Raw genomic sequence first — 281,751 nt, forward strand, 5'->3', positions numbered from 1 at the left:
GTCCTGGGAGGAGGTGGGTAGGGAGCAGGGGGGTTGGATGGGTCGGGGCTTCTGAGGGGGGGCAGACGGGGGTGGGAAGTGGGACGGGGCGGGGGCCAGGCTGTTTGGGGAGGCACAGCCTTCCCTACCCAGGTGTAGTGTATGAAATTGCTCCCCATAAGAATGTGCTACATATGGCTGCAAGTCCTGGTGCTCCATAAGTAGGACATTCCTACAGACAGCAATTGAATACATTACTCCCCCGGTGGCTCTCGCAGCCGCACTGCCCAGAGCACCAGCGGCACGGCGAGGGGATGGGGGTTAGCCTCCCCCGCTGGGAGCTCAAGGGCCGGGCAGGATGCGGCCCGCAGTCCGTAGTTTTCCCACCTCTGCTCTACAGCCAGGATTTCATTTTGGGGTACCAGTGTGAGCTTTCCAAACAGACCAGTTTTGTCCTAAGCCCAGATGACTCAGAGGAAGATGAGGGGGAATGTGACAGCTGGCATCTTTCAATGGCATCATTCATCAGTGAGGGGTAACAAGGGTGGTGGATTTTCTGGAACCACAATTCCATCCTGCAAGGAGACATCCTGAGACCTACCAAAACTCATTTCATAGCCATGGTCCCAGAAGAAGATCAAGCCAATATCCCAGGGCTGAATGATTTTCAGCTTCACTACCTCCTAGACAGCTGGCTTTCTAGCCCCATCACTGGGCTGCACACAATGCGTGTCAGATGGGTTTATTTCAGTCTTTACATGTATCCTGTTCGCGCTGAATTCTTCTGAATCTGGACTTAATGCACCAATATGTAAGGAATAGGAGAGTCATATGACAGTGAGTACAGAGACTACAAAATGAGTTGGTTTCTGTCATGACCAGCCTCACTCCACCATCATCTCATCTACGATTTCTGGTCAGACGGCCCCACAGTGGACTGGGAAGGTGACCAAAGGGCAGAGGGAATAAAGGTAGTTAAACTAATCGAGCGCTTCATTAGGAAGTGCCAGGTGGCCTCAGAGTGATACTCTTTCATCACTGAGGCTGCACAACAGTGGTCGTGCACCTGGCCAGCATTAGCCTGAATGAGGCCAGAGAAGTTGCATTTGCGTTTTTATGACTGGATCTCCCCCTCCCCCACTATCCACTGGGTTCATTTTGTGAGCCATCACATCTGTTTATGTTTCACAGACACCTGCATATCTTGAGATGACAGTAACTCCCTGAATGCTATAATCAGCTATTTCTCAACAGAGAAATTGCCAATTTGGTAAATAAAGCTAATTATGAAAGAACATGGAACTGTATTACAGTTGCCTCAGGGAGAAGATGGCCCTGCGCAGTGCGATATTCAGCCCTGGCATCATAATCCATCACCACCTCCACCCTGCAAACTGGGGCGGCTGAAATGCAGGTTACATGTGCCAAACAAACCTGGGGGAGAGGTGGGACAAGGAGACAAGCTAACGGGGACAATCACCCCTCCAAGCCAACAGTAATTAAGTCGCCATCATCACCTGGAGATGAACCTTACCCCTCTAAATTTCTGCAGTGAGTGGCTTTAGTGCTCTGCTCCACAGAACGTACATGCTGTAGGCAGAGCAGGAGCCATACCCTGCTGGCATGGCAGCAGCACAGAAAGCCCTCCCAACTCTGCTAGCAACAGACCTGAGGGCACAAAGTGCCTAGCTCTGGGTCGCGAAGCTTTCCCTCCTCTCCTAGGGCCAGTGGGTCTGACCTGCACAGTGCAGCAAATTTGGAATTAAAGGGAGATCTGTGACTTTAACAAAGGAAGAGCAATCAGTGAGTGAACGCAGTGCCTTGTATAGTGAACAGGGCTTTGCAGCTCTGCCCTGCTTGATTAACAGCAGGTGTAAAAGGCCCGGAAACTGAGCTGACATATGGGCACATTTCCAGTTTAACTGCACCCATGATGAGTGGCAAAGTTCAATAATGACTCAGTACGTGGCACTCTACTACTGAACCAAACACCCAAAAGAGCTGTGAGGGGCACTGTAATGCTGGAGGTGAGACATTTTGGCTAAGACATTAAACTAAGGACCTGATCTCATGCGGTTATTGAAGACATGGTCCATCCTTCAGTAGCTTTGGTGCTGGCTGGATGTCATGGCTAAATTCCACCCCTGCTCATTTCATTCTGGCTACCTTATATTCCCCCTGTGGTTTCAACTGGAAAAGTTATTCTTCATTTCCTGTCCCAAAGTACTACATAGTGTTCTTGGCATGGGGAATCATGAATCAGGTCCCAACCTACAGGTGGCTGCATGTCAAAGATGGGAGAGCGATCTCTGCCTGTGCTATACACATAGGTACAGTGTGTGCAAAGCAATAGAGACGTGTTCCGTCACAGACCAAAGCCAGGCAGTGCCAATGCTAGGAGACACCCAAAGAAATACATTCCAAATCGATTGACTGCCTCGCAACATGGATAGGGATGCAGTGCTACACATGCTGTTCCCTACTGCCCCTTGTTCCACAAAGAGGGAACACAATGGAGTGGGGGCTGGAGGGTGAGAGAGCAAGCAGGGGAGAGAGAGTGCACAAGAGACTGGTGGAGTGAGGAGTCTGTATTAGGTAAGAAGATTTTGCAGCATGATTCACCACAGCTAGTTCCCTTTTGGCTAAGGCTTTGTCCCCTTCCAAGTACTTTCAGAAAAGCCAAAGTCATTCGACCCCTGGCCTGAAACAAACGAGATTTTTAATTTACAAACTGTGATTGGAACTATTCCTATCCCTATTCCTGATGCTTATTGGGAATTGACAGATTTTCACTGCTGTCAGGGGCCGGAGGGAGAGTAAGGAGCAATTCTCAAACTCAGAGCTGAAAGCATCTCACGGACACAGTGACCATTAGACAGTTTATTGTTCTTAGGAGGGAGCCTTGGAAGGAAAGGAATGTGTCTGCTGGTATTAACGACAAGAGCATGTTAGGAACAGTTAATCCTAACAAGCAGGTCAGGGTTTCTTCCCCCAATACTTCAGATGCCTTTCTCTGGAGCACAAGGACAAAGGCAACAGCACTTGAAACACAGAATGCGTAAGTGAAACCAAAATTAGTACGGAGTTAACTGGGCCTTGGGTCACATGGGCCTCTAAGCTATGTGCCCTGCTGTGGGCACTTATGTTGACAGGCTTCTTTTCACAATGAACGAATATAAAGGGTGAAGCACATTTGGCATAACAGTGCTGCCCTCAAGCCCTCCCCCCGCCCCAACTCCAAAAACATCCAGTGAGACAGATACATGCAGGAGTTTAGAAGAGGAATCGCGTCGTTTTCTTGGACTGCTACAGACAGAAGGCACCGGTTTTGGTCAGCATAAATCCAGAAGGATGTTGGGCTTCCAAGGGCCTCTGTGATCCCTGTGCTCTGCTCTTTGGTGGCTGCCGGGTTTTATTCATCATTAACCAACATTGCCTGGGAAAGAGGGAAAGAAGAAGACAAAGGGAAGAGTTGGCTGGTTAGTTATTCAACTGCTGACACTGGACTGTTTCTTTCTGAGATGAATGAGTAACATGGGCAGGGATGAGATATAGCTCACAACCAGACAGGAGAAACAGCACCCTTCAGAAGATTATCAGGTATTCCTGGCTGCAAAACAAAGCAAGATGTGGGGGAAACAGGGATCATAGAAAAGGTCACTGAAACAGCCAAATGGCAGAGGAAGAACATTTCAAAATGTGTAACTGGCCCCTCACCTCTTTCCACTCTGTTCCACCCAAAATCAACATGAGCCCATCCCAATTTAAAGGTCTGTAACATTTCAGAAGAGAGAAGTTAAAAATCGCAAAGCTCCATTTTCTTCCTGATGAGCTTGGAATGAAGATTCTGTAACTACATAGGGCAGCTTTCAGTAGCAAAGGTCTTCATACTGCCATTAAGATTTCCTCTCAGCCTCTAGCAAAGTCAAAGTTGGTTTTGAAGAGGAGGAATGAACCCAGTCCCAGCAGTTCACTTGCTCCAAGATTGTTTTCTGGATCATCACCCCTACATGTTGTGAAACAACAACAGACCTGGGTTTCTGCTCTGGCCAAGAAAGATTTCTTCCAGGTTCTCACCTAACACCTCGTCAGCCCCTGCACCATGCAGCTTCTGGGAGTTTGTGGCAAGAAACCCCAAGCCAAGCTAAAGCATGTTAAACTCTCCTTGTTTGTCCTTAGGGCTGACTCAAACTAAGGCTGCTTGCTAGGGTATCACTCACCATCCCCTACAATCTCTGCCTGGCTGACCCCATCTCCTCCTCTGATAGTGGAGCTGAAACAAAAGGAAACACCTTTTTGCCAGACTCCTCTGATAACCGGTAAGCGGGGAGGTAACCTGTGGCCTGATTTGCCACCTTTCTGGGATCTTGGGTCCCACAAATGGTAAGGCTAACCCTGGGACAAGTGAAAGAGGCCCAGGATCAAACATGAGGCACAAGCTCTGGTGAGGGGGACAAGAAAAAACTTGTCCAAGGAAAGATTTAACAATGGGGATATAAGGACTTCAGTGAGAAACAGCAGGTCTCTAGCCTCAGATTCAAGAGTCAACGTTCCCGACGTAAATCACACTGGAGATGGATTATTTTTTCCATCATATATTTATTTATACAGTGCCCATCATGGCAGCATCTTGACCTCTTACTGTAAGTGCCAAACTGACACACAGACAGACCAGGATGACAATAAAATGTCTGCTCCTGCCTTTTGATGGGCCTGGGCCCTGACCCTACCTTGATTAAACAAGGCAGTTTACAATCTGCCCTGCCGGCCACCACCAACTTTGAGCTCTGGTAGACCAGAAATAGCAAGTTCCCCAGGTGGGGGCTCTCCACTGACAATGAATACTCTGACAGTGGCATTGGAAAGCTCTGCTCCAGTGATCAACAGCAGGAGTGGTGATCCTCCCATGACGGTCTATGGAGAGGTGGGAAGAGAGGCTGCAGTTTCTCAGCTAGGCAAGTTCCAGATCAGCTATGGGGAACAGTACAAACACCCCATGGCAGGGTTGACAATCTGGTGCTGTGTTCACTATCTAGGCCGAGCAAGGCTTGGACAGTTTGCTCAGCCCCTACGAAGCAGAACACTTCCTATCAATCTACACATACACACACTCCACCTGACACTTGGACAAGTGCAGACAAGCTTAGAAGGGAACAGCACCCTATCCTCCTTTCAGACAGTCTGACATGAGAAGGATAGAGGATGAAGAAATAGAGGACTCTCACCCCCACCAAAGTTTGAGGGACTTTGGCTTTTAATCTGAGTGACACAAACCATCCTAAAACCCAGATCAACCTCATGTGCTTTGTCCCCAGAGGAATCTTTTAGCTTTTTTGAACCCTGTTTTCTACTTACACTCCATATCGCGCTAATGGTGAGAGAAGACAGAGGGTACAGAAAACCTGCGAGTCTGTTCAAACCCTTTTTAGGATATCATGGTGGCTGCAGCACATGCCATAGTCTCCCTGTCTTTACTCCCACTTCTCTCATTTCTAGAAGTTAAAAGAAAACAGCTGTCCTGTAATGAGCTCCTACCTCCTCTCTTTCCTGTAGATGACAGCAGAGCTGATGCCAAGTGAAGGCTTCCCTGTATCAGCAACAGCAGCATCCTACCAGCCACACATTCAGCAAATTGACAGTCTGTCTAAACTACAGTGAAAAGAGTGTTGACGGAATCAGTTATGATGTTGGTTGTCTCTCCTACTGGGTTAAAGCATGGTTCCATTTTGCAGGGCAAACGGAACCTAGACATGTTTAAAGAACCCTGCTAAAGCCAGCTACAGAAAGGAGGCTGAGCGACTCAGGGATGATAGGGGTCTCATACAGCAGTCCAGAGGTTCAGGCTAGATTTGAGCTCTATCCCCATCTGCCTGGTGGTCTTCCTTATGGGAGAAGATGCTTTTCCTGCAAGCACTGGCCCAGAAAGGGGGGTCCTTACAGGAATGACGTCACTGTGCCGGATAACATTCATCGGCAGCTGGTGATGTCACTCCAGCAGTAACCTAATAATAGGCTCATGTCCGCTGACTGAGGTCCCTGCAAGGGCAATTATTCAGCCCATACCTCCTCTACATCCTCAGTATGCTCCCATCTCTAGCATTAATGAGCGGGAGGGAGTTGGTAGGGATGTGAGGATAAAGAGAAACGTTATTTGCCAAATTATCTAGTCAAAGCTTATCAGGACATCATCGATATTACTTGACCAGCTCTAATTTCCCAAGTAATTTTCCTGATCATTAGAAAGTTAAAGTGTTACATTAAGCAGTACATTTTAAAAACGGAAAAATGCAATAAGCAAAGAAGCAATACAATTCACAGTAAAATAAGTCATTATATTCAGTCTGCAACATTTTAGTTAAGTGTCAAGGAATGCTGCATTCTTTAATAGAGCCACTAATGCACCAACTCACCCTTCAATTATATTTTAAAACTTTTAAAAAGCACTTTTTCTTCCTACAGATTGTGATATCAGTTATTTTGATTTGTTTTTACTTGCTGAGAGAAAGACAATTAGCCAGCACTTACTGATTAAAATCAAATCCGTCCAACCCCAAACCATCTATGCACCTCTAGGGATACATCAACCTGAAGGTTAAGAAACATTCCTAATCCTAGAACATCACAGGATCCATCTCAGGGAGGTGGGGAGAGAATAGAACTTGATGAAACTCCTGGTCTAATAAGCACTGGACCCCAAAGCTGGCAGGGTGCAGAACAGAGCTGCCCACCTGCTTCCTGCCGTGCAACTCGCATCAAGGAAAGTTTCTATGAACAAAGGCTGCAGTTGGATAGAACTATCAATCAGCCCAGGCTGCTCCCAGTGGAGGCCTGATACAATTACATCTAAGATCAACACGCACTGGATGAAGTGACTAATTAATTTCTGCCCTCCTAAGAGGGTACTGTATGTTGTGCTGATGAAGGTTATGGGACTGGCAGTGCTTGGAGACTGAAGTACTCTCAGCACAAGGTTGATTGGATACAGGGAAGCCTCTCACAGCCATGACCGCTTCACTGCTTGGCACAGAGACTCAGACCCACTCTGATAGCATTTACCAAAGCAGCACAGACCAGTGCTATCCTGTCTCCAGTAGTGGCCAGTGACTGATGCGTCAGAGGGACATGGAAACCCTCTTAACATGTACTTAGGTTCCTTTTACAAAGAAAGCAAAAAATATGGCATCGTGTATGAGCAGGCTAATGTGTACAACATTGCTCCTCCTTGATGGAATCAACTGTGTGTCACGAACCCTATACTGTTAACAGTTAATGATGCTGGTGGCCTGTGATTTTGGTGCCAGAGATCAAAGTTCTATGACCACAGCCACTGTAAAGCTATAATCAGTCATAAATGTGCTGCACAGCGAAAGCCAGGGGAAGGTGTGGTGGGGAGGGGGTCTGATTTGTTACAATATCATATGCACATACACTTACAATGAAAGTAGAAATTGTCTCACTTATCATAGGCTATTCAATTAAACAAACCGCTGGGTGCTTACCCTCCACAGTCCCACAGTATGCCATTCTAGGAGTTCACAGATTTCACTGGATGAACCAGACAAATCCCTCACCTGGCATACACAGCATTCCATCCCTACACAGGTCCTAGGGCAGGTTCAAAGCCAGTCCAAGTCAGCTAGCAACCAAGCGTTGTTTCTATGTGATGGCTGTTCAGTGGCCCACAATGAAATGAGTTAGAAGCTTCAGCTCTGGCACTAAGTATTCTCCTTGTTATAATTTCAGTTATAAGCCAGGAGCATGGAGACCATATTGGGCATGGAGACCATATTCCCTGGTCACACTTGGAGGCACAAGGGGGGAGCTTGCCATGCTGCTGTCCAGGATATCCATGATCTGTAGATGGAGGAATTCAGCCTCTATGGCTGCCAGTCAAGCATCTCTAAACTCGCACATGTATGTGAATGTATTATATTTATGTACCTCACACAAGAGTACAAGATAGTTCCTCACAACTTCAGCTCTAGCAGGGAAGGAAATTTGTCCAGTCTAGAAACCATCTCCAGTTTTGCTTGTCTCTACTTCCCCTCTCCTGACATGCAGCAATCTGAACTACCAACCCACAACTCTTCACCACTGTGAGGCTTTGCCCCTCAACTAACAGCACTGAAAATCAGCCAGCTGCTAGGCTTCCAGTCCCCTCACCTCACAGCAGCGGCATGGAAAGCCAGCTACTCTCTGTCCTTGCTTCCATCAGGGTGGACAAGAAAGGGTCAGGCTCTGCAATCATTTCAACTCAAGAGACATTTTGTTCTTTCCAAGGCTGTGTTTAGCTGTGGGGAGTGGGGGCTCTCCCCTACTCATCCTAGTACCAACATGGGGGGCCAGGTAAACCCAGCAACAAGGTTTTCTAGTGCTGCTCTATTATTTTCCTCCCTTTTATTCTCTGCCCTGTGTGGTGCCTGCATCCAGAAGGGTAGCCAGTTAAGATCACTTGGGCCAGTATAGAGCTGTAGTGGGGAACCTCTCCCCCTTAGTCCCCAGCCCCATCAAGGCTGGGTTGATCTAGCTGCCAGGGTCCTGGTGTTGCCTGGCACTCACAGGCAGATCTGGAATGTTCTCAGTTGACAGCCTCATACCCTGTGAAACTTTCTCCCTCTGGTGGTTTGCCAGAAGCCATGTTTGGCAAACCTCAGCACTGGGCAAGACACATTTGTTAAAATTAAAGCCTGAGCAAACACCAAGGCAGCAAACCCTGCCATTTGCTGGGTGCCTCTGATGGACAATATTTTACGTTTGTTTTAATATTATTTTCAGCACTCAGGCTCCACGGCAACAGGATCAGGGTTGCCAGCCACAAGCCAAATGTCTAGGATCCCCCTTCTCCCCTGAATCCCTCCACCAGAAGGGTGGTGGAGAAAAAGGGGGAAGTGGATGTTTTAAGCTTCTCCCCATGGTTGTAGCTGTAACCTCATGCCAAAAACCAGCTTATCCTCTCTTTGGAAAAAACCTTTCATTTAAATGATTATGAATCTCTTTTTTTGTGAATCTGCCAAGAGAGCTCCCCCAAGGTTCTGAGTTCTAAACAGCTATCAATGGACCTCCTTGAGCAGGGTGCAATCACCTGGGTGCAGAACATTAATTCCTCATTGCACTTGTGCTGCAGATGCTGACACTTGCTGCCTTGTATTTAGCACTTCTGAGGAGCTTTCCCTCTCCAGAGAACTTTACAAATATCAGTTACCTTCCCAGCATCTCGTGGAGATGGGGAAGTGTTATTCTCATTTTACATGTGGGAGACAGGCTCAGAAATGTTAAGTAACTTGTTCAAAGCCATGCAGAGGGAGTCAGTGGCAGAGCTGGAATTACAACTATGGAGTTCATGGCTCCCTGCCTTATGCTCATACCATACCTCTCCACAGCAGCCTTAATACTGTTGCACGTGTTGTCTGCCTTAAGCCAGCATGACCGCAGAAGTGTTTTTCACTTTCGCTAACTTAGAAGGGTCCTCCAACACAAAACAAAAAACACTGCCAGTCCCAAGAGGGGTATTCAAGGCCTTTTTACTGGCTAAGGCATTTGCTCCTGGACTATTAGCACCTCAAACTATTTTTAGGGGCATTTGTGTCACTTTGATTTGATGTATGCTGCAGGTATTTTTCAGTTATGTGCAATATGTATTGTTGCATTCAGTGTACTGGTCTATTCCAAGGAGCAGCTGTGCTGACAAATGGATCAAAACACTTCTATGCCATACACTTACTGCACAATAATAAAGCAGCTTGATACCTCCTCTCTATCTCCCGTCCTTCAGGATAACACACAGTCCAAGGGTACTGGGGAGGTCTGCTTTCCTTCTCGCAAAGATTTGGATTAAGAGGGGGCAGGAGGGTGTTTAAGCACCAAGAAAAATAGTTCATTCAATAAACAACCCACGAGTTCTGCTTCCTCATCCCCTACGCCGTTAATTGTTGCAGAGACAGAGGAGGAACAGAAATAACTAGCTTCTGGCCTACTTTACTCCTGGACATAGATCTCAGAAGCCGGCATGATGGCAGAATGGAAAGCCTCCAAAAAGGTACAAGGTGTATTGTGGGGGAACCACAGAGAGCACATCAGCATGGAAGCCCCCCACTTGGTCTACACAGCCTGATGGAAAAAAGGAAACAGATCTTCTCTACTTATTTCTTTTATTTTCTCCTTGACTCAAGAGACCAGATGCACTGTTTGCTTTACTCTGCCACTACACCTCCTGTCGTCTGTGTATGACTGGAAGATGGAGTAAATCACTAGCTCCACTAATCTCTAGTTGTTCTGAGACTCATCTGTTTGTTCATGCATTATAACTATTGATTTCCAAGAGACAATCACTCTGATCATTGTTCTAGCCCAGAAACAGCCCTCATCATTACACCTGCTTTATAGGAAATGTTTTTCCACTGGCTGAGAGTTTCTGCAATTCCGAGAATGCTGTAAACAAACAGACTCCATTTGGGGTCCAGTCCGCTAACAAGTCAGCAGCCCCAACATACTACTGCAGGGAGTACGCAGCTTTTTTTATTTTGGACATGAGCTGGAAAACGAGAGGAACAAATATAATTCCATGAAGGGTCACTCCCGAGAGAATGATTGCTAACTTATTGCAATAAATACCGAGGGTGCTTTTTGTTAAATTAATGTCCATTGCATTTAATCTTGCTTTCACCATTAAGAAAGCTCACCAGGCTAGAGTGATGTTCCTTGTGCCTGGCATGCAGGCTCCACCCACGCCTAGGAGGTGATGCAAAAGGAGAAAAATTTAGAATAATTCATTTGCGAACTCCTCTTCACTCCACCCATCATTAAATGATTTGGAACAGGGTACATTTGAGTATTATTACAATATTTTTTATTTTTCAATATAGACTTACTGGGGGATGAAAATTGTATAGGGAGCCCTTCACTGCTAGATTAATCCTGCTGTTCTGATGCTGGTACCTGCTCAGAGCTTGGCACCTACATCTCCCTGTTATTCCAGTCCTGAATCCCCTCATGTCTCGGTCACTGCACCTCAACTCTTCTATGAGGCATACTCTGCTATTCTAGCCCTGTGCCCCACACACAACTCTGCCCCTGCACCTCAATCCTGACCTGAAATCTCCCCTGCTCTGCTAGTGCCTCGCCTTGCTATTACAACCTTGAACTTCTTGATCCAAAAGTGCCATATCATGCTGAATTCTGTCAGTTGCTAATGTTTTGTAATATGAAAAAGTATCTGCTATTAGTCAAGGCTCAGACCAAGCTCATATGCCTTGTAATTTAGCTCACATTTGAAGCCAGCCCTTCCAAGATAAAATGCTGGTACATCTGCCTATCATATCACTTAGTTCTACTGACTGTGCCAATATCTGAACTGCAACATCTTAAAGAAATATGATGTTGCCCCCCCCCTTACCTCTGCAGGAATAGAACCTTGGATCACAGAGGCAGCCTCACAGCACACACAGCTAAAGGGGATGGGGAAGGCTTATGGCTATTGTCTTATTTGTTCCATACAGTACTTAGTTCATTTTTAGACTCTGTATATAACAACAATCAAGACAAGGTAAATGAGTCTCCCATATGGCAGCACAGAACACTAATCATCAGAACCCAAGTCCAGGGCTGGAACTTGCAGTTCATTGCATATTTTTGTTTAGACAAGTGTTAGAACTACACCTTATTGGAGGAAAAGGACATACAACTGCTGTGAAGTGGGGGCTGGGTTTCTAGTGGCATGAAATGGCTCCACTAGAGTTGGTCAAGATTGTTTTAAAATTCATTTCCCATTAGGATTGTGACCTCTCTCTTTACAACCAGACACAATGATTCTGCCTTGGATGAAGATAATTACATCCCACTATACACATTAGAAGGTACAACCACAACAATGCACATTATAGGAACAGACTGAGAGAAAGGAATATATAGGGAAAGGACAGAACACTAGCTATTTCTCTCCAATGCAACTGGAATAACCCCTCGCACTCTTTAAGCTTGTAGTTTAACTTAAACTCAGGAGGGACAAAGGAATCCAGTAGCTACCTGATGTTTTCAAGAGCAGAATAATTACAATTTGTGCAAATTCAACCCTAGTTTTAGGTAGGATTAAAAGAAATGTTGCTAATACTTATAACTGCTGCTAGGGGAACAATACTCCCACTTCCAGAGCCAAAACGAATAGAAAATCACCCCAGTGATGCAACATAAAACTTTGGTCCTACAAACTCTAACCCAAAAGCATTAGTGAAGTAAGGACAGAGGGTAGCAATATTGTTGCGGGTGTAGAAAGGCTGTGGCTGCAGGCACTTTTAACCACTGTTGTGTTTTACCTTGCTCAGAGCAGATCTAAATGAAACAGAGTATATATAACTTGGCTTCTTACCATTGCTACAACCAGTCAAACTGAACAATTGGACCAACAGTGGGAAATTAAAAGAAAAAGAAAAAAATACTAGTACGGACATAGCCAAAGAAACTTTGTGGACCAGTCTTGTCACCTCTCTATGCTGCCATTTCCCCACATATAAAATGGGGATACTATTTACCTGTCTCACAGTGGGTTGAGAGTGACAAGGAGGGTGAAGTAATATATTTTATTGGAGCAACGTCTGTTGGAGAAAGACACAAGCTTTAGAGCTACACAGAGCTCTTTTTTAGGTCTTGGAAAGGTAACCAGAGCATCACAGCTAAATACAAGGTGAAACAAATTGTTAGGCATAAGGAGTTAACACAAGCTGCAAGAGACCATTCAAGATGACATGGGCAATTAACATCTCAGCAGTTGTAGAAAAAAAGAGGGTTAGTGGGTTACAGATTGTTTTAAAGGAGACAAAACTAGTGTCTCTATAAAGTCCATGGATTTTAGTGAAGTTATGAATGTAAGCTCCCAAACTCATCTTTTGCAGATGTTGTGCAGGTTTCCTTTGAGGACAAGGACTAAAAAAAATCAGATGGAGAGTGATTGTTTTGTGAAAAGTGTTTGCCCTGGGATGATAAGGCAGAATCAGTGAAAGAATTCTTTTAGTTCTCCATGTTAGTTTGGTATCAGGGTCTGTGGTGGAGCAGAAGTTCAGTCCCTTGGAGAATACAGATAAATCATCTTAAATTAGGCAGTTCTTGATAAACTGATGATGTTGGGACGTTGTCTATGTTGTCCGTCTCAAAGAATGCTTTCATAACAAAGATGACACCATCCACAAAGATCATGTCCCCACTGACAATCACAGGAAAAAAGAATAATCTGACAGGCCACACCCAATGGACACATACTTGATCATTACATTGGTTTTTTTTTAAACTAAAGCAATCAGACTGGAATCTGTAACAAACATCACACCCACGACCCCCACTCCACCAGAGGGAAGAGCTATAGAGCCCCTGAAATCCAACCACCAGATAACAATCAAACCAATAGACAAAGGGGGTGTCATCATAGTTCTCACCCATGATTATTTTGTCAACAAGGCCAACCCAGGACTCTCTGACACCACCTACTATAAAGAACTCAAAGACAACCTCACACCACAATTTACCCAGGAGTTTAAGAATATCAACAAATCCTTCCCCAAACAACTCCAAGAGAAACTCTCTAACCTCACCGCCCAAGAATTCACCCCAGGGACCTTCTACATGTTTCCTCAAATACACAAATCATATCTGGCCACGGAACTCTTACTGAGGGAATATCAGGACTCATAGAAACCATCCTCAAACCACTCACCACACGGAAGGCCAGTTTCCTCCAAGACAACTGATTTCCTCTAGAAACTCGCAAGATTAACAACCTCCCTCAGAACACCAACTTTGCCTCCATAGATGTAATCTCCCTGTACACCAACATCCCTCACTATGATGGCATCACTGCCTGCCTCAAACATCTACAAGACAATGGACAACACTCAGGTATCCATCCCAAACACATAGCCAAACTCATCCATATCATCCTCACTCATAACCATATATTCAAAAATAAACACTTTGTCTAAACCATAAGAACAGCCACGGGTCCTAGGATGGCTCCCCAATATGCCATTCCCTGCATGGGCCACCTCAAGAAAGAATTTCTGGCAAAATGCACCTCAAAGCCAAGGATATGCTTGAAATACATCAGTGGTATTTTCACCCTCAGCACAGATTACCTATACTCCCTCAAATTTCCACCACAACTACAACCACCACCACTCATCCATCAGACTGTCTCAAGAACACTCCCACACCAGCTATCAATATCCTGGGCACCACAATCAGCTTCAACAATGTAACCCTACAGACAACTGTACACAAGAAACCCCTGGATTACCACACTCATCTTCATAGATCCAACTATCACCCCAGACAGAACAAGAAATCTGTCGTCTACAGCCATATACTCAGACATCATAGAATATGCTCTGAGGAGAAAGTCTGGGATATACACCTTAACACACTTAAAACCACCTTTGCCAAACAAGGACACTCCACCAAAGTAGAAGATCACATGATGGAATGGGCCAACCAAATACCTCAGGAGAACCTGCTTCAATACGGGGGGGGGGGGGGGGGGAGGGAAGAGAGAGAAGAACCACCTCAATGACTACACACCCTTAGTTGTCACAAGAAATCTTCCCCAAACTCCTCTTCTGGCCCTTCCCATATATGATGGCATACATCACTTTGGTGGATGTGCAGGTGAACGAGCCTCTGATAGTGTGGCTGATGTTATTAGGCCCTGTGATGGTGTCCCCTGAATAGATATGTGGGCACAATTGGCAACGGGCTTTTCTTTCTAAACTACTACATGCCACAAGGGGCCACAGCAATGGTTCCCTCAACCCACCCAGCAATATTTTTAACCTATCCAACTATACTCTTAGCCCAGCAGAAGCAGCTGTCCTATCTCGGGGCCTCTCCTTCTGCCCCTCCACCCCCACGAACATGATACAGTTCTGTGGTGACCTAGAATCCTATTTTCGACGTCTCTGATAGCCACACTATCAGAGGCTCGTTCACCTGCACATCCACCAATGTGATATATGCCATCATGTGCCAGCAATGCCCCTCTGCCATGTACATTGGTCAAACTGGACAGTCTCTACTTAAAAGAACAAATGGACACAAATCAGATGTCAAGAATTATAACATTCATAAACCACTCGGAGAACACTTCAATCTCTCTGGTCATGTGATTACAGACATGAAAGTTGCGATATTACAACAAAAAAACTTCAAAACCAGACTCCAGTGAGAGACGAGAGACGGTTGAATTGGAATTCATTTGCAAATTGGATACAATTAACTTAGGCTTGAATAGAGACTGGGAGTGGTTAAGTCATTATGCAAAGTAACCTATTTCCCCTTGTTTTTTCCTACCCACCCCTCCCCCTCAGACATTCTTGTTAAACTCTGGATTTGTGCTGGAAATGGCCCACCTTGATTATCATACACATTGTAAGGAGAGTGATCACTTTAGATAAGCTTCAGAGTAACAGCCGTGTTAGTCTGTATTCGCAAAAAGAAAAGGAGTACTTGTGGCACCTTAGAGACTAACCAATTTATTTGAGCATAAGCTTTCGTGAGCTACAGCTCACTTCATCGGATGCATCCGATGAAGTGAGCTGTAGCTCACGAAAGCTTATGCTCAAATAAATTGGTTAGTCTCTAAGGTGCCACAAGTACTCCTTTTCTTTTTTAGATAAGCTATTGCCAACAGGAGAGTGGGTCTGTGGGGAGGGGGGGGGGAGAAAACCTGGATTTGTGCTGGAAACGGCCCAACTTGATTATCATACACAAATTGTCAGGAGAGTGATCACTTTAGATAAGCTATTACCAGCAGGAGAGTGGGGTGGGGGGAGAGAAAACCTTTTGTAGTGGTAAACACCCATTTTTTCATGCTTTGTGTGTATAAAAAGATCTTCTATACTTTCCACAGTATGCATCTGATGAAATGAGCTGTAGCTCACGAAAGCTTATGCTCAAATAAATTGGTTAGTCTCTAAGGTGCCACAAGTACTCCTTTTCTTTTTGCGAATACAGACTAACACGGCTGTTACTCTGAAACACTTACTCTCCTTTGTCCTATACCTGCAGAGGTATTAATTGCCCACTTCATCTTGAATGGTTTCTTGCAACATGTGTTAACTGCTTATGCTTAATTTGTTTCACCTTGTATTTAGCTGTGACATTCTGCTTACCTTCCCAGAGCTGAAAAAGAGCTCAGTGTAGCTCAAAAGCTTGTCTCTTTCTCCAACATAAGTTGGTCCAATACAGTATATTACCTCACTCATTGTCTCATATTCTGGGACAAACACGGCTACAAACAAAACTACAAATCACAGTGGATTGAGAGATTGAAGTAAATATTTGGAATGTAGTTCAAATCTCTTGAACTAAAGGGATTAGAGAAGTACAAAGCACATGATACAAGACAGTATAAAACAAGACACCAGTAAACTGCATCTCTTCAAGAATTAAAACCAAACCAGGGCAATGACTTCTGCAAACTTCTGGGGAAAGGAAGTAGGAGGAGAGAGATTGACACCAAGATATCGAAAGAGTATTGGCTTTGAAGCCTGTAGTTTGGACATCTGAATTCAGAATGTCACTCTGTTACTTAATAAATCTACTTCATCCCCGCAAAAAACATAAATGGGCAAGACTACAGGAAAGAAACAGAGGAGAGATAAAAGTCAGATATGCAGAAATTCATTTTGGGATCAGTTTACCCTTAGACCCCTCAGGATTTCAGATTCATGAGTGTGTATATATATCCAATATTCCAAAAATAATTCATTACAGATTCTATGTCGGGATTACTTTATCACAGGGGTGGGCAAACTATGGCCCGGAAGCCGTGGAATGCCCCCCCCCCCCGGCTCCTACGTGCTCCAATAGCCCCCTGCGATGCTCCAATGGGAGCTGCAGGGGCGATGCCTGAGGACAGGGGCAGTGCGCTTAGCTGCCTGGCCATGCCTCCACGTAGGAGCCAGAGAAGGGACATGCTGCTGCTTCCAGGAGCCACTTGAAGTAAGCGCCACTCGGAGCTTGCACTCCTGAGCCTCTCCCCACACCCCAACCCCCTGCCTCAGCCCTGATCACCCTCCTGCCCGCCAAACCCCTCGATCCCAGCCCGGAGCACCCTCCTGTACCCCAAACCCCTCATCCCCAGCCCCACCCCAGAGCCTGCACCCCAACTCCCTGCCCCAGCCCTGATCCCCCTCCTGTCCTCTGAACCCCTTGGTCCCAGCCCAGAGCCCCCTCCTACACCCCAAACTCCTCATTCCCAGTCCCACCCCGGAGCCCGCACACCCTAGCCGGAGCCCTCCCCTTGCCCCCCCCCCGCACCCTACTCCCCCGCCCAGCCTGGAGCCCCCTCCTGCACCCTGAACTCCTCATTTCTGGCCCCACACTGGAGTGCACACTCCCAACCAGAGCCTTCACCCCCCCACACAGCCCAACCCCAATTTTGTGAGCATTTGTGGCCCGCCGTACAATTTCTATTCCCAGATGTGGTCCTTGGGCCAAAAAATTTGCCCACCCATGCTTTTTCATATTCAGAATCACTGATATCTGAGAAAAGGCTCCTTTAAATAATTTTTTTCCTGCCTCATTAAATGCCATTTGACTGAGTTATAATTAAAGTCAAATGAACACACTCTAGCCAGACACAAGAATTTTAGATTCTTCATCCCCCTTCCATTGATCATTCAAACTCTCAGCTCAGTTCACTCACTAGACTTCCCACAGAATTAAATTCCATAGTGCATTAGTGAACCAGGCAGTTCTGATGCTGTCCAACTTTGATGTCACTGGGAATCCATATTAATCTGAAACCAAGCCCACCAAGTCTGCTCAGAAGCCATTCTTCCCTCCAGTTCCTATTCTTTTCACCGCCCTTGTGGCACTGTTCCACATCTAATCACTAGACACATTATTAAATCAATGCCTCCTTCTTCCCTTTTCAAAATATCACGTTTATCTTGTGAATTTCAGTGCTCATGAAAGTAGAGACAAGTTTGCAACACCCAGACCCATGTACAATGTCAGCAGTTTTTATGTAAGCTTCACCACCACACAACTCTGGCACCATGTCTCAGTCCCGTTCTGTCCTGCAGTATCACCTACTACATCCCACTCCAAGACTCTCCTTAGCAGAGGCTGAAAGTACTATGCAGTGGTTCTTTGATTAATAGGAAGTAAGGGTGTTTAGAGGTGAGAGAGTATGTGTACGATTCAGAATTCCTGGGTTCTATTCCCAGCTCTCCTACAAACTTCACTGAATGACTCTAGGTAAGTCACTCTCTGCCTCAGTTCCCCCTTCTGTAAAACAGGAATACTGCTACTTACCCACCACACAGTGGTCTTGCAAGGGTCCCAGTGCATTAATTATTTGACACTGGAAGTTGCTTGAGAAGTACAAATTCTTACCACTAAATTCTCTTGGGATTTATTTTCACAGCAAGATTTGAACTCAGGCTTCAGAAAGGAAAAGCTAATGCATTAATTTGCTGTGCTAGCCAGCGCCCCTCTGCCTTGCTTTTAAAAGACTCCCGCAAAGTACTGTGTATTTCGATTTCCACTTCAGCTCTGGGATAACATTTTTACACCTTGCGTAAGGCTAACTCCTCTCTAGTCCAGCCTCATATATTGAGCGCACACATGCGGGCCAGAATGACTTCCCTAGATATCCCTCTTCTGTGCCTAATTCTATTTCTGCTCAGTGATATAGTGAAATTCCACCCAGAACTATTATGAGCTCAACTGGCTTTATTTGTTTAACAGTTCCCATTTTCATTAAACTGTTGCCATTCGGCAGCCAGTAATTTTATTTGTATGATAGCTGTATTCATCTCATGCTTACGGGTGTTAATGTCGATTTCTCTTCCCCTTGCAGAGAGGAAGGGTGCAAGCAGAGAGTGGGGCAGAGGCAAGGCTGCATTCACAATGCCTATTTGCAAGTAAGTAAGGAGTATAACCTTCCCTACCTGCTTTTATAAAACACCTACCAATGACTGTTTGGCGTCAGAATAAATAATCCAAGGGTGAATCAGAAAGATATTTTACACAGAGATTAACTGAAATGCACAACCATAAGAGCTGGAGATGAAATGCCCTCCAAGCAGGACTGACTCCTTCAGATCAGTGCTGCAGCACTTCAACACTGGAAACTTATCTATAAAGCTACCTAGGCATTTATACCACATTCAACTCCTGTGGTATCCAACAGTGCCTAGAGACCTGATTAGAGCACAAGGGGAAGAGTAGTCTTATGGTCTCGTCCACACTAAACCCCTGATTGATGTGCCTCTGCAGAGCTGCAACAGCCAAGCACAGGAATGTAACAGGCATTTCTCATGTTTTCTGATGTGAACAAACTGACAAACTAGGCTGCAGCTGAAAATTAAACTGTCTACTTCCGAACCCACACCTCATCGGTGGAGGCTCCAGCATTCAATCGTTTCACTTCCTTACATTTGCTGGCGGATCCCGCCTTTCTACTGTGTCAAGGAGCCAGGAAACACGGCAACCTGGGTTTCTCAACTGGCACATAATGAAGACCTAGCACCCATGGCAGGAAATGCATGATCCACTGGATCACTGATGGGCATAACACAAAAGCCTGAATAGTACAGGAAAGCTAACAAATGGATTAAAAATGGAAAGGTGCCTGGCCATGCACCCACATGCAGATGCCCAGCCACGAACCAATGGTAGACTTGACCAACCACCAGCTCAGATACACGCAGACACTAGGCCACACACACAGTTGTCATTACTCCTTGACACGGCAGCAAAATGGTTTTGTATAGCTGACCATTTTTATCCAAAACACCCAATGCCATTAAACATAATCACATACATTATGCTACAACTCTGAATGCAGCACTAACAAGTGAAGGGAGAGCAGCAACGACCCTGAGAAACAAGGATGTTTCTCCACCTATTGCCTCCTCCTATCCAAGTCAGATCCAAGCCCATTTCCAAGATTAAAATCCATTAAAAAAGCAGTATTTCTCCACATCCTCTCTCTTCCTCAGGTTGGAATGTGACACTTCCTGGTTAATGAGATGGAGGCAGCTGGGATAAGACACTCGGGCTGCCTAAATTATCATCTCCCCTTTCCATCGCTGTAAACTTCTAACCCCAGATACATAGAGTGGAGACCTGCTGCCATTTAAAACCATCTTTTACAAACAGGACCCGAGGTGGGATGTTTAATTAGAACAGTTTAAAATGCGTAAGAGACTGGAAAAGAAAGCAACACTTTATAAATATACTACGCGAGTGTCTTGTGGACACAGCTCAGGCCGAGGGTATTTTAATTTTTGACTAATGGTGCTGGTCGCGTCTTGTAATTTCCCTCACTGTGGAGCGTGTCTGTTTGTGATAGATACCAGCACAGCTGCTTGGGTGTCCTTTTATCTGCAGAAAAGTACTGTCTGTTTGGAACCAAGTCATCCCGAAACAGGAGCCCCCGAGGGGGAAGTGAGAGAGAGGAGGGGATGAGGGAACTGTCAACTGGGAATACATCAATGCTTCTGATGTAAAGGCTCTGGCAAAGAACAGGCTTTATGCTTCAGTTGAATCCTTTCCTCACCCCTTCCTAACCATTCTTTACCTGTAGCACTAACACCTACTTATCCTCTTTCCACAAGGCCTAAACATTTAAACAAATTATTTAATATTTGCATCATGATAGCACAAGGATTGAGGCTATGGGCTTGTACAAATACATAGGAACACACAGTCACCTGAACGTCTTATAATCCAAGACAAACAACACAACAGAGAGGAGACAGGGAAGAGAGGTACACAATCAAGATTTACACACCTTTTGTGTTTGGGCAGACTGTACATATCCCCACTTGCCTTTCATGAACTGGCCAATTTCCTCCAGGCAAAACAAACCATCCAAAATATTTTGCTTTCCTGTAGAGCCTTTCAGAAGAGGATCTCAAAGAACATACAAATATTAATTGAGGCTCATAAAAGCCTGAGATATGTGCTATAATGAAAACAGAGCAAACTGACTTTTCAGTTCAGGGGCTGCAAAAAAAAATTAAAAATCAGTTCTGTTTGAACTCAAACTGAACTTTTTATTTACAACAACAAAAACCCACAAAAATTTAATTTTCCAACAAAATGTTTTGTTTGACCCAGTTTTTTGTTTCATTTTGGGTGAGGGGCTGGGTTTGTTTTCTGGTTTTTTTTTGTTGTTTTTTTTTAAACTTTAATTTTTTTAATTAGCTAAATTCTAAACAAAACACAGTTTTGAAGCAAAAGGTTGAAATGTTTCATTTCAGAATGGTCAAAATTAATAATTTAATTTCAAGAGTGTCAAAATGGTTTGTTCTGACTTAGAAAAAAAATCCCAATTTTTTTTTCAGACTACACTATTCATCAAATTTGACCCAAATTCACGAATAGCTTTGGTGAGCTGAAAAAATGCATTTCTCAGTGAAATTATTCATCAAAAAATTTCACCCAGATCTAGTAATAACCCTACATTACAGATGAGGAAATAGAGGCAGGGACAGATTAAGTAATTTGTCCATGGAAATATAATGAGTCAGAGGCAAAGCCTAGAACAGAACCCCTGGGACTCTGGCTCCCTGCTCTAACCAGTACATCACACTCCGTCCCAGAGGTAGGAACACCACACTGGAGTCCTAGGCCCCAATTCTTACTGAAACCATCATACTGCCTCTCTCATGATTTTTTTCAAAACAGTGTTTAGAATAGCTATCAATATTTCACTATTGCCATAATTATGACTGGTGTCCGAGTGGAAACAGCCATACAGACACTTCCTGTTTAGTCTAGGAAATGCAGCTGCCACATGAATTCATGGAAAAGCTAGGACTTTCAAAAAGTTTAGAAAGAGCTATATGGTTTTAAAATATACCAAGCCACTACTGAATAAAGCAAAATTAATTATTTTTAACTTAAAACAGAGACATTTTTAATATTTAACTCATAGTATTGAAAGCCTGAGCTTTCCCATTCGTCTCATCTGGATTCCTTCAATCCTACTGTGCATCACACCATCAAGATGGCAGTTTTCCATTTGATTTTACTATATTTAAGACATTTCCAAATGTGAGTGATTTTCTCTTGTCATGAATGATCAGACTTCTGGGATTTTTCCTTTAAAAATCTGGGAGTTTTCCTTTAAAATGGATAAAGTTTGCAAAGAAGTTTCCACACAGGTTTTGATATTGTGGTAACTCAGGAGTCAATGGGGACAGAGGTAACTTGGGATCTGAATTAAGTAAGGTGCTGGCCTTTGCTGTACAACTGGTACCACTATGAAATACACTAAGGGCATGGCTACACCGGAAACTTCAAAGCGCTGTCGCGGGAGCACTCCTGCAGCAGCACTTTGAAGTACGAAGTGTGGTCGCGCGCGAGCGCTGGGAAGAGCTCTCCCAAAGCTCCTGGTAATCCACCTCCACGAGAGGATTAGCTTCCAGCACTCGGAGCCTGTTTACACTAGCGCTTTAAAACGCTCTGACTTGCTGCGCTCAGGGGGGTGATTTTTCACACCCCTGAGCCAGTAAGTTAGAGCGCTATAAAATGTAAGTGTAGCCAAGCCCTAAGAAAACACTTCCTGTGCCATAGTGTTTAAGTTCACTGTGGTACTTGTGACTGCTTCTGTACATGGACCAGGAGATCCTGTGCGAAAAGCAGGAACCAAGCCACATTAAGTGTCAATTTGGTGTTTTAATACAGCAAGAGCTACATTCCTTCCATATATTTGGGTGGGTGGGTACACAAATGGTTTTCACTGGTGATCTCCTTGGCCAGGCAAGGACAGCCATGACCAGGGGTTCTCAGCATGAGGCACAAAATTATGGAGACTGAAGGTGGCTGCACTGAAACCAGCCAATCTCTGCTTTCCATCTGTCTGCAGATAAAATAATAATGAAAAAAAAAACAAAAACCCAAAGCCAGCCCATGCAGCACAAAGAGGACAAGCGGGTCGTTTAATTGCAGAGAGCTATTCCATTTGTCCCACTCCACTTACTGCAGTGTTTGAACAGACAATCTGCCCCCCTTTCATGTGCGCTGCGGTGGCCATTTCTCTAGAGCTGCCCATCATTTCCTTATCAAGCAGGAAAAATGAAGGATCACTAGAGACAGAGCTTAGCCTCGCTGAGATTTCACTCTCTCGGTGGGTTGTAAATGCCCCTATAATGTTGGCTTTTTAAATCTTGGGTTATTATTACCCACTGCTGCCATTCAGCCTGCAAAAAATAAAGCACTACGGCTTTCAGGACAACACAATGACACTGTGCGTTTGCCAGTGATTGGGAAAACAATGCTGTCGAGTTTCAGCTTTACTGGAAACCTTTGTGTTGTGGGAGTCTGACTGCACATATGCCTCTGCATGGGCAATGGAGGGGTGAGAGTGTGTACCATCGGGGATTGAAGGTACGTGTGCCTCTGTGTTGCACCGAGAAACCTGTGTGAATGAACGTGGATGCTCACCCATGAGTTTGGCTGTGCCTCTCTGTTGGATTATTGCGAGGTGTGCACATGGACCTGTGAATCCAGCTGTGCATCTCTGAAGGTCTATTGAGGGGCCTGAGTATGAACGTTCATCTCTGTGTGAATGTGCATAACTACAAGTGTGGATGAGCAGTGTTGCCAGTTCTTCTGATTTTATCCCAAGTTTCATGATATTTGGTGTTTTAGGGATTCTTCTCAACATTACTCCAGCACCCGGGGCTTTATTACATGAGAATCTCAATTTTCACTTCCACATAAAAGAGGATTTGATCCTCAATGGCTGCAAAGAAAAAATGTGGCCCCTTAACGGGTCCAAAACAGGAATGCAAATGAGATTTTAAAATCTGGTGTTCTCATGAGTTTTTGCAACTGACCCATGATTTTTGAATGTTTGCAGTTGACATCAGTGCTCTGTGTGTATGTGGTCTACATGCATACCCCCATCCAGTGTGCGCTGTATTGCTCACCCCAAGCATTAAAAAAAATTATGAGTCAGCCCTCCATCCCACTCAAATCATAAGATTTTTTCTTTTAAATACATTTGGTATTCTTTTCATTTGCATTCTGGTTTTTGAATCTTTGGGGTGGACTCATGTCATATTCTCAAGATTTTCTCTGAGACTCATGTATTCACATGACTCCAGAAGCTGGGGCAATAGGAAAACTGTGAAATATTGCAAGAGTTGGCAAAACAGAGGTGTGCTTGTCTCCCTGTGGCAGGACGAGCATGTATTCCAAGACTCTGTGCGTGTCACTCAGAATCTGAGTGCGTTCGTGAGTAACAGCAACTGACCCTCAGTACCTGTGCATCTATGGATGTGATGTGTTAATGCTATCAGCTCTCAAGGAGGTGACCTTGAAATTTTGTAGAAATCCACTTTCCCTTCCCTCCTGAATATCAATGTGTTACAGAAAAAACTGGTGGAGCTCAGAACACCAAGCTCAGACACAATCTTCAGGTCAGTGTGAAAGTTAAAGTGATAGATAGGATGGAGCAAAGATCGTGGGTACACCCATTTGACTCAGAATATACAAGGAACCAGTATCCATCCTTCCTGGGTTTTGGCTATAGCGTCCTCTCCTCCCACCTCAAGCTCTCGCTGCAAACCAAGTTGCAGCAAGCTGTATCATTTAGCTGGTTGTCCTGCTCCTCCTCTTATGGTCCAAGTTAACCCTTAAAATACCATCCTCTAGGGAAATCTATTCAGAAGTGGAGTATAGACCAGGGCTCCAGGAGCTGCCCCAACCACATGGAGAGGTGCTTATAAATATTTCTAAGGGCTATGTTTTTTCCTGGTGGCACAGGATAGCCTGCAAAAGGTCCAGTATGTTCAGTTAACAGTATTCATGCTAATACAATGCCCTTCCCTCATGCCTAATTTCCAAGGATCTTATAAGCCTTTATGAACTTTAATTAATTATAATCATAATCCCATTGTGAAGTTTCAGTGCCTAGACACCACAGTGATAGGTATGTTAAAGATACCAAGAGAGAAACAGACAGGAGAGAGCAATGTATCTATTTTTACATAAGGGGAAACTGAGGCACAGAGAGGCAACTGACTCGCCTAGGGTCACATAATGAATTGGTGTCAAAGCCAGGAATAGACCCTATGTCTCCTGATACCCAAGCTTGTGCCTTACCCACAAGACAATCCTTCCTCATCAGTACATAATTTATACACTCCTCTCTCACAAATGTGGGAGAGGAGAGTGAAATCACCCATCAAGCAGCGTCCTCCTCTTTCTAATATCTGAACTTCATGATGAAAGTTTTGTCTTGAAGGTAAAAAGCAGATGTGACACTACACATTTATGCCTCAACCGCTGCACTTCCTGGGCATCTCAAGACCTCCTCCTCTCATTAACCTCTCCAATACTTCTGTCCATCAATTTATTACGCACCTTGCATCATGCTCACCCTCCCCACACAATTCAGCTTAAGAGACAGGAAAAGCAAAGTGAAAAAGAACTACCATGACTGTGCTTTACACAGGAATCTGCATGGACACACACACACACACAGGCTTTTGGCAGCATGCAACTTGGGTTAATCAACGACCCATCAGCAAAGTGAGAGACCCAGTGCCTGACTAAGAGAACAGCCGTCAAAAAAACAACTCAGTGATGGATCATGGCAGCGCTTTATTGCTGTGGGGACCTTCCATTCTTTCAGAAAGAGGCTGCATCCACCACTTATTCCAGCCCCTTCTATTTCAACTGCATTGCCCCCTGAACTGAAGTCAACTGAATTCGCACGGGAGCCTCCTATACTCTTGCAAAGATGATGGCAGGAAGTTGTATGGTCCTGCCCTAGCCACTGGTAAAAAGACATTATCTGAAGCCAGCCACAAAGCACCACACCAAGGGAGCTTCACAATTGAGTGGATCTCTCCTCCTTCTCCATGTCATATATCTTTGTCAGTTGAGTGACTGAGGGACAGCGACAGTTCCTAACCACACACACAGCGAGAACATACACCACCAGTGCAGCTCCACTAATAGCAGAGACTGTAGTCAGTCAGGTCTCAGGTATTTCTATCACTATGTCACCTAACCCTGCTTTAAGGTTAGAAGACATGGTGGTAAAACCATCTGAGCCCTGCCTACCCCTCAGCCTTTGCTGTTAGTACCTTTTGGGGGCTGTGTGTAAATTTTTCAGTGTCTGTGCAGTCGAAATGTCTAAATGGCTTTGAGGTAAGATGACAAGACATACAGAGGTGAATCTGAACCCTGATCAGTTTTATGAAAAGATAATGTAAATATCTTACGCTTCAATAATGCTTTTCATCTAAGGAACTCTGTCAAGGTTCCTTCCCCACTCTCAACTCTAGGGTACAGATGTGGGGACCTGCATGAAAGACCCCCTAAGCTTATTCTTACCAGCTTAGGTTAAACGCTGCCACCATTGAAGTGTTACACAAAGAACAGGGGAAGTGCTCACTTGGAAATGTTTCTCCCCAAAAATATCCCCCCAAGCACTACACCCTCTTTCCTGGGGAAGACTTGATAAAAATCCTCACCAATTTGCATAGGTGAACACAGACCCAAACCCTTGGATCTTAAGAACAATGAAAAAAGCAATCAGGTTCTTAAAAGAAGAATTTTAATTAAAGAAAAAGTAAAAGAATCACCTCTGTAAAATCAGGATGGTAAATACCTTACAGGGTAATCAGATTCAAAACATTGGGAATCCCCCAAGGCAAAACCTTAAATTACAAAGGCACAAAAACAGGAATATACATTCCATTCAGCACAACTTATTTTATCAGCCATTTAAACAAAACAGAATCTAATGCATATCTAACTAGATTGCTTACTAACTCTTTACAGGTTTCAGAGTAGCAGCCGTGTTCGTCTGTATTCCCAAAAAGAAAAGGAGTACTTGTGGCACCTTAGAGACTAATAAATTTATTTGAGCATAAGCTTTCGTGAGCTACAGCTCACTTCATCGGATGCTGTAGCTCATGAAAGCTTATGCTCAAATAAATTTGTTAGTCTCGAAGGTAACTCTTTACAGGAGTTCTGACCTGCATTCCTGCTCTGGTCCCAGCAAAAGCATCACACAGCCAGAGAGAACCCTTTGTTTCCCCCCTTTCCAGCTTTGAAAGTATCTTGTCTCCTCATTGGTCATATTGGTCAGGTGCCAGCAAGGTTATCTTAGCTTCTTAACTCTTCACAGGTGAAAGGATTTTTCCTCTGGCCAGGAGGGATTTAAAGGTGTTTACCCTTCCCTTTATATTTATGACAAACTCAAAGCACTTTCCAGACATCCAGTCAATCTCAGTAGGCCTACCAAGTAAGTAATATCTACCCATCTAGATATGGGAAAACAGAGAAGTTTCATGTCTTGCTCACGATATCTAATGAGAGGCAGAGCCATGAATCTAACAGCTAGAAAACTCTTCCCTCTTGAAACACACACAGAGTTTTAAACTCCTAATCCAGGTGTGAAGCATGCTATGTTCAGTGAGAAGTGATTATTCTCGTTGCTGGTTCACTGGGGCTAAAAAGGTATAAAGAACAAAAGCATTTACAATAGAACATGTTCAAACAGATACAAATAGGGAGGGGGGGATTTTGCACCTGGTTTACGTTACCAACATTCATACACCCCATTTGTCTATCAGTTACTAAATTATCCACAATCCATCAACAATTTAATTCTCTGTCCAAGAGGCAGAGATTAACTAGGAATCACTATGCAGGAATGCTTTATGTCTCTCTCCAGTGAGATCAGTTCATGAGGAGTGTCCTGGGTGTTTGGGAACCAAAGACGGTTTTGTGAGCCGTTCCTTCAGAGAGCAATGACACACAAAGAAAAGGGAAAATGATACCATCAGGAGGTGAGGTACTGTAAGGCAGGATGTAATGGCTTTCAGATTCATACCGTGGGCCCTTTTATTGAGCACACGTGTGTGCCTGGAGAACTGGAAGCTGCATTTCAGTCCAAGCAATAATGCAAATGAGATTTTCAGGGAAAAACAAGGAAGCTAGTATGTAAATATTAATTTAACAATCTACTCTACAAAGCCTCAGCTGATCTATAAATAGCAGTTTTATTAAAAGGTGATGCTCAACGCAGCTATCCTGACTCCCGTTCCCACAGTGCCGTGCCATCTTGTTTTCATTACCCCTGGAGACATTGTCTCTCACTGAATGTGGCTTGCTCCTCTTCCAGCACCTGCAGTGTAAGGAGCTCATTCCTACAATACAATACAATACAATACATACTCACAGAGCCCCCGGCAAGACAAAAATCCTGAAGCGCCGTGCAGACAACAGCTGACAGAGCTCAATTAAAGAGTGCAAAAGGCTTCAGAGAAGCAAAAATTAACGCAGCCCTCTTTTAAACAGAACTAACTAGGGAACTGGCCAAGCAGATACCGACAGGCATTCACAGAATGATTGACAAGGGCCCTGGCATATTTACACCAAAAAGCCTGCCAACATATGATCAAGCGTAAATGCCTAGAATGTGCATACTAGGAAGCTGATGGCACCTTCAACTACTCTAGGCGAGGAGATATCAGACAGCATCACCAGACAAAGGGAGAGTCTTACTACCTGGGATAATGATAGTAACTCAAATCCCGAGGTCCTTCATCAGTTTTTACACACCCATTAGAATTATTTATATGTCATAATAATTATGTATTTCTCTACCACCTTTACAGTTATACACACCAAAATAATATCTTCCATTGTTGAAATGTAGCCATCCTTAGGGTGACACGTGACAGCACACAGTAACACCACAACAGGTTAAGGCAGGAAGTAAAGAACACTGCATTCTGGTGAAACTGCAGAGGCAATTTAGATTACCAGAATGCAATTACCCAAACTGAAATGTGGCCAGAAACCACATTCTGAAGTTTTAGGATATTCACGTGGATTTTGTATCTGCCCTCCTTTTGCTTCGAAGAACTCTGACAATATACCTCATGTTGGGCCTGCAAACAGACAGGTTGAATATGAAAGAAAAGGAACGGCCTTCACTACTCACCCTCTCATTTATCTTTTTAGACATATGTTCACTCTGAAACCCACTTATACTTAAGACACTAGCAGTTACAATTTCACTGCTGATCACAGTGCCAGAAACATCAAGCCAATACATTCAGCAATTTGCACAATATGCCGGTCACATTATTATTCTATGATTATATTGCAGTAGCATCTAGAAGCTAACCAGATCAAGGGCCCCCTTGTGCTGAACACCATACAAACATATAGAAAATGATAGTCCCTGCTTCAAAGATTACAAACTAAAAGATCTCAATAATCCATTTCCGGGGAATGGAGATTTCCTATGGTACAGGATTTGAACATGCAAAGAGCTGAACATTCTTTCATTAATTTGGATTAGACATTTGCATCAGTTTAAAAATTAGTGTTGAAGTAATGTATACAGCACTGTATATAAATTTAAGAGGGTCAGACTCCTGCAGCTTGGCTCATGGGACCCTCAAAGTCATGGTGGGATGTGGTTTGGTTTCTAGAATAGCAGCAAAAGTAGATCAATTTAGTAAACTGGTACCTATCTGCGAATAGTCCTGCTTGTATTTTACAGTATTTACGCAATAGGACACAGGAGGCTCATCCAGCAGAACAGAAAGCAGAAGAAACAATGAGAAATCACAAGGATTTTCAGGGGTGGACAAGTGCTACAGATATTATCAATTGGTCTATCATTTTTATGATCATAAATAAAGGGCTCAATTAAATTCACAAGTCAACATGAAGAAAACAAGTAATGGATTTGTGGTTAACTTTACTGTATTATCTAGTCTAATAAAAGCTTTTGTAAAGCTAGTACCAATCGACTTAAGCTGCAACACACAAGGAAAACTCAAGAGAAATGTGGTAAGAACAGCTGAGGCAATGGAACAAGCTGCTGAGAGAGACTGCAGAATCACCTTCACTGTAGAGACCCAAAGCAGATATCACAACCCCTTTCTATCGGATGCAGAATTAGATGACCCAGAAGCAGCACTTCCAACCAAAACGACCCTAGGAGAGTTCTCTCTTGTAGCTATTATAAAGCTGTGAAATCTTACCCTATACTGGAATTTTCCTTCACCAGATCCTTAATTTTGGGGTGTGTCCAATTATAATCCAGGAGCTTTAATAAACCAGCGCCTGAAGAAAAGTTAAACTAAGTTTGCTTCTCTCTGAAGCAAGTTTCCAGCAACTAGAGCACAGATGAAATCCAACTTCTCTCGTCCAGACAGAGAAAATTAATTCTTCACGCTTGTTTAAACATGGTCACTCACCGAGTGTAGCCTGGCAGCCTCTTTGTAGGCTGTAGAATCTGCTTCACTGCCCTGATCTGTGCTGAGACTAGTCCATGTCACATGTCAATGGAGACAGACTGAATCCTTTGGCTCTGGGACAGAAAGATCAAACTGCCGGATAGGCTCTGTCCCTTCCCGGGTACACTGATTTTTATCAATGGGAAAAGCCAATTAAAGTTGATAAAGACACATTCTCCACTGATTTTCCTTACTGCCCACTGCTCAGTGCTAGAATAATGGATAATACTCTGCCTGTGGGTGTATTTTTCTAAAATCTGTCAGTTCTGACAGCATTTTGGCAACTGGATAACTCAAGATTTATGTCAAGGGTCCAGGACTACACCATCTCTCAGTAGCTGATGGGTACATTTTTCAGCAGGGCTTCCCTAATTAAAGGGATAGAGATAGATGGGATCAGATTGATAGGTTTTGCATTCAGATATTTCACGCTCAATTTGATGAAATATAAATCACTCCTGGAACTTCTCAAACATGCGAGAGGAAAGAAAAAAATGTAATGAGAATACAGCAATGGGTCCAAAATACCCTGATATTGTCACTTGTTTTCAAATTCCACCTTCTGTCACCCATGGCAAACTCCTGACAACAGGTGCAATGCTTACTACAAAAGCTAAAAGGAAAACAGAAACTCAGAATGACAGGTTTCAGAGTAGCAGCCGTGTTAGTCTGTATCCATAAAAAGAAAAGGAGTATTTGTGGCACCTTAGAGACTAACAAATTTATTAGAGCATAAGCTTTCGTGAGCTACAGCTCAATTCATCGGATCCGTTGGCAACATCCTATGGCGGATTAGTGGACAGCTTTGACAGGGGAGTTCTGTCTTGTCCTCAGCAGTCAGTGCGGTGGCCGTAATAGATGGGGACTGGAGAGGGAATATTGCATTTGAGCACTTCATATGACTTTACACATATGAACTAATTATCTTCTCAAATCACTTTCTGGTGACATTATTCCCATTCTACAGACGGGGAAACTTATCCAAAGAGTCAAGTGGCCTGATTTTTCAAAAGTGATGAGCACCCACATGACTCACGCTGGTTTCAATCGGACTTGCAAGTACTCAGCACCTGTGAAAAATCAGGCTATAAGGGATTGGTCAAGGTCACACAGCGAGTTAGTGTCAGAGATGGTATTAGAACTCAAGTTCCTAGCACTCAGCCCTATTTTCAGACCACACCATTGTCACAGAGGCTTGAAGAGAAACTCACAGAACAACACTCTAGAGAAGGGGAGAAAGAAAATATCCTTTTTGTGCATAACTTATGAAATAAAGCTGAACGATTACAATGCAGAGCAACAAAGATGTGAAAAGCACTGCTTTCCGGGCACTGAAAGGTTAAAACTATTATTTGAACAGCTGGGAAAATTAAAATGGTAAAATAATAGCTACCCTTCAAAATTCTACAGATGCAAAGACACTCTTCAATGAATAACTGATAAAGGGGAAAAAACATTTTAAAGAGAAACTGCTTCATGCATGAAGGTCAAACTAGTAACAGCTTCTGTGAAGTACCTAGGTTTTCACACTTGGCAAGCAATGCAGTAGCAGGGTGAACACAACAGCCTCTTAAAGAACCTCTAGAGACCTTGGCTCAAAGCCCAGGTACACAGGGGACAGGTGACCATGGGCATGTCTTACCCTACTCTACCCTTTTAGGAGGTTTATCCATATCACAAAATGATCCAACAGCGACCACGTCTACACTAGCATCATTTAAAAATAATGAATAAAAAAATCCCTATCTCTGCACCACCACTGGCACTGCTCCACACAAGTGGCAGCACCATTGGGAGCACAGGGGTGGACAGGACTCAGGCAATTCTACCATCCTGTTGTCTAGCCTTATTCTGAGCACTAAAGCTGCTCTGGTAACAGAGTGCAATTTTTAAGAAAAATGTAGACACAGCAAGCGAGGAATGGTTAGCAGACTGTTCAGGAGAGATCAAGTGTGGAACAGAGACTACAGCAGGTCAGGACCACAGTGAATCAGCAGTGCTGTGTTGAGAACCCAGGTTTGGAACAGCAGAGGGTGCTACTGATTAGGATAGAGGGACATTGGGAGAACTATATAGGGAGCTCAAAGCTCCAATAGCAAGGCGTTCTGCAGGTCAGGAATGACCTACATCAGCAGAGCTGGGGAAGCTTGTCATATTGCTTGGCTCTTGCCAGGACCATCAGACCCTTCTTTTCAGGAGCACCAAATTCCCCCCTGCCACTCAACATTCTTTTTGTTACAAAACTGAGAAAAACATACTGTAGAAACTAAAGGGTGAATTCGCAGCATGGCATATGCCAATTCATCTACACTTGACAGAATTTACCTCTCCTTCTCCCCGACCCACTTCATCTGCACAACTTCCTAAAAATACTAAACAAATTTTAAGTAGAACAGCAGCTGAACATACCTAATCAATCAAGGCCCTGATGCTTCGACAAAAACTGCCAGCATCAGAACAGAAGGCAACATCTCCCCACGCAGTCCAGACTTCAGCTCTCCTGATCATTTTGCATTGACAAATCACAAAGGAAACTGTGGTTTCATAGACTCTTCCACTGTGTTAGAGAGGGAAGACGAGTGGAAAATGTGTAGCAGCCACATCTTTGCATTTATTTTGGGAACTTTTTAAGCAGCGGTTTTCATGAAGGATGACCTCCTCACCCCCCGAGCACCCTCTGCCTTAGCATTTGCTGGAGTCCCTCTATATAATATTCCTTACATTGTGTTTGAGAGTTCATTTTCTCTCTGCCTTGGTGCTTGGTTTAACTGGGCCACTCTGGGCAAGGATTCTGCCCTTCTCTACTGGGCAGTGATCTGGTGCTCCTCCTTTGTTTGGGCAGGCACCTCACATGCCAATGACACTTGGAGATTGGCTGGCACAGATCCTGCAACTATTCCTGTAATTTACTTTGTGAGAACTGAGGTGATCACAGCTTAAACAGGAATAGGCTTGATCACTTTGAGTATGAGAGACCACCAGGGTGCAACAGTGAAGAGTGGCATTCTTCCCTCTGAATCGGTATTAAACCAAGTGCTAGAAAGGCAATGTGATGTTGGAAGTACAAACATTCACAGCAGGCATAAAGCAGAGTCCCTGACCCCCCAAGATCATTAATGATCTTATGGCACATTTTGCAGAAGTCAGGACCATGGTGTCCTGCCAAACTGCAATTTGGATAGTTACATTCAGCCTAACTAAAATTACTCCTGCAGTGTCAACTCAATATACTACCCTTCACTTCCTGTCCTAAGCTGTTGTGCAGAGTTGCTGGATTGCTTAATAGCTACTCTGCTTCAACCTTCAGGTGGCTGCATCTCAGTGGTGGGAGAAGGGTTTCCTGTACATATAGCTGCACTGCAAAGCCGTCAAGGAAATTCATCGAGATCTCTACTTACCCTCCTTTATTAGAATGATAAGCTACTAATCTTTTACTTGCCAAGGGAAACAGAATTTTGTAAAGGTGTAAAGTTGATGCATAATTATGTAAAGCACCTCGGGAACTGTTCAGAGTTGAAATCCCTGGTATAAATGGAAGAGGAGAGAAGGAGAAAAGTGTGAGGATTACACACACATCCCTCCCCCATCATCTTTCCCAGGGGTCTCCCTCTCCCTTACCATTGTTTTGAGAGTCATTCCTATTCCTCTCCCCTGTGCAACTTCACCTTTTAGCTTTTTGAATCCTTGTTCTGCAAGGGAGGCACAAGGAATACAGACCCATGCTCTATGTTCTTTTGAGCCTCCAATACTCAAAGCCTAGAGATTTTTCTGCTCCTCTGATCAGCCATGTTGAGATGTATATTTTAAGTAAGATAGGCACTGAACTCTGCCTTGCACCCTGCGGAAACTGCAGCCTCCTCTTTCCAAACTGCCAGTTGAGTGCTACAAAGAATAGGCATCTTGATGCCAGCTCCAATTCAGATTTAAAAATGAAAGGAAAGCAAAGAAAGAACAGAGCAGAGGACAGGACAGGACAGGACAGAAGAGGGAGGGAGAGGGAGCAGAGAGAGTGGAAGAAGGCAGGTAGAATACAAGGGCAGGCAGATACAGAGGGAAGGGAAGAAATTGAGCATGGACTCTAGAAAGAGATGCGTAAATCAGGAACATGAAGTGCCAAGAGACAGCAGGGGCAGCATAAGCAGGATTGAGGTGTCTCCAGTTGTCTTTAACACTCTAAATGGCAAAATTCTTGGGATGGTGGTGAATGCCTGGTCACTTTCCCTTTGAGAGCACATAGTCGGTACATCTTACATTTGGTAAGTGGTTTCCCCGCACACAATATAGCCTGTCCATAAACCACCCATGGCTTGAATTCTAATCTAACAGCATTTCTTAGAATGGGGGAGAAGTGTTCCTGTGCAAGCTACACAGGTCCTCCATTACTTCTACTGCTTTAAACCCCTGCTTTCAGGGGCCACATCACAACCAGCACCCTTCTGGTGGGGAAGACCGGACACCGCCTTTGGAGCTCACCAGTACCAGCCACCCCAGAGGGTACAGATGTCTATCCCACACCACCCTCAGACTCTGCCAGGTCGTGAAGGAAGAGGCTGGGTTGGTCTGAGATTCAGTTACAAGTTTTCCGCAAGGAGACACATGGCCACAGCAGAGCTAGTCCCATGAATAGCCATGTTTAACTCTTTTCTGAAGGGGCATGCAACCTCTCCCATTTATTTGTGCTGCATGATCTCTTTCTCCACTGCTTCACTGTCCATTGAGTGTAGCCACCTCCCCACTATTTCACTGTTCAAATTCACCAGCAGACAACAGGATGGCTCAAAGAGGGAGTGTCAAATTTATGGTTGAGAAGAGCAGGCTTCCCTTATAGAATCAGGTACAGCATCAAGCTCCAGGGCTAGGTGACAAAACTACAGTGAAGGGGCTGCACTTGTTCCACAGAGGGAACACAATTCACGTCCACCACAGAGATGGAAGCAGAATCTTGCAGGCTTTGAAAGAAGCCACAGTAGAGGATACCAGCTGAGTCAGCAAATCTGCTTCCTACTGGGGATTTTTAAATTGTTTTCCTCCTTGTGGAGTTAGACTTCAGCCCCATCAGCACTGTGACAGGCTCTGTGAAAACTTCACAGAGATGATCCACCTCATTCTGACCGACAGCTATACTAGTCCTGAGCCCACCCACCGCTCTGCTGATTTGCCTCCATCTTCAATGACAACACTTCCCAGCCTCCCGTTAAATCCTGCTGTTGAATGAGGGTCTGTCAATCATGCCACACTGCGCTGAGTGGACTCATATCCATTGGGGACTGGACCAAGATGACTAGACTGACTAACCTTGTGATCCAGATCTGAGTCAAGTCTCTTCAGGCACAGTGCACATGTATTACATCCTGCCAATTACACTGAGTACCTGCTAGTGGGAGGTCTTTGAAGGGTATTTACTGGACACCTCTTCTCAGCTGACAGAGGCGACAGAAAGCATTCTCCATGTAAAAGAGCAAATTGACTCAGATATGTTCTTTCCTATTAGTTTGGTCCTTTAACTCTCTACATGAGCAGGTTATGAAGTCCCCCTATCCCCCACCTCAATCATTGTCCTGCCTCCGCAGTAAGCAGTGAAAACAAGCTACCAAGAAACTGACATCTGACAACTAGCCACAAACACTGCTGATCAGCAGGAAAAGGTGCTCAGGCCAGCTAGAATTAGCAGCTGCTCTGGATTCAGCTGGTCCCAAGTGCTTACATTTCCCAAGCATGAAATATCTGACTGGACAACCCACACCGGGCAAAACTAAAAGTAGCCTTAAAAACATCAGCTCTCTTTTCCTTGCAAGACTATTCAGATGATTGCTCTTACCCATCCATATCACCTCCTGTTTTGTCCTAGAAAGAAAAATGAGAGAGAGAAAAAGTTGAGAGGGGTTTTGCAGGTAGTGCTGTTAACTTCTCACAAAATAGGTCACTCTTACAGTGTCCAGCCTTCAGAAAATCAAGGTCATTTCACAGCACAATGGGAAGATGAAAAGAGAAGGCAAGGTTATTTACATCTCTTTAAAGTCTGAAGGGCTGATGATACCCTCTGCATGGTCTCACTACCTTGGTTTCAGCTATTCCTTGACTGAGAACAGACAAGTTCAGCTTGGTTTCATTTTTGTAGGTAGTCACACAGCACACAATATTGTCTTTTATTTATACTTTTACTACAGGCTGTAATCTTCAGGCACAGGAGACCTGATGAGACACCCACATGATCAGAGAGGCTTTACTGGACTTTATGGTGGTTTACTGCAGCAAACATCAGATTTGGCAGTACATGAGGACACTTCACGAAAGGTGACACATGCAGCTTGGGATCTCTCTCCCCCCTCCTCCCTTTTGGTTTGATACTGCATTATGCAAGGAGCTTAAAAGCTATCTGCTGTCTCAAGTCCCTTCTGTTGCTTCTGTGTGAACAGACAGCCCATTTCTGAACAAGCTGGTGCGAAGTGTCAGGTTTACATTAAATGGCTTCTGAACCACCTTTCCACCTCCGCAGAAAGTAGTGCCAACATGACCTAGAAAAGACACACTGGAGTTTAGGACAGGCTGGCAGGACTGAAATTGATATGGCTTTTTTGGACATTACTCCCCCATGTGCTCAACAGCAACCTTGACCTGCTTTCCGATTTACATTGTATAGATGAATTTAGTGCTCATGAACACTGAAATGCTGTCATACAGGCAAACACCAAACAGTGTGGCACACACAGTCAAACTCACCACCCGCTGCTCTTCCAGTGCACCTCAATCCTATTCAACAGTACTCAGGTCATTCCAGTTCAAGGTTCCAACTCTGCCCTCCCAATGCATCTCACTCTTGTCCTACAGTACCCACCACTATTCCAACCACCTAGGGTCTTCACAAACGTCACTACTTCTGACACCATTCCTCTTTGAAAGTGCACTGCGACAGCAGAAACAGAATTCTGATCCTCCTGACTCAAAAGCCCAGGACCAATTTAGTTAAAGGAGATTCTTAGGGTCTGACTACACAGGGATAAAAGAGCCACAGCACAGCAACGGCTACCTGGGTCAGCTGACTTGGCTCAGGGGCTAAAAATTGCTATGTAGACATTCAGGTTCAGGCATTCTGGGACCCTCCACCGTCACAGGGTCCCAGAATGCCTGAGCCCGAATGTCTACACTGCAATTTTTCAGCCCCAGAGCCTGAGCCCCACAACTCCAAATCAGCTGACCTGGGCCAGCCATGTTTTTTTTATGAGAGAAAGAGAGGCCAGCTACAGGTCACGAGAACGAAACACCATGAAGGAAACAAAGCAGAATTATAAAATTATCCAAACAGGCTATTTTGAATTAAGGAAGCAAAGAATATCAGAGGCTGTTAATGTCTATTACATTTAAAGGTGCCTTTGCTCAACTTGCTTATTTTTTTCCCCAGGCTAGAGCATTTAGACCCACATTTCAGACTCCCTGAACAGGAGATTGGAAGATTCAATGGACTTAAGGTCATTGGTGGCCTCCATGAAGTGAATAGTTGGGGCTTACGCCCACTTCTTAATAAAAATCACCAGCACACAGGTAACTAATTGTCCCTCTTAGTCTCTCTGCTAAGATTGCCAACAAGGATCAAATGTGCAGTGGAGAATCAACTTTCCTCTTTCCATGAGTGGAGATCCAACTAAGTCAGAGTTGAAGAACATCACATACAAAGCAGCACATAGAGGAAGATGGAACCATTGGAACGGGTGGTTTACCAGTTCTGGGGTTAGATGACATCAGTCTACTGGGATTACCTTTGCCCAGCACTAAACTCACTCTTAAAAAGAGATGGGGATTAAATCCCTGTGAGTAAACGATACAGTGACCATTCATCACAGTAGATGTACAGATGTTCTGCAGAGTTCCCAGATACCTGATCCCAGAGTGCCTATTCTACTGGGAAATTAGGAATCTTCAAAAATATGAAACAACTGACCTGTGCTTGGCAGGATGGATTGAATCTGGTAAACATTATTTCTCTGTTACTTGATCTGGTGAAGTGGCCCAGCAGATGATCCACTCAGAAAAATAGCAAATTCCGTCCTTGTGGACAGTGGTGCAGGCTGATTGGAGTGGAGTAAAATTCAGAGCCAGACGGTTGGAGGCAACGGGACCTGACAGAAAGATAACTGGGCAGAGGGCAAGCAGAGAGTTTGAAGAAAAGAGGCAGAGGAGCTAAGATTTTACAGGGTATAAAGTAAACATTTTAAAGATAAAACAACTGTTTTCTGGTTGCATTATTTTTAAACTGTTCCCCCTAACATACCCAGGGAGCCACCGGCTAGATCATGATCTTCAACCTCTCCTCACCGTATCTTATCAGTCTAATTCAGAGCAGGAGGCTGGCTGAACCTAAAGCCCGTTTACACAGAACAAACTCAGCATTTATCAGGGACAAAGACTAAACACATTGTCAAAAGAATTTTTCCTGCATTTCTGGACACATGAACAGCAGAATGGTAGGCCAGTCTCTCTCTGGAAACTATTCAATACATGTAATGCTGCGGCACCGAGTTACCTCTAAAGACTGTGCATTAAGTGTTTGCCTTATATTGCAAAGGTAACAAGTTCAAATCCTAGCATGTGAGCAGTTTTGCAAATAAATTCTAATAATACTTTGCATTTATAAAGGCCCTTTAACAAGATCTTAAAGCACTTTACAAAGGTGAGTAAGTATTAACCTCATTTTACGGATGTCATTACAGAGAGATTAAGTATCTTCCAAAAGGACAAAGTAAGTCAGTAGCAGAGCTCACTCCAAGTTCCATGCTTTAACCACTATAACATAGTGCTTCCGTCAGGTCTTCTTGTATCATTATTTGAAGAGTGTCAAGCATTAAGGAGGCAGAAAGATTACTTATGGTGGTTTGAAAAGGTGTAGTTAGGAGTAATGGCGTGCCATTACTCACAAAATACACATGGAGTCTTAGGAAATATCTCCTAGCAAGGAGATCGGTCAGATGGCAGAACAGTCTCACAAAGGGGTGGAAGTTGCCTTTACTGGAGATATATACACTATACAAAGTTGAACAAAAACATACGAATTTTAGATTTGGTGAAAGGTGCCAATTTAACAGCCCTGGAGACAGAAGATCTCTATCCACAGAGAGTACAACAAAAGCAGTAGTCCAACACTTCCCCTCCCATGTCCCATAGCCCTAACCTGAAAGCATCACCTCCCAACATGGTGCGGAGGGGGAGGTTCAGTGTCCCTGTCCTCATTTCTGTAACTGCCAGCAAAAGCTGCAATTAATGCTTATTGCAATGGTCATGTTTGATGCAGACACTTTCCCATTGGACTAAGAGCAAACAGCCATCAGAGTAACAACTTTTAAACACTACCAACCAGGGATGGATCTGAATCAATTGGCGAAAGGGACTACATCTGATTACTAATCCTGGAGCCATTCAGACCACCTACTGAAGACAATAAAAACTAGACACAGCATTTTGGAGTGCATATAAGGAAGGAACAAACTTCATGTTGTAGGGAACAATTGGGCACTGACCTCTCAGGTCTCAGGGTATAAACTACATGGAACCCAATAGTGATAGACTTAAGGAGCTCAATCTCTTCAGTTTAACAAAGATAGGTGAAGAGGTGACTATCAAATATATGCTCCCCACGTAGGTACTTATAAAGGGCTATTCAGTCTAGCCGAGAAAGATATAACATGATCCAATAACTGGAAGTTGAAGCTAGACAAATTGAAAGGGGAAATAAGTCATACATTTTTAACAGTGAGGGTAATTAACCACTGGAACAAATTACCAAAGGTTGTGGTAGATTCTCCACTGGCAATTTTAAAATCAAGATTGGATGTTTTTCTAAAAGATCTGCTCTAGGAATTATTTTGGGGAAGTTCTGTGACCTGTGCTACACAGAAGATCAGATAAGACGATCACAATGGTTCCTTGGACTCCATGAATAGATCTCCAGTTTCTACAGCTCTGATGGAAAGCTATATCCAGGTTTCCTCATCCCTCGTAAGTCATAACCAAATTAAGCTCCATTCCATGACAACAGGTTGCACATTTCAGGGCTGTTTTTGAACTTCTTGGGAGGTTAAAGCCATTTGGCCATTGACCTTGTGTTACTAATCTGCAGTTGCTATCAATTGCAATTTTTGTGGGTCTGTTTCAGTCTATCCTGAGTCTCAAACAAATACCACTCTTCAGCTGGGAAATCAACTTCTTTCTACTCTCGGCTGCTTCGACACTTATGTCTCCCAGAATTTTTTTAGATAAAAACGCCCACACGTCCAACATGCCAACACAGTGCTGTGACGCCATGGAATCATGAAAAATGCAACATTGCAGCACTACAATACACTGCTACATTCCTTTTGGCCCTGAAGAACAAATTCCTAAACACAATAACCCTCACCAAAGATATGCTATGTTCACTCAGAAAGACACTGCCTATTTTTGTGTATATTACATCACTAGAGAGTTATGCATTCAAACCCAGAAACACAGAATTAGGGAGTCCTGTTAGGTATGATAGCTCTGAATATTCCACTGTATACTTACTGTCTAGGAATTTATCCTAAAAATGATCTAGCTTAAATTTGCTAGGATAGAAGAGGTCCAAGCCTTTCCAAAATATTGTATACAAGAGGACATACCCACTTCTTGCTTCTAATTAGTCAGCCAAACTTTGGTTGAAATTTTCATTTTCAACATCAGCAGAATATTTGCAGTTTTACCCACTCTGAGCCTAACAGCACTGATACGATAGAGAACTGAAATACACAACAACCCTCCTTTTGGCACTGGACTTATTTTCAAAGATAGTCATTCCAACACCACCAACCAGGTGACTAGGGAGGAGGTTCATACACAAGCAAATACCTGAGATCACCTCCTTCCCTGAAAAAACATCCAGGACTTGTCCAGCTCCTGTGTTTACAGCCCCCCCACCCTTAAAAATCTCTGGTTTTGACCTAACCCCATTCAAATTAGCTAGTACTCCACAGAAGTAGGTGAATAATTAAGAGGAAATAGTTTATTTCAACTGATTTATCTTTTTTTATGAATTGTCCATGAGCCGCTTACAATTTTCTCAAATCTGTTTGCCAAATTTCCATACACAATTTTCATTTTGCATATTTTCATAAGCAGTTTGTTACAAGTATTCAAAATCAGTTTTGGTTGGATATACCAATTACAAGGCAGCTGGCTAACTTTGACTGCACATAAGTTATGTGGTCTGATTTCTGTTCCCTGACTTAGATGTGCATAATTCTTATACCTTGTCTATACTAGGGAAATTTTCCAACTGGTTTAGGTAAACTGATTTCAAAATCATTAAGAGCTATAATGTAAATACAGTTTTAAATGTTGCAACGTGGCCTTACCCATTTTTACTAGGCTGGTTTCAAGACTATCGTGGGAATATGCATACTGACATTAACTTTACCTGGGAGTGGGCCAGGGATAAGAAGAGCCATTAGGAAAGAAGTCAGGCTCTAGAGTAACCTGGTCCCACTGGGACCAAATGAGAATAGCAGATGTGTACAGGAGACTCTTCTGAAGAAGAGAACTTGGGGGTAGTCAAGTCCTTCTTTCATTCAAGGTACTGGAGTGGTTAACAGTGTAACAAAGTGGGAGTTTTTTGTAATACCTTTTATGAATTCTATGTATGCCTCAGCTTCCCCTGTACCTACACAGCGGGGAATATGTCTGTTGTTGGGGGCAGCACAGACAAAGAGATAAGTGTGTGGGTGTCATCCAGCTATCTGAGCAGTATAAACAGGTCATTAAAAAGGACTGGCATAGGCTGACTTATCAATGGAAAATCTGACACACAATGTAAACTCCAATGATTCTACAATCAATCCTCAACTACGGAAGCCCCAGCATGTAGGGTTGTGAACTCAGTATGGCCCTGCCTTGAGAAAAAAAGGACTGAGAGGTCCGACGTGGGGAATAAATGCTGGTTGCTGGAGGAAACTGGGAGCACCAGAGAGGGGAATGAACTAAAGGCAGAGAGATGGAGTCCGTCACAGCTTGGCTGGCCCATCAGGGCCAGAATGGACTATGGTGTAACTTCTGCCTCTCTGTGCAATCCTCAGGACTCTGATTGTGTGCCAGGTGACTAATAAATTGTTACCTTGTTTTGAAAAGGCTGCCTGTGTCACCATAAATACTCACTGAGAGCATTGTGCCCTGGCAGAGCACAGTACAAGCCTCCCGCAGGAATCTGGTCTGCTGCAGGGAGACAGAAGAGAGAGTCAGGGAACGGTAGTGCTGAAGGCCCAGTCTTGGCAGCCATGGACTTGTTCCTAGGTCCATGTATCCTTGGGGCCTGGTCCACTAAAGGGGTCATGTCTAAGAAACTGTTACAGGATACCCTGTGTCTGCATGACACACAACTAAAAATAAAACTCCATGTTGCCCTATCAGGCGAACAAGGACTTTTGCCTAGAACATGCCACCCTGTTAGGTGTTGATCTTGAGGGAAAAGGTTAAGTGGGTCCTGCTGAGGCAGGTGACTTTACCTGGAAATAAGGCCTCTTTGGAGCATGGGGGAAATGAGGGATATAGGTTGTGGGCAGAGCAGTACGAGAAGAAGAATCTTGGTGCACAGCCAATCATGGGGAGAAGTTCTGAGCTGATTTTTATGTTCATTCATTGCTTTCTTGAATAATGCCAAACTCCAGGAAGGTGGCACATTTGGGCTTTACATAGCATGTGGACTGTGTAGCACAGATAGGGAAAGGTACTTGTTCACATGGGTTAATACATACTGATGATATGCCAGCTTGGAAACACCAGGGCTTTGTGAAGCTCTGTGATACAGAGCAAAATAAAGAACTTGTGCCTCTAGCTTTGTAAATACTGGGTGCATGCAGCAGCTATTTCCATTTTAAGTAGGCCAGCATTTTACTCTGGGACATGCCTCATATATTAAGAGGGCGGTTTATATCCTTTCAGGCAGCTCCATATTTTTTACTTTTTCCACCAATGAACACTAGGGCACATAAAAAGCTTTTGTGTGTGGATCAAATAGAGACTCTTTGGAACCAGGAACCTCTGCCATAGGATCTAAATAATAACCATTTCCAGTTCTTTACAATTAGAAGCAAAATACGGATCATTTTCACCTTTGCAAATAATAGGCTAGGAGAACGCCTGGGTACAGTTAATCTGATGCTGCTCTCCTCAGAGTTTATGACTAAATAAACAGCAGCTGCTTGCAGCTTGCGGCCTCTCCACTGATTCCCTTGTGAGGGCCATTTATTGAGTCATAAACTCTTCCGATAGCGTTATCACCACAGCGTTTGCACAAACAAAGGTTGGAAGAGAAAGATTAAAAACTGAACTAACTTTACCGGGAAAACAAGAGAAAACTTTACAGATCCGTTTGCATTTTAAAAAGGTAGGTAGACATAAGCAGACAGCAGAGTGGCAATAGGCCACAGGGGATGGCTGAGTGCTCCAAGCTCCAGGTATAAAATACAGACTTCTCTGAAGTTACATTTGGATTCTAGAAAGGAAGCCTTCTGAGTTAGAGATATAGTGTTCCACGTGGTGTACTTTGAGTATATGTATATATCTTTTCAACGAGGCTTTAACAAGGTCCAACCTGCTCTACAAGGTTGTTAAAAAACCTCTGGCACACCTCTTCAGAGTAGGCATTCACCTCAGCATACATGGCCGGTTTTTCTCCCTCATACTTTTGTGCAAGGTGGTGTGTAGTACACAGGTAGAGTGAAAACGATGAGGGAGAATTATGAACTCCTCATTAACTTTACGTAGGTACCTGCTACTGACGAGAGAATGGTAATGTGGCAGGACCCTACTGAGTGAAGCCTGTGTGTGGCCTCAGCCTTACATAAAACACAGCCTGGCCATAAGCTTCAGATGATCCAAAGGGCAGATCGATGGGCAGCGATCGATCCAGCAGGTGTCAATTACCCTGTCTAGTACAGACACAATAAATTGACAGCTGATCACTCTAGTGTCAACTCCAGTACTCCGCCTCAACAAAAAGCACAAGGGGAATCAACGGGAGAGTGAAGAAACTGCAATAAGTAGATTTAAGAATGTCAACTTCAGCTACATTATTCAAGTAGCTGAAGTTGCGTAACTTAGATCAGTTCCCCCCCTGCCCCCACGCATAGTGTAGACCAGCCCAAAATGTCAGCTTGGCTGGTCCATAAGAAAAAGGTCCTGGTGACACTAGGGTGGCTGTCTTAGGGAAGGGGCAACTACTCACAGAAAGGCAATCCTCTGCAGGTATTTGTGAGGACAGAGAAGGTTAAGGTGTCAGGCCCACTGGCTCACTCTTGTAGGTCACCCTTTCTGCATAGGGGCTGATGGGAGATTTGATTGTATAATGACAGGTTATGCAACAAATCAGGCAGAAAATTCTCTAACTAAAACCGTAGGTGAAATTCAGATTCTGTCTACTCTCGAGGGCAACAGGGGAAGGAGCCTTTTGAGGAGCAAACGCGGATAGCGACATATTTACAGAAAAGGGAAAGAGAGGCAATAAAATACTGCTCAAAGCCTAGGGGGCCCGATTCAGAATGGGGCCCGGAGGCTTGATAAAACACAGAGGCTTTTGCTATTTGCTCACAAACACGCGTTTCCCTACCTGCGCTCCAAGAAACAAATTAACCAGATTTCCATTGGCCCCATTCTCCTCCCCCTTGGTAGAGAGAAAAGAGCAGCCTGGTCTTTCAATTCTAATTGTATACAAGCTGTGGTAGCTCCTGACGAAACTTGCAGTCAATAAACTAGAGACAATTTGAAGAGACACAATGGGAGCTGTCCCTCCTATAGCTTCACCATTATCCCAGCTTTTATTTAGGTCTAAAAGCAGTGATTTTATGTTTTCTTGTCTGAAGTTCTGCAGAGATATGAAAAGAGACCCAAACTAAACAAGAGACATCACAAGCAGGCCACTGTGATAGTCAATGTGCTTCCCAGCAAGCAGGATACAGCAAGCTCAGGATGCTGGTGCTCCAATAACGGAGATTACAATTACTTAGGTGGAATAATACCCACTCGAGTCAGTACTGAGGCTTCTAAACTCATTGTTAAATAGGTTCCAATAGAGATTTGAAACCCAGTCTCACAAAGTGCCTCCCCAAGTTCTTCTCCTTTGCTGGGAGGAAGAGACATTAGAAAAGTAGATTCATAGATACTAAGGTCAGAAGGGACCATTATGATCATGTAGTCCGACCTCCTGCACAACGCAGGCCACAGAATCTCACCCACCCACTCCTACGAAAAACCTCTCACCTATGTCTGAGCTATTGAAGTCCTCAAATCGTGGTTTAAAGACTTCAAGGAGCAGAGAAACCTCCAGCAAGTGACCCGTGCCCCATGCTACAGAGGAAGGCGAAAAATCCCCAGGGCCTCTTCCACTCTGCCCTGGAGGAAAATTCCTTCCTGACCCCAAATAAGGTAACCCAGAGCATATGGGCAAGATTCACCAGCCAGATACCCAGGAAAGAACTTTCTGTAGTAACTCAGATCCCACCCCATCTAACATCCCATCACAGGCCATTGGGCCTATTTACCATGAATATTTAAAGATCAATTAATAACCAAAATCATGTTATCCCATCATACCACCTCCTCTATAAACGTATCAAGTTTAATCTTAAAGCCAGATAGGTCTTTTGCCCCCACTGCGTCCCTTGAAAGGCTATTCCAAAACTTCACTCCTCTGATGGTTAGAAACCGTCTAATTTCAAGTCTAAACTTCCTGGTGGCCAGTTTATATCCATTTGTTCTTGTGTCCACATTGGTACTGAGCTTAAATAATTCCTCTCCCTCTCCGGTATTTATCCCTCAGATAGGTTTTAGATATTGGGCCATGCCTAGATTATCCTTGACCTCTACTCCACCCTCAGTGTTTAGCGGTCCCACTTCTTCTTTCTTTGTTTTCTTCTTATTTATATGGCTATAGAACCTTTTACTACTGGTTTTAATTCTCTTTGCAAGGTCCAACTCTACTCGACTTTTAGCCTGTCTCACTTTATCCCTACATATTCTGACCTCAATAAGGTAGCATTCCTTGCTGATCCCTCCCATCTTCCACTCCCTGTATGCTTTCTGCTTTTTCTTAATCACCTCTCTGAGATGCTTGCTCATACAACTTGGTCTACAACTCCTGCCTATGAATTTTTTCCCCTTTCTTGGGATGCAGGCTTCCGGTAGCTTCTGCAGCTTTGATTTAAAGTAATCCCAGGCCTCCTCTACCTTTAGATCCATAAATTCTTCAGTCCAATCTACTTCCCTAACTAATTTCCTTAATTTTTGAAAGTCAGCCCTTTTGAAATCAAAAACCCTAGTTGCAGATTTACTTTTGTTAATCCTTCCGTTCAGTTTGAACTGAATTAGCTCATGATCACTTGAACCAAGACTATCCCCTACAACCATTTCTTCTATGAGGTCCTCACTACTCACCAAAACCAAATCTAAAATGGTATCCCCTCTAGTCAGTTCAGCAACTACTTGATGAAGGAATCCATCAGCTATCACATCTAGGAAAATCTGAGCCCTATTATTATTACTAGCACTCGTCCTCCAGTCTATATCTGGGAAGTTAAAGTCTCCCATGATCACGCAGTTTCCGTTAGTATTTACTTCATTAAAAACATTAAAAAGGGCTCTATCCACATCCAAATTAGATCCCGGCGGTCTATAGCACACCCCAAGCACTATCCCAGGGGAGGCTCTAATAGTTTTCTTCCCCAATGTCATTTTTGCCCAGACGGACTCTGTCTTATCCATTCCATCGCTTCTTACTTCTTTACATTCTACCTCATCCTTGATATACAGTGCTACTCCACCACCTTTGCCTTTATTTCTGTCTTTCCTAAACAGCACAGACCCCTCAATCCCTGTAGCCCAGTCATGACGACTATTCCACCCTGTTTCTGTTCCCCCTAGAGTATCTGGTTTCACTTCCTGCACCAGTAGCTCTAGTTCCTCCATTTTGTTACCCAGGCTCCTCGCATCGGTGAACAAACATCTTCATTTTTGCTGTTTGGCCTCGCTCACATTCTGTACCCTATGAGGCACGGTCATTCTACAGCCAGTATCACCTATTAGACTGGTATCTGCACTGCCCTTCCTCTTATCCACGGCTGTATCCTTTCTTACTTTGTTTTCTTCCCTCTCAATGCTAAAATCCGGTGTGGAGATTACCTGGACATCCCCCAACCATCTCCCCCAAATTCCTAGTTTAAAGCTCTCGTAATCAGCTGTGCCAGCCTCCATCCTAGAAGTCTATTTCCTTCCCTACTCAGATGAAGTCCATCCCGAGAGAACTGTCCTCTGTCCATGAATGCCTCCCAGTGGCCATACATCCCAAAGCCCTCCTTCTAGCACCACTGCCTAAGCCATCTATTGATAGTCATAATCTTGTCACACCTTTGTTGCCCTTCTCTAGGAACAGGCAGAATCCCACTAAAGATCACCTGAGCCTCGATTTCCTTAAGCATCTTCCCCAACCTAGCATAGTCTCCCTTAATACTTTCCAGTGAGAATCTAGCCGTATCATTTGTTCCCATATGAAGGATAATTAGGGGATTCTTTCCCGCTCCCTTTAGGATCCTTTTCAACCTCAGGTCTACATCCTGTATCTTAGCACCTGCAAGACAGCATACCCTTCTATTCTCTGGATCAGCTCTGGTTACAGGCCTGTCTACTCTTCTCAGTGAAGAGATCCCAATCACACAGACCTGCCTTTTCCTGGTGACGGCACTATTCTCCAGTCTATCCCCTGTTCCCTCTGGCTGCAAGTTCTTTCCATTCCTATTCTCCCTTGTAATCCTCTTCAACCCATCCTGTATCCTCCTGGGGCTCATATTTGGTGTAGTCTCTATTGACTCTTCCCCTTTTCCTATAGGACTAGCCACTCTTCTTCCTTGCTCTTCCACCTTCAGTGACTACCTGCTGAGCCCCTTCTTCATTTTCCAACTCTGCAAACCTATTCTTAAGCTCCATTTCTCCTTCACTAGCCCGTCTTTTCCTCTGCCTGGTTCTTTTAGTCACATGCTTCCACTGACCACTTTCCTCACCCAGTCTCCCCTCAGAATTCCTCAGTCCAGCTTCCATCTGCAAGTCTGGGCTTTTTCCTTCAGATACCTCATGTCTTTGCTCCATAATTCGCTTGAACCCCTTTCTAAACTCAACCAGACTTTCCACCTGCATCTCCAAACCTCGGATCTTTTCCTCCATCAGCTCTATCAGATGGCATTTCATGCAGACAAAACTCTTACCAGGTACCCCCTCCAGGATCATGTACGTACTGCAGCTTCCACATCCAGTCATCTTCATTGTGTCTTCCACTACATGAGTCACTCCCACTGCTGCCTCTATCTGTCATAGCTTTCCCACCTAAATTCTGTTAATCTAAGAAACACAAACCACACCAAACCACCATCACCCACAGCAAAAACACACCCCAAACAAGCACCACAATACAAACTCCCCTGTTTACAGCTCTGTTTGCTAGCTCCTGTGCGGCTACATTCACTTGCATGAACTGCTTAAGAGGAAGTAAATAAGTGAAGAATATTCTTTGGGTCAAAGCCAGTGAAGAGGGGATTTCCCTTACATTTCCTCTGCACACACCTTCACTTCATCCCTGCCCATCAGCCTCTGCCCCATCAAGCCCACAAGAGTAAAAACAGCCACCATCTTAAGAGGATGCAAAGGGTTTTCCACGGCCTGGCACAGGTAGCACTCTCTTTATGGCACAGAGATAGAGTCCAGGAGCCAAGGGGCCTCTTCTTCCCTTGTCTCATGATTTTCATCAGGTGAACAGCATTCCCCCTTTCCCCTCGTCCACAATGCCTCTTTGGGGATGCTCTTTTCCAGAGTTGGCTTTGTACCAAGCACCCCTTGCATTGCCGAGTATGCTGCTGAGATTGGTCACTGACCCTGCCAGCTCAGCCAACAATGCCAAACTCTCAGTCCTGGAGCCTCTATTGCTCTCTCATTCTCCTCTCCATCATTCTGCTGCCTCATTAGAAGTCCCAGCTCTTGGCCTGCAGCCAGACAGCTGCCCTCTCCCCTTTGTTCCTTAATAAAACAGCAGGTTTGCAGAAGTCCAGTGTCATCCTGGTCACTCTTTCAGAACTCACTGGAACACCAGCAAAGGGCTAGTGCAAGAGAATTAGCCGAGGTAGGCCAAGGAACCAGGAAGGGAAGGAAAGGAAATGCATCAAATATATTTTCAAACTAAAGGGGGTAGAATTAAACAAGGAAAAAACACAAGAAAGAAGAGAATTATTTTATCTATTTGTTAATGGGGTTGGGGAACTCAGGGCACGTGCAACACTTCTGGCTCAGGGAGATTTTCAGAGAGAATAGGAGATTTTTCAAAGGACAGGCTCTGACCAATACTGGCTCTAGAAAAAGTGGAGGAACAGTAGCCATCTATTGAGAGCTGCAATTTTCACTTCTATCATAGTTCAGAGTCCTCTCATCCTGTGTCTAGTTTATACCAGGGGTTCTTCACAATAAATTTTTTGGTGGCCTCACAGCGCAGCCACCACTCTTGCTGTTGGCTGCTATGACAATTTTTCTTAAAATACTTAATTAACTTTAGGAAAAACAAATAAATATGCACATATACATGTCCAATCATTTCAATTTATTTATGGAAGGTTTTGTTTTTTGCAGACTCAATAATAAAAATAATGTACAGTTCTCTATTCTTTACTGGATCTAAACAGAATAGAAACACAAATAAGGTGCTTTGCACATTCTTGTCTTTTGTTTTTGTAGTTTTGATTTTGGTTGCTTTTTTTTTAAAAAAAGACTTGCTAGCTAGTAATTCTGCTGCTGCGAAAAGTAATATCTGTATGTTTGCTAATATCACTTTTCATAGCAGAATTATTAGCTAGTTAGGAGGCTGTGATAAGTGATATTAACAACCGTACAAATATCAATTTTCACAGCAGACTTACTCAGCCCTGGCAAGCCAGGGCACAAATTAAGCCCTGGATGGGGAGGTGGGTAGAGGGACAATGGGCGCCATGGATAATAGGGGGTGGACGTGAGCCCAGGTCAGAGCCCGCCACCCACGGTACGAGCCTGAGGCCGGAGGAGGCTGTAGAGGGGCCAGGGACAATGAAGGGGAGGGGAGTGTGAGCCCAGAGCCAGCACCCGCCACTGCGTGGCTGGGGTCCAGGGCCAGAGCGCAAAGTCCCATGACTGGAACCTGCCACCCACCGCTCCAGGGTTGATGCCCGAAGCCCAAGCCTCAGCACCCCTGGGAAGGTGGGGAATTCACTGGCTGCCTCCAGCGTTTGTGGCTCCAGAGGAGAAGGAGGGCCCAACCCCTTCTTGTGGCCCTGGGGGAGAGGCGCTGCTTCCCCCTCCGTCACTGCCCAGGAGCCTGTGGTCATTGTGGCCACATTTGAGAAATGTGGATTTAAACTACGTCCTGGGCACCTTTCTGCCACCACCAGGGGGAGCTCTCAGAGCACTACAGGATTCATTAAGTAACATGATGAGCATTACAAGATCTTTGGAGAAGGAAAAGCATTTGTATGCAAATGAACTAAAGTCACCCATATACAGTGGTTAGTGGGAGGCCAACACCCCACCATCTAGAAATCAAGCTCAGCTTAAAACCATCACAAAGTTGTCTTCCCTCTTCCCCACCCTTCTCCGAGGTGAATCTACAAACGTGCAGGAGAGCTAGAGGCAGCGGGGCATTCAGTATAAGAGATAAATTTAAGAAAAGTCTTTTTTTTTTTTTTTTTAAGTTAATCTTGTAATAGCCTTTCATGAAAAATAGCCAGCAGCCTGTGACCGAAGCAATGCACACATCTTGGGGTTCAGAGGACGCCATACACCAGTGGGGTTAACCACCATGGCCAGAGTTAAACCTGGGGTAAGCCAGAGAACTCACTGAAGCTGTAAGAGTTTACACCAGGGCTCCATTTGATCCAGTGTTTTCAGAACCTTTTAATTCATAGATTATAAAACCAGAAGGCACCGTAGTGATTATCTTGTTTGACCTCTTGTATAACACAGGCAACAGGACTTCCCTGAATTAATTCCTGTTTGAACTAGAGCATATCCTCTGGAAAAACATCCAATCTCGGTTTAAAAAGGTCCACTGATGGAGAATTCACCACAAATGATAACCTCAGAGCTCACAGTTACCCTGGCAGTAGCCTCTCTTCCCTCCCAGTACATAGAGATTTCCTTCCACCTTGCCATCACCTGAAGCACATGAATGTAACATGTGCTTCAATACCCTGCCAGCACCTCTTTCCAGCAGATTTCCACAACACCAAGGGAAACTTTCGAGCAAGGTTCACTGTACACAGAATTCTCTGGGAACTAAAATTGCCCAGGTATTTGGTTTATAAAGAAAACACACAACTTAAAAAAAGCTCACAACCTCCAAGCTAACAGGATCTTTCACTGCCCTCTGCTGTTACCAGTCATTCAGCCTCCAATTTACTCTTTAATAATGTCAGGCTGGGGCTCAGGACTGGCAGCTTCCCAGCTTCTTTCTCAGGCGAGTTGGAGCTGCAGCTTGTGAATATGCTGAAGTTTAATGCAATCTGTCTTCTTTGGTAATCACATTCCATCTGCACTGGGCGCAATAAAGATGTATTGGTAAGTGCATTTGCTAAAGATATACTCTGCTGAAAAGGCTACAAGCCTGATTTACAGCGGGCAAGGAGGAAGCATTGCCTAGCAGAGACTGGCAAGAGATGTGCTCTGCTCTGCACACAGCAACAGGGGGCAGAGATTGAGCAGCAGCAGCACAGTCCCTGTTTTACTTTAGAGCTGAGGAAGAAAAAGAAACCACATGTTTTGGGAGCTGGTGACTTTAAAGATATCAGAGAAAAACCCTTTCTCTGGCAGCTTTAACCTTGCTGATTTGCAGACATACAAAGACCTACTTTATAAACAGGAAAGAAAAAAATTCCACTAGGACTTGCAACAACATTTGGTCTAATATATCCTGACAATTTTCCCATCTCCTTCTGTCGGGGCTTCTTCTGGGAGCCGGCTGGCAGCTTGCTTCACGTTATACTTAAATCAGGCGAACAGCTTCCCCTCACAATGCTAATGCAAAGGACAGAAGCTCCTTTCACAACAGTCTCAGACTCTCCCTTTCACACAGATGATCCCAGGAGAAGTATCTCAGTCTCATATTCCCTACAAAGCTCCGCTTTTTCCCTGAAGTCCACCCCACCTTAAACCCCGACACCCTTCAAGAAATTGCTCAGTCAGAGCAGATGGCCCTGTACCGGGAAGGACACTTTCCTCTTTCCTTACACACTAGAAATCCCACATCTTATACTCACCACCATCTCAAAGACTATTTTTGCCAGTTGAAAGCCCTGGAAAGAGTAAATTTCCAGTGGAACTGATCTGTGAATTGTGCATCTTTTCCATTCCCTTTCTTTTGTTCAAATACTAATGGCCTAATTCTTCCAAGGTGCTGAGCAGCCAAAATGGATGGATGTTAATGGTAGCTGTATGCGCTCCACACCTCTGAAAATCAGATCATAAGGGGTGCAGGTTTCCTATGCTGGGCCAGCAATTTTGGGATACCCATAATACCTTAAAGGAAACATCTTGGTCTAATTTGCCAATCTAGGGAAACTAATGGCAAGCAGCAACAATAGGAGGCAAGCCCCCCAATTTGGGGTGCAATACTAGGAGACAGAGAGCACTTAGTGCTCCGGTCATTCAAAAATATTGCTGGTGTTGGAAATATTGCTTTGCCGTCTTAAACGAGAAGGATGCAGCTCACATGGTCCACAGGAAAAGTTGAGATTTGGAGAAAATGACAAGGTTCATGAGAAGCTTAGCAGAAACCCAACAGTGGTTGGCAATACTGTCTCAAGATGCTAACAAAGAGCATCAGCACCTGCTGCAATTGGGGGGTCCAGCAGCCTGTGCGGAGGTCCTGGGGAGAGACTGAGGCCTGTGAACATTCTGACCTTGCCATCAGGGCCACAGCAATCTGAGGGAAACCTCCTCATAAGGAAAACACCACACAGAGAGGGAAGCAAAGCCAGCAGGATGCAGTGGGGAAGTAACTGTTACCTTCTGTGCTGAACTAACACAGCGCTGATACTCCTTGGCCAGCTCTGAGCACTTGAGTACTTCATGCTTGTTTTCTTGGTAGCACTTCAGAATCTCAGACTGCAGCCCTCCGCATATAGGCTCAGTGTTCCTCCGCCTGTAGGGAAAACGAAAACAGGAGGATCTGTGACAAGGGTAATGTTCACCTACTTACTTCAACTCTACCAGTTTCCATACGTATGCAAACCCCTGCACTGGAACCATGAGAAAAATCTTCATAAAATAAGTCATCCAGGAGGAATAGCAACCACCAAAGGAGTCCTACCATTCACAGTGCCTTTCGGTTGAGGAGTTCAAAGCACTTAGCAAATACAAGCCTCAATCTCCCATGAGGTTAGGAAGGGTTAACCCTATTCAGTAAGTGAGGAAAGAGAGAGAAATTACATGATTTGCCCAAATCACACAAAAAATCTTTGGCAGAGCTGGAGGTAAATCCCAGGAATCCGTGCTGAACCACAAGACTCTCCAAAACCATCAGAGGTCTACCCTAAGAGTCAGAGGAGCAACCATGACTTGTTGAATAAGCCACCTCATTCTCCAATTTATGTCACAGCTATTCAAGTATGTCAGAACAGAGCAGGTTTGGGTATGTGACTGCAGTTCACGTAGACATGAACGAGCTAGCTTTAATCTAGCTAGAGCAATAAAGCTGTGGCAGCACAGGTTTCAGCGTGGGCTAGTCCCACATGTAACTACCCAGGGTTCTGGACAGGCTTGTACAGTCTGCATTGCAGTCCATGCTGCCATGGCTTCACTGCTTCAGCACACTAGCTAGGTAGATTAAAGCTAGCTCAGATATATCTACTAAGGCCGCAATCATACCCCAGGATTGTCATGTAGACTTGTGGGAGGTGTCGGAAGAGCATCTATATAAGTTGTTGAATAAACCACCTCACAATCTCCAATTTAAGTCACAGCTATTTAAGCACTTCAAAAAAAAGAGCAGGCTTGGGGTCATGAGGACCATTCTAGTGGCCAGAAAAAGTAGGGAGTAAGAGTGTGACTAAATCTGTTTTTTTATTTTTTGAAATAATCCATTTAATATTCATCTATAGGTGACATTTACAGCTACCCAGGGATAACGTGGGATCTTCCTCATATACTGTAAGATATGCGTGTACATACAACACACAAGCAGCAATGTTACAAATGATGGAGAAGGCAGAGGTGAACACACCAGCAATGATGGTACTTAGGTACTAAGCAAAGTGCCATCATCTACACAGACAGGCATACACAAACTGCAGGATTTGCACCACACTTTAGAAGTTGTGTGCAAGTGTGTGCACATGTTAAGGAGGGAGTGCACACAGGAAGAAATTCTCAGATGTAATCTACTACACCTTAAATCCCCACTTTTCCTGCACTGCTACATTTGTAGGTCTGTCTCTGAACATTGAACCCAGCTATTCTTTCCACAGCACTTGATCCTACAGGCAAGTTGTAATCCTGTGCTATGACATCACATTCATTTCCCAAGCAACAAAAACGGTGTCGTCAATGCATCCGTATGACTTCAGTGCACAGTCACGGAGGCGCCGAGAGGGATATTCAAGCTATTATTTGAGTCATGTTTCTTTCTACTGGGCAAAAAAAAACTAAAAATCCTGTGCTTCTTGGATCCTTTGTGACTGTAGTGAGGATGCAGGGAAGGAAGCTCAGACATGAACTTCCAGCCCTCACATTTTTTAGTTTGGGGATGCATGGGGGGGGGGGGGGAGCATGATGAGGGCAAAATATTCTGTTATATCTGGATACTTCTCTGAGAAAATTGTACTAGGACACTGTTCAAGAAGTACACCTTCAGTCTTGATCACACCACCAAGTCTCAAGGGCAAAGCTCTAGCATTTATCAGGAACAACATGCCCCACACACCAGCCACAGCATGAAAAGTAACAGCAACATTGCTGTGCTTGGATTAGACACAGTCAAATAATTTAGACCCTCCCCCCCCCCCGAAATGGTATGGTCTTTAAAAAGAAGGTAATACCTATGTAGGATCCCTGGAGTATGTTCATTATTTTATGTGTCATATTAAACAAAAAAAATCTTTTAAAAGCCTTCCAAAAGTTTGAAATGGACAAAAACTTGCAGGGAACTTCAGAAACTCATAAGGTTGGCATTTTGCTCTGTCACTGCAATTTTAATATCATTCTAATCAACTCAGTGAGTCCTTCGAAACAATACCAAACAGGGCTAGGTCAGGAAATACCACCTAATCCCTCAATTCATTGGGAAAGTTAAGACTTTTTAAATTAGGTTTTTAACTCAGCATGTTAAAAAAAACCTAACGTGTATTTTGTAACTGTATCCAACAGGAGGGAAGGGGGAAGAAAGATACAATATGTTATGAAATCATTCATCTATATTCACCTGAATTTAACAGTGTGATATAAGCTTCTCAGATGGAGGGATACATTTTAGAGAGTGTTTGGGTTTCACTTTGCCAGTCTCAGAATGGAGGGCCATTAAACCCTTATTTGCTGGTTCCTCCCCTGCTATGGTGCCTGCCTTCACTGACTAAGATCAATGACAAGGTAGGACACGCTTGAGAGCTCATGGCACCCTCTTGCCCAGACTGTGCGGGGGGCACAGGCAGCACTGCACAGGGTTAAAAACAAAACCAAAAGCAGCTGGTGAGGTGCCTACCACTGCCTCTCCCCTGCAAGAGGCGAGAGATCAACCCTTGTAAAGTGACAGAGATTGCCTGGGGGAAGCTGCATTACCAGTGTTATCTGCCGTTGCTTCACAGAACACCCCAAAGAGCAGAGAGTTTACACAGCAACTGAATTTCAGTGAGCCAGAGTTATCACAAATACCTTACCCCTGCTACAATAAATATTTTTTTCAAAATGAAAGCCGAGATCTCATCTACACACAAGTTGCACCAATTTAACTAAACAGGTTTAGATCAATAAACTAGAGGAATAAAACACAAAGACAGTTAAGTTGATTATTGAGTTAAGACAGTCTTAAATTGATTTAAGAGTGCCTGCACAAGTGAATTTGCACTGATTTAACTAAATCTGTTTCGCAACCTTACTTAGGTAAATCAGTAGAACCTGTATTTAGACAAGGCCTTTGCTTTCACTCAAAAAAGGAGTCTCATTAGTTGTAAAGAAAACTTTAAAAAATTGAAGGAATGTAACCAATGCAGTAAAGTCTGCCTGAGTTTGTAAACAGCCTAAAACAATAGCTCTGAAAGGGGTGGACTGTGCCATCTATGAGGTGCCCAATAACTATTTAGATGCCAGGTCTGTTAACTATCCCACTACTGCTCAAAGCATGTCACGGATGGAGCAGGAAGATCACAGATCTGTATGATCTATTGCAAGTGAAAGCTGATTTTGGTGCTATAAACAGGTAGCATCTAGGAGGTTCCACCATTTCTCCCACCAGCCCTCAGTCTGACCTGTGGAGCTAAGAAATTAGAGGGGAAGAGCCTAGCCCAGGGGTCCGTGCAAACCCCATCAAAGGGGACGCTATCCTGGAGAGCCCAGTGGGACCCTAAGCCCGTGCCTGCCGTGCTCCCTGAAAGAAGAGGGTGCCTGGACTGCTCTGGTGGCGAATGTAAGCCTAAGCAGTTTCTTTCCTAGTTCCAGTGGCTGCTACTCATCCCTCTGTTCGAGGCTAGCGCAGGCTCAGGCAGACATCACTGTGCTGCTTCCTCTTGGATCACGTTTTTAATTGTTGTTTTTAAACCTGGAACCTGTGATTGTGACAACACCACATGACTGAGAGCTATGGCCGCAAGCACCCGTTGTGCCTATGCCTTCATCTGTCCCTGCTCACGGGTGTTTCTGAACCCCCCCGAGAAGGAGCCACGCCTGAGGAGCCTAGTGGAATCCAACAGAATGTCATACTTCAGACACCTTTATAATATCCTGAGAGTGATATCCCATTTTGGCCTCTGAAGTACCTTCCCTCCCACCCCGCCCCCTTGGTTAGCTACAGCCAGTAGGCTCAGACTTCTCTGAGGAAGGTAGCATTCTAGCCTCCCCACTGGGCTGCTGTTGGTAAGACAGGGTGCTCAGCAAAAAGGGGTCTGGTGCAGTGACAAATCTGGGGCTCTCTTTAGAAAGGTTCAAGGCTCATTCTGTTTTTTAAAAGGAAAAATAAATGTATTCTTTTAAAAAAGACTATGCTGGGCTCCAGAGAAGGCTAGGCTCTTAGACCTTGTTTAATACATTGAGTTATAATTCCCACCAGTGTTACTGAAACAGTCAGATGGGACTCATCTACAGGGGCTGAGAGAAAGGACAGGAGGCAGGGTTGCAAGGTTAGGGGCTTGAACAATGCCCCAGGAAGAAAAATGAAGCATATCAATATGAAAGTCAAAGTCCATAATCTAGGCCCCCGTCTGCATATCAGGCAAGGTGTAAATCAACAGGTGGAAAGAGGAATAGCTGAAACTAGAAATAAAATAACTCATTAGTTTTGCCTCTCTCATCAAACTGGGGGAAAACAAACCTTTGCTTCTCTGCTGTCCAATGGGAAGGAAGGCTGTGTACACATGAAATCCAGGATTTCAGATCCTCCTCTCCCCCTCCCACTGAGTAAGCTAAATCAGGTCTTTGTCTGGAAAAGAAGGGAGAGGTTTTCTTAAATGAAACAAAGGGCATTTTTCTCTCTGCTATCCCTTGAGGTAAGCTTGGAGCCAGAGAGATCTTGCTGCATTTCGACACGCTGAGAGTTACCAGTTCCTATCTCTTTCCATGTATTCCCTTTATTTAATAAATGAAATCTCATCAACTTATCCTTCTTCTATTATCACTGCTGACATCAATCTGATAATATTGGCTTGGCATGGAATCGTGCTATTATATGTCCTCCTGATATTTAATTTAAGAGAAACGTCTGCAGTGGGGTGAATATGTGAAACAAGCTTTTTATTACTGGCAGCAGTAAGGACGCTGCGAGTGAATTAGACATTCATCTTAGTCAGGACCAATCTAGTGGCTCAGAAGAGGTTTTCTCTTTAACCCTCTCTTGGCTGTTCAGCAGTGGCAGGTAACTGCTACTCCAGCCAACAGCTGTATTCATCTGTCTTGGCAAATTCACCTCTGTGTGAATATAAACCCAATGAAGAAGTGCAGAGTACCCGAGAGGTTAAAGCAAGATTCCTAAAGAATTTCCACCATAAATTCTGGGCTAGTAAAAAAATGTTTGTCAGAATGTTTGTCAATTAATCAGACAGTAACACTTCCCCCTCCCCAACACATACACACTGAGACAGCCAGCTATTACAGGGATAGATTAAGGCAAGACCCTTGGGATCTAGGCCCCAGGGGCAGATGCAGGAACAAGGCAGAGCAACAGGCCACAGGGAAGTACCCCGCTGATTGCTAGTGGCAGGCAGTCTCCTTTAGGAGGAAGATCATGGACTCAGGATTGGGAGGTGGAGGGGAGGAGAGCCTTCTGCATCTGGGAGGAAGACAATAAGGCTATGTCTACACTACGCAACTTTTACAGACGTGCCACTAAAAGGCGCGCAGTGTAACTGCTGTTTGTTGGCAAGAGAGAGCTCTTCTGCCGATAAAAAAAATTCCACCCCCAACGACTGGCAGCAGCTTTGTCCTGCCAACAAAGCGCTGTTCACACCAGCGCTTTTTGTTTGTAAAACTTTTGTCGCTTGGGGTGGTGGTGTTTTTTTTGAACGACCAAAGTTTTGCCAGCGAAGTTCCAGTGTAGACAAAGCCTAAGTATCTGCATGGTAACAGAAGGTTTAACTAAAAGAAGAGTCCACCATGGGGTAGCTCAAGGGTGGTTGTTACACAAAACTTTGGTAGAGGTAAGTGCCATTTAATCTTAAACTTATCCCTGGGGTTAGTTGCACTGAGAAAACAGGGCTGTAAATGCTGCAGTAACAGAGAATGGCAGGAGGATATTCTGTTCTAAAGATTAATGGAAACCATGCTCATTCCTCCTAGTCAGTCAGAGAAGGGAGACGAGTCCAGTCCCTGCCCACATAAACCTCTGTCTTTCCACCACAGAGTTGGTTCCTAACTTTCCTCAAGTTCATGAACTTTCAGATGAAGGATTTTGGTTCAGGCCCTGTTCTCCACCCCTCTGGGACAGAGTTCCCAACTCTGGAAGTCAGTTTATTTGCCCAACCGCCTCAAAAAAAAATCCCTAAACCCTACCAGTATTCGCCACTATTTTGTCCTGAAACTAAAAATACACCAGCAAAGTAAATATCTACCACTATCATTTTAGGACATAGCAGCCCCATAGGCCAGTGCAGGAGAGCAATTTCCTGGTGGTTACTATACACCAGACAAACTAGTTGATTATTACAGAGGTCCCAGATGTAGTCAAAAGATTCCACGGAAGATTGCTCTTTTACACTCTGGTGAACTGTATTCAGACTGAACTGTATACGGCAGTTACAAATGAGTTTGTGGGGGAGATGGGGTGGAATCTAAACCTAGACATTTTCATGCATTTACTCAGGAAAAGCCCAGGGCTGAGATATCAGGTGGTGTGGCAGGTCAGAAATGAGGTGCCCTGACAGAGCTGTATGACAGCCCAGGACATAGATAGCTTGGGGTGTCGCAAGTCAGGATTGACATAAACTAGTGACTTGTGATAAAGGATACGTCTACACTCTGAGCTAGGGCTGTGATGCCTAGCTTGCGCAGACATACTTGCGCTACTGAGCTGGTGTTCTAAAAACAGTCACGTAACTGAGGTAGCATGGCAGTGGCGAGCAGCAGCACAGGCTAGCTGTGCTAAGTACAAAGCAGCCTGAACTCTGCGGACACGTGCCTGGCACAGCTAGTCCATGCCACTCCTCACTGCTGCCTGTGCTACCTTGGCTACACTTCTACTTTTAGGGGGCTATCTTGAAGGGAGCAAGTGCTAGTATGTCTACAGCAGCTGGGAATCACACAGTGGGATGTTTTTGCATCACAAGACATGCTGTGGGTATTTGAGAGTGAGCATGTTGGTGCAATGGTCAGGTACTGTGGTATGTTGTGGTATGTTATTGCACATATACAAAAACCTGTAAGTGGCTAGCTGAGCTGGAAAACTGCGTTCTCCCTTTAATAGTATTTGGCTGTCACAGACAACTTCTCTTTAACATGTGAGGAAAATAACTCTGGAGGAATACATCGAACAGGACAAAGAAAGGTTTCTTCTTTTCTGATTATCGCATCCTTATCACTGACAGCCATGACCTCACTACTTGCTTTGGAATTCCCTGCCCCAGCATGGCAGTTCAATAATATAGCTAGAATTAAAAAGGGGATAGCCATTTGGTGGCTGATTTAGCAGGAATATTGAGTGGATGATCTAACAGATCTTTTCCATCTCTGACTTCCATGATCCAATAATATTCTATTACAAATACTAAGATGAGGTACCCAAATCGTATGTTTCAGGAGCATAACCTCTGTGGTTAGGAAGAAAACACTCCTGCCCTTCCTCAAGTATTCAAGAACACTGTTCAACAGATCTGGTTTCACCTTCCTCCAAAGCTTCGGGATTGGACACTGCTGTGGATTAGTTACCATGCTGGGCAGAACTAAAGCCCAATCTGCTATGACAGTACTATGCTATGTCAAGTAAGAGGACAATGTGGACCAAAATAGAGAGGAACCACCCCTGGGACTTCTCATAAGGATAGCACCATTAACCTCAGTGTTCTAGTTAAATTACAGCTCAGATAACTAAATTCTGCATCCTGGAGTTGCCTCTGCTGTTTCCATTGGATACAATATGCTGCTTTACTTCCTGTCAGCATAAACAGCTGTGCAGCACTGCAACTGAACAGCTGCTGCATTCCACCCCAGAGATAGCTGCATTTCAGTGGTGGGTGAAGCGACTGCTATATTCTAGTGGCATGGGAGTGCCACTATTGTTAAGGTTGCATTGTGCCACCTGTTTAAAGGTGGACCTTTCCAAGTTCTCTAAAAAGAACACCCATAGTTGGTTTCTTTGAAATTTAGTGTGCCTCAGGAGGGTGCAGGATAGTGTTAGTGACCAAAATTTGGAGTTATCTGAGCCAAGGGTTCCAGACATATAAGACCCCATAAATAGCCACTTAAAAAAAAAAAAAACTGTAGGTGAGGTTTTGTTTTCTGGTATTTTGCACAGAGCTAGAGATCAAACTATTGATGTGACGCAGGTCAAAAAGGTCTCAACCTGTCACGTTTTACCCAAGTTAGTGTATGGTACCCACCAGCGGCACCAACTTCTAACGTGTCGTGGAGTACTCGACCCCCACCCCCAGCTCTGTCCCAGGCCCCACCCCCACTCCACCTCTTCCCCCAAGCCCCCACTCCCACCCCGCCTCTTCTTACCCCCTCACCTCAGCACCTCCTGCCCACTGCGGAACAGCTGATCTGCAGCAGGAAGGAGGTGTTGGAGGGAGGGGGAGAGGCTGATCCACGGGGCCGCCAGCGGACGGGAGGTGCTGGGGGGACGGGAGCTGGCTGCCGGTGGGTGCTCTGCAGCCACCATTTTTCCCCCATGGGCACTTCAGCTTTGGAGCACCCATGGAGTCGGCGCCTACGGTACCCACTAAATGTTTCGGGAATCCAACTTGAAGAAAATGTACACTTCTTATATTGCACATGCATCAGTACAGAAAAACAGCTAGAGGAGTTTCCATGCCCACAATTTTATATGGTTTAAACTTGACTCTTGTAAGCGCCTCTCTAAAATCTGCTGTTTGCAGTGTTGTTGTAGACATGTTAGTCCCAGGAGATTAGAGAGACAAGGTGGGTGAGGTAATATCTTTTATTGGTGAAAGAAACAAACGGATTTCTGAGTTATAGGCCTCCCAAAGACAGCTTTCCTTCTGCTACCTTGTACTATTAAACTCAGGGTATGTCTACACTGCAATCGGACACCCACTGAAGGCCTATGCCAGCTGACTTGGGCTCACGTGTCTGTTTAATTGCAGTGTAGACTTTCTAGATCAGGCTATAGCTGAACCTCTGGGACCTCCCACCTCCTAGGGTCCTACAGCCCAGGCTACAGATTGAGCCCGGACACCTACACTGCAATTAAACAGTCCCACAGCTCAAGTCAGCTGGCATGGGTCAGCCGTGGGTTTTTAACTGCAGTGCAGACATACTGCCAGAGGTACTCATGACTGTATGAATTACAGACCTCTTGATAACTGTGAACTCACCCCTCAATTAACATATCTAAGGATAAGTTAATCACAAACCTCCAGCTAAGACAAAAGGAGCTTTGGACTTAGGGAATGTCTCCACAGCTAAAAAGAAGAGTCTAGCAATAGAGAGCCTTAGAATCCAGGTCAACTGCCTCGGGCTAGGAGGCTCACACTGCAGAGGTAAAAATAGCAGTGTAGACATTCGGGCTCGGACTGGAGCCTGGCTTGAAACCCAACAAGAGGGAAGGATCTTGGAGCCTGGGCTCCAGCCTAAGCATCTACACTGCAATTTTTAATACCCAATAATAATACATAGCCCCTGTACTAAAGAGCTTTAACAACATTAAACTTCACAAATACCCCTTTGAGGCAGGTAGTCTCCCTATTTCACAAATGATGAACCTCACTGCTTAAGTTTAACTGACTTGCCCAAAGTCACGAAGTCTGAGTTCAAGGCCAGAAATTATAATTTAGTCTGATCCCCTGTATATCACAGTCCAACACCATCACCCAGCACCCACATACTAAGCCCAACAACTGAAATGAGACCAGAGTATTACAGCCCACAGCATACTAAACTACTGTGTGCCACAGGCAGAGAACAGAAGAGACTGAGGGTGCACCAATGCCCAAGGTCCCTGCAATTGCAGGCAACTGACAGAGATATACAGATAATTCCAGCAAGTGACCCATACACCATACGAAAAACCTCCCAGGTCACTGCCAGTCTGGCCTGGGGGGAAATTCCTTCCTGACTCCACATATGGCGATCAGTTAGACCCTGAGCATGTGAGCAAGAATCAGCCAACTCAGCATGCGAGACACAGAAAGCTTGGTGCCACCTCAGAGTCCTGACCCACGCCATCCAGCAACCCATCACCAGCCATGGCCATATCTGATGCTTCAGACAAAGGAGACCAAGAAAACCCAGAGTACATTGCCAGAGGGCAGGGGAGAGAGGGGAGAAGGGAAATGACCCTTTCTGACTCCTGCAGGTGACCAGCTGAAGCCCTGAAACATGAGCTTTTAGAAATATAAAACTCAAACCAGAACGGACAAAACTGGGACCAGAACTGACAGTTCTGGACTACCATAATGTACTCAGCCAAATACTGTATATCATACTACTTCCCGTACTCTAACTTGTTTTCTTAACCTCACTAAACAAGCAGTCATTCTCCATTTCACCGATGAGTGCCCCTAGAAGGTTTCAATTTATATCTCAGGCTGTTTTGCTAGACAAAGTCCAAGTAACTTCAATGACTGACCGATATAATCTTTACAAGTATGGATACTTATGTTATCTGTTGAATGCCAGTACTCTCAAAACTGCACAAAAAGGAGGATGACATGGCCCCATCCCATTGAGCCTGCAAATTAGGTAACTATTCATCTCTACTGGCATTTTGCATGGTAGATGGCAAGTTGTGTGTTATAATAGAAAAGACTTTTTCACAGGCAATTCAAATGTATATTTGGACATAGATTCTTTACTAGTGATGAATGTAGGATATTGACTTGGGAGGAACTCTGCCAGTTTTGAAGCGGAAAGGAAAATTACAGCCTGTTCTTTTCCTTGCCAGGAGATATTGAAGTTAACAGAAGTTGATCTCATGCCTGCAAACACCACACACCATTTCATCCAAAGATGCCAAGCTACTAAGGTTGACAAGCAAAGATGAGTCTAAAGTTAGCAGTAAAATGGCCTTTGGAAGCCAAACAGGAATGAGTCAGAACCTTGTTGCTGGAAGGAGCTCTCTGAATCAGAAAAGGAGGATGGCTGAGCTCCCACAAGGCAAAAAAGCGATACAGCAAGCGGTAACTGCATCTGAAACAAAACTTACCCCTACAGGTGACCCAAACAGGCATTTATTTTTTTTTAAATAAGATAAAAAACAACACTTAAGAACAGTTAAGACTTCAGATCAGGAATGGAATATGTGCAGCTCACTGAATGCATGAATTACTGGCTCTAAGAACACAAAATGTTGGGATGGTCAGTGCTACAGCATTTAGGGGGTAACTGCCTACTGAGAAAATGCCAAAAATATACAGATTTGAAAATTCCAAAAGCAATCCTTATCTATTCTACCTGCAAAACCTGGGGTCTGCAAGAGAGGAGTTTATGATGTTCTCACAAAGCTAGAGAGATGTTTTCCTTGTAGTGATACCCCCTGCATCATACTTTTAGACTGGATGAAGGGTGGTAAGTATTTTAGCAGCTTCCTACAGTATTTACTTCACCCACCACCAAAATGCAGGCATTTCTGGGGTGGACAGAACAGCCACACTAGATACACTATTATATGTAGTGTATATAATGTATCTGACTGAAGCTGCAGGTGAAATTTACAGAGACAGAATTCAGTTATCCAAATCAGAATTCAAGTGAGACACTGGAACTAAACACTTCAGCTTAAAGACCCCATGGCACTTTCTGCAATCTAATGAGGATGACATCTCATGCATAAGGTGATGCCTTCAGCCCCACAGCACATCTTACTTACACTATGTTGTGTGATTCACTCACTACTGACTCCACCACCATTCACCCACCCTTTTAAACACTGGAAATTTTGCTGTTGCAGGAGAAACACAAAGCCTTGAACTCTGGTCTTGGCAAGCAACACAATCTCAACAAAGTACTTAAAGAACACAAGAAATTCCAATAGAAAACAACTTACGTGAACATGGTTTTCAATTCACAGGAAACCATATGCTTTCAAACTGGCACCAAAAGCCTCTCATGCAAGTTAACGTGACCAGCACCAACTTCAGGGTTACTGACTTCAGCTATTAATGATAATCAGAGTCAGCTCCAGCTTACTGCTGAAAAAATTTCTCCAAGGAAGTATCCCTATGGACCACTCTGGAGTCAGTAAGTGCTACATTTTAACCAAATTAGACATGGGCCTGGAGGGCTTGGCAGAAAAGCTGGGTGTGCACCTGTCCCATCATGCAGGAAAGAGACCTCCAGTGGTCAACCTCAGGACACAGGGAAGAAGCAGAAGGTGAGGATGAGAAGGGTGAACCAAACTCCAGCAGGCCTAGACATACTGAAATCAGGCTGAGGGTCTACTGATTGTGAGGTTGCAATGTTAACGGGATTCTATGCAGAAAGCTACTGGTTGCGCTAGGGTTTACATGAAAATCTATTTTAGCTGAAGAACTTTGACCATCCATAAAGTGCTCATTGGAGTATGATGCTATAAAATGATCTCTCACCCTCTACAAGGAAAGGTGCAGCCAATAAAACCATACAGCTTGGATACTGATCTCTGGGGAAACAGCTCACCATGTTGGAGGCTTGTGTAGCTATGTCATGACTATCATCTCCTCAGGAAGAGGAGATTCAGGACATATAGAACCTCTGACCTTCAGAATATCAATCTCTCTCTCCTCAATACCTCTCAAATACTGTCCAATATCACATCCCCTTGTTTCCTATCACCCCACAAGGAGAATTTAACATTCATTAATAAATGGAAGCATCTCACATACAGAGCATATAATTCAGAAGCATGAATACAATTACTGTTCAAAATAGCAACACTGCCCTTGAAATCAGTTGTTAGTGAATTAATGACCAGATTGTTAGAAGTGTTGCCTCAGCTTCGCCTTGGGCTTCTAATTAGCAAACAAGTCATTAATTCACCAGTTACAAGTGGTTTCTGAGGCATTATTGCTTCTGACATCTTTAATTCACCATTTTTTTTTAAAAGGCTTTTCCAGATGACCTGAGCCTCATATCAGTCCCTGGCCATTACCACCACCAGCACACAGAAAGGCAGCTGCAAACATCCAGTGCTGGCCAACCTGAGGTCACTAATCAATATGCAAGGCTCCTTCCCTGGGAGAGGGAAGAGAAGGCCTAAAAAGTCACTAGTATGGAGTCACGGAGGAAAACTACATCCAGGTGAGTCTCAAACATCCTGAAACTGTAACGTTCTTGCTTCAGCCATGTTGCTTTTCCCACTCCCCAAACCAACCATGTCAGTGCTTTGGTTCCATTTTAATTTTTATTCTTGATGAAGTCTGTCTCTTGCAGTAAATTTGAGCTGCCAGCCAGCTTTGTTTAACATGTTTTAGACTATGTTAACTGTGGTTTTGTTTTAAGGGGGTACATATTATTGTTGCTGAAAGTAATCAGAATCAGCTCTGTCAATGCACTTTATACTATTCACCTGTCTTAAGGGTTTTATGCTTCCACCCATCACCATAGTATGAGTGCCTTCCATGTGAAATCAATAGCAATAGTAAAGTCCCTAGTGAACTCCAGAGTCTGTCATTTCTTCCCCTGCTAGTCCAGTCCCAACCCCAGATCCCCACCCCACAGCTACACCATTGCACCTTGATTTTAACCTACAGCAACTGCTGCACTTGTGAGGAGAGTCCGTTATTTTCGCACTGATTTTGCAGTAGTGACAAACCTGTACTGTGTTTGTACGCTCGTTTTCACTCATCATCCCAAATAATGCAAGGAAATAAGAGGCAATATTCTAAATACAGAACTGGGATATCATTAAATGAACTGGGCCACAGGAGGGATATGCTTTTGTTTAGACACAAGCATTTTAGCAATCCCTAAGAATTGCAAAGCGCAGATGTGATGGGGTGACGACTCACCACTGCGGCACCTCCTGCTGGTTGTCCAAGGAATTAGCTCTTTTCAGCCAGGAGAGCCCTCTGCCGGTCGGTGTCTCGCCTGCCACTGGCCTCGTACCACTCCCGGCCCCCGGTGCCCTTCTAGATTAGGGTTCTGCCCCCTGGCCATACCCTCTTAGTCTGGGTCTCCCCTTCCAGGGGAACCCCCAACCCCTTATCCCTCCGTTGCCTCAGTGGTTACTGTCAGTCATCGTCTAGCCCCCACTCCCTGGGGCAGACTGCAGTCTGTACCACTCATCATCGACACGGGGGGGTCGGACCAGCTGCCTCTGTCGAGGTTGGGGCTGCTCCTCTACAGCCTTTGTACCCTTTTGTGGGCCTTTACCTTGTCTGCAGCCTGGGGCTCTGCCCTTCCCCAGCACTGGTCTGCCCTAGGTACGCTCCTCAGCTTCCCAGGCAGCTAGGCCCTCCTCTCTCCATGTAGCTAGAGAGAGAGAGAGCGCATCTCTCAGCTCCTGGCTAACAGTCATCTTATGGGGCCAGCTGTGGCCCCACCTGTGACTACTTCCCCCAATCAGCCTAGCTTTCCTCCAGCTATAGCCCTCTCTTAGGGCTGTTTTAAGCCCTACAAGGCATGGTGGGGTGACCACCCCGCCACAGCACACTTTATGCAAACTCTCATGTCTTCGGTCTGGTAACATTCCACTGTAGCAGTAACTATTTAAGGCTTTAAGAAGCACTCCCAGGAAAAGTAAAGTGAGCCAACTGGAACATTTATGCAGTTCCAGCACAGCCAGTGCAACCCTCATTACAATACCCCACCCTCCCAGAACAGAAAGGACCACAAGAACAGAAAACTTACAACTGGTCTGAGTGCCAGACCCTGAAATCAATGTATAGCTAGAAACAGTTTAACAATGGTCCTCCTGAAACAGTATTGAAAATGGATAAGTGCTAGTGTAAATGGGGCGAACTACCTTCAACTCCATTTAAGAAAAGATCATTAACTCTTGTTTCCATAAAGATTTCCTCACACTTTCTGAAAGGGCATTAAAGCCAGTACTATCCCATCTACTCTAGCACTTGCACCATTTTACATATCACTTCGGGGGAACAGATTCCTCAAGGCCAGTTTCAGCAATACTTCAATTTCCCAACTCAGACCAGGTCTGGAGGCACAAAGGGTCAGTGCAGTGCAGGCCAGGCTGTCATGGAATCCCTTTATATGAAATGCGTGTGGAACAGAATCACTGAAAGCAAGGCTGGGAGCAACCAGCATGAATAGTGTTAGAAGGAGGGGGAAGAGCCAGACCCTTCTTCGGTGGGGTAACAGTCTTGCTCTTACCTCAACATGAAGTGAGAATGAGCTCCAAGGGGTAGCTGGTGTTGTATCCCTGAAAGTTACTATCTCCCTATTGCCTAGGCCCCTAATTTCAACCATGTATGAATCTATTAATCTAATAATAGGAGAAACCCCACAGCCATTTTGCTTGAAGCCTGTGATGTCCCTGCCTCTTCCTCTTGTGCTTCAGTATTGTACACTTAATGTCTGCTTCAGAATTCTACCCCGTGTGAAGTCCCCTCAGAGTAGAAATATATGGGGCTAGTTAAAAATTTTCTCATATCAGACTTTAAGATTTCATGAGCCAATGAAGTAGCACCATGCATGATCCTTCGAACCTTCCCAAACTCTAAAGAAACCAGCCAAAAAGCTGGTAGTTCCTTGGGGATTTGCTCACAATTTCCATTTTCAGTGAAGGCCTGTTGCTGCTATAAAGTCTGTTATGAAATTTAATAAGACCCTCATTTTCAGGGGATTGAACTATGGAATAATTTGCTGTTCCAAGCTCACAGTCTGTCCAGAAGCTTTTTACCCCATGCCTGTGCCAAGGCTGTGCAGTTCTCTTTTCCATACAAAGCCTAGGAGGATACTTACCACTTGTCAGTTTCTCTAACATAATCACCTTAAATACTCATGTCCATTAAGTTTAAAGATCCTAGAATCATTAAATGAACTCTTAGATAGGAGGTCTCATGTGGAATAAATCTTGATGGCAGACTTTCCATTGGAAAGTTGCCTTGGTTTCAAAGCTGATCTCTATCAGGATGACAAGCTAGGAGCATTCTTTAAATTCTCATTGATAGCTGTGCCTGGCATATTCAGTCCTCTCAGCATAGCGAGCTAAGCAATAGGGCTCTTGGTAAGCAGCTTCAGAGAGAGTTCAACAGACCATAAGACTATCTCAGAGGGAAATTATTCAGCTCCAGAACAATTTTACCTCTTAACAACTTCCTAATCCCCCTACCCCACTCTGCAGCTTTACCTTTTAAAGAATACCATATGCCCACACCCAACCATGCTGATCCTTGCTTCCAAATTTAAAAAAACAACAAAAATAAGATAAGGTCAAACTTAACAAAAGAATGAAATTAAAAAAACAGCACTTTGAGGATAAATCTTGAGTGCCTGCACTAAGCCGTAACTTCTTCACTGATTTTTTTTCCCCCTTAACAGATTCAGGGGCTGTAATAACATTTAATCCTCAGAAGCTAATCTAAATGTAACACTCTAAAGAAGACAAAGACAACGCAAAAGAAAAAAATGTGGCCACTGCCTTTTGGGACGCCTGCTTTATCCCAGGAGCGAGCGCATTAATAGAGCTTGGAATGAAATGCCATTTTATTCTCTGTAGCAGGGAGGGGATTAACAAGTTGTCTTCTCTAAACCCAGTCTGAGTCATGGCTCTCTGAGCACTGAGAAAAGGATGTGAAGAAAAGTGAAGGGTGGGGAGCACTGGTCTTTTATGTACATGTTGCTTCTTTTGTGGGTGGTTACTGATGTGCAGAGTTTGCTGAACACAGAAGGAGGGAGGAAAAGTTCTGAGTCCCCAGACTTTAATTCCACTGGTTAACAAAGGGCAAAATAATAATGCAGCAATTATAATAAAATCAGACAGACAGTGTGTCCAAGGCAGTGTTCCAAGTCACCATAGCACGCAAACAACAAGGGCATGTTACTGAAGGTACTCAAAGAACTGCCCATTTTTCAAGGTCTGTTCAGTGGCTTCCTGTTGCTAGGAGGTTCTTCTTGGAAGAGAGATGCAAGCTGGATAGAACCCAAGACAGGACAGTGAGCAGTATGCAGGGAGGATGGCTGTGCAATTTCTTGAGATACTTCACAGGAAGGTGGAGTCTAGGTTCAGGTAATGTGGTTAGGAACAAAGACTGTCACACAAGATCAGACCACTAGTCCATAAGACACAGTAGCCTGCCTTCAGCAGTGGCCAATACCTGGTGCTTCTCTTGTTGACTCACTATGTGGCCTGGGGCAAAGCACTTCATTTCTCTATTTGCCCTCCTGCAAGATGGGGATAATAAGGCTTACCCACCTGCCTCACAGACACATTGTAAAGACTCGTTAGTTAAGATCTGTACAGCACTCTGAATACGTGAAGAGCCATATAAATACGAAGAGAAAAAAACAGTAGCGCACTTGGCCCCTTGTGCAAAGCTGCAGCTGTTTAAAAGGGTTGGAGAGTGAAGGAAAGGGATACTCAGATGCCTATAAATGCCACAGAAGCAGTCTCCGTGATTTGTGCTGCTTTGACCTTTGCTGCAGTATGATCTCTGTAAAGTAGAATTTACTCACTGTAGGGGAAATCCCATTTTCATTCCCCGCCCCTCAGTACACTAGAATACAAATTTAAATGTGGTACTTGATAAAAGGTGACAAAACACAGGACAGCTGAGTCTGATTAGGTGTGTGTGCATGCAAGGTAGAGAAGGTAAATCCAGTAACCCACCATGATTGATGGGATTGGTGCGTTATGGGCTGAGAGAGATATTATGGAATGGAGACAGAGCATCATACAGAGGGAAGAACCGCCCCACTTCCCATTTCTTCTTGTTATACAGGTGCAGTGGTGGTCAAGTGCACTGTGCTTGGGGCTGGGAGTTGGCAGACCTGAGTTTCATCCCTAGCAAAATTTGTGTGACTTTGTTTGTGTCTGAGTTCCTCAATCTGTGTAATGGAGATAATCAAATGTATTCACTTTGGTAAACTACTTTCAGATTTACAGATGGTCTAGTGCTTCAAGACTAAACAGCATGACTAGTCTGCTCCTTCAGTTGGTTTGTTGCTCATTGAGTTCAGATGGGGGTGGCAAATTCTGCATTCTTCAGTACTCAACAAACAATGCCTGATAAAGGGACCTTGTAGCATAAACAAATGTTTGGTTCTACCCAGTAAGTTCAGAATACTGATACATATACCCACAAAGGAACTTTCTCTCATTCCATCCAAGACACAGCTCTGTTCTAGTTTTAGGACTGTAAGCAATTTGGGCAGGAATTGCATGTTCATATATGTTTGTACAGCACTTAGTACAATGACGCCCGATCCTAAATGGGGCCTCTGAGCATTACTGCAACTCACGCCCGCACTAAGATGGTGAGCTGGCAGGGAGAAGCAAGGTGGTCAGTATGATTAACATGGGGCACCATCAACCCCTAGATGGCGTATTCCAACACGGAGCCCAGGATGTAGGGCAGGGGTGGGCAAACTACGGCCTGTGGGCCGGATCTGGCCCGTTAGGGCTTTGGAACCTGCCCATAGGATTGCCACCCCATGGAGCCGTGGGTCGTGTGCTGCTCCTGGAAGCAGGCGGCACCACGTCCCTGCGGCCCCTGGGGAAGGTACCTGCAGGTGAGCGCAGCGCGCGGAGCCCTCTGCCTCCCCTCCCCCAGGAGCCGGAGGGACGTGGTCCCAGCTGCTTCTGTGAGCGGCGTGGGGCCAGGGCAGGCAGGGAACCCGCCTTAGCCCCGCTGCATGCCGCTGCCACCCCAGAGCTGCTCCAGATAAGTGGCTACGGGCCAGAGCCCACACCCAAACCCCTCCTGCATCCCCTCCTGTGCCCCAACCCCTTGCCCTGAGCCCCTTTCTGCACACTGCACCCCCTCCCTACAGAGTTTCTCAAATGCAGCCACATGCGGCCACCAGGGATTTTCTTGCAGCCACAGCCTCCTGGGCACTGAGGGGGGTGCAAAGCAGTGCCTCTCCCACAGGGCCATCAGGGGCCGGAACCACAAATGCTGGAGGAGCAGGCAGCCAGTCAGTTCCCCACCTTCCCGGGGGTGTGAGGCTCGGCCTTCAAGCATCAACCCTGGGGCAGCAGGTGGCAGGCTCCAGTCATGGGGCTTTGGGCTCTGGCCCTGGCCCCCAGCCATGCAGTGGCCAGTGCCAGCTCTGGACTTACCCATCCCCCATTGTCCCTGGCCCGCACAGCCTCCTCCAGCCCAGGACTCTGTGCGGTGGCAGGCTCTGACGCTGGGCTCACCTCAAACCCCATTGCCCCAGTCCCCATTGTCTCCTTACCCACCTCCCCATCCAGAGCTTTACTAGCTAGCAAGTCTTTTCTAAAAAAAGGCAACTAAAACCAAAAACAACAAAGGACAAGAATGTGCAAAGCACCTTATTTGTGCTTCTATTCTGTTTAGATCCAGTAAATAGAGAACTGTACATTACCTTTATTACTGAGTCTGAAAAAAAAAACCCAACCCCTATATAAATAAATTATAATTTGGACACGTATATGTGCATATTTATTTGTTTTTCCTAAAGTCAAGTAAGTATTTTAAGAAAAATTGTCATAGTGGCCACCAGCAAGAGTTGGTGGCCACACTCTAAAGTCACCAAAAAATTTATTGTGAGAACCCCTGCTCTAAGAATCTCCATTCTAAAAAGAGGTAGATGATATGAGGAACTCTTTCCCCCTCACATTTACAAGCCCTGCATAGCCTGTCCTTTCCCAATTATTAAGGCTTCCAGCGCATGGTTCCCAAGCTATTTTTTCAAGACAACAATGTGAATTTCAAAACAGATACCACATTGGAGCCAAAGGATAGTCCCCCCCGGGGGGGGGAAGGGGGCTGCTGTCCATCTAAGTGAACCCAAAGAAAGTCTTTCTATTTATAGTGGCCAAAGTCTGCTTACTCTTCCAACAGAAAATATTACAAGAAAGGGCAAGTAGGAAATCTCAGAGTGGCTGCTCTTAGGGACACAAAGAGAAGGGGAAGGAACCTCTAAGACCCTAGAACATTCTTGCTAAATCTCAGGAAATCATTAACTTTTGTACTGATCTCAACTGTTTACCATTTCAAGGAACGGCTGCATTACCAGATGGTAACATATGCTGCAGATCTTCATCTTGCAAGGAACAGGGAAGGTCAAATAAACCTCATGGGAACCCAAGTGAAGGCTGTCCTAAATACAGGTTTGACACATAGCCTATGACAACAAATACAGGATATAACCTGGGGTCTTAATCTCCTCTAAGAATTCATTATTTATGTTATATATTATATCCTTGTTACATGTATTCTCACCAACTGGCTACACAATTCTGGACGCACACGCAGATAAAATATCTTCTCTCTGCTCCAAGGCGGCTAAAGAAAAGACTGTCAGGTCTTGATTACAACATCTACAATTTTTAAAATTTAAGTTAATAATTTAAATTTTACTAAGAAGAGTTATCTGAAAATGTCTGGGATGTATCAGCGCCTTGATTTTGTAAGTACACTGCATGTGAGCTTTTACAGCAACCAAACTGTCCAAGCACCAGTGCGGAATTATAACAAGTTATGTGATGCTTTGATGGCCAGTTATAATAAAAAAAAGAATACAATATAATATACTGTGCACCCCACTTACATACACCTGTATAATCTATTTATGTAGTTAAATATCATGCAGTCTGGACTTGATCCAACTGGACTGCATATGTTGTTACTCCAGTATATTGCATGTTGGCCAACTGTTTGTTGAACCAAACTGAGGTATAAATGCTGCTCTTAACAGTATAATTTCTCTGGACTCATGAATAGTAAAGAATTCTCATAAACTTATATTTTTTCTTAGACAGTTGTTAGTAGTACATGTGGAACAATGAGCTGGAAAATGCTACTGGCACACAAAAATGGAGGAATTTGGACATGAAATGCACTGTAGTGGCAAAAGAATACACACAATATTAAAGGACTCCGAGCCACGATAAAAACCATATTTCAGAAAATACATTTCATCTCTGTCACTATAAACACACATGATAATTAAAACAGATTTTAGTGTTGTTTAGGTGTCACCATTTATGCTATTTACTTTTTACATTTCTCTTGCCTGTATAAAATGAAAAAAAAAAGTTTCACTTTTCTGCTCTTCTGCACTAGCCCAGCAATGTCTGGGTTGCAAACACTGTGGCGGACAGTTTAAATGTAAACCAAAAATACTTTTTATTGCTATTCTAAAAACCTTGAAAACATTCTAATCCAATTTGTGTTTTCTAGACCCCATCCTCATCTCCTTCTATTTTTATTTTCAAAGAAATTCTACACTTTGACCCTAAACTTTCTCCCTTAAAGTTAGCACAACAAGAGAGTTTAAAACTGTTCAGGTCTCTAAATACTTATTCTGCAGTAACATCACACTTCATTTATGTAAATATCCAGGGGCTATTCCCACACAGTGTATTATAAATACAAACAAAACTGTTGAAAAGAACCAAAATGATTTCTTACTTTATGTGGTTCTCTGCACCAGTGGCTGCCTCATGGAATTGCTCTGATGTCAGCTTGTAGATTTCAGCATTCTGAAACAAAGCAAACATTGCTCATCACTCAAGATTGTGCTTTTTTTGTATCCTACCCTGTGATGTAATTGTCTTCTATAATAAACAACATTCATTTCTCACCCAGCAGGCACCATATTCTGCTACAAAACAACTTAGGCTCCACCAATATAAAATATGAATATGAAAGAACATATGCACTTCTAAACAGATCACATCAAGGCAACAAACTTGAGGCACACCGCTGCAGACACCTCATGTGGGGAGGGGTAGGCCTCTTGGCCAATGCTCAGTTTGTGTTATTTCATCCAAACTTATTTTCCAGCAGGTGTTTCCAGTGCTGCTTGGGGTTTGTTTTGGTTTTTTTAATTGCTGTGGGGAGCCTGTAGGTTACTGACTTGCAAGTGTCAAAGCTAGCTGCTAACACTGTTAGCCTAAAAGAGAATTAATTTTATATTTCAACCCCACTGTCCATGTAACTTGCTTTTTAAGGAAAATTCCTTGAGCCATTTGCAGACTAGCTACCATGCTTCCTCTTTAACAGTATAGTGAAGAGTATCAGACTTGAGTCAATCTGAAAGAGTAGATGCAAACTGATACAAGAACAACCACTTTTTAAAATAAATGAAGAGATGAGATAAAAATAGTCTAAGGGGGTAAACACTGAAATTCGACATAGGGCCCATCCTTGCTGCTCTCCTACCTGTCTCCCGATTTTGTCGTTTTATATTAAACACAGTTCCCGTCCTCCCAACTTTTTCTCCTGTGATTGCAACTCTGGCCCTCCATATCAACTCTGGCCCTCCACTGCAAGTATTGTTCAGTGGTTAGAAAAGAGAACAGGGCAAGTCACCATCTATGTGTCTCAGTTTCCCTTCTGTAAAGTGGGGATAACACCTGCCTATTCCACAGAAGTCTTGAGATGTTTAGCTAATGGAAAGGTTTATGAAGTGCTCCGTTGAAAGGTATTTAAGTGTCATTTCTATACATATCTGCATTTATGTAACACACAAACCACAGCAAGGAATTTGTTTTCACAAATTCTGACCTCATAATCGCTCTTAGACCTGACAAATCATGGATCAGTAATCAATCCAAAATAAGTTTTGCCAGCAAGCTGCCATGAATGTCTTTGTTCGCTTATTTGTTACATAATCGTCAAACTTCAATGTGGCAAAATCCTTTTTACTTCTTTCATTAACAAAAGTTCAAATTTTAATGGAGTCTTTTTCTCTGCCCTGTAAACAGATCCGATGACTTCCAGCTCCCTGCTGTTGCTTATTCACATATGAACCTACAAAACCTATGTGCCAATTCATTAAATTTGCCATTAAAAATGATATAATGTGAAAACATACGGTCTGAGTGTTATTTTCCACGAGTTTCATAAGTCTCACTGTTTCTCCAATTACTTCCCAAGCAATTTTCATATTTCATACCACCTGATTTCTCAAAGGGTATGGATTTGTGAGATCAAAAAGAGAGAAAGAGGGAAAGCGAGAGAGAGAGAGAGAAAGGAAAGTAGGAAAATTAAGCATTTTTCCAGCAATAGGAAGTAATGCCATCAGACACCATTAGCCAGCAGCAATTTGCAGTGAAACAGCAGCAGGAGAGGAAAACAGGAAAAAATATGTTATATGTGAGGCCCAGCATGAAGCTGGCATTTAACCCACCCAAGGAAGGAAAAAGCAGCAGAGTTGTTTGCTAGTAGGATTGTAGAATTAAAGCACTTGTGCAAGGGCCTTTGCGTGGTTTATGAGAGTGGGAGAGTTCAGCCCAATGATTTTATTGTGACAGAGGCAGTAGAAATACTGATGATGCCACTACTGCATCAAGTTCCTGCCCGAGCCCCTAGGCAACAATGGGTGGGATCCTCAAGCATGGACAGAAGTACTGAGGCATGGAACCAGTAAGACATCACTCCGGCTCTCAACTTGGCTGGGAGGCAGGCAAGTGAGAACTCAGATGGGGAGGGGCACCTCAACCTCAGTGATCAGGAGGGAGGGAAAGATGACAATCCTGCCAGACCACATGCCAGATCACCTGGCAAGTCTGATGTGGGTGTCATGTGGGAGTGCAATTGTAGATGGGGGCATAGGAGGCACGGAAAGGAATTTAAAATGCCAAATTTAAAAGGGGAGGAAGGAAATCTAAGCACAGATTCTATAATCCCCCTTTCCACTAATCGAGATAATTCTCTGGTTTGCTTTTGGTTTAATCCTCTGTTTTTCATTTTGGGAAGACTTACTGCTTCCAATGTTATGAATCAATATTGTTAAGTGCTTCCAAAAGAAGGAAAAGTTCCAGATTGGCCATTCAAACTCTGGCTTGCTCAGCAACTAGAAGTGTTAAAAGATTTCCCCATTCCTTTGGGCCTCTTCCTCTTTGGGGGTTGCTCATTCACCTGAGCCAGATGGGGGAGCAAAACAAGGTGGTTGCTCATTCACTTCTGTCCTTGCTTCAGATTTATGCCATACATAGAACCATACAAATGTAGGGCTGGAAGGGATCTTGAGAGGTCATCTAGTTCAGCCCCCTGCACTGAAGTAGGATCAAGTAAACCTAGAGTGGACCATCCCTGACAGGTATTTTTTCAACCTGTTATTAAAAAATCTCGAATGATGGGGATTCCACAACCTCCCTGGGAAGCCTATTCCAGAGCTTAATTACCCTTATAGTTGGAAAGTTTCCCCTAATATCTAACTTAAATCTCCCTTGCTGAAGATTAAATCCATTACTTTTTGTCCTACCTTCAGTGCACATGGAGAACAATTGCTCACCATCCTCTTCATAACAGTACTTAACATATTTGAAGATTTATCAGGTCTCGCCCTCACGCTTCTTTTCTCAAGAGTAAATATGATCAGATTTATGACCTTTCCTCATAGGTCAGATATTCTAACCCTTTGACCATTTTTGTTGTTCTCCCTCTGGACTCTCTCCAATTTGTCCAAAACTGACCCAGTACTCCAGCTGAGGCCCCACCAATGCTAAGTAGAACAGGGCAACTAGTGAAGGAGTGTTGTATTTAATATAGCCAAAAGGATATTAGCCATTTTTGCAATTGCATCACATTGTTGACTAATTCATTGATCCACTATTACCCCCAGAGCCTTTTCAGGAGTATTACTGCCTAGCCAGTTACTCCCCATTTTGTAGCCAATTCTTTTCTTCCTCAGTGTAGTACTTTGCACTGGTCTTTATTGAATTTCAGTTTGTTGATTTCAGACTAGTTCTCCAAATCATTTAATAAGAACAAATTCCACCCAACTGCCTCTCAATCTGAGCACTGAGCAGGGGTGGTTTTACAGTTTTGGGGCTTTTCCCTCAGTGAGAGAGTAGTTTTGGGTGTTCTTTACATTCAATCTACATCTGCAAAATTTGCTGCCTCTTGTCATAGTTTGAATCCTCCCAGTGTGATCCTGTGCACCACCACACTGTGACAGAACATTCCAATGGCTAATATTAAACCAAGACTTTCTAACTGTCCTGAAAGCTCAGAACAGGCAGCCAGGTGAAAATGCAGAACCACCTTACCCACATTACACTAGGGGACAACTTCATCAGGTCACACATAACCACAGGTACTGTTGGTGCATTGCTCAACCCCAACAGAGAGACTATTGGCCATATATTGCGTAAAGAACCCTACATTAGGAAAGAAGATTCAGCTGCAAGCCTGTGTAAAAAAATAGGCTCAGAAAACATCCCACACTCACAGTGTTGCCAACTCTCATGATATTTAATGTTTTTCTTAAAGCCCCAGCTCCTGGAGACAAGTGGTTACAAGAGAATTTGAGCTGCCATTAAAAAAATAATTCTAAATTTCCAGCCCTTATGGTACAGAAAAAAAGTTTGATAATGTGCCCCACATGAACCTAAAAGGCTTAAAGGAAAAGAATCTGAAATGTATTTTTATCTAAATCTCATGAGTTTTGGGGGCCTTACTCATGATTTTTGATGTTTCGGGTTGGCAATTTTGGGATTCTGTCTTTAGAGTGTGAACAAGCTGCACCGATGCAGTGCAAATTCAAAGGGTTTACCACTTCTGATAAGTAATTGGTTGATAGTGAGAATATGAATATATAGTCTCAGATCTCGCTCTTTCACGCGCATGCGCGCACCTTGAAATAAAAACTTCCCTTCCCCACTAAAACTGAGGTTCAAAATAAATTTTGGTTAATTTTCCACTGTGACAAAGTTCCTGCTCTACCTTGGTGGGTCTTGCGCTTATTGGCAGATTTGCTCGCCTTGGAGCTTCACGGCAGCCTTCAGCTTGGCCGTTTTTCTGAATTCACAGTCCAGGTCGACTCCTCCTGTGTCTGACCAGGAATTGGGAGGATTTGGGGGGAACCCAGGCTCTGTGGAATGCAGCTGTCTAGAGTGCCTCCTGGAACAGCTGTGCGACAGCTACAACTCCCTGGGCTACTTCCCCATGGCCTCCTCCCAACACCTTCTTTATCCTCACCACAGAACCTTCCTCCTGGTGTGTGATAATGCTTGTACACCGCAGTCCTCCAACAGTCCACATTCTCACTCTCAGCTCCTAGTGCCTCTTGCTCCCAGCTCCTCACACGCACACCGCTCCTTTTTAAAACTCAGGTGCCCGGATTAGCCGGCCTTAATTGATTCTAGCAGCTTCTTGATTGGCTGCAGGTGTTCTAATCAGCCTGTCTTAATTGTCTCCAGAAGGTTCCTGATTGTTCTGGAACCTTCCCTGTTACCTTACCCAGGGAAAAGGGACCTACTTAGCCTGGGGCTAATATATCTGCCTTCTATTACTCTCCTACAGCCTGCATTCTCCAGAAGGTGGTATGTTTTTCACGATGGGGCTTTCAAGAAATTCCTTTCTGGCTTATGAATACACGAAAACACGTGATTTCAATTACTCTCCTATTGCCATCTGGCCTGACCCTGTCATACCACATACACACAGGCTCTAGTATGTTATCCTACTCTTCTGTATGTCTGGTTTCTTCCAAGAGAGAAAGCAGAAAACTTAAAATATAGCAAGGAAAGCACTTCTTGGTTTATTTCAGAAATAGAAACAGCTGAAGTGTTATGAGAAAAACCCTGCCAGCTCAGTTTTGCCCTTACATTGAAGTGCATTACATACCACCTCAGTAGAATGTGCATTGTTCACTATGATATGCGAAACACTTGACACAAGAACGTAAGTGAAGTGAGAAAAACCTGAAACTAATCAGATTTTGGGTAAAATGCTGTGCTAACCTCAAGCAGCAGCAGCAGGAAAAGCTCCAACACCAGAACACAGATTTATCCATCAGGTTAAGAACTGGGTCAGTGGATCAGAGGCTCTTTGGATATAAAAAGACAACAGATACCAAAGCTATCTTGAGGTATTTTGACACCTTGGTGTATAGAATCTTGTCAGTGGTCATAGTGCTTAAAGATACAAAGAGGATTAATGGCTGTTGAAATGTTGCCAGCCTAGATGAATGCTAGTGATACTTCTGATGAAACAGAGCAGGCCATTGGAGGCCTTGACAAATACTGCAGACGACAGCTGCGGGATCAGATGGTGAAATCTGCCTAACACCTGACAGATGCATCACTTATCTCGCCGCCGCCCCCCACCTCCCCAAATCACCATCACTCTCTGTCTGTCTGCACTCTGCAATATTTAACAAACTTTCTAATATGTGGCCCTAAAGAAGCTGACAGGAACGGGCGTCTCCCATGTCCGCTAAAGGGGAGGAATATGCAAAGGAGGATTAATACAAAATGAAAGGCGAGGAGAAGGGGCAAGACAAGGGAGACTTTACCACCTCTGCTACAAGTGTCTACAAAAGATTTTAAACCCCTACTTCCCAATGCCATCGAAGTCAGAGATTAAGACTCACATAACACTCATGAGAACATGCATGTCTGCTGCCTTCTGTCATTTGTACACAGAGTTCATGAAGCAGCTGCTACAGATGTTTGGAGCAGCAGTTCTCAAACTGGGGTCCATTGACCACTGAGGGTCCTTAGAGGGGGTTTGCACATCTGCTGGGTGGCCCGCTGAGGTGAGTCAGGGGGCGGAGGGGGTGCTCGCTCCCCGAGCACCACTGTATGGAGCTAGCCTGAGCTGCCTGGCGTCACCACTCTCCCCCTGTATGTTTCTTTGCATCCCCTGGTGGTGCAGAGAAATGTTTGAGGGGGGCAGCAACATGCAGCGGAGCTTGGGGAGGGAGCATGAGAGGTTTTCAAACTAGGGGTGTGGAGGAATGTTTGGGGAAGGGGAAGACAATGCCATGGGGCTCAGGGAGAGTGCGCCAGAGGTTTTCAAACAAGGGGGACACATAGGAACATTCGGGTGGGTGAGTGGTGACACCAGGTTGCTCAGGCCGGCCATGCACGGTGGAGCTTGGAGACGGAGTGCCAGAGGTTTTCAATCTAGGGGTGTGGAGAAATGTTTGGGGGTGGGGAGACAATGCCATGGGGCTTGGAGAGGGAGTGACAGAGGTTTTCAAATGAGGAGGGTACAGAGGAACATTCTGGTGGGCAAGAGGGTGGCTGACACCAGGTGGCTCAGGCCAGCATTCCGGGTGAGTTCAGGGAAAGAGCACCACCTCCGCTCCTGACTAACCTCATTTGGCCACCCAACCTGTCTAGGTTGGAAGGGGTGCAACCAAAAATTGCAGCATCACTGCAGAAGAGAGATCTCTTCATGCCATCAGAAGGGGTTGCCTCACAGCCATTCACTCCATGAGCAGGCACAGCCAGCCAAGGAGACACACCACTTCTCTGCCCTGCTACATCAGAACTTCAGGGAGCAGGATCAAATGGAAGCCAGAAATCTGGGGGTGCACGTGACCCCATGTAACACACACACACACCCTGTGTTGCTTCTGCGTCACACAAGGATAGATAGACTCTGCAGTCAGAAGCAGAAACACCCATCTGACTAATATCTGTAAGTACTCTTATACTCTCTTTCTTAAAGCATTACTAACAGTACATATTTATATGAAGTACACACAGTTTTGTCAATCAGTTTCTCAGTTGGGGGTCAATGATTAATACTGCATTTGAAAAAAGGGGTCCATCAACAAAGAAAAGTTTGAGAACTTTGGTTTAGAGATTGCTCAGAAGGCTACCGCTTTTATGGGAGCAACAGAGGAAGGTCAACCAAAAACTTCAGCTAGCGCAGACTGCAGCAGTCAGATTTGCTCAACAACGTATCCTAGAAGGAGCACATTGGACCTGTGCTCCAGAGACTATAATAGCCTCATTTTTCATATTCAGGCGTAACTCAGGTTGTTGGTTCTCAACTATAAGTCATCCCCCATAGATTGGAACCTGCTGATTTGAGAGTTTTTCCCCACCCATAAATCCTGAAGCTGCAAGCAGATAGTCCCTTGAATTAGTCTTTTTCTCAGTGGCTGACCCTTTGGTATTGCTTCCCATATACACTTGTGTTTTGGTCTGAAAGAGCTGAGTTTTGGATCTTCAGGACAAATTGTAAAGGCTGGTTACTTCAAGTCTCAGGATGGGAGTGTTGCAGAACTCCTGTTTCTTATTTGCTGACATTGGTCCAGCAAATACACATAGCTGATGTTTTCCACTGTTGCTACGTGTAAATGTACGTGAAGGATAATCAACAGGCATTCTTTGCAAATGGAAAAATGAACATATAAAGAATGCTACATGTGGCTCCTGGGAGTAATGGATTAAACTGAAGGGCATCTTTTATGAGAGCTTCTTTTCTCCTAGACTTAGCATGGGGAAAATACAGGGAATAATGGGGGAAGTGCGGTTACTATCGAAAGGCAGCTTCTAAATGAAGCTCTGGTATTTGCTGTTCAAGCGTGGGCTCATCCACTCCTACTGGAGCCTGCAGTGAAGTCAGAGTGCTGAATCTGTGACACCCAATTCATTCCCTTGGCAACAGGCTGTGAGATCATAAATGCTAGATTAGGATTCACTGCAGAATCAAGAAGAGCTACATCTGCAATACTAGCAAAGGGGAAATTAAACTAGTCAGTGGTAGGAGCATATTTCTGTTTGAATAAATCTGCTGCAACTCTACCCATGGGTAGAAGCAGGATAATACTTAATAGATATAGAAAGCTTTTCATATCCAAAGTGCTTTACAAATATCAGCTCTCACAATGCCCCCTGGGAGGGAGATGACTGACTAGCCCTATTTTGCAGGTGATGAAAATGAGACAGTGAGTGGCTATGTGACTTGCCCTAAACCACAGAAGGGTATGCATCAGAAACGAGACTAGATCTCAGGACTTCCTAGTTCCCAATCCTGTACTCAGGATTGTATCAGATTAACAATACATTTACAGTCTGACACTGGGCTTCGATAATGCTGGGGTCACATTCAGGAACCAGGGTGCCTTCAGCAAGAGGGCTCCAGAGAGAAAACACTAGTTAAAAGCTTTATTTGTAAACACATATCCTGTTTTGTGCACAGGGCCAAGTGTCTCAATATGTGCCCCTCAGAAGTCCAAATTCAGCAACTCTTCCTTTAGAAAGCCATTATGTCTCATTGAAAATATGAACAAAAGTCTGAGTTTAAAAAACTTCTACTGATATAAAAAAACCCTGAATTCTATTTCTCACACCGTCCACCCACCCCCCCCTTCATAGAAACAGGTCTTATAGTTCTTTAGAAGTCAGTGTTCCAGCAGCTCAATCCTCACATGTGGTTATGAGACCAATAGCTTCCGGTCGGAAAGACAAGCAGTAGACAAACAAACTCGAAGAATGAATAATCCTCGCAATAACAAAGGGAACCAAAACGCAGAAAATATATCATGTTACGTAGAAGCAGGAGGGAGTTAAAGTAGACAGCTTGCAAAGTTTGCTGTGAAACGTCATTGGTGCTTTAAATACAGAAAAGCAAAATCACCCTCACAGAGAGGCCATAAAATGCCAGCAGGCAACAAAGACTCTCTGACAAGGACAGCATCGGGCAATGCAAAAGCCCCAGAATCACATTTAAAATGCCTTGGAAGAATACCCTCACACACTTTCTTTCTAGTTTAAAGTCTAATATAGGAGTCAGAAGTCCTAGGTAAGGAATTCACAGTAAATGCCGTAATCAATTATACCCTGACAACTGCAGGTAAACAGACCTCACCAGCATTGATTAAGCATCAAGGTTTTTCAGCATCTGCTTTACAGAACTCCTCAACCTGTTTGTACAGCACAGATAAAGCAGCACTCAAAAGGCTTCAGGGCATGACCGTTCCTGCTCAATGCCTCTGCCTGGGCAGCATGGCAGCACTGCCAGCCACACAGCAACACATGGATCCTATCAACAGATCACGGTTACAAAAGCAGAAAGGTCTCAGGGCAGATTGCTTCTTACAACTCTAACAAGCACACAGTAACTATATTAAGGCCTGGTCTACATTGGGGGGGTGGAAATCGATATAAGATAGGCAACTTCAGCTACGAGAATAGAGTAGCTGAAGTCGACGTACCTTAGATTGACTTAGAATCACTTACTTGGTGTCCTCACGGCGCGGGATCAACAGCTGCTGCTCCCCCGTCGACTCCGCTTCCGCCTCTCGCCATAGTGGAGTTCCAGAGTCGAGGGCAGAGCGATCGGGGATCTACACTAGATGCGAAAATCGATCCCCGATAGATCGATCACTACCCGCCAATCCGGCGGGTAGTGTAGACGTGGCCTAAGAGTGGGGTAAGGAGCAAGTGGCTTGTGAGGAGGGCAGGGGGAATACTCTGCATAACCAAAAGCTTCAATCAAGATAATGACCAACACTTCATCAATAAACTTAACAGTCTTCAGGTAACTACTGTATATTAAAAGGGGGATATTACTAAATACATTCCACTGCCAACCTCCTCTGCATTAGAGGGATATTTGATTTGTTTAAGAGACTAAGGACTGTCCAAAGGCTAGTATTTGCAGAAGCCTCCACCACGGGTTTCTGAACACCAAAGCCCCCTCCTCCCACCAAGACTGTTGTGGCTAAAAGTCTGGGGTTTCTCACCAACAATGCCCCTGCCACACTAAATCTTATTTAGGAACTGCAGGAGGCTGGCCTAGTAAGCAACCTTTGCCCCTCCATACAAGAGACCTGGATTACATTCTCAGTCCTAAACTTTTGCACAACAGGTAGTCAATGAATTCAGCTGACTGGGTTCCAAGAGGTATCCAGTGCCCAGGATGGAGGGCAGGGGGGCCTTACGGACAGGAGGTACATGCAGAGGGGAAGGAGAACAGAAGAAGGTGGGTCATGTCAGTGCACCAACATGGGCACAGAAAACCCCACGGAAAAAAATAAAATTACCAAATTACCTGTTTTTGTTTTGGTTCGGTTTGTTTCTTTTTGGGGTGGGGTGGGGGGGGGGGGAGAAGAACAGAACAGTCTGGCCTACAATTTTCCCTTTTTTTCCCCTTCAGGTTTTTCCCCTCCAACTGCAAATTACTCTGCATGCAGTTCCCAATAAATCAAGCTTTGCGAAATAACCCTGACATGTGCAGGGCTGAGAACCAGCCAACAAGCAATGATGAGATGTCCCCAAAATGATTAAGGAAAATACAGAGCATCTAAGGTTACATATGAAGCCTGTTGTACTTTGGCCTGAGCACATGGGCAACGCTGTAAGTGCTGTTCCCAAAACCTCTGATATTCAAAAGCGCACTTGGTTGACAGGGAGCCTGTGGATTTGTGGACAGATTGTCACACAAAAACTGTCAGGTTTTTCGAAAGACGTTCAGACCTCTCTCTGCCTGCGTTACGGAGCACATCAAAGGCACAGAAGATGAACCACGCACACAGATCTGACTGAGTGGTGGGTGTATATGTTCAGAGCACTGTACTGGGGGGGGGGAGTAGGGGGCGGGGAGAAAAGAGAAGGGAGGTTTATAATGTGAATAATCAAGGGCAGAAAGTTCCAGAAACTTGACAGGTTTTGGCAGCAATTCTCATCTTTGCATTTATATATTTATGAGACACATTTCCACTCTAAGAGCGAACTTGGGAGAGAAAAAAAAAATTATACAAGCAGCAATTTAATTTGCCACCACAGTTTTTTCCTCCCTCCCCTATTTCTGAATATGTTTGTATTTTGAATGCTTGCTCACTCATATTCAGAGCCTGGAGCTGCAGAAAAAGAGTGGTCTAGTGGTTACACCAAGGAAAAGGAAGCGATTTACTGTGTTGTAACTGGAGTTGGAGATGCATGGTTGCTACGTGCATTCCACTGTGGATACGCATGCGCTCCATAGGCCTGGGGCTGGAGAATTCTAGCAATCAGTGTCCGTTGATCTGAACCTGCAGCCCTGCTCTCCTTGTGCTCCGTACTGAGGTTGTAAAGGGTGGTTCAGACTGACCGCCTACTCCAGTTCCTTCTCTACTGTGAATCCAGTCATAATCCAAAGCAGATGGGAAGGAAGTACGTAGTGGAACACACATAGGGACCATGCCTCTCGGAGAATTTCGGTTACAACAAGTTTCCCTTCTTCTCTTGTGCTTGTCCCTCAGTGTATTCCACTGTGGGTGACTGAAAAGCAGTGCTCAAAAAGGAGGAGGATTGGAGGATGCATGTGGTACAGCTGCTTGTAGAACAACTGCCCCAAAGGAGGCATCAGCATAGGAGTCTTAGGCCAAGGCATAATGTCTTGTAAACATGCAGATGGAACTCCACATAGCTGCCCTGAAAATGTCAAGGAGTACCACCTGTTGAAGTGATGCCACTGAGACGCATTGTGCCCTTGTAAAGTGAGCCCTTACTTTGTGTGGGGCAGGGAGTTGTGCCAACTGGTCGAGCAAGATACTACCAGAGATCCACTTAGACTTTCTGGGAGTATACAGCTTGACCTAGAATTCATTCTGCTACAGCAACAAACGGTCTAGGTAACTTTCTGATCAGTTTTGTTCTCTGCAGACAAAATGTCAATGCTCACTGAATGTTGAGGGAATGAAGTCTCCTCTCCATGCCTGAGAGGTGGGGCTTCAGGAAAAAAGAGACGCAGAAAAAAGTGAATTGACTTGTTTATGTGAAAGTCTGAAATTAACTTAGGAGTGAATTATTGGCATAGCTGTAGTGAGACTTTGTCCTTATGCAATATTGTTTATGGTGGATCATATACCTACCATCCTGGCCAATGTGTTGGCAAGGAGGAATGCAACCTTCATTGAACAGGTAAAGCATAGAATATGTAGTTAGCAGTTCAAAGGGTGATTTAGTGAGTGGCGCGAGAACTAAATATAGGTCCCAGTGAGGGGTTGGTTTCTTTACTGGCAGAAAGGTTCTGATCAGGCCTTTCAAGAATCTGGTTGTTACTGAGTGGGTAAAGGTTAAGTAACCATCCAACGGTGGGGGACATGCACTGACTGCTGCCAGGTAAAACTTCAGTGAACTGAAGAAAAAGACCTGATGTCTTAGGCATAAGGAGACGCTGTAGAATAGTGGAAATATCCATGATCTCTGGAAAGAGATTATTTTTGCTGGGCCCAGGTAGAAAAAACATTTCCACTTGGCCAAATAGCATTTCCTGGCAGAATGCTTTTGGCTATTAAGAATAGTTTGCACAAATTCAGAGCAGGACGGTTCTAGGGTTGACACTCATCAAAATATCAAGCTGTGAGATCATGTGCTTTGGGATTGGGATGCTGGACTCTGCCATTCACCTGGGTCAAGAGAGTTGCAAAGAACCGGACATTGATTGGCGGGCAGGATGACATTCGTAGGCAGCCTGGAAACTAGAATTGCCTGGACCATTTGTGGGGGCCATGGGGCTCCGTGCATTGCCCTGACCCCAAGCAATGGCTCTGCACTCCCACTGGCTGGGAATTGGCCAATGGGAGCTGGGGGGGGCATTGCCTGCACGCCTCCACCTAGGAGTCGGAACTGCTGCTGGCTGTTTCCAGGGTACAGCACGGTCCACGGTGCCATGACAGACAGAAAGCCTGCCTCTGCACCCCAGCTGCGCCATTGACCAAGAGCTGCCGAAGGTAAGTCCTCCCAACCCTGGAGCCCCAATCCCCTGCCCCAGCCCTGAGTGTCCCCCCAACCCCATGTGCCCTCCCAAAGCCGGAGCCCCAACCCCATGCCCCAGACCTGAGTCCCCTGCCCAAACCCAGAGCCCCAAACCCCTCCCCAGAGCCCTGAGCACCCTCCCACACCCTGAACCCCTGATTCCCGCCCTCACCCCCACACTCTAACCCTCTGCCCCAGCCTTGAGCCCCCTCCCACGTCTCTCATCCCCAGCTCCGTTGGGTTGCAGGCATCAACAATTTTCTTCAACTGGGTCGCCAGAAAAAAAGTTTGAAAACCACTGGTGTAGACAGTGAGCTTGCTTATGTCACCTTAAGTGGCCTCCAGGCGGTGTCCCACAATGCCCATCATGACTGCTCCTGTAAGCAGTTTCTACTCTGCTGCCCTACAGCCAGGTACACGGGCACATGCCCCTCCTGCTTTAAAGCCCCAGGAATTTTTGAAATTCCGCTTCCTGTTTGCGCAGGGTGGACACCTCACATCACTTCTTCCCAGCTTTCTGCAGCAAACGTGCTCCCACCTGCAGTACATCAGAGTTGTTGGATCTGTAGGGACTGTGGGGAGAGGAAGCTGTGCAGTCGCAGCTCCGATCCAGCCACAGGAACTTTGACGCCGACAAGCAGACTGCTCGTGGCATGGATAAGGGCACAAAAGGGACAAAGCAGTGCCATGCTAAGATCAAGGAGCTGAGGCAGGTGTACCAGAAGGCAAGGGGGGCCAACCATCTGTCTGGTGTAATGCCAAAAACATGCCACTTCTACAAGGGGCTGCACACCATCCCCGGCAGCAACCCCACGTCCACCACCAAAAACCCCGCAGATACTTCGAGGGTACTGGAGGCAGCCGAGTCAACCCCAAGGACGAAGCGGTGGATGAGGAGGTTGAGCTGGAGGACGAGGTGAGACAGGCAACAGATTCGTCTGGTGGCGTGGCAGCCAGGACCTCTTTTTGACTCCAGAGTGGTTTAGCCAGTTCCACCTCTGGCGTCCCTGAAGCTGGAGAGGAGAGCTCCGGTAAGTTCTCATTTTGCTTTGATAGTGCACGGTTACATGAGCTAGAGGTGTCCTTTATTTTGTTATGTGGTGCACGTGGGAGAAGGGATGAAATTAACACCACCAGGTGCTGTTTGCATCTGCTTTGCATTTCCCTATGCAGTTACACAGTGGGGGGCCCCATAGAGAAGTTTGTTAAGCACACACATCTCCTGGGAATTCTCCAGAGATCTCTAGGAAACTTTGCTGCAGATACTCTGCAATCCTCTGCCAAAGCTTCCTTGGCAGAGCTGCTTTGTGTCTTTCGCCCGTTGAAGGAAACTTTGCCGCACCAATCGGCAATTACTTCTGGAGGAACCAAAGCAGCACACAGGCAAGCAGCATACAGACCTGGTCTGAAGTCACACGCACGCAGGAGATGCATCCTTGCATCTTCGGTTACCCTCAGTAGTGAGATATCAGCTATGATCACCCCTATCTGTGGAAAATGGTGCCAGTATTCAGAATAGCATACCTAGATGCTTGTACTGATCCCCTTCTGAACTCACCCAGACCCTTTGTCCGGTCTTGCACTCCCCTCCTCCCGCCGATGAACTCACCATGTTTAGTGCTGGCTGTGCTGCGTGCTTGCCATGAGAAAGTGAGGAAGAGGTGTACGTAACTTTTATGATTCAAGATTGAGGGCACACACAATATTGACTGTGTATTGTTTCTTTTGCTTTTGCAGATGTGCCCTTGAGGGCCAGCTCCACACCAGCAGAATGCCTCCATCAGATAAAGTAGTGAACGAGGAGGAATAAGGAGGACATATTTCATAAAGTGCTGCAATCATCAGATCAGGCCAATAGCGAGCATGGAGAGACACAATCGAAATACTAGAAATGAATAGCCAGCAGATGATACAGGGCCAGGAGCAGATAACTTTCATGTAGAACCAAACAGAGATGCTGAGGTCCCTGATTGCACTGCAGGGAGAACACGTGTGCTCGACTCCCCCTGTAGCCCATACAGAACTGCCTTCCTTGCTCTCCCAAAACTTCCGACACACATTCCCCTCACGTTCCTGGCCTGTCACAGTAACCCTTGTACTCTACCGCAGGGACATTTTCCATAATGACAGCTGGACTTACACAGCTGTGAGATCCTCACTTCAGAGAGTGCTGCTCACTGTCATATCCCTTGTAAGAAATGTTAATCTGTGTATTGCTGTTTAATAAAAATTTAGTCTTACAGGAGACAGTAATTCTTTATTTGTGACCTACACAGTGTGGTTGCCACAGAAATTCACACACAGTGGCAACTGGCACATTTGCAGACTAAATTAACGCTCAGGCAGGAATCATTACAGGAGTCATTCAATGTGGCGCAATTCATTACAGAAAGACATTACTGGGACTCATTGTCAAAACGCTGCTTCAAAGCCTCCCAAATTTGAATAGCCCCCATTGAGGCCCTGTTATAGCCCCGGTGTCTGGCTGCTCAAAATCAGCTGCCAGGCGACCCACCTCTGTCCTCCACCTCTGGAGAAGCTTTTCCTCCTTGGCTTCATAAATGTTATGCAGAACACAGAAGGCTGTTATGACCACAGGAATATTTTCCTCATTGAGGTATAACCTGCCAAAAAAGCAGTGCCAGCGACCCTTTAGACTGACAAAAGCACATTCTACAGTCATTCTGCACCTGCTGATTCTGTTGTTGAAGCACTCCTTGCTGCTGTCAAGGTTTCTTGTGTATGGCTTCATGAGCCATGGGAATAAGGAGTAGGAGCTGGGTCTCCCAGGATCACTATGGGCATTTCCACAGCCCCTGTTGGAATCTTCTGGTCTGGAAAGAAAGTCCCTGCATGAAGCTTTATATACAGGCCAGTGTTCCTGAAGATGCGTGCGTCATGCACCTTCCCTAACCACCCTGTGTTGATGTCAGTGAAATGACACTGGTGATCCACCAGTGCATGCAATCCCATAGAGACAAAGCCCTTTATGTTCATGTACTCCATCACAAGATGGTTTGGGGCCAAAATTACAACGTGTGTGCCATCTATCGCCCTGCCACCGTTTAGTGAATGCCACTGCCGCAAAGCCATCTGCTATTTCCTGCACATTGCCCAGAGTCACAGTCCTTCATAGCAGGAGGCGATTAACAGCCCTGCACATTTGCATCACACAACCCTTATGGTGGGCTTCCCAACTGCAAGATGATTCACGACTGACCGGTAGCAGTTTGGAGTTGCCAGTGATCAGCACACACTTTTCTATCATTAGGGCAGTTCTCATTTTGGTGTCTTTGTGACACAGGGCTGGGGCGAGCTCCACACGGAATTCAAGGAAGGTGGCTTTGTGCATATGAAAGTTCTGAAGCCACTGCTCATCATCATCCCATACCTGCATCACAACCGATCCCACCACTCGGTGCTTTTTTCCTGAGCCCAATAGCAACGATCTACTGTATGCAGCTACTCCGTGAATGCAAACACCAATCTTGAATTGTTTCTTTCCATGGCACACAGCAGGGCAGACACCACGGATTCTTGTTCAGATCCACAGCTCACGAAATACTACAGGATCAGCTGTGTTGTGTTGATAGCACTTATCACAAGAATGGTGAGCAGTGCAGGATCCAGGCTGTTAGGCAGAGATGGTGGGCACAAAGTTTACAGGGGCAGTTGAAAAATGGTGCGAAACGCAATCAGAAGCCCTTGGAATTATGGAACAGAGAAAACTGCATCATGGGGAAGTGATCCCACCCCCCAAGGATGCACTGCTATCCATTCCCAGATGGTTATAATAATTATATGTGGTTTGAGCATTGGCCTGCTAAACCCAGGGTTGTGAGTTCAATCCTTGAGGGGGCCATTTAGGGATCTGGGGCAAAAATTGGGGATTGGTCCTGCTTTGAGCAGGGGGTTGGACTAGATGATGTCTTGAGGTCCCTTCTAACCCTGATATTCTATGATTCTAACTCTCAGTGGGAGAAGGTGGCAATTGGCACAGTGAGATAGCTACCCATGGTCCACTGCTCTGTCGGTGCTAGAGCACCAACCGTGGACGTGCTCTGCTGACACAAAGAGCGTTGTGTGAACATGCACAAGCAATGTAATTACAGCAGTTTACGATCACTGACGTAGCTTAAGTCAATTTAACTCTGTAGTGTAGACATGGCCTAAGGTTGCTCCTATAAATTCTTTAATCTGCATCAGGATTAGCATAGATTTCTCCATGTTCACAAAAAGAAAAGGAGTACTTGTGGCACCTCAGAGACTAACAAATTTATTTGAGCATAGACTCTTACGGATGACAGATGCTGAAGCAGCAATGAGGTTGATATGAGGTCTTCCTGGTTTGTCCTGCCAAAGAGAAGCCAATCATCTAAATCCAGGAAGAAGGGCGACAATGGTTTGCCTGAACTGCTCTACTACTACTGGAAACACTTTGGTGAAGACACTGGGTGCAGTTGCTAGGCCAAATGGGAGCACCCCGTATTGACAATTGTTGGAACCCCCCATAAACCAGTTATTCTGTGCTCAAGAATAACTAGTGTTTCCTTTTTTTGGCTTTTAAATATTGTGTTTCAAAATGGGCTAAGATTCTTCCAGTGGTAAATAAATAAATAAATAAATGGTGGTTATTCTGGAGGAGGGAGTCCTGCTGGCCTGCAGGGAAATGGCAGGTAAAGCATGTGACGGGAAGAGAGATGGTAAGGAGGAGGAGAAAGAAGTCAAATAATATTTTTTAAACCATTTCCTTTTCCACAGTTCGACAGCCACATTCTCTTTGCTTTTAAGTATATTCTTCTTCTCCTTCACGTAATTTTTGGAGCTTTCCTGATTCCTCTGAAGAGAATGAAACATCGAGGAGACTTCTTTGTTGCTGGTAAAGAGCTTGAAAATGATAAATACATGACCCAATCAGAGAGGAGGGATAACAACAGCCAATGAGATTAGAAATAGATGCATATTCACAGTAGAGTTACTGAGACGTAACCATGATTAGGCAAATCAGACAATCACAGCAGAGTGCAGGGAACTGCATAACTGAGGAAGAAATCTACATCCCTGCACTCTGGCTGAGACATTTCCGTCTGACTAGATTATTATTACAATCCTCATATATGACATCAGATGTGGCCTTGAATGCTGTTAGGTCACCACAATTTAAAAATTATGGTCTCATTGCAGGATCAACTAGGAAAAAGGGTTTCCTTCCTCACAGCTCACAATAAATAGTTTATTATCTATTTTTCAAAACAATATTTAAACCAGGAAATTGCTGTTGAGATGAAAAGTCAAGTTTCCAAGGGCATCCTGGGAGCACAAATGAATGAAGTAGGAACACATGTACTTACCAGAGTCAAAACAACCAATTTAATGTAAACACGTCCACATTCAGAATTCAATCTCTATACACCAAAAGGTCTCCTCCTCCCACAGCAAAGGGTATTTCATACAAAGAAGGAACTTGGTCCACCAGCTAAATGAGGAACCACCACATGTAAACCTCCTAAAGCAATTCTAGATACTTACACTTAAATTACAGCTGGGACTTTGTGGTTGTAGCTAACAAAACATACAGAAAGGAAAAGTTTTATTTTTTTAAGTGACTTTAGTACAGGTTAAAGATGTATCCTTATTTGACAACGAAATCTCTCCTTCACCGCAGCTGAGTTGGGGCCATAGAGTCCGGAAATAAATCATGGGGGACAAAAAATGAAAAAAAAAAAACAGGAATGCTATTGCAGGTAAAAAATATTTTTGTCTACAGTTGTAGAAACCTCCCATCATGCATACTGAGACCCCCTGGAAAATGAAATTCTTGATCCAGAGAACAAATGGATAAACCAAAATGCAAACTTCTCCACCCTGCCCTGCATGCCTGGTCTCTGACCTGGAGAGGCAACCTCTGTATGCATGGCCAGGTCACTTCTTCCCCATCTTCTGAGACTGTCAATTGGGATACAAATTTTTTGGCAATATGAATACTTATATTCTAACAAGACCAAGACTCACCGTTTCACTGCCACCCAAACCGCTGCATAGACAGCAAATGGTGTCCACAGCTAAACCAAGCTGTAATTGAATGAATGACCTAGAGGTGAAAGACTCCATAACCCATTCTCACTACTAAGTACTGCCCATGAAATCACATGAAAGGCAATTTTGTTGTGCACACACAATTGTATTTGGAAAATTGAGATCCCAGTCGACTGACTCCAGAGAGCAGTTGAAAGCTCCCCAAGACATTTACATGTCCAGTTGGGCATAGAGCATAACATTTTTAACATGTCCAAATGAAAAATGCACATACTGAAAGAGAAAAAAAAAGGACTCAATTTCCTTTGTGGTCACTCTGACAGACATTTTCCACCTTTTTTAGAAAAACCCACACACAGGCCTGCTCAAAATTTGTTAGATGCCCCAGGCTCATCAGGCAATTTCTTGGTATTGCTTGATGCAGCATAATACACCTTCTGGAACAATCAAGAAGGGAGAAAACCAAGAGTTGCTAGTAGACCAAGACCTGCAAGCCCATGGCAACCCATCTTCTGTAACCAGAGGGCACAAAATTGTAGATGTAGAATCTCAGCTTTTATCAATAAAAAAAAATTAAGTTTCTAACCCTCTTTCTTCATGAAGACACTTAAAAATATAATAGCTAGGAGGAAAGCTTCCCTAAAGATCACCAGTTATTCATAGTCCCCTCAGACTACCCAGTGCTAGACTTTGGGTTCCTGGAGGAAAAAAACACCACACACATACAGCTGTAGGGTGGCGGACAAAGAAGGAAGAGGTACAATAGAGAAAAGGCTGCTCATTCCCTCTTCTTATTATTTATGCTTTTTCCTTCTTTTTTCTTTTCTCTGTCTCCTCACTCCTCCCTTCTTGGCTCTCACCTTCATATTGCCCTTTCTCCCCTCTTACACCTCTGTTTCCTTTCCACCTCCAAAAGCTTGCCACAATCCAGTCCTCCCCATGTTGCTGGCCCTCCGCCTAGGCCTGTAACTGCACTACACTAACTTTTGCAGCAGCTCCCATGGTCTCAGACTTCACTGGGTCTTACTATGAAAGGGTGAAGATTGGCTTACAGAGGGGTGGGGGCCATGAGAAGGGAAAGTCCTCATTCGGAATCTTCCTGGAGGGAAACGTGGCATTATAATTGTACAACAGACCTGAGCATGGTCCCTGATTTGTGTAGGTGTTCACACCCCAGCCTCTTGTCAATTTCACCATCTCAAGTGGCTAATGGCCTGTCTGCTGGGGACTACAAAGAATAGGATAACACACTGTTTTCTGTGAATCTTACAGGGCCATTCCCAATTTTTTGGGAAAAGCAGTTACTATTTTTATAACTAAATAGGGAGACTTCAATTCATTAATGCTGAATGTGGTAAGTTCATAATGAGCAACTCAATTTTGGGGGATAGAGAGGGGTTAAGGGAGAGAGTGGGACTGCAGTCATTTCTTGGGGGTAGGAGACATGTTGCAAAATGTTTTGCAGACTTGGCAAAAAAAAAAAAAAAAGTGCTAAAGACCAGCCCCGGTGACAGAGGATTTTGTGACAGATGAAACAAATACTATTTGCTGGAGTCCAAGAGCTCATAACAGGCCCTAAGGTATACGTATATTTAAGGAGGACATTAAAGCACATTATTTACAAGTTGTTCTGTCTCTTGGGTATGTGTATTATATGCCCAAGAAATTGGAATAGCTCCGTTATTCATACATTTGTTTAAAATGCCTGGCTGATGGGGAAAGCCTTCAAAGAAGTGGCCCTGGGCTGTCATGAAGCATGTATTTAAACACCCACAGAAAACTATTCCTATTAGAAACACACACACATACTGTGACTACATCTCACGAGGAGTAGGTACACAATAAGTTCAGTATCTGGACTGTTTCTAATTTAGTGGGGAAACTGAGATACTTCATGCAGCTGGACCATGTTATGAACTAATCACTGTCCGCATCATTTCTTCCTCAAAAATCAAGACAAGTACAGAACAGAATTTTAAAATAAACTTTGTGCTTAAAAAAGTTCAAGGCTTAAACCCAAGCAAGTAAAATAATTGTTGTTTAAAAAAAATATCCACAGAACTGAGGCCGCCTTTGCACATTTCAGCCGGGAGCAGTTTTTCCACAGCCAGGTTAAGAGCCCCTGCAAGAGGTGAGAGGAGAACAATGACTGTACCATAAAGGTGAATACAAGTAAGGAGAGGTACTAGACTGTGAGCCAGAATTTCTGTGTTCTATCGCTAACTCTGTCACAAACTCACCGTGTGACCTTAGGCAAGTCACTTTTCAAGCTCCTCTATGAATTGAACATAATACTATTGACTGGTCACCTCACATGGACATTCAGAGGCTAAAATTCTTCATTGTTTGGAAACCATGGGATCTTGGAATCCCTGGAAAGACGACACTAGTGAAGGACAAGTTATTGATATTAACTGTAAAGCCTTTCTGATCACATTCATCATCCTTATTCTTTCCTATTCCAAGTCAATCTTTGAGACAATTTGGTCATTACGCCCCTGCTTCTGCAAGGAACTTCATATGAGTTGATCCTGCACAGGTGCAGGGCTCTGCCTACATGGAACAACTTGCAGGATTGAGACCTAAAACTTGGATAGTCAAAGAGAAGCGTAAGAGACTTAGGTGCCCAAATCCCCTCAAAGTGCCTGAGACTCCTTTGACTTTCTCATCCTAAGTTACAGAACATATTTCAGTCAGAACATTTTTTTCCTATCAACTAATGAAGTAATTGTTTTCCCTTTCTCACTCTCCAGATTAATAACATAACCAATACTGCAGCTAACTGTAATTACATACAAGAACTAACTACATACCGCCTGGCTAAACAATTATTTGGATGCAAAAGGTAGGACTGCTGTTTATTGTACTGGGACAGTGTACATGGTACTGTATAGACTTACTCTGGTATGGTTGTACAGCACCAAGAAAAATACTGCCTGTAAGTACAAGAAGGGCATAGCCACTTAGGAAGAATAAGGACTCCAAAGGCTTAGAATGAGGAAATAATGGGATGAAATAAAGGAAAATAAAGGAAAAACTAGATATTAAAAAGAAGTGTCCACAGTGAGCTTTATTAGACAGTGGAACAAGCGGATAAGTGGACTGGACTGAACAAAACACTCATCTTCTGTAGGGAACAATTGTATGCTAACAAAGAGAGACAAGATTACGTCCTACATCATTTCTACCTGTAAAAAGTCTTCATGTACTTCCACTGATGGGACCGAATACCAGATTATTATCTATATTCAGCTGCTAAACTCAGTGTTAAGGCACCAAGTTCAAAACCACACACTGCCACATTTATTTCATAAGGAAGTCTAAAGATGGATTATTCCAAGATGAAGCAACCCATAAGCATCATTCTTTTCCTGTACAAAGGAACCTTAAACACACCAGAAAAACAAAATCATCATGAGGCTCAGGTAGCTCCCCATTCAGCACACAGGCTGCAAATGCATCTCTAAACTAATCATGAAGACTGAAAAGGAAGCAGACAGTTAGTTGCTGTTTGCATAGAAGCTCCTTGTAAACTGATGTCAGGCACCGTACATCAGTCAACAGTACTTAAGGTGAACATACACACTGAAGCGAAGGCAGACAGGCAGTGCTGACATCTAGCATTTTATTTACCCTAATATAAATGTTTTTTGAGTTCATCAAATTACCACTCAATTTCTCTGGTCTTTGAAAGCAGGTGCACTGAGGTATATTAACTACTAAACTTTACAGGCTTTTAGTGAAACAGCGATTAATGGGTGAATCAAGCATAGAGCACTGAAAGCCAGCTTGTAAGTCTAGCCAATAGAAATGCACAGTCGCATTTCACAGAAGACATAGCCACTGCACGGAAAACACCAATAAAAGCACCTCCAGCTGAACATTTCTAGACCCTGCCAAGACATATGCAGGCCAAAGGAGGGATGTGGGAGGCAGGTAACTGGAGAAGAAAACAGGAAAAGTAATTTTTTCAAAAAGATGGCATATGAAGTAAATAGTTCTACTAGTGGAAGGCAGCATAGGAGGGAGAGGTCAGAACTTGTTTCAGATGGCTACTCCACAGAGTTCAGAAGGTTCTCTCCCCTCTATAACATTGGGTCTGCCATTAAGAAAAGTAGTTTAACTTAACTCATAAAAAGGTACAGTAACTCCCCTTTGCTAAATCCCCAAAGGTTTGAAGGATGGCTATGCTGTGGCTTTAAGGACTTCTCGTGTCACATCAGTGAAGCAAGCATGACAAGAGTCTCTTGGAATCACCCCTGCCTAACAAGGCATGTTCATGCAAGCTCTTCAGACAGACTAAGCAACTGGGGAAACAGTCTGGAGGAACAGAGAGAACCTTATCAACCTATTACAGGAAGCTACACTGGGGGATTATTTTTCGTCTGTTCGCGGATCAAACCATCCACTTGATGAATTTGGCATTCTACTGTGTTGCTCCATTGGCTTGATAGACAAACCTCTCACAGTACTTCTCTGTACTTGAGAAAACTTATCTGTCTACAATGCTTTTGATTTCAGAATGGTAATTCGGGTGGTGGGAAGTTCAATAGAATAAGAAATGCACAAAAATTATTTTACTGAAGTCAAATCAAGAATGTCCAGATTCTTAAAACAGATCAGAGGAAATCAACCTATCTAGTGATGGGAAAGGAGGAGTTACTTCAGAAAGGACAATGATTTCTTACAGCACAGAATTTGGTTTTATACCAGTCTCTCTTATTCTAAGTGTCCTGAAGCACTTGACAGAGTGATAAGTGATAAGCAGTATAGTGACTGGAGGCAAGCAAAGCAGCCATTACACATATAGCAATAGCTCACATGCAGCCTGAAGACATTACACCTATTTTACTGAGAAGATAAATGGTGACCATGACACCTGCCAAGAGATATCAACTCATCTAGCAAAGGGCAATGAATATTTAACTCCCATCTAGATGGGGTTAACATCCCACCCCAAGGAGAGCACCTCAGCATAGTCCTTGGCTCAATACTAGGTATAAGCACATTACATTTCATGGATGGAGAAACTCCACATGAACTCCCCCAGCTCTTTTTGGTCTGTCTTAGTAAATTGTTTCAGTTTTCCCTTCATCAGATATCAGCTGGCAGTATTATTTTTCAAGTGGGCATTAATCAGTTTGCTCAAAACTGTAGAATACAGAGAGGACAAAATAGGATTGCACTGACAGTGGACCACATGAAGAGATAATCTAAATTAATTTTTGTTTTAAGAATTATTTTAGATTTCTCTCTTCAGTGGGTTAATGCTGAAAGACTTAAGAAAGGTGTGTATTGTAAGGAGGAATTTGAATGAAGAGGGAGTGTTTGACATGACAAAAGTGAGAGACTGCTCTAAGGAGAAGGGGTAAGAAGAATAAATATCAATAAAAATAACAAACAAAAACAACTTAGCACTTCCATAGTGCTTTACATGCCCTAAATGCTTTACAAACATGAATTAATGTTAAGTGCAAGGAAGGAAGGAGATTAATTTAACCAAATCAAACAAAGTGAATGCCACACACAAAATTATGAGATCCATGAAACTAAACAGAGGGAAAGGCGCATTAGATCTTTATCAATAAAAATGATATTTATTTAATGCATCCCTTTCCAACCTACAGAAATATGCACCAGCTGCAACTACCTCTTCTGGTACTTAATGCTTTGAAAACCTATGAGCGGGGATTGTCGCAAATTAATGTATCTACTGCTCAACACTGTTCATAGCTACATACTAGAAGTTACTGTAGGAGTCATTGCTTAAGAAATCAAAACAGAGAAAACCTCACTCTACAGCAGGGAGCTCTGTTTCATCCACTGAGATTACCCTGAGCCTTTCTGTGCTATTTCACACTACGCAACAAGCTATACATTTTTTGCTTTATTGTAGTATTGTCCTTAACTCCTCCAGGTCAGGTTAAATGCAGAAACAGGAGGAGAACAGCAGAAGAAATCAAGCAAATGTCTACATAGAATCATAGAATATCAGGGTTGGAAGGGACCCCAGAAGGTCATCTAGTCCAACCCCCTGCTCAAAGCAGGGCCAATTCCCAGTTAAATCATCCCAGCCAGGGCTTTGTCAAGCCTGACCTTAAAAACCTCTAAGGAAGGAGATTCTACCACCTCCCTAGGTAACGTATTCCAGTGTTTCACCACCCTCTTAGTGAAAAAGTTTTTCCTAATATCCAATCTAAACCTCCCCCACTGCAACTTGAGACCATTACTCCTCGTTCTGTCATCTGCTACCATTGAGAACAGTCTAGAGCCATCCTCTTTGGAACCCCCTTTCAGGTAGTTGAAAGCAGCTATCAAATCCCCCCTCATTCTTCTCTTCTGCAGGCTAAACAATCCCAGCTCCCTCAGCCTCTCCTCATAACTCATGTGTTCCAGTCCCCTAATCATTTTTGTTGCCCTTCGCTGGACTCTCTCCAATTTATCCACATCCTTCTTGAAGTGTGGGGCCCAAAACTGGACACAGTACTCCAGATGAGGCCTCACCAATGTCGAATAGAGGGGAACGATCACGTCCCTCGATCTGCTCGCTATGCCCCTACTTATACATCCCAAAATGCCATTGGCCTTCTTGGCAACAAGGGCACACTGCTGACTCATATCCAGCTTCTCGTCCACTGTCACCCCTAGGTCCTTTTCCGCAGAACTGCTGCCTAGCCATTCGGTCCCTAGTCTGTAGCTGTGCATTGGGTTCTTCCGTCCTAAGTGCAGGACCCTGCACTTATCCTTATTGAACCTCATCAGATTTCTTTTGGCCCAATCCTCCAATTTGTCTAGGTCTTTCTGTATCCTATCCCTCCCCTCCAGCGTATCTACCACTCCTCCCATGTCCCCTGGAAAATAACTGTATATTCAACAAACCCCATCAGCATCTGAAGGGTTTAAAAGGCGGTTGAATCGGCTTTTCATTCCACTTTAGTAGGCATGCATCTGCCATTTGCAGTGGCGAACGCCCACAGTTCACACCCCCATATAAAACACATGCAATTCTCATCCAATTCTGAACAGACTATATGCTCATTTTTAGTCCAAAGTTACCCCTTCCTGGCATTTATTGGTAACTTAAACATTACAACTCAGCCTAAGCTTCCTCCCCAAGCTTAATTGTTTCTATGATTCTCTCTGAAGGACTTCTCTTTCCAATCCCTCGTTCCCCTTATCCAGAAAAATGCTCCAGTACAAACCCTCTTGACTGTAGGAGACCTATTTCCTAGCATAACACTGCAGGAATTACACAGGACCCAATACAAGATGGCTCAGAGTAGCGCTGCATCCCTATGCAGGATACTAGAATCTGCTATCCTCCTACACAGAAAATTTATTCTTATTCCATGAGTTATAAAAGTTGACAGTCATTACCCATTCTAACTTTGGTCTCAGAATTCCCATCAGAGGTTGTGCTTTTTTTCCATGTTACACACCAACTACTACTGAAAGAGACCAGAGTGACTAAGGTTCCTAATATCTGCTAAAAAAAAGAAAAACCTGGTCACTCACCTTCTCGTAACTGTTGTTCTTCGAGATGTGTTGCTCATATCCAATATAGGTGTCTGCGCACCGCGTGCACAGTTCACTGGAAGGTTTTTCCCCTAGCTGCACCCATCGGGTCGGTGCCTTCATGGTGCCGCATATAGGGCCCTGCCAACCCGCCACCTCTCCAGTTCCTTCTTGCTGGATACTCCAACAGAGGGGAAGGTGGGTGGGTTTGGAATGGATATGAGCAACACATCTTGAAGAACAGTTACGAGAAGGTGAGTAACCGTTTTTTCTTTGAGAGCTTGTTCATATCAATTGCAATTAGGCAACTCCCAAGCCTTACCTAGGAGGTGGGGTCGGAGTTTATGAAATCACTGATTGAAGCACAGCCCTGCCGAACACTGCATCATCCCAGGCGTGCTGGGTGATAGCGTAATGTGAAGTGAAGGTGTGGACCGAAGACCACGTAGCCACTCTGCATATCTTCTGGATTGGTACCTGGGCCAGGAAGGCGGCTGAAGATGTCTGAGCTCTGGTGGAGCATGCAGCCAGAGCAGGGGCAGGGACCTTAGCGAGATCATAACAAACCCGGATACAGGATGTGATCCACAACAATATCCTTTGCGTGGACAACAGGGAGGCCTTTCATTCTGTCCGCCACAGCAAAACAAACAGCTGGTTTGACTTATGGAACAGCTTAGTTCATTCAATATACAAAGCTAATGCATGCCGCACATCTGGGGAATGGACTCTCTGCTCACGGCTATTGGCATGGGGTTTCAGGAAAAAGACAGGAAGGAATAAGTCTTGACTGGCATGGAAACTCAAGACCACTTTCATGAGGAACACTGGGTGGGGTCACAGTTGCACCTTGTCTTTGTAAAAAATGGTATACGGATGGTCGGATGATGGTAAATACCAGAGGTGCCAATGATAGGCTGAACAGTAGTATTGTCAATTGGTGGTGGGAACTCCCAACTGTAAATCTTAAGAAGCGCCTGGGGGGCGGGGACTATGGAAATGTGGAAGTAAATGTCCTTCAAGTCAAGGGTGGCATACCAATCTCCTGGATCCAGGGATGGGATGATAGTGGCCAAAGAGACCATTCAAAACTTTAGTTTCTTCATGAACTGTTGAGATTGCACAGGTCCAAGATGGGTCGAGGCCCCCTATTACTTTTGGTATTAAGGAATACCGGGAATAAAACCCCTTACCCCTGAGCTCCGGCAGAACCTTCTCCACACCCTCGCTGATAGGAGGGTTTCTACCTCCTGAATGAGAAGCTGTTGCTCATGAGAGGGGTCCCTGAAGAGGGACGGTGAAGGGGAGTGAGGGCGAGGAAAATTGGAGAGAATATCCCATCTCTACCATGCGGAGGACCCAATGGGCCTGAAGTGATTTGGGACCATGCTCGGTAGAAATGGGATAGATGTTCCAAAAATGGAAAAGAAGGATCCAGTTGAGAGGTTGGTATAACGCCCTCAGGCGCATCCCCAAAATGTCTGCTTAGGGCGTGGTGGCTGCCTGGACGACCCAGACCGCCTGTTAATCGGGGGTTGGCGATGGCGGTTCTGGTTTCTGGGACGCCTACAGTTCTGGTCCTGCTTAAACTACCCCTGGTATGGTTGTGTTGTGGGTTGAGGCTTAAATTATCTACGCTGAGTGGCAGGGGTGCGCAGACCCAGCAATCTTAGAGTGGCTCGGGAGTCTTTCAGACTGTGGACTCTCAAGTCTGTTTTCTCCGAAAATAACGTGGCCCGCTCAAATGGTAGGTCCTGAATTGTCTGCTGGACCTCCCCAGGGAGGCCAAGGCCTGCAGCTATGAGCAACAGCACATTGTAATGCCTAAAGACATCATCCATGTTGCAGAGTCCACTGAGTCTAATGCCACTTGCAGCAATGTCCTGGTGACCATCTTGCCCTTTTCCATGAGCGCTGAGAATTCCAGCTGAAAATCTGATGGGACAAGGTCAGAGAACTGGAACATTGCGTCCCAAGACTTGAAGTTATATTGGCTAAGGATTGCCTGCTAGTTTGCAATCTGAAGCTGGAGCCCTCCAGTGGAGTATATCTTTCTCCCAGAGAGGTCCAGCTTCTTTGCATCCTTAGCTTGATGGGTAGGTCCTTGTTGCCCTTGCCTTTCCCTTGCATTGACAGCCGCCATTACCAACGACTCTGGCAGGGGATGGGTAAACAAGTATTCATAGCCCCTGGAGGGTGAAAAGTACTTTCTCTCCACTCCCTTAGCTGTACAAGCCAGAGAAGATAGTGTTTGCCACAGGGTTTTTGTGTTCTCCTGAATGGTCTTTATCAGGGAAAGGGCCACCTTGGTGGATCCTGCTGGAGATAAAATGCTTAGCATTAGATCTGACACCTGACACTCGATCTGACATTAGATCTGACACTCGGTGACCTCCTCCATTTATACCCAGAGGTTCTGAGCGACCTGCTGCAGAAGTTCACAGTGGGCTCCGCTGTCAGGAACAGGGGTCCCTGGATGTCCCGAGGATGTCCCTGCCACCACCTCGTCTGGAGGTGATGAGGAGGAGTCTGGAATTTGGGAGGGGCCCCCCTGCCAATGCCACTCCTCAAAACACTGTGGCTCCGTCCCAACTCAGAGTCTGCTTCGGAGCCAGCCATGGTACCAGTTGCGGCGGCAGCCACGGTACCATCCATGGTACGAAGTGTAGCCACAGTGCCGGGTACAATGCCGGGTCTGTTGTCGGTGCCAGGCGTGGTAACAAACACGGCGCTGGTGGTGGTAGTGGTGGCTGATTCCCGGGAGAAATCCTTGGCCCTAGACGCAGTTGGACACGACAGAAAAAGAGAATACCAAGGCGGACCCCTGGGACTGCTGGAAAGCCCACGGGGTCCAGAAGGGCCACTGGGTCGGCATCGGAGCCGGTACCTGCCAATGCAGTGGCCACGGTACCAGGGGAAAGGTTTGGGTCATCCCCACTGACTGGGAGTGCTGGCGGCTATGACGTCAGCTTCTCCAGGACACACGAGTCACTGTCGGATGAGGCTGTGCGCAGGGATCATGGCGGCGCTATGCCCGTTGGTAGCGGGGCGATGTAGATCATTGCCAAGTCATAGCCGGCTTGACCCTGGACTTCACCGGTGGCCTCTGAGTCATTGGGGGACTCGGGACTGGTGCCGTGACACCATGGTCGGGGGAGTTCGGACCTGTCAATGTTATCACATTCTGCGCCATCTCATAAGTCTCGGGTGCGAAAAGGTCCTCCACCTGGGTCTCTGCTGGTGGCACCGGACTCACCGGTCCCTCTCGTGGGCCCGGAATCAATGGTGCCAGCTGTTGAGCTGGAGGGAAGGTACTGTCTTGCACTAGTCTCCCTCCCTTGAGTTCACATTCTCATGCGCGGGAAGGGGACTGCCCTCTATCAGTCTTCCTGTGCTGCTTCTTTGGGACAGGAGACCGTGAGTGGTGCAGAGAATGATCCTGCGCCATGCTCAGTGGAGGGGAGTGCTGGTAGTCTCTGACCCCAGAGTCCTTCCTCAGCACCTCCCGGACCGAAGCCAATGCCGCGTCCATGGGGCTCGACTCAAACTGAGGGGCCAAGAGCTGCTTCCATTAGCAGCAACTTTAGTCTGTGTGCCTCCTTCATGCGGGGGCGAAAGCTCCTACAAGATCTTGCACCTGTCTGCTTGATAGCACTCCCCCAAGCATTTTACACAAGCTGAGTGCAGGTTGCCCTTTGGCATAGGCTTCTGGCAAACTCCACACTGCTTAAACCCCTGGGTCTGAGGCATGCCCTGGGCCTGGGAGAGGAATGGGGAAGGAAAACATCCCCCCTGCCCGGTACCCCAAGTCCAGATGTCTAACTAACAATTTTAAAACTATCTTTAACTATTTACAGAAAATATGCTCGAGGATCGCTCGTACGTTCCGACAACTGCCACAGACGGTAAGAAGGAACTGGAGAGGCAGTGGATCATCAGGGCCCTATATGTGGCGCCATGAAGGCGCGACTCCAGGGGGCTCCAGAGCCGACCCAATGGGTGCTGCTAGGGGAAAAACCTTCTGGTGAACGGTGCACGCGGCGCGAGCACACCTAATTGGAATAGATATGAGCAAGCACTCAAAGAAGAACTAGATGTACCCGAGACTTCACCCAATCAGCATAAAGGCCAAAGAAAAAATTCTTCACATTTCTGTAGCTGTACTGCTTCAAAGCACTGGGCAAATACACTAATCCTCACAGCACCCCAAGGGAAGCAATTATCTACCTACGAGTTCTTCTTATTTCACAGATTCAAAAACTGAGGCAGAAAGATGAAATGATGTGCCCACATTCAAAAAGAGAGGAAACTACCATTAGAAATCAGAACTGCCTTGCTTCCAGTCCTGTGCTCAGACAACTAGATATCACTGCCTCTCTGAAGGTTACAAATTAGAGAGATAATTAATATATTTACCCAGTCTAGTCCTTCAAATTAAGGTCTTCAGCGAAGTAACATCTTCAGTGCTGCATCCCATGGAACTACTGAGTTCAGTTCTGGTGACCCTCTGTGATAAATGAAGGGTGGGGGGAAGCTCCCTTTTATGGACACCCAGCCAGTCAGTTAGCTATAAAATTCCTGTTAGTAGCTATGCGCTACTTGCTTTACCTGTAAAGCGTAGGGAGTGGGCACTTGACCAAAAGAGCCAATGGGAAGGTGAGAACTTTTTAAAATTGGGGGAGAAAAAAAAAAAGCTTACCCTTTGTCGGGCTGTGTTGCTCTCCCGGAGAGCAGAGACAGGGCTGAAGCTAGAAACTACTCAGTTGAAACGCCAGATATGCAAGTAGATCAGGAAATGTCTAGGAAGACGCGATTAGGTTTATCTCTTTATGGCTTGTGGACTCCTCTGTGCTAACCCCAGGTGCTTTCGTTTTGCCTGTAACCTTTAAACTGGACCTCAGAAAGCTATCTTGATGCTTAATCCTTGTAATTGTTTTTTGTTTTTTTTTTTAAACCTAGCAAAAAGCCTAAGTTCCAGATGTATTTTCTCTCTTTTGTTTTTAATAAAATGTACCTTTTTTAAGAACAGGATCGGATTTTCGGATTTGGGTGTCCCTAAGAGGTTTGTGCATATGTTGTTTAATTAGCTGGTGGCAACAGCTGATTTCCTTTGTTTTCTTTCTCAGCTCTTCCGGGGGGGGGGAGGGGGGTGCTGAAAAGGCTTGAGGGTACCCCACAGGAAGGAATTCCCAAGTGTGCCTCCCTGGGTTCTCAAAGGGTTTTTTTTCACTTGGGTGGTGGCAGCATCTACCCATCCAAGGTCAGAGAAAAGCTGTAACCTCGAGAGTTTGATACAAGCCTGGAGTGGCCGTATTAATTTTTAGAATCCTTGCAGGCCCCCACCTTCTGTACTCAAAGTGCCAGAGTGGGGAATCAGCCCTGACACCCTATCTTAAAGCACAGCAGGAGAGAGGTTTCAGAGACAGGCAACAAAAATCAGAGGCCTGGAAAAAACTTTCATAGGATGAGAGGTTGAAAAGGTAGAGATTGTTTAGTTTAATGGAGACATACGTAAAAGGGGATTGGACAGAAGTATAAAAAGATAATGAATGGCACAGAGAAGGTAAATTGGGCGCACTCATTAACCCTATTATAGAATACAAGAGCAAGGGGATAGTCAATGACGTTAAAAGGAAACATTTAAAGCAGATAAAACGAAACGTTGCAGAATGCATGGTTAACCTGTGGAATCCACTGCCACAATATATCATTGAGGCCAAGAACTCAGTCGGATTCAAAAAATGAACTACACGTTTATGTGAATAATGGGAATATCCACAGACTCATTCAATGGTATAAATTTTTTTTAAGGGATATAAACCCTCATGCTTCAGGGCATATGTCAACCTCTAACTGACAGCAATCAGGATGACACTTCCCCTGTGGGCAAATTATTCCATAATTATGCACAACATAGGGTAGTAATTTTCTTTCTTTTTTTTTTTTTTTGCGGGGGGGGGGGTAAACTTCTCCTGTTGAAACATCTGAAATTGGCCACTGGACCAGATAAAGCGCTGGTCTGATCCAGATGGCAATTCTGCCATTCCTATGAAATACGCTTCTCCAGTGTGGTGTGATTATCCTGATGTCCTATGAAGTGAATGGTTGGTTACTCAGTGAGAAAACCTCAGATGGAGAACTAGGTCTGTTCCTGAAGCCAGCAAAGAAGTTAAAAACATCCCTCGAAAATAGATAAATACAAAAGTCTAATGCTTTCGCATTCTGTTACCACACGCAAGTGGGGACCAAGCCAAACCCATGCTTCAGATAAGCAAAGTACAGGCAGGGAATTCCTGACAGCTTGTTCTTTCCAAGTATGATTTTGGGTTCTTTAGCTCTATATTGAATCATCACCTCCCCTTCGCCCCCCACGAGCCACCCCCAAACCATCTAGCTTTGGCAATCCAAATGTCCTTCCGTGACATTTTGAAACACTGGAGAAGGAAAACAACAGCTGTTCAGATGCTCCCCCTAACTCATCTCCCACCAAACCTCTTAAAAAAAAAAAAAAGGTTCAATTGGAAGAGTCTAAAAAACAGTGACTACAGAAGCCATCAAGGTCTGTGTGTGTTCAGCAAGTGAAAGTGGAATTATATAAAAGCAATAGCTAATAAAAAAGATTGTTCTGTGCTGAGTTTTCCATCTTTCCAACCATTATAAGAATAAAATTATCCACAGAAAAGATACCTTTTCCAAAACTAATACAATTAAGCTTTATTACACTATTTCAAGTACATCTCTCTCATCTCCCGACCTAGCTCCCACACCTCCAGCTCCAATCTAGACTAACAGTTGGAGATTTTCTTCTCTTTTGTTACCATAAAATGTTCATGTTTAAGGGTCAAAACAATCTACTGTTTTGAGCTAGGAAACAAAGTCTGCCCTTATTACCTACTCACTAAAGAAGGAAAAGCTCTATGCACCAGCAATTCGAATGGGACTAAAGGTCTTCCATCTGATCTCAAATCAAGTGAAACTCCTGTAGCCAAAGCATCAGTCACCTTGTATTTAAAAGGTTAGTCCTATACAGGAGGATTGCAAAGGGAACCACAGAATATAAAAAGGCCTCAAGGGGAGGGCAAGGCTGGACACAACTTCTCTCCAGCCCACAAGTCTGCAAAAAGAACAGACACACAAATACTCCTAGCAGTTTCCACTTTGGGAAACCAAATCTGGAGGGAACAAATACAAGAGACACAGCATGAGGCCAAGAAATTGCAAAATTCCCTTTACATATGAACATATGGATGACTGTGATAGTTAGAGTGATAGCGGGTGGATTGTTTGTGCAGTGGAATCTCAATCTCCATTATCCATAAACTGAATTAAAACCTGAATTTATTGCAGCATTAAGTGGTAGTTTTAGTAGTTTGTTTTTTCAATTAATTATACAGATAAAAGTGTTGCCACAATGTGCAACATGAAACTGCTCCTGGATATATGTTTCACCATTAATGGCATTAAAAAGTACAGTACAGAACAAACATGCACTAGCAAAGGGAGAGAAAAGGAAACTAGATATGCTAATAGGGTCTTCCTATTTTTACAATGTAATTTTCCAGTGAAAATGGGCCACTATCACACTGCACGTTAGTAGTAAAGCAGATGCACAAATTCCACTGTCTCTTTGGGATCCACCTTCTCCCTCATTGCATTTTTCTCAGGCATGCAACATCACTAGAAGTCAGAGCTGTGAAACCTCTCTGTCACAAGGTCTAATTAATTTCCATTGTAGAATATTATTCTTCATGTTTATTACAAAATAAATACTACTACTAACATTATTTCATTTTGTCAGGGAGAGAAAAACACTTCAGTTCATAAGGAACAGTGTGGCTGTTCCGATTTTTATTACGTCAATTTTTAAAAACTCATCATGGTAAACAATTAAACAGAAGCAAATCCCACGTTTAGAGAAGAGATTGAAATCCCTAAATGGATTTTCAAAGGTCATTTCAGGCTTAAAAGATGCCTGACAGTGTCTCTTTAAATCACATTCATTTCAAAGGCTTATCCAGCACAAAACAGACAGTGCATTGCAGCAACACACTTTGATCTGTTGGGATCCTCCGAGAAAAATAATACAACTTTAATTCATATGTATAGCAAGATTTGAGATTATTTTTATTTTTTTGGCCATGGATTTTTAACAAAAGCAATAAAAACAAGGCAACTTTGCTTTCAACTAAACCCTGTGGTGAGAGAGAAAAATAAAAACCTGAATTATTATAAACTAGTTTTTAAAAAATCATCCAATTAAAAACCAATTATCTTTCAAATGTGAGTTGTTTAAAGGTTCTGTTTGTGGAGCTGTTTGATTTAACTGCATAAGGTGGATGTGGGAGATAAATAATGGGGACTGACAGTTCCAGGTTTCAGCACAATGCTTCTTGTTTCTCTTCTCTGCTGATCCACTCGGATCCATGTCTGAGCCCATTAGCATTCAGCCACTGCGAATGAAAGACAACATAGCCTTACCTTCCTCTCAATACGGGCCAACTGCTCCTTACAGAAGGCGTCTCGCCGTTTCAGCTCCGCCTCCTTGCACTGTAGTTCCCGTGCCTAGGAGGAAGAGCAAACAGCCTATCAACAGATCAGAATGGTGAAGAGGAGAGCTAAAGGGACAAGAATAGCAGGACAAGAAGAGGACTGAAAGAAGTCCAGAAACCACACATCAACCAGGACTGGTGGAGAGGGGCTCAAACCAGGTCTCTCCAAATGGAATTCAGTCAGACCTTCACCACATTAAACATACACTTGCTTTAATTTAGGATTGCTCTCAAAGTTCTAAAGAGCTGTCACCATCACACTTCCGTTTTCTACCCGACATGTATTCCTTCTCCCTATTAAAAGAATGGCAATATAAATCATCTAAGATGCATAATCATAGAAGTGACCCATATGACAAATGTAGGACTTTCCCCTGCCTTTTCCAGAGTTCCCATCTAGTCTAGAGCCAAATCTCTCATATAAAAGGACTTCTACCACTTCCCTTAGGTGTCTAGATGCTTTAAAATACAAAACAAAAAGCCACCTTCAAACTCCTACCACTTGGGGTTTAAGAGAAGTCACACAAGAGTCAACTTATTCTTAAGATCTTGAGGGTAACCCTGAATATTCAAACCGTATCCACACACACTTAATTGCCAATGCATTTGCTTTTATACTTACTTAGTGCCTAAATAAGGTGGCAAGTTTCTTTCCATCCCCATTGCCTATTGGCCCCTCCCCCCGCTCACTTAGTATACTTGGCCCCCAACCTTTGTTTTAGGTCTTACCCAACACCCTTTTTTTTAAAATAGGATTTTTTTGCTTCCTTGTAATAAAGCACATGGTTACAGTGTGTTTGACTCTTCAAACAGCAAGTCAGGCATCCTAACACAAGCTTAAAGTCATCAGCCAGAAAAAACAGGACAAGAAAAGTATTATAGGAACATAGCTTCCCCATTCAGAGAACAGTTTTGTACAGTTAGGAGTTCACTGCACTCTCACCCCTATGTTGGAGTGGCATTGAGATAACACGGCATTGATGGAACTGAACTGATATTTCTTATTAACAGCTTAAAATAAAAATCAGCAACATTAAAATTGCAGTGGAGGAGGATGGAACTTGTGCCCCCAAAAGTCTGCATGACCACCTAACTTATCACCAGGCAGTGGACCTTTCAAAGGCAAAATTATTAAACCGTTTCACACGAATGCAAACACTGCTAATACATACACAGATCCCAGCAGCATCATTCTTAACTTTTAATGATGCCCGATGCAATGGTAGAGGATGCTTGTCCGATAGGATTAAGCAGCCTGGACAGGAATGTCCCCTGTGGGCTCAGACCTGTCATTTTACAGCCAGCCGTCATTGTTAATGAGAAAAATTACATCTGAAAGCGAGTTGCTGTGTGTTTCCTTCTATTTGCTATCCTGATGATGGATACACTGTGGTATAATGAGGGGATCTTTTAAGTTAGAGAGGGATGGGGGAACGGAAAAAGATGCTGGTAAAGCAGCAAGGAGGCGGCTTTTTTGTTACATGCATCATCTTTACAGGGATGGTAATGGTCAACTTCTCTGAAGTGGTAACTAGATTTGAACCTTTCTGGTTCCCATGCTTGCTTTCCCTGCCATTTAGGACCAGAGTAAGGCATACACACTATAGGCCTGTGCCTAAAGCCCCAGCTCCAGGAGTCATGTGGTTAAAGAAGAATTTCAGCTTCCATATTAAAAAAAAGTTTCTATTCCTCATGGTTGCAAAGAAAAGCTTAAATGTGACTCAAGCGTAATCAAATCCCTGAGTCTGCAGACGGCCTGGAAAAGACTAGTAACTTTTGTAATTGTTGTTCTTTGAGATGTGCTGCTTATGTCCATTCCATTGTAGTTGTGCGTGCTCACCACATGCACTGGTGCTGGAAGCTTTTCCCTTAGTGGTATCCATAGAGGACTGGCTCTGGCCCCCTCTGGAATGGCATGAGAATGCACTAGTATAAGGGGCCCCGCTGGCTCCCCCCTTCCCTCAGTTCCTTCTTGCTGGAACTCCAACAGAGGGGAAGGAGGGTGGGTCATGGAATAGACATGAGCAACACACCTCCAAGAACAACAGTTACGAAAGATAACCGTCTATTTCTTCTTTTTCGAGTGCTTGCTCATGCCCATTCCATTGTAGGTGACTCCCAAGCAGTACCATCGCAGGCAGGTAGGAGTTCATGGACATGTCGATTGCAACACAGCTCTGCCAAATTCAGCGTCATCTCTGGTTTGCTGTGTGATGGTGTAATGCATTGTGAATGTGGATCCTGAAGAACATGTTGTGGTCCTCCAGATGTCCTGGATAGAGACATGTGCCAGGAAGGCAGCTGAAAATGTCTGAGCCCTAGCTGAGTAAGCCTTCACTTCACAGCCTGCACCAACTCGTAACAACTACGGATGCAGGTGGTGAACCAACTCAACTTTCTCTGAGAGGACACCCAAAGGCCCTTCATCCTGTCTGCTATTGTGATAAAGAGCTGGATCGATCTGCAAAAGAGCTTGGTGCGCTCCAGGCAGAAAGCCAGGGCACACCTGACAGCTAGAGTGCGCAGCCGCCTCTCCTCATTGGTCATGTGAGGCTTTGGACGGAACACTGGGAGGAAGATATCCTAGTGGACATGGAAGTGTGACACCACCTTTGGCAGGAAAGGGCCTTGTCCTTGTAGAATACCGTTTATGGGGGCTCCAAAGACAGGGCTTTAATCTTGGCAACATCTCGCCGAGGTAATAGCTACAAGGAATGCAACCCTAGGGAACAAGAAGCCATACGCTCAAAGAATGGACCTGTGAGCCTGGAGAGTACCAGGTTGAGGTCCCATTGTGGAACCAGGTCCCAGATCGGCAGAAAGAGTCTTTCAAGGCCTTTCAGGAACACTGATCAGCATCTCACGTGAGAATACCAATCTACCCTGGATGTGAGAATGGAAGGCCGATATGGCTGCCTGGTGCACCTTGATCAAAGAGAAGATAAGACCTTGGTGCTTTAAGTGAAGCAGGTAATCCAGGATGGACTGCAGAGACTACTGGGTCCGGGAGACATTTCGCTCCGACACCCAGCAGGAGAAACGCTTCCACTTTGCCAGACAAGTTGCTCTGGTGGAAGGCTTTCTGCTCTCCAAGAGAACCTGCTGTAGCTGACTAAAGCAGGCTTGCTCCTCTGAATTCAGCCACACAGCATCCAAGCTGTAAGGTTCGGGTGCAGGAGTCGACTGTGATCCTGCGAGAGTAGATCCAGGCAGTTGGGAAGTGGCCACAAGGTTGCTATGGCCAAGTCCATGAGCATGCCGAACCAATGCTGGGGCGATCATAATGACCTGTGCCTTGTCCCTCTTGATCTTCAAGAGGACTTTGCTTATGAGCGGAATTGGCGGGAATGTGTACATCAGGTCTCCTGACCAAGACAGGAGAAAAGCATCGGATAGTGAGACTCTGCCAAGGCCTTGGAGAGACCAAAACTGATGACACTTCCTGTTCTATCTGGTGGCGAGCAGGTCCACTCGGGGAGCTCCCCACTTCTGGAAGAGCATTCCGATGACCTCCAAGTGAAGGGACCACTTGTGGTGAGAGAAGAAGGACCTGATGAGACGATCCATCAGCGTGTTCCGGATGCTGTGGAGGTGCAAGGCATCCAGGTGGATTGCATGCTGAATGCAGAAGTCCCACAGACAGAGGGGCCTCCTGGCACAGAGCAAGAGGAGTAATGCCGCACTGATGGAGACCGCTGGAAGGGTCCCAAGGCAGGTTTACCCCTCAAACAGGGCACCTCAGTGGCCAGCGTGGGCAGCACCAGAAGGGACAGAATGTCCTTAGTGGCCTGAATGGCCTCCAGCATAGACAGCACCTCCACATGCCGAGTGCCTCTTCCGCTTCACAGGGTGGCGGGCGGGTCTTGAAGTGGGCTGGACAGCACAGCAGGAGTTGGAACCTGACCACTGTCTGGAGGGGAAGAACTGCCCCGCGTGGGTCTTTGTTCTCCTCCAGCTCTCTCCTTCCCTTTACAGGACATAGGAGAACACCCCCTCCTGGTCTTTCTTTGCTTTTTAGCTGGTATGGGGATGGGGATCGGCACCAGTTGGAGGTCGGTGCCAGCCGCGCACTCTGCACCGAGGCTTCAGTGCTTGGAAGAGAGTCCAGTCTCGTCGGCTCTGAGGCCAGTGCAAGGGCCGACTCCACAAGGAGCGCTTGGAGACGAATGTCCCGCTCCTTTTTCACCACGGCCTGAAGCTCTTGCAAATGTGATACTTGTCGCTCACATGGGTTTACCCTAAACCAGGGTTGGGCAAACTTTTTGGCCCGAGGGCCACATCTGGGTGGGGAAATTGTATTCAGGGCCATGAATGTATTGCTGGGGTAGGGGTGTGCAGTGCAGGAAGAGATTCAGGGGAAGGGGTTGGGGTGCAAGAGGGGGCTCAGGGCAGGAGGCTGGGGTGCAGGAAGGGTGTGGAATGTGGGAGAGGGCTCAAGACAGGGGGTTGAGGTGCAGGAGGGGTTCAGGGTGTAAGTTCCGGCCCAGTGCTGCTTACCTGGAGCAGCTCCGGGGTAGCAGCAGCACACAGCGGGGCTAAGGCAGGCTCCCTGCCTACCCTGGCCCTGTGCCGCTCTAGCACCATGTCCCTGCAGCCCCTGGGGGAAGGGAGGGGGTAGAGGGCTCCGCGCGCTGCCCTCACCTGCGGGTACCTCCCCTGAAGCTCCCATTGGACGTGGTTCCCCATTCCCGGCCAATGGGAGCTGCGGTGCCTGCAGCTGAGAGCAGTGCGTGGAGCCCTTGTCCCTGTGGCCCCTGGAGGAGCAGGGGCAATGGTGCTGGCCACTTCCAGGAGCGGCACGGGGCCAGGGCAGGCAGGGAGCCCGCCTTCACCCTGTGGCGCCATGGGGGTGGCAGTCCCGCTGGCCGGATCCAGCCCGCAGTCCGTAATTTGCCAACCCCTGCCCTAAACACTTCAAACAGCTTCTATGGGGATCACCGACTGGCATAGGATTTTTACAACAGTCACAAGGTTTGAAGCCCGGGGACCAGGGCATGCCCCATCCCTAGGCTGAGTCCCATACGGGACTAACAAACTAAACTATTAACTATACAAACTTTAAACAACTAATTTACTACTAGACACAGAGATAAGAAAACTTGCCCAAGCAAGGAGACATCCCAGCACCATCACTGGCGGTAAGAAAGAACTGGGGGGGTGGGGGGGGTGGAAGGGAGCCAGTTGCACCTCTTATACTGACACAGATGGGGCACTGAGGCACAAAGAGACTAAGTGACCGGTCAATGGTCACACAGGAAGTCTGTGCCAAGCAGGGAATTGAAGCCAGGTCTCCTGAATCCCATGCTAGTCCCCAGTGACCGGACCAATACCTCATTTCCAATGAACTTCTCTGATCATTCTCTCCACTATCACCATTATCCAGCTGAACTACAGACCAGAGGTTCTACTGAAAAAGTTTTACTTGTAATTCAGACATGTTTTCAATGATTTGCTCATTTTAAATAACTCCACTGAAGTGCCTTGAGAAAGTCTATTTAGATACAGATGTGCTTGAAAGTTGCTTTCTGTTTTCCTCTACCCCCAGCTGTTATGACTAGGAACTTCAGTACACTTTATCATAATGTTTGAAGTATGTACGGTACAGTCAGAACATGTGTCAGTTGAAATATTCACTATACCAAACATTACAAAACTGGGTTAGGCAACTAGGGACATTTTGCCTGAATGCAGGATATTTATTAAGAGCTCCTCTTGTCCTGCTGCTTATTCCTCACCTGAAGTCAGAAGCCTGTGATGTCCCAAACAGAGCTGGCTGCTGTGGAGAAGATTATAAATTTCACAGAGGATTGAAACTGCAGGTGGCAAACAAAGCATCAGAAACATTTTTAATGTAAAAAGTTTTTCACTAACAAAGGATGGAGGAAGAAATATGTAACACCACACTGGTTTCTAAATAGGATGCTGCTGATCCATTTTGTGTCCATGTTTAAGAGGTTGAGTTGGGCTTGGGCATGTTGTGTGAGGAGTGACTGCGTTCCAGAGGAGCATTTGAGAGTAGAATACTAACTTCTCAACAACCAAATTCACACTCCCCTTCTCAAATGAGTGATGTATAAGTATATCTAAAGGGAAGTGGAAACCATTTAAGGGACATGGAACGTCTCACTAAAGGGACACGCTAGGCAAGGAGATTGAGGAGGCAGGGCAGAATGGACAACAGAGAGGACAGCACAGTGCAAATGGCCTCTTCCCTCCTATGCAAGGAGGAGGGCATAAGATGCCTGAGAATTGTCTGTAATTGTGTTGGGAACTGAGGGCTTGTCTACATGCAGCATTACTGCATGGTAAGCTAAGGTGTGAATCTACATAGCACTAGCTTGCTGCAGTGCGCTTTGTCATACTCCCATTTCAAAATGGAAACAGGACAAAGCACACTACAGAACTTTTCGTGCACTAGTTAGTGCGTGGCAAGCCAGGCTGTGACTGCACATTAGCTTGTTGTGCACTAACTAACTAACTGTGTAGATAAGCCCTCAGTGCTCTGTACTCTTGAGGTGGAATAGTGAAGGTCCAGTGCCCGTGCACTACCTCATCTCTGTTCAACAGAGCAGCTGTTGCACCAGGGTTAGCGTCTTCAAATTCCAAGACTCAACTCTTTTAACCATACATCAAACAGATGTTGGTGAAGTTTATTCTGTGAGAGGGAGAGAGTGTAGAAGATCCTTCTGAGGTTCCTCCTAATTTCTCTCTTTACATCTTCCTCCCACCCTATACACCAAGAGGCTCTGGGTAGAAACAATCTTCTTTTCAGCCAAGGAAGTCTGGATTTATCTCCCCAAAAAACACTGCTCTTGGATCAGCCATAAGGAGCTGTTGCAAAGCAACACATTGCCCTCCTTCCATGCGCCTCTCACTTCACCATGTAAGATGTTATGAATAATTACGAAGGCACCTGTGTTGGTTACTAAACTGGTTGGTTATTAATCATTGAGGAGTTGAGTGCACTGCTCCCACAGGCACAAAGAGCAAGAAACAAGCTCGGTACCCAAACTGAGAACTCCAGTGCTATGCCTGCGTCATATGGCAACATAGTACTGGAGTTTTGAGGTCTTTGGAATCAGTCTTCCCATGCAGGGCTCATGGCAGGTATCATCCCAACTGTGTTAATGTATATTTTATGCCCTTTAATCAAAATACAGTTCTCAGTTTTACATTTTATTTACTTCTTTTCACTTGTGCAAAGGTCAGGCTTCCAGTACACATCTGTGAGACATGTACATGCAAACCAGAGAGAAAATTTACAAGTAAAAGGAAGTTTGTTGGCAGGGCCAGATTAAGATAGGTTAAACAGGATTCAAGAATGAGGCACAGCAATAGTGCAGAGCTCACAATTGTCACCAGGCTGCCTCACTTAAACAAGACTATCCAGGACCCCAAAATGTGGAAAAGACAAAAATCTATTTTAGGGAAACTGGTTGTCTCTATGCGAAGGGAGGTTTGACATAGGAGAAAAGGTCCGTAGCAAGGCCCATGGGAGTTCTTCCCAGAGGCAATTCACAGAATCTGGTAACTGATACTTCTGAAATTCATTTATCCATGAACAACACTCAACTGGGCACATATGGTCTACGAACTTTTACTCCTGGGGGAATTCTGCATCACTGCACATGCACAGAATGATGTCCCCTGCAGATTTCTTTGCTTCCCTGCAGAAAAATGACTTTCTGACAGGGAAGCAAAGGGAAGCCACAAGAGCAGTCATGCAACCCTCCCCAGCAGTATGTTTCAGGTGCCCAGGGCAGCCGGCAGAGAGGTAAATCACTGTGGGGCAGGACTGGGGAAGACCCGGCTGGTGGCTCCTACCCTGAGCCAAGCTCAGCTGCTAGCCCCAGCTGGGCTGGGGAGGACGGGACTTCCTCTTCCCCTGCACGGCATCTGGGACAGTGTCAGACCCACTCCCAAATTTCTCCTCCAGCTGCAGAAGACTCTGCAAACTTCCCCTCACCCATGTGCTTTCTGCACACATCACTCCTCAGTTACAGGGGGAGAAATCACTGTACAGGGAGCTGCTCCCCCATCCACCCAGACGCCCTCAAACAACCCAGACCCTCACGCTGAGCCTCATCCTTCCCCCTGGAACCAAAATCCCCACCCTACTGAGCCCCACCCCCACTGAGCCCCACTCCCCAGCATCTGGACCCCTCGCCCTCTGCTGAGCCCCAACCATCGCCCAGACTCCCTCGCCCCCTGCTGAGCCCCAACCATCTTCACCTGGATCCCCTGCAGACTCCCATTACCATTGCACCAAGAACCCCCCAACAAACCCCTGTGCATCCAGATCCCTCCCGCACCCAGATGTCCAACTGAGCCGCCCACACCCAGACTGCCCCACACAGAACCCTCTCAACCCACACCTGCATCCCCCCATACTTGGATCCTGCCTTACTGAGCCTGCCTGCCTGCACCTGGCACAGAGGAGCAGGGCCTTAGGGTGTTTCTGGGGCAGACCTGGTCCTTGCACTGTGTCAGGGTTGGGTGCAGCCTCACCGCTGAGTCCGTGTCCCGGATGGGCAAGGGGGTGATCTCCCACCTCTGTGCAGCCAGTGCTCCCCAATCCCAATACCTCCACATTTATTTGACAAATAAAATTTGCAGAGTTTTGCAGAATTTTAAAATATTGTGCATAGAATTTTTACTTTTGTGGCACAGAATGCCCTCAGGAGTAACAAACTCCAACAGTGTTTTACAGGGTCAGAGGCATGGGACACAGCACCTCCTTACACCCCACCCCACTAGAAAAAAAAAACTAACCTCTCTTACAAATGCCTTTTTTCTATTTTAAATTATTTTAATGGGGGGAGGGGGGGGAAATCCGCTTCCCCAAATGAATCCAGTAGCATAGATAAGAGGTCTCATCTGGGTCACCTCAGTCTAAAAATTGCAAACACTTGTTGCTTGTGCCTGCCCATGTGTCTTCTTCAGTCACTGGAGCAGACACAATATTGAAGAGAACCCTGTTCAGGACCCCAGGACTGGAATAACTGGTGTGCTACTGGTCAAGATTGAAGTGCACCAGCAAAGTAGTGTGTTCTAGAACTGGAATAGCTGGAGTGCTGCTGGTCAAGACTAATGGGCAATAGCTGAGCTGAAAGGTGGAAGGCAAGACTGAAATAGTAAGGGATGCTGTAAATCAAGACTGAGATCTGTGTATGGAGGGGCATTCAAGATTGAAATAACAAAGGGTTATTTAAATCAGGATTAAGTTACATAGGGAGAAATCTAGCCAATCAACAGTGGTTGGTACAGTTCTCAATGTCTAGGTTAGGCAGCTCAGCCCTGCAAAATCACCCTGGAGTTCTTTGTCCCCGAAGTATATTACAGGTAGAGCCCTGTGCAGATACAAAATTTATATCAGCATCCAATCCTCAAAAGTGGTCTGCGGATATAAAGCGGATATCCGTGGATTTGCAGGGCTCCAATTACAGGTTCTCTAGACTCCAGCCCTATCATCACTTCCACTGAAATCAAAGGAAGTTTTTAACCACCAACTAGTGGGTTCAGACTTAGGCCCTAATGAGCAACACTGGAGAAACCTTCATTTCCTCCCTGCCTCTGCTACCCACTTAGCCCCACATACACCTACTCATCACCCTATCAAGTTTGGTCTCAGCAGCTGTAAGCTACACAAAAGGAACGAGTGAAAATCTTTATGGAGGAAATAATATGCAATTTTCTAGCTGAACACCTTTTAAAATGTAATGACAAAATAAAATCCTGCATCTGTGCTCGGCAATAACAATCTGTAAGCATGCGGTAACAATATGACAACTTGAAATAAGCAAGATGCAGACAAAAAGAGAGCTTACCCAGGCATCCAAATCCGCAGGCTTGGGGTGAAAAAAAAAAAAGGAGAGAGAAAGAGAGAAGGGGTAGGAAAGAGGGGGGGAAAAAAGATATCAGTAATTTATGGAGGCTGCCTACTGCTGCACAATACAGCTCTTAATACGATGAGTTCAGAAAAGTTCTTCAAGCCTTTTAACAGTGCACCTATGTCCCCTGTTAGCGACTGTGCTGTAAATAGAAGCTGTTAAATGGGCTTAGGCTTGGTAGTTAAAGAAAAATAAAACAACCCAACCCCCACTCACCCACCACGCGCACACTCTCTCCCTCTGCAATGAATGCTGCACAGTGCTCCCTATTGAGCAGATGATAGGCAAAGACAGATGTGATGCAGACAGAGTCATACAAGGCACTGCACAACATTAGAGATACTGATATCAGTAGCACCACACAGCAAGGGGTGTGGTATTGTCAGGTGCACTGTGAGGGACAAGGCCAAAAGCCCCGCAGCTTCCAAGCTCCCCAAGAGGAGCAGGTACAGTGTCTCCTGCACAAGAGCAGTTTTATATACTCAAGGTGACCTAGCTAGCAAGTCATCTTCACTCATGTAGTTACACTGGATACCTTACAGTTGACAGCTCAGCCAATGAAAATTTGATCAGTCAGTGACCAGATTTTCAGCCATGCCCTCTTTCATAGGCAGACCAATATTCCTACAGTATATAGTCTGAACCTCTCTGCCAAATCCAAGCTGTCTTGTTTTGCTCCCTCATCTTCTGCTTGCAAGGTCATTGTTTAGGGAATCCACAGTGAAGATGCACAGATTACAAGGATTTCAGTATCTCCTGTCTCTCACTTTTTATTATTATTTTTGACTTAAGCAATAACCCGGCAGCAGCAAAGCAAGTACAAGATGATAAACATCTCTAATGCCCATAAACAGCCTGGTTTCAGACTGAGATGTTTACAAGGCAGCCAGAGTGCTTATTCGTTGTCAAGGACTGCTACATCTCCTCTGCTTCTTGGGGTTACACTTGCTCGGCAGAACATTCTGTAAGTGGTTACTTTGGAAGGGCTCACCTTTTTTATCACAATTATTTATTGGAGGGGGCTTGGCGAAGTAGGAGGGATGTTCTTGTTGGTCGTAGTTCAGTGCCAGAGACAGCAGACAGCACAGAGCAATTGGTTTATGGAAGCTGCTGTTGTTTTAATGGCAGAGAGCAGCCACCTGAAGTTGTGGAGGGATGAAGTGTGATTAGCTATGCAACCGGTCTGTCCTGATCCTCTGCAACAGCAGAGAGGGGTGGAACTGAACGTCTACAGCTCACCTGGGTAAAGCCAATTTCCTCCTTTCTGCAGATGCACCACAACCAGAAAAAAGTCTTCAGTCCATCAAGCCAACACGTCAAGCATTCACTAACAATCGACAACTGATCATGACAGTAGCCTGGTTTCAACAATATTTTTCTTCCTACCTGTATTTGCAGTTTAGACAGGATGTGCTGGTTTTGTTTATTTTAACCTCTCCATTGCTGTACTGAACTCTGCCCTCAGTAGATGGGTGGGAGGGAATGGGTGCAGGTCGTAATGCATATTATTTCAGAAGATGTGCCACATACAGGTAGCTTTCTGCTGGTTTATGTCAGTCATCAATAGGACACTTACTTAAGTCATTAACTGTCATGCTCCTAGGGGAAAAACATTTGCATCAAAAATCCATAAATGTTGGCACTGACTCACTCTCTTTTGGGCAGCCTCAGCAGAGGCGCAGAATATTAAGAATGAACTTGCCCCATCACATTTGACGGGGCCTCTCCATGTCAGGTTTGAGATGCAATGGTGTATATGTGTGGGGGTAATTCTGCAAGGGAAGTTTGTATTACTGCCATGCTATGCCTGTTCTGTGGATACAAGGCTTCATTCTCAAAGGCTTTAAATTTGGCACCGTTCACAAAGAATAAAATTCACTTTAAGAGAGTCATTAAACTGAAACAGAAAAGTTTATCAAACAGTCCAAAATGTAACTAGACCAGCTCCTGTACTGGAAAAGTCAATCACATCCTGAGTAAGGGCCCAGCTAAGAGGAAAATAAGGAAAGAGAGATTCAAAAGAAAGCCACCTCCGGGGTCTACTTGGTTAAAACCTGCCATTTGGCAGGCTTGTGCCAACAGGTTTTGATGGACCTGCATTAATTAACGTTGGCTGACAGCAATGTACCCAGAGTGCCTAAACACTTGTTTCAGAGTTTAAGTTGCCTGGCTAAGAGAAACATCATCTTGTATATCTTGTTTCCCAGCCGTGTAGACTCAGCTTTGAGTTGCCAACTAAAAGCTTCTGTATTTTATGCTCTCTGCACCAATACTTAAGCCACATTTTCAAGCCTTTGGTCAACTCTGCAGCATCCCTGTGCTGAGACAAAGAGTACAAGGTTAGATTCACTTCCCTCACAACCCGCTATGGAGGAATTACAGTAAACCATACCATTGGTAGATTTATTACTTAGGAGCCCAAAAGAAACAAAGATTCTTCCTTTGACTGTACCAGGTGCGTAAGGTTACTTCTGAAGCAGACACAGATGTCAGCCCAGTAAACCTTCATTCTGGACATCCACATAGAAAAGGACCGATGCCTAAACTGCCCTGCAGTGTCTACCTGGAGTGGACTGTGGCTATGTCCAGGAACTATGCAAGTTATAAGTGTGTGTCGGGAAAGTTAACATTCAAGTAGAGACTTCGCACCAGGCAAGGGGTAGAGTCCCAAGTATCTATTAAGCGGTTCTCGGTCCAGTACACAATGAAATCATCAACACATGATGTCCCTTTAAAATGAGTCATCACAACCTCGTGGTGCATATCTGTCCATTTGTATGGATCTCTGACATTTCATTCCTGTGCATGATACCACACATTTCAGCACCTAGCCAGATCATTTCTGCCATCTACCTTGCAATGTACTACAATAAGGTGGACACTCAAGGAATGGGCTTTGGGGCAGGATGATACCTGTGAGCAGCACCAACAATTGCCTCGGAGTTATTCCAGCAGCTGCTATGTTGAGATAGGTCATATGCCCATCCTGCAGAGTGCCCAAAGGCTCAGCAGGAATCTGGACCATTGGCTAGATGTCTCCTTCATTAAAAGTCAGCGTGCCTGGAAACTGGCACAATGGTTTATGGGACACTGCCAGCTTCAGGATGGTGGAGCGTGACAGGAATGGGATTGAGACAGAACCTACAAGAGACTTGAGCAAATCTGACACAGCAGATGCTCGGATACAGGGAAGGGCATAAGTTCACAGTGACCTAAGCAGCTGCTGGCAACTCCTTTAGGTGTAACACAGCAGAGTTTGAGGAGCTCTGCATCAGACACACTGGCATCCGGATGCCAGACTTCATCATTTGAATGGGCAAACAGTGAGGTTTCTTCAAGGAGAAAATCTGGAAACTAAAATGTTTCCATGGTGATAAGTATTAGAGAACTTTGAGGCTGAGACTAGACCCTCATTATCCATGTATCCCTCTGTCTCACACTTCCAGCCCCCTCCCCTACTTAAACACGTCCACTTTATTGGGAGACAGAAGCCAACGTCAGTGTTAAAGTGTAACAAGGCAGAGATATAGCCAGCCAACCGAGGGAGGGGAAAGAGTCTCTCAACTGAGCTGCAATCAATTTCAAGGAAAGGTTGTGCTGAAACAGCCAAAGCCTAATGTATACCAAACATATACGATTTTATAAACATAGAAGATGGAAAGTAGCGGTAAAGGCCTCAGTCCCTTTATGATTCAGGGACAACAGCACCTCTTATGCTTATGGAGTTGCTACAAACAGGTTTGTAATCTCCATAGCTGATTGGTCTTTTATTTTAAATTAAAACTATCTATTTTACAAATTTCAAAGTAAAACCAGATGCTTTCATTGTTTACTTTAATACTTACCTCCACCCCATATTCATTTTCAGGCTGCCATGCAGCCAAGAGTACATCCGGTTCTTTCACTGCTACACTTAACCACCCCATATACTACCACCACTATACACACACAGCTCATAACACAGTGTGCCGCAAGACAAGCCATTCAATGTCTACAGGAAGTCTGTGGCGAGCGGAGGCTTTCCAGACATATGCTCAAGATAGTCAGGCTATGGCTACACTACAAGGCTTTTAGCGACACAGCTGTGCCGCTACAGCCATGCTGCTGAAAGGCGCACAGCGTAGCCACTGTGTGTCAGCGGGAGAGAGCTCTCCTGCCGACAAAGCGCTGCTCCCACCGGCGCTTTTCATCTGTAAAACTTCTGTCGTTCAGGGGGTGCATGTTTTTAACACTCCTGAACGACAAAAGTTTTGCCAACGAAGTGCTAATGTAGACAAAGCCTCAGTGTCTGATAACAGGTGAAGTAGCAAGTAGTCCAGGTGTGGGCAAACTACAGCCCACGGGCCGGATCTGGCCCATCGGCCGTTTTAATCCGGCCCTCGAGCTCCCACTGGGGAGCGGGGTCTGGGGCTTGCCCCGTTCCGGCACTCCAGCCAAGAAGCAGAGTCGGGGACCACTCCATGAGGCTCCTAGAAGCAGCGGCATGTCCCCCCTCTGGCTCCTATGTGGAGGGCAGCCAGGGGGCTCCACTCTGCATGCTGCCCCCACCCCAAGCGCCGCCCCCGCAGCTCCCATTGGCCAGGAACCATGGCCAATAGGAGCTGTGGGGGCGGTGCCTGGGGATGGAGCAGCATACAGAGCCACCTGGCTGCGCCTCTGCGTAGGAGCCAGAGAAGGGACATGCCACTGCTTCTGGGAGCTGCTTGAGGTAAGCACCGCCCAAAGCCTGCACCTCTGAGCCTCCCCCCCCCACCCCAACCCCCTGCCCCAGCCCTGATCCCCCTCCCGCCCTCCAAACTCCCCGATCCCAGCCCGGAGCACCCTACTAGGTTCTAGAGTCCCCAAGCCCCCCCCCTCAACTTACAGAAGAGGAAAATGGCTTTCAAAGGGCATCATGAGGTTCCACAGCGATTGTGTCTCACTTATTCCAGACCACATTTATTCCATCTACAAGTTAATAGATCCCCCTCCCCATTAACAACCTGCATCATGAACCCACCCAAAGCTTATCCTGGGTTATCTCTGGATCACTCAGGACCACTGGTAAAGGATACAGTTTACCCACCTATACCACCACTTTTAACCCTGGGGACAGAGGATTGATAGTAGCAGTAGTGGTCACATGTGCCTGTCCCCCACATGTTTAGACGGGGGTGGGGGGGGACGACCACACCCAATGCTGGTTTCTCTCACCCCACTCAGAAGACAGAGATACCAAGTTTTTGAGTTAAAACACATCAGATGGAATATTTTATCTACCATTGCTAATGCTCTATGAAAATTAAGATTAATTTTGAGTAATCCACCTGCATCCCTCAGGGCAGCAAAAAGCAATCAATCCATGGGGTCAGGAAAGAATCTCTCCACTCCACCCCACACATAAAGCATTATGCAATTGCATTACAGGCAGCAGATTTCACCTGCCTCTGAAGCATCAGCTATTGGCAACTGCCAGCAACAGGATACTTTACTCGATGGTCCAGTGGCCTAATCCAGTACAACAAATCCTTTGTTCCTGCCAAACTTGCTACCACAAGATTAAAAATCTAATTTCTGTTCATTTAAGAAGCTTCTCTCAAACACTCTTTGGTCTGAAGGAAATACAGTCAGCTTTGGAGCTGCTTTTTAATACAGAGTAAGGTGGTTTTATTAGCTATGATGCTTGGATAAGGAAATCCTACAAAATCTTCAGATATCATGGTCCTGAATCTCTCTCTCTTTCTCACTCAGTCTCCAATCTCTATCCAAACTCACTTTGCAGGTGGAGACCTGGCAGTCCAGTTTCACACATCACTGCTCAGATTTCTACAAGCCCAGAAAGTCCTGTATATTTTCCAGTGTTCTCTACTCCTTCAGCCCCAGACATATACAAAAATACACTTACCCAGAAATACCCAATCAATATCTTTCAGGGTCTGGAATCCAGCCTAATAGGACACTGGAATGCATATGTAAAAAGCCACAAGAAAATCATCCAAGGGAGAAAAGGTTTGGTATAAATTGATTACCTTCTAAATCCATGGGGAAAGGAACAAAATAGATACATGGAGACATATAGGAGATGCCACCCACTTTAATTCCACTCCTAGAAAACAAGGATCTCCATCATAATGTGGCATTTTAGTGCGGTTGATTATAGTTTGGAAATTGGAGCTGGAAAAAGCTTTAAATTAGATATATTAATAAGGATTGCCAGGGGCACATGAAGGGATTATAGATTCAGAAATGTAAGCCTGGGAAGGACCTTGAGAAGTCACCAAGTCCATTCCCCTGCACGGAGGCAGGATCAAGTAACATAAGCCATCCATGACTGGTGTTTATCCAATCTGTTCTTAAAAATCTTCAATGATGGAGATTCTACAACCTCCCTTGGAAGCTTATTCCAGTGCCTAACTACCCATATAGTTGGAAAGTTTTTCCTAGTATCTAACCTAATTCTCCCTTGCTGCAGATTAAGCCCATTACTTCTTGTCCTACCTTCAGCGGACATGGAGAACTGATCACAGTCTTCTTTATAACAGCACTTGATATATTTGAAGACTGTATCAGATTCCCCCCTCAGTCTTCTTTTCTCAAGTTTAAACATGTCCAGGTTTTTACCACCTTTCCTCATAGGTCAGGTTTTCATTTTTGTAGTTGTGCACTTGATTTTGCCTTCCTAAATGAAATACTTTGCTCTTGTCTTCATTGAATTTCATCCTGTTGAATTTAGACCAGTCATCCAGAATTCTAATCCTGTCCTCCAAAGTACTTGAAACCCCTCAGTGCTGGTCATTGTCAACAAATTTTAAAAGCATACTCTCCACTCCATTATCCAAGTCATTAATGAAAATATTGACTAGTACCGAACCCAGGACTGAGCCCTGTGGGACCTCACTAGATACCCATGGCAGTCTTACAGCAAACCATCGATGACTACTCTAAGTATGGTCTTCTAACCAGTTGTGCACCCACCTTCTAGTAAATTCATCTAGACCAGGCAGGGGTGGGGTCAACCTGGGGCTCCGGAGCCACATGTGGCTCTTCAGAAGTTAATACGCAGCTCCTTGTATAAGCAGAGACTCCAGGGCTGGCGCTACAGGCACCAACTTTCCAATGTGCCGGGGGGTGCTCACTGCTCAACCCCTGGCTCTGCCACAGGCCCTGCCCCCACTCCACCCCTTCCTGCTCCCTCCCCTGAGTCTGCCATGCCCCCGCTGCTCCTCCCCACCCCCCCCAAGAGACTCCTGCATGCCACGAAACAGATGGTCGGGAGGTGCAGGGAGGGAGGAGGAGACACTGATCAGCCGGACAGCGGGTGGGTGGGAGGCACTGGGAGAGGGGGTGGGGAGATATGGGGGGTTGCTCACGTATTACTGTGGCTCTTTGGCAACGAACATTGGTAAATTCTGGCTCCTCCTCAGGCTCAGGTTGGCCACCCCTGATCGAGACCATATTTCCCTAGTTTGCTCATGAGAATGAGCCCGTGTGGAACTACCTCAAAAGCCTTACTACAATCAAGATGGGCAACACTTTGTAATTGACAGTAATTGACACTTACTGCTTCCCCCCATCCACTAGGCCAGTAACCCTACCAAGGTAGGAAATTAGGTTGGTTTGGCAACATTTGTTCTTGACAAATCCATGGCTATTGCTTATAATCCTATTATTCTCTAGGTGTTTACAAATTAATTGTTTTATCATTATACTGAGTACAGTATCTTTCTAGGTATCAAAATTAGTCTGACTAGTCCATAGTTTCCAGAGTCCTCTTTGTTTCCCTTTTTAAAGATAGGTACTATGTTTGCTCTTCTCCAGCCCTCTGGAGTACATTATGGAATGGACTGCCTGCATTGCAACATCCCTCACCTCCATGATCACAAAATAAAGACAAGCAGGCAGTGATTAAGTTTCCTCATCTACTATTCTGTTTATGCATGCACCTCATGCCTGGCCTGCTATACCCCCCGTCATATCACTCTTGAAGCACCTCCGATAAAAAGGCTGCCAATTAAGTTGTGTCCGCTAGGGACTCAGTCTTGCTTCTGGAGACCTTGCTTCCAACTGTGCATTTTGGGCAGCGTGCACACTGGATCTTGGCTAAGTGCACTATCCAGATTTTACAAGGCTCTGATCAGCGAGAATGCTGGAAGGTAACATTTTTAATGGTGGCTAAGCACATCATAATGAAGCCATTTGCAACCCAGCAAGTGCGTAGATACAGCAAAGAGGAGAACTGCCGGCTATTGTAGAACTATATACTTTTATTCTTGCATTGCAATCTCCAGTGCATGGCTGTATCCAGAGAAATTTGCAATGTGTGTCAATGCCAGCAAAATTTTGGTTTCCATTTGATAGCACAATTTGCAAACAGAAGTTTTCCATGTTGTGCAAGTACTTAACGTGCGTAATAGCTACCTGAATTCGATGCCAATTTACATTTACTGGGCAATGCACAATTTCTCTTGCACACACTAGGAAATATCGGGGTGTAGAGGAAGGGTCTGCAACTTGAAAAGACCACAGAGTTTAACTCCCTTGTGCGAGGATGCAGTAGCAAGTATTAACCTCTCACCAAGGAGCACAAGCAGGAAGTAAATGCTGCAGTGAGGTTTCTGGTTGGTTTAGTAGTAGGAAATTGTTAGGGAACACTAATATAAGTTAGCTTTAAAACAAAAAGATTTAGTTTGGCTCCCAAATCCAAATGGTGAGCTTATGAAATTTAAATATGCTATCATATACTAAACCTTCTGTCATGTGCTAAGGAATCATGGAAATATTCACTCCTAAAGGATCACAATCTCTGTTAAATTAACACTGCTCAACATTGAGTTTTAAAAAGCTATAAAATGTAGCGGCTAGAAGACCTGGTAGAGCTAAGAGTCTCGATTCCATTGGTTTCAGTTTGCAGGAATCAATCCAGCTCTGAATACGATGTAAACTTCAAACCAAAACCCATCTTTTATTGTACTAGGTGCTATTTATACACACACCTACACACAATTTGCTCTCTAATTACAGCTGCGGCACACGCAATCATTTTCTTGCTTTGAGCCGCTTTTGTACCTACAGCTCCTAATAAAGAGAGTCAATAAAAGCCATTCCAAGAACCTGTTGATTGATTTATTGATTAAATTATGGATTAAACAAGTTTACCAGTGCAATAGATTAGAAATAGCCAGAGTGGAAAGTGGTTTTGCATATACTCATTTGGAGGCTAAAGCCTGAAGGAAGACCTGCAAGATGGGCACAAGTTTGTTTAGTAGTAGGACCCAGGCTATCAATTAAGGGTTGGAGCTGAAACATTTACTTATGTCCCCTTTTACCGACTTGGTTACTCAAGTCCATTCACAAAAGAACAGAAAGCTAAGGCTTTGGCCAGTTCTGCTCAGTGCAGTAGGGGTTAATGCAGTCAGTGGAAATAGTTGAGAGCTAGCTCAGCTACATGTTAGTTGAAAACAAATGAGAAAGAATAAAAGGGGGGAAAAAAAAGAAGCGGCAGGAGCACAGCCAACGCTATATAAAAGAGTTTGGGACAGGAAGTAAAGAAGAATCATCCAAGCAGAACTTCAGAGAGGGGAATTTAGGGAAACAGTGTCCATTTCCCCAATTGAGATATGCCCAGAGCAGTGTGGCGAACAATTTCTATGCTGGAGAAAAGGGCCACAGAAGCTTTCAGTGAGCACAAACTATCAGGACCTGGGTTATACCTCACACTTTCTTCTCCAGCAGCACAAAGCCTGCCAACCTCATGATGGCAGCACTGGGTCATTTGTTTATTTCAACTTGTTGAAGTGCATCCATCCAACACTGATCTAGGGTTACCAGATAGCAACTGTGAAAAATCGGGACGGGGGTGGGGGGTAATAGACGCCTATATAAGAAAAAAGTCCCAAAAAAACGGGACTGTCCCTTTAAAAAAAGGACATCTGGTCACCCTAACACTGACCATACTTACAAACTTCATTAATAAAAAACTACATAACAAATAGGGCCCAATTCTCTTACCATCCGCTCAGACCCACTACCCTTACGCCAAACCCAACCTCCAAGGGAAAAAAACCAAAACAATCAAAAAAAAAAAGCCAGAGAGAACAGATACATCTTGCACAGAGATCTGAAGATCAACAAATTAAAGCTCCAGTAAATCAACAAAGAAAGCAAATTCTATAGGTGGGTAACCCTCACTTCCCTGAAAGCGCTCTTCCTGTAGCCCCCTCTCAAATAAACTAGGGGGATATAATTCCCGAGCAAATAAGAACTTAGTGCAGAAAGTTTCATGTCAATATGGAGCCATCACTTTTCAGGCTGCCATGCAGCCAAGAGTACATCAATTTCTTTCACTGCTACACTTAAACATTCATTATGAAAGAAAGGAGCCTTTGCTCAGGTATAAGACTATTGTATGGATCACAATTTCACAAGCCTAATTTTAGTTATCTTCACTGTAACATTTGCATAGCGAGGGCACATGAAAAGGATTAGGCAGCTCAGCCAGGGACATTAGTGACTGCAAATTACCACCATCTGGGCAGCCTGAGTGCAACCAACTAGACTACACCAGAGGACCTGTTCCAGTTCCTTCCAGACAAGTGCCCACATCACCACCACGGTCACTGCAATGGTTACTATAACTAGTGATGCTTACACACAATGCTGAACACAACTTGTCCTTCCATACACTGACCAGCCAGCTGTAATGAGCATTGCATTGCCAAACTCAGTTGTTAAAGTGATTTTAACTAGGATTCAGATTCATTGTGAAGACAAGCCCAAGGAGGCCAAGGATTGAACAACATTCTCCCAGATAGAAGTGGTCTCCTATGAGGCAGGGTTGAGGAACATTGGCAAGGGTGGGAGCAAAGGGAAAAGCTTCTGCCACTATCATCTATCTGCGTAAGTGTTTATACTATACATCACCATGGTATCAAAGAGTCTGGACTGCACTGGGGATAAAAACAGGAGAATTCAACGTCCAGGGCTGTCAATGATGCTTTTTCACTAGCACAAAATTAACAGAAAAAAAATACTCAGCTATGTAGACAATAAAGAAGCTTCATGAAAGATTTTTTCCCAAGACCAAATTCACAAGCTGCTAATTAGTAAGGACCCTGGCTTCTCCATACAAACCCTGAGCCTCTTTTGAAGAAAATGCCAGACTTATTAAAACCACCTCTAAAATAAAAGAAAAGGAGTACTTGTGGCACCTTAGAGACTAACAAATTTATTTGAGTATAAGCTTTCGTGAGCATCCGATGAAGTGAGCTGTAGCTCACGAAAGCTTATACTCAAATAAATTTGTTAGTCTCTAAGGTGCCACGAGTACTCCTTTTCTTTTTGCGAATACAGACTAACACGGCTGCTATTCTGAAACCTTTAAAATAAAAGGCTCCCTCCTCTCTCTTAATATACATGATCAAACGCAAAATTCACTCAGAGAATCAACCCTCCCACATTCCATTTTCCATTTTGTTCTAGAGTATCTACCCCACAAAGACCCTAAAATCCTAGTCTTAAGAGATCAAGCTTTCCTTTGGATTAGTATCCCCTTCACGTCCTGAGTTGTGGTCATATAAACCCTTTGCACCTTTTCACTCTATTGAATCAATCTCCCCAGGCAACTTCTGGGGTGGCACTAAGCTCTCCCCACTCCCTCTGGCTCTTCTTCCCTCACTAATTCTGTGCTCAGAACTGTAAAGCACAAAATTAGACATTTCAAATTAAGCAAAAAGAAAGAGAGAGAATGAGAAAAACTTATTAAATCAACATTAGCATCAACAGCGCATCTTTAAGAGAGAAACTCATTTGCAAAATATTGTAAAACCCCTTATGTTGACAGAAATGAGACAGGCAGCAGCTTAAACTTTCCTCCTCCTTGCTCCATCCCCCTCTCCATACTGGTCACAATGCCTGAGCAATGATAGCAAGGTCCAAGACCACAACTCGAAAGATTGCAGAGCCTGTCTTGAACTTACAAGCTCTGGAATTGCTAGACAGCGAGTACATTGCTCAGCTGCATCTGGTACAACATGACACCTTGGCCTTTTGGAAAAGTGTTTTGTTGTTTTTTTTCCTACTTCAGAGGGTGGGGGAGACACAACAGAAACAGATTCCTCCTGGGGGCTATTTTTCAAAGCAAAGCAAGGCTTTGCCTCCTGCCATTGACGTACAGAAACTGACGTGATGGGGACTAAGCATGGAAACTGATGGAGACTTTTGCTATCACAGGTGATATTGGCCTGAGCATTCAGTTTGAAATACCTAGACCCCCTGGAGTCATAGCTCCAACTCCCAACAGGATAAGTTCAGCCCTTCCTCTTTTCGAAGTAACTCATCTAAAAGTTTCATGCAATTCACTGTCTGCTATGCAATCATATGAGGTCTTAAAACGGATGAGCTCTGCTCTTTGTGACCTTTAAAGTTCCCATGTCAAAGAGTTGGGGTTTGCCCCTAATGTCACCAGCTCAAATGTTCACTGCATACGCTACTGTGACCTTGTCTGGCTGGCTGCCAGCCACCCCAGCATGGTGGTATTCCAGCACTGCTCTATGTAGAGAGCTTATAAAGTGCTTTGGGTAAAGAATGCTATGGAAACAAATTATAAAAAAGTTATGATTTTTCTCACAGTATTTCAAGGAATGACTAAATCAGTGTTTGAAGTATTTAATTAGCTAGGAGAAAAGGGGGCAGGATTTCTCAGCTCATGGGTCATGACCCAAAATTGGGTCAGCAGAATGCATGAAATGGCTGTGGCAGGGTCAACGGGCATCGCTACCATAAGTCTGACCCCGGCCCTGCATGTATGCGCCGTGGCCCAGCGTCGCTGTCACGAGTCTGACCCCACCCGTGCACACACCACAATCTGCCCTTGTTGTTCCAAGTCCAACCCTGCCCACCCATGCATAGGGCACAACTCAGCATTACTACGACATACACGTGACAAGTCACAGTGACCCCATCAGTGTCAGGCAGGCCCATAGCTAGACTTGTGGAGTAAGACTCAGGTCAGACTTGCTGGTCACAGCTAGAGGCAGACTCACACCTTTATGCCACTCATTCACAGAGTTAAGGGGCTGTGCTACACGGAGCTCTCCTTCCCCCAAGAGTCTCCCAGTATTAGCTGGAAAAGGACAAAGCATGCCGGTCCCAGTCCACAGAAGAAATGGGTGATGTCAGTGCTTGGAAAGCAGAGCTGGGAGAGGGTCGCAGCAGAAAGGGAGGGAGATGCCCAACCCATTGCCTATAATAATTAGTTAGGTGTCTGATGGCAGCAGGACCTGTAGATTAGAATGTGAAATAAGGTGGCATGCCACATTCCCAGATAAGGCCAAGCATGTGTGTGTCAGGGAGTGGGGGACGCATCTTTATGGTCACTTCTGCCTCAGGGGATAAAGAAGTGGATGTGCTGGATCCCTTTTGGACCATAGCAATCCCTGTCCCATGCACTGGAAAAGGGCCCTCCCTCCTGCTCCCCTCCAGGGCAGGACACTGTCTGGCTCCCAACACTGAGACCTATCCTATGGTTGGGAAGCTGGAGCAGATCCCTATGGAGCATGGCTCTGGGTCCTGGCATGACATTCCCTCGATATCTGGTCCACTCTAAGGTGTTAACCCTTTTCTGGACAGTGCCCAGACGGGCCCTTGCCTGGATCACCAGCCTTAGAAACACAAGAAGCCCACAGAGGGAATGGAAGTGGCTGAACCAAGAGAAAGAGACACCTGCACAGCTCTCCAGTAATATGACTCCTTTTATATGAGGCCAGGCAGGACAGACACAGGCTGATAGGACGAAGGGACACACACATCAGTTCTTAGTGTCCAAAGAAAGAGATAGGCTAATAGCAAACAAACCACATATGAGGGAGAAGCAGTATATCTATTTCGGGACCACATCCTGCTAGGCCATTAGAGCTCCAGCATCAGAATTCAGTGGAGTTTAGCCATCAGTGTCATGGCTGATTAGTGTGCTGTTTCAAATATCAAAAGAGGGCCCTTTCCACCGTAGCCCAACTCTCCTGCCCTTTCTTTGGTTCCAAAACAAGGACCTCAGAATTTCTGTGTTGCGATCCTATGCCAGGCCAAACCTGCAGTTCTTGCAATATCTCTGTAAAGAGTTATTTAAATAGCAGCAGATACCAGCGATTAGCCAATCAAATGCAACATTGCATCGTCTTACTGTAATCTTGCAGTAGAGAAGTTGATGTATTTTAGTCAGAAGTGAGTTCTGTAGTCAGTAAAATGGAGAAAATTTTAAACTGTGCTGTTGCAAGTGGCAGTGAGAGTAGGAATTCTTCACAATGTGAAAAGAAAAATAATCATACATATGACCCTGCGTATTTAAAGTTTGGAGTTTTGCTCATTGAGGACCAAACGGGTGAACACAGGCCTCAATGAACAGTTATATGATGAAAGCCTAAAACCATCAAAATTATTCAGACATTTGGAGATAAAGCACCCAAGCTATAAAGACAAACTAGTTGATTTTCTTCAACAAAAAAGCAAAGATTAGGAAATAACACAAAAAGTTCTTGAATGTGGATATCCTGTCCAGGGGCAAGCACTGCATGCCTCTTACCTCATTACACACTGCCTTGCCAAATGTAAAAGAGCTCAAAAAGCTGAGAAGTTCATTTTACCTTCTGCTAATGACATGTGCACTGAGCAGTTGGGTGAGTCAGCTGCTAAAAAATTGAAAAAATAGAAGTCCCTGTTTCCAACGATGCAATACGGAGAAGGATCTGTGATATTTCAGAAGATGGACAGAGAACAACTGGCCATTTTTCAGCAAGTGACTTTTGCTTTACAATTAGATGAATCTACAGAAATGTGGCAAACCATGCCATTTTCCTAGTTTATGGAAGGGACTGTGAAATTCAAGAACAGAACCTATTTAGTGCAGATATTCCTACTTCTGTTGACATATTCGTTGCACTGGATAATTATGTGCACTCAGTGGGACTGAGCTGGACAAAGCATGTTGATGTTACAACTGATGGAGTCATTTCAATGACAGAGAAACACTTGGGTGTTGTACAAAGGATTCTTCGAGAAGCACCCAGTGCAATGTGGAACCACTGCTTCCTGTACGGGAACGCGTTAGCAGCTTTAAAGTCATGATACCTGAGTTTCACAAAACTCTTACAGACGTTGTGAAACTGTAAATTATGTCAACCACATGCTTTCAGGTTCTCTCTTAGGAAATGGACAGTGAGCATGTCCATCTGCTTTTCCCTGCTGATGTTTCTTGGCTGTCTCATGGCAAGGTTTTGTCTCATGTATACAAACTGACAAATGAGTTGGCAACTTTTCCTGAAGATAAAAAAAAAAAAAAAGGCTCACCAGGCAGAGCACTTCAGTGTCAAGACATGCCATGCTCACCTTGCATATCTGGCAGATAGATACAATCAGCTGAATGATTTGAAACTGACTTTACAGGGCAGAGGGCACATCGTTTTGAGAAAACAGACAAAATTTTGGCATTCAAAGAAAAAGCCACACACACACACAGTGTAATAAACATGTTCCCAATGTATTAGAAATAAAAAAACAAACAAAACAACAGGAAGAGTCTGTTGGCCAGGAAGCACTGAAAAAAAAAAATTATGTTATCACTTAACTAAATTACACACAAGATTCTGCAATTACTTTCCAGATGATCAACTCAGGGATGAAAAAATGGATCCATAATCCATTTGGAGTAATGCTGGAAAATGAGTGTCTATCTATGAAGGAAGAATCTCAACTGGTGAAGTTGTCTTTGTGAACGCAATGTAAATAGAAAATATATTAAAACAAATCTTTCCCACTTTTGGTGCAGTGCTTCAGGTGAATATCCCACGCCTACTAGCCATGTTATTCAAGCTATTTTGCCATTCAGTACTACATACTTCTGTGAAACGGGATTTTCAGCCTTAAGTTCAAAGAAAAATAAAAGCAGGAACAGACTGGATGTTGAGCATGACCTGCAGATTGTACTGGCTACAATTATACCAAACTTTGATAAAATGGAAGACAAGAAAACTCAGATTTCTGATTAAGTGGAACCTAGGATTTATATACAAATACTTAACGTACTAGATTTTAAATATTTGCTGCATTTAGAACTTATGTTAATGCATATATTCATAAGTAAGGAATATTTACTAAGCCAGATTTTTTTTGCACAAAAGCTACTTACTGGGTTGCAAAAGACCATCACGGTTTACAAATGGGTCCTGAGCCCAAGAGGGTTGAGAATCACGGTCCTAAGGGCTAAAGCAGAGGACAGAAATAAAGATTCTAGTTCTATTCCTGACAACAGTGGGCAAAATAATAAAATAATAATAATAAAAAGAATATGCTAGATAGATGAATTGCAAGTATGTACCACTATCCCACAGACGCTGAGGCATTTTACTGCCTAGTCCTGCCAAAAGGACATACAAATTTCCCCAGTATACATGCAGTGGGGAGCAGTCAGAGGGTTACACATCTACCTCTCTAAATGCAAACTCCCCTAACAAAGTGGTGGCATCTTACAAAAAGCAGTGAGCAAGAGAGCCCCCAAAACTGATGCAGTTGACATGAAAGCCAGCTAACAGACATCTCTTTAGAGCTATAAGAGACACCATTAACAGACTGATTTATTTGTATTACAATAGCATCTAGAGACCCACATACTCCAGAGTACTAGATACTATATAAGTAGGACAGCCCCAGCCTCAAAGAGCTCACAATCTAAGACATAATGTAACTATAGTAATGGTGAGCAAACCACGGCCTGCGGGCCGCATCCGGCCCACTAGCCATTTTAATCCAGCCCTCGAGCTCCCACTGGGGAACAGGGTTTGGGGCTTGCCCCACTCCAGCGCTCTAGCCAGGGAGGAGGGTCAAGGGCCGCTCTGCGCGGCTCCTTGAAGCAGTGGCACGTCCCTACTCCGACCCCTACGCATAGGAGCAGCAGGGGCTCCGCTCTGCATGCTGCCTCCGCCCCAAGCGCCGCCCCTGCATCTCCCATTGGCCAGGAACCACAGCCAATGGGAGCTGCAGGAGCAGTGCCTGTGGATGGGGCAGTGTGCAGAGCAGCAGAGCCACCTGCCCGCACCTCCGCATGGGAGCCGGAGAGGGGACATGCCGCTACTTCCGGGAGCTGCTTGAGGTAAGCGCCGCCTGGAGCGTGCACCCCAACCCCCTGCCCCGAACCCACCTCCCGCTCTCTGAACCCGTTGGTCCCAGCCCGAAGCACCCTTCTGCACCCCAAACACCTCATCCCCAGCCCCACCCCAGAGCCTGCACCCCCAGCCAAAGCCCTCACCTCACCCCACCCCCTCTCACCCAATCCCCCCTGCCCCAGCCCAGAGCCCCCTTCCGCACCCTGAACTCCTCATTTCTGGCCCTCCCCCGGAGCCCACACCCCTACCCAGAGCCCTCACCCCCTTCCATACTCCAACCCCCATTTTGTGAGCATTCATGGCCCAAACATACAATTTCTATACCCAGATGTGGCCCTCGGGCCAAAAAGTTTGCCCACCCCGATCTATAGGCTTAGCGGGTAAAGGAGAGGGAGGAAAAAGGAAATAGACAGGGGTCCCTGTTACTGAGAACAACTATGCTTGTTAAGAAGTTAGCCGCTCAACACCCCTATTGCCTCTGAATAAGAACAATAAGATACCCTACAGTGACTGTGGTTGTTCAAGATGTTGTACTCCATGTAGCTCACACTGCAGGTGCGTCCGCATCGCACGCGCGGGAGCTCAGAATCTTTTCTGAGTTGCAGTGTCCATTGAGACACTGTCTCCTTGTGCCTCCTGTGCAAGAGCCTACGGGGAAGAGCAGGCACAATCATTTGTCAGTTCCCTCGCAGCCTGAAGCCCAGGACAGCTGGGGGCTCTGAACAGTGGGGGTGGAAGGTAGGCCATGGGATCTGTGCTAACTACATCATCTTGACATTACTGTAAGGTAAGTAACAGTTCTTTCTTCGAGTACGCATCAGCATGGATTCCACTGTAGGGGACTTGCAAGCAGTATTCTCTCAGGATGGTGGGAAGAGAAGCATCAGCCCATCAGAGATTGGAGTATTGCTCTGCCAAATTTGGCATCTCAGCTAGCAGCTAAATCCAGAGCAGAGCGCTTGACAAATATAAGTGGATTGCTCCACATTGCAGGCTTACAGATTTTTGATGCTGGCACATTTCAGAAGCAGGCTGAGAACTTTGCTTGGGCTCTGGTGGAGTGAGCCTTAATAGTGAGTGGGAGAGGTAGACTGGCACAGCGAGCTACAATGCAGCAACAATTTTTGATAGTCTCTGCAATGAAATAGCCTGACCTTGGAGTTGCCAGCTATAGCCACAAATAGACAAGGGGACAGTCTTAAAAATTAGCTCCTGTCAGCGTAATATCGAAAATCTCTGGATACAACCAGATCATATAGCTTCTTCTCCCCTTGTGTGGGATGCTGTTTTGGGAAGAACAAACAAGTCAACTGAGTGGTTTAAAAGGAACTCAGAAGGCACCCTGGGAATTTATTTTGCAAGAGGTTGCAGTACAACCGTATCCTTATGGAATGAAGTATATGGGGATCTCCACCATGAGTGCCTGAAACTTGATCACTCTCCCGGTCAAGGTAATGGCCACCAAAAGACCATTTGATGGCAAAATAGTCAATGAAGCACTCCAAGAGGGACTCCATCAGCTTTAGAAAGAGGATATTGAGGTCACATGGTGGAGTAGGTTCTCTGACTGTCGGGTAAGTAAGCATTAGGCCCTTGAGAAACATGGATACTGTTGGGTGAGAGAAGAATAAAAACAACTGTATTGGTAGAGGGTATGCTGATTTTACTGTCTGGTGGAGCTTGACTGATCTAAAAGGAAAAATCCAGCATGTATGAACCACAGCAGAAAGTTGAGGATCTTCAGTACCAGGAGCCTGTACTGGGTCTAGGCCATGCTGGACAGCCTATATTGAGAACATTTTCCATTTGGCACAGTAAGTTTTCCTGGATTTCTTGAACTTATAAGTAATGGCTGGAAAAACCTGCTCCTAATATTGAGACAACAGGTCAGGTCAATATGGGAACCTGACTGGCAATTGCTTTTTTGATGTCATCTTTTAGCTCCTCCCTGCAGTCTTATGGGAGCTTAGAAAGGAAGGAGGTTACCCTTTCCCAAGTGAAAAGCAAACAAACAAAAATACCAAAATGTTTTGCAAACAGGGCATAGTAATGCATGATACAAAGTTGGAGGGAGGCAGGTGAATACTCCTTTTGACGAAAAGGTACAATTTCCTGGGGTCCCTGTCTTTTGGAGTCCCTTGGTTGGACCTGGTCTTTTACTGGACTGCAGCTTCTATGAAAAGGCTCTGGAGTCATATCGGCCTTCACTTGTTCAAAGGCTTTGGATGGTACTTGTTATTGTTTCTCGACACACTTGAGGGTACGGGGAAGCAAGAGTGGGGTGTGCTGCAAACCCTACGCCAGGTCCATAATGCTCTCCTTAATTGGGAGGGCAATTCTTGATGATGCTGAGGATACCACATGGCTTGCGCGTGTTCTCTTGGCTACCTGTTGTCTCAATGTCCGAGGTTTCAACTATCCTCACCAGCAAGTCTTGGAAGACCTTAAAGTAATCTGTGGCCAGTGTAAGGGACATGATTGCTTCATCATGAGAATACAAGGATTTCTTTGATGGAAGGATAGCTGGAGTGTTTCCAGAGCTGCCTCTTCCCCATTACAAGGGTCTTCCTTTAGTTCAGGTATGTTGGGTCTGGTCAGTGATGTCATCGGTGATCCGAGAGCTCCTCCTCTTCCTTGACACATACAATAGAGGCCCCTTCCTGGACACATGGGGTGGTATGCCCAAGCAGGGACAGAGTAAGGTCAAGACAGTTGATTATAAGGGTACTGGGCCAGACCGGCAGTGGACACGTCACCGCAGTCATGCTTTGGTGCCCCCTATGGAACATTTTCAGAACTCTCCATAGGATTCTTTTCTGATCTGATGGGGGATGGTTCCCTATTTGATGGGCGGGGGGAGTGAATAGGCAATGGCAAGGAGAAATACATCACCAAAAACAGCGGTGTCATTGGTGTCAGGATTGCCAATGCCAGTGCTTGTCCAGGTGCAGAGGTGAAAAGTGATGTCTGTTCTTCTAAAGGTGTATCTTGGTGCTAAGGATGGCTCACCAACTGGTGCTCGTGTTGGTGCTGGTGCAGGTTTGTGTCAAAGCCTGTATAATAGAACCTTCATCTCCTGCACCTTTTGTTCCATTAGTCCCTTGTTCAATGCTGACATGGACTTGGAAAGTTTGTCCCTGGAGGGATGTTTCAAGTCCTTTTCATAGGAGAAGCCTGTTGCACACTCAGAGCCGTGCTTGCACTTAGTAAAGGTCTGCTGCTTGGCACTTTTGGAAGTAGATAGCATAGGTGACTGGTCTCCTTGTCCCAGAGTCTGCGATGACATGTTTAGCACCAAGATCATCTATGCCAAGGCAGTCAGCATCAGAGATTATATGGCCAAAGAAACATTGAGATCATTTAGTCTGACCTGCATAACAGACCATAGGACTTCCCTGAATTAATTACTGTTTCAATTAGAGCATATCTTTTCAGAAAAACAGCTGATCTTCATTTAAAAAGCGTCCAGTGATGGAAAATCCACCACAACTCTTGATGAGTTGTTCCAATGGTTAATCACCGTCACTGTTAAAAAAATTTTCTCCTTATTTCCAGTGTGAATTTGTCTAGCTTCAACTTCTAGGCCCTGAATCTTGTTATACCTTTGTCTGCTAGATTGAAGATCCCATTATCCAACTTTTTATTACAGTTTATAAGTACCGACATGGGAAACAGGTCACCCATAGCCTTTTCTTTGTTAAGCTAAATAGACAGAGCTCCTTGAGTCTATCACTATAAGGCATGTTTTCCAATCCTTTAATCATTCTTATGGCTCTTCTTTGAACACTCTCCAATTTACCAACATCTTTCTGGAATTCAGGACATTATAGTCCAGTAGTAGTCACATCAGTGCCAGATACAGAGGTAATATAACTTTCCTACTCTATATTCATATTTATACATCCAAGGATCACTTTTTAAGTCATAATGGTGCATTGGGAGCTCATGTTCAGCGGATTATCCATCATGACCTCCCCAACTCTTTTCAGAGTCACTGCTTTCCAGGACAGAGTCCCCCATCTAGTAAGTATAGCCTATATTCTTTGTTCTTAGCTGTATAATTTTGCATTGGACTGTATTAAAAACACATTGTTTGTCTTGGCCCAGCTTACCAAGCAATCACTTGTTCTGTATCAGTGACCTATCCTCGTCATATTTACTACCACTCCAATCTTTGTATCAGCTACAAGCTGTATCAGTGAGGATTTTATGTTTTCTTCCAGGTCACTGATAGAAATGTTCAATATTGTAGGGCCAAGAATGGATGCTGGCAGGACCCCACTAGAAACACACCTGCTCTATGACGACTTCCCATATATAATTATCTTGAGATTTCTCAGCCAGCCAATTTTTAATCCTTTTAATGTGTGCCATGTTCATTTGGTATCATTCTAGTTTATTTTTTAAATCAAAATGTTATGCAGCATGTGTAAGCATATTTCATCAATACTATTATCTTTATCAACCAAATTTGTAGTCTCAGGTTAGTTTGACAGGATCTCTTTTCCTTAAACCTCTGCTGATTGGCATTAACTGTATTGCCCTCCTTTAATTGTTTATTAAAAAGAAGTCTCACATCAGCCACTGGAGATCTTGGTGTTGGTACTGGTGGTTTTGGTGTCCTTTTATATTACTTCTCCCTGATCAAATCAGGCATATGGTGACTGGTTACTGGGGCAGTTGCCATGGACAGACTCCTCAACTCGCATTTGGTGGACCTCACCTCTCCTGGATTGGACCAAAACTTTCATGGATTGCTCAAGTAGACTTAATTTGATCCTCATCTCTCGATTTTGAGGTGCAAAACAAGAAGGAATGGCAAATTGAGCACTTGTCAAGGCTGCATCCTTCCAAAGCTGAAAAGGCATCTGCTATGCCAGTCATTTAAGGAAATAAGATCATTACATGATGGACTGGATTTAAACCCCATAGGTTTGAGTCTGGGGAAGAGGAGGTCCCCCCGTCATTTTTTTGGGGAGAGATGGGGGAGTCCAAATCAAGAAAAAGATTAATAAGGAAATGAAGAGGGGTTTCTTTGCAAAAACAAACTTGGAATAAGTTGAAGCCCAAGGAGGAGTAGTGGGTTTGTTCAGGTAACCAACACTGCTCACAACTATTATTTAAATCGAGCTACCAGTCTGTCTACCTTGGTCACTGTGGGAAGTTCCAACAACGAGCATTAAGGGAGTGGACTCCTAAGGAAGACATGGAAATAAAGTGAAGTGAGAGAGAGCAGAACAAACACTGAACAACTGAGGAAAACCAGGAGTCATGCTGGAGTTTGCTTTCAATATTAACGCTTGGCTGTGGTGTTCAGCCCATCTCAGAGACACCAGCAAATGCACCCCCATCATCAGTCAGTTCTTCATGCAGCAAATCTGGAATTAATGTTCATGGGTTCTGATGAGTGACATAATTGCAATTTAAAAAGGGCAATTAATCATCAGCAGTGCTGCTGGCTGTCTTATCAAGCTGGGATCCTCTCCCTCCACAACAAGGTAACAAAGTATTTCTCCTCTCTTCTCATCCCCTCCCCTGTACCCCAACCCCCAAGCTCCAACACCTCAGGTTATGCTTATTTCAAAACACATCCCCATCTGGATCATTTTCTGCCCTTTCCCCCTTCTGCTCCCGCATTATCCCTGGCCAGTCCACCTGCCATTTGAATAAAAGAATGCTCTGTCAATAGTTTCCTCACTAGTGCTAACTAAGATATTCAAGAGGCTCTCAATTCCAGCACCTCTACTATGCAGTTTCCCTCTCTCACACTTTACTGGGTTCACATAAGGGAACAAAAGAAACTTTAAGAAGAGTGCCATCCCATCCCACCCTCACTTGGAGGGCATATACTGATGCTTTTAATGCCACAGTTTGTTTCCGCTGATAGAGCAATCAAGACAGCTGAAGGCTCCAGACCTGGTGGGGGAGGGGAGAGATGGGTGCGCTGATGAAGAGCCAGGAAAGTCACTTTCAGTAGATATCTGGCAGGACTGATTTGTTCAAATCTCAGGTCATTTGCACTATTCTTATGGGAGGGTTTTCCACCATGGCCTGGAAGCGATCAGACTCTGGGATTAGTTTTGCTACGTCTGAAAGCTTGTTCCACAGCTGAACCTCTATCTTCAGATGTGGAAGGAATTTCAGCAGTCAATATTTAAAGGAAAGGCAATTCCAGACAGGTATAAAAGCTCAACAGGTGGCACTGGGGTTAGGGGAAAGGAAATTCTGGCAGAGCCTTCTTATACCTAAATAAGGGGAGAGAACACCCTTCTCCACAAAAAGTATATTTTAGCAGAATCTTCCTTTCAATCAATCAGAATAGGAAAAACAGGGTTTGCAAAATCCACTGGGGACCTCACCATGCAGACCTGATCATTGGAAAATACTTAGATGCTATGATACACACCACAGAAAGTTTTAGAACTCTATAAGCCCTGATGGCAACATATATAATACACAGAAGATTACATCCCTGGCCCAAAGAGCCTACATTAGAAATCACTAGCAACAAAAAAGAGATTGCCTTAGAACAGGCATCCTTGATCCTTGCTGAAGGCAGCTGATAAATGCTGAAGAGGAACTTGCCTTGCATTACTGGTTGCATATGGTCCCACCACTCATCCAAAGGTGGCGAATGAATATAAGCTTCCATCTCAACAACAGAAGAAAAGAAACTGATTTCTTTAAAAATATGAAAGGACAACTCTCCTAAGAAGAAATTAGAGAAAGGATGGAAACTGGCTCAGAGTTCTCAGTCGCTTGCCAGGGTACCAAACAACATAGTTGTCAGCAGTCTCTGCCAGCAGGTGTCATCAAAATTTTAAAATCCAGTCATTGCTGGTATGTGGCAAGCAAGAATCTCATCACCTGAGCTGCCACAATTTTTTTCCTCTCCTTTTGAAAGGTGGCTGAGAGGGGTAAGTAGTCAAGGGAGGCAGCCCCATGCTATTTTGGTTTCTTTAAGTTCTCCCCAAATAAGTTTGGAGGCTGACTTAGGGTTTTGGCCTGCAGACTTCCCAAGCAGCCACACCAGGTCTGCAACAAATGAAACCACACAAGCTGGCAGCCATGCTAAATGTCAAGGTTTGCTGCTGACCAACTAGGCCCAGGCAACAGAAAGTCCTGGAAACCTCTCAAACACAAAAGATATTCAATGAGTTCCTCCCAAAGAGGAGGGGGACATATTTGGCACACTATCGCATTCTCTCCCTTCCACCACTGTTTAGATCCCCAGGTGGTAAGTGCATTAGAGCCCTGCAAGCTTATCACCTGCTGCAGTTCTGATAATACTTTACATAAGTCTGTGTTATCTTCCATCTGGAAATTTCAAGCTGCTTTACAAATATTAATAAATGAAGCCCCCCAACCTCTCTCCTTACTAACTCCATTTTACTGATGAGGACACTGAAGCCGGAATAAAGTCACTCACCCAAGTTACCCAGCACATCAGTGACAAAGCAAGGAAGAGAACCTAGATAAAATGTGGCTCCCAGACCAGTGGCTTACCCACAAGACTCTTTCCTCCCTAGATCAGGAACTCACACAAGCTCTGCCTTAACGTCCCACTCCTCCCCTTCAGACCCACCCTGATTAGCTCCAGAAGTTGACAATCTACATTTCCTGTCCTAAACAAAAAAGTTAGTTCTCCCGTTTTCTCTTCACCCAGATTGTGTGGGGATTTGGACATCTGAAGATTATGTGGCTCCCTCCCAACTGGACTCAAACTGATCCCCCCTGCCCTTCACACACATGCATCCATGACTCATTATAGCCACTAACTTTCTTTCCAAAGAGGACTGGATAGGACTCTCCTTCCTCACCCCAAAGCTGCTCCTTAATGGACCAGAGATGTTGTCATTGAGCAATACCAGGTACTTGACCTAGGCGACAAGCAGGCAGCCTTCTCAAGAGCAGGGAGTGAGAATCCTATATCTACACTGGATTTCATGCACATCAGAGCAGAGTGCAAAGTACAGGGTAACAGGGCTGGGTCCCCAAAAGATTTTAATGGACTCCATTGTGCTCCATCAATAACTGCATTTGCAAAACATTTAAGTCAGGGAGTAAGTTTGAGGAGTAGGGAAGAGGAGACGTATGCACGGTGTAATCCTCTGGCCCGGGATGGGGTTTCTGGACTGTAGTCTATACTATCACAAACATTACCTTTTCAAATATCCCTTCACTAGAAAACAATTAGAAAAAAAAAATCTCTACAATTAAATGTTTGTGCTTCCATATCTTTCTCACTCCCATAAGTTTAATCTCTCCCCCTCAGCATTCTCCCACTCTTCTATCTCCAAGCCGCTGCTAGGCGGTTCTGATAAGCCTTAGCTCATTTTCCTTCCAAATATCTATGGACCCCACACAAAATATCAACCACTACCAGAAGATCTGGAATCCAAATCCCTCATTACACCTACCTTTGCATTGCCCACATGCAGCGATCAGCAATTAACCAGGTATGGGTAAGGCCCAAAGCACTACAATGTTATTACACACTTATCTCTACAAAACCACCCTGCACAAGTGACAACTTTCCTGGAGGGAGGTTGGGGGGCAGGTTTGCAGCTTTGTGATAATTAAAGCAGAGACGAGTGTCACTGCTGTAGATAATTATGCATTAGCACTGAAATTACTTAATGGAATAAAATAAACTAAGCCAAATGTTTTGTTTTAAAGGGAATTTAGTGCCTGTGAAAGGTGCCAGACTGACAGCCCTGGAGACTGAAACCCTCTGTTAGTCATAAGTATTCGAAACAAGTATAGTATGAACAACAGCAGGGCAGACTTCCACCCACTCCGACACCAAGACCTGTTAGGGTCAAAAGGGGATTTCAGCCTCCATGGCCATTCAATCCTTGGCCTCTGCCAACACTGCTACACGGGTCAATCAGTGCTAAATGGGAATGGGTTTATAATAAGGACACTGGCCTGGATAAATGAACTGAAACAAACAACTCACATAAACCCATGAACAGCTGTCAAGATGACAACCACTTCCAATGCCAATACGGGTGAGATTCAAACCAGTTACTTAGAGGTGATAGGGTATTGGATACATGATCTATGACTAAACTATCTGCTCTGATCAAGTCCAAGAGTTTTTACTTCCCCTTTGTCCAAACAATCAAACCTGCACTCTCTCCCTTAACCACTCTCATCTAGATCAGGTCTCAACAGCCTCCATTTCCTTGTTAAAATGAGCACTCTCAAGGTCAGTCAGAATTTATAAGGCAGCCATTTCATCTTTTGTGCCCCTCTGACTAGATTCCGCCTTAAAAGCTGCTGAACAATGAGGATTCTGCTGGGTTTGAAAAGGCCTGCCAACACCAAGGCCAATTAGGAGTTTTAGGGCTATGCCCATTAGGGTTATTATAGGCGGCAGTTATGCAGCCAGAATAAATCTTAGTTGAACCTTTAAGTGGTGTCTGTAACTCAGATTTCCCCTTCTTGAAGTAGAAGCAAGAAGACAGCCCTGATCCCTAGTGAAATCTGCAGGGATTCAAGCAAACCAGCAATATCTCCCTCAAAATGGGATTCTGCACTTACAAGGGTACGAGAGAACAAGGGCTACAACCCACAAAGATCATAAGAGCTGTTGTGTGTTACATACGCACACTTGGTAAAGTCCAATTTGGTTTATTTTTTTAAAAAATCAAATCAGATTTTTCCATAGCTAGCTAGGACCCCTCTATGCTTTAGATCACAGCTAATTAGACACTCAGAATGGCAGCAAGACTGAATTCAGATACTCCTGTTGCAAAGCACAGGCCCCTGCCACTAGGGTTAAAGGACAGTCTCCTTTAGCTGTCAGAAATATAGGACTGTTCTGACACACAGTCAAGCAGGTCCGATTCCAGATAGTTGAGGGCAGTGAGTTAAGATAAACTAGTTTATTACTATCCACAAAACAGAGAGTAATGTATCTAAAAGGAAGGGTGGGATGGAGGTCAGTAGTAGTAAGTCTTGAGGAGGATCTTCTGTGAACCTCAGGATCAAGCATGGGGCATTGCTTTGGTTACAGTCCTTCTCTGACTGGGCTCTAAAGAGTTGCCGTAGCTGCTACTAGGGATCATCTAACCCTCAAAACAGAACTGTTACACCCACACTAAAGAACCTGGACTGCAAAGACACATAACTGAGGTAGCTAAAAGGATTTCATAGCATTTGTTCAGAAAATGTGTTTCCTTCTTGATAATTTTGCTCATCCTGCTCTGCAATTTAGATTCCAAATCCAGAAGAGATCATTGTGCCCACCTAGTCTGACCTCCCATATAACACAGGCCACAGAACATTCCCCAAAATAATTCAATCCAATCTTGATTTTAAAATGGACAGTGATGGAGAATCAACCACAAATTGTTCCAAGGGTTAATTATTGTCACTGTTAAAGCTTGAATACACAGTGATATAACTGTTGGCTGCTAGATCTGTGTGTTTAAACAGACGGAGAAAAAGCCTCGGGGGGGGTGAGGAGAAAATGAAAAGGTGGTGGTGATGGATCCAACATAGATCTCTAGGTTTTAACATGTTCCAGTATACAGCAGCCCCACAATTCCAACAGAATATGTCTCTATAGAGAGATCAGTAGATAGCCAGAACATGGTAAAAACTTGCATTCAGGATGAAAACATGGCATATTCCACACCCCAGCCCAGAAGAGCCTAGGGACAGAATCAAAACTTTGAGAGGTTTTATTGGTATGCGAGCGATTCAAGGCCTCAGCAGTTATTGAAAGAGAACACTGGAAGGGTGACTTGGTGTCCCTTTACTGCCACCAAGTGGAAATGTTTGCCAGTTTTGTGAAACCCTTCTCAATATAGCGGAAAAGAGAGGCTCAGGAAAGGGCTCATCACTGGCAAATAACTGAGGAAGCATTTGTTAAATTTTTCAGCCCCAATATAAAAAAAGTGCTACAGCCAAGAATGACATCTCAATAACTGGAGCAGCAGCCAAGACGCTATATAAGAATATACAGAGCAGACTCCACACTGGCCAGTGGTTTTGGTCTTTGGAAGATAATTAACTTCTGGGCCTAGTAAATGAGGCAAGTAATTGATTTCCTGGGCCCTAAGTGCAAAGGGTAGAGTATTATGGTGAGAAATCAGGACTGTATAAGCACCTGCTGTTTTGATCCTACTTATCAGACTCTTACCTGCACTACTGGGTTTTAGAGAAAGAGAGAGTGTCACACTTAGCCAGCCTGAGAGTTTTCACCGAAGGGTCACAACAAACTCGTATTATCCTAGTGAATGCAGAAGACTTCATGGGAATCAAGTTCACTCAGGGCCACTAACCAACTGCAAAACCAACAACAGATTAGAGCATCACACAGCCGGAGACATACTTTAAGGCAGCTATATGTATATAGAGACAAACATATAAAATACACTTCAAGGCTAGGTCAGCTCATTGACTTAATGGTAAGTAATGTGAATTATCAAGCAGGAGACCCAGGTTCAACTCTCAGTCTGGGTATTTAGCTCCTTAAACAGGCAAATGACTTGCTGAACAACAAGAGGGAGCCTAGTACAACTCAATAGCAACACCTGCTGGAGCAACATTAATGAAGTTCAATTATTAAAAGGGTTTGTTTTACTAAAGCTGCAAGTTTTCGTCATGTTTTATGAACAGAGAGTAAGACATTCTCTGCCTGAAGAGCTTAGTCTTTCCCTTCAAAGATGGGGAACATGGAACTTAACATTTGTGCACACACATTTTATCATCGGCATGTGCCTATCCCTGAGATTCAAGTTTGACTGTGAAGCAAAACATATTAAATTCATATTGGAGCAGATGAGCTGGAGGTGGTCTCCTCCAATTGCCTCAATCCTATCTGAACAATCCCTTGGGTACCCTGTGAACCAGCTTCCTTTCTCAAGGGAACGGCCAGCATGTCAACAGCCTGTGGCCATAGTGCGTTTACCATGCACACCAGTCCCATCTCCACAAAACAGAAAGGTAACCAAGATCATTAGAGTTGCTTTGCCTCAAGGTGCCTTAACAGATTCCTCATTAACACTAGGAAAGGACCCGTTATAGCTAAGTTATAACACAGCTAATGGTCTCAGCTTAATTTGGGCAAGCAGAAAGTTATGCTGTACCTGGACTCATTACAGTGAAAATATTAACTTCAAACTCCAGGTTTTGCCTCATCTCTGGAAAGTATGGCTGCCCACACAAATTACTTATAAGCCACTTCAAAGAAAATAATGCAGCAGAATAGCTCAGGTGGCTGAGAATGGGATAAAGAGCTTTTCATCTTTATATCATCAGTTCCAATTTGGACCAAGGTCATAGCGACCAGCAGTCTGGGAGCTACACAGACTATCGAACAGCCATCAGATGGAAGATGAGTTGGTAGGTCTCAGGTTCAGTTACCAGTGGAGAAATGCCCACATTACTACAGGCACTGGTAGAGGCATCAAGTATTACTGGGGCATGGATACCGAACTCTCCTCTTCCTCCTGGAGTTGGCTCTAGTGCAGCGAGTCTTGTGCTCCACTCATCAAGTGGAAAGGGGACTTCAGGACTGTCAAATTGATAACCCTGATGTGCACAAAGTTTAGAAAAATTAGACAATAAAATGATCAATTAAAGGATGAAACTCTTGACCAGGTAGGGATGTTTTGGAGAGAAGCAGCTGCCTTCTATGAACAGAATTATAAGATGGGCTCAGGTTTAAACCACTTTAAAATGTAAAGATCATTTTCAACTCAAATTTTTTAAATATAAACAGTGAAGGCTTCTTATGCCATTTTTAAAATCTGCACCCAAAAATGTCACATTTATACAGGGAGATTAGGTGGGGGGGGATTGATGAGCAGAATTGGGATTGGCAAAAGTAAAATGTCCTGTCCCCCCCCAAAAAAAGAGATTCCATTTACCTATTAAAATAAATTATATAGGATATTTCCGCATATATAAAGCTCTCGCTCACACACACACACACACACACAAAATATTAGCGGTCAAATATTTTGGAAAATAAATTTGCAAGTGTTAAATTGGGAAGAGAACAGGTTCTGTTGGAGCCAGTCACTCACATGCTGGGATCCTAGAATTTGCACAAGGGAAAAATCTACTAATATGGAGTGGTATGGTTTTAATACGTGGGTGTGCGTTATTACTGTAAGGGGAGCTGAATGTCAATGATCGCGTCTGTTCCATTCATTGAAAAAAACTAACCAAACAAACCTAAAGGTTTAGAAAAGACTGAGTCTGAAGATTTGTTTGCTAGATGAATGCTCTCTATTGGCTTACCTGGCTCAGACTCCTCATACCCCAGAGCAGCTGAAGACCTACTCAATGTCTCAGAGGACGTACATGGAGGCCTGTCATACCTTTAATTTTAGGAGCACTGGAACTTTAACAAACACTTCATTTCTCCAAAGTGTTGATTTACCTCCAAAGTTTAATAGATGTTAAATGAAAAAGGTTTTTTAAAACTGTCATAACTGAAAATCTTCCCATCCTCTCAGTTGCTCAAGTTTTCACTCTCAACTCTTATGATGTCATTCCTCTAAGTTTTCCCATCACCAGAGTCTTCCAAGCTAGATAGGGCCTGAATGTCAAATGCAACACAAAAGTAAAAAAATAAATAAATTAATAGGTCAAATTCTGAACTCTACCAGCCTTCACAGAACCCCTTTTAAGCAGCATTACCACCCAAGGTTTACATATAATATATATCACATATACACAGAGAATCACAGTGAACAAGCACAGAACAATGCTATAGAATTATAATCAAAATCCTGACATGATCCAAAAGCAGAAAGAATGCCAGCCATAAAAAACAGCAGCAGGAGTCTGATTCACATGACTAGTTGATGCGCCCTTCATTTATAATGCAGTTAGAGGGCTCCGATGATACAGGGATGGACTTTGTGGACAAAGTTGGACTGGTTGTAAGGAGGTCAGTTACCTCTGGAACACATATTTCTCACATCCTTCCTAACTATGTAATATAGATAGTAAATTCTTTCCAGGAGTTTGCATCAGGAAGTAGGAATGGTGCTCATGGAAAGACTATTTTAAAAACAGTAAAATTCCACTACACATGGGTGTGTACAGACATAATTTGGAAGAAATTATACTGATTCTAATAGGAAATGCTAAAATAAAATTAATGAATTAATTAAAAAAGAACCACCAACAACCACCCAGACACCCAAGAGTTAACATTATTGGTTTCTCATCTAAACCCCTTCCAAGGAGGTTAAGCACACAACAGACTATCTAAAGCCACAGCTAGAGAGGCTGCTTGAAATTCCACACATGTGCCTCAGCAATGTATTTCTATTAATGTCCAGTGTGTGTCAGCATGAAGATAAGGTACCAACATCATGTCCAACCAGCCAGCTAGAGAATGGGACGCGGTGTAAAACATTGTCTGATACTTAAAGTTCCTGAGAACAGTGGCGCTTGCAATCTCACCCTCCGCACACACGCACCTGATAACACTACCACCAAGAGAAGGCAACGCAATGAAACAGTCCTGCAGCTTTGAGGAAGAAAAGAGATTGAGAGGGAAGGAGCAGGAAGCTGGGAAGAAAGAAAATAAACTTGATCAGCACAAAAAAAGAGGCAGGTTTCGGGTACCCAGCTTTGGCAGCTGTGCAGGAATGATAGGCTGAAGCTACACTAACTGGGAGAAAAGCCTCAAGTGGAATTTGCTTTTCACATCAACTTCTTTAATCCTCATCTACTTTATTTTATTTTTAAAAAGTAAAACCACACACACACATACTCCTTACTGCTACTTTTTATCTCTCCGAATACACCATGTACACTCACTATATCCCCCATAATGATACATAGATATTATTCCATCTCAAGCACAGGCTAATCGTCATCATCCTTTGCAGTCCCCTCAGGAACACTTCATACAGGGCTTGAGAAAGCAAAAACAAAAAGTTAATTAAGCTACCAGGATGGAAGGGTGTGAGAAGTGGGAGGGCCTTGGTTAGATTTTCGGGTGTTTATGCAGGATGAAAGGAATTGGTCAAATGCGATGCTCACCACCTAGTTTCCACATTATCTGGAAATGCAGAGCTACCCAACAAGTTTTTCATTTCATGTAAGTTAGATCATTTGCTAGCCACTGTATACCTTTTAAATTCACCATCTCATCTTTCTCCCAACACTCCATACCCATCTCAATAACATCTTCCAGCCAGAAGGATCCCAAAAAGAATTACAAACTGTATTTCTAAGAATCATTGATCCAGGACTGAAATGCGGTCACTTCTGGGGTGGAACACAGCAGATATTTGACAGTATAACCAAATACTAAACTAAGTTCATATAAGACTCCAAACTCAAAATTTGGAGAGGCAGAGCAATTGCCCAAACTGAAATTAGAGTAAGGCATTGAGAATAATACTTCTAATCTTATAAAAAGTGACATGGAATCTGTAGTGATTTTATGTGCAGGATGGTACCTGTAGCAGCACCACACTGGTTCAATGCTGACTCCAAAAAAAGGGCTACCTACTGAAACTTCAATGTAATACCTTGAAAAGTGGTGCTGCTCTCTCAATTTGAAGAGCTGTAATGCCTAACCAGGCCTTCCATGTGGAATCAGGGCACTGGTACTCATGCCAGAAATTGACTGCTGGCAGTAAGAACAACAGAATTCCACCTATGCCATGAAGTTTGGGCCTTTGGTTACACAGGGATGATCAAGGAGTAGCTTTGATGGATTCCTTCACCATCAAATATCAATTTATTAACCTTGCATTTGTCTGTCAATTGAACAATTTGTGGCCATGTCCTTTTCCCTCTGCTCCCCTCCCTCAGGGATGGAATAGCTTTGCTGTAACTCTAAAGCTAACCTGTTTTAACTTTATGGGACTTGTATAGGCAATGCACCAAGGATCATGGTGGAACAGGGAGTTCATACACTTTAATGCATCTGGAAATCAATGTCCCCACAGTCTTCTAGCCACTCTTTGGTGGCTTGTGACACACACTGTTTTTGGCACAATTTAAAAGTTACTGCTAGTGAAAGGTCTAAGACTATAAAAAGAATGAGCTGCTGTTGGTCAAAACAGAAATATCTTGACAGAGCTAAAGACTGGAATACCTGTGACTGCTCTATGGGAAGATTAAGGTGCATTGGCAGAGTGATGTTGGATAAGCTTGCACAGTAGTGACCTGCACTGCTCTTGGCTCCAGCTACTGCAATTAGGCACTCACTGCTGTGAGCACTAAATTTACTCACAACATTATATTTTAGATGTTAAGGATTTTCCTGCAAAGAATCAGTGATTTATCCATCATTCCACAGCTCCAATTGAGAAGAGATTCTGAAACTCCCAAACCCATTGCAAGCCCTGCTAGTGCAGGCTTTCTAAACCACAACAAGCTATTTTGACAGCAGATTCTGTGGAGTGAGTGAACTTTGTAGCAAAAACACACAAAATGCAAGAAAGGAAGCCAAGTCAAGCAGGCAGCCCCACAGATTACTTCAATTTGTTGCAGATGTATGATTTAAAAAGAGGCCAGCCCAGTGATAAGATCCTCTAGCCAAGGCAGCTATAAAAACGTGAAGCTCACATTAGACCATCAGCTGCTGAAAACTGCACAAACCCTCCAAACACAAATTAACCTTCAGAGTCAGAAGATAAAAGAAGACTACAGTAGCAGAAAATAGAAGTGATTTTTGGTGCGTTTAAGGGGGAAGAGAAAAAAAGATGGTTACAAACCTCTGATCAATCACACTAGTACTAATCAACCTTAGAGTCACAGCCCAAAAGTGGGTCGCCAGAATATGTCAAAGGATCGCAAGGGCTGACTGGGCTCAGCTCCCCAATCCAAGCATTGTGACCTGGTGCACAGGGTCACAACCTGCTCGGGTTTTGCCCAGCCACCCCTTCCTTCATAATGATGGAGGCCAGCTGGGCCAAATTTGAGTGAATGGCGTTGTGGCCCTATGTGCCAGGTTGCAACACTACTCATGCAAATTTGGCCCTGACCAAACTGAGTGGCACTGTGACCCTGGAAGTCACAATGCCCAGAGCAGGGAGCAAAGCCCAGCTAGCCCCACAGGGCAGGAATCAGGAGCAAGTGGTTGGTGTCACTTTTTCCAATCAATGCTGCCCCCCGATGTAACCCCTGCCCCATAGCAGGGCAACACCCCGTCTTCCATACTCCCTATCTTGCCCTTCAGCCCAGGCCACATCAATGTACTCCTCCCCCACAGTCCAGGAACCTCCCCCGTCATACCGCCCATCTTGTCCCCCAGATCTTCCCCCACAGCACCCATAGCTTCTTCTGGTCCTCAACTCCTTCCTCCAACCCCTCCTACTTTATCCCAAGCCCCCAAATTCCACATCTCTTTAACCTCTGCCCCTCAGGCACCATGTTCCGGGACTGTTTTTTCTCTGTGGAGCTATCAGCCTACCACCCCTCCCTCCCCATATCCTTCCCCAGTCTGCCCAGAACCCCAACTCCTTCCTCACTACATCCCAGGTCCCTCAATCTCCCCACTTCACCTCCAGGTGCCCAAATCCCTCCCACTCCTTACCCTCTGCCTCCATAAGCTATTGGGTGGGCGGAGGGAGCGAAGAGGCTGTGTGTTTTTCAGAGGTGTCTCAGCTCGCTGCCCCTCCACCCAGTTGTTCACATCTGGAGAGAGTATATGAAATCATAGCTCCAGGCCCCCCCACACTGCCAATGGACCCCTATGAGGGAAGTGGGGAAAGAACCTGTCTGCGGGCATCACAGAGGTACCTCTGGATTGTGACAGGCCATCAATGTTCAAATGGGACCTGAACCCACTACAGCAGCAGGTCTCAAACTTCATTGCACTATGACCCCTTTCTAACAACAAAAATTACCACATGACCTCAAGGTGGGAAACTGAACCCTGAGTCCGCCTGAGCCCCACCACCCCCGGTAGTGAGCCAAAGCAGAAGCCCAAAGAATTGAGCCCCGGGCAGGGGGCCTATAAACCTGAGCCCCACTGTCCAGGCCCAAAGCCAAAGCCCGAGCCCCACCACTTGGGACTAAAGCCCTTAGGCAGCGAGGCTCGGGTTTTGGCCCTAGACCCCAGAAAATCTAATGCCAGTCCATTAAAATGGAGTCATGACCCACTTCGGGGTCCCGACCCACAGTCTGAGAACCGCTGCACTGCACTATTGGTAGCTGCGAAAATAAACAGCACATAGGCAGCCTCTTATCCCCCGCCAGATAATGCCTTTGCTGTCCCCCAGGATAAGAGGAAAAAAAGAGAAGTTTTGGCCAAGGACTCCAGGTCAAATCCAGAGAATGTCCATGCAGAACAGACAGAGCATAAATCTAACCACATGGAATTCAGCTCACCAAAGACAAAGAGAGGGAAATTCTGGAGCTGTATTATCTAGCCCAGATTGCAATAAATTGTGGGGAGGTAGAGAGAGCAAGTCATGAAGCTGTACCGCCTAGTGATTTAATTCCCCCTGTTAATTTCTTGCAATAGATAGAGAAAAAGAACTGGAGCTACATAAACCAGTCCAGACCCCTCAGCAGAGACAAAGAGGCACATTTAAGAATGCTGAAGGCATAGCATTACAACTCCCATTTGAACACAAATAGGAGGATGTTTCCATATCCCACATTACAGGGGGAGCCAATTCCAGCAGGCATGCTGGCTAAGCCCTGGTCTACACTATATAGTTAGGTCGACATAAGGCAGCTTATATAAGTCAGTGCACATACTACAGCCTTGCTCGTCCCGCCACTGTAAGTGCCCTACTACACCGACATAATAACTCCACCGCCATGAGAGGTGTAGGGCTTATGTCAGTGAAGTTAGGGTGATGCAGCGTCCATGGAGACACTGTTATATACATAGGCGCCAACTCTGTGGGTGCTCCGGGGCTGAAGCACCCACGGGGAAAAATTGGTGGGTGCTCTTCACCCACCAGCAGCTCTCCGCCCCAGCTCACATCCGCCTCCGCTCCACCTCCTCCCCTGAGCATGCTGCCACTCCGCTTCCCCGCCTCCCTCCCTCCCAGCGCTTGCCACCATGAAACAGCTGTTTTGCACGGCAAGCGCTGGGAGGGAGGGGGAACGCAGCATACCCGGGGAACAGGTGGAGGCCGAGTAGGGCCGGGGAGGCACGAGCACCCACCGGCGCTGGGGAAAATTGGTGCCTATGATTATATACACCCCGGTTGGCTGTCATTCTTGTCAATTTCAATTTCACCAAGGAGCTGTGAAATTTACAAGAAAGTCCTCCCTGCTCCCAGAAGGGCTGCTGCCCAGGAGCCAGGCTGCCCCACTCCCAGCAGTGAGGCAAGGAGCTGGGGCAGCTGCTGCTCTCCCAGTAGGGAGAATGGAGCCAAGAGTGAGGAGGACCGCCAGGCTCCCAGAGGGGAGCAGGGAATGGAGAGCAGGTGGGGGCAGCAGTGAGCAGAGCTGAGAGCCCCCACCACTGCCCCTCTTAGGTCGGTGGAAGTGGTCCTGGTGTGAATGCGCATCACCAACCAAAGGAGGCTAGTATGGACATGACCCACTGCAATAAATTACCACTGTGACTGTAAGTCGACCTAATATAGGTCGACTTAAGTTTTTAGTGTAGATCTTTCCAGGTCTAAAACAAACAAAAATATCACACAAAATAATATGCCAACTAGACAGATAACTTTGACTAAATTAATATAATAGCCTTCACACCAGGCAACTTTGTTTTACTAAAAATAACTACACAGTGAGAATAGTGAAATTTCTGCATAGCTAGAATGGTAACTGGTCTTCAGAATTATGCAATGAAGTGATATTCTTCCAAATTACAGTTGTCAGTGTGAAGGAATTGCCCAGTATTAAATTTCCCCACCAGCACAATATGGGGGAACATGTCACTGGCAACCAGATGCCCTAGGCCTGCAAAAGGGCAACTGAAACCCTAGTTGGTTGCTGAAGAATTGCAGCAAGCTGTACTTCTTTTTACCCCTCTCATTTTTACAAAGCTTAAGGCTACCAGACTCTCTGGATCTGCTACCGTCACCAACTGAAACAGGATCTGCTCATTAGAAGCACTGACACGAAAGCAAGAGTCACAGTCAGCCATTTACCTAAGTAAGTTAGCAACTAATCAGAACTTCCGGCCTGAAGCTGAACTGGGCTGCAGTAAAGAAGAAACCATGCGGCAGATGTGTCTGTTGCTGGGTTCCACTTCAGGATAGATAAAAAAATTAAATACATTTCTTTTTAAAAATTAACCTATGTAAAATTAAATTTTAAGTTATGAAAATGTATGTTAATGCCTAAACTACTTATAATCTATTAAAGTAATTAAATTAAATAGTAATATTCAAGCTGTACATGTTTGCTGCCAAAATTTTAAATAAAGTCAAACCACTGAACTGGCAGAAGTCACTGACTAAGCACATGGAATCAGAGTTTGTTGAAGTGTTATACCAGCTTTTGACGGCAGCAGCCATTTCCACAGGTACAGAGAAAATACTTTCTTCATTTCAGTTTATTCAGCTAGTTCAGTTCAATGGCTAATTCACTAAAAGTTGAGAATGATGGAAAGTTTTAAAAAAAGAGCACAGAATAGTTCATTCTTCTCCGCTAATTTATGAATAAAAATAAGGTATGACAAGATGAGATCTACTAGTTCTAAAATCTTGAAGGACATAGCAACTAGAACCAGTTTAATTTATTAACTACAGATAATACTTTGTTTAATAAATCAGTTTTAAATATAACATTTTATAAATATGCTGGATATAAAAAAATTTAAGGTATGGTTTTTACTAGCTAAATAAAATACTTAATCTAGTAAATAAGAAATGTGTCATTTTTATTGTTAGAAAACGGTGAAAGTAAAAAATTAAGAATCTGAATTAAGTATGTTAAGCTATATAATTGCTTAAATTAATGTATACAAGTACAGTGTATCCTCCTGATTACCAAAAAGTAATTCTCATGCCAACCAATGAGAATCAACCTTTTTTTAGGAAAATAAAAAAGTAGTAAAATGTAAAACAAGATTAAGAGTTATTTAAGTCAAAATTTCCTGCTTCCTGATTTTTAAAAATAAATAAAATTAAAAAAAAAAAATCAATCCACCTTGCCATTCCACCCACAAAGAAACTGCTGTTAAATGGAGAAACATCTCAGTATTTTTTTTTTAAAAAACAACCAATGTGTAGAAACAAAATTCATGCTTTACAATGGTGCTGTGAGAGATACTGATCCAGCATTCATTGATGACAAATACAAAAGCAAAAACCCACACAATCAGATTTCTAGAACCCTGCAAATCCACGGGTACCCGTTTTATATCCGTGGACCATTTTTGCAGATAGCAGCACAGATGCGGATACAAATTTTGTATCGGCGCAGGGCTCTGACGGTAAGAGCCAGGCAGGTAGCTGTGAGGAACCAAGGCACAGACCCTCCACCTGCCCTGGGCAGAGGTGCCTGGGGGGGAGGGGTCAGGGACACAGGGCAGGGGCTGCTCGGGCCCACTGACCAGGGAAGGTGGAGGGTCCACCGCACGGCTCCCCACAGCTACCCGTCCCGCTGTTACCATGGACGTGCCAAGCCACCCCAGAGCTACCCCAGAGACCACTTTCAGCACCAGTTCAGCTACATCTATTTCAGATACCAGCAGTCAGCAACAGGGACATTCACTAATGTGTTATACAAGCTAGGAATACAGCAAGCAAGATTAGTTTTAAACATAAACAATTGCCTGGAAGCTGACACAAGCTTTGCACTGACAGACTGACTGAGGGACCAAAGGGGAAAGGCAACTCCTCATCTGATCATCTCCCACCTTTCCATACAGAAGCCTTGCCTACACTGACAAATTTCTCAAACTGTCCTTCCACTGTATTAACACTGGTGGTTAAACTTGCATGAACTGGCCACTGGTGTTTTAAACAGCGTCACCTAGATCTGCTTTGAGCTGGGTTAGAAAAACAAAACACTGGTTAAAATGCCATTGGCCAGTCTATGCTCGCATTCCCACTGTTAGTACAACAGTGGGGAGTTTTCAGAGATCCACCAGTGTAGACAAGGTTCAAGAGCTTGGAGTTCTGCAACACATAAGGCTAGCTCCAAAATCCAAGACCGTGGTCATGACCAAGACCAGCACCCATGCTTACCTCATTCCAATCTCAAGAAAAGTACCAGGAAAAAACTGAAGAGCAACTAGGTTATTTCTTTGCATGAGGTGTGACCCAAAGAATTGCACTGCCCATGATTACTTACAGTCACCATATACTTGAGCAATTAGAGAGGGCACAAACCGTAACACTTGGTTACAATTTCCCCCAAGTCCAAATTCCAATGTAGGCTCATCTCCAGTGCGAGTGAGCAAGAATCAGTGGATATCAGAGAGATTTTCTGCCCAGCTGGCAGAGCACAGCCAAGAACACACTGCATGAGAAGCCACCATTCTACACACAGCACGAGGAATTTCATCCCAGCAGATGAGGAGGTCTGCTTCCATCCTAGCCTGTTTCCACACAGCAACACAATGCCTTCTGCTCACATGGGGAAAAATCTAGTTGTGTGAGGTCTGAGTCTACCCTCACCCATTCTGAATTCACCCTTTTCTCTTAAAGGGGGGGGGAGGGGCCATGGGAAGAGAGACTTTTGGGTCAGTAAATCTGACAACCATTATTCTGGGGGGATTAAACAGGGAGATAAGAACTTCAGGGCTTTGCACAAATCATATTAGTTCAGTTCTCAAATCCGGGTAATGCTTCTTTTCAAAGTATTAATTTCATTTATTCTATTTGCTCTCCCTCTATCCTGATAACACTGGCACACACAGCCCCTGAATGAGATCCTCCTATAAAATAGGTTATAATCCTCCCTTTCTAGAGCAGTAATGAGATGTCTTAGCTTAATCGTGTTTATTTCCTGCCTGCTTCTCCCCCTCCCTATCCTACATTGATTTGTTTCAAACGTTTTGGTTAAAGCCAGCAGGCCTGAAAAGTCACTGCTTCTGACTGGGTGGCTGACAGATGCATGCTAAATGGCCCCAGCAGAATAAGGAGATGTGTGCGGGCAGCCTCACTTCCAAAGTTGTTGTTTTGGTAAAAATACAAGAATTAGGAGGGGAGAAAAGATTGTGATTACAGAGACAAAGATGAAAGAAAAAGTATCTGGTTTGGAGAGAGGTGGGACTATGCAGGGCAAAACCATGGGACAGAATAAGGGAAAAGCTGATTAGGAAGCTGCAATCCTAGCCCCGCATGCTAAAATAAAAAGGGCTCAGAAGAACAGCTACATCTGTTCTCGGCCATTTGATAGCACCTTTGATGTGAGAATCAAAGCACTTTACAAACACCCATTAAGAATCAGAGCCCCTCTGTGAGGTACTGCACATATACTCCCCATTGTACTGGATGTTAATATTTATATTATGAAGCACCTATGGGACTTGGTCAGCATCAGAGCCCTGTTGTGCTAGATGCTGTAAAAAGATACAGGAAGAGTCCACTATATGCAGAGAGGAGTTAAGAGTTCATGCTTAGAGACTGTTTCCATCCCAGCTGGTTCCACACAATGGTACAACACCTATGGCTCCTTAAAGGGTAAAGTTAGTAGTGCTGTGAAGTTCCTGCCATGAAGGGCTTCCTATGTAAGAAGTTTTACAACTAGAGAAACAGGGACCAAAAGGATAAGTAACTTGTCCAAGTCCCAAAAAAAACCCAAAAAACAAAGAAGAGGTCTTGGCAGAGTTTAGAATAGAAACCAAGGGGACCTTACTCCCAAGGTCCTGCTCCAACCACTAAACCACCTATCTTCTCTGCCTGTTCTAAATTGAGGCCCTCCTGTAAGTAATGACTTAATTACATACATAAGCCTGCAATAGGGTCCATTACTGATGGGTGTGATGCTCTGTACCTTGGGGGAACACCCTACACCCCCATGTTCATCTTTATAAAATGATTGCGTGGTATCCAATGCAAAGTTTGTCATGTTGGGTGTCTTCGGAAGGCTCATGATGCACTGAGCATGGTTGTTACAGTGATGTTATAGTGATTGTTACAGTAATGTTATGGTAAGGTTATAATTTCATGTATGTAGTTATGAGGCTGAAAATGTATTCTCATGGCTTAAAGCAAGCCCATGCAAAAACTCTCCACAGCCCTGACAAGGCAGTTCACACCTTGTCAGGGCACGGATGGAACAAACCCAGCCCAGCCTCACAGGAACAATGGACACTGGCTTAGGCAGGAACAAAAGAATTTGTTAGACCCTTGAGGGAGTCACCCCCTTCCTTTGGGCAGTTTGGAACTGCGACGGGGTAATGCTCACCTGAGTCTGAAGGGGGCTGGGGGGAGGAGAAAGAGGCAAAGCCATGAGGAAATAAAGGACACGATAAAAGGAAAAGATATTTTGCCATGCTCTCTCTCTTCCACATGCATCTACAGACACCGTCATCACGAAGCAACTGAACCACTGATCCAAGGGGAGAGGCTGGCTAAGCATCTAACCATCTAAGTTTGTAAGGACATTGAAAGCGTTAAGGTCAGTTTAGAATGCATTTTGCTTTTATTTCATTTGACCAGATCTGACTTGTTATCGATCTTTACAGTTAATAAATCTGTTTATTTTACCCGAAGCAGTGCGTTTGGTTTGCAGGTGTCAGAGGCTCCCCTTGGGATAACAAGCCTGGTACTTTTCAATTTCTTTGTTAAACTGACGAACTTATATAAGCTTGCAGCATCCAGCGGGCATAACTGGACACTACAAGACGGAGGTTCCTAGGGTTGTTTCTAGGACCAGAGATATTGGCTAGTGTCATTCACTTGCAAGTAGCTGGGAGCAGCTTACATGCCAGAGGCTGTGCATGAACAGCCCAGGAGTGGGGGTTCTCACAGCAAAGCAGGGTAAGGCTGGCTCCCAGAGTCAAGGATTGGAGCGGCCTAGCAGATCACTGGTCCAGACAACACCAGAGGGGAACGTCACAATTGGTTAATGTGTTTCTGATCACAGGAAAACATACAATCCAATAAGACTGAACCATCACCTTACACAAATACTATTAATAATAAAGGTCAGCGGATGAAAACTGTAAAGAACACAGATTAAACATCAAGTGACTTTCAGCACAATCAATCAAAATGAAATTGTTTAAAAATATAGCTGTTGTATTCAGGTTTATGGCCTACAAGTGGCATGGTAAAGAGAGAGCATGGCTACATAGTAGAGCTGCCTACACAAGAGAAGGGTATTAAAAGCCAAATTATTTCAGCACCAAGATCTTACGGCAAATCTAGAAGAAATTAGCTTTCCAACAATATGTGGCATGATCTTCAAGTCCTAATACATTTTGAATAGCTGAAGGCAGACAACTCAGTTGCCCCAAATAAAACAACAATCCCATTCTTTTTTGACACCCTTCTTGTGCAACACAGCACAGAACACCTGAAAGTTTATTCCCCCTGGCTTCTGTGTGCATGACAGTGCAATCTTGACTGGCTGTATAATACAATCAATACCCATAAAACCACATACACACTTGCTTTTAACTTCAAATGATAAACAGCAGAGATAAAGCAGAGGGGTCAAAGGATGGCCCAAGTCCATCACTCCCCTCATGTTCCAGGCTTGAAGACAACAGCCAACACTCAGCCACCATTCCAGACTAAGGGACCAAGGAGCTGGAAAACGGAGGAATCCTGACAAACAAGAATACTGACAAGTGAGAGCTACCATTCAAATAGTACAAGGAACTGCAAGAGGGGGTCCTGGGCCTTCAAACACTAACTGGGAAGTTTTGGGGTGATGTGGAAAGACATTCATTCCTAACAAACAGAGGACAGGCAGTTTGAGGGGCCAGAGTGGGGAACCTTATATTCAAAGGGTGCCTGGAATTGAGAGGAAATATACCATGTAGGAGTCCCCATAGTAAAGAGTTGACACATTAAAGTTATCCAGGAACAAGTAGCCAGCACCCTTGCCTAACTCTTGTCAGAACAAAGTAGACAACCCAAAATTTCTCATTGATTTCTAAGTTTTCTCAGATTTGTTTCATGTCAGTGATCAATGGAGGAGACTACACAGCAATAAACTTGACCACAGTTTCTCTAACACCACATTCTGGGCATAAGCTGCATATTCACTACTTACATTCCATGGGTTACCCAAGAAAAATCTGATTTGAACCTGCTTTGTGTTTGCAAACTGTCACGTACCCAGCAACTCCATGCTTCGTACTCTGGAGGATTAAGTGTTACACTCTGATGTGATTACAACATTTGTACATAAAAGGTAGGTCTACACTGCAAACAAACACCCATGCCAGGGTCGGGTCAGCTGATTCAGGCATGCGGGGCTCAAGCTGTGGGGCTGTTTTACTGGGGTAGATGTTCAGGATCAGGCTGGAGCCCAGGCCCTGGGAAGGGGGAAGGTCCAAGAGTCTGGGCTTGAGCCCAACTGTCTACATCACAATTAAATAGCCCCGTAGCCCAAGCCCAAAATGCAATGGAGGAGCCGCAAATGTTTAATTGTAGTGTAGACATACCCTAAGAGTCAGGTCCCGGCTGGTTCCAGCCATAAGGGCACACTTCAGTGATAATGCTGACACATCTCAGTCACATTCTTCCCAAACAGCTCTTGTGTGTGTCTCACTCCTGGAGAGAGGGCTCTCTCACTGAGCAGTGCCATCTCCTCAGATTTAGAAATTAATTCACTGCCACTTTCTACAAAGGTCTGTTAATTACGTTAATGAAAGGAATTATCATCCTCCTGGTGGGAATGGAGTAAGTGCTACTTACCAGCTGCAATGTCTCATCCAGATGCACAGCTCTTACCTGCCTTAGATATCAACTCCTTTTTTGTATTTAACCCTTCCACCGGAGAGATTGCCCATCCTTAGACTCTGCTGTTTCTCAAAGGAAATCACTTGCCTCACAGGGGTCACTTATGAACCACATCAGGGAAATCAATATGAAAAGGCAGCAGGCTAGCATGTTGGAACAGTTATAATTTATTATTGAGCCAAAGTGCACCATAACCAAGTTACACCTCACTTGCCTTCTGGGGTGGGGTAGTATCAACACCGATTTACAGATGGAAAAATGGAGGCACAGAGGGATTTGTGATTTAACCAAACCACACAGCAAATCAGTTTGGTAGGGGGGCAGGGGGTGGGAAGAAGAGGAAGGGAAAAAACAGGAATAGAACCTAGAACTCAACTCCCAGCCCTGTTCCCTCCCTCGTCTAGACATTGTCCTTTTAACAAGTAATGTGACTCTCGGCGAATTAGTCTAAATATCCACCTCGCTGTCTACTGATAACCAGGACCAGTTTCACTGTGGCAAGCATCATCCTCCCATTGTTATAACGGGACAGCTCATGTCACTACAGTTAAGAACAAGAAGCCAGTTCTTGTAAGACACTCTACTCCTGACTATTCAGGTGTTCCTGTAACTTTACTCAACAGTCCAGATACAGCAAAGTTGAGACAGGTCAAGTCTGTACCTACATCAAAAATACCCATTTCACACATGTAGTAGCTTAGCAGAGCTCCATCCAGCCCAGGTTGCCACAATGCTAGTCCCTCCCAACCCTACATATGCAGCAGGCTCTCTTGCCAGCCATCTCCACTCCACTCTCCCACAGACAATGCGCCCACCTGCATGTAGCCAGATGCTATACCATTCTCATAAAAGCTCAGCCTAAGGTTAGTTACATGACAGACTTGCCAACTACAGCAGGCTAAGAGATATGAGATGATAACTACCATGGACTTGGGACTAAGCAGCAGTTGCTGAACTCATTACACAAATAAATGGCATTTAACTGATCCCTCAAAGGGGAAAGGTTTCAGGCCCTCCTCCTGCCTGGGAATATGTTGCTTTGTACCTACCATCCGAGTTGCTTTCTGCCTCTCTTCATTGGTGCTGTTCTTTTCCCGTTGCAGAGTTGTATTGAGACACTCGCTGCCTGCCTCCCGTTCCCTCTTGGCCAGCCGGAGCAGTTCCTCTTGGACCAGTGCCTGCTCTCGCTCATACCTGCATCAGTACCAAAGAAAGGCCAAGAGAAGGTGCTCAGCAACAGGCTCATGGGATAATCTGTCCTACCCTTAGCCAGGAACAAGAAGAGGTGTGATTTACTTGGGACAAAGCCTGCTCACAACTCCCAGGGTTCTGTGGGAATTTTGGAGCACCATGAACTTTAAAGATGACCTGAAAGTTCAGTGCTGAACAATTTAAAAAACAAGGGGGCACAAAGCACTTAAACCTACAGTTTAGTTAGGTCTGGCTCTTAAACACTTGACAGTCACCTCAAAACAGTGAGAATAAAGGATTTAATAAACTATACATAAAGCTGCTTTTAAAAAAATAAGATGCAGGCCACAAAAAAAGAAGTTTGTCTGCCTAGCTGAATTTTACTACCAACACTATCTTAGCTATTTGCTTTGCTGGCCCTGCGAGACAGAAGGAGCCCTCTGCAGAGTAAGTGGGAAGGAGCCCTCTGCAGAGTAAGTGGGATGATTGATGTCGGGGAAGCAACCTTGAGACATGTCCACAGTCTACCAGCAATTCTGATTTCACCATCTCTTTAAAGAACAGAACCAACTTCCCAGAGAGTTCACTAGGTGTGTCAGACACACAGTTATGGACAGTGGGTTTGATGCATCACTTTTACAAGCTTGAATAATCAACAATAGCACTGAAGAGGACTCATTTTCATAATCCCCAAAGCTAGACTTGTGTGACATGCAGAGAAAGCATGGACACAGTAATGCAGCAAAGGAAGACCAGGAAAAGGCATTTAGAGAAGCTAGAAAAACATATGGCAACAGTTTTATAACAGACAACCCTCCATCGATAGAGAAGCTAGACCTCCTACTGTCCTCCACCCTTGGAAAAAGCAGCAGAGACTCCTGAGGGTGAGACACAGCAAGGACCACATTTCACACAACTCCTCTCTTTCTCACTGTACCTTTACATGCACGGACACCTTGTTAAGCCAAAACGCCCCATACAGGAAAAACCCACAGCACAGTGGAAAAGGCTGGCAGCCACCAGGTCTAGTGGAGCAGGCATCAGGAGAAGAAGCTGACAGTGTCTGAACAAACATTATTTCAGGTATAACTACAGAGATTCTCACTCATATGCAGAGTTAAACTGATCAATAGATTTGAGGTCTGGGCAGAAGTTTCTTCAAGGACTCAACAAGAGTCTTAGGGGTTTTCACTTTCCTCAGGAGGCAAGAGCAGGCAGACACAACTTTAGGCTCCAGTGGACATGCGTTTCTCCACTACCCACAGAAAATCATGTGAAAGCATTCTTCGCTCCTCCGACATTTCTATAAACACCTTCCCATTGGTCCCAGCCCCCTTACCCATCTCCAACCCCAAGAGTCACGTGCTCTCTCACCAAAAGATGCCCAGTGGCCTTTACCTATATTAAGATCTCATTAAAAACATACTACGCAACACCACATAAAATCATCACTGTACTGAACTCTAGAATGCAGCATTACACATGGCATGTATGTGGCCCAGGCAGCACAGGTGGCTGTCTCCTGACAGGAAGAACATCCCCCTACCTTTTGTACAGGTCCTCCTCCGCCTCAGAGGGCTTCTGACCAGAGCTACTGGTACTTGGTGGATGGATTCCTGAAGAGAAGAACAGAAGCAACTGATGACTGTGGAAAAAAAACACTGGCTACCTTCGCTTCATGAGAATGGACATCATCAGAGGGAAGAGAAAAATTCTCAACAAATGAGCAACATTCTATGAAGGGAACACTCAGTACAATAAGAAAAGTCAATGGGAAAAAAGAAAACTTTTTAAAAGTTTTATGGCTGAATTTAGCGTTCATGTAAGTGAGAGGCTGACAATACTGCCTTGAACAAGGCATAATGACGGTGTTATGCAAGCTTCCTCCATCTGAGGATACTGATGCACTTCAACCCTGACCCATCTCAAGCGCTCACGTTATTTTAACCTATTTTACACCCCTTTTCCCCAGTTCTGCAAAAGCATCTCTCTCCAAACCTGCTGCATCCTTTGTTATTCCAGCACTGGTCTCTCCTAAGTAGAGATCAAATTATAAAGTGGTTTGGGACATTCACAGACAGGGACAAGGATGAGGCACCACTAAACCCACTTTTAAAACTTTAAGACTTTGGCCACAAATGAATGCTGGTCTCTGGCAGGAAAGGAATGATTCACCAACCCCCTGCTGCACTCTGGATCCCAGAATGTTTCTGTTTAAGACTTTTATGGGAGCAATGACAGATGTACCAACAATACACATTTGAGCACCATTGAGTAAAACAAGAATCAGCTGACTTGAATGAGAAAACAAGTCTTTAAGCATGCAGCTAAATAGCTGAGCTTTGCCAGTTTCTCCTCTTCTCTTTCTGGTAATAGCTAGTATCAGCTAATGAAATATTTCTCCTCTGAACCTGCAGAATAACATGACATACGTACAGCAGATTCCCTGTCCACTGAAAGGAGCTGACATGACTAATGCCCTTTTAGAAACATGGTTGTGAGTAATATTCTGAACTGCTACCATACCTGTCATCCAAGGATCTCAAAAGAACCTTACCACACATTAATGAAGTCACACAAATATTTGAGGAAATGGGTATTACTACTATTCCACACATGGGGAAAACAGAGAGGCACTGAAAAGTTAGATGACTTGTTTAGAGTCATACAGATTCACTGGCAGAGCCAGAAACAGAACCCAAGATTCCCAACCATTCTAGTTACCATACAACATTGTCTACCTCACCCAAAAAGCTTTCTTGCAACAATATGAATACCCAATCTTTGTAATCACACTGATACCCACACAAGTGGAAATGCCACTCAACATAACAAACGTGTCCTGACAAGGTACAAGTGTGTGATAAAGGCATTAACCACACCTCAGTGACCAACAGTGTCAAAATTTTAGACTGCAGACACAGTGGAGACTGACAATACCTGTAGTACACTTGGGCTTCCCTTTTGCAGCTTGTGGTGATGATGCAGTGCCATAGGATGAGGGAGAAGGAAAGGAAGATGGTCTCTGGTCCCCTTTAAGTTGAGAAGTTTCCTTCATTCGGTTCACTACATCTTCAGAGAGCTAGAGCAATTTGTTGGGAAGAGATTAAGTTAGTCAATTCTTGATTTTTATTTTGTATTAAGAGGAGTTTTCAACAGGTAATTATTTTTTAATCCTGCTTCAAAATACTGCTACTTATACTATTTTAAATCATCATCTGAGAGCAAGTTATCTGTTGTTGAATTCACATTCAGCAAATATATTACATCAGGAAGTGATGAGGTCAAGTAATTGAGTCTTAAGGCTAGATTGGACAATGAATTGTCAACAAGCTATTGAGAACAAACTATAAAGAGCAATCCTTTATGCACCGGGGGGGGGGGGGGGGGGAGAGAGGGAGGCAGGGAAGGATTATTACTTAGTAGATCTTCAGTTCCTATTTTTATAAGTCTAGGCAGAGTTTTCCACCTAATAATAATGAAATGGAGGAGACGAATGTGCTCAATTCCAATTTTATTGCCTATTCCCATACTTGGGTGCAGAACCATGAAAAGGTAGAAAATGCAGCCAAAAATCTCCTGGGAATTCAATTCAGAGTGCCTTTCTGCCCTTGCTTTTGATGTCATAGACAGGGCTAACTGTTCTTCTGATACACCAGTCAATTTTATACTGGCCACTCCACCCTAATGGACAAAATTAAGGGGTGCTCAATTTCCATGCCCAGGCCAGACTCCCATTGACACACTTCAGAGCATAAACCAGACCATAGATTTTAGCTATGCCACTACTGCCCAAGATAAGCAGTATTTTAACATCTTGATTACAGATTGTGCTTTTGTCAGGTTGGTCTTAGGTCTTCAACTCTGTTCTCTTCTGCTTGCACTATAAATGAAACACACACAGCACCCTATCAACAGATCCCAGGGAACACAGCTCCAGGCATACAACATGCATTGTAAAATAATCTACATAATGACTATGATGTTTTAGTGATGACAAGTACAAAATTAATAACTAGAAAAGTGAGTATTTCCTTGAAAGAAAATGAACGGTCAACACTAGCTATAAAGTATCTGAGGTTTTTCTAAAAAACCAAAATAATCCCCTTCGAGTTCCAAAAATGAGGAAACCCATTTCATTTCATAAAAGCTTGTGACTGGATTCAGCTTTGCAATTCAAATGAACAAGCCAGGGAGGCCCCTGTTTATTTAGTGAGAGTTCCTATAATGACAAATATCGGGGCTCCCTCCATTTAGTCTGAACTCCTAGAGATCAATGGAATGGACCAATAACCATAAATCAACAGCTTTCAGAGTAGGAGCCTTGTTAGTCTGTATCCGCAAAAAAAACAGGAGTACTTGTGGCACCTTAGAGACTAACAAATTTATTGGACCATGAGCTTTCATGGGCTACAGCCCACGTCATCAGATGCATGCAGTGGAAAATACAGTAGGACGATTTTATATACACAGAAAACATGAAACAATGGGTGTTAACATGCATACTATAACGAGAGTGATCAGTTAAGCTGAGCTATTACCAGCAGGAGAGAAAAAAAACCTTTTGTAGTGATAATCAAGATGGTCCATTTCCAGCAGTTGACAAGAACGTGTGAGGAACAATAGGGGGGAAAAATAAACATGGGAAAATAGTTTTACTTTGTGTAATGACACTTCCACTCCCAGTCTTTATTCAAGCCTAATTTAACAGTGTCCAGTTTGCAAATTAATTCCAATTCAGCAGTCTCTTGTTGGAGTCTCTTTTTGAAGTTTTTTTGTTGTAATATTGCAACTTTTAGGTCTATAATCTAGTGGCTAGAGAGATTGAAGTGTTCTCTGACTGGTTTTTGAAAGTTATAATTCTTGACGTCAGATTTGTGTCCATTTATTCTTTTACGTAGAGACTGTCCAGTTTGGCCAATGTACTTGGCAGAGGGGCATTGCTGGCACATGATGGCGTTGTTCTAAGTCAGCCATAAAAACGTTGGCATATTGTGGGGCCATGCAGGTACTCATAGCAGTGCAGGGGCAGAAGGAGAGGCCCCGACAATATCGGGGCCTCTCCTTCTGCCCCTGCACTGCTATAGGTACTCGCATGGCCCCACAGTATGCCAACATTTTTATGGCTGAATTAGAACAACGCTTCCTCAGCTCTCGTCCCCTAATGCCCCTACTCTACTTGTGCTACATTGATGACATTCTCATCATCTGGACCCATGGAAAAGAAGCCCTTGATGAATTCCACCATGATTTCAACAATTTCCATCCCACCATCAACCTCAGCCTGGACCAGTCCACACAAGAGATGCACTTCCTGGACACTACAGTGCAAATAAATGATGGTCACATAAACACCACCCTATATCGGAAACCTCCTGACCGCTATACTTACCTACATGCCTCCAGCTTTCATCCAGACCACATCACACGATCCCATTGTCTACAGCCAAGTTCTAAGATACAACTGCTCCAATCCCTCAGACAGAGACAAACACCTACAAGATCTCTATCAAGCATTACTACAATACCCACCTGCTGAAGTGAAGAAACAGACTGACGGAGCCAGAAGAATACCCAGAAGTCATCTACTACAGGACAGGCCCAACAAAGAAAGTAACAGAATGCCACTAGCCGTCACCTTCAGCCCCCAACTAAAACCTCTCCAGCGCATCATCAAGGATCTACAACCTATCCTTAAGGATGATCCCTCACTCTCACAGGCCAATCCTCGCTTACAGACATCCCCCCAACCTGAAGCAAACACTCACCAGCAATCACACACCACACAACAAAAACACTAACCCAGGATCCTTGCAACAAAGCCCGTTGCCAACTCTGTCCACAAATCTATTCAGGGGACACCATCTTAGGGCCTAATCACATCAGCCACAATATCAGAGGCTTGTTCACCTGCACATCTACCAATGTGATATATGCCATCATGTGCCAGCAATGCCCCTCTGCCATGTACATTGGCCAAACTGGACAGTCTCTACGTAAAAGAATAAATGGACACAAATCAGACGTCATTATAACATTCAAAATTATAATTACATAATTCAGAATTATAACATTCAAAAACCAGTCGGAGAACACTTCAATCTCTCTAGCCACTCGATTACAGACCTAAAAGTTGCAATATTACAACAACAGAAAAACTTCAAAAAGAGACTCCAATGAGAGACTGCTGAACTGGAATTAATTTGCAAACTGGACACCATTAAATTAGGCTTGAATAAAGACTGGGAGTGGATGTGTCATTACACAAAGTAAAACTATTTCCCCATGTTTATTTTTCCCCCCATTGTTCCTCACAAGTTCTTGTCAACTGCTGGAAATGGACCATCTTGATTATCACTACAAAAGGTTTTTTTTCTCTCCTGCTGGTAATAGCTCAGCTTAACTGATCACTCTCATTATAGTGTACATGGTAACACCCATTGTTTCATGTACTCTGTGTGTATAAAATCGTCCTACTGTATTTTCCACTGCATGCATCCAATGACGTAGGCTGTAGCCCACACAAGCTTATGCTCAAATAAATTTGTTAGTCTCTAAGATGCCACAAGTACTCCTGTTCTTTTTTCATAAATCAACAAGTTTCTCTAATTCCAACACCATTCAGCTGAGCAGCAACATAAAATTAACAAAGCAGTTCACTTTGCTGTGTAGTTGGTACATGGAGCTGAACGCTAAATGGGCCCAGCTAAGCAGCAGCAAAGAGAAAATTGATTAGGATTAGATTCTCCTCTATATCAAAGATCTGCAAGAGGAATCTGAAACAACCCTAATTAGATCCTTGTGATTGGAAGCTGCGGAAAAGAAGTGAACAAACTTATCCAGTCTCACTCAGCAAGCCCTTTCACATGGGGCTAAGCAAACAGGCAGCTCAATGGGATACAAATGGTACAAAGGAAATAGGGCAAACTTGCAAAAATGTAGAGTAACAGAAGAGAAATAAAAATACAGAGATAAGACAGAAACCGAGAAAAATGCACCCTAGTGACACCACCAATTCCATCTCTAGGGTGTCCTATCATGATGCAGATAGGGCCTCTTTCCTCAGCTCCAATTCCCACCCTGGAGAGGCAGCAAATCTTCAATCACAACTACTCCTATCTCCCTACCTGTCTCCATTGCACCAATTGCTATAGTACCCCAGGTGATATTAATTAAGGGTGATGGTCTCTTCCCTTGGACGCTCTCTTCCTGCCCTTAATGTAAAATCTCCTTTAACCCACAAGAAGTCAAGAGTGCAGGATGGATTAAACAGCTCTGGGGAAAGGGAGCGGGGGATGCCTTTTAACACACTATAAAGGCAACAATGCTATGGTTGGGTATCACTCCCTTTCCCCAGCCCCTCTCCCCCACCCAGACCCTCTCAGCCCCACCCCCTCTCATCTCCTGCCCCTCTGCCCCACCCAGACCCTCTCAGCCCCTGCCCCTCACCTCCCCCATCCCAGCCAATTCTCACCCTAATGCCCTGCAGCACCCGCACTCGCTCCTGCTCATCCAGCCCGAACGAGACCTTCCTGTTCTCGTAGCTGCTCTCGCTACCCCCCATGCCGGCGGGGCTGGACGGGGGTTATCCCACCCTGTCCCTCACGTAAGCTGGGACACACAGCCTCCTCAGCAGCACAAACTCTCTCCTAGTTCACCAACCAACAAACCCGCGTCTCATTGGCGGCTGCCAGAGGAGCAGCCAATGGAGAGGGCACGTTGCTGGCGATGGCCCGCGGGGCAGGCTGGGAATTGTAGTCTGGTTGTTGTAGATGTTCCTCCAAGGGCTCTGTTTGGCTAGGACAGAATGAGGGGCCCCAGGAGAGCAGCAAGCATGAGAGGGGGCGGCCTACCCTCTGCGAGCCTAGCTCAGGCCTGAATTAGTCACTGGGCATGATAGGCTGAGCCTAGGATCCTAGCCTCCCCCAGGGCTTCAGGCAGGCCCCCCCCAACCCTCCCAGAGGTGCATAGCCCTGCTATATAGCAGTACTGCCAACCCCCAAGCTTTCCACACCATGAGCTGGGCAGGCCTTCAAAATATGTTGTTTTTTAAAATAAATATATGTTAGGCTATCATTTGTCTTCTGAATTCTGAGCCTTTAGTTTCACTTGCTTTGCATCTTCATGAATTTTCTCCAGCTTCTTGAGGTCTTATAAACTTCCTTTAAATTAAAGCGGAGATTCTCATATAATCTCTTGACTGCAGCACCTGGGGCTATAAGACAGCAACACCTGATTTTTTAAAAAGGGACTTTTTTTATGGGGCTGGTGGGGTGAAGGAGCATTTGACAGGACTTTTTGTACAGGCAGTTGCCTTTCCTCCCTTGGAGTCAACCCTCCACCACCTCTCTTCTATTGATTTATGGCTGCAGGACCTATTAAAAGACTTAACAGAAGAGAATGGCTATAGATTTTACCAAAGAAGGGTGCGTAGCCATATGCTTTAAAAGAGAAGGCTGAAATAGGACAGATGTATGAATTTTCATAGCCAATAATGGAGACAGACTGAATGCCCATAGACTTGAGCAGTAAAGGTGGAGCTATTTGAATGCAGAGACTAGAATGCTCATAGACTTAAATGGAAAAGAAAGGTGTCCTGCTTATTTACCTTCCATTAGCTAAGGTGAAAGAACTTTAGAGAGAAGAGTGCCCAGAGCCTGTATCATGTTAACAGACAAAAAGAAAATAACTTGTTTCCAAAATATTTAAATAAAACACATTCATTTCTGCAAGACAGTTTCCCAATGCTGGATTTTCTGTCCAATGACAGAATTATAGCTAATCTATTAAAAGGCCTCCTTGAAAAGATATTACCCTCAATCACACTCAAAGAATGATTCCTCAAAGCAGCTAACATTCCATGTCATTCTACCTATGTATTACAGAAAATACCTCAGTGCAGTGGTTCTCAACCAGGGGTACACGTACACCAGGGGGTATGCAGAGGTCTTCCAGCATACATCAACTCATTCGGATATTTGCCTAGTTTTACAATAAGCTACATAAAAAGCACTAGTGAAGTCAGTACAAACTAACAGTTCATACTTGTTTATACTGCTCTAGATACTATACACTGAAATGTAAGTATATTTGTATTCCAATCAATTTATAATTATAATGGTAGAAATGAGAAAGTAAGCAGTTTTTCAGCAATAGTGTGCTGTGACACTTTTTGTATTTTTATATCTGATTTTGTAAGCAAGTAGTTTTTAAAGTGAGGTGAAACTTGGGGGTATGCAAGACAAATCAGACTACTGACAGGGGTACAGTTGTGTGGAAAGGTTGAAAGCCACTGCCTCAGAGAATCAATAGTGAAGCAGTTGTGTGGACTCTTATAGGGGGCATAACTAAGCATGGGATATTTGTTGAAATCCAAAGTAATTTTAAGATAATTAGGTAATACAACTTATTACTACTGCTTTATCGGTCCATGAAAAACAGTGGCAAATATCATTGCCCAAAAAATATGGTGAATTATTTGACAGCTTGATCCAAATCTTTTGAATTTTCTCATAAAAATTGAGAAATAAAAGAAGACCCAATGTACATTCAGGGCCAGACAAATGGGCACACAAAAGACAAGGACTGTGATCATCCAAATACATCATTACCCCAATAGATGGATTTCATTACAAAAAGCCTGAAAAATGGCTGCCTTGCACCCTGCCAAAAGAATTTTACTTTTTCAAAAATTTGCATCTGGCATACAAGAACAGAAGGCAAGATTCAATCCTATTATATAGCAGCAAACAGAGAAGAAAATCTGCCACTATTTGGTCTATCCAGTTATCCTGAGGGTATAGGTCATTCTAGAGATTTTAGGATCTAGATACACAAGGCTTTCTACGAAATTACTAAAATAAAAATTTTGCAAGAAGAAGATGATTAGTTTTGTGTTGGAGACATATTAAAAGGTTTTACAGAAGGCAATTTGGATTTGCTCCAAGACAAAGGCTTGGTGCTACAATGATGGAACTTGGAATCTCTTAATTTCTTTAATTTAGTGCATTTTACTCAGTGAATATAGTTAATTGGCACAGTTAGCACAACTAAAATGTGATATGCAGTTGGCAAGATATGCCTATTTAATTATTCCACCACTAATGAGATTAAATATATGAACCAACAAATCATCGTGTTATGTTGTGATAGAGAGGTATTAGGCTCCAAGATGCTAAGGTGATACTAGAACCCGTGTTTTCCTGTTTAAACATGAAACCGTTAATTGTGGATTCAGGTTCTTGTGTAAAAGAGACGCTTTTCCCATAATGGCCACACTAGGACAATCCTTCCAAACATTTGTTAAAAAAAAAAAAATCATGACAAGCAAAAGAGAAACATTAAAATTCTTGGAATTCAACGTTAAAAGTTATTATAGGAAAGTTCCCCTTCATATTTCATTCACATTCAAAGTCTTTCAGAGGGAAAATGTTGATTTCAAAAGTTTCTTGCTGGTACCAGAAGGCTTTGTTGGAGAAAAGAATGTTTCAATCTGCTGCTGGTGTTATTCTTGTTATGATCGGTCCTGCTCTTTAGGCAAATGCACACAAGAGAAGAGAAGGGAGAGGAAAGAAAGAAAAACTTCTGTCTCACTGATGCCTGCTGAATTCAGATACCATAAGCAGGATATGGTAAACAGGTCAGTCACAAACTGGTGCATTTTACCCTCTTCACCCCATTCACTTCCCCAGTCTGGGATGACATCTGGCTGGTCTGCTCTGGTTTCTTCTCATTGGTCTTCCTTTATGCTCAAGTCTTAGCCTGTCCTTGCTTATTATGGGTTCCTTGCTCACTATGGTTCCCTCCAGGGAGGAGCCAACAAGTCCAAGGAGCCCATCCAAGGAGCCAACAAGTCCAAGGAGCCCATCAAGGAGCCCATCAGACCCCACCAAAGGAGAGCATAGGGCAGCATCCCAGCCCAAAAGAGGTGGAGAGAACAGAGAGCACAAGAGTCCATTAAATCAGCTACAGAAAGGCAATGGGGGGGGGGGTATTTTTAAGAGTATTTTTCTAAATGGATCTTAAAATTCATGTCTCTCAAATAGGACTATCTGCAAATAGTGAGCGTACATCAAGCTGCTTTGTCATAGGAAGTGGCCGCAGCAGCATTCTGCACAAGCTAGAGTCTGGACGACTGGGACATAGATAAGGGAGCTGTTAGAGTCAAGACAGGAAGAGATGAAAACTGAATGACTGTTTCAGCAGACAAAATGGTATCCGCACAGGCAATTGGGGAGGCGGCTCAGTTTGGAGTAGTGCTCTGGAAGGTGGGGTTGCGGTCGAAGGTGACAATAGCCTTGTGACACCTGGTAGCAAGTTGCCCCCTCTGGAGTAACCTCTCTGGCCAGCTCAGGATCAGTGCTCACCAGCTCTGAAAGCTGCATCAGATTTGAGACAGGACTATGGAGTGTGTGCAGCACAAAAGAAGTTCCAGGTAGCCCACTCTTCAGCACCAGGAGGAAGAAGAGAGGATAGCTGAAGTCTTAATTGACTTAATTACTTGGAATTGGGGACCAGTCACTTCAGCTCCATACTGTTAGATGGTTACTGCTAAGATAAAAGACTGCACAAAAATCACAGCCTTTCCCTTTGAAAAGGGGATGTTTCATAAACTATGGCAAATATATTTTTTAAAAGATTCTGAAGAACATTTACACAGCCTGTGTGATTTGAGAGAGAAAGTGTTACTGTTTATACCAAACTTCATTTTATTTATTTTACAAACAAAAATATACATTACTCTATTTTTAATCTCCCCCAGCCCCCCAAAAAACATACACACACACTTTTACTCATGGACCATATCTTGTGCTGGCCTCAGAGACGTTACAGACATAAAAAGACAACAGATGGAAGATCAGTCCTAGACCTAATGCAGAAGCTCGTCAGCAGAAGACAATATGGGACATTCAGAGAGGATATTGGGGAACACTGAATCTTGGAGAAGGGGAACTTATGGACACACTGAACATCTGCCCAGCTGATCCTTTGGCATTTGATTTAGCAGATAATAGGTTGTATTCATAGTCTGTTCTTCACATCACCCAGGAGAACAAGAAAGTCCTCATTTTCAGGGTCTTGAGGAGTCTCAGCATTTACTCCTTGGGGTGGGATAGGTCTACACAAACAAGACTAACACTCTTGAACCAGTCTGCAAAGCCCTGCCTGCCCTAGGGAATTTTTTGCAAGAGTCCTCCCGCTGTTGCTACGCTGGTCCAACTTCAGTGGTGTCAGCCACCCTGGTGGCCTAGTGCTTCTAGGATTTCAGGGAGCATGCCGTCTAACCCTACCCACAGATGCAGTGTTTCAAGCACCCTCTCCTAGGATCCCCACTTTGCTAACACCAATGGAGCTAAACTGGTGTCCGCAATGGTAGGAAACTGCAACATGTCCCTAGTGTGGAAAAGGCTGACCTGGCCAAGTAGCTTGACAGAAAGGAAGACCAGTCTCAGCCTCCTTCTGTCTGTGTCATTCCAGGCAGTGGGGATTTAAAAGGCTCTAAGGAGCTACACGAACAGTTCAGCAGGAGCAATCAGAAACGTTTTTCTTTAAAAAGTAGATAAAAGTTTTAAAAATAAACCAAAGCATCTTTTCCGTCATGTCACAGCACTGTCTGCAGATCAGCAGGGCAGAATCCAAAGGCAGCGGAACGTCCTGGCTGTAGAGAGGCTGCACTGCTCGTTAACGAGAGAAACAAGGTGCCTACATGACTTCAAAGACCTGCACTAGCATCCAGTTCTCACTCCTGGTGTTTCCCTTACCCCACATTGAGCACTTCTAGAAGCTGGCTGTGTTACCTTTGCCCCCGTCCCACTCACAATTCAAACCACCACCACACCACAGGATGACCATTTCCTAAAATCTTTGCCTCCTTCACTTTCTTTGGCTGCCAGGCACAACAAACAGTCATAGGAGAGACACACAAAAAATCCTCAAATGTTTAAAATATCCTCACCCTGCCATCTCCAATGGAATGCAGCCATTTCTTATGTCAGAGCCTCCACCGCCCCAGAGATCCCCATTGGAATCGCACCCCCGCAGTGCTACAGGCATAAACCTATTTGCCATCAGTGAATACAAACCAACCACAAAGGCGCCACAAGACTGGCTGCTGCAGCTTTCAGTGGAACAGCCACGTGTTTGGACCACGATGAGGTCCAGGAAAGCCATGCCAGATCGGAGAGATGCAAGTTGTTCTTTCACTGTGAGGAGGGTAATGGCAGGTCCTGGATAGTCTTTAAAAGAACCACGTTCTAAGTGCAAGGAAATAATTTCAATACATCCAGCTATAAAATCTGTTTAGGCCAGTGAGACTGTGCTAGGCTGCAAGCTGTAATGCACCACAGGTCAGGAGAAGGAAGCTGCCACGGAAGTAGTAGCAGTTTGCCTGTCTGCCTGCATCCCATCTACCACCCAACCTAAAACACTAGTCACCTTGATCCTAGCACTCTGCTGGCTTCCTAGAGTTCTTGGTCGGTTATTGGTCATTGGCAGCCAGGACTCATCTGGGGCTTCTGCTCTGCCTCAACCATCTGAACTCCTCTGGAGCCTTCATCTTCAGAGCCAAAAAGCTTCCTCCTCTACAGCCCTCCTTGAGCCCTGGAATTCAGCCAGGATTGTAAAGCAGAGTGCAGATCTGAAAAACCTCACACTTGGCCAATTTTATTCTTAAAATTCAACCCTAATTCAGTGTAAAATACATAGCCGCTTGTCACCGCAAGTTCACAGTAGGAGTTCAGTTACGCATAAGCGTGATCTTCAGATACCCTTCCATAGCCACTGTCTCTCCAACACACAGCAATGCTGGCTCTTTAAAAGTCTCTTTCCTTGACCCAAAATATAGCTGATCTGCCAAATCCCAGACAGTGCCCCTGTAATGGTCACAGGATACATTTAACAGTTCGCTCATCAGTGAGTCTTCTCCCATATATGCCCAAAACACTCCTTGTAATTCCCATTTTACTACAGTTCATAATTTCCATCAGTATCTGCTGGAATTGGGGAATAGCCCTGCTCTCCCAGGCTTCCTCTCTCCAGACAGCGCTCTTCCTACAATACAATGCAGTATGACTTGGGAAATGGGACATGTTGAGACAGCCCATGAAAGTGCCTTTGGCTCCATGTACTGAATGCTTCGTACATATGCGCCATGGAGAAGCCAATCTCAACTCGCCCACCCCAAAATCCCACTCCCCTCCCAGTTACACAAGTGTTTTCAGTCACTGAAAAGGAATGGGTGCCAGCCAGGCCCATCTTCTGGGTCACAGCTACTTCTGGAACACCAAGGATCAGGAAGGTTCAGCATTTAGATATTTATGAACAAAGCTGGTCTAGGCTGTTATCACATGAAGATACAAAAGGTCCTTCTGGGAGGGCTGGAGCTGTTTTGTTCCATGATGGGTTTTTAAAAGCCCAGGGGAAGAGGGAAAAGCCACACCAAGTGACTGAGGACCAGTCTGTGATGCACATCCTAGCAGCTGTGTGATCAGGGAGGGTGGCATCGTGCTGGAGGTCTGGATTGCTTTAGGCATTGATGGCTTTCCAGCGGTCACTGTCAATGCTGTTGACACTGCCCACATGGTAGGGCATTGAGGCGACGTCATCCAGGTAGGCTGTGGTGTCGATCTGGGTGCTGGAGTAGAAGCTGGAATCCACACCCTCTTTCTTGGCCACAGCGTAGGCATGGGGGAGGTGCACATCAACATCCTCAGGCTCGTCCACTTGGCATTTGTAGGAGAAAAGGATCTTCGGCTCAGACCTGGAGTCAGGTAAAAGAATTAAGATCCTTGTTAAGTGCTGCAGTATCACAAGAGATGCAACAACAGCTACAAGGAACCTGCACTGCCCTAAAGGACAGTCTGCCAGAGCACACTATCCCATGTTGCTCGTAACAAGAGAGTTCCATGATTGAAACAGCAGGGGGCTCTGCAGCTCAGCAATGAGGTACATCAGCAGAGCTACAATTGAACAGCCATGGCTGGAATGCGGTGTGTAGAGGAATATGCTTTCATCACAGCACATTTAGCTCCTAAATACCAATGGTGAAAATCTTGGTGTCACTGAAATCAATGGGAGTTTTGCCACTGACTTAAATGAGGCCAGGCTTGCATCTCAAGGCTCCTCCAGGGGATTTCAGACTTGCTCCGAAAGGAGGCTTTTTTATCTGAAGAACCAGCAGTTTCCATCTACAGCCAATTCCAAACCAAACTTAGCCCCCTCCAGACTGCATATAAGGCCCCAGAGACAGTTCTACTTGTTCTGAGAGTACTGCAAGCCCTTAAATGGGGTTAAGAATCTGCTGCTTCTTCCCCCACTGGCAAATTGGGGGGAGGGATAGCTCAGTGGTTTGAGCATTGGCCTGCTAAACCCAGGGTTGTGAGTTCAATCCTTGAGGGGATCATTTAGGGATCTGGGGAAAAAATTGGGTATTGGCCCTGCTTTGAGCAGGGGGTTGGACTAGATGACCTCCCGAGGCCCCTTCCAACCTGGATATTCTAAGATTCACACAAACATGCCTTTGTGTTTTGTTGTGTCCTGTTCTTGAAATATTGGTAAAATGAAGACACTGCATTTCCTTGGTCTGGCCACACAGTGGCACCTCAAGCCCAATAATCAGTTACTCAGAGAGCATTTGTGAGGGGCGGAGGGATGTTCAAGGAGTTCCTAGCCTCTGGTTTTGAATATCCATCATGCTAGCTAATCCACAGACCCTTTCTCTAAACCCATGAGAAAATCCAGGAGCCAAAATACCAATTTAATCCTGCTGTGGGACTCAGGCTTCGACTAATCAGTCCATTATTCATTTCAGTGACCAACAATTTAGCTCTTACTAGTGCTTTGCAGATATTAACAGCTTAATCCTGACAAATTCCTGTGAGGAGTTTAAGTATTATCCCCATTATACAGATGGAGAAATGTAGTCCCAGAGAGGGGAAGTAATTTACCCACAATCACATAGGGAACAAGCACCACAGCCAGGAACAGAACCCAGTTCTCCTGAGTCCCTACCCGGTGCTCCATCCACTGCTTTTATTTTACAAACGGGGCAAGTTGGGCACAAAGATCAACTGACATCAAAACCCCCTGTTGGTTTGGCTACTCACCCAAAGAAGCCTTTCAGGAATGCCACATAAATGAGAGGTGCAAAGAAGCTGAAGTAGAGGAACGTGGTGACATCAACACAGCTTTGGAGGCAAGAAGAGACATGCAGTCATTTAGCGTCTGCTGTCTAACGAACACAACCATTCCATCCAGTGTCAAAGACACACTGGGCGGGGAGGGGGGAAGAGAGGGTGTGGAGAAAACAGCAGGAAGAACCTTCTATGAAACAAGTACATGACCTTGGTGCAAATGAATGAGTTCTGCCATCAAAGCCTCACCATTCCCAGGCCCTCAAAGGCAGAACCAACAGGCCCCAAGCGTCAACAGCACAGTCTCTCAGTCCAGTACATCCCAATTTAAACTCTGGGCGAGCTCCTTAATAGCAGGGCATTGCACCCCATAGCAGTTCCTGCCAGTTCCAAAGCACAACTCAAGGGGTGTCCCCACACTACTTCTCGGAAACTGTCTGTCTCCATGTCTTCCATTAATATCTACTGAACATGGTCTCTCTCATTGTGAAAACCCCAGACAAGACGAAGCCGATGCCCCACCCTAGCACAAGAGGCCAGTGTGGAGAGAGCTAAGGAACAAATCCACAAACCCCTCATTCCCAGTAGCTTCCTGCACTATTGCTTTTTCCTACAGGGAGATCTTAACAGAAGTATTGTTTAATTCATGCCAACTACTTTATTTCCCTTTAAGGACAGTCAGGAAGTTCATTATCCCAAGACTGCCTGTGGCAGGGGGAGAAGGTGATAAAAGGCACTCATTAAATAAGTCGTCTTAATTGGGCTACAGACTTCTCTTCCTCCTGCCAACCCAAGGACCCATCTACAGTAGGAGGCAGGATGCTGGGGCCCCCTGCATACATACCACAATCCTTCTATGATATCCACACAGAGAAGGGCGCTGCCCAAGCCCTGCACCAAATTCAGCAGAGCGAGAATTCCAGCATAGATATAAAAACTCTTCCTAGCTGTAAAACAGACAAGGACACAAGGATGAAATCTAACCCCATCAGCACTGACTGAATACATGATCATGATAGACACACTCTGCTTGATGGAGGCACCCCGACACGTGCAGAGGGAAAGTGTGTCAAGCATTTAAAGGGAGAGCGCTATGGAATGCAGGAAGTCCATGTCCCATATTCCTTCCCCATACCACATCTTCTGCCAGGAGCTCTGCTGGAGACCAGGAAATAAACAGCTATATATTAATATGGTATAATGGATGAAACCACAGGCTCATGCATCATCAAGAAAAAGGTGGAGTTAAAAAGGGTGGTGTCAGGGCAACACATGCAAGTCTGTTACAGCTGGGCACGTTGACCCAGCATTGGTCACAAGGCAAACAAATGTGTAGCACAGGTGGCAATCTTGGACACAAAGGCCTGCGACTGAACCGGATGAGGTGCTGTGGGTCAGGAATGAAGGGCATTAGTAAAGCTGCATGGAGGACAGACAAGAGGCATTCTGCATCAGGTGTGAGGGTATCAGCAGAACTGAAAGAGGCAAAGACTGGAATAGCAGGGGATACTGCAGATCTGGAGCAAGGTGCATTGGCAGAGCTGTGGTCTGGTGAAGCCAGCCCGGAACCTGCCTCCAGCATGTCCTCTCGCTTTGGTGAGCATCACATTGACAACTTTTTTTCATTGAAAGAATGAATAATCTAATGCAAGTATTCCAATAACCTAAACCACCCATTCCCCAGTTCAGCTACTGCAGCTATTTCAGGATGCTCCAAATGTATCATACTAACAAAAATGGCAGAGCTACCAAACCAGATAAGACTGATTAGCAACTCCCAAGCAGTAAGTCTGGAAAGCTTAGAGCTTTTCCTTCCCAAGTAGCCAGCCAGCAGCTGTATGCCAAGATGACACCATCTCATGTGCTACACAACAAGGGGCTTTACCTTTCAGAAGCCAAGTCCTTCCTTATGGTACTCATCACACCTTACAAGACAGTCTTACTAGGACTCAAACACATTACACCTCTCCCCACACCCACAATAATGGAAAAGCCCCATTCTCTTCATTCAATCCCTTGATGGTCACAGTGGGGACACAAACATGCTCTCTCACCCTCTGTCATCTCAGGAGGGAGAGACTCTGAAATGCAAGACATGCCACCATGCAGGGATTTCACCACACAAGAATTAGCTACTTGTGCTTTACAGAGCTGCAAAGTAACCCTCATTTACCATGGATGCCTACCTGTATCCCACTGTGCTCTGACATTTTTATCTGGCAGCATGAAAAAGTGCTGGCAGCTGGAGGGCTAATACTGACCACCTACACCAAACCTACAGTATTCAAATCACCCAGAAAATGGAGATCCTACTGAGCAGCAAACCTCTACTCAATCCCTTGCCACATACCCAATGTCCCAGTCACTGGTTGAGGAGGGGGTGTGTGTGTTTGCTGTAGATTTGGTTACAGGGGATACCTAAGGAAAATGCAAACCAACCCGCACCCCCAATACATGGTTCTGTCCCAGCATTGACTGGTTATACCATATGAAGCCTGGTGTGTCCACTTACATGGCAGAGAAATCCGGTCTTTCAGGGGAGTTTTTGGAAGAATCACCACCAAGGAATAGACCTGTTGAGGCAGAAGGAAACAGCTAGGTCCTTGCCCCTTGCAAACTGTTCTACAGTTGGCTTGGGGTTAAACTGCAAAAGTCTCAAGGGAGTGGTGGATGTGCAAAGTGCCAGGCACCCCATTGGCACTATATAAATATGAATTTACAGGTAAAAGGAAGGGAATACAGGTAACCAAGCCATTGATATTAAAGCCAATGGGAGCCCTAGGTGCTCAGCAACTTGCTGGCTCAGGCCTTTAGGGGCTCTTCACTCTGGAACACTGGGAAAAGGCATCAAGCAGAGCTAGAATTTTGCTGCCAGAAATGGAGCCCCTCCCACCCAATCTTCATCTGCCCTCCCTACCCCTCTGAGAGGCATCAACTCCCAGGTGTTCCCAGTTACAGCACTGCACACAGGGAGTTACAAGAGAATAAGCAGGTCCCTTTGGGGAACCAGGAGCTGTCTAGTGCCTGGGGTTTTGCATTTGATTACCGGGACCCAATTCTCACTATGCTGTTTAGAAGACATCAAGCAGTTAGGTAAGCAGAGATATTAGACACACTGACTAGGGAAAAGGTATCAATTTGATACCTCTCCAGACTGTCTTTCCATGTGCCTCAGGGAGGGCCAGAACGTGCTTTGTCCTTACCAGAAAGAAGAAACAAGAGCTGGCAAGCCAGAAGTGCCTTCCTCCATGGCCGTAGATATTGAAGTCTTCCGCTGAGAGGTGAGCATCAGGGTAGAGGATCTCCAGTGTCCCCTAACAGAGATAAAGGCATTATCAGGACACAGCCCCTTACAGACCCCTCTATCTCCCACACACACACACCCCACCACAGGATACCGGACAATGGATATTTGCATTTACACATGCTCAGACAACTGCTCCACTGAACCCTGCACCTTGCATTGCTCAGACATTCCCTCCCGCCCCCAGGCAATTCAGCCTCACCTAGGAAGACAGTGGATGAGATGTGGGTGAGAAGCTGGGGACTCCAACAGAGGACTCCAACACAGCAGAAGGAGTGGGAAGAAAGTGGCAAGGGTAGGTGTCTGTTTAGTAACAGATAAGCAGCCATCTGAATGTATGTGCAATCACATGTTATTGGAAAGGGAGAGACTTTTCCCCTGGGGCCCAGGGAGCAAGCAAGCCAGGGGACCAGCCACAGTGCTTGGGTCTGGAGAATAGCTCCTGTGATGTCCCAGAAAACAGAACAGATGGGAGTCAGGAGACTGGACTCAAAGGACCACTGGTTCTGACCTGGAATGGCAAGTGCCATATTCTCTCCTCCAGAACTGACACTTCCTACTGTAACATCCAATCTGTAAAACCCTTGCACTTGTGCACAGCTGGGAAAGAAGACCCAGTCTCATATACCTGGAGCCCATCTGAAAGCAGGCTGGACAGATCTGATTGCACAGACAATGAAGAGAAAGAGGGAGTTACTGAATCCAGATACAGTTCAGCCACTTGGTATTTAATGAGGCTCTTCCAGCGTATCATGTGGTAACAATCAGCTCACTGCCTCTGTATGTGAAAGCCCAAACACTGAACAATGACTGCCCTGTTACTCTGGTACTGCCTCAAATAGAGAAGCTATTACAACTATTGGCCACTGCCACTAGTGAAGATGAGAACTTGCCCAGACACACAGCACATTGTTCAGAGAGAGCGAGACGCAGCTAATATACCACGTGGTAATGTGATGGGAAGTGGCAGCTCTCAGCTCCGGAAGAGGCAGGAGAGGCGAGGCTGTGAGGGCCCACTGGACAGCTCTAGTTCAATAAGCACGTCCCGTTTCTCCTTCCAGTTAGGATGGAACCAAAGACTGGATTTGCAAGTAATTCCCTAGATGTGAAAAGCTCTAGCACCCACTCCTCAATCCCTTCAACCAGCCAGTCCCCGCCCTAACCTGGTATCGGACTCCCTGACCCACCACTGAGCCAGCCAGTCCCCTTGACTTGGGTTGTTTTCAGTCCACTGCTCTAGAGGTGAAAGGCTCCAGTCTCGTAGAATGGAGATTACTCTTAGCCATGCTTCTTTCCTCCCCAGACTCCAAAGCAACAGGCCCCTTTCTCCACACAGCTGGCCAGCTCTTCCCAGGCAAACACTGCTCAACACCAAACAGCCCATTCTCCTTCGCTAGCGCTAGCTTGCAAGCCCCAGTGTGCTCACCTGGGTAACAGAGTAAGCCAGGGACAACACTGTGGTGATCACCAGTACACGCTTGACACTGGACTTGCTCTCAAGATGACCTGAAAAGAGCAAGGAGAGATCATACCCCCGGTCACCCTCACCACATCACCTGTCTCCGGGAGTTGCTGTCACACTAGAAAGCCCTTGTCCACCTCCACCCGCAGTAGGAGGATTACAGCTCATTTAACCCATGGCAGCTGTATTACTGCCCAGACTGCTTAAGCCTTTCACGGGACTCAGCATGTCACATCTATAAAACAGGAGAGTCTGACCCTGTTTCCTTCCCACCTGTCCCCACCCCAGAACAACAACTTCCAGTACGGTTATAAGTCAGAGTGAGCAGCAGTGTTATCTACATAGAACTGCTGGAAACTCTTCTCTTCAGAGAACAGTTAAAGGAGGAGTCAAGACAGGGCCAATGTCATTTGGGAGAACCTGCATTGAGGTTGTGAGCCCTCTGAGGTGGGAGATCATGTTTGGATATTGCACTGATGAGCATGACAGAAATATCGATGAGTACACACATGCACCTGAGGACTACTCGATGCTAAGGAGTATCTCCCTGGGCTCGAATGAAAGCACCTCTGACAGGCTGCAGAGGAGGCTTCATCCTGCCCATGCCATTAAGAGGGAAGAGGCAGCAAAAGAAGGTGGACAGAAGGGCCACGGAAGAATCTCTCTCCCAAAGACAGTGGGGTTTAAGCAAATATAATAATGACTTTAAGAAGAATTTGCCCGTGGGAAGAATTTACTTGCTGGAGGGGACATTTTCAAATGCCAGCTTGTGCACCAGCATCCTCTCCTTCCCCCAATTTGCATGCACCATCACCACAAGTACACGTGTGACTCCAACATACATGTGCTGTCCTGGCAACTACATGAGCCACACAGGAAATTGCACAAATGACCCCGCAAGTCATTTCCAATAACGAGTGTCTTACTTGTCTCCCATCTTTATTCTAGTGATGCCCCGCTTCACAGGATTACCCCACCCCTGCTCCCCCGCAGGCAGAGGCCAGGCTGCGCACACCACCTCCACGAAAGGGAAGACACACATCCGGAGCACTGGAAAGCAGGAAGCCTTTTGGCACCTACCGAAAGCAAGGCCTAGAATCACCACACTCAGCTCAATGGCCAGGAGGAAGAATCTCGTGATCTCCCACAGGATCTAAGAGACAACAAAGACCAGGGTTAGGAGGGCCAGGAGCCAAGGGGAAATTTATTCAGTGAGACTCCACCCCCTTGCTCTGGGGGAAGACACTCTTGAGATGGAGCTGATCATTCACATACACCAGGGGTGGCCAAACTTACTGATCCTCCGAGGTGCATATGATAATCTTCAGAAGCTTGAGAGCCAAGCACACCTGCTCAGGGCTTCTGCCCTGCAGCAGGGTGATGGGGCTCAAGGCTTCAGCCCCGTGGAGGTGCCTGCCAGTATCTGGAGCTTAAGCATGAGCAGGGCTGAAGCCCTGAGCCCCGGCTGGTGCCTCCTGAGGGGCTGAAACCCCTAGATCCCCTCGCCCCCCCCCACCCCATTTCAGGGTAAAAGCCCTAACCTCTCCCCCACAACCCCAGTCTGGTAGGTGGAGAATGCGGGGCTCCGCAAGCCACACTGTAACTATAAGAGAGCCATATATGGCTTGCAAGCCGCAGTTTGGCCACCCCTGCCATATACCTTCCTCACCCTTTGCAGAAGATGCAGAGGAGGGTGCCGAAAAGTAACTAATCCCCCCAATGATACCCCTTGCCACAAGGCCCAGCACTGCACACACTGCCCACCCAGCAGAGGAGGACTGAGTGGGAATGAATGATGCACCACCTGAAGGACTGAGAAAGTGACCCCAGTTCAGCATAGTTAAAGCCTTCCCTCTGGGGCAGGGCGTGTCATCTCTGCTGCATTCCCAATCACTGACAAGCCAAACAACATGTCTCTTCATCGCCTTAGAAACTAGGACTACTGGAGCTATCTGCAGCAAATCTATGACTGGGAAAATTCTAGTGCCCTCCTCTGGTGCTGCCTATCCAGGGATCTCAAAGCATAATAAACTCTTAAAGCCCCCTAAGGGGCCAGTAATTATTATTTCCATTTCACACACAGGGAAACCAAGACATAGAGAGGTGAAATGATTTTCCCTAAGGTGAAGCAGTGGTATATCTGGGATTAGAACCCAGGAGTTTCAGGAGTACCCACTATACCCCCTGGGGGAGTTACTCATGAACTTTAGAAACCAGTCGCACAACAGCAATTCCTATTTAAAAAGAGATGCACCTTCTGTTATAGCACCCCATCTTGAAAAGCCACGTAACAGCACATCCCCTGTAGGGAGTACTGGACAGGATATCTATGCCCCTCCATGATTTCCCAGCACCACAAACAGCAGAGAGCTGAACAGAGACACAGACAGTTACTCTCATGAAATCTCAACCCTTATTTAATGTTCAGACCCTGATGCATGCAACAGAGGCTCAGGAAAAAGGTTACCGTGATCTAGCTAGCCATTCACAACAAGTAGTGTTTTAAAGAGCAGTGGTCTGACACAGGGAACATCAGGGAGAAAGGGAACCTAGAAACTACAAGGGCACCCAGGGAACTCTGACTAGAGAAGGTTACATTTTCTAGGTCGGACTTCTGCCTCCAACAACACAAGAGTTACAGAGCATTTGATTTAGGGGATGGCCTCTTGTGTTAATCATTTAACTCTCTAGAACAAAATTTACTTTACAAAGACGTTTCCTGTTTGCTCTTTGCTGATCCAGAAACATTCAGTTATTAGGATCACAATGGACTTCAATTGTTGTTTGTTCTCAGCACTTAGGAAAGTACCCCACATTTTTCACAAGGCTGCAGCCAGGGACATTAAAGTCTGGGTGTTGCCAGTCATTAGGCAATTGTAGGAGGACCTGGCTTAGCATCAAGATGCCTCGCTGATTCATTCTCTCCTTACAAGATGGAGATTTTGCCACTGTTGATGTGTTATTTAGGAAGTTCGTTGTTCCACAGATCTGGATGCAGTGATCCTTTGGATAGGGTTATCAAAACAAGACTCCACAGTATCGACACACCATGAACGTTGCAGATAAAAACATTCTTCCAGTATGCATGTAAACAGGAAGCTGCTAATCACAAGGGCCATAACTGTGCAATGCAGAAGTGTCTAGCGTCAGTGCTGTACTCACCTTATCAGCAACTGTGGCAGCATCAGAGGCACTGACTGTCATGGAGACAACAGCACGAGCAATCCCAACTAAAGCCACCACGAACACCTAGGAAAAGAAAGCAAAGGTGAGCTGGTGCCCATATGCTGCACATTGCCCAAGATGATAATCAGGAATTCTGTTCTAAGAACCAGTTTCCACCTTAGCTTGGAAGCCTAACAGTTAGTACTCAGGGACTTCTGAGTCAGGGATGCAAGGTAGAGTCCGGGGGCTGGTCTCCCTCTCCCCAGGCTTACTAGGTGTGAGTATTGCATAGGCAGCAGGCTTAGACCCTGTGAAGGAATGAACACCTAATTGCCCTCAACAACGGGTGAAAAGAGCCTCTTCCTGTCCTTATAAACAATGGCGGGGGGAGGGAGATTCTCCAGGGTTCAAAAAGCTAATTCTTTCTTTCCCATTCCCACCACCTCAGCCCAAGTCAATCAGCAAAAATACCACTCCCGATGATGAGGGTAAGTGCCTAGTGACTCAATATACAGAGCTCACCAGATAACAGATACCACAGGGTATCAGCTAACAGACCTCAGATCTGTTATAAAGCAGAGTTCCACAGACCATTCATTCAACACTGGCAGCCCTCAGGAATGCAGAAGATGGGAAATCAGCTGAGGCCAAGGGCTTTCATGTTTCTGAAAACACAAGTCTGTCCAAGAAGAGTTGCCAGCATTATGGGCTAAATTATGCAAAATCCTCTAGGGATATAAAGTGGATAAACCTATCCCAATAGGGGGAAAGGTCAAATCTGATTAACCAGTTCACAAGCCTTACTGGCCTTTCCACGGTGAGGGTAAGCCAGGGGGACCATATCATCAAGTGTACTGCATGGGTGTTTTGAAGCATACCACCTACTACAGATCTTCATAGCACCCTCCTGAGCAGTCCAGCTTTACATCCCAGTGGGTGCTCTGAAGGACACCCTTGCAGTGGGGTGGGGGAAGGAGTGCAACCCCGGAGATAACGCAGTGTTGCTTCTCACTGGAGTGCAAGGTTGGGGGAAAAGTTGCGCTGAGAAGCAAAATCTTTGAATGCTCCATGGCACCAGTTTAGCAGCAATATTTTCCTCCCCTGTATGGGACCTGGATCTTCGTTGCTCCTGCTCTAAGGGGCAAAAGGCTGGCCTCTCCTCAAAGCCCATACTTATTTTTAACAATAAAGAAACTGCATCAGCTCACTAAGGAATCAGTAAATCGCACTAATGCAACTCTTCAGGTAGGTTTTGAGAAGGGGAAAGAGGAGATGTAGGCTGTCTTTAGCTGTCACCAGTCCAACAGGCTGCACCATGCCCTGGGAGAGGACAATCTTCATTCACTTTTTAGAAACCAGGCAGAGAGTGTTGTCTGAAGGGACACTGTCAATTTACAAATCCTGATTTCAAAGGAAACATTTTATGTCCTCTTTTTCCTACCAGTATACCCGAGATTAGAAAAGGGAGAAATGCTTTGCACTGTCTCTTGGGTTACTTTTTTCCTCCTCCCAAAGCCAACAGTCTAGATAGTTTCACTTTTGTTTCTTTCCTTTAGATTTTGGTCAGTTGCACTTTTCTGTTCCATGGCACTTGCTCCCTGCTGAGCCAATTGCACACACACAGACACCATTGGGAAAGGTTTAAACCCAAATTTAAAACTATTGATAATGCTTTTTAAAATTCCTGGACATTTTTCTAATTATTAGATTGTTCAAATATTTCCTACCACCACAGGCCACTCCCTGACATGCTGGGCCTGCATTACTTGACTGTACCCCCTTTCCACAGCTTAGAACTGCCAATTACAGATTGAGTCTAGGTTTGCTATTATCTGTGCCTCAGTTTCTCCACACTTCCTGGTTTCTGTCTGTTACTACTCATTCCTAGTTTGAGGAAAGACACCTCTCCTCTTGCTCATGTATAAACAAGCATTTCCCTCTACCAAGGTGAACTCTGTCCAGCAGGGCACTGTACTGCTGCCACATTACTCCCACTGACAGACAACAGATATACGCATGCTGTTTTGAGGCAGCCAGGGGCCTGACTGCACACCTGTGACAGTAGTAGCTACTACAGAGACTTTCCTATCCTGATTAGAGGCTGCATGTGACTTTTTAAACTGTGGAAAGGGAAAGGAGATCCTATGTGTTTGAGACTGTTCTCATCCACATGTTCTGTTTTCACCCTCCAACCTCACATCACCAAGAATCCATGAGAACACTCTCAAAACCAAAGCTGGACCATCCAACTGGAACAAGCAGCCACTTTCCCACAGCCTCAGAGAGGAATTCCCAGGCTGGGGGTCTCTAGGTTCCCGGAGCTCAACTGGAACCCATCCCATCAGGATTTTCTATAGAGGGTTAACTAATGTGCAGTCTCTTTCTGGCAGCTTTCATGCATTTCGTTTTTCAGGGGATTCACTTCCACTATATCTCAGGGAAACGTTAGTGTTGTTTTAAATGTGACATATTGTAAGAGAGGCAATGAGCAGGGAAGATACAAGATACTAGATAGCAAGGTGAAGTAAAAAAAAAATTGCGCTAGATTAAAAACAGGTCACGTAATGGTAGAGAAAGACCCAACCCAAAACACCCCTATCCAAACATCCCCCAAGTCTCAGAGAAGTGGAATCCTGATCGGGATCCAAACTCTGACGCTCTGTGCCCATTTCTAACAGTGAATCTTAATTTAAAAAGAAAATCTATATGTTTATGCAGGAGCCAAAAGGCTTTTACCTCAGAGGGATCTGACTCAGGTTCTCCCTGAATGATAAATGTTCTGGGAAGACGGGTGAGGGCAGACAAAAAACAAACACACACACACACCACTTTAAGACTCCCCAATTAATTCAGAGAGCAGTGCTGGTACTCACTAGTATGTAGAAGGCAGTAAAGATGGGGCTGGAGGTGGCATGGATCTTGGCCCTGGCAGAGGGCAATTTCCAGAGAAGAAAGACAAAGAAAAGTACATTGGGAACCAGAAGCATAAGGTCCCAGTAGCGGACTCTGCAAAAAGTAAAATAAAATAGTTAAAAGTGCATTTGCATGATCTCCCTCTACCCAGAGGCAGGCACCAGCCTCACTTTCCCCTGCTCCCACACCTGAGAGGGAAAGCCATCATTCCCTGGACAAGGTCCAGCCCCAGCTCCTACACCTCACCTGGACTTCCCAATGTCTTCATATAACAAGAGCAGGCACTTGTGTGGCACAGTGATGTTGGTGTCGTTGATTGCCCATGTTGTTGTTTGGGGCAGAGCCGTCACATTATCTGAGGCCATAACCAGGGCAGTGGCAGCAGAGTGGGTGATATTGTTGTACGTGGAGAACCTCACCACAGACGCCACGGACTGGGACATCCTGCCTCTACTCTGGACATGGTACAGAGAGTTAGAGTCACACACAATGGGTGCTAAGACCAAGCATGATACAACACAGAACAACCAAGATGAAAGCAAAAAGCAACCTGAAATCAACTGAGCAGGAAGATGAGCAAAGAGCGTCCCTGACATTAGATCCTATGTAACTGCATCCTACTCACTACCGCAAATTACCAGCATCAGCCCTTTTCATCCAAGGAACTCCAAGCAGTCATCAACCAACTAAATCCCCACCACTTCTGGGATATAGGTTACTATCATTGTCCCTAATTTATAAATGTAGAAACTGAAGCACAGAGTTATTCAGTGACTTCTCCAATGTCACATTGGGGGACAGCGAAGTGTAGAACCCAGGGGCCCAGGGTCACAGTTACCTGTTCTGTCCACTGTACCACACACCCTCTCCCTAGCATTTTGAAGGAAGATGAGATTGGTTTCAGCAGGTTTCAGTTACTATATGACCTGTCTTTCCTGAATGCATACACACACTCTCCTTGCCTATATGCCTGACTTATCTCCACATCTCTCAGGTACCAGGGGCTGCTCCTGCTGGGTTATTAGTTGTCATTCATATGTTATTGGGCCAAATTCTGTACTCACATCCATGAAATCCCAAGTCGTGGCCACTGACTTCAGTGGGGTTACAGAAACTGGTCCCATGATTTCTTCTAAGGACCCAACCATACCACAGTCCCAACTAGGCTCACGCACATAGTACTTACAAACAGACATGCAGATTATATACAGATCAGTCCAGCATCAGAGAAATGCAGCCTGTGAGGCAGTGTCATGCCATGCTTCATGGGATATGATGTGTCATGGGGTTAAAGCAGACTGGGAGACGGGAGACCTAGATTGACAGGAGACCTAGGCTTAGATGATTTTGGGGATTGGTCCTGCTTTTAGCAGGGGATTGAACTAGATCAGTGGTTTCCAAACTGGGGCGCACACACCCCACGGGGTGCACGAGATGATCCCAGGGGGTGCGTGGCAGCAGGAGCGCCGCCGGACGGCACTCTGCCTTTTTTTTTTTCTTTGGCGGCAGCTCTGCACGTCCACAGCCAGTGTTCCCCTGCGGCTGGTTTTCCGGTCTTCTTCCGTCGGTGGCACGCCTGTGGCTGGTCTTCCAGTCTTCACCCTGGGAGTGCGCGAGCCAAAAAGTTTGGAGACCTCTGGACTAGATGACCTCCTGAGGTCCCTTCCAACCCTGAGATTCTATGATTGCATCACTAATCCTGCAGCTGACGTGATGCATGACCTTGGTCCAATCCCCTCTCTACACAGCAGTTTCCCCTGCTGTAAATAGGAACCCGACCCCCTTGCAATGTGCTTTACATTTCACAGACACAAGATGCAATACAACTGCAAAGTCCTGTTCTCTCTAGAACCCAGCTCTCCCCAGCAGAGCCATCACAGAGCACAGTGAGATGAAAACCTGTCTACTGTCATCACAACGTCACATATCTCTGGGTAGCGGGTGTAGACCTGCCACTGACAGGGTATGGCCACTGAAAAAAAAACCACCACTCACAGTAGCCAGCCTCAGACACTGGTTCAACTGACTCAGGTTAGTGGGTCTCACACTATTGGGCTAAAAATAGCAGTGTAGACATTCTGGCTCAGGCTGCAGCATGGGCTCTGAGACTTCTCAAGGGAGGAGGGTCTCAGAGTCTGGGCTCCAGCCCAAACCAGGAATGTCTACACAGCTAATTTTAAACCCTGGAGCATGAGCAAGAATCAGTTGACCCAGGCTCAGAGACTTTCCATTGCAGGGTTGTTGGGGTGGGGGGTGGGGGAGGGTTTGTTGGTTTTTTCGCAGTGTAGACGTACAGATAAAGCTTCGGCAGCCAGTTTGCTGTAGCTAATCCAGGATTAATCTCAACAAAATTCCCCTTCATGTGGTTTCAAGCCACAGCCACCACTGTGAAAGTGAGCAGACAGGATGAGTGAATTTAGGAAGGTAGGGGTTTTTGCCACATGCTGGCAGCAGGAGTCAGCAGATGGACACTCTCACAGATGGGAGAAGGAGAGGTACAGCTCGGTGTCATCTGCTGAACCTTTATCATTCAGGGTTTACTCTTCCAGGGGCTGCCTGAAACTCTCATACACAGAGCTGTTCTTTCTTCTGGAAAACTGGGATCCTTTCCAGGGCTTACAAGGAAGGGTGACTGGGGGAGCTCTCTGCTAACAGACCCACTTTTCACCCCTACATTCTAACAGGTACTTGTTGGGCTGTGAATTTCTTTAATGATCACGGTATGTTTCACTGCCTTAGGTACATAACATTAAACAAACACACTCTTGGGAAGATTAACTTTGTGCTGAGGTGGCAATTGCTGTGCCAGAAATCCTAGTTTGGCAGAGGTTCCAATGAGTGACCTTCAGATTATGGAGACATCCTCTCCTCCCCCAAGAGGTGCATTTCATCTTCTCCACTTCCCACAATTCCTAATCAGCGTAGTCACTGAAACAGGCATTTTCTCTAATTACTTTGCTCTATTCTTCTAGCCTGACACATGCGACGGACCTCTTCACTCTAGGAAGGGCAGGAATTGGGAAAGAAAGGGCGGATAACATCATGCTTACCCACACAGCAGAGATTCTGCCTAACTTTTTTTTAAATAGGATTCCAAAGGGAGGAAAAACAGCACCATGAGCACAGGGAGGGGAGAGAGAGTCATGAAAACAACTGTGAACCATGACACCCCAGTGACATCCACTCTGGGTCATAGCATCTGACCTGCCTTCCCCAAGCAGAAAGAGCCTGGGTAGAAATCAGTCTATCTGGGAGTTAAATAGGAAAGAACAAACATCTTTCTTCTAGAGGGCATCCCAGAGACGCCAGATCCTCTCCTTAAAAGTCACCGGTATCATGCAGATACAACAGTGGTGATAAGCAGAGCTGGGCTGGCCAGATCTAAGATCTACAACCACAAAGCCTTGAAGGGCAAGTCGATACTGAGCTTGCCTCTCAACCAGGCTACTAGTTCTGGGCAAATACTATATGTCCTATTTTTCTTCCAAAGACGCTTGATATAAAAGCAAAGTAATAAGACATCTAGCACTGAGGAACAAGCCAGACTAAGTTGCACTGTTTATAGTGGTTTGGGGTTATAGTAAGGAACATCAGGATAGTGAATTGATCAAGGTCCTTGCTCTGCTCTCATTGAAGCACTGGGCATTTTTGCCACTGACTTCAATGGGAGCAGGAACAGTCTCCAGGCTACATAGCCTTAGCTCCTTCATCCACCACAGGATTGCACCTTAACAGCATATTCCCCAGGGCTTTGTCCAGTCTAGTCTGAAATACAATCAGCTGTATGTATTGGGAGAGATGTTTCATTAGGCCCTTCTACACCGCCAACACCACCATGTTAAACTCTGTAGAGGCTGACCTAGGTTGGCCCCGGCTGTGTGGATGAGGCAAAATCATATTAAAGCCAGGTAAAAAAAAAAAAATTAGTACTATATCTCAGGTCAGGTCCCTCTTCTTTCTCCCACAGGAAGTATTTCTTTGTCAGACAGCAAATCAATTCACACTCTTCCTTCCCCATATTTTGGGCAGAGCTGAAGCCATTCTGACCTAAACTACATCAATTTCTCTGCCCAAACCCTGGACTCAGCCAGGCAGATGTTCCTGTTTCTATTGTCCCTTCTATTTAGATCTTACCGTTATTATTTCTCTAGGCCTAGAAGCCTTAGTCATGGAATAGCATGGAGCACTCATGTTATTGTTGGTGTGACATAAAAATGGTGGGTATTTTTGCCCCCCTCACTAAAAAAAAAGGTGGATTTTTTTTTAAATCTTATCTTATTTTTAATTAGGACATTCTAACAATTTCAAAGATAGATGAAGTTTGTGGCTGAAATTACTGGACAGCAGTCTGATCTCTCAAGGCCCGTCTCCTCCACAGCTGAGTTACACAGCTAGCAGAAAGAAAAGGAGGACTTGTGGCACCTTAGAGACTAACAAATTTATTTGAGCATAAGTTTTCGTGAGCTACAGCTCATTTCATCGGATGCATTCAGTGGAAAATACAGTGGGGAGATTTATATACACAGAGAACATGAAACAATGGGTGTTACCATACACACTGTAACGAGAGTGATCAGGTAGTTGTAGCTTGGTTCCCCAGACTGGTGACGAAAGGATATTTTTCTTCCTTTCTGAGAACCATGTTAGAAACCTGTTTATCCATTACATGGCATGATGAGCAGCTTTTCCACGTACAAGCAGCCCTGATCACAGAAAACTCTGCTAACATCCATCACATTTAAATGCAACTGTTATTGCAATGTCTTTTAAGGTGAAAATAAGGGTTGGGGGATGAATTGGGGGTAGGGAGAGGAAGGTTGAAACACAGCTTTTCAAGAGTCACCAAATCAATGTTTGCTTCAAATTTCCTGCACCCTCATTTTGTTCTCGGGACAAGCTCACGCAATGGGTTTTTTCACCCAGTGGCAGAAATACATTTACTTAATTCCCCTCTCCCCTCCCAGTTTCAATTTCAAATCAGAATTTGAAGCAAGTTTTAAAAAGAAAGAAAAGAAAACCACAATGCTAAAAAAATAAATAGCAGAAGTCTCAACAGTGACCCAAACCCACAATATAATGAAGCATAGGTTATGAGCAGAGTCCTTCATACATATCCCTTAGATTAGCACAGCAGACAGGAAGATAGTGCTACCTTCTCATGGAGGGGTGAGAGGAGTAGCAAAGAAACCCACAGTAAACAGAGTCAACATACCCCATGTAGGAGAGGAGGGAAGGTGGGATGACCACCTGCTTAAAGCAAATGAAGGACTCTGGTGATCCTCACCCCCACTCCAGCCCCTTTATATCACACACGAGAGGTACCAGAGCACAATAAATGGGCCCTAGAAGCCCTGGTTCCAGCCACAAGAAAATTGCCCCAGTGAAGGCAGTAAGGATGCCTCCAAAGAGCCACCTCACCAACCACCCTTGGTCCCAAACAGCACTGTAGCCATAGAAGGCTAGGTAACTCAGGCTCCTATGTCTAAGAGAGATGTCTGTGTCATGCTGGTGGCCTGGAGCACGACTTAAAGATGTCTTAGTTACCCTCACCCTTCAGCTACAAGTTCTGAACAGTACCACATAAGAGAATCTCACCTCAGTTATTGTCTCAGTTCTGTCACCCAAACACTGTGACAACTCAGGCAAATCACTTAGCCTCTCTTTGTTTCAGCTTCCCCGTCTGTAAAATGGGGTATTCCTCATCCGCCTCTCCAATAGGGCTGTAAGGTTAAACTCATTAAATTCTGTAAGGTACTTCAGGATCTTTTGATGAGAGACACCTAGAGAAGTGCAAAATATTACGTGCACTGGAGATGAAAGGTCTTAGCGTTCTGCCATTTGAGCTCACTTGACTATGCCAGAGCAGACTTGGTTGAGAACTGAGATTTTCAACCTGTGATCTGCAGACCCCTGGGGGTCTGCAAACTACATCTAAGATTTTGAAAGGGGTCCTCACCTCCATTTGAAATTTTTTAGGGGTCTGCAAATGAAAAAAGGTTGAAAACCACTGGTTTAGAACACAATCTAGTTTTTAAAAGCTAGTGTTTTCTGATGTGTGTGAGGATTAACAATAGATGCAACATACTCTCACACATAAGTGTTACCACTGCCATCTATTTCAACAATTTCTCTTTCCTAGATATCCCTTCCTTAGATACTGCACAGATATTTTTTGCTCCACGTTAGCGATGGGTAATTTTTAGTTGATCATATATTGCAGAATATTTCAAATTTAGTTTCTGTTCACAATGAGTACCTGGAGCTCAACTACATTGCAACCAGTATCGTGGAGTGATCATATTAAGTACCACAACAAAAATCTTCAATAAGAAAGACTGCTTGTACACCATTGGCAGATTTAAAGTCCAACAGATCAACTGCCTTCAAACTCACCTAAAACAGTAACAAAATCCAACAGAATTGTTTGAAAAATCTTAAGTTTGGTCCTGATTGTGCAATGAGCTCTGAGTGAACAAGGTCCTGAGCCCGCATGGAGCCCCACTGTAGGATCAACACCTTACCATTAAGTAAGAAACTCAGGCCAACATTTTAAAATGTGTATACCTCATGTTAAACACCTAATTCCATACTTAGCACCTAAACAAGTAGCCTAACTTTCTGAGGCACTGAGTACCCACCACTCCCAAAAGAGTTTGAAAATCAGGCCACCTATGAGGTGTCTAATGAGACATTGAACTTGAGGCACCCAAGTTTGAAAAGTCTGGCCTAAAATTTAAGCAAAACTTGCTCCCAAGTTAAGAGGCCAGGTCTGAAGGCCAGGTCTGTCAAATCCTGTTTCCAGTCATAACAATAGCTTTGTTTGGGAACACAGGGGTACTTCAAAAAGGGATTCAATAATCCTCATAAGGAATTCTCCCAAACATCTCCCACTTCATACAGTAAAGCTGCACTCCCTCTTAGTAAAGGCTTTTAAAAGAATAGCATTTGTACATTCTCAGGCAGATCCTCAATATGCAGGCTCACATAAAGACTCCCAGTGATGGCTATAATTCACACATGATGCAGTTAGTTGTTGGTGCTTCCTAACAACAGCTGGGCCAAGCTGCCACTGCCTTCCATCTGCCCAGGAAATTTGCTTAATTTCCATTTTGAAACATTCACTTCTCACGGAAGAGGTTTGCAGTCAATTTCAATGTTTCTCAAAAACAACACTGAAAGCTCCCAGTCAGCAGCACCCAGGCAGGGAACAGACATTATGCTGCTAGAAGTTACTAGTTTATGAAACCCAGTGTACGTTCAAAAAACACAACTAGCAAAAAGAGAGAGTATTTCTCATCTTCTTTAGAACTCCTGAGACCAGCAACAACCTCCCCAACATACACACATCCACAGAATAAATAGATTGAACAGGTATTTATTTCCCGTTGAAGCCTGGTCTACATACAAAGAACCTGTCTACACCAAGAAAAAAGGTGTATTGTTAAACTGTAATACGTTACACTAAAATCCTAATGTAGCCAGAGCAAGTTATAATTTTAACATGGGTTAGCAGATCAGGAGAAGTCCTAGGCTTCCCACTAGCATGTTAAAACTATCCATACACACCCGAAATTACTTCACTATAACTAAAGATTTGTTTTAAAGCTATATAGTTAAACCTGTGAAAACCCTTGTGTGGACACCCTTATGTCAGTTTAAACCTGGATTATATCAATTTAGCTTGTATTAGTAAATGTATAGGCCCAAACTAAACCTACATAACCTGTTTTTAACTGATACAAGTGTGTCCACATCAGGGTTTGCAACAATTATTTTAGTTTTTAAAAGTGATTTTAAAAACGCATGCCACTTCTGCATGTAGCCAACCCCTAAGAAGCTCATCGCTCTCATATTAGCAGGTACCTGCCCAAAGGAAGGCTTGAGGAGAGGGGATATGAATCACAGAAATGCAGGGCTGAAATGGACCTTGAGAAGTCATCAAGTCCAGGCCCCTGCACTGAGGCAGGGCAAAGGAAACCTGACAGGTGTTTTTCCTAACCTGTTCTTAAAACACCTGCAAGGACCAGGATTCCACAACCTCCCTCCCAAGCCTATTCCAGAGCTGAACTACCCTTACAGCTAGGAAGTTTTCCCCTAGTTATCTAACCTAAACCTCCCTTCCCGCAGATCAAGCCCATTGCTTCTCGTCCTACCTCCAGCGGACACGCAGAACGGCTGTCCACAGTCCTGTCTAGCAACCCTTAACAGCTGACCATTGTGAGCAGCCCCACACGGACCTCCGTCCTTGAAAAGATTTTGAAGCCCAGGGCGTCCCGAGGGCCCTGCCCACACAGCACCCGGCACCGAACTGACCAGCCCCGCGGCGCCTCGCCCCTTCCCTTTCTCCCCCGCCAGCCCGCGCCTGGCACCAGGGACACGGACCCAAGCCGTGTCCAAACGGGGCCCGCCCCCCACGGCTGCCAGCCCGGCAGCGACCCCGCGCCTCGGGCGGTGCCAGCCTACAGGCCGCAGGCCCGGCGCCGGGCTCCCCCTTGCGCGGAGCTGGCCCCAGCCGCCCCCCGGGAAACCCTCGGCCCGTGTCGGCGCGGCGCTCCCGGCGGGGGCCGGCCAAGCGGCGGGGAGCCCGGCCGCGCCCACCCGACCCGACCCGACCCGACCCGTTACCTGCTCGGCAGAAGCCGGCGCTGCCTGACCGGCGCTGCTCACCGCGGGCCCCCAGCCGGGCCAAGCCCCAGCCCCGGCTCCGGCGGCTTCCACCGGCGGCGGGCTCGGGGAGCGTCGCGAAAGAGCCACCCCACAGGGGAGCCGCAACCCTGCCCATGGCAGCTATCCTTTCGCTGGCGCCCCCTTTCCCTCCGGGCGGGGTCTCCTACGGCTGGACGAGCCCATGTAAGCCGGAGAGGACTCAACTTCCCGCAAGGGGGAAGGCACGGCCTATTCGTCTGGGGCTAAAATTGATATTTACAGAGGATCTCTTGGCCGGAGTTCTTCGCCCAATCCCGAGGCGCCTCAGTCAAGAGACTTGCCAAAAAGAGCAACAAAACGGCCACAGGAACCAATGGATTTCCCTGGGAGGCGGGACTTACCCTGCAGGAATGTCAGGGTCTAAAAGGTGCAGGGACACAATTCACTCCTCTCCTGCCAAGCACTAAAGGGTATTGGCAGAATGGGTGGGGAACTCGGAGTAAGGCGCTAGGGTGAGCAAGGGTGGCAGAATCTGGGCCACAATGAATATGGAGGGTAAAGAGAAAGCAGAGGAGCTGGGTAGAGAATGGAAGGTACAAAACAGGGCAGGACAGGTACAAACGGAGAGATCTATTGCACGAAGGTCTAATGGAGAGAACTGGATTGCAAAAGAAAAGAAGCCAAATACTGGAAATCAGATGGAAAGGTCAGGATAATATAATGGATCCCAACACTAAACCAAACAGCTTAATGTGAGAGAGCCACAGGCAGTTTCAGGGTAAAACAATTTGATTGCACAGGACGTTATGTGTAAAATGCTTTGAGATCTCCAGACGGAAGCTGCCAGAGGAAGGGGAAGTGTTGAATAATTTGTGTTGCAGTCTCAGTCATTAGACAAAAGCCGTCCCTGAGGCAACTACCCTTTCATCTATCAACACCCACTTCCGCTGGGATCACGACAAGACGTTAACCAGCTTACTGTGACTAACTTGGGAGGCAGTTGAGCTAATATTTGCATAAATAAAGAGAACATATGTACACACTGTATCTATTTTTGATTGTAATTCCTCTTCCCCTAACCCACCCATTCACTGTCATGTTTCTTCTTGGACTGTAAACTTTTCCAGGCAGGATCCCTGTCAATGGGACCATCATATTGACTGGAGTCTCTGGGCACTGCCACAATACAAGTAATATAATAAGAATTATTAAATAGGCTCATATAGTCCAAAGAGTTGCAGAATAGTGTCTACTGTCTTCAGATCTTTGTATCTTGCTTTCTGGAAAGTATAATTCAATTCTCATTGATTTAACTGAGAGCTATATTGAGCATGGGGTTGGCAGAGTCTGGGGATACAGTTAAACCAGCACCCCACACTTTTAGAAGTTCCCTGCTGATTTGAAAATTTCACACCTTTCTTTGAATCCCTCCACTCACTGGCTACTTTAAAAAAAAAAAAAAAGCCACAGCATACATAAGATACTTGTCTTCACTTTCCAGACCTTTGACAATCCCCATCGCCATCCCTTCCCACCTAAACCTTGTCATTCATTATCAAGATGTCAACCAACCTCCATTGCCCACTTGTTAAATTTTCACACAAGCACTGTCATGCTTTTCCCATTCTGCCTTCACACTTGGGAGGAGCTCCCCATAAACCTCTGCAAAACTAACTAATTATCTTCCCTTCAAATTGCTCCTTAAAACTCTCCCCTGCCACGAAGCCTACAAAAAATTTGACAATGGTTAGACTGCTGGTGCATTGAGCCCACTGCCTACCATGCTGACCCATACGGTCGCATTGTTTACACACACACACACACACGGTCCTCTGGCCTAAGTCTTAATAAATACTTTTCTATCTGGAATCAATAAGTATTGAGCTCTCCACACCTCTGTGCTTAGGTCTGTGGCTTACATAGGTGCACACTCAAAGGTGTGACACTGTGCTACCTCTTCATCTTTCCAATGTTGTCTCCATCTTTCCATTTTCATTTTGTTTCCTGGGTTTTCTAATGGGAACATAGGCTTTATTATTAATAATAACAATAGTGTTTTCATCCGTAGATCTCAAAGCATTTTACAATACCAGGTCAGACAACAGCTACTTGCCTGAGAGGTTGAGAAATTTAGCAGACTTTGTATAACCTTGTTAACCCCCTGGTGGACCCCTGGCAGAGCTGTCACTATGGCATCTCTAACTGTTCCAATTCACTCTACTTTGCTTCAAGGAAATCTCATTTTATTGGTGACAGGTTTCAGAGTGGTAGCCGTGTTAGTCTGTATCAGCAAAAAAAAACCAAAAAAAACAGGGAGTCCTTGTGGCACCTTAGAGACTAACAAATTTATTTGGGCATAAGCTTTCATGGGCTAAAATCCACTTCATCGGATGCATGCAGTGGAAAATACGGTAGGAAGATATATGACGAGACTAATCAGTTAAGGAGGGCTATTATCAGCAGGAGAAAAAAAAACTTTTGTAGTGATAATCAGGATAGCCCATTTCAAACAGTTGACAAGAAGGTGCAGTTGACAAGAAGGTGTGAGTAAAAGTAGGGGGAAAATTAGCATGGGGAAATAGTTTTTATTTTGTGTAATGACCCATCCTTTCCCAGTCTTTATTCAAGCCTAATTTAATGGTGTCCAGTTTGCAAATTAATTCCAATTCTGCAGTTTCTCATTGGAGTCTAGTTTTGAAGTTTTTTTGTTGAAGAATTGCAACTTTTACGTCTGAAATTGAGTGACCAGGGAGGTTAAAGTATTCTCCGACTGGTTTTTGAATGTTATCATTCTTGACGTCTGATTTGTATCCATTTATTCTTTTGCGTAGAGATTGTCCGGTTTGGCCAATGTACATGGCAGAGGAGCACATGATGGTATATATCACATCGGTAGATGTGCAGGTGAATGAGCCTCTTATGATGTGGCTGATGTGATTAGGTCCTATGATGCTGTCCCTTGAATAGATATGTGGACAGAGTTGGCAACGGGCTTTGTTGCAAGGATAGGTTCCTGGGTTAGTATTTTTGTTGTGTGGTTGCTGGTGAGTATTTGCTTTAGGTTGGGAGGCTGTATGTAATCGAGGACTGGCCTGTGAGAGTGAGGGATTGTCCTTAAGGATAGGTTGTAGTTCCTTGACGATGCGCTGGAGAGGTTTTAGTTGGGGGCTGAAGGTGATGGCTAGTGGTGTTCTGTTACTTTCTTTGTTGGGCCTGTCCTGGAGTAGATGACTTTTGGGTATTCTTCTGGCTCCGTCAATCTGTTTCTTCACTTCAGCAGGTGGGTATTGTAGTATTAAGAACGCTTGATAGAGATCTTGTAGGTGTTTGTCTCTGTCTGAGGGATTGGAGCAAATGTGGTTGTATCTTAGAGCTTGGCTGTAGACAATGGGATCGTGTGATGTGGTCTGGATGAAAGCTGGAGGCATGTAGGTAAGTATAGCGGTCAGGAGGTTTTTGATATAGTGTGGTGTTTATGTGACCATCGCTTATTAGCACTGTAGTGTCCAGGAAGAGAATCTCTTGTGAGGACTGGTCCAGGCTGAGGTCGATGCTGGGATGAAAATTGTTGAAATCATGGTGGAATTCCTCAAGGGCTTCTTTTCCATGGTCCAGATGATGAAGATGTCATCAGTGTAGCGCAAGTAGAGTAGGGGCGTTAGGAGATGAGAGCTGAGGAAGCGTTGTTCTAAGTCAGCCATAAAAATGTTGGCATACTGTGAGGCCATGTGGGAACCCATAGCAGTGCCACTGACTTGAAGGTATACATTGTCCCCAAATGTGAAATAGTTTTGGGTGAGGACAAAGTCACAAAGTTCAGCCACCAGGTTTGCCGTGACATTATCACGGATACTGTTCCTGACGGCTTGTAGTCCATCTTTGTGTGGAATGTTGGTGTAGAGGGCTTCTACATCCATAGTGGCCAGGATGGTGTTTTCTGGAAGATCACCAATGGATTGTAAATTAATGGAAGTCAGTGGTGTCTCGAAGATAGCTAGGACTGCTGGTAGCGTAGGGCCTGAGGAGAGAGTCTACATAGCTGGACATCCCTGCTGTCAGGGTGCCAATGCCTGAGATGATGGGTCATCCAGGATTTCCAGGTTTATGGATCTTGGGTAGCAGATAGAATACCCCTGGTAGTGGTTCTAGGGGTGTGTCTGTGTAGATTTGTTCCTGTGCTTTTTCAGAGAGTTTCTTGAGCAAATGGTATAGTTTCTTTTGGTAGCCCTCAGTGGGATCAAAGGGTAATGGCTTGTAGAAAGTGGTGTTGGAGAGCTGCCTAGCGGCCTCTCGTTCATATTCTGACCTATTCATGATCATCACAGCACCTCCTTTGTCAGCCTTTTTGATTATGATGTCAGAGTTGTTCCTGAGACTGTGGATGGCGTTGTGTTCTGCACAGCTGAGGTTATGGGGCATGTGATGCTGCTTTTCCACAATTTCAGCCCGTGCACATCGGCGAAAGCACTCTATGTAGAAGTCCAGACTGTTGTTTCGACCTTCAGGTGGAGTCCATGTAGGATCCTTCTTTTTGTAGTGTTGGCAGGAAGGTTTCTGTGGATTTGTGTGATGTTCAGAGGTATGTTAGAAATATTCCTTGAATTGGAGACGTCGAAAGTAGGATTCCAGGTCACCGCAGAAATGTAACATGTTTGTGGGGGTGGAGGGGCAGAAGGAGAGGCCACAAGATAGGACAGTCGACTCTTCTGCCAGGCTAAGAGTATAGCTGGATAGATTAACAATATTGTTGGGTGAGTTAAGGGAACCACTGTTGTGGCCCCTTGTAACATGTAGTAGTTTAGATAGTTTAGTGTCCTTTTTCCTTTGTAGAGAAGCAAAGTGTGTGTTGTAAATGGCTTGTCTAGTTTTTGTAAAGTCCAGTCACGAGGAAGTTTGTGTGGAAGTATTTTCCACTGCATGCATCCAATGAACTGGGTTTAGTCCATGAAAGCTTATGCCCAAATAAATTTGTTCGTCTCTAAGGTGCCACAAGTACTTATCGGTTTTTTTCATTTTACTGGAATATTTTAGCACTGGTGGAAGGTGCTGACTTGATGATCCTGGAGACTGTAGCCCTATATCCACAAGACAGGAGAGTTCAGTCTCCTTGGCTCATTCAATCCTTGCCATCTGCTGGGACTGCCAAAAATGAAGGTCAGTTAGTATAATCCTGGTGGTAGTGGATTTTGTTGGTCACCATTCCACTAGGACAGTGGTTCTCAAACTTTTGTACTGGTGACCCCTTTCACATAGCAAACCTCTGCGTGTGTCTCCCCCCTTATAAATTAAAAACACTTTTAAATATATTTAACACCATTATAAATGCTGGGAGGCAAAGTGGGATTTTGGGTGGAGGCTGACAGCTCATGACCCTCCATGTAATAACCTCGTGACCCCCAGTTTGAGAATCCCTGCACTAGGAATTAGACTGATTTCACAAAACTCATCTCACTCAAGCCAGCAGGCAGTTAGATGGTAAAAAACAGCCTTTAGCTGGATTCATACCAGCAGATGGGTGTGAAGGGTTCCCTACCCTTCTCAATCCCATGGAGCTTCCCAATATGTAGTCTCACCTGGGGCGGACAAGCCTGGATCCAAACATTTGGGCCATTTCAAAACTAGCCACTGATCTTAGCTGCCCAACCTGAGCCACACAAGGGCCTGATTTCCTGAGCATCCGGAGCGCCCATGGATTTTATTCAGTCATCTCTGAAAATCTGGCACAATGTGTCTGAAGTTGGGTACCTGTAAAAACTTGTTGGGTACTTGTGGACACTTGGAAAAGTGCGGGCATGGGTCTGTCTCCTCGGGAAATGCCACTTGCTCACCCCATCCATCTGTCCCGTGCCTGAAATAAAGTGCCACCTTGTGGTGAGACCAACGCACTGCAAATTTAAATTCCCTTGATCTTTGACAGGTTTCAGGGTAGCAGCCGTGTTAGTCTGTCTTTGCAAAAAGAAAAGGAGGACTTGTGGCACCTTAGAGACTAACCAATTTATTTGAGCATGAGCTTTGGTGAGCTACAACTCATCCGATGAAGTGGGCTGTAGCTCACGAAAGCTCATGCTCAAATAAATTGGTTAGTCTCTAAGGTGCCACAAGTCCTCCTTTTCTTTTTGCCTTGATCTTTGGTTTTCTTGTTTATCCATCACCCCCGGGGAAAATATTTCACACTTGCCATCAGGTCACCCTATACCTAGCACCCATCTCCCCTCAGTCCCCCTAGCTCCTCCCACCCTGGCCAGCCCCCCAATCCTCCCTGGCCAGCCACCATCTCCTCCCACCCAATCCAAACCCCCATCCCTTCCCAGTCCCCCCACCCCATCTCCTCCCACACACCCCAACCCCCCTTCCCAGTCCCCCTACCCCATCTTCCACCCATCCCAGCCCCTCCCCCCCAGCCCCTCGGCCAGCCCCCATCTCCTCCCACCCAGCCCAAGGCCCGTCCCGTAGCGCCCTGACACCTTCCCTAATCCCACGCGTCTCTCGCCTCGTCACAGCATTCTGATGAATATTCATGAGCAGCTCGTTAATTATTCATGAGGTTTCGCGGGCTTTTGCCGACCACGTGAGGTTGCTTTTTTGCGCGCGGGAGTCCAGCCGGTAGAGGAAGCTGCAGCAGGGATGGCGGTGAGTGCCGGGGCCCGGCCGTGGATGACCCTTGGGAGCTGGGGTCTGGGTAGGGGGTGACCCCCGGGGCCTTGAAATTCCCTCCACCCCTCCGGTGGCTGGACTCTGCATGGGGGCGGGGCCCCCTGGGGCACGGAACCCTCCCCCCCCCGGTGCCCTGGGCTCTGCATGGGGGAGGGGCCCCCTGGGGCACGGAACCCTTCCCCCCCCCGGTGCCCTGGGCTCTGCATGGGGGCGGGGCCCCCTGGGGCACGGAACCCTTCCCCCCCCCGGTGCCCTGGGCTCTGCATGGGGGCGGGGCCCCCTGGGGCACGGAACCCTTCCCCCCCCCCGGTGCCCTGGGCTCTGCATGGGGGCGGAGCCCCCTGGGGCACGGAACCCTCCCCCCCCCGGTGCCCTGGGCTCTGCATGGGGGCGGGGCCCCCTGGGGCACGGAACCCTCCCCCCCCCCGGTGCCCTGGGCTCTGCATGGGGGCGGGGCCCCCTGGGGCACGGAACCCTTCCCCCCCCCGGTGCCCTGGGCTCTGCATGGGGGCGGGGCCCCCTGGGGCACGGAACCCTTCCCCCCCCCGGTGCCCTGGGCTCTGCATGGGGGCGGGGCCCCCTGGGGCACGGAACCCTTCCCCCCCCCCCGGTGCCCTGGGCTCTGCATGGGGGCGGGGCCCCCTGGGGCACGGAACCCTTCCCCCCCCCCGGTGCCCTGGGCTCTGCATGGGGGAGGGGCCCCCTGGGGCACGGAACCCTTCCCCCCCCCCCGGTGCCCTGGGCTCTGCATGGGGGAGGGGCCCCCTGGGGCACGGAACCCTTCCCCCCCCCCCGGTGCCCTGGGCTCTGCATGGGGGAGGGGCCCCCTGGGGCACGGAACCCTCCCCCCCCCGGTGCCCTGGGCTCTGCATGGGGGAGGGGCCCCCTGGGGCACGGAACCCTCCCCCCCCCGGTGCCCTGGGCTCTGCATGGGGGAGGGGCCCCCTGGGGCACGGAACCCTCCCCCCCCGGTGCTCTGGGCTCTGCATGGGGGAGGGGCCCCCTGGGGCACGGAACCCTCCCCCCCCGGTGCTCTGGGCTCTGCATGGGGGAGGGGCCCCCTGGGGCACGGAACCCTCCCCCCCCGGTGCTCTGGGCTCTGCATGGGGGAGGGGCCCCCTGGGGCACGGAACCCTTCCCCCCCCCGTGCCCTGGGCTCTGCATGGGGGCGGGGCCCCCTGGGGCACGGAACCCTTCCCCCCCCGGTGCCCTGGGCTCTGCATGGGGGCGGGGCCCCCTGGGGCACGGAACCCTTCCCCCCCCCCGGTGCCCTGGGCTCTGCATGGGGGCGGGGCCCCCTGGGGCACGGAACCCTTCCCCCCCCCGGTGCCCTGGGCTCTGCATGGGGGCGGGGCCCCCTGGGGCACGGAACCCTTCCCCCCCCGGTGCCCTGGGCTCTGCATGGGGGCGGGGCCCCCTGGGGCACGGAACCCTTCCCCCCCCCGGTGCCCTGGGCTCTGCATGGGGGCGGGGCCCCCTGGGGCACGGAACCCTTCCCCCCCCCGGTGCCCTGGGCTCTGCATGGGGGCGGGGCCCCCTGGGGCACGGAACCCTTCCCCCCCCCGGTGCCCTGGGCTCTGCATGGGGGCGGGGCCCCCTGGGGCACGGAACCCTTCCCCCCCCCGGTGCCCTGGGCTCTGCATGGGGGCGGGGCCCCCTGGGGCACGGAACCCTTCCCCCCCCCGGTGCCCTGGGCTCTGCATGGGGGCGGGGCCCCCTGGGGCACGGAACCCTTCCCCCCCCCGGTGCCCTGGGCTCTGCATGGGGGCGGGGCCCCCTGGGGCACGGAACCCTTCCCCCCCCCGGTGCCCTGGGCTCTGCATGGGGGCGGGGCCCCCTGGGGCACGGAACCCTTCCCCCCCCCGGTGCCCTGGGCTCTGCATGGGGGCGGAGCCCCCTGGGGCACGGAACCCTCCCCCCCCCGGTGCCCTGGGCTCTGCATGGGGGCGGGGCCCCCTGGGGCACGGAACCCTTCCCCCCCCCCGGTGCCCTGGGCTCTGCATGGGGGCGGGGCCCCCTGGGGCACGGAACCCTCCCCCCCCCCCGGTGCCCTGGGCTCTGCATGGGGGCGGGGCCCCCTGGGGCACGGAACCCTCCCCCCCCCGGTGCCCTGGGCTCTGCATGGGGGCGGGGCCCCCTGGGGCACGGAACCCTCCCCCCCCCCGGTGCCCTGGGCTCTGCATGGGGGCGGGGCCCCCTGGGGCACGGAACCCTCCCCCCCCCCGGTGCCCTGGGCTCTGCATGGGGGCGGGGCCTCCTGGGGCACGGAACCCTCCACCCCCGTGCCCTGGGCTCTCCATGGGGGAGGAGGCCCCTAAAGGTGGTGTGTCTCTCCTGTCGCGCACAGCATGATCTGCCCAACGGGTAATTTGAAGATTATTTTAATTCTTTCCCCTGGGGGAGATGGTGTCTCCCTTCCCAGACCTGTTCTGGCGCTATGGGGCCTGTTGGGAGGGTAGTCCCATGGGGCATTAAGCATCCCTTCCCTCTTACCTAGTTCTGTGGCCCCTGCATTGGGGAGAGAGGGAAGACCTTTGCATGCTCTGTGGGACAGTCTGTTCTTCTGCTGGCCTCTAACATGACTCTGCCTTTCCTGCAGGATTCCTCCGAGTCCCAGAATGTGGCCACAAGCCCTGCCCGTAGCTCTCGGCGAGATGCCTTCACTTCCAGCCCGGGCAGAGACCTGCCTCCTTTTGAGGATGAGTCAGAGGGGCTGCTGGGGACCGAGGGGCTCCCCGAAGAGGAGGAGGAGGATGGGGAAGAGCTGATTGGGGATGGAATGGAAAGGTAGGGAGCGTGCAGCAGTTAGGCGATGATGTGAGAAGCCTCCTGGGGTTGTTCTGTGCAGGCAGCGCCTTGGTAAAGGGACAGTACGTTTGCCTTTCATCTCTGGACACAGGTTCAGATTCTTCTCATGGGTGTTAGGGAGATAACTCATTGTCTTCAGCCTGGTCCTCGTTTGTGCACCCTTCAGAATAGCCCTTTATAGCTCAGCATGTTAAAACTATACAGATGTTTCTAAAGGCATCATCAGTGCCATGGGGTGTGTCTGCTGAAGAGAAGCCTGGGATGGGAACAGCAGAAGGGCTGCACAGCACTGGTGAGGGGTATGGACAGGTGCCCAAGACTAGGATAGCAGGGGAGTGAGGAGCATTGGGTGAGCTGCGGGGGTGAACTTGTGCAGTTCCTGCCTGGACTGTGTCTCGCTCAGATCACGCAGGGGAGCATGAAACTCGCAACTCTACTTCTTAAGCAAAAACTGTTCATTCTACAAGTATTGGAACCTTTACAACTGGATTTAAAAAGAAACCTCACCTACCCCAGGTCCAATAACAAACCAGGGAGCTGTGTGGTACAGAGACTGTTAGTCTAGGTTTGTATATTGGTATTCGTTACCATAGTATTGGAGCGTCTGCCATTGGTAACGTGGAATTGTAAAATTCTCTCTGTTTTGCTGGCTCTTTCTGACACCACCTTGCCCCAAACAGTAAAGTGGCTGGGAAAACGCTGTAATTTGGCTGATTTGAACGGCGAAGGTGATTAAGCTAGATCTGTGTGTGTGTAGGGACTACCGCCCGATTCCAGAGCTGGATGTCTACGAACCTGAGGGCCTGGCCTTGGATGATGAGGATGTGGAGGAACTGACCGCCAGCCAGAGGGAGGCGGCGGAACAGGCCATGAGGCAGCGGGACCGTGAGCTGGATCGTGGCCTGGGACGCATGAGGAGGGGGCTGCTTTACGGTACGTGTCGATGAGATTTTTAAAAGTGGTTGTCTGTAACCTGCCCTTTCGGGAGAAGCTAATCTCTCTCCCGCTGCGTCAAGTTGTTTGCTCAGCCTGAATAGCCTGACCGCTGTAGGAGCTCCACAGCCTGCTGAATAGCTAGGTTTTGAGGGGCCTGTGCAGCAGTGGGCTCACCTGAATTCCCCCCTACATAGTCCTTTTGTGGTGGGTACTTCGGGAGCTCTGGGAGTAGCGATATTAGCCTGGTGCACTTGATGTGGCTGCTGCTGAGCCACGGCTCCCAGGCCCATATTGGGATTTGGGCTCATGCCTGGTAAGTGCTGGGCCAACTGCTGTTCTCCTGTTTATGGAGACTTCAAACCCATCTTTGATGGGCTGGTCCCTTTAGAGGAAGGATAATTATTAACCCTGATGTCCAGTCCAGTCCCCCTTTTCTCTCTCTCTGGACACAGGTTCTGATGTCAACCTCTGTGTACAGTTTTTGGGGTCCACATAGAGCTCTTGCTTTTGCCTCCATAATCTCTGAAAAGCCAGTGTCTAAACCATCTCTCTGTAACTTGCTCTTGGTACCTAAAGCTTGTGGGCTGCTGTAGACCAGAGCTTGGTTTGGGATGGAGAATAAAGATAACGTGGCGAATTACAGACCATCGGTCATCTTAACTTCAGTACCTGGAAAGATAATGAAATAAATAATTAAGCAATCAATTTGCTAACACCTAGAAGATAGCAAGGTGATAAGTAATAGTCAGCATGGATTTGTCAAGAACAAATTGTGTCAAACCAACTTAATAGCTTTCTTTGACAAGGTAACAAGCCTTGTGGATAGGGGGAAGGGGTAGACGTGGTATATCTTCACTTCAGTAAGGCTTTTGATACTGTCTCGCATAACTTTCTCATAAATAAACTAGGGAAATGCAACCTAGATGGAGTTACTATAAGGTTGATGCATAACTGGTTGGAAAACTGTTCCCAGAGAGTAGTTATCCGGTTCACAGTCAAGCTGGAAGGGCATAATGAGTGGAGTCCTGCAGGGATCAGTTCTGGGTCTGGTTCTGTTCAATATCTTCATCAATGACTTAGATAATGGCATAGAGAGTATACTTATAAAGTTTGCGGACGATACCAAGCTGGGAGGGGTTGCAAGTGGTTTGAAGGATAGGATTAAAATTCAAAATGATCAGGACAAACTGGAGAAATGGTCTGAAGTAAATAGGATGGAATTCAGTAAGGACAAATCTGAAGTACTCCACTTAGGAAGGAACAATCAGTTGCACACATACAAAATGGGAAATGAGTGCCCAGGAAGGAATACTGCAGAAGGGATCTGGGGGTCATAGTGGATCACAAGCTCAATTTGAGTCGACAGTGTAACGTTGTTGCAAAAAAAATCAAACATTCTGGGATGTTTTAGCAGGAGTGTTGTAAGCAAGATACGAGAAGTAATTCTTCCGCTCTACTCCATGCTGATTAGGCCTCAGCTGGAGTACAGTGTCCAGTTCTGGGCACCACATTTTGGGAAAGATGTGAACGAATTGGGTAGAGTCCAGAGAAGAGCAAGAAAAATGAATAAAGGTCTAAAAAACGTGACCTATGAGGGAAGACTGAAAAAATTGGGCTAGTTTAGTCTGGAGAAGAGAAGACTGAGGGGGGACATAAGTTTTCGTGTACGTAAAAGATTGTTACAAGGAGGAGGGAGAAAAATTGTTCTATTTAACTTCTGAGGATAGGACAAGAAGCAATGGGCTTAAATTGCATCAAGGGCAGTTTAGGTTGGACATTAGGAAAAACTTCCTAGCTGTCAGGATAGTTAAGCATTGGAATAAATTGCCTGGGAAGATTGTGGAATCTCCGTCATTGGAGATTTTTAAGAGTAGGTTAGACAAACACCTGTCAGGGATGGTCTAGATCAGTGGTGAGCAACATGCGGCACGGGGCCCATCAGGGTAATCCGCTGGCGGGCTGTGAGACTGTTTGTTTACATTGACCGTCAGCAGGCAGCTCCCAGTGGCCACAGTTTGCCGTTCTGGGCCAATGGGAGCTGTGGCCAGCGGGCCGCAGGTTGCCCACCACTGGTCTAGATAATACTTACTCCTGCCTTGAGTGCCAGGGACTGGGAAGACCTTTTGAGCCCCTTTCAGTTCTACAATTCTATGATTCTGTGGTGGTAGAATAGAGCTTAGTTTGGTCTGGCTATGTGTTGGGAACTTCTGACCATGCTTACAAAGACATTATGGTCCATTCATTATATATGTAGGGAGTGGGGCAGGGAGGTGTAGCGAATAGGATGTCCACTCTGAGTGACCTCTCTTTTTCTTTCAACTGTCAGATAGTGATGATGAAGATGAGGATCGTCCTTCCCGGAAGAGGCGGTTGGCGGAACGGTCTGCAGATGGGGCAGAGGAGGAGGATGAAGACATGATTGAGAGCATTGAGAATCTGGAAGACATGAAGGGACATTCAGTAAGGGAGTGGGTGTCTATGGCGGCTCCCCGGCTTGAGATCTACCACCGCTTCAAAAACTTTCTGAAGACCCATGTGGATGACCATGGGCACAATGTGTTCAAAGAGAGGATCAGTGACATGTGCAAAGGTATGGCTGACTGTGGGGCGGGTGGGAACGGCAGATGAGCAGACCCACCTGGATATTTTTTTTGTAGTAGAACACAATTCTTCCTCCTTGGCTGTGGCACTCTACAGCGGTCTGTTCCATATGTCCTCTTCCTCTCCTGTCTACCCCAAATGCTGAATGAGCTTTTTCAGGGGCTTTTTTGCTTTTAATGGAGATGGCTGAATAACGCAGAACTTGGCTACAAACTTTACTGTAACTTCTTAATTCGTGCCCCTTTTGTGTTCACTTTCCACTGTGCAGCTGAATTCTGCCAGCAGGAAGTGCTGCACAGGAGTGCAGATTGGAAGCTTACAGGCTGCAATACAAGATGAAGAAGAATTTTACATTTGTTTCTTGGCATCATTTGCACCAGGAACCAGATCATTCAAACAGGGAACAGAAACTGTGTCATATGACTTAGGAGATCAGTCTCCCTCAGCAGTGCAGCCTAGAATTTATAGTAGCGAGCCATAAATGCTGGTGACTGATCTTGAAGAAGAAAAAGAATAGTTGGCCAACCGAAAAGGCAAAATTAATTGAATCTGTTAAGAGTGGTTTGTGTAGGTGTTATTAGTTTAACCCCATTGTGCTAGGTTATGTACAAATACAGGAAAAAAGCAAAATGTCGGTCCCTGCCCCATAAAGCTTACATGACGCACAAATTTTGGGGTCCGTTATCTAGCACAACATCTCAGGAGCTAGTATTTGCTGATTTAGTTTTTTGGAGGTGGTTGGATGACCAGGCATTGTGGCGAGGCCATTCAGTCTTGAAAACATTGCACTGGGTTTCTGTGCTTTTTGGGAAGCTTCCATGTTCTTTGTCAACTCAGCAATCAGAAATGTGGTACTAGTGAGAAGAGATGCAGTAGAACATTGGCTACAGGAGAATACTGACTACAGATGAAATCCACCCTACTTGTTCCCCCTATAGAGAACAGAGAGAGCCTGGTGGTGAACTATGAAGATCTGGCTGCCCGGGAGCATGTCCTTGCCTACTTCCTGCCAGAGGCCCCAGCTGAAATGCTGAAGATCTTCGACGAAGCAGCCAAGGAAGTGGTGCTGGCCATGTACCCCAAATACGACCGGATTGCTCAGGAAATCCATGTCCGTATCTCGCATCTGCCTCTGGTAGAAGAGCTGCGGTCACTCCGGTAGGTAGTGGAGTTGGTATTGATGATGGCCGGTCCTGTGAGGGCCTTTGGACCACGTGTTTGGGATGGTCAGGCTTGCTGGAGTTACAGTGACTAAAGTTCTGTGTGAGAAAATAGGAACTCTGGGATATGCTGGGGGAAGGATGCCAGCAGATCCAGCCTGTCTCGGTAGGGTGATGGGCTCTGCTATTAAAGTAACCCAGTTGCTCAAGGATAATGTTTCTGATTCCCCAAAAGATAAATCACAAACCTGTGAGAATAGACTCACTGATAAGTGTTCCCCACTGGGTATCATACCAGCTGTGCATGCTGCAAGGAGACTGTGGCAGGTCCTTCTGCCTTCCCTGGAGCCTGCCAGTGTCTTCTCTTCTCTCTTTAGGCAGCTTCACTTGAACCAGCTGATCCGAACCAGCGGTGTAGTGACGAGCTGCACAGGGGTCCTGCCTCAGCTCAGCATGGTCAAGTACAACTGTAGCAAGTGCAGCTTCATCCTGGGGCCCTTCTTCCAGTCCCAGAACCAGGAGGTGAAGCCCGGCTCCTGCCCAGAGTGTCAGTCGGTTGGCCCCTTTGAAATCAACATGGAAGAGGTAAAATTTAAACCCTTTATACAATGTTAACACGTCTCCTGCAGTGGTGCCTGCTTCTCACCTTTGTCCAATAAGGAACTGGATTGATGACAGGTCTGGTCCCTGGATCTAGACCCAGTTAACTCTGGGCCTGAGAGTCCTTTATCTGTTTGGCTGGTGTAAGGGCATGTCTGATACTATGTTGACCCCTGCAGTATGTAGATACCTGAAGGTGCTGCAGGGTTGCAAACACTGAGCCTTCCAAACCACCCTCCTCTCCTCATTGTATGGCATGGGGATCTGAGCCACAGAGTCACTGCAAGATAATAGCAGAACCACTAACTCAAAGCTCCTGGCTCCCAGTCATTGACCTAACCACTATACCATGCTCTTCCCTACAAGCTGGGTGGTCTTTACCCAAGTGATTCAGCAGTGAAGCCAGGAGTTGGATGGGTAAATACTACTAACCTCTCCCTCATGCAGGTGGGTGCTGGAGAGTGAAATACTTTTGTCGGGGCAACACGGCAGAAGCTTCTGCCATTTCCAGGGCTGTCTATCCAGGGGACTGCCTCTAGCCCTAAAGCTACTTCTAATCAATCCCCAGCCAATCCTGGCCCCCGCTCTTTACCCAGGGCCTAGTAAAGTCTAAACTAACTGCTCTAGCACTGTCCCTGGCCTCGTCTGCAAAGGCCCTTTGAAAAGCACCCGTGCAGGCTCTGAGGGTGTCTGACTCATTGTGCAACTCACGTTTGTTATCACAGACTGTCTACCAGAACTACCAGCGCATCAAAATCCAGGAGAGCCCTGGGAAGGTGGCAGCTGGCAGGCTCCCTCGCTCTAAGGATGCCATTCTCCTTGCTGACTTGGTCGACAGCTGCAAACCAGGGGATGAGATTGTAAGTTCGTTAGGGTGAGCATGGCACAGTTAAACTTATTCTCAGCCTTGTGGGGGCATTGTGAGGACCTGGACTGTCACTTCTGTGTGTGTATGTGGGGAGGGGTGAAATTAGGGGCTGTCTTAGCTCCAAGACATGTCAGATTAGGCTTGAAAGTCATGTTTCCAGTGTCTTGAGAATGGAGCATTAGTAGGAGGAGACAGTCTCGTGCCATGTACATTGGTATTTTCCTGCTACCTAGACATTAACCTGCCATATCCCTTTCTGTGCTTTCTAGGAGCTAACAGGAATCTATCACAACAACTACGATGGCTCACTGAACACAGCCAATGGATTCCCAGTATTTGCAACAGTGATCATGGCAAATCACATTGCCAAGAAGGACAACAAGGTGGCAGTTGGGGAACTGACTGATGAGGACATGAAGGTTCTCATAGGCCTGTCTAAGGATGAGCAAATTGGGGAGAAAGTGAGTCTGCTTGAAACATTTCTCCTCCTGGCATCTAGTTGTCTGCATGAGTCCAGATCAGAGAATGGAGTTAAACTGCGTGATATTACAGTGGGACATCTCAAGTTAGAGGGACACCATCAGCTCAAAAATCAGCTTGTCTCTGAAAATGTCTTGCCCCCTGTAGTACTAAGATGGCTGTCAACGAGAGTGAGAAACTGAAGTGGGGTGGATGAGACACTTAGTTTGCTTCGTACATTTTTTGTCAGCACTTCATGTAGGAGCAACTTCACCATTCCTCCTGGATAGTCAGTTCCCATCTTGTTTGTACAAGCCTTTCACACCACAACAGGGATAAAATAGAAAAAGGTGACTGGGGAAGCCACCAGACTTGACAGAGAGACTCCACAGGGGCAATTCTGAAACTACATTGATGCCAGCTGATGGGTGTCTCCCTGAAGCAGTGGCTGCCTGGTGGAGAACAAGATCTAGCAGAAACAAGATCTAGCTCCAATGTTCTGTGTCTCATCTCCTGTCTTTCTCGCCTTTCTTTCGAAAAGAGCGAGAGTCTAAAACAAGCATCTTCCCCCTTAAAACATTCTGTCCCTGCGCCTTATTAATAGAGGGTTGTGATTTCAGGTTGGCAAGGAATAAGACTGGCTTAAACTGTTCAGTTAGCAACCCTGTAACCTGCCAAGATCTGAGTTGATACACTAAAGGACGTAGAGCCAGATTAAGGATGTCTTGAGCACCCATAGGCAGGAAGAGTATAATGTGGTGGGTTCAGATCCTTTAGCAAGGATGAGATCTCGGTCATCTCTATTCTGTCTTTAATTGCAGAGTCTGATGTTTGTAACTTTACTTCCACTGGGTGGAGCTGATACATCTATAAAGCCAGAGTTTGGGAAATAAAACTTCAGTTCTTTGTCCAAAAAAGACGTACGTTTGAAATCAGTAGTGACCAATATCCAACATTTTGACAGAACTTGTCTTGATTGGGCATGCAAAAAACCAATTGCCTGTAATCTAAATACTTGGTCTTGAGCCGTTAATCTGCACAGCAGATCTTCCAATCTTAGTTATTCCTGCTGATAATTGTCAAATATTAACGTATCATTTAAACAGGCTTCAGCCAGAATCAGGATCTCTAACTCAGAACACAAAGTAACAAATGCAGTCTCTTGGCTGTATTTAGTGCCAAGTATGAATGTAGTGGTAATAGCGAATCCTGCACTGGATTGCACAATGTGTCCTGCTCATCAACACTGGGCTATCCTAGAACCTCTGGAGTGTATCGGTCATATTATTGCATTGATGAGACGTTCCTCTCTATATAATAAAGGAATCATTGATGTCAGCAGGGTGACTTCAAGCACTGATTAGAATAGCCGTGTAGCTAATGAGTCTTGCTGCTTTTCATGCTAAATGTTGAATACAATGGGCCACTGAAAACTCCTCTGCCTTTCCTTTCAGATCTTTGCCAGCATCGCTCCATCTATTTATGGGCATGAAGACATCAAGAGAGGCCTGGCCCTTGCCCTGTTTGGTGGTGAACCCAAAAACCCTGGTAGGTGTGTTGTCAGTTGTATTCAGTGTGTGATTCCAGCCCTGTTTCTACTGGTGCAGTGAAGGCAGTTAGGAATTATCTTTGTAATGTGACTTCTGGGTAAGAAGATCAGGAGTAAAAAAGTAAGGGTGTGAATAGAACTAGGAACATAAGTTCCAGTCTACAGGAGTAAAAATACATGGACTGAAGATGAGGTCCCGGCTCTGAAGAGCTAGAATTTAGGCCTCTTGCATTCTGGGCTTAACATATCTCTGCCCCTAGCATTCTGGGTTTAGTGTCCTTGTGCAAATCTGATGCCTGGGGAATCCTCACTGCTTCCTCGTTGTGTACAAAGTGTCTTATTTCAACTGGGGGAAGAAATGCAACATCACAAACCTACATATAAAAGAACCAGGTTCCACAAGGGGAGTGCCGAGAGCCCCTGGGCTAGCAATATGTAGAGCTTGGTGACCCTGGATCTCTTGCAGATTTATTTGGGTGGATTTTTGTACTTGTGTAACTCCATTGGTGAGTGAATTGGGACCCCCCTGAAATGTTCACAACTCAAATTCACACTGAAGGGGGTGGGGGATAGGAGGAGAAGAGGGAGGCAGAAGGAATTGATCTTTAAACAAGACTTCCTGGCTTTTGCTCAGGAAGTAGTGTCCTGAGTGCTAATGGACCCACCTGCACATTCCTGGTCCAAGGGAAACCGTGAGATTTCACAGTTCTTGCCAAACGCTAACAAAACATGAGAACACCCAACGCTGTATTTCTTAAGCTTCCCTGTCAAACACACTCACCCCTTCTTAGTGCTCTTTTCCTTTCGATTACATACTGCTCCATTAGAGAAAAGTAGCTTTTATATACTTTAACAATGATACTGCCCTCTAAGTCCTCTCCTATTTCTGACCTGGCTGTAGGTGGCAAACACAAAGTCCGTGGTGATATCAATGTCTTGCTTTGCGGAGATCCGGGTACAGCCAAATCTCAGTTCCTCAAGTATGTGGAGAAGGTGTCCAGCAGAGCCATCTTCACCACTGGCCAGGGTGCTTCTGCTGTTGGTCTGACTGCCTATGTCCAGAGGCACCCAGTCAGCAGAGAGTGGACCCTGGAGGCAGGGGCGCTGGTGCTGGCAGACAGGGGTGTCTGCTTGATCGATGAGTTTGACAAGGTGAGTACTGACTTCATCTACGCAGTAAGGCAGAGCTAATGGGGTGTGGGTTAGGGGCTCTCTTGGCTGAGGAGTTCAGTGGCTCATGACTGTTTTCCCCCACCAGTGTTTTGTCTGTTGCTTGTGGGAGAGAATGACCCAGGCTGGTGTAGATGCCCTTTGTTAGTCCCCGGCTAGGCTCACAATGCAGTTCATGTGTGTGTGATGCTCAGGAAAGTTATCAAAGTACCCCTCATGCAGTGCCTCCCTTTCCCCCTCGCTTCAGCCCTGACCTGGAGGGATGAAGGGAGCTCAGACTGTCTCCCATTCTTTCTTTGATCTCTGGGGCTAACGAGTGACCATTCTGGTGGCGTGGTGCCAGTGTATTTAAGAACTGCATGGAGACACCATTTCCCATAGGCCACTGAGACCACATGAGGTGGTGTGAGCTATTACTTGCTACTGAGCTGGGCCAGATTTGAATGGGTCCCCTAAGAGCAAGTGAAAGTAAAATTTGCCACCACAGTCGGATAGAGGGGGCTGGCCTGAATCCAAGCCATCTGCTGAGCCCCCACAGGTCCAGCAGCAGGTAGGTAAGGAATGAATGTGAGTGTATAAGGGCAGTTCGTAGCAGTGAAGGAAGCAGATGCCTCCTGTTCTTGAAATATCTGTGCCCCCTAACCTGGGGCTCATGGATCCACCCTACATCCTCTCCTGCCCAAGGAAATGTTAAAACGAGTTTATCAGCTCTGTACAAGCTCTTGCGGAGTGGGTGGGGACTGGTGACTTTTTTTTTTCCCCTCTCCCTCCCTCCCTGCTGCAACCCTAGCCACACACACCTAGTGTAGGCTCATAGAAGTTGGACCATGAGGCCCTGTGTAACGTGTTCCTTCACACTTGGCCTCTTACACTGATGCCCACTATCCTGCAGGAGGGTATGTTAAAGTCTTTGCTTTCTCCTAGATGAATGACCAGGACAGGACCAGCATCCACGAAGCCATGGAGCAGCAAAGCATCTCCATCTCGAAGGCTGGCATAGTCACCTCTCTGCAGGCCCGTTGCACAATTATTGCTGCTGCCAACCCTATAGGTAAGTACCTGGGGACCAGGAGAGCAGGGGGTCTCTGTCTCAGACGCATGGTATCAGTTCTGCAGTCACCAGAACTACTGCACTGCCTCTTTATGTACCTCCGGTCTCCAGACCCTCTAACCCTGTTACGACACATGCAGTCTGGAGGCAGAAACCAAACCCACAGGAACAAGGTTATGATGCAGGGTCTCTCGGGGAGAGCACATGAGCTCGTTTGACCATGAGGGCATCCGTCTGTGACGCAGGTGGGCGCTATGACCCGTCGCTGACTTTCTCGGAGAACGTGGATCTGACAGAGCCCATCATCTCCCGATTCGATATCCTGTGTGTGGTGAGAGACACGGTGGATCCAGTTCAGGTACGAGCCAAAGGGTGACCCACTGCTTAGCAGTGGTGGGGGGTGCCACTGCCCACGCTGACAGGGAGCTGGTCAGGTGCTGACACCTGCCACGCTGCGAGAGCACTGAAGTGGTGGGAAGGGGAGCATGGGGCAGAGCTACCCCTTGCCTTGGTGCTCTTGCCAAATGAAACCCCTTAAGCCTCAGCAAGTCGGTGACTACAGGCTGCTGGGGGCCCCAACCTCCACCCCTAAGACTTGCCTCGTTCCAGCTACATGCCTTTCATCCAATTCCTTGAATGCCTCTGTCTCCATTTCACCCTGGGGCCAGTCAAGTGGCTAACTCCTTGAATTGGCCTTTCAGGGCATGTAGAGGATTGCACCACACCCCTTCTCTTGAGGCAAGAGAGCTTCATCCTCCTTCCCCCCCCCATTCTCCATCAAGAGGCGACAACATCTCCCAGCATCATCTACAGCCTTACTCAAACCTAGGTGTCTATCAGGGCTGTGTACAGCCCCATCCTTCACGTTGTGAGATCTCCTGTGACTGTTTCTGCTCCTGGGGCATTTTACCTCCTGCATAGTGAGGATTTCCACCCCACCCCACCCTACAAAAGAATGACATTGCTTCTATAAATGTGACATGTCCCTATCATGGCACAGTCTCCACCCGGCGACTGGCTGAGATTCCCATTTGGAACCAGTGTACATGGCTCCAACATGCACTGGGATCATTGTTGAATGCCATGAAGCCCCTGCTCCCCTTTTCCAAAGACTGAGTGTGACTCTTCAAGCCTTTGCCAGCCTCGGTGATGGAGTGGGAATCAGTCTGGGTCCCCTTGTCTGAGTACAACCATTGGCCGACTGCACACCTATCCCCAAGCTTCTGTCTGTCTGCAGCACACAGCTGCTTGGTAGAATTCAGCTGCAGAAGCAGCAATGGCTGCAGTGCCTGTTACTCCTACCATTGTCCTGCAGGACGAGATGCTAGCCCGGTTTGTCGTGGGAAGCCACATCAAACACCACCCTGGCAGCAAAGACGTAGAGAATGGAGATGCCCAGGAGATTATCCTCCCTAACACCTATGGCGTGGATCCCATCCCCCAAGAGATCCTGAAGAAATACATCATCTATGCCAAGGAGAAGGTCCACCCTAAGCTAAACCAAATGGACCAAGACAAGGTGGCCCGGATGTACAGTGATCTCCGGAAGGAGTCCATGGTGAGTAGACTTAAATAAAGGGCTTTGTGGGGAAGTGGGAGTGAGCTACCTGGATCAGGAGTGGACTACCCCAAGATCTTCCTACTAGTTCATGTTGTGTCCATCACCATAGTATCTGGGTATGAAGCTCTAGGTCACCTCACCATAAGGGGTGGACTGAGTCCAATATTGTAGAGACACCTGGTAAATAAGTGGTTCTGCCTCACCTGAATGTAAAGGTTAGTAGCGAGGTTTTTTATGCCACAGGTCTAATACGTTCTGCTCCACCTTGCTCTCTGGTAGGAATCCATGGAGATATCTTAGATATATTGGCTTTGTTGCTGTGGAATCCCATGTTCCTGCCATGTCTTTTTGGATTTCCTTTGAGGCGGTCACATTCTCCGCCTTCACCCCTGGGGGCTGAGGGAAGTGGTGTGGCAGCAGGCGAGCTCTGCAGTGTTTTCCCATTGTGACTATGGACTCCTCCCGAGGGATCCTGGATCTTCCTCTTCTCAGTTGAATCTGATGGGACCTCAAGGAGTTTCGTGGACCTTGGGAAAATTTAGTTTAATGTCTGGCTTCATCCGTTTTTCGTTTTTCTTTTTTTTTTAATTTCCCTACTAAGAATTGGGAGAGGGGGAATAACCCTTTCGCGCCTCTCATCGTAAATAAGCAAGATAAGGGGCAAAAACCCCTTCATAGCACACGTTTAAGTGAATTAACGGTATTGCCTGTTGCCCATAAGTATCAATTGCCTTTCTCCATATTGCACTATGCCCGCCAGCAGGTGGTGTGGTTTCCTTGGCTTCTGAAGCTCCTTGGTCATGAAGGTTCATGACCAGTCACCTACAGTAGGTAGCCTTGCATCTCAAACAGACATGCATGGGATGAGAAGGGCCTGTGTAAAGAGCCTGGTCTCCTATCTCTCATGTTCTGTGTGCCCTTGTAATATTGTCCCTCCCCTTGTTCCATAGGCCACTGGCAGCATCCCCATCACGGTGCGTCACATCGAGTCCATGATCCGCATGGCCGAGGCCCACGCCCGCATTCACCTGCGGGACTATGTGGTGGAGGACGACGTCAACATGGCTATCAGGGTGATGCTGGAGAGCTTCATTGACACTCAGAAGTTCAGCGTCATGAGGAGCATGCGGAAGGTGTGTGGGAAGGAGCTCATGGGTTGGAGTCACTTAACCAGCTAGACTAAGGCTCCATCTGAACTGACTGGGTTGGAAACCAGTTTGGTTTGGACAGTGGCTAAAACACTGATCTTTACCTCTGACCCCAGTGCGAGCAGGGCCTTAGTGAGCAGCTCCGTGTTACTCTGCAGGGATCTGGGGAAGCTACAATGTCTGAAAACAGCCCAAGCTGTAGCCAGCGCTTTAAGCTGCTTTATGGTACAGTCCTTCTGCCTGCTCTGGAAAGGTTAAAAGGGCTTATACTGCCTCCATAGAACAAACCCATCTTGGGGTTTAGCATTGATGTACAGGGCATCTTGGGGGATGGAGAGGATATAGCTATTCTGGGCTAGCAAAATGGCCCATAGAAGACTGTAACAAGCATGTGTAATTTAGAGCACCCCGGGCCTGTTCTACACTGTGCCCAGGTTGGAACCAGATTTAGAGAAGTGTTAAAAAGTTATCTTAAAGGAGACATGTATGATCCAGCCTCTGTGTACCAGGAGCATTGTGCTGCCTCATTCTCCTCTTTCCCTCTCCTCCCTTCGTGCTTTGGCACTGGGATCTGATCCTGTTGTTACGAGCTTAATGGTGACCAAACAGAAGTAGGCGATTGTACAAGCTCCTTTGTTGCAGCTTGGGCGGCGTGCGTGTGTGTGTGTGTGTGTGTGTGTGTGTGTGTGGGAAGGTAAGGGGCTGCACCCTGGTCACTCTGGTTTTAATGTGCAAGTGTCTATGCTTTTTTCTAAGAGCCAAAGACTCTGGCTTTGAATTATGCTCTGCTTTTGGCTGGCTGCTCAGCTCAGTTGGCTCAGCTCAAGTTACTGCTTGGGTCTGCGAGACTCCTGGCTGCTTTCTTGGCTGCGGGCTGTGATCAGCAAGTTTTAAGCTTGGGCGGTCACTGTGAAACCTGTAGAATTTGGGGCCATATATAGACTATGCTTCTATATAGACCTTTCTCCCAAGGGCAGGCCCTCCCCCAAAAGCTCTGTCTTTCAGCCTTTGGGGAACATCAGGGTTGGTTCCTAAGCCTGTGGGAGTATCCTATATCGCAAGATCAGAGAGCACCTGATGGAGGTTCCTCAGCCTGGTTAAAGTAAATATGTTCACCCTTTGGATTCTGTAAATGCCTCCTGAGCCACTAACATGGCTGGCAAAGGCCTGTGTTCCAAAGGTTAGTCAGAACCCTGAAGGAGGGTGTGAAATGGAAATGAATGTTTTTGTTTTTCACTTGACAGCTTAAGCCTCACCGTCCCACACAGTATGTCTACATTACAAGCGCTACAGCTGCAGCTATGCCACTGTAGTGTAGATATTTCCTACGTTACCAAAAGGGGGGTTTCCCATCAATGTAGATAATGTACCTCTCCAAGAGGTATTAAATAGGTCAACAGAAGAATTCTTCTGTCTACACCAGGGATTAGGTTGAGCTAACCACGGCCCTCGAAGAGAAGTTTTTCACATCCCTGATGGGTGTAGCTAAGTCAATGTAATTGTTAAGTGTAGACCAGCTGTTACACTTGTGTCCTGCGTGCAGATCCTAGATTGTGTGGCCCTCTGGCTCTAACCCTCTTGGCTCTTCCTTTGCTTCCCAGACCTTTTCCCGTTACCTGGCTTTCAGACGAGACAACAACGAGCTCTTGCTGTTTATTCTGAAACAGCTTGTGGCAGAACAGGTGATGTATCAGAGGAACCGCTACGGGGCCCAGCAGGACACCATTGAAGTGCCAGAGAAAGATCTGGTGGATAAGGTATGGGATAGGTTCTGTGCACTGCACTCTGCCCAGTGGGACTGACTGCTCCATGATTCGGACCCTTTCCTTCCCTCTACTCTTCGATCCTTGGGCTCTCCCTTAACCTTCAGTGCTAATGGTCTACAGTTCTCCTTGCTGTATGTAAAAGGAGATGCTTGTGATACCAGAGAGGAGCAAGAAACCAGCTGTTCCAGCCCTAGCAGACTGTGAGTTGGGATGCTTATTTTGAAGAGCCTTCTCTAGGGTACTCTGTTACCACTCTCAATCTGCCCTAGGGTCATAGCTGCCTTTAAAGGGACGCTGTCAGACTAATAATGTTTTTGAAAACGTCCTTGCCTGAGTTGCTGCACCAGAAGAAGGTGGCATTCAACGTAAGCCATTTTAAATGAAGTTTTTAGCTTTCAGTCTGTCTCTTGCCTCTTTGCTTTTCTCCCATCTGGGTAATAGAATAGTGGCTTTCACTTATTCCTAATCAGGTTTGTCTTCTGGTTCTCGTGTGCTAGTCTAGTGCTGCAGTGTTCGGACAGCAGAGCCCAAGGAGTTTAGTCTGGACAATGAGCTGACAGGTTGGGAAAAACAAGTGATTATACAAGCAGTGATCAGTAAAGATCAAACCTATTCCTGTCCTCCCTCCCCTCCACCCCACCAGTCACTGAATGTTTACGGCTTCCCTGTCTGCCTGTAAGCTTTTTTAAAGAAAACTGAACTGTTGGCCCTCACGGGGGAGGTCTCTGAACAGTGCATGGCACCAGTAGAGTATCAAATTTCCCATTCCTTCCTTCCTTTACTTCTTGGTCCCTGTCATGGAACATGCCTAATAACTGTACCTCTTTCAAATGTCAGGTCCACCAGAGTGGTTTGTGAATTCAGCCACTCTTATTTGAGAAGGCTCTTGTGCAGATCAGAAATTCCAGTGTAACTTGGTGCATGCTGCATATGATGGGTCTCCACTTTCTCTAGTTACAGTTGCATTGTAGATCCAATGGAAGTAAAGGGCAGGCAGGTGCTGAGCTAGCATCTTCCATGCAGCTCTCCTCAGTCCTGACCTGCTGCAAGCCTGGGCCTCTGCTGAGCAGAAACTGCTCATTTTCATGAATGGTGTGAGCCCTCTGCAGTGGAAAGTCCTTTTCCGAAATGAGCATTAAGATCTCCCTCTGTTCTCTTCTCCCAGGCTCGCCAGATCAACATTCACACCCTCTCTGCCTTCTACGACAGCGAACTGTTCAAGATGAACAAGTTCAGCCGCGAGGTGAAACGGAAAGTGATCGTCCAGCAGTTCTAAGGACCATGGCAGAGCATTTAACAACCCGCAAGGGAGAGGAGAAGTTGGCATGTGTCCCACCCAAGAATGCAACCACAAATAGGAGAATTGGAGGACTCAGCCATTCCCTTCTTGCTTTGTGCCTTATGGATTAAGGGAGTGCCTTAGGAGTGCTGAGCTGCAGAAGGACTTGTAAATAGAACAGAGTTAAATAGGTAAAAGCCTAGCTAAGTCTGTCTGTTAGCAGCTTTGGTATCTCTTTTTTGTCTCTTAGCTGAACCTGATAGGTGAGAATTGCTGGTGGTGACATGGGCTGGATGTTTTATACCCTCCCCACTTCCTCCATGCTGAGCTCTGGCTTGAGGTTCCCCCTGAAGACACAGCTGGAGCAGTACCAGCAGAAGGGCGTTCCTTCGCTGGCAGACACGTTCCAGTGAGATCACCATAGCCTTCAGCCTCCTTCTGTTTCTGGTTACTGCCTAACAAATAGCAATCAGGACTGGTGTGTGGAGATGGAGAGAAACTGGCCTCCCGGGCTGAATCCCTTGGGTCTGACAGTTGATGTTTCCCTTGGCCCCTTCATGGGGTGACCTTGTGCTTGGGCTCAGCAGGAGGGGCTTGGCGAGACTTTAACATGGCACATAGAACATGAACGTTTCAAACATTAGAGCTGTTTAAGTGGTTATTGGCAAAGGGAAGGGGCTGGTATTGCATCTGTCTTGCATGGGGGCAATGTCCATAGTCCCCAGTGGGTTGTTAAATGCCTTGGTGGGTGGCACATTCTGCCCTAGGTAGGGGTGTGGGTCAGAACTGGAAGAAGCAGCAGAACCTAAGCTATATTGTGGGCTTAGGAATGAAGCATCACCCCCCCCGCCAGTCCTAAAGCAACTCAGCTTGTACAGAACGCTGGCTGGCGAGCCTGTCTTCAGTGCAAAGTGTTTCCGTGTCCTTAAGGGCAAAGTCAGTTGAGACCCCACAGATGTGAGAGCTGTGGTGGCGAGAACCCCAGGAGGACAACATGAAGAAAGAAATCTGTTGGGGGGACGGATGGGTCTGAACACGTTCCTGTGTCATACCTGCTTTTTGTATATTAGACTGTGAGTCTCTTGCTCTTTTACTGTGTGTTTAAATACATGTGTTTTGAATATGCCTGTGTTCGTATTCCTCTGGGAATTTTCCCCCACTGCTGTAAGGAAGTATAAGCATGACTGAGCGGCTTGCCTGCTCTCATCCTTTGTCTTGCTGTGTGTCTGCTCCACCATTCAAAATGGAGGCTCACAGGGAGAGGGAGAAGCCATTTTATCTCCTGGGGTTTGATATCCTGGCCCTGGTTTTGCACTTCTTGCACTTACCAGGTAACTGTCGCTGTCGGGAGGAGTGGGAACGGATTGGGCACCTATTGAAGCGCTGGGGATGGGCGGGTGGGGAACAGACTGGGCATGCAGTAGTTTTCTCTGGGCTATTCAGCATTTCCTCACGGTGATGAGACAATAGGAGATTGCTGCACAGGGCAAGGGGAATGATAGACGCTCTACCATTTCTGCCTGAGGCCAGTAGTGGCTGGGCCTGTGAATGATATCTGGGTCTGTGGACTTTTTCTGGTTTCTATAGTGTGTGTGGGTCTGATGGCCAGGCCAGGCCCAATCACTGTTCTGAACCACCCAAGCCCTTGTTGGGTTCCACTGGATCTCCGTATTCTCCTGTGAAGCGCACTGTGACCGTGGCCTTAAACTGCAGCACTGTAACCCCAGTTCCCTTCCTTTTTAATACACTGCCTCCATGTCAATCTGCAGTCGTGGCTGAGTGGCTGCTACTTACATTTCACTGTGGCACAGCCCTGAACCATGTCCAAGAGCCGTTCAGCTAGTTGGTTTTAAATGCAATTTGCCTGGCTGGTGTAGAACAGCCTCAAACCTGGGTTTAGACTGCCCCCACCTACTCTAGAACGTGACTTGGAAATGGCCGTACCTGCCGTGTGGGGTCCAAGCAAACTCCTTGGTGTTTAGGTGCCTTTCACAGAACTTGTCTCCAGTTACTGGCATTGGTGGCTCCCTATCCATAGGTCACATCTCCACACGGCTATAACTCTTGGCAGCAGGGCAGCCAACGGTGTTTCATCCCTGCCAGAGATCTAGGGTAGCATGTGACTCTTGTCCCATAATTGGCTCATTATGCTGCCTTTCTGCAGTGTAAACCAGACTCCTACCTGGTGTTAGTATAACTGGCTTGGCTTTCCCCTGGGGCTCTGTCTGGCAGGGCTTCCATTTGCGGCTCATGGGCATGTCTTCCTGGCACCCTCTCCCTTGCTAGGGGATTTTTGCCTCCAGAATGTACAGATACAAATATGATTAACTAGTAGGCTAGGCCTGGATGTGCCTATGTGGTTGTCATGGCAGAGCTGGGGTGTGGATACAATGTATAACTTGTGACCAGCTGGGGTGATCTGAACTTAAAGCCTGTTTCATAATCATAGTTAAAGGTGGTAACCTGGACAGAACCTTTTAGCATGAACAGCATCCCAGTAGCACCCAAAGCTTGTTCTAATTTTTAGCGTACAGGGCTATGAACACCTCACCTGCTACTGCCAGAGGGGTGGGGAAGGCAGAGTGAGGGACAAAGGGCCTGGGAGAGCAGCTGGGGATTCTGTGGCTGGCTCAGCCATTCGTTCCTCTCTGTCACTCAGGCCAGGAGATGCCCCCATTGGAAGAGGTCAAGGACCTTCAGTTTGAGATGTTGCTAGCCCTGCCCCCAATGCTACACACACCATGAGGTCTTAATTTAGAGGTAGCTCTTGGCTTCACCCCACGCCCTGTTGCAGTGTCCAGCCTGACTGTGCAGGACAATTCTTGAATCTGTGGCCCTTGCTACAGCTGACATTGGGGTCACTAGTGGAAGACCCCACAGCCCAGGAACACGCATTTTACCTCCTTTGGAAAGTACCCATGCTGTGGGGTGTATCAGTACTAGGGATGTAAATATTGTTTTTAAAAGTACATGTTTAAACTATTAAAATTGGTTAACCGTTTAATCGTAAACACAATAGGGGTTAGGGTCTGGGGCTGCCGCCCAGCCCCACACAGCAGGGGGGTGGGGGTTGCTGCCAATTTGTTTTAAATGTTAACTGCAATATATTAATGGTAAGACTAATACTTATTGGTTAACCGTTTAATATTTTCCATCCCTCACAGAATAGAGGTATGTGGGTTCCTCAGAGTGCCACAGGAACTGAATTTTCCTCACTAACACTGCCCTGAAGGCATATTCCTCCTCTTAAGACCGTCAGCATCCAGGGTCCCTGGAGTGAGCTCGGGCCCTCAGCACCATCAGGTAGCTGGTCTGAGCTGGGATGCTGCACTGGGTGAAAACTGATGCTGCTTCACTCAGAAGCTGCCTTGCCGGGAAGCATCCATCAGTAGAATGCAATAAGGATGGCACTGCAGGGCTCTGGAGAGGAGCAGAGTGCTTTCTAGTGAGTGTTTCCCTGTGAGCTGTTGCCTTCCCTAATAGGCTTCCCTGAAAGTCCCTGGGCTTAGCCAAGTTTGGGCACTCTGCTCCAAGCTGTAATGGTTAAAACATTACATGAGCGCTCACCTCTGAAAACCTGCAGGTCTTTAGACTTTATGTGTAGCAAGGGGTGGGAGAGGCTGTTGCCCTGCTTGGATTTGTACTTAAATCCCCTGATAGCTTAGAAATGCAGAATTACTTCGATATTGCTTCTAAGAAATACATGGGCAAGGTGGTGTCACTATAATCTGCCAAGTCCCCTGCTGGGCCTTTGGCTGCTTGTGAATGCTGAGTCTGGCTGGCTTTGGAAGGGCCTCCAGTGTGACTTCAAAACACAGTAAGTGAAAAGGGGAGCGTTTGCACAGACTCTGATCCATTACAAGCTGCCCCCCTTGTGTGCAGGTTCAGTGTCTTGGAGGTGGAACAATGCATCTGCATGCACTTTACAAAAACAGTTACCTAGCTTGGAGAACAATGCACACGTGCCCCACCTAGGGGAGACCTGGATGAGCTTGACTCTCTAGGCACAGAGAATGCTCCCTGGGTCTGGGTGAGCAGATGGCTGTAAATAACCAGCTCATTTCACAGGTGAAGAAGTATTGTGGATAGTTCCATAAAACTAATGGCACCTCAGTATTTGCTCCAGTCCTGTAAGCTCTCTACTAGAAGTGTTACCCCCGTTATATACAGAAAGGATTAGCAGCTCAGTGTTAGCTTCTGCTTTCACCATGGCCCCAAAGCACCACCACCCAACCTCTCTCAAAGCTAATTGCATGCTGGATAGTGGACATGTCCTAGCATGCTTGTCAAATGACAGATGACAGCCAGCATTCACAACTACAGCTCTAATGCAAAGGCTTTCATAAAGTAAGGATAAGATTAGAACACACACTGCCTCTAGCCTGACAATTATTCAAAAACTTCCATGGCGAACCTGGGTTATAGCTGAGCAGAAGTTGGTTCCCATCCCTCTGCATTTCCCCATTTTCTACAGTGAATCAGTGGTGAATCAGCTGAGGTTTTTCCCCAGTGTAACTCCAGTTAGCACACTTAGATGGCTGTGGCTTTGACTCTCCAGTGCTGAAGCTCCACCAGTCATCTTGCTGTCCTAGAGGAAGCCAAGCACCTATCAAATACAGGGGTAAAGGCATGTAATTCTCAGGGCTGTGTTATACAGAGAGGTCAGCCTAGATGACCTAATGGTCCTTTCTGGCCTTAACATCTATGCTACTTATCTTGAAGACTTGATGTTATTACATGTCTCCTCTATATGAGCCCCAATAAGGGTTGAAGCTGCATCTGTGGGAAGTAGATGCAAACCTCACTTCCACAGTGATGTAAGAATAGAACCAATACTTGCCCCTGCTTAGTACAAGTCACAAAATGTTTCACAGTATCCCAGCATTGAAAAGGCTGAGTCAGCAAAACAAATCTCTTTCTTTGGAAAGAGACATGCTCAAGTAAACTTCTGCGTGCTGCAACAGTGCAAGATTAATGTTTTCCCTTAGAGGAGGGGGTAGTTCTGGGACAAAAGAGAAATGAATCCTCAACGCTTCCTATTATGAGAAAAAGGAAGGTCTTGTGGCTTAAGAAATACACTATGCTGCAGGACACTGGGTTCAATTCTCAGGTCTGCCACAACTTTCCTGTGTGACCTCGGCAAGGTCACTTAATCTCTCTATCCCTCCATTCTCCAATGGTAAAAGAAAGTGTTTTTTCTCCCACTCTCTGTCTAGCCTGCTTAAATTGTAAAATCTATCTTCTACTACTGTATGTACAGTGCCTAGCATGAGGTCCCATCTCAGTTAGTGCTTCTAGGTGCTACTGAAATGCAAACAGTAAGTGTGTGTGCGTTTGTTTTTGTTTTACTAAAATCCTTTGTTCTGTTACTCCTAAACGCCTCTGATTGCTAACACTGCAGTAACGTAAAAACATTTCTCTACTCTTCACTATGGCAGTAGCTTACTTTTTGCTCAGCATGACAATGGTAACAGACTGGTTGGTTGATCTGGATTCTGACTGGTTTCACCTTTGTGGTCTCAGATTAGATCACTGCCGCTTTGTTGGGCCCTAAAATCTCTTACCAGCATATTTTAGATTATTTTTTAATTGACATTTTAAAACAAGTAACATTTATTGAGATTAGAATTTGTTTAGTATATTTTATTGAACCGATCTAAGTCATGAAATTCTTCCCTCAGCTATTCACCCATTACTTCTATCTACTTCCACGGAAGCTTATGCAAATATCTTGGGCCAAAACTTGACCCTGAATTTGGAACTGTAAAGCTATGCATGTTCTTAAGGACAAGGCTGTATGCTTAACTTAAAGCGTGAAAAAAAAATCTTCAGTTTTCCCCAGCCATGGTGTAAACCTCAACACACTTGTATTAGAGGGAACTTGAAAGTAGAAAAAAAGTGGAATTGACCTGACCAATTTTTAGGGTTCCAACCTAAGTGAAGGGCAGAAAGTGACAGGTAAAGACACTAATTTAAAAAAAAAAAAAAAAAAAAAAGGGGAGGGGGCATTTGGATGCTCCCATTAACAATTTTCATCACAATTTTGGATTTCACTTTGCCATAAAACAAAGGATCCACAACACTACAGTTGAATCACAAAACTCCTTTCGCTACTGCTAGCCATTAACATAATTTTAGAACATCAACCACCTAGGGAGCTGAAGATCAAATAAGAAATTATAATAACCTTCACTTGTAGCATTGTCTAAATCTTCTTAGAGCAAAGTTCAGTCAACCACACTTGTCTACGGTTGTGTGCATCAGAAGGCTCAGGTGCTGGATGTAGGCTCTGCATGCTATCTTGGGACTTAGCATTTGCCCACCGCTGACAGCTATTTTCCCCCAGATTGGCAGAGTTGGCCTGGCTGACTGAAGCTAGTGATGAATGGTGACAGTCATTTCATTCTTCTGTTTTAAAATGTGTTTTTCCCTCTTATGCTGCCTTTACGCAGCTCTGTCTGAGACCAGCACACAAGTGCCAAAATAAGGGGCAATTTTCAGCCTAGCCAGAGGCGGGAGTATCATGTCACTAGAAATTTTAAATAGGCATGTGTATTGCTCAATTAGTTTCCTTTGCCCATGTTATTCCTATAAGCCCAGGGCAGAGACCCCAAAACATAAAAGGATGTAGATCAGGACTTGGATCTGAATTTATGGGCTTTCTTCTATCACTGTCAGTGGAACGAGTAGAGATCTGTTGGGTCCAGATTTTCAAAGTCTGGGGTTCTTGGAGGTAGTTTGAAGGATTGCGTGAACTCTTGTAACTCTCCCATACAGGAGGGAAACTGAATTATTTTGGGTTAGTAATAAGGCTACCCATTCTTTTAAAAATGCCTTGGTTCATGATTTGACCCTGACTAACAGTGAGCGCTGCAGGTTTTGCTACATGAAGTCAGATTATTTCACTTGGTTGTTCTAAACAGAGCATGTCAAAAGCTGGTAAGAATGTTTTGTGAAGAAAATTCCAAACATTTTCATTTAAAAAAAAGTTTGCAATTTTTTTGGATTTTTTTAAAATGTTTTTTCCAGTGAAAAACAGAGAACCAATGTTTTTTCTTTGTTGTTTTTTTTTTGTCAGCTTTAACCTTTTGTTGAAAAATCACAGAATTGAATAGAAAATGTTGATCAGCTCTAGTTGTAAATGTCTGTGCTGTGCACTTAATTCATTGGCTTCATTCTCAAAATGATGGGATTAGGAACAAGGAATTGGACCTTGTGTGTACCATTCCCCGATCTACCACTGACTCACCAGGTCACTTTCCTTGTTTTTGTGCTAGTTTTCCACATCTATAAACTAGGTAATTAAAAGCCTGAGCAGCCCTTGGCATAATCTTCAAAGTGCATTTCACTTATTATGGAGAATAGTTTGTAGAGAATGATTTAGAAGTGACCTGATGTCTGTCTTCAGGAGCTTACATTTGAAATCAGGTACACAAATATCCCATCATGAACGGGACACCCCATAGTGAAGGGACTGCATATTTGCCAACTCTTGTGATTGTATTGTTAGTCTCTTGCTATTGATGTTTTGTTTTAAATTTCTTAAAGCCTTAGCTCCTGGAATCATGCGATTATAAGAACCTCCGCTTTCATTTTTTTTTTAAGTACATTTTTATCCCTCATAGCAGTGGTTCTCAACCTTTCCAGACTACTGTACTCCTTTCAGGAATCTGATTTGTCTTACATACCCCAAGCTTCACCTCTGTTAAAAACTACTTGCTTACAAAATCAGACATAAACATACAAAAGTGTCACAGCACACTAGTACTGAAAAATTGCTGACTTTCTAATTTTTACTATGTAATTATAAAATATATTTGATTGGAATATAAATATTGTACTTAAATTTCAATGTGATACTTGAGCCTGTTTTTCACTTGTGAGCCTTGTCTGAAGCCTGATCCCCAGTTGGTGGGGCTGAAGCATGTAATTTAGCTTTGTGGGGGCCCCCTGTAATATGGGACCCTGGGCAGTTGCCCTGCTTGCTACCCCCTAATGCCAGTCCAATACTTGTGATCCCTCTAAACCCATGCTGTGACTCCCCTGGGGGCTGCAATCCACAGGTGGAGAAACACAGATCTAGATGAGTTGAGTAGCCCCTGGAAGATGTCTGTGAACCCCATGGTACATGTACCCCTGGTGGAGAACCAGGGCCTCAGTGTGGAGAAAAACATGAGCTGAATGCCTCGTAAAGGCTGAAAAACAGAAGACAAAAAATCTGGCTTTAAAAAAATCATGAATCTCATGATCTTTGGTGGCCTGACCCATAATTTTTGAATGCTTTGGATTAGCAGAACTGGGACCGTGTTAGTAAGAGAGCACAGGTGCAGGCTTTGGAAAATTTCTTCTTGGGATAGTGGATACTAAGAGAATTCAAGGGGGCAGAGAGAGGATGGGGTGAAGGAGAAAAGCATGAGAGGGTACCATCCCTTACTTTTGGCCAAAGGTACAGTAAAAGCAAGAGAAGACAGCAGAACAGAGGGAGTGAGGGGAGCACAGTAGGAAGTGAGAGCAGAGAGACAGGTCAGGAGGAAAGAGTGAGGATGAGGAGTTGAAGGTAACAGGCAGGGTGAGTAGGGAATAGGATAAGATGCGGGAGGTGTCCTAGTAGTGAGAGAGGATAACTGGAGTAGTTGTGTTTTGGGAAGGCAAACTGGGGCCCCTAATAATACAAAAGCTCTTCAATTGTTAAGCAGAGCTAGTTGGAAAATTGAGAAAAAATGTTGAAATTGTTTTAAGTTTGCAGGGTACATAATGGGGCCTGCCCTTGGTGCCACTTTCTACCATGTCTCCTCTAGACACTTTTATCTAAACAGTGGCTGGCCGGTATTGTTCCTTGAATTTTAGGTAAACAAAAAATGCCTAATACAGTGGTTCTCAAACTTTTTTTTGTGGAGCACTTGTAAACTGCTGAGAGTCTCGGTGGACCACTTAATGATCTTTCCGAATGCTGTTGTACCAGTAGCTAACTCTTGTAAAGTGCTTTGGATAAAAGCACTATATAAAAAAAAATTAATAATTAACATTTTTTTTGTTCTACAAATAAAAGCACACAACTCGTATTTTAATATCAGTAGTCTTACCTTTCTAATGCAATGGATGTGCCCTCTCTCCCCTGATGCAGCAGCCCCTGAGCTGGGGCTGGGAAGGAGCGGGGTCTCTCCCCAGCAGCCACAGTCCTGGAGCTGGGGAAAGTCACCCCTTTCTCTGGCTGCTGCAGCTCTGCACGTCCCAAATTCCCCCCACCCCCTCTTCTCACCCCACTGCCCCCTCCCACCTACCCTCTATTCCCCCCCTGGCCACCACCTCACCTTACCTGTGCATCTTCTCCAGGGTCCAGGCACATGGCTCCACTAATTAGGTGGGTGGCCTTTCATTCTCTTGTGTGGGGCAGCTCAGGTGTGCACCTCAGAGGGAACTGGCTGCAGACCACCTGAATGGAGCTCGGACCACAGTTTGAGAATCTCTGGACTAAGAGTTTCCATGTGAAAAATGTTGGTTTGATATGATCTACATCTACAGCGGCTACTTTCTTGGGCGGGGAAAGCGAATGATGTCTGCTTTGAGGACAGGCTCTTGTTTCCCTGGGGGAAATGTCTCCTTTGGATAATTTCCACCAGCTCTGCTTCTATGCAGCGCTGGGCCCAGATCTGATGGCTTTACTCAGGGGAATCTGAAGGCTGTAGCTAGGGCCCTGTCTCTGTACTGAGTGGCTCAAACCCCCCCGCTCTGGAGCGTGCCGGCTTTTGTACCTGCTGCCAGTGACAAGTGCCATCTGAGAGCTAGATGATGATAGTTGTAGCTCTCTCCTGTGCTGTTAAAAGCACCTCCCTTCTCCCAGCAACAGCCTTTCGTGTGCACAAAGGGCAAGAGGCTTTCCCCAGCAGGCAGCCTCTTCGCGGTGGTCCGGGGGCGCTTCTGCCAGAGAGCTTCTCATTGGCACACACCCCGCAGGGAAGGAGGGTAACCCCCCCCCCGCCCGCCCGCGCTCCTGCCTCCCACGGAGCCTGGCCCGCAGGCTGGTCGCTCGTGAGCGCCCTCAGCAGGGCGCAGGCCGGGCCTCTCTCTAGGACCCGGGGGGAGCTGGTCCCGGGCAGGGGCCGGAACGCAGCGCTGGGGAGGGATGAATTGTAATTCCCCGGCTTGGGAACGCGGGGCACCCCGAGCCGCCGCCGCGGAGGCGGGGTGGAGGTTTGCCCTGGGAGGCTGCGGGAGACAGAGCAAAGCCGCTGCAGCCGGCCGCTAGGCGCAAGGCAGTCGCGGTGCCCACGCCGCGGGCAAGCCCCCTTTGCCCCGGGAAGGAGGATGCACCACGCCGTGGGGTTGGGAGATTTGGCTGATTTTATGCAAGCACCAGACCCGGGCTGCGTCTGGCAGGGCGGCTGCTGAGGCGGCGGCTGCTCTTGCCCGGCTTTAGGGCGAGCTCCCTTTGTGCACGGATTGACCATTGAGCAGCTCCCCACCCCGCCCCCTCCAGATCCCCTACCCTAGGGAGCCTGACACTAGCAAGTGGAGCCCGGCGGGAGGAGGGGGCTGGGGGGAAGTTGCAGCTCCGCTGCTGGCGGTGGGGAGATGCAGTCTGAGGCGGACCTGCAGGGGAGAGAGGTGGTTGCTGTGTCCAGGAGGGGCAGAGCCCCGCGGGCAGCTGCAGAATCCAGGTCCAAGTGAAGAAGTGCAACGGCCAGCACCATGAAGCTGCGGCTGCACCAGGCCCTGGCGGTGCTGCTGGCCTGGGGTGAGTGCCTTTGTTGCTTTGATTTTAAAGTGATTTGTTTGCGGGAGAGCGAATGAAATCGGGGGGAGAAGCTGCTGCAATCCCAGCAGCGTTCTGTCAGTTGCAGAAGACTTGCTAAATTAAAGCAGCTTGGACAAAGCCCTGGGAATAGACTGGTGGGGTCGATCCTGTCTGGGGACCAGTGGGGTGAACTGACTAGGACTTCTCTATCACCAGGGAGCCAAGTCCTGGGGAATAGACCATAGGGACCAAACTGGCTCTGGTCCCCAGCACCTGGCCAAGTAAATGGGACCTCCGCTCTCCTGTCTCTTCTGTTACTGAATTAAATAAAGCAATAACTCGCTGGGTGTGAATGTGAAGAGATAGGGAGAAAAGAAACCAAAACCACTCTGATCTGCCGGTCCTTCACCTCTAATGAGCTAGGTAGGTCCCCAGAAGGGAACATGACTTGTTATTAGTGAGTAATCCCCCCTCTTCTTTATCTTTCCCTAGAGTTTGGGTTATGTGCTAAAATTCACAGCAATGTGCTCTTTACTTCTGTGCAGCTTTGAGATCTTGGCTGGGCAGCTTCTCCCTTCCTTAAACCACTATTTTTAAGGATATAAGATTACGCTCAGTCTTTCAAGTCTAGATTTTGTGACCCAAGTTTCGTTTCTGTACTTTTTCCTTAATTTGATTTTATGAAGGGTGCATGTCCACTCCATGATAGTTGTAAGAATCATTTTATTATTATTATGTAGTGTGAAGATTTTGGGGGAGGGGGGAATCATTTGCTACTTGTATGTTCTAAAAGTTTATTTCTTAGGAAGAAGAATGTGTGTTAAGGCTGCTAAAAATGTCTTTGGGCAGGGAAGGTGTATGCTACAATAAGCACTTGTCCAACTGAAGTAAACAAGGTGGTGTTATTATGGAGAGGGTGGAAATAGCTCTGAATGTAGCATGCTTTCTGCATGCCATTCTTTGAGCTGGGATTCTTGCATGCTGTTATTTTTCCCAAGGGGGCTATAGAGATGCCCCTATCTTGTGCTGCACAAAAAATATCTTTATTTTATGGGCTTTTTCAGTTTACTAACCACTGTGAAGTTGCCAAAAAAAAAAAAAGGAAACAAGTTCACCGGCCCCAAAGATCCTAATCTTGAAATTTGGAGAAGGGGTGGGGCATTTATTAAAGCCGATTAAGCACATAAGTAATTATACTTAGACTAGTTATGAGGTCTGTGCTGCTTTTTTTATATAATCTGCTTGGAGATGTTTTCAAACAAGGGGCCTCTCTCAAAGAACTCTGGGAAAGAGAGTTTTGCCTTTTAAAAGAAAAGTAGTTTGAATTTTGGGGTAGTGCTGTGAAAACAGAACTTTGAAATGGAGCATTAGAAGTGTAAGCCTTCTTTGTCTGGGATCATTTGATAGTAGCCAGGTTTGAAGGCATCTTATGCTGGATCTGGGAGCTTCTCTCCCTGAGCGTAATGAAGGGCCAGTTTCATAAAGAGGTAGCTCGTTTGCACTAGAGAATGTGCTGTGGGGTCAGTAATATCCCACTTCCTGATGTCAGTCAAAAGCACACCCCCAAAACAGCTGAAGGAGAGGTATCAATTGTAAGTGCTTTGGGGCAGGAACTATCTTTTGATTCTTGGTGTGCAGTGCCTAGCACAATGAGTCCTGGACCCTTGATTGAGGTCTCTTGGCACTACCGTAACAGAAATAATATATTTTTTAAAATAATGAAGTGAGACGTTATAGGACAGAAAGGATCAGAAGGCCTATTTAGGGGGTCTAGTACCAGCTCCCACCATGGTGCTGAATCATCAATGGTGTCCCAACTGCAAATACTTGTGGTTTCTTCCTGCCCCCATAGTGGGTGAACCTCCCATCACCTAATACATTTCAAACCAAGCTGCACCAGTCATATAAGAATGTGCTGTAAGGAACCTTCCCGCGCTGTGTGAAGGGAGATTGACAAATTGCAACCTAACAGTTCTTCTGCGTCTCTGATTTCTGATTCAGCTGTTTACCTCTGTGTGCTGGCACTCCGATTTGCAAATACAGCTCCGAGTGCATCACGGAGCAAGTGGAGCACTGCACCACCAGAGATTCAGGGATATCCCTAGTACGCTTAGCATCTTAAATCGGCAGAGCTCTGATGTGGGGATAGGGGTAAATGGGCAAATCTTTGCTTGTTGGCTGACTATGCAGCCCACCTCAGTTTATGGAGCTCTACTCATGGTGGTCCAGAAGTGATTATGTACCCTCTTGGGTACATGTCCCCTTCCCAAATTGGTGATATGATAGTGGGGGCAAAATGGGGAAAGAGGGGCCCACCAGTGAGGTTATAGGGTGGGGTGGGGAACTCAGAAACCAAGTGTGGTTTAAATTATGCCACCAGAGTGTGTCTTTGTTAGGAGGAGGAGGGATCCAGTGTCTACCCCTCTTTCCACTGGGGTCATCCAACTGTTACAGGATAAGGTCTCAGCCCATCTCCTAGTGAAAAGTTCTCTACAGCATAGAAAGCCACCACAGCTGGGACCTCCCTGTTATGCATTTCTGCAGGAGACTCCAGCAGTGAATGAGGATGGAGACAATGACCCCCTCATCCTTGGAGGGTGAGGTGGGGAGGTCCCTGGAAGGGAGCAATACGTATGTGGGACAGTCGCTCTGCTGCTTCCCAGGCTGTAACTGGTCTGTGCATCGAAGCTGTCTTCTGGGCTGTAAAGCCAGCAACTTTCACCAACACTAACTTCACAATTATTATTTTAAAGCTACATTAATTACACAGACAGGCACTTGGGAGGTGGCGTTAAACGTCATCTGGGAGCTACAGGAGTTGGGCTACATTATACCAATATCAGGTGGAGATGCCTAGACCGGTGAAACCTTCCAAGTTTCCTTCCAACTTCTGGAAGGGCCTCTCTCTCTGCTGAGATGTGGCTTTGTACCTTTATCGTGATCCTCCATCTGACAGCAACAAAAAGGGGTTTGTTCTTTAGAAGTCTCCCGATTGTTTCCCTCTAATAGCACCTAGATAATATGGGGGTGGGAGGAGACACCGAGAAGGGCATAACTTAGTACCAGCTGAATCCTTAGGCTAGTGAAACTGGTGTTGTGGGGGGCCAATGGGTGAACTCATTAGCTAGCTGCCTCTGGAGACCTGGATTCTTACCTAGTGTAGAGGTTACAAGTGAAGAATGAGGACGCTGCAGTGAGTCTACATTGCAAAACCTGCACATAGGTTTTCATGATTGGCAGTCCCAGCTGAGGAGAGGTTCAGGTCTGGGATAACTGGGGGTGCTGCAGGACAGAAATGAGGTGTAGCAGGGGAGCCCCAAAACTGGAATAGAACGGGAGGCTGCAGGACAGGAATGAGGTGTATTGATGGAGCTTCAGCTTGAGACCCAGGAATGAAACACTAGCTGCTGAAGATTGTGTTTAAGGGACACTGGCCAAGCTCTGGGGTGGTGGCAAGTCAGAATTGAGGTCCACTGTCAGATCTGGCTGGTAATCAGCATGCCATTTGCCTGAGCATTGCCTGGCTCTAGCCAGTTATCTAAGCCCTTTGCTTTCATGAATAGTAAATTTATGAGGTTAAGAGAAAAACATCTCCCTCCTCCTCCCCATATCACCCCAGGTGTCTGTCTGCATGTGGCTGTGTGAGTGCCAGGCTCTATTAGATAATTCTTTCCCCTCCGTCTGTCCGCTTAGACAATTCCTCGTTAGTACTGTATAAATGAACCCACGCCTAGGGAGCATAAATCAGGATAGATGAAAATTCCCTGCAGTCAATTTTTCCTTTGCCTCTTCAGTAACATAAGGAAATGTTCACTTAATTATAGGCATCAGGGATTGAAATAATTACATGAAGACCTCGAAGGGAAGCTCCAGGCGACGGGCTACAGATCAGAACACATAAAAGTTTCCCCTCTGCTCAGAGTGGGAAGCAGCTCTAGAGTATTGTGGGTAAAATAAGCCAACGGTAGCAACAAAGCAGGCTAGACTGCAGAGTACAGTGTAAGGGGGTGAAGGGTGAAGGTGCACTGAGTCCTGCTGCTGGCGACCGTGTGAATTTGCTGCCAGTTCTCATTGGTTATTTAAACACGTAATCCCAAAAGAATGGAGACAAGCTATTTGTCACCCGCACGAGTGCAGCCTGGGCAGAGACACAACGGAGGCAAAGCAAACACATGCAGCCATTTGTTTATAGCGGCAGGGATGCTGGCAAGGCAGTTGTGCCCTGCTTAGCTAGGATGAGACCTGTGCTGTTCACGTCCCTGGTTAAACCTGGTTGTTGGCAGGATTCAGGCATGGATTCCTTGATGGGGGGAGAGAGATCTTGTGTGTGTGTGTGTGTGAGAGAGAAAGATATTAGAGCTCTCCCTCAACATGACAGTTACAACCAAGCCTGGTTACACTACTGTCTTTCTTTGCTCCTTTCAATTTTGTAGTCTAGCGTGGAACGATCAGTGTTTTAAATGGTGTCACAAAACTACACTGAACCCTTGAACATGTCCAGAGGTTGAGTCCAGTTAAGGAATATACATGAGGTCCTGACTAAACCACAGCATGAAACTGTTGAAATTGGATCCTGTGGCTTGGATATAAATATAGTAGAGGGGATCAACACAGTGTACCATATAACAGAAGGAAGTCCTGGGAGACCCTTTGTACGCACGGGCTGGAACTGAATTTAATTGCTGTGTTTAAGCTTAGTTCTGGCAAAGTCAGTGTAAACACCATTTGGCTGACTGGGCTGATGGGGCCTCTAGCATGTTTCTTAGAAACCTGTTCCTCTGTGCTCTGGTCAAGGAGCTCTGGCTCTGCAACAGCTGTGCTGTTGGAGCCAATAATATAGCTTTATTTGGTACACCTCAGATCCTATAACACTTTGAGGGGTTATGCAGTAAACTGGGAGGAAAAATAAGAGGCAAGGGCAAAGAGAGATGTTTCAGCTGATAGTGGAATTGCCCTGGAATGGTGATGGAGCAGAAGGATCCGTAGGTTTTTCCCAGACAGCGGGAGGTGCAGAAGGCAGCTACTAGAAGAATGGAAGGACCAGGAAGGGGAAAGAAACCAGGTCTGTGAGGATTTGAAAACAAGGAGAGTAATCCTGATCTAGATCCTGGAATGAATGGGGTGGGGAAGGGAGGCGAGTTGGGTTTGTTCAGTGCTGGTGGATGGGATCAGTTTTCACTGCATGTGTGAGGAGGCATTGGGCAATGGTCTGCTCAGCATCTGAATCCTCCTAGCGTCGTGACACATGCTGATGATGGGCGCATGCCCAACCTTTCATAGTTGGTCCGTGTTAAGGACCTGGTTTTTCAGAAGTGCTGTGTGTCTGTATTGCTGATTGAAAATTGCAACCAGTTGAGGTGAATGGGAGCTGAGGGTGGGGGTGCTCAGCAGCTCTGAAAATCAGACCCCAAGATCAGGGCCACGTGGTTCTGAGGCGAGGTAGCCTCTGCCCAAGGGGAGGCAATTTCCAGCACTGCCTGAGCAGAACCAGTTACCACGTGTAGGCCTAGATTCTCTCCTGCATCCTCCCTGAAACAGCAAAACCGTCTGGTGTGCCCTTCTGTGCTAACTGCGGTGCGCCCTCTCGATCCCTCCCAGCATTCCAAGGTCGTCTTAGTGCAAGAGCCCCCGTCTTGCTTGGTTTGGTGGCTCTGGGGTGGGGAAGGAGCATGATGGTACAGACTTACCCCTTCCCATAGAGATCCTGCATCCTCTGTAACCTCCCGGCAAAAACTCTCCAACTACAAAGACCTGTCAGGCCCCATCTTGCCCATCCTTTTCCAGTCAATGGAGAATTGTTCCCATGATGGGTCATTAAACTACCACCACCACCCCGGCCTCCCCACACACATACATACATCCCAGTAGCCCAGAAAACATACTGGGGCCCAGGGAAGATAAGTGTGCTAGAAGGAGCCCTTGGTAAGGCACCTGTGTGCTCACCCCTTGGACTGTGCCAGAGGCATGCCAGCCTTCAAGCTGTTTTCCGAAACCCTAATTAGAAATGATAGCTCCTCTAGGCTTCTTAATCCAGCATTCAATTTAAAATGTTCCACTAGTAAATGAGAGCGACACAGCAAGGGGGGGAATCTCGTAGGGGGAAGGAACAGGGGTCAGATAATCTGTAACAATGATCACACATCAGGCCGATTAACTCTGGCTGGGGTCTGAGCCTCTCGTATGTTTCTTAGTCCATGTCATTGAGCGTCCATGGGGCTGCTAATGGTGCAGATGATAGACAGGAGCATCTGAGAGCAGCGACTCAAACGAGGAAAGTCAAGTTCCTTCTCCTTCTCTTCCTCCTCCATCAGTACCTGGGATCAGAATTATCCTTGTGATTTCTCAGTTCGTTTTTGTTTTGTGTTTCACACTGCTTTAAAGAACCTACATAATAGCCGGACAAGCTGGTTGTCATTGTAAGTTTTAGCCTTAATTCCAGATCCGTTTCCCTCCTCAGCTCCCTGTGCCCACACCTCCCTCCTCTCTTAATGCCCTTGGGCCTTGCTCCCTCAGCTATTCCATTCTACACAGAGTTTTTGGATTGGAGGGGGAGGGGACATCACTAGTAGATGCTTCCCTCCGCCAGTCATTGTGCTGCTGTCCTAACTGATTATCAGCAAGTGACCCTTTCCTGACCCTGCTACCCTGGTAAATAACATTAGTTGGGCAAACCCTTGGATCTGTTCGGGGTAAAGCTTGAAATGGAAGCTGGACAGCAGCAGGACCAAACTTGGCTGGAGCCCTGAATACTCCATTTCCCTTCACTGTGTCATGGCTGCCCTCTTTCTGGTTGGGGACAACTTGAGACCCTCCTGACCCCCTTTGGTGCCTGTCACACACCCAGCTGGGAGGCTGTTGTACAGAATCTGCCAGTCAGAGACATGCCCCCTTTGAAGGAACCAATGCGTCCTGGCTAAAACTCCCCACTCGATCTCTTCTGCAGTCATGGGGTTTTGTTTGATTGTGTGTGTGTTGTTTTCCTATCAGTTGATCTATATTTAAAGTACCGTGTCAGAAAACTGACACCAAATGGAAATTGTTTGTTCCCCCTTTGCTCTCCAAAGGAGTCTGGCTTAGGAACAGCCTTGGTGGGTGTTGGATCTCCACTCCAGCCATTGGTCCATTTCCTTCGAAGTATGCTCCTGCCTCTGCTTGAGTCATCCATTGCCTGTCTTGACAACTGCCATGGGCCTCCCTAGGAAGCACTTGGGAGAATGTGAGGGGTGTGTCAATAAAGATTCCAAAGAGACATCCTGGGCCTGATTCTCCAGGCCCCTGTGCCTTGTGTTGCCCCTTTCAACTGTGCAGTGGATGTAAAACACTCCCATGCGTGTGAGTGGGGTGGCTGCATTTTATACTCACTGTGTGCAAGTGTAAATGAATGCAGGAAATGCAGGATAGCAGAGAACTAGGTTGCGAGTGTGTGCCAGGGCGGGGAGGTGTCCTGAGTCCAATTCCTCCATCTAACCCTTCTGTGATGCTATTACAAAAGTAAACACCCTGCAACAGACCCGGGGCTTTCCCAGGGACTAAAGCAACTACTTGGTCTTTCACCTGATGCTGGATGCAGAGGCACACTTGCATTTGGGAGATGTTCCTAGAGAAAGCGGGTAGTGCCCACATGAACCATCTCTGCTGACAACTCACTCCAGAGTTTGAGACAAAGTAATTTTATCTTGTGCTGAGGGTAGTGGAACTCTGGGCTCAGCAGAATTTGAGTTTTATTATTTGGTAAATTCCACAGTTAAGATCAGTCATAATAACTGGAAAAAAAGGTTATAAATAAACAGTGTTAATATATTTTCACAGTTTCACAGCAGGGCTGTGGGGGGCTCCTTGCATGGATGCGGGCCATGACAGCAGGGCTGCCTAGGACTGTGAGGAGGAGGACAAGTCCCTGGCCATGAGGGAGACCACCCCATCACTGAACAGCTCTGGCCCAGGGACAACCCTGCACTCCTAACTGTTTAATGAGTTAATAAGGCCGTGACAGTGGGGCTGCAGAGGGCCCCCTATGTGGCCATGGGGCCTGGATACCAGATTCCTGTGGGCACCAAATGCAAGGGAGGCTGCGCTCGCTGGCTGCTGTCGATGGATATTTTGTTCACTGATTTCTGTGTAGGGTGGCCACATGTCCCATTTTGGCCAGGACAGTCCCCTTTTTTAGCCCTGTCCTGGCCATCCCGATGTTTTTGGCAAAACTGGACATTTGTTCTGTTTGCTCTTGCCAACTGATCATCTTGCACAGTTTTGCCAAAAAAGTGGGTGCAACCCCTATCAGGGATTGGAGGAACATGCGGGAGAGAGGGGGGCGAGCAGCAATGCCAGCCCGCACAAAAGGGAGGGCTCCGGGGAGCGGCTTGGGCTGGGCCTGGGCGGGCAGTGGTGGGGCTCGGGCTGGTCTCGCGCGTAGAGGGGAGAGGGAAGCCTTGGGCTGGCCCAGGGTGGGTGGCAGGGGGATTCCGGCCAGCCCCGCGGGCATGTGGCAACGGGGTTCAGGAGGGCGAGGGGGGCCTCAGGCCGGCCCCACATGAGTGGCAGGGAGGGCTGGGGGGAGGCTTGCGCGGGGGCAGGGGGCCTCGGGCTGGCCCTGTGAGGTGTCCCATTTTCCCTTTGGGAAAATACAGTCACCCTATTTCTGTGTGTCAGGGAAAGTCGATGTTTACCAACTACTGATGATTTCAATCTAATCCTGCCCAGCCTAGTTACAACCACCTGGTGGGGAAGGTCCAAGAATGTCCATCTGCCACCACCATTTTGCTGTAGCCAAAGTAACGAGGAAGGGTGGAAATGCCCAACTCCAAATAAATCGCCGCCATTTTTGTGGGACCTACAGAAAAAAGGAGCTGTGCTGTTCTCCTCTTGTTACTGCCCCAGCAGTTCACTAACAAACCATGTGTGTAGCAGCCTAGGCCTTCCTGGGCATTTGAGAGCGCAAGGGTGGCCTTGTGGTCAAGACACTATGTGGGGATTCAGAAGAACAGAGTACAGTTCCCAGTTCTGCCACAGACTCACTACATTACCTTGGGCGTGTTGTTGCACCTCTGCTCCCTCACCTCTATAACTGGGAAAATAATACTCCCTTTCTCCCACTCTGTGTCTCTCTTGTCCATTGAGATTGTTAGCTCTTTGGGGGCAGGGATTGTTTTTTACTGTGCGTGTGTACGGCTTCTAGCACACAGGGGTACCGCTCCCAGCTGGGGCCTGAAGGTGCTACTCTAATACACATAATCAATTAACAGCTGTTTTTGCATGAGAACAAGAAAATCCTGAACAAAATTGTGTCAGTTTAAGCTCTTTAGAAGCGGAGAGAGGAGAGCGCTCCAGTAGAACTGAACCTGCGAAGTCATTGCCTGTCAGGGACTATCCCATGTCTGGGCTTCTGCTGCAAAGCTCAGGATGTCTCAGTCCCACTGAGTGACTCAGCCACCTGCCGATGAGTTTGCCCATCCCTTGGGATGCCTGGAGAAGTGTCTCCACTGGCTGCATTATGCTGCAGTAGCTTTTCTTTCCATAATGCAGCTGCTTCTATGATAGTTTCTTTCCATTTATCTGTGCTGGGCTGAGCTGATCTTGTCTTAGATCAATAGAACAAAATTAACAAAACCAAGCAGTGCTTGGGAACAGGTGGGGGGAGAAAATAAATATTTCCTACATCAGTAGTGAAAAGACTCTTGAGGCCAAACACAGGCAGCATACTTGAGAAATGCAGCCCGTCATTCCCAAGTTTCCCAGCAACAATGGCAAGTGATTTCTCTCTAGAGCTCTGTACAGGCGTGGGAGGGGTGGTCTGAGCCCTCAGCTGGGAACTGGAAACTTCTGGCTTCCGCAGCTGGAATCTAGAGGGAATATCCCTAGGTGTTACATCCTTCATGCCTCAGATTCCCTGTAAGTAAATGGGCATAATACTTAACCATGTCCCAAAGCTCTAGTGATGATTAATTAACTAGATGGTTGTGAAGTGCTTGGAATATGACCATCACTATAGATGGGCTTAGTCTGTATTTAAAAGTATGAAAGAGAAACTGACAAGGTCCCATGTTGGATATGTTCTTCTACCCTAAATCTGAGAGCATCTCGGTCCCTGTGTACAGTGCTGCCACGAAAGCTTTGTTCCATGTAGGTATAGTGCAGGGGTGGCCAACCTGTGGCTCTGGAGCCACGTGCGGCTCTTCAGAAGTTAATACGCGGCTCCTTGTCTAGGCACCGAGTCCGGGGCTGGAGCTACAGGCGCTGACTTTCCAGTGTGCCGGGGGGTGCTCACTGCTCAACCCCTGGCTCTGCCACAGGCCCTGCCCACGCTCCACCCCTTCCCGCCCCCTCCCCTGATCCTGGTCTCCCCCAGAGCTTCCTACATGCCATGAAACAGCTTGTTGGGAGGTGCAGGGAGGGAGGGGGAGGTGCTGAATGGTGGGGCTGCCAATAGGCAGGAGGCACTGAGAGGGGAACTGATGGGGGGCTGCCGATATATTACTGTGGCTCTTTGGCAATGTACACTGGTAAATTTTGGCTCCTTCTCAGGCTCAGGTTGGCCACCCCTGGTATAGTGAATGGCAGTTAACTCTCCACTCTCCAGGTGTTTCAAAATAGAAGGGTCGCTCACTCAGTTATGGGGAAGAGCCCCTTGCCTCTGTTCCTGTAGGGAAGAGCTGAGCTTCTGTAGAGGGCTGTAGCAGTGAGCAAGAGAGCTGTATAAGGCTCATGTGAGTGAGCTGAATTACATGTGTAACGTGCCCCTGTACAACAAACTATGTTCCTAGGAGGGAGATAATGGAGAGAGAGAGAGAGAGAGAGAGAGTCCTGGGGTGAAATCCTGGCCCCACTGAAGTCAATGGAAAAACTCCCATAGACTTCAGTGGAGCCAGGATTTTACCCTGAGTGTTTAAAATTCTGCCTTCTCTCCAGGAAGGGTGTTTAACAAGAATTCAGTGTTTGTGATCCGTTTCAGCCTGCAAGGCAGGACATCCCCTTATTATTTATTTATTTAGTAATTGACCACAGCGTGCCATAGGCCCTGCAGACAAATGAAACAGCTATGTTCCCTTCCCTTAATACCTCCCAGTCTAATAGTGGTTACAGCACAGCAGATGATACAAGCAGTTGAGGTGGGGAAAAGGAGGGCCAGGGTTACAATCATAAGGTCATGCAGTTACTTTGGCTTGCTGTATACATCTCCTGGGGGATCCACCAGAATAGGTATACACACATGCAGAGGATGTGTCTCTCTCACCCCCACCCCCACAGGGTAAATAATGACTGGTATCTTTTCTAACCTGTTGTGATGAAGGTATTTATCTCGTATTCAGAGTACTGGGCGCTTCCTAGCCTGGTTAGGAGATGCCACTGACACCGAGTCCCTTCAGGACAAATGGATTGTTACGGTTCCAGAACTGCAGATTTATATCTGAACGAAGATGCTTCTGTGCTTAGGCAGTAGGGCACACTTTGGTGGGGCTGGGCAGTACGTGAACGTGCATTAACGCAACTGTTCCCTCCAGAGGGTGGCTTAGCAGGGTAAGCCCCAGGTCGGTAATGTCTAGACCAGAGGTTGGCAAACTACGGCCCGTAGGCCACATCCGGCCTGCGGGACTGACCTGCCCAGTCCTTGAGCTCCCGGCCGGGGAGGCTGTCCCCCCTCCCCCGCAGCTACACTGCCGCGCGGGGAGCACTCTGGGTGGTGGGGCTGCGTGCTCCTGCAGGGCAGCACGCCAGCGCGTCTGGCTCCGGCTGGGCGGCGTGACTGCCAGACATGCCGCTCTGAGCGGCATGGTAAGGGGGCTGGGGCAGGGGGTTCCAGGGAACAGTCAGGGGACAGGGAGCAGGGGGCGGAGGTTCTGGGGGGGTGATCAGGGGACAGGGAGCAGGGGGTGGTTGGATGGGGCAGAGGTTCGGGGGGGGCGGTCAGGGGACGGGGAACGGGGGGGGGTTGGATAAGCGTGGGAGTCCTGGGGCCTGTCAGGAGGCGGGGGTGTGGATAGGGGTTGGGGCAGTCAGGGAGCAGGGGGGGGTTGGATAGGGGGTGGGGGTCCCAGGATGGGGTGGTCAGGGGACAAAGAGCAGGGGGGGTTAGATGGGTCAGAGGTTCTGAGGGGGGCAGTCAGGGGTCGGGAAGTGGGAGGGGGCGGATAGGGGGTGGGGGCCAGGCTGTTTGGGGAGGCACAGCCTTTCCTACCTGGCCCTCCATACAGTTTTGCAACCCCAATGTGGCCCTCGGGCCAAAAAGTTTGCCCACCCTGGTCTAGAACCACAGGTTCAACGCTGGCTGGGTCAACTCAGCCATTCATCCTTCTCATACATAACTGAGTTTTGTGCAGTTTAGGGAAGATCTTAAAACTAAGTGTCAGTCTCTGTAGCATGCACCAAGATGCCCTGGCCTAAGTTGGAGCCTTTGGATAAAATGTTACCTCCCCATCCCTCCCGCTGTGCAAAGTGCTGATGCAGTCTGCCCTAGAGGTGGTGCATTTCAGAGGTGCTGTCTGTGTGCAGCATGGGAAGCCCTTTGAGATAGAGGGTCCTATAGGGATGTAACATACGGTGGTATTATTTAGAAAATGGGTGGGACTGCAGAAGCAATCTAGCTTGTTATGTTTCCAGCCTATCTAGGTTATCAGACAACCACCACATGGGGCTCTGAACTTGATGGCTGCATCAGCCTCTCTTCGGATCCATTGGCCCAAGACAAACAGCATTGCATTTTTATCCCTTCTACTCTGCTTATTTGTCATTTAGCATAAATCTGACTTAAAACGAATATAGAAAAATCAAACACACAATCTTCCAGAACACGAGCCTTCTTATGGGCTCAGAATTTTGAATGTCGCCACTGTAATCATGCAGTGTAGTTGTAGCCATGTTGGTCCCAGGATATTGGAGAGACAAGGTGGGCGAGGTAATATCTGTTATTGGACCAATGTCTGTTGGTGAAAGAGACAAGGTTTTGAGCCACACAGAGTCTTCTTCGGGTCCACTGCAATCAGGCAGCTTTGGCCCCAGCCACATTGCGTCTAATAAATTCAGTGGGGCCAGATCCTCAGCAGGAGTAGATCGGCCTAGTTCCCTTGAAGTCCATGGAGCTGTGCTGGGGTAAGTGCCTGGGGCACCAGTGACCTCAGCAGAACGACACTGCTTTACGCCAGCTGAGTCTGGAGGTGAACTTGTTGTGTCTGTGTAGCTTCTTGTGTATATTTCTTAAACAGCCATGATTGTTTTTGTCCTAAGCTAACAGTGCCCTCAACCTGAGGAGGGTAGGGGGTTATTTCAGAGAGCGCGGCAGGAAGCTAGATGGGCTGATCTGGTTTGACAGGAGGCAGGTTACTGGGTTATATGGTCTTGTTGGTCTGACCCAGTACAGCTGTGCCTGGAGCAATTGAACCCGTGGCCAACTCAAAACGTGTATGTCTCATTTCATCAGTTCCCACTCCTGTCTCTCACTCTGTTATTCTGACATGGGTCTCCCTGTCACTGCGTAGGGACCTTGTGCATCTGCCTTGTTTCATCAGAGGAGCCCACCACCGAGGGTCTCACCTCAACCTCCTTGGTGGAGTTTACAATGATGTCCCATCTGGAGCTACTGGATTCCCGTGAGCAAAGCAACCTGGAAGCTACGGAGCCTGACCCTGTTCTCAGTGCCCTGCATGCCTCCGCGGGATCAGGCTTTGCCAGTGAGGAGAATGAGGAGTCCAAGATCCTACAGCCCCCCCAGTACTTCTGGGAAGACGGGGGAGATCTCAACGATTCCAGCCTGGATCTGGGACCAGCAACAGGTAGGTTATTTTTATCCCTTTCTTTCCTTTCTTCCTCTGGGGGAGACTCTGTTCCCTTGCCCTGACATAATTCTTGCTAAGAGGAGCTGGGATTAAACATCAACTCTGTTATCTCACTTCAGTGTCTGATGTGTCCCTAGGGAACCCTGGGCCTGGGTGAATATTAAAAACCGAGGTATGGCTGGATCATTATTCACAAGCTAAGGAAAGAATCACCTTTATCTCTGTCTCTTGCTTGCCTCATCCTCCCCCTCTCTGTCTCTGGCCTCTTATTCTCCCTTCAATCACCTTTCTCTCTTTTCCCTTGCTACTGTGAACTAAACTAAGTGCAATCTAGTCCTCTGAGCATAAGCCTTGAGTAATCCAGGCAGGGCCTGGGTTTGAGTCCCAGCTGAACTCACTAGGCCCAATTCTAAGCCTTGACTTCAGTAGTAGTTTGGCCAGAGAATGGCCAATAGGATCTGGCTGGCTGTGTCCTGTCAAGTGAGTCAACCAACTTACTTGGGCAGCCTGTCAGGCTAGCTAGAAAACTGGGACAAAAAGTAAGGACTCTCTCACTGTAACTGGGTGCCATATCTGAGCTGAACTTCCTCTGGAGAAGGTAATATACACAGTCTCTCCCACTTCCCCCCATACAAGACCCACTGGAACCCACTGCTCTGCCTGGGCTGAGCCTCCCCTGGAGAACATAAATCTATACATGCCACCCGCTTCCTTTCAGGCCCACTGGAACCCACTGCTGCATCCAAGCTGAACTTCCTCTATGTTGACATTACAAAAATCAAGTTGAAACTAACCTGCCTGTGTTTGTCTATATAAATAGGGCTCTTGCTTTAACCCCCTCCTCAATCTCCCTGAGCTCCTTAGCAGAAGACGACTTAACTTTTGAGACGCCCACTGGGAGAGGGACGGGATAGGGAAGGGGCGTGTTTTGCAGGCTTTCCTATAGCTTATGAGATTATCCCACATGATTCTGCTCTAAATTCCAGGCTTGGCATGTTTAAATACAGTGCAGGAGACTGACCTTCAGCCCGATCCCTTCTGCCCCCCGCCACATCCTGTGTCTTCATCTCTTTCTCAGTAGGCACTTTCCTGGCTTGATTGAGGTCCGGAATTAGAAAGCTGCAGTCTTTTAGTCTTCTCTTTGCACTGATTCCTCTGACCTTAGAAAGGCCTGCACTCCACCTGGGATGAGGGCTGAGCAAGCAGCAGCAGCAATCTAATTTACAAGGGTACAACACATTTTTGCGAGGATGCACAAATGTTCATGCCCTTGCATGCACTGTACTAGCCTGTATGCGTCTTGGGGCATGGCTGTCATTGTCTCAGGACTGGAAATCATCATGCTCACTAACTGTGTTCTGTACATATCCTAGTCACACTCATGGTGACACACACACACAGAGTCACAGGCACACCTACACATCACTCATTGTACATGCACACTCCCCCTCTGACACTCACATGGATCATGCAGATGCTCCTCACACACTTGTGCTCATGGTGAGGTACACAAAAGTTTACACTCCCCCCATCTCTTGTATGTTCAGCCCCCAGCCTCACATGTATAGAGAACACACTTCGTCGTCATTCAGAAGCACTTTCACACATGTGTAAGCACACACAATAGCTTCACGCTCCCATTGGCTTGTACATCTAGCCAAAGAATCTTAGCCTCTCATCACACTTGCACATTAACCGCAATAAACACAGAGCACCAAAACCAGCCTCATCCCATGCACACACTCGTCATTCAGAGCACACCTGCCTCTTCCCACGCTCGCACAGAGTCTCTCACATGCTCTCTCTTTGCTCTCCTTTACACACACACGTCCTTATCGACTCACCACCAAACAGCTGCAGTACTTCTGAGGGCTGGCCTTCTGCCAGCCAATGCTCTGTGCAGTTCACATCTCAGAACCTCAGTTAATACAACTCCTTGAATTATTCAGCAGCTTGGGAGCTCATTTCTATTTAAAATTTAATTAGAAACCTGGTGTGTGTCATTTGATAATAAAGGATATAGTAATAGCATCCCTAAACAGGGAAGCTTTCCCCAATCACACTTGGCCTACAAGTGTGTGATATACATGCCACATGTGTGATGGAAATGCCATGTGATTCCCTATGGAACTGTGTAACCAATTGCATTTATTATGTTACTTCTAACATACCAACCCATGAGTGATGGATTGTTGTTGTTTTTTATACCAACCTGCCAGAGAAATGTTTCTTTCATTCACCAAATGTAACATTTCCTCCCAAAATTACAGTGGAGTAAGGCCCAGGATGGGAAAATTCAGTTCTGGTCTGCGGTCCAGTATCAATCAAGGCTAGAAATGGGTCAGTGATACCATTAGAAAGGAATGATTCCCAGCTTTGTAACAGGACACATAACATTTGCTTCTTTCACTGTAAAGTGTAAAGGTATTGGGCCTCAAAATCACAGTCTGATGGAGGCTAGATTTCTAGAGATTTCAAAGCTGTGTTCATTTTTTCCCTCTCCCTCTGAAGTCTGTAGAGTTGGACTCAGCTCAGCCTTTGTGTGGCTTTGCAGATGGAGGGATGCAAAATGTAATCCCAACACATTTCTTTGTAATGTTCTCAAACTTTCCTAAAATATGTGTGCTTTTTGTGGCAAACACATGACATTTAGAGAACACCTGGTACTCATTTGGGATGGCTGGCATTACTCAGCTTGTGGCTTTGTCTCTCCTGGGTAACACGCTCCTGCTGATAAAATCTTTATGCCACACCCCAATGTATTTACATTGGCTTCAGTGGGTCCCTGCCTGAGTAAGGACCTCAGGATTTGTCTCATACTGTCTTGGATTTTTATCCATGCTCCTCCTCCAACTCTTGCCATGAATGTGCATTGAAATGCACTGTCCTCCACACTAGCTCATTGCCACCTCCTGTATCTTTTATATATGCACATCCCTTGCCCATCAGTTAATGTATCTTGTAGAGTCAAATACTGAGTAAGGGGGCTTGGCACAGGGGTTTCTGTGGTGGACATGGTGGGGGTTGGAATGCTTTTTCCTTAGGACAAGGAGCGGCAGATGAATTGCTGTACAGCTATGAGTGCAGCAATTGCACAGGAGGCTTTGACTGGCAGATTTATGTATGTGTGGACCTACTAGGTGTGCCCGTAACTCTGCCTTGCCCTGCTTTCAAAACCCCTCCCATTCAAAACCCATTTGCATTGAGGCAAATGGCCTGCAGAGCACAGGGGGGTGGAGGAGGGGGAAAGATTTCTCCGCATCCAGCCTTCCTGCACAGTGGAGCAACATCCATGTCCTTGCCTGTTGGGCAGTGCGTGAGATGGGGTTTAGGATTTACACCATGGCAGCAGCCCTGTAGTGGCTGGAGTCTCAGACCACAGCACCAAAGCCATCACCCCTTTAGCCTTTGCTTAGTGAGTTGGCCGGTATTCTGGGGAGCACAGAGGGTGTCTGGGGGCTAGTGCAGGGTCATGGATCAGTGTGAAGGTATTTCATTGCTTGTTCTTGTGTGTGTGGGAGCCAGCGCTAATTATCTGGCTTAGTTTGAAAACCCCACAGAGGATGTGCAGAAAAAAGTAAAGGGAATTTGTAATATACCAGTGCCTCACTAAGGAATGGGGAATATTTCAATGCAGGGTGCTTGGAGACTGAGTCCAGGGTTTTCTGCTTCTCCCAAATGCAGAATGAGTCTCTTCTAGTTCTTCCTGCTGGAATGGTGGCTGTCAATTGTCTCCAAGGCATGAATAAATGATTCTGAATGTCTTGGGAAGCATTGAGGTCTTCCTATGATATTAGGGTGACTGATATGTATATGCAGTAGAACATATAGCACCCCAGCCAGAGGATGAGTACACCCAAGACCTGAAGTCATTGGCACTTCGGTCACTGACTTCAATGAGAACAGGATCTGGCCTGTGAAGTTTAAAACTCCCCCTCGAGGATGATGTGCTTGGCATTTTTCTCTGTCTTTGTTTCTGAATGCAGCTGATACCCTGGCCCAGGGAAGAAGAAGACAGTGCTGTGCGTGAGAGTCACATTACAGGGCTGACCAAGGACCAGAGCAGAGACTTGGAGGCAGATCACCACTGGGGTGGATTACTTAAGGAGAGCAGATGTTAACACACAAGGAGGGACCAGTGGAGGAAGAGTCAGGGCAGGGCTGGTGCTCAATACAGGAAAGTAGACGAGGGAGGAGGTGCTCCTGTAATGTTGGAGCTCCCTTCTCGATATCAGCAGCAAAGCTCTGTGTGTAACACAGCATTGATTTGCTCCTTTCCTTCTCGGCACAAGCTCCTGTTGTAAGCCTGGGAAGGGGAATGAACTGTGCTGTGTTCCACATGGCATGTGCATATATGACAATTTCCTGTAAAGTCCTGGACAAACCCAATTGAACTAAGGTTAAGTGTTTTATGAGTTCATTGTATTAAAAATGCAAATGTTTCCATATTATTGTGGGATTGTGTGTAATGTCTCAAGGGTGGAGGCAAGACTAGTGTAAACCCTGGGAAGTGTTATGATCTTCAAAGGACTCTTTTAAACAATGTGCCAGATAAGAATGAACTTTTATTTGAGTGTGTTTCCTACGACATACTTGGGAGGAGAGGAAGGCAAATTCCTACCTCTGGACCCAACCTTTTGAAGCTATACCCTGGGGAGAAATCCATTGTCTGCTCATCATCTGTTCTCAGGGTCCCAAGATCAAAGAACCCAACGGTATGAAGAAGTAACTCACAGATGCATGGGTGTTCTTGTTCTGTTCAAAAGGTGTTATGAACTTGTAACCACAGAAAAACCCCTGGGTGGGGTTTGAGGGACTGACCACCTCCTAGAGCCCATCTTGGAGTTGGGGGGTGACCTCTGGTAAGCTTATTAGTATCCATGTAGGTTATTTTATTGTTTTAATATGTAATGCTTTTACCTTATGAATAAATGTGCTTGCTTAGAAAGGGCTGTGTGGTACCTTCTAAATGTGGGCAATTTATTGCCTCCGAGGAGAAAGCAAAGCAGGCCTGCTTAGGGAGTCTGACTTGCAGGGGAACGCACAGTATCACAGGGAACTGAGCTGCTTGAAAAAACTGTGATCAGGAGGGAGAGATGCAGGTCTCTGCCCAAGAGAGGTGATGGCAGAGAAGCTGGAAACCTAGAGTGGGTGCCCTTGCTCGACCATAGAGAGGAGTGTTGGCGCAGTTGCTCTGAATTATGACAGCATGTTGCAGACTAAAGGACCTGGAGGCATGGCCTCCCTCCCCAGCTGTCCTCAACTGCCTCCTGGTCACCACCATTGGTCTGGTTAATGCTAGGTGACCTGGTATCCCCAAAGCTAATGAGGAAACCAGAAGTTTTTCAAATTGTCATTTGAGTTTGACTTTTTCATTTATCCTTTGCAGTAAAATTAGATTGAGTGACTCCTGCAGGGACGTGTGCCTGCAGCAGGGCCCCAAATGACCTCCATCCCCTCCTGTTTCCTCCTAATGCATTGCATCTCCATGGCAAGCAATGGGGTTTCCTAACTAACTTAAAAGAAAGAAGAATGGGGTCTGCTTTAAAAAAAATGGCTTCAGCTCCATCCCTGGTGTAACCCCACTAACCTGACTTTATTGACACCAGTAGAGTTGCACTGGGCCATATCCATCCCTGGTGTGTCTGCCTGGATCACAAATCAATATTATTCTTCTTAGGTTCAATCAGAATCAGTCCCACTGCCCTTCCTGTTGATTTTTTTCCCAGTGGTGGGTAGTGTAGGCCTCTAAAATCCTCCACTTACCCCATCTGTTCCTCCCCTGCCAAGACTTCACGTTGGGCCAACCCAAGCTTCGGCTCAGGGACAGCTCTGTGCTCCCTGGCTGCTGAGAGTCTGTTCCGAGAAGGGTCACTTAACGTTAAACCAGGATGTAAACAAGCGGCATCCCAGAGCTGAGTGCAGGCAGGGGGCTGCTCAGTGCTAAGCCTCTTACATATGGTCTTTACCAGGTGCTTCATTGCATTAATGTCTTGGCTGAAGATGGGATTAAGAACTGTAGATTTGCTGTCAGTCTGGAAAGGGAGGTGGCTCATTTCAATGGGCCTGGAGGGAAGCCGTGGGGATAGCTGTGGCAGAGGGCCATTAATGCACTCAGAAGAAAGGGGGTTCTTAATAGAAGGGCAATGAGGTGGGAGAGACTTTAATTCACTGGTTGCTTAGTTGGAATTTATAATTGTAATACAGTGTCCAGCCCGTCTCTCCTGTTACCCCAGCATCTTCTCTCTCTAGGAATGGCCTCTGTTAAACAGGGAATAAGTGGGAAATTAAAAAGGGTTTTTTGAAGTGCCACATGCCACTGTAATGAACCACAACCACATGTATAAAGACTTGATGTTCCTCAGCAATGATCAAAACTGGGACCCGTAAGCAGGGAAGATTCCTCTGTCAAGGGTGGGAGCCAGCTAGGAAAATGGGGTAGAGAAAACTTGTGTTTTGAATTTTGGTAATAAACCAGACTCCTTTCTTGTAATGGAAAAGCATTCACACCAAGTACATACACAAGAGAAATGCCAAAAAGAGGACAGGTATTTGGAAATGGGGTCACCCTTTCTAGCGTACTCAGGGCTCCCCAGCCAGCAAGCCAGAATCTTTAGCCAGGTTCTCTGAATACTAACCTGATCCTGAACAAGTGATGTACGGTGCAGTATGTTAACGTTGTATTGTAACGTTGCCCTAGTAAAAAGTTTCAGCAAAATAAACCAAACTCCTAAGAGGGGAGAGTGACTGAGAAAGCACCTGCTGTGTGAAGCTTTATTAACTGGGGAAGAAGGTGAAATGGAGGCAGCAGCAGGGCCCCAAGCCAGACTGGGTAAGCCCTGCTACCTGGAGATGTTAGCATCCTCAAACTGGAGTTGCAGACCTCTCCACATGCTGTCCTCTTGTGCCATTCTCCTCTGGGATACAGCTGGGGGTCCCATGCCTTTTTGTGCTGCTCTATTGTCTCTTAAATCTTCTTTACTGGTACATGTAGTAGATCCTTCCACGAGGAAAAGCTCACCTTTGAACATGGCCGTATGTACCCAGGTATGATCTAATCTACCACCGACTTCAGTGGAATGCCCATAGAGTAGAGCAGCATGGTCGGTAGAATGAAGATCTAGCTGTGAAGGGGTTAATGATGAGGCTGTAGCTTGCTCACTTTTGACCTCTTCTCTTCCCCTCTCTCTTGCATCCTTCTATTCCATAATAGGTCTCCACTTCCCTGTTGAAATATGATGCACTCATAAACCAGCCTGACGAATCTGGCATTGCAGCCAGCTACCTAATACCCATCCTGTTAACATAATACCCAGTACCTCCTTGCCAGGGTGAGTGCAAGTAACTTGAGTCAATCTGGACTTCATATTCAATGATGTAGGGTGACAGGATGCAGTTACTGTAGAAATCTCAGTAGTACTATGGTGGGGGCAGGGTCAGTCTAGCTGCTCGGCACACTGGGGAGGTGGACAAGATATCACCTGACTGTTTCTTTGCATCCAAGCTCTGTGACTCAGACTACAAGAAAAGGTGATCTTGGGGGCTCAGCTTGAGGTGTCTTACAGGGACCTGATGTTCAGAAGGTGCTGGACACCTGCCCTCTAAAAAATCAGACTCCTTTGAAGTGATTCAGGTGGGGACCTTAAAATCAGTAGTTGCTTTTGAAGATCTAGGTCTTGATGTACACTAACTAAAGAGGCTCAACCATTACTCCAGATCCCTGAACTCTGGAGGTGTCTGCATCCCGATTGGGATCTGGATTCTGCAAATATCTTTATAATGGGCAAAACCAGTGCCTGCCAGATCTGAAAACCCCTGAATTTAGGGACAATCCAAGGCCAGATCTGAATTTTGCCATGTGGGCCTCATCTGTAAAGTAACTGGTAGAACAGAGTTCTTTGCAGGATTTTAGGGACATTTAGGTTTTAATCCGAGCCAGGTTCTTGCTGGGCCAGACATGTAGTAGGACCCTGGGCTTAGCATGCAGGGAGGTGGTGCTAGTGGGCAGTGGAAATGTTAAATCGATTAGCACTGAGTCTGAGGACTCCTGCCTCTGCTTCCATCTCACTGACTCACTGCTGGAGAGAAGCAGCTCAGGTTTCAGTTGTAGGCTGCCCTGTAAACAGGAGCCTGCTGGGAGGTTGCAGGATCAGTTCTCTCTCAGCTTTGATCTCAGTGGTAAGACAGGAGGCTGCAATCCATCAGCTTCCCTGAGGGCTCACTCACCCTGAATGCTCTCTGTTCAGAGGAGAGCAAGCAGGCTGAATCAATCACTTGAGGGCTTTAACCCTCAGGGAATTGGCTAATTCCCAGGTGCTCTAATAGTTTAAGAAAAGGTCAGTTGCAAGCGTTTCAAGGGAGGCTGATGTGCCAGGAGGGTTTCCAGCTGTTAGGGAGTAGTGCTCTTGCTTGCTACTTGGCCAGTCCCAACCCTGTGCAAGGAATCTGTCTGCTTTCCTGCTGTGTGTCTTCGTAGTCCAGTGTCCCATCTCTGACTGTGCCCAGTGCCTTACGCTTCAGGAGGAGGCCAGCCCTTCCCTCCTCACCCACAGTGCACCTGTGCAGGCGCGATTCCCACAGTTCTCAATGGGGCTACTGTATGGAATGCAAATACCAAGTGTTTCAATGGCAGCAGAAGCCTGAGAGCCTGGTGAGGTGCGCTAGTCCTCCCTGACCTAGTGCCCTCAATCCTATGGTCATTCCTGCCATTAACCAGCCTCTGGCTAGTGAGGTAGTGGCTGCTGCATATCTTCAGACAGGCGGATGACGACAGGGCGATTAGCTTCAAATGAGGGCACTTGGAAAGGCTGGTTCCAGACTGCAGCCAGAGAGAGGTTTTCTCTTTGCCTGGGCATTAGCTCACTGCTCTTGCAGCCACCTTGGATGACAGAGCATACACCTCTTTGCTAGCCAAAGAACGGTGGTGGGGAGCCCTTCAGGTAGCAACCATCTCCTCTGGCCCTTGGAACTCTTGAGACTATTGATCCTGTTTCAGGGGTTTTAGAGCATGTTTGCTAGTGAAGAGGCACTTGCCTAGTAGCATGGATTTATGTCATATGCCCTTCAGAGCTCGGATTGAGCCTAAGAGCTCCAGTGGCCCAAGTGACAATAGATTCCGATGCCTCGTTTGGGGCCAGAGGTGGGAGAGGCCCCATGGGAGCCCAGTTAACAGCACCCTGGAGGAGCCTGACAGGATCTGGTTTCACTTTGAAGGAAGTCATCAGGAGAAAGTCACCAGCTCCCTGTCACCAAAGGGAGAGTGGGGAGAGTGGGCACTGAGCCATCACAGGCATATAAAGAGCCTTAGGGAGAGCTGGGGGCTGATTTTAATATAAAGTTACTGATGTGGGAGATCCATATAAATCAACCACCAGGGAAGGAATTGGTCTGTGACACCTTTGTGGTCACTGTTAGGGGCGAAAGGATCAACTTGCTTCCTGCTTTGGGAGTATGGGGGGTGAGACTGATGAGTTGCTTGGGCATCACAGAGAGCTTTACCTGCTATGGAGTATCCAAGCGACTCTTGCTGACAACACACTCTCCCCCCTGAACTGAGCTCCAGACGCAGCAGCAGTAAATGGCGGTTTGGGGACGGTTGTCATTCGGAGGCTCCTCTCATGGACGCACACTGTAAGGCATCCAGACGGCTGCCTCCCACCGTGCTTAATGAAGCATCCACTTTGGCAGCCAGGCAAGAACACGGGCTTGGGGATGTCGGACAATCACTTATTTATTTATGAAGAATAACCACAGCCCAAGGAGGTGGGAGGGCCTGTGTTTTCTGGCCGCAGCGAGACTGCTTTCTGGCTCCCAGCATGAACCGCGCTAGGCGTGGGGGAAATGGGGCTTATTCAGAAGGGGGGCCCAGTACTCAGCAGCATTGTTATTGGCAGCTTCTTGATAAGGATGGAGAGATCGATTCATCCCAGGTGGGTCTCCATTGGCATCAGGGATGAGTGTGGCTGGAGGGTGTGGCCTGTCAGTTGTCAGGAGCTGATCTTGCTGCTACTGTGTCAGTCCAAGACATCTCATAGATCCTTGCTGGGCTTCCAAGAGGGGCCACCGACTGGTCTGATTTTCCTGCTGTGAGGCGAAGTGCTCCCTCACCCTGATATTCCTGATTTTCCTGCTGGATTCCCCTCAAAACACCACACAGGCTGGCCTACCAGAACAGCGCCATGCTGCAGTTAGTGAGCCTTCGGTTGGGGATGTGTGGCTTTAGCTCAGTCCCTGTCTCTGTCCTTTATTCCCTATGGCTAAACAGCTTCTTCAATAACCTGGTGGTCTGGGAACCCAGGAACCATCTGTGAGGTGATTTTATGCTCTGAGGTGCTTTCCTGACCCAGAGTCTGCTCTCAGTGACATCCAAGTCAATCCAGATTTCAGTGGCGTTACCTGTGTGTAACTGAGAGCGGAATCAGGCCTATCATTTTGTTGTTCCTTTCCCCCTAAATCTCTATAATTTCCACCTTAGTTTGGTAGTGGCTAAATGGCGGTACAGTCTGGTATCTGTTTGAGGGCCCCCATATTAAATGAATTGCAGGATCTCAGCCTAGTTCCTAGTGCATGCAAACCCACCTCATGAACACCGCCAACAGAACTGGCACTGATTGGCCCCTGGGTTGGCAGGCTCAGCGGAGAGGCCTGGTACAGAAGGGGCTGTGAAGTCTGAACCCCTCTGTCGTCCCTCGAAGGGTTCCTCCAGGCCGGGGTCGTGAATGCATAGGAAGCTTGCACTGCTGTTGCCCAAGCTGCATCTGCCAATCACATTCTTCTCACTAACATATGAACTTAACTCTATTAAATGAACCCATTTCTCTCTTTGGTGGCAAACACCAGGACACTCTCACAGGGCCTCCGACCTCCGTCATCTGTGTCCCTAAATAGATAGACCCTGGGCTCGTTCCCTCCTCCCTGCTTTCATCCCCCAGTCTTTCAGTGTTCATGATCATTCGTGATAGACTCCTAACTGAAGTGTCTTGGATTTGTTTTAGACTACAGTTTTCCAATCACCTCTCATAAGGCCCTGCCCAACGGAAACAGGACGCAGGTTAAAGACAACTGGGAAACTGCCCCCCTTCAGCTGTCATCGGATTCCATGGAGCCTGACCCACATACGCCTTTCTCCGGTGCTCTGGAGGAAGAGGAAGGGCTGCTCCCCATAAACAAGTCTAAGGGAGGGCAACAGAGCAGCCAGACTCGCTGGCCAAAGGACATGTCTTCAGAAGCGGCTGGCCAGGAGGACTCCTTGTTCTCCCTCCTGATCTCCACAGCCTCCAGCAGACTGGGCATTGTGACTGAGGCAGCTGTAGAAAGGCAAGAGGAGGCCTCTGTTCCTGAGCACACTTCTTCGGGCTTTGACCTAGGGAGCAGCATGGGGCTGAGTCTGCTGCCTGTGTCCTCCATCCTGTCGGTCACCACTGCAGGATCCCAAGGTGTCGCAGAGCATGCCATCGAGGTGACTTCAGGAAATATTGGGGCTACAGTGGTAGCTGGAGTGGAGCTAGCAGGGACCATGGCAACAGCAGAGTCCACACAGACCCTGGTGGGAGCTGGAGTGGCGCCCACAGAGCTCCCAGTGAGAGAGGAGCTCATTGAGCCCACAGTAGGAGAGGGAGGGGAGCAAGTGGGGCCCACAGTGCTAACTGGAATGGAGCAAACAGAGGAAGTTCCTGAGGTAACAGGCAGCCCCCAAGATCCCAAGATTGTTTCTGGTAGTGGTGGTGGCCCCCCAAATGCCAGCTCCTCAGCGGCTTCCTTGGATGGATCTGATGAGCCAGCTGCAACCCCTTCTCGGAATGGCATGAAGCCGGCTACCGAGACCATGGCAGCAGGGCGGAGCTTTGTGCCACAGACCGGGGACGCCCACCTGGCTGTGCTGTCAACAGGACTGCCCTGGAACTCGGCACAGGTATCCCATGGTGGGAGGGAGGGGGACTCATTATGGAATATGTTTGGGTATTAACCCTTCCTCTCCTAGTGCTGTGTGGATATTAACTTATACTTACCTATCCCTGCTTTCAAATTCCCCATTGCCAGGCTGGTGGAAATAGTTGCTGGGATTTTTCCCATGACCCCACTAAAGGTTGTAGGGGATTGTTCCCTCTTTCATGGCACATTGTGGAGACACCTCAGGTACTGGGTGTGTGTGCGGGTCAATGCACCAAGAAACCTGCCCACACCGTTTTGCTTCTACCCTGCTGTCTGTGTGTATCTAACCAATGTGACCTTTGGGCAGAAAACAGCAGTGAAAGTGTTAAAAGCTAGCTCCTTTCAAGTCCAGCTCTATTTCTTTAGGTTGCATTATTGGAAATGTAAGTGCATGAATAGCCCCAAACACCTCTGGGAGGTGCCTACGCCACCAGTACCTGCATCGCTACCCGTGCTGCAACTGTTGGTGTCCGGACAGATGCAGGACACATAGAGCAGGGCTGTGAGGATAGGATTGTGAGGTGCACAGATGCTATGGTAATAGAGGCCACCTAAGTGCCAAGATAGATGGGGGTGGAGGTTACAAGGTAGCAGTACAGCAAGATTGCAGGTGGTTGTGCAGTTGCAGGGTAGCTGTGCAGTGGCACCTGCTTTGAGATCTGCTGAGGCTTCTCCTGTGTTGCAAAAATTTTCTGTAAGGGCTGGATGGTGTAAGGAATGGAGAAAGAGATCCAGAGCTTTTCACCACTAGCTCAGCCAATTTCAGGGCCACGCAGGCTGGTAGTGAGGGAGGTGACCAAGTCATCAGCATCGGATGGCTGTTGAACTGCACTTTAAGTCTCGTTTTGAAACAATAGGCAGCTGCTAGTAGTTCAGCTGAGGAGGAGGGCTCCATTTTGGCCTGCCTGCAGAGCTGCTTTGGATGGAGTCTCTGTTGTGATAATATGCAGGGCACCTAAACAGCGGATCCGGCTACCAGAGTGTCTAGCTCCATTTGGAAGATATAACGTAGTAAACAGGTGTCCATATCACACAAATAAGTCTGGCAGTGAGCTCTAATTGCCTGTCCCCTCCCACATTCTTATTCTCAGTAAGGGAGCCAAGGACTGAATACACCATTAGATAGATAGCCTCAAGACAGCAAGGCTGATGGGCATGGCAGCCTGTAGGGAGCTTACCCGGCCACTGATCGTATTGTCCCTGCTCTGTGGATTAACAGGGTACCGAAATCCACTAGCACTCAAATGAAAAAGAAGACATTTTTTTCTATGCATGTATGTCACAGCCTGAAGAATGGGACATGTCCTCCAGTATCCCATCTTTGGAGAATCCCCTCCATATTGGAGAATATGCAGTTCCTCCAGAACTTTCCCAAGAGTTCAAATCCCCGCTCTCAGAGTACAATACAGCCCCTCAGTCGCTGTGCTTAAGCTTCTTGTGCCTTTTGCAGGAAACTGCATTCTCCTTCCAAACCCAGCTGTATGTATCTTGTCTTTTCAGGTGATCTGCAAGGACTGGAGTAACCTGGCAGGGAAAAACTACATCATTCTGAACATGTCTGATAACATCGACTGCGTAAGTCAAACACAAGAGACTTGAATAGAATGAGAGTAATGGGAAATAGCTAGAATACTAACGTGGGGGCTGGCTCTGCTATACAGGGCAGCAAAATATTTGTTAGTGTGACTTATTGTAGGATTCACAGGACATTTTCTAGGGCCAGCACAAATCCTAGCATCAGCACTGCTGTCAAGAAACTGCAGCTCTTGTGTGTTGCATGCATCTCTGTGTGCATTTGCCATCCTCTTCTTTTTCTGGGTTAGCAGGCAAGATCGTGGAATCAAGATGATCCTAGGTTTAGGTGTAAACCCAGTTTTTCATAGAATGATCTTCAATGGGCTTTTAAAAAGGTGTCTGCAAGTTCTGCATTTGTAGCCTTCACTTGTCCCTCTTGTCTCTCAGTCAACATAACTAGAAATTTGTGTAGGGAGAGTGGGAGCCTTGACTGAGGCCATCCTCCATGGGTTATGATACTTGATACATGTTCAGCACACTTTCCATTGGAGGATCTCAAAGCACTTTACTTTTCAGAAATTCATGGGACACTTTAAAACTGAATTTTTTTAATTGACTGGTTTTTTAAATCCAATTTCCGGTAGAGTGCCCCCTTTAAGTACTAAGGAGTGCCTGAAATTAAAATACAAGTATTCCTTACATTTTATAGATTATTTTCTGCTATTTAGATGGGTCTCTTCAGTGAGTCAGTTTCTCTTTTGCTAACTGGCTAAATAAGAGAACAATGATATGTCCATTCAATAACATTTTGTGTATCATCAGTATAAATCTGAAATTAGCTTTTTGCGGTATTTCAGTTTTAGTGATCTTGAATGTTCATTGTAACTAGATTTGATATAATAGTTTCAGAGAGAAATGTGATGTTTTAAATTGACGGTGTTCCTTTTATTAATTGAATTAAGCCTCTCCACAGCTCAGTGTTGTTGATAAGCATTATCTCAGTTTTACAGCTGGGGAAACTAAGGCACAGAGCAGTGAAGTGACTTGCTTCAGGACACACAGTGAGCCAGTGGCAGAGCTGGGAGTAGATCTAAGATTCGCAATCCTGTGCTTTTAGCCACAAGCCCATCCATTCAGAAGGATAGAGATTGGGTTTATAATATTTAGCCCGTGGTCTGCATTTTCATTTTCCAGACTTTTTCAAATGCTAATGGTCACAACCCCCATGGGAAGACGGTTAGTATTATTCCCATTTTACAGATGGGAAAAGAGTTGGCAGCGAAAGTGTTTTGACCAGTGTCAGATCTGGACTTAGACCATAGTAATTGCTGGGTAGAAGTCCAGTGTTCAAACTACTAGGTCATATTTCTCTTTCACACTCATACCTTCTAAACCAGTATGCAGTACTGAGTTCTATGCTCACAGTGCAGTCACTGGGGAAGCAAGCACAGCATCTGTTCTTAGCTTAGCAATAGCTCCAATTCAGCTTGAAAGGTCAGAACCGATTTTACTGCAGGTAGGAACACTGCCTAAACACCAGGTTTGGGATCTTTAATTTCCACCTGGATGTTCCACCAGATGGGAAGGAGCCTTTTTGTTTTCCATCTCAGCTGCAGGACAGTACCTGAGGTAACACTGCATTCCCTAGTCATGCAGTGATGTGGCAAGATTGCGGTCTGATCCCAAGACCCAGACTTTTTTCCTCTCCTCACTTTTGGAGTATGATGTCTCTGCTCACGTTTCTCTGATGATTCTGCAAATAAAGACTCATTGTTTCCAGAGTAAATGGTTCATGCTGTCACTAAATCTTTAAGTGCCTTTCCTCTTGTCCCCTTGCCTCCCCCTTATCTTGTTTGCTTTCTAGTGTCTGTTAACCAGAAGTGCTCTGCTAATCCAATACTCACCCATCAATCCCTGAAAGCTGCAGTTAATTGATGAACCCAAAGTCCCTCCTGTATCTCTGGTAAAAGGGCCCATTCACCTTTGGAACCTCCCACGGGCCATTTATCAAACCCTTGAAGACCAGTTATCAAGGGGACAGGGTCAGGTTGTCCTTTGTGATTTTTAAACTGATTTTTAAAATACATGATTACTTTAGAAATTTGAAACGGAATGTTTCTCTGATTAAATATTTTCTCCTCTTTGTGTATCTGTTTTTTTTTGTCATAGGTCCCTGCACAAGACTGAGCGTGGTTTTTTTGTTCTTGCAGGATTGCTTTTGAGCACTGATCTATGCACATGGGTCTTTTTAAAAAAGAGAAAATGACACCCCTGCAGAATTTGTTTCAGAAACAGTAAATATATAGAATGAATGATAGTTTTCTAAAGGGGTATAAGAAATATGTTCCTTTCAGTAAGCCTCCTGACATTAGCATGGCCCGTTCAAACAGAGAACTGTTTGTCCTTCATACCATTTTAAGTGCTTCTGTCACAACTAACATTTACAGTTCAGAACATCAGCGCTTAAAAATAAGCTTGTGATGGTTCATTTCCTATCCACCTCAGTCATCATCCCTCTCTCTCCCATTTCATCCGTGTACTACACAAGTGCAATTTTGCTGTATGTAATAGCTCTCATCTCTTTCTGTTGCCATTTGCAATCATTGAGATTTAACCATTGGAAGGAGATGAAAAGTGAAAGCAAAAGTGCAGGGGACTGGAGGTGTAATCCTTGGCTATTCCCTGCCAAATATAGATGCTGCTCTTGGGCAGGCAGGACTGGACTGTTTTTCTACTTGACTTCAAGTTTCAAAACAAATATTCCCAATAAGTGGTTTATGCTGTCCTCAACCTTATTCAAAGGGACACCTGTCACCTTAAATATTTAACACAAATGTTTCCCTTCCCTGTGTTGTATTATTGTTTTATATGATTGAAACTGAAAGGATTTTTGTTGTTTACGTCAAACTCCCTCTTCCCCCGCCATCACAGTTGATGCAGTTTGTTTACTGTCTGTTGAACTTCATTTAGATTGGACAGTGCAAGTAGACAGGTTGGCTTCCACTGAGTGTATCAGTTTTGCTTTCTGGCTCCTGTACACTAGACGCATTCTGGGTTTTGTGTGGGTTTTCAGTGCGGCAGGAGATAGTATTTGCATTTTTAAGTGATTTATTGATTTATTTAAATTAGTTTAGAAAAAATCATGCAGATATTTCTGTTTGTTTTAAGGGGCCGATGTTATGATGTGCTGAGCGTCAACAGGCACCTCTCAGCACCTTGCAAGATAGGGCCCTAGGATTCTGTACCCCTTACCACAAACACGCTTTTACCAAGATCTCCATTGTAGACCCAAATTGGCTGGGTCCCTTTATCTTTCTAATGGGTTCTAAGTGCCCAGTTCCTATTTGGGCAAAACTCTCATAGATGTCTGTTAGAATTGGACCTAACAATAATGCATGTCCATTCAGGGCCCTGCCTCCATTCACAGGCAATTTGAGCCTGAAGTCTCTCTAGCACTGCGAGTTATCCTTTTGCCGGATTAAAACTATGTCATGGCCGCCGTCTTTTCAGCCAAGGAGAACTGCTGGAGCTGTTGGGGCCTCTTCTGTCTCATTTGCTTCTGTTACTTCAAATATTCTTCCCCCCCCCACCCCCATTCTTCTCAGGCTGAGCGTGCTACCCCTCCTTTCAGGATCCCCAGGCCCCTGCTGAGCCATAGGTGGTGGTTGCGTCACAATGTGGAGAGCTGGCCACTAGGGCAATGCTGGCTGCATGGCCCCTGTGCGTGGTTCTGAGCAGGCGGCCCCCGCGGTGAAGTTGTGGAGCAGTTTCCTACCCGTGCCCTCTTCCCATGCCTCTCCTGAGTGGCTGCATATGCTCCCTCAGCTGAAATCCAGAGCCCTCGCCTGGTGAGACATGGCACTCATGGGCTCTTGTGATTCAGGCCTGAGTCCTAGGTGTCTTTTCCAATTAGGCCATTCACTGCTCAGGCCTGTGCCTGCCCTGAGCACTTGGGATTGCCATGGCAACCAGGAGCGCCAGCTTTTATTAATCATCCGGGTGGCCTTTGGGTTGGCATGGCAACTGCAGACAAGAATAGAAACACAGGAGTGGGAAAGTGGCAGAGGAGCTGCCAGGCAATGGCACATGTCAGCCAGAGCTGGGCCCCCCCTGACCCGGTGCCGGGTGCTGCGAGAGTTGAGGCCTTCCCTTCAGATCTGGCATTTTTTCTTGTCTTCTGAAACAATTTTACTTGAGGCTAAGAAAACAGCTCTGCACACAGGAGTGATTCTGGGATCCCTGCCTGCTGCAGGGAGGGGCTCAGTTGAGGCTGAAGGATGCTACAAAGAGAAACCCAGGGTGAGGATACAAGTTAGGACTGAGGTGCTTCAGCACAGCTGTGTGGGCCAGTACTGGACTGAAAGGAGACGCTGTGATTCTTGATTGAAGAGCCTCTGCAGATCTGGATGTGGAACAAGCACATTGATGGTTTGCATTGTGGTTACTGCCAGCTGCTTTCAGGAGTGCTAAATTCACTTAATTAACACATAAATTTAAACCATCCCTTGAGCCTGTACTGTTCCCTTGCCACCACACACAAGATAATCCCACCAACAGCCCCATTCAGCCCTGCTGTAGACAGGTATAACTCCATTGAAGTCAGTGGCATTGCACTCACTTACACCAAGTCTGCATTTGTCCCTGTATTTCTACTCCACTGGTTCGTCTTTGCCATGAAGGAGGGTAAGATGCTTTCAAATGTTCCTTGTTGCAGGAGGAGTTTCGGCTGGAGAAGGGTCCCCAGCTGCTGTCTCTGGTAGAGGATGCCTTCTCCAGGCAGGCAGATGGACTACAGGCCCAGTGGCTGATCTCTCTGAGCAAACCCAATGAGAATGACAAGCACCTGCTAATGACCTTGGCAGGGGAGCAGGGTAAGTGTTGGTAGAAAAGCTGAGTGGTGGTGGTAGGACTGGGAAGGGGTGTATCTGGCTTTAACTGCCAATTTTTCTCCTGGTTATAGTGACATTATCTCTCCTGCTATCCCATACAATGCTGCCTCTGTTAGCTAAACCTGGTGATTGCAGGCTTGTCTGTGTGTACATAGAGTATAAGCCTCTTTCCCCGCCCGCACCATGTCACCCCCCCATGTACAGTCCTGCGGTGGTTTTCCCTCTTGCCAGTCAAATCAGATTCCAGCTTCTCCTCCTGACCTTCAAGACTCTGCAATGCTCTACTCTCATCTTTCTCCTCCCTTCACTCCTCCAGTGCCTCCTGCTTCACCCCCTCCCTTTTTATCCTTGCACACATTCATCTTTGTGCATTTTTTTCCCATGCTTGCCTCTGTGCCTCCCTCCCTCTTCTGCTGCAGCACGTGAGATCGTCTGCTCTTTGTTCAGATCTGCAGAGCCTGCCAATGCTACCCAGTGAGGTTAGAAGAACTATTTCATGTCCATTGAAAAGCAATCCCAATGGGAACACTCTGATCAGCTGGGACTGTCACTGTTCTGTACTGCTTCTGCAGTCTGTTTAGGGTATAGGCTCGATGGGGAAGGCCCTATAACTGTGTTATTTCATACAGAGCAAGTAAGAAGTAATGTTATAAAGTGCACCACAGTTATTGGGAAATAATGTTGACATTTAAGAGGTATGTTCTACGTGCTTGTTTAAATTAGTGCATTTCTCCTAACACTGTGGACCATGCCATGTACCATTAAAAAGGTTCTTGTAAGCACATGCGGCCCTAAAGTAAACCTTTCTTTCTATTGGAGGGGATCCCCTTGGGGATTAGAAGCTGGGCTGTGTAATACTAGCAGCACAGCCAGGCTGGGCAGCTATCAGAAATGGACTTCTGTGCCCAGTTTGGAACCCTGGAATCATCAAGGGCTGAAGCATTTTCTGCTGTGAAGAATGAGGCTTTTGTTAGGTTCTCTCTCTGTTGCTGGACCAAACTGGAGAGGCACCTGGAGAGGGAGCAATACTCTTTGGCCTCCAAATCCTACTGAAAGGTCATGCTTCTCTGGCTTGCCAGCTTGGAGAATATCCTGTGAGCTATGTGGGAAGGAAGCCACTTGGGGGCCACTCAGTGATGGTTAGTGACTCCCTAGCAGGGAGGCTTTTGCAGATTTCTTTCTGCCAGGAACAAAGTTGTTGCAGTATGCCTCCTGACAGTCAATTGTGTCATGCCTGGTAGGCTGCCTTGCTAGGGATCCCTGCAGCGCACAACACATGTCCTTAAGGATGCTGCAGGTCAGGAGAGAGTTGTATTGGCAGAGCTGTGTGGGCACTCAGGAGTAGCGAGTGCTGCAAGTCAGGGCTGAAATGCATTGGCGGAGGTATGTATGAGTAGCACAGTGCTTAGCCCCATGATTTTTGGATTGCAGTTATTCCACACTTTCAGTTGCACTTGCATGCACCTGGAATTCCTGGCCAAACATTTACCTCATAAAGTAGTTTGTAAACTAATAAAATGTTTGTCCCCTTCTGTGCCACATACTGCCCTGGAATTCCCAGGGAATGCTGATATGCTGAAAGCGTGAGCCAAAGCAGAGCATGTAGGGCTGACCACTTCCATCTGGTTCTCTTCTTCTCACCAGGTGTTGTCCCTACGAAAGATGTCCTGATGGCACTGGGTTATGTTCAGAGGAGCTTAGCTGAGGTAAGAACCTGTCTGCCTAACCTACAGGCTGAAGGCAGCCAGTTCAATTAAAGTGGGATCATGCTTCAGTCTAAGGGGGCTCTGAACCCTTCATAAGCAAATTGGCAGAACCCCCTCTTCCCTCCCTGGTGACTGCAGAATGATCAGATGTCAGTTCCCATTAAGAGTGACTGGCTATGGGGTCATCTGTTGTCTCTGGAAAGCTTCTTTGAAATTGCTGTCCACACTTTAGGGATCCTGCATAAACCAATCCCTCCTACCCTGCTTCCCACACCACCATCTGCCAGGATGGGTTGCAGATTTTGTCTGTACGGTTTTTTATAAAAAGATGAGATCTGTCCAGCTCACCGTATTGCCAGTTAGAGCTCTTCTTGCCAGTAGTTGCTCAGCCTCTGCTGAACAGTCCAGGTGAGTTCCCGCACTGGGCAGAGTGCCCTCCAGGGTTACTCAGCCCTCTGTTTCCTAGGGAAGTATCTTTTAATTGTTTTTGCCTGTCATCATATTCCCTGTATTAAGGGGACCATGCTGCAGAGCTGAACCTTAGATTTGCTCCAGAGAGGGGGACACCTGATGAATGGAGGAGGCTGTGTCTTGCATTCTTCACTCCCCCCAGTGTTCAGGCTTGCTTTTCAGTCCCCTCTGACATCACAGCCTTCAGTACTCCATTTCTCTCATTGACGGCACTATTCGAATTCCATAGCAGACTCTTGTTACTCACCAAACATTCCCCTAAGAACTTTGGTGCCCTGGATGATGAGCAGGGAAGAAGGCAAACTAGTCTATTTCCTATGAGTCTGCCCATTTAGCTCATTGGCCTTGAAGGCATTAAGAGCCTGATTCTGTTCTCACTTACACTGATGGAACTAGATTGACTTCAGTGGAATTACTCCAGTGTAAGTGAGAGCAGAGTCAGACCAGAATGTGTTGGCAGATGCATGTGTTCCCCTAACCCAGGGGTCCGCAATGCAGTGCCCGCTGGTGCAGTGGCACCCGCCGGGGCAGTTGTGTGCGCCCGCAGGACACCGCGCCACCGAAATGCCGCCGAGAAGCTTTGCCGTTTCTTGGCGGCATTTCAGCGGCAACGCTTCTTTACGCTGCCGCTTCCCAGCGGCATTTTGGCGGCAAGGTGTGTGGTGCCCTCCACATTCTTGTGGGAATAGGAATGTGCTATTCCCACAGAAAGGTTGGGGACCACTGCCCTAACCTAACAACCCAGAGCACCTAGACAAAGCAAATTAAGTGCTCAGTGTGGTATTGATTGGCTTACACCAGAGAAAGTCCTAAAAGCCCTACGAGGGGCATTGCTGAAATTGTGTGAATAAGGTACCAGCACCCTGAACTGTCCTTTCCGTGGAAAATATGGGAGGAGACTTCAAGGCTCGTTGCTTGTTGTTATTTGAGAGAACAATAAAGCTATCTGCAGAGATCCTACATAACTTATGTTCTACCTCAGCACCTGGAATTCATTCTCCAGCTGTATCAGTAATGAAACAGACTCTTTATCACAGAGACCTTGTGTAATCATAAGCTTGGAAGAAAGAGGGAGGATATTCTCTTACACTCTTCATACATACTATTGAATTGATACATAACCTTTTTGAAATCTGCCGAGTCACTGAGACCAATCAGCAATGTTCAGCTTTGTTTGCTGACATCCTGTTTCTAGCAGGGAAGGTTTTGTTTTATTTTTTAAAGTTTTGGTATCATGCTTGTCTGGAGTATGTAGCCTGGGGGAGTGAGCATAGGACAGGGAATCAGGAACTCCTATGTTCTAATCCCAACTATGACACTGATCTGCCATTGTGACTGTGGGCAAGACCCTTAACCTGGGTTTCTCCCTTGTAAAGTGGGGCCTTACCTGCCACCCAGGGGTGTTGTGGATTGAAGTGAGTGTTTGTTAATGCGCTAAGATCATTTCTGTGAACACTCCATGGGTATGTCTACACTGCAGTGGGGAGCAAGCCTCCCATCCCGGGTAGGCAGAGTCGGGTGGGCTTGCACAAGTCTCCACCTGAGCCACACCATCCACACTGCTATTTTTAGCATGCTAGCTCCAGTGGTGCTAGCACAAGTCCGTCTGCCCAGGGTGGGAGGCTCACTCCCAGCTACAGTGTAGTTACCCCGTGGGTCTGATTGGCCTCTTGAATATTCAGTATCCCAAGTGGGTCACTCGTGTAGGAACAGAATGCCAGTCTTCCATCGAAGGAGATTTTTATCCAGAACTTTATTCCTGCACTCCTGTGAGCCCAAGTCAGAGCAAAAGGAACAGTAGGTTAGTGCGTAAACATGTAACACCACACCCAAGGTTACACTCAGCTGAGTGAGTAGTTCTGCCTCCCCCATAAGGCTTTCCTCCCCTTTGCCCTCCAGGTAGCTGTTTCTAGAGTATTTCCTCCTTCTGAATGGACTTGAGCCACAGTCCCTGCCTTGCTACCACACTCTGCACACCTATGTGAGCCCAGAGCAGGGGTTAACACCTGGTGGTCTGGTTTCTTCCCACTGTCAGTCCGTGGCCTCATGGAAGATTTGTAGATAGTATTAGACTGAGTCATGTGCTTCCTTCCTTCCAACTGTGCAGCATAATCCCACAGCGGATCCCACCAGTCTAGCTCTTGTCCCTGTTGGTCACAGTGAGCCTGTGCACACTGCCAGGGCTCTGGGATTCTGCACAGGACAGTGACTGCAGCTCCTCTAACCCCCAAGTTGTTGAGCAGGCCTTTCTTTTCGGTTAATTTTAGATTGGCATCCAGAACTACTCAACCACCACAAGCTGCCAGTCACGGCCCAGCCAGACCCGCAGTGACTATGGGAAACTCTTTGTGGTGCTGGTCATCATCGGTTCCATCTGTGCCATCATCATCATCATGGGGCTTATCTACAATTGCTGGCAGAGGCGCCTGCCCAAGATGAAGAACATGGTGAGCACATGGAGGGTGCGGGAAGACATCTGGACTTGGCTCTTATCCCTCAGGATGGAAGGAGTGGGGTGGCTGGGTGGGCAGGGGATATATTCCTTCTCCTTGTCCACCTTCCCAGATGAGTTTGGTCAAAGCACCTGGGCCAGATCACTGTGGGTCAATGGCCGTGTCCAGTTTAGAATTCGGGCCCTGATAGATCCAATATGAGAGCACTAACCCAATAGCATTTGAAGCATCACCTGCAGTGGGCCAGATCCAGCTCAAAGAGTTCTTCAGTGCAGTCACCTCCATCTTTAATATGGAGGTGCTGCCTGCAGATCCTAGCATGCCATGCTCCATCTTGGTTCAAGCAGCCAGTGTGCATTGCATGCTGGGAACAATGTTATCCACCATAATTTACCCCTTGATATTAAAGTTATGACTTCAGGTGGCTCCATTTTATATAGAATAGGTGCAGCCTTTGGGCTCCTGGCATGTGCCACCTCCTTTCCACCACGAGGGCCAGTTGACCTTCACATGGGGCCATGAACAAACTCCACCCAGTCCTGTTCCCATGAAAACAATGGCAAAAATCTCCATTGACTTGAGCAGGAGCAAGATCTGGCCCTGGCCTTGCGCCTTTGCAGCATTGGGAGCTTTTCTCAGTTTCTGTGTCCCACCCTGCCTCTTCCCCCTCCCCCTTCCAGTCACACGGTGAGGAGCTGCGCTTCGTGGAGAACGGCTGCCATGACAACCCCACCTTGGACGTAGCCAGTGACAGCCAGTCGGAGATGCAAGAGAAGAAGACCAGTGTGAATGGCGGGGGTGCCATCAACGGCCCCGACGGCTGGGATGTCCTGATCACCAAGCGGGCAAGTGAGGACGCAGATGTGTTTGAGGAAGACACACACCTTTAAAAAGAGAAACAGCTTAAATATATGTCTATCCTATCTTGACTTAAGGACTGTGAGGTGAGAGGCAGCTTCTCAGGAACCTCTTATAGGGCTTGGGACAGAGTGACTCTTTCTTGTCGTGGTCCTGAGGCTGCGTCCGAATCCTGGAGCGAGAAGGGTCACTGTGAGTGGAGGGAGGTGGGTGGGGCGCTGGGGTGTGTATGTGTATGTGTCTTTTGCTATCAGTAGCACCAATGCTTTTCTCATCACTTTTAAATGCACTTACTTAGCTCTCCGGTAGCGGCTGAGCATGGCTGGGTTTGGGAAATAAAATGATGAGGCTAAGATGGACACCAAGTGACTGCCACTGGGGAGTCAACTCACACTGGGTGCCCAACAGGGAGATGGCAGGCCAGACCCTGACCTCACTGGCTCCTGGAGCTGGAATCAGAATCTGTCCCAGCAGGTGAAATAGGAAAATCTGTGTTTTTGTTCTGGATCTGGGAAGCAAAGTGATGTCCTGGGCAGGGAGTTTGCATTCTGTGCAGGTATGAAGATCAGATATTCTCTAGTGCCCTTGCTTCAGCTTCTGATGGGACGGGCTGCTATGTTGTTCAGATTAAATCATTTTCCTGTGAGCTCTCATCCCTGCCTAATTTACCCCCCCCCCCCCCCGCCTCCCCAATTCCTTTTCGGTTACACAAGCACTGAAAAGTTTGAGCACTTTAACCTAGCCTGGTTTGGCTGGATGATTGCAGAGAATTCAATGCTGCACTGCAGAGCCTCCGCTGGTACTTCAGTGTGGGGTGGGAATTCACCTGAAAAGGACAATTACCTGCCTCCTGGCAGCTTGGGAGGTTACATCAGCACAAGATCCCTTGTCTAAATCTTAGAGCAGGAGGCCTTTTCGGCTCCTATCCCATTTTCCATGGTCATGGCCTCCAGTTGTGGTTGATCTTGTGAGATGAACATACAGAGCAGCTGAGACATCTTAATGAAGGAAAATAAGATCCAGAGACTGAAAACTTCCCCTTTCCATTTGGACCTTACCAGATCTGTTTCAAGGGAGAAGATTCTACTCTCATTCACATCGGTATAAAGCAGGAGTAACTCCGCTGAAGTTATTGCATTTAAACTAGTATAAAAGTCAGTGGGAGCTCAGAATAAAGCCTAAGCGCCCATAGGAGTGCTTCTCAGGCATGCCTTGGGCAAACCTTAAGGCCCCAGCTCCCTGAGGATGTGATAAAATGAACTTGAATATGCATAACTGTGCTCCCAGCCCTGCCTAAATCATGATGCTCAAAATTACTGTTCTTAAGTTTGAAGTGTTTTGTCCCTTTTTTCTCCTCATTGTTCCATGGACCTGGGTCCAAAATAAATACGTAAGAAATTCCCCTCTTCACCCTGTTTTGCATATTTCCATTTTCAGGCTGGCTGGCTGCCTGCGGCAAGATGCTATTAAAGTTTGGTCTTTAAGGGAATAACTGTACAAAAAGATCCAAATGTATTTAATGAGGATTAGCAATTAACTTGTAATTCAAATCTATCTATCTATCTATGTCTGTAGGATGCTCATCACTGATATCTGAGTGCTGAAAGTGAGGATACAAATGAGCTTGTTAATACAGATTCATTTTTGCATAGCATCTTCAATACAAACTGACTTCCAACTCAGCTGAATTGAATAATGCAGGACTATAATCAGTCTGTGCTGTGGAATCAAGAACCACTATGTTGAAAATACTTTGAGGTTCTTCAGGATGAAGAGATGCTATATAAAATCTAAGACATTATATGGTGAATAAATAAAACACTGAGTTAAGTTATGTGTTTATACTGCACCTAGCACAATGGAGCCCAACCTGCTGGTGGCCTTTCGGCAGCACCACAGTATAATGTTAATAATATAGCTACTGATCCTCATTAAATATGTTTAATATTCATTAGCTACTATAAAAAATAAAATCATATTAAATCAAACATGGATTAGGACACCCACACAAAGTACATTTTTCCTTTGTTGGTTTCCCTCACTTGTTCCTTCAGTGCTGGGCTGCTTTGCCACTTTCGTTTCATATCCTCTCACAGAGACAGCAGAGAGCTGATCAGCTAATACTGAAGCCCAACGGTGACATAAGCCAGCATTTGTTGAGATGGCAGGGACCCACCAAACTTTAAATTGTTAAAGGTTTGTCATCAAGGCTTATTAATTAGCAGCTCTAGGTCTGAATGCTGCCAGCTACCAAGCTCTGGTGGGTTGCTACTCCAGTTCCTTATGGTTAGGGTAGCACCCTGATTGTATCTCAGGAGGCAAAAAGGAAGAGTTCCTGGCTCTTCCTTCTGAGGTTTAGGAGCTCACCACAAGTCTAGAGTGGTCTTTGGATGTCTGTTACAGTGGCCAGATCACTTGCTTCAGAAGCATCTCAGAGGAGGTGTGGCTTGGCTATGTAATCCCACCTTGTCTCCAAAAGCCTTGTGGCTAATAGCATTTTACTATTAAAACTGAAATTCTTTAAAAATCTGCCTTCCCCACTTAATTTACTATTTGCATTTGACTGATCTTGGGAGGGTGAAACTTCATGCATCAGTTACACTGCATGGGCCTGATCCTGCAATCCTTCCATGAGCAAAGAGCTCTTATTGACATCCATGTGCAGGTTTGGCCATGTGTTCCTAGTCAGTTTTACTCTGGTTCTTGCGTTCTGGGTTTCTAATGCTGCAAAGGGAGGTTTAAAGGAAGAAAAGAAACATATTTTTTTTATTAATTATTTGTTTAAATCATGGAAACTTTTCTGTTCATATAATTTTGTCACACTTTTATTTTTAACATAAACCCTCAGTGTTGGGCACCAAAGTGGACAGAGGATAGGCTGACAGTTGAAAAACTTACTTTGCATTCAGTAAGGTTTCTTTGTAGTCCCGTCGGCCACGTATTGGGTTACACTGACATCTGGTGGCTTCTGGTAGTTATAGGTTAAATGAATAAAAAGGACAGTTTTCTCTTAACTGTGAATGCTCATTTTTCCTGTGATTTTTATTAGCACATTCAATTGATAACGACTCACATCTTATTGATATTCTGTAGCTGTTGAGATCACTTGTGATCAGAGGGTTCAGTATGAGGTGAAATGAGACACGTGCTATGTAAGCACACCCCTGCTTTACCTCTGCAAAGCAACAACAGGGAGTTGATCTATTGTTCTTTGCGGTCACAGTGCAGAATTCTGAGCTGATATGCACAGACAGTAGTAGATGTTGCAGTACACCACAGGACACGTACCCATAAATGAGATGCATCTGCATGGAAATAAAGGTTTTTAAAATAGCTGTCTCTAGTGGTGAACAGCATACATGAAGAAAAGATGTGAGTTGGTGCTTGACTGGAGTGATGGGTAAGTAGGAAGGAAGAAAGAAGAATGGCTATCCAGAAACATAATGAGCTACAGCCTGTATGTTTGGTGGGGTAAAATCCTATTTGGGGTGGTCAAAGTACAGGCCGCTAGCCAAATGTAGCCCAGGGGTGTCTGGAATGGGACCTGTGGCCACTGTGTTGTTTAAGCTAGAGATGAAACCAAATGGATCAAGATGCATGCTAAGACTTGTCAAAACTATAGGCTATGTGTCTAGGTGTAGAGTGTGGGGAAGGTATCCAGTAGTGAGCAAGCAATTCATTACAATGTATAGTTTGTAAATTGCCTTGAGAACCCTCTGGATGCACAATGCTGCATAAAATGTAGGGATATTATTATAGAAGTTATTAGAATGATTATTTTGAAAGCAACAATGGATCCTTTTTACCCTTTCCTGCTTGTTCTCTCTGGCAATAACCTATCTGTCCCATCCACAGACAAAGTTCCTGGCAATACAGCAGCAAGAGTTTTTCCTGTGGAGTGGGTTGGGGTTCATGGGCTTGACTTTCAAAGGTGCTGAGCACCCTCAGCTCCCATTGCATCAGTGGGAGCAGTGTGTGCTCATCACCACTGAAAATTAGGCCAATAGCCTCTAGCTTAGACAGCAGTGAGTGTTCTCAAATTCCTTGTTCCTGTGGACTTGGCTACAGCAAGCCACCCTTTGTATTTGTTTGCGGCCGTGGCTGAAGAAAGCTTAGGCTTGGTCTACACTGAAAAGTTATATTGACCCTACATCAGCCAGGGGTTAAAAAACCCAAACCACCACACTACTCTGTGCCCAACATAGCTGTGCCAACAGACCCCCCCCACCTCCCCAGTGTAGACAAAGCTATGTCGACTAAAGAGGGTTTCCATCAACACAGCTGGCTTTGCTGGAGGAAGCGGTGTTCCTACACCAACAGAAAAACTTCTGTTGGTGTACGCTGCACCTCCAGTATGGGTCTCCAGCTCATAGGTGGCTGACAAACATAAAGCCTTCCTCTCCCCACTTGGTGGAAGTGCTGCTCTCTCAACCCCACCAGTGTTCCCAGCCTCCTATCTACTGGGATGGAAGAATAACTATACTATCCCTCTTCCAGCCTCCTGGCTGCTAATAAGTACAGTGTCAGAGTGTCTCTGCTAAAGGAATCTGTTGTTCCTTTAGCTGTCTGCCTGCTATTCCTTAGAGAGAATGTGTGTATCTGTGAGAGAGAAAGAGAGAGTCTATATGACACTACTCTTCCTCAGCCTTTAATTTTGGGTCATCCTCTCTCATGAATAGCTTCAGCTCCTGCTCAGGGCTTTCTAAAGTAGCAGTTGCAGAGAGAAATTAACATGATTCTCATTAATTTCCTTGCTGCATACTGGTTTGAATAGCAGAGCACTGTAACTCACCACAAAGGTGTTAACATCAAACTGATGATTCTTGGGAAAATTATGAGCAGGAGCAGAGACACTGAAGCTGCCTGTGTGCAGACTCAGGAAAACAGAATTTAGTGGTCTCATTTGAAAGATTTTCTTCCAAAGCAGTGGTTCTCAACCAGGGATACATGTATTCCTGGGGATACACAGTGGAGACTACATCAACTCATTTAGATATTTGCCTAGTTTTACATCAGGCTATATAAAAAAGCCCTAGCGAATTCAGTACAAACTAAAATTTCATACAGACAATGACTTGTTTATACTGCTGTATGTACTATACACTGAAATGTAAGTACAATATTTATATTCCAATTGATTTATTTTATAATTATATGATAAAAATGAGAAAGTAAGCATTTTTTCAGCAATAGTGTGCTGTGACATTTTTTGTATTTTTAGTAGGGCTGTCAATTAATCGCAGTTAACTCACACGATTAACAAAAATATTAATCACAATTAAAAAAATAATTGTGATTAATCATACTGTTAAACAATAGAATATCAATTGAAATTTATTAAATATTTTTGGATGTTTTTCTTTTTCAAATATATCAATTTCAATTACAACACAGAATACAAAGTGTACAGTGCTCACTTCAAATATTATTTTTGATTACAAATATTTGCACTGTGAAAATGATAAAATAAATTGTATTTTTCAATTCACCTCATACAAGTACTGTAGTGCAATCTCTTTATCATGAAAGTGCAACTTACAAATGTAGGGTTTTTTTATTACATAACTGCACTCAAACAAAACAATGTAAAACTTTAGAGCCTACAAGTCCACACAGTCCTACTTCTTGTTCAGCCAATTTCTAAGAGAAAGAAGTTTTTTACATTTACGGGAGATACTGCTCCCCACTTCTTAATTACAGTGTCACCTGAAAGTGAGAACAGGTGTTTGCATGGCACTGTTGTAGCTGGCGTTGCAAGATATTTACCTGGCAGATGCGCTAAAGATTCGTATGCCTCTTCATGCTTTGGCCATCGTTCCAGATGACATGCCTCCATGCTGATGATGCTCATTTAAAAAAAATGTGTTAATTAAATTAGTGACTGAACTCCTTGGGAGAGAATTGTATGTCTCCTGCTCTGTTTTACCTGCATTCTGCCATATATTTCAAGTTATTGCAGTCTCGAGTGATGACCCAGCACATGTTGGTCGTTTTAAGTACACTTTCACTGCAAATTTGACAAAATGCAAAGAAGATACCAATGTGAAATTTCTAAAGATGGATGCAGCACTTGACCCAAAATTTAAGAATCTGAAGTGTTTTCCAAAATCTGAGAGGGATGAGGCGTGGAGCTTGCTTTCAGAAGTCTTAAAAGATCAGCACTCTGATGTGGAAATTACAGAACCCAAACCACCAAAAAAGAAAATTAACCTTATGCTGGTGGCATCTGACTCAGATGATGAAAATGAACATACATTGGTCTGCACTGCTTTGGATCGTTATCGAGCAGAACCCATCATCAGCCTGAAGGCATGTCTTCTGGAATAGTGGTTGAAGTATGAAGGGACAAATGAATCTTTAGCACATCTGTCAAGTAAATATCTTGCTATGCTGGCTACAACAGTGCCATGCAAACACCTGTTCTCACTTTCAAGTGACATTGTAAACAAGAAGCAGGCAGCATTATCTTCTGCAAATGTAAACTAACTTGTTTGAGCGATTGGCTGAACAAAGACTTGTAGGCTCTAAAGTTTTACATTGTTTTATTTTTGAATGCAGGTTTTTATTTTACATAACTCTACATTTGTAAGTTCAACTTTCATGATAAAGAGATTGCACTACAGTACTTGTAGTAAGTGAATTGAAAAATACTATTTCTTTTGTTTTTACAGTGAAAATATTTATAATAAAAGATACATATAAAGTGAACACGGTACACTTTGTATCCTGTGTTGTAATTGAAATCGATATATTTGAAAATGTAGAAAACATCCAAAAATATTTAAATAAATGGTATTCTATTATTAACAGTGCGATTAATCGCAATTAATTATTTTAATCGCTTGACAGCCCTAATTTTTAGGTCTGATTTTGTAAGCAAATAGTTTTTAAGTGAGGTGAAACCTAGGGGTAGGCAAGACAAATTAGACTCCTGAAAGGGGTACAGTAGTCTGGAAAGGTTGAGAGCCAGTGTTTTAAACCATAAGGGATAGATACTTTTTTTTTACATGAAAGTTTAAATTCTATCCCACTTAACGAGGAAAGTTTCCTACTCACCACTGACAAGTGGATTTTTCAGTTTCTGCCATAAACTGTAAAACATAGAATTTCATTGCTTCTGTGGTTTCCAAAGTTTCAGTTTATAATCATAGGGGAAGATCATTCTGGATCCGAACATGTGTGTCACATCTTTGTGTGCATACATATTGTACATGTATGTATGTCATGTATGTTATGTTTATTGCTTGGCTAAAACACAACAGAAACCCACCTGCAAGTATCTGAAGGCTCAAAACATCCAGGAGCTAAAGGAATAATTTAGAAAGGCCCAGAGGCTGTAACCAGGAGTAACGGAATGAAAATAAGCAAAGAAAAATATAGACCATCATGAAACATGTCTACTAATGAGATCTAA

General features: G+C 45.9%; 4 protein-coding genes across 14 annotated transcripts; 2 read left to right on the forward strand and 2 right to left on the reverse strand.

The window, feature by feature from the left end:
• Window positions 1-2,844: 2,844 nt before the first annotated feature.
• CHCHD6 (coiled-coil-helix-coiled-coil-helix domain containing 6) lies at window positions 2,845-172,443 on the reverse strand. Of its 4 annotated transcripts, XM_073351349.1 has the most exons (11): window positions 172,258-172,443; window positions 167,724-167,865; window positions 166,330-166,399; window positions 164,642-164,786; window positions 119,615-119,635; window positions 109,717-109,800; window positions 74,666-74,736; window positions 57,829-57,936; window positions 53,319-53,454; window positions 36,079-36,104; window positions 2,845-3,415 (listed from the first exon to the last, which is right to left on the reverse strand). In XM_073351349.1, exons 1-11 carry the CDS (start codon window positions 172,345-172,347, stop codon window positions 3,286-3,288), a joined length of 1,023 nt encoding a protein of 340 aa, XP_073207450.1. In that variant the 5' UTR covers window positions 172,348-172,443; the 3' UTR covers window positions 2,845-3,285. The 4 variants fall into 4 exon arrangements, with proteins under 4 accessions (XP_073207450.1, XP_073207451.1, XP_073207452.1 ...); XM_073351350.1 differs by lacking the exon at window positions 119,615-119,635; XM_073351351.1 differs by lacking the exon at window positions 57,829-57,936.
• A 4,024-nt stretch (window positions 172,444-176,467) lies between these two features.
• On the reverse strand, window positions 176,468-200,600 carry TPRA1 (transmembrane protein adipocyte associated 1). Of its 8 annotated transcripts, none has more exons than XM_073351361.2 (11): window positions 200,412-200,600; window positions 192,004-192,207; window positions 191,718-191,850; window positions 188,842-188,928; window positions 186,760-186,832; window positions 185,644-185,723; window positions 184,117-184,227; window positions 183,426-183,486; window positions 181,758-181,860; window positions 180,887-180,967; window positions 176,468-179,541 (listed from the first exon to the last, which is right to left on the reverse strand). In XM_073351361.2, exons 1-11 carry the CDS (start codon window positions 200,537-200,539, stop codon window positions 179,307-179,309), a joined length of 1,296 nt encoding a protein of 431 aa, XP_073207462.1. In that variant the 5' UTR covers window positions 200,540-200,600; the 3' UTR covers window positions 176,468-179,306. The 8 variants fall into 8 exon arrangements, with proteins under 8 accessions (XP_073207462.1, XP_073207459.1, XP_073207457.1 ...); XM_073351358.2 differs by having other exon boundaries at window positions 200,383-200,470; XM_073351356.2 differs by having other exon boundaries at window positions 192,004-192,212; window positions 200,383-200,467.
• A 6,385-nt stretch (window positions 200,601-206,985) lies between these two features.
• Window positions 206,986-227,159, forward strand: MCM2 (minichromosome maintenance complex component 2). The gene is made up of 16 exons (XM_073351362.2): window positions 206,986-207,033; window positions 209,657-209,844; window positions 210,623-210,798; window positions 213,128-213,391; window positions 214,341-214,560; window positions 214,940-215,147; window positions 215,888-216,022; window positions 216,300-216,491; window positions 217,944-218,037; window positions 218,940-219,190; window positions 220,133-220,259; window positions 220,505-220,617; window positions 221,575-221,817; window positions 222,771-222,953; window positions 224,570-224,725; window positions 225,900-227,159. Exons 1-16 carry the CDS (start codon window positions 207,028-207,030, stop codon window positions 226,008-226,010), a joined length of 2,667 nt encoding a protein of 888 aa, XP_073207463.1. The 5' UTR covers window positions 206,986-207,027; the 3' UTR covers window positions 226,011-227,159.
• Window positions 227,160-236,082: 8,923 nt separating this feature from the next.
• On the forward strand, window positions 236,083-275,747 carry PODXL2 (podocalyxin like 2). The gene is made up of 8 exons (XM_073351363.2): window positions 236,083-236,748; window positions 250,218-250,511; window positions 261,509-262,425; window positions 263,946-264,020; window positions 268,675-268,831; window positions 270,494-270,555; window positions 273,294-273,473; window positions 274,160-275,747. Exons 1-8 carry the CDS (start codon window positions 236,703-236,705, stop codon window positions 274,367-274,369), a joined length of 1,941 nt encoding a protein of 646 aa, XP_073207464.1. The 5' UTR covers window positions 236,083-236,702; the 3' UTR covers window positions 274,370-275,747.
• Window positions 275,748-281,751: the final 6,004 nt, after the last annotated feature.

This window comes from Lepidochelys kempii, chromosome 7 (assembly GCF_965140285.1).
Source record: "Lepidochelys kempii isolate rLepKem1 chromosome 7, rLepKem1.hap1, whole genome shotgun sequence".
NCBI classification, from domain to species: domain Eukaryota; kingdom Metazoa; phylum Chordata; order Testudines; family Cheloniidae; genus Lepidochelys; species Lepidochelys kempii.

Coding starts and splice junctions, on each gene's coding strand:
- CHCHD6 (XM_073351349.1), bottom strand. CDS start 172,347: ATGGGGGGTAGCGAGAGCAGCTACGAGAACAGGAAGGTCTCGTTCGGG. Junction 167,866..172,257: donor GGGTGCTGCAGGGCATTAGG/GTGAGAATTGGC, acceptor AAATTGCTCTAG/CTCTCTGAAGATGTAGTGAA. Junction 166,400..167,723: donor GAAGCCCAAGTGTACTACAG/GTATTGTCAGTC, acceptor TCTTCTCTTCAG/GAATCCATCCACCAAGTACC.
- TPRA1 (XM_073351354.2), bottom strand. CDS start 192,353: ATGTCAGGGACGCTCTTTGCTCATCTTCCTGCTCAGTTGATTTCAGGT. Junction 180,968..181,757: donor GATATCATAGAAGGATTGTG/GTATGTATGCAG, acceptor TTGCCTCCAAAG/CTGTGTTGATGTCACCACGT. Junction 179,542..180,886: donor TTCCTGAAAGGCTTCTTTGG/GTGAGTAGCCAA, acceptor ACCTGACTCCAG/GTCTGAGCCGAAGATCCTTT.
- MCM2 (XM_073351362.2), top strand. Junction 213,392..214,340: donor GATCAGTGACATGTGCAAAG/GTATGGCTGACT, acceptor TTCCCCCTATAG/AGAACAGAGAGAGCCTGGTG. Junction 222,954..224,569: donor TCATGAGGAGCATGCGGAAG/GTGTGTGGGAAG, acceptor TTTGCTTCCCAG/ACCTTTTCCCGTTACCTGGC.
- PODXL2 (XM_073351363.2), top strand. CDS start 236,703: ATGAAGCTGCGGCTGCACCAGGCCCTGGCGGTGCTGCTGGCCTGGG. Junction 236,749..250,217: donor GGCGGTGCTGCTGGCCTGGG/GTGAGTGCCTTT, acceptor GTCACTGCGTAG/GGACCTTGTGCATCTGCCTT. Junction 250,512..261,508: donor GGATCTGGGACCAGCAACAG/GTAGGTTATTTT, acceptor GATTTGTTTTAG/ACTACAGTTTTCCAATCACC.